This window comes from Nomascus leucogenys, chromosome 18 (genome assembly GCF_006542625.1).
Source record: "Nomascus leucogenys isolate Asia chromosome 18, Asia_NLE_v1, whole genome shotgun sequence".
Lineage (NCBI taxonomy): Eukaryota > Metazoa > Chordata > Mammalia > Primates > Hylobatidae > Nomascus > Nomascus leucogenys.
The window spans coordinates 2,914,608-3,158,400 of record NC_044398.1 but is presented as its reverse complement, the minus strand read 5'-3'; the positions used below and the strand labels follow the sequence as shown (position 1 = coordinate 3,158,400).

Sequence of the window (243,793 nt, the reverse complement as noted above, 5' to 3'; positions counted from 1 at the left end):
TTTGATCAAGGGGAAAAAAAGGTGCTTTCAGGTGGGATTTCTGACTCAGGATCAAGGTAATCAGAGCTTTACTCTATGAGATGTAACAATGACAAAAGAATATTAAAATCTAAGGCTGCACAAGGCATTGTAAACAGCAGTGATCTTTCTCTTAGAACTGTTAGAATTCGGTTGCACAAAAGAACATATATGATCTAGGACTGGAATAAAAATACTTGAGAAGTTATCTTTCTCCAGGCAACAAAGTAGTGTTATTTCTGCTTAGCAAAAGTTCACCTATGCCTAGATTCATTTCTAGCTTTTTTTTTTTTTTTTTGAAAAGTAGATTTTAACAAAATGGTCAACAAAATAATTACGGGTTTTAATGTTGGTTATGTCAATTTATTACTAATTTTGGTCTTCCCATTAGTGTCCTGTATAAAAATGATGAGTTTCTCAGTAGTAGGTACAACAGCTTTTAAAGAGAATGTAGGCACAATAATTCAGACAGAAACCGTAAATAACCAGAAGGCAAAGTGAAGCAAAATTGTCTCATGTGATGTTTATCCCAATTTATATCGATATTCTTCTATCTATTTTTAGACTGTTAAAGTAAAATCTTAATCTAAGTATTTTATGAATCATTATAAAAGATTCCAACCTTTAAAAATTATGAAAGGTTTAAAGACCTCGTTAATAGAGTTAGAAATGTTTGCTATTATCCTACTGGTCAACTTTGGTCTGTATTTTCTGGACCTCTTCAGGCCAAGAATAACAATCAGGTAGAATCTGGTCATAATCAGTACTATACATCTGGGAGCGGACAAATGCTTCTTTGTTTTGCGGTTCAGGATAAACTGTGGCTGTCTTTTCTTGGTATGCATCTTTCACAATCTAGATATAAGAAAAGAATATTAATTATTTTAATAAATAGAGGTAATCATGAGCCCATGTGAGTGGAAGTTTTTATCCATTTCAAAAACACTGTGTATCTTATGTTTGCAAAAACATTAAGTGTATTATAATAAAAGCACATTTAAGCAATGAACATATAAGATGAAAATGCAATTATAACTCATATAGTGAGAGAGGAAAATGACACCAGCAACTAAGGAAAGTGTGAACAGTTGAGACTGATTCAAGTACTATCACATCTGGATTTCTCACAGAAGCCAGTGTTCAAAGTCTTGACATGACCTGACTGACAATTAACTTGAAATAAATACCTAAATAGTCCCGCTAAACTTGAACCTTGAATTTTCAAGACTCCCGGTTTTGACCACAGCCTCCTACAAAATCTCTTCCTGTACCCCAGGGTCTCCTGATCTTGCTCAGCTAATCATTTGGACACCACAGTCAGGATCAGCGCTCTTTGCCAGTGTCACAGAATCCCTTGTCATCACGTCCTGTGTTTCATGCATAATTCTAGTCCCTCGTCTGGGAACCTCTCAGAGCTGGCTTTCTCCTTTTGTGGCTGTGCATCCTAGAACCATGCAGTAAACTTTCTGTGGTGCTATATTATTTTGTAGTCTGCACATTATACTTTTTTCTCTCTTTTCTTAAAACTTCCTCTTGTGGTTCCCAAAAAGCAATTCCAAGCCTTCCCCCATCTTCAAGTTTCCATTTGACTCTCATCACTCACTGGAGAATCACATCATCATATCACATCATGGGAGAAAATTTTAACTACTCAGAGAAAATGACCTTAATTTCCCTTTTGACCAACTCAGACTATCCCCTCAGTGTCTTCATACATCTTCTCTTTCCCTACTTTCTTTAAATGGATTCTCCTCATCAAAATTAATCACTTCATATATACTATTTAATTCACACCAGTTTTTTTTTTTTTTTTTTTTTTTTTTTTTTTTTTTGAGATGGAGTCTTACTCTGTCACCCAGGTTGGAGTGCAGTGGTACGACCTCAGCTCACTGCAACCTCCGCCTCCCGGGTTCAAGCAATTCTCCAGCTGGGTGCAGTGGCTCATGCCTGTAATCCCAGCACTTTGGGAGGCCGAGGCGGGTGGATCACCTGAGGTCAGGAGTTCAAGACTAGCCTGACCAACATGGAGAAACCCCATCTCTACTAAAAATACAAAATTAGCCAGGTGTGGTGGTGCATGCCTGTAACCCCAGCTACTCGGGAGGCTGAGGCAGGAGAATCACTTGAACCCGGGAGGCAGAGGTTGCAGTGAGCCGAGATCTCACCATTGTACTCTAGCCTGGGCAACAAGGGCAAAACTCCATCTCAAAAACAAAACAAAACAAAAAACAACAACAACAACAAAAAAAAACAAGCGATTCTCCTGCCTCAGCCTCCCAAGGGTTAACAGGCTCCTGCCACCACACCCGGCAAATTTTTGTACTTTTTTAGGAGAAGGGGTTTCGCCATGTTGGCCAGGCTGGTCTCAAACTCCTGACCTGAGGTGATCCACCTGCCTTGGCCTCCCAAAATGCTGGGATTACAGGTGTGAGCCACCATGCGCAGCCGAATTCACATCAGTTCTTAAAACAATATTTATATGACTGACTTATTTTGGTAAGTCTGATTTCAAAGAATATCAGAATGATTAAGTATCTCATCTCAATGTAAAACTATGCATTTATGAACAATTAGGGTTATGAATACTGTGCTGTATTATGAAATGTCTATGAAAAAGCAGGAAACAATATGTATATTTCATAATTATAATAATGTTAGAAAATAAATGAAAGACAAAACAAACACAGGAAAAAATAATACTTATATTAGAAAAATAGGATATTGGTTATTTTCCTTTTCTCTATTTGTTTTCCAAAGTGCCTATAATATGGTATTATTACTTTTTAAAACAGATTTGTTGAGATATAATTCACACAAAATTCAAGCATTTTAAGTGTACAACTAAACTATTTTTGTAAATCTACTGAGCTGTGCAACAATATTACCACACTCAGTTTTAGAACATTTCCATCACCCCAAAAAGATCCCTCATGCCTATTTAAGATGGCTATGTTAATTTTATAATAAGACAATTGTTTCATTACTGACATAAACTATGTGGAAATTCATCTCCTCTTTCTGCTCCCAGGTATACCATAGAAATAATCCCTCCTCCCAATAAAATCTTCACTCTCTCTGTCTTGTCAATGCCAAACTGTCTGACAGAGTGGCTTATATTTTATTGCTTTCCTAATTCTCTGCCTTCTGAACCTCTTGTACATCTTGAAATTTCTTTTGTAAAAGTCTCTGATAACTTGTTAAGTACCAAATAAAAGTCTGCATCTGTTTTTCTCTCCAGGATTTGGCTGTGTTGGTCACAATTTCCACTCCCATTCTGAAATTGTCTCTTTCCTAATTATTGACATGCTGCTCAGTTTGGAGTCTCTTCTTAAAATCCTGACCACTTTTCTTCTTAACTGGCATCTTTCTTCTGTCTTCCAGACAGAATAATAAACTATATTCTATTCTCATTTTTCTTTCCTTTCTATACTTGCTTTCTTGGCAACCTCACCCACTCCTAGACATTCACCAGTTACCACATGCAGAAGATGCCCAGGTCTTTTATCTAGCCTCTCTTTAAGTTTCAGTCATTTCTATCTACTTGATAAAATGGTACATTTGAATGTGCCATTGATACCTCAAACTTGCAGTCCACTTACATGATCTTACTCTCTGAAGTTGGTTCTTTGTTCTAATTTCTTAATTTCTGTGTATGTACTCTGTATTCTTCCATTATTCTAGGTGTGATATCTGAATCTTTTGGCACTCCCCTGCTGTCCCCTGCTTTTTCTCCTCTAATCATAAGCTAACTCCTTTTCATTTAAATCTCCAGAATGAACTTAAAATGATAATATGCTATTCAGTATATTAATAGTTTAAACTACTTAAAAACTAGCAGATATATATTAGTAGAATATATGAACATACTTTTTCATAAATAGATAACCAAGCAGATTATTATGTAAAGGTTTTTAGAGAATTACTTCTTTTTTAAGAGTCTACCTTCAGTCAACAAGATAAATAATGATATGTGACTCTTAAATGGTGCTGTTTAGATAACTTGCTAATAGCTTAAGCTAGTGATTTTCAATCCAGAGCGATTTGGCCCCCAAGGGGATACTTGACAATGTCTGGAAACAGCTTTGGTTGATACAACTGAGCAGATGCTACTGACATCTAGTGGGCAGAGGCCAGGAATGCTGCTAAAGATGGTACGATGCCTGGGACAGCCGCATGATGGTTGTTGACCCAAAATGTCTACATTTGCTGAGGTAGGGAAACCCCAATTTAGACATATAACTACCTTCATGGCTAAACTGTGTTCCTCCCACCCCAAATTCATTGTGGAAGCCCTAACCACTAGTACCTCAGAATGCGATCGTATTTAGAAATAGGCCTTTAAGGAGATAATTAAGTTAAAATGAGACCCTTAGAATGGTCTATAATCCAATTTGACGGGTGTCCTTATGAGAAGGGGAAATTTGGACACAGAAGTGGGTACACACACAGAGAAAAGGCCATATGGGGACACAGAAAGAGAGCAGCCATCTGCCAGCCAAGGAGAGAGGCCTCAGAGGAAACCAAACCTGCAAACATCTTCATCTTAGACTTCCAGCTCCCAGAATTATGGGAAAATAGTTTTCTGCTTTAAGCCACACAGTCTGTGGCTGAAATACTTAAAAACAGTTACTACATAACCGTGGTATGTAGTTATCCCAACCCAAGAAAACTAATACAATTACACTGCAAAAAAAGTCCAGTTATCTTCCGGTTTAGTTACAGAAAATTTCTCTGCCTTTGGGTTCTTCTTGGCTAACTCCTTCAGTAGCTCATCTGCCACCCCAACAGCTTTCAAGTTCTTTGTCCTCTTTATTTTGCCTTCCGCCCAGTATTATCAGTTGTGATCTGTCATTTATGATGCCATACATCATAGTAACATGGATATGGAAGGTGGTTCAAGGTCTAAATGTTACTCTAACATATCTGTAATATTTTGGTAATTATCACTAATGTGATATAGAAAAGAATAACTTTAAAAAGGTGAAATGGGAGAAATCTGGCTGACAGAAAGGCCTAATGAATTATTTAAATTTTAGGAGAAAAAAGAATGCTAGAGAGGGAAATTAATTATTCGGCCCAATACTTCCATTCTTCTCGGAGAAGCAAATGTACAGTGTCAGTGTGCCTCATTTCTCTGACTTCTGACACAGTAAGTTGATACAGATATACATTTCAAGGAAGCAGATTTTTAATATTTAAAAATGCATATTTAGCAAGAAAAGGAAGGAAAAATAATGAAGCTTGAACAAGAGTGGTTTTACCTTTTCTGCAATTTTCAGAGAAACATCTCTAATGGTATTCAAAGGAGGATAAAGCCGACCCTCTTCCAAGTGTTTATCTGATACTTGCTGAGCTATAACCTTATGAAAAAAAGGAAGAAAAAAAGTGTTTACACTTCACACGATACAATGTGGTGGGTATGCAAATAACTAAGTGAACGGTTACATATAATGGTCTATACAAAAACCAGTGACATTAATATGATTACCTAATTTTATCCCCACTTCTATCAACAAAGAAACTAAGCCCAGAGCGGTATGGTGGTGGTTGAGATCACACAATTGGTGAAAAAGGTGGGAATAGAATCTAGGTTTCCTGTTAGTCCACTTCCTTTTCTATTGTACCATGAAATGCTAGATACTTTCCAATTGATACATTAGGGGAACAAGGGAAAAGAAAAGAAAGAAAGAGGAAGATGATAGAGTAATGAAAACGGATCCCGAAAGCAGAGGGGGACAGCTATCCAAGGCTAAGCACGCCATTACTCCCAGCTCTGAGTCATATTCTTGGGCAGGAGGTACAGCAAAAGGCTGAGAAAGCTAGTTCAGAGTCTCACTACAAGTAGAATTTTAATTTTACACAGACTCTGGATTATCTAAATCACCTAATTAGCCTCAACATTTGCTGTCCCCAAACCATTCCCTAGTTCCAAATCAAACAGTGTTAAATTTTGTATTGAACCCTAAGGCAGAGAGGGAGATTTAGTAACCCTGAGGTTCTCTCCGCTGTAACACTTTGATTAAATTTCTAGATGGGGGCAAATCTAAATCAGCTTATACCTAGGCCTTTGTTCCATGAAAATGTGGATGCAGAGAGGGAGTAGGAAACTTTCCTCTGTTGTAACACTTTAAATAATCAAATACTTATTTTTCAGTATATCTTAATATCTTTTAGATTTTTAAATCATGAAATTATTTCCAAAATATTACTTTTTGCCATCAGCAAATATATATGACACTGAACAAGCATAACACTAAAGAGAAGCTAAAAACCAGTGTTATTGTCCTTGAGAGATGTATAATTTAGTGAGGTAACAGAGTATGGGAAGAAAAAGAGAACGCTGAAAGAGAAGACGGCTTAGGCTAATGGTGAAATATGGGTGCTAAGAAATCCAGAGGAAGAGCAGTTCTGGAAGGCCTTATAGTGCACGGTGGCTTGAAAGGCAAACCTACAGGAAAGCCTGGAGTTAGACAAACAGAAAGAAGGTAGGCATTCCAGACAAAAAAACAGAGTCAGACCAAAGGCAGAGTTGTGTGTGAGCTGGACTCAGCACGCCCAAGTGTCCTGACCTGGTGGAGCAGAGGGTCTGGGTACAGAAATAAGGACTGGAGCATTATCAAAGTCAAAAAAGGAGTTTGGAGTTAAATCCTGTCGGTGACTAAGGACTTCTGACCAGGGACATTTAGGCAGAGGTAAGATGGGGGAAGGGAGAAGGAGGTAAAGTTACTAGTATAACTATTTGTTTGATTAGTATTGCTCTACATATTATACAAAATATTATAACATATAATTGTAGGGTGTTGACCATAATTTTATAATAAACTCATCATTTAACTCATTAATCTCTTGCCTTTGTAATAGGATGTTTGCCCTAGAATTGGTCATCAGGGTCCCAAACTTTAGGACAAAGAGACATTAACTATTCCACACTATCAGGAAGTCACCAAACAAGTGGGGCTTGCCATCTACCTCAGAAGTAGAATCAGCCCTGCCAACTCCACAAACCACAGCCACCCCCTTCCGGAAGGCTGAGCTAGTGAGAGGCAGGGAAATTTGCTGGAACCATGGTTTGGCCTACTGGGTAATGTAGTGGCTTTTTCCTCCCCTCTTCTTGGTGCATGCTACTCCTTCTTAAAGGCTTGTGGTGTCCTCAAGGAAAGACTGGGGGGCATTCTTTTCCCCTACTCAGCGTGAGCAGTCATAGATATGTGTACTTAAGCAAAGAGAATGGGAAAGGGAGAGCCAGACAGACACGGGGTGGCTGTAAGCTGTATGCATTCCCATCAGTGGATCTGGTATGGGTACACGAGTTTCCAAGGTCAACTGGCCACAGCAGAGGAGGCCCCTGCATCCCTGGGGACCTGAAGAAGTGTAAGGAAGCTAAGCTGAAGCCAGACATCCTACATCAGAGAGCCAGATTTGGACCCTGCCAGAGAGGATTAGTGGAGTTAATAATCGAGTTAATAAAAGAGATGTTTGCCCTTTTCCATGCCCTTCCTTCTTTTCTCCAACATATTTGAAGAAGTAGGCCTTAACAAAAAGAGGGAGGAGGTTTCTCAGAGTCGAGCCAAACATTTCCCCCCAAATTCCTCAAAGTGCTAGCGTCAGAGAAAGAGTAAAAGAACAGATGGGTTTTCTCTACCTGCTACTGCAGGCCTCTCCTACTGCAGGGAGAGGACATGACATTTGAATTGGATATAAGATTTTGAACTGCACAGATGCTTAATTATTGTTCACTGATGTATTCTCAGCACTTAGAATGATGCCTAGCATATGTTAGGTATTTAATTAAAAGAATATTAAAAGAATGAGTGAACTGAAAGTTATGGGCTCTTACCGAAATGTCACTAAGAGAAACAAGAGGGAGAGCTGGTGGAGAATGATTTAAAACAATGCCTGGGGCAAAATAAAACCATTTTATGTTAATTGCTCCACTGAATTGAAACTTTTTAAAAACTTTGTTAATTCTTGTTGTTCTGCAAAGGAGATGTGGCAGATTTAAATAATAATTTCTTAGATGTTAAAGCAAAAACTTTTCTGGGTGTCAGGTATTGTTATTTAATTGGATAGAACAAAATGAATAGCACAATGTTAAAAAGATATCAGAGCATGGTGGTTGAAGGCTCAGGCTCTGGTGTGAGGTAGACCTACGTTTGAATTCTAATTCCATCAATTACTATCTGTTTTGTATTTGGGCAAATTAATTAACCTTTTTAGCCCTCAGTTTTCTCATCAGTAATATAGGACTAATAATAGTTCCTAATTCATAAGGATTAAATGAAATAAATGCCAGCAAACAATTTACCACGGTCTGTCAGAAAAGTATTCAATTAGCTATTTTGTTGTATGTATGTATGTATGTATGTATGTATGTATGTATGTATGTATGTGAAACGGTCTCACTCAGATTGCCTACCCTGGAGTGCAGTGGCATGGTTTTGGCTCACTGCAACCCTCTGTCTCCCTGGGCTTGGGTGATTCTGCCGCCTCAGACTCCTGAGTAGCTGAGACTACAGGTGTGTGCCATCATGCCCAACTAATTTTTTTTTTTTTTGTATTTTTAGCAGAGAGAGGGTTTCGCCATGTTGGCCAGGCTGGTCTCAAACTCCTGAGCTCAAGCGATCCACCTACCTCAGCTTTCCAAAGTGTTGGGATTACAGAAGTGAGCCACTGCACCTGGCCAGCTATTTTGTTTTTAAAAAGAACCAATAGGCAGCCCACATGGCCAAATGGAAGCAAAATAGCTTTTGGTGTCAGATCTGGCTCTACAGTGTATAGATCGTTAGCTCTTTGATTTGGGGGCAAGTTCTATAACGAATCAACTTCAAGTTTTTTCAAATATTTATACGACATAATATGTGTATTCCACCTATAAACACCAGGACACTGCTGGCATTCAATTTCATTGTTTCTTCTCTAGGATGCCATACAAATGTCATTTTCAAGAGATTGGAGCCAGTCACAGGATAGCTGAGTAAAGAGGAATTATTCTGAATCCTTACTCTCCATGTGTGACTGTCCATGATGATTACCTAAAGGGTCCTCTGAGCAGATATGGGAAAGGAGTGGAGCAAGGCAGATGAGAAGACACCAGCCTGTGATTCAGGAGAAGTGGTGTGAAGACAGGAGGCTGAGATTTGTCTTCCAGGTGTGAACAGGATGTGAGGAGTCTATTCCCAGGATACACAACAGACCACACAGGGCCAGGAGGGCTGATCGCCAGAGGTCCAGAAGACTGTCTACGGTGCCAGGAAAGCCAAAAATCTCTTCATGATATAAAAATGTCCAGAAATATTCTTTGAGATTGGTGCTAACCCATGACATTTCTAGTTCCATAAGAGATTCAACTAGTATTTTGACAATAATCCTGTTATTAAATTTGTGGTTGCAAAACAAAATATTCAGAAATATCTCTTATATGTTACTTTTGTTAACTACAAAATATAATCTAGACAAGAAGTACTTTTCTTCTTTTTGGGGCCATCTGGTAGTGAATGTCTGTGGTATTGTATTTATTCCTCTTGCTAAGATACATGACTCATTCTATTTAATCCTGTTCAAAAAGTATTTACTAATTTTCTGCTTTATGCCTAGCATGGTGCTAGATACTACTGAAGTTTTAAAAGAAGTATGTGGAAGGCTCTCTGTCTTTAAAAAAGATAATCTACAGGCCGGGCGCGGTGGCTCATGCCTGTAATCCCAGCACTTTGGGAGGCCAAGTCGGGCTGATCACAAGGTCAAGAGATCGAGACCAGTCTGGCCAACATGGTGAAACCCTGTCTCTACTAAAAATACAAAAATTAGCTGGGCGTGTTGACATATGCCTGTAATCCCAGATACCTGGGAGGCTGAGGCAGGAGTATTGCTTGAACCAGGGAGTTGGAGGTTGCAGTGGGCCAATATCACACCACTGCACTCCAGCTTGGCAACAGAGCGAGACTCCGTCTCAAAAAAAAAAAAAAAAAAAAAAAAGATAATCTACAATTTAGTTATAAAGGCAACACCTAATCTTTTACAATAGGAAGCTCTCAGGAGTCTATCATAACCAGAAATAAAATTAAATGTCAAAGTGTGTAATAAAGACAGCCATGGCTACGGAGAAAGATCAAGATGAGCTAGACTTGTCACAAAAAGATTCCAGGATGTGGTGGGATTTAAGCAGTACCCTAAAGGAGAAGCTTAGATCATTGGAGAATAATTCTCAGGTCTTTTCAGACAGGATAAGAGATAAAGCAGTTACACAGGCATACATATGCATGGTGTATTTGAAGGCTATGGGATGAGGGAGAATGAAAAGAATGTCAAGCTTCTAAGCTTTGCTGCCTGCTTGGAAAGGGGGTATCACTAATAAAAATGTGAATGCTGAGAGTGAGGAAAGATAAGTAAGGCTTTCATAATGCTGTGTTTAAGGACACAGTAAGGCATGTCTGTGGAATTACCCAACAGGCAACTGGAGATACGGAAAAAGATGAGAATAGAGATACACAGATTTGGCCACTACTAGAATGAAGATAATAGAAATGAATGAATGAATGAGATCTTTGAAAGCATAAGAAAAAGAGAAGAAAAAATTGGTAATGAAAAATGAATGCTAGAAAAAAAACTCTTACTTAAAAGGGAGATGAAAAGGAGACAAGGAAAATAATGAGTGAGGACATAACTGAGATGATATAAAAAACAGAAATGTTGTGTTGAAGCCTAAGAGAAAACCAGTAGAAAGGCCAAGAGATGCAGCCAGAGAGATCACTAGCTATGATAAGAATTAGTGATGTGGCCTGTTGACAACACCACATTTTTTTTTTCCTTCAAAGTGTTTTTCGGTAGTGATTATTACTTTTCTTGGAGAGTAAACTGAAAATATTTTTCAAGGAATTTGTCACTAGAGGGTGCTAGAGTTATTTAAGAAAGAAAACACTGACTACTGCAGGTAACCAAAACTCTGATGTGCCTATTCTAAAAGACAGTGATTACATTTTCCTTAATGCAAAAGCAACTTTTACATGCTCTCTTAGTAATCAGACATCCATTTATGTTTAACAAGATTTTCGGAGTTAAAGAAAACCTGAGACATCAGCTGGCATGCTTTTTAATGCAGTGAAGAAAACGACAGGAGAACATTATTGCCTCCAAGCATCTGTTCTCAGAGAATGACGCCGGGTGCTAGCCACCAAGATTATGCTCCTTTAGATCACATCAGTAACATCAGAATCTTTGTCTACATTCTTGGGGTTCCTCTTCACAATGGAAAAAATATTTGCAGGATAAAAATATTTGAATATCAATCAAGTTCTTTGGATCAGTTCAGCTGCAAAGGTTTAATCGTAAGAGAAGAAATTCACTCGTTTCTCATCCACAAATGGTAACCTGTTCAAATCCGAAACATATCAACCTGATGAACATCAACCTGATGATTATCAAAAGCTCATGATTTTACAAATATATGCCCAATCACCATATCATCCTGCTGAGGCTTGGGAGGGGGAGGGAAACTGATAGGAATATGCAGCTCATGATATCTCTTGTGCCAGGAATTATCAAAGTCCTTTGTCTCTGACCTAAGAGTTTCATGTCTTTTGTCAATATCTATGAAATTGTGGCTAACTTGTTAGCTTGCAAGTAGAGTAAAATCTCAGATCTTTCACAGTTCATGACAGTACAAGATTCCCCAGTGGGCCTGCTTTGTAATGTTCTGAGAATCTTTCCTCAAGGCCCAGACAGAGCTCACTTCTCCTATTCTTTTAATGATTTTATAAACAACTAATTTCCTGTTTTGATTTAATTTCTGCTTAAATACTAGAGTTGTTTCTGTTTTCTGTACTGAACCCTGAATAATAAACATGTCCACTATACCATATCAGACTTTCACTTTAAACCTTCAAAATGCCATTCATTATTAAGCACTGTTCTCAACAGGGAAATATTTACCACTTAATCATCATTTGGAAACAATTCTGTTTTTGCTTTTTTTTAGGTAACAGTCTAGCTCTGTAGCCCAGGATGCAGTGCAGTAGCACAATCTCAGCTCACTGCAACCTCTGCCTCCTGGGTTGAAGCAATTCTCCTGCCTCAGCCTCTTGAGTCGGCGGGGATCACAGGCACGCACCACCATGCCCGGCTAACGTTTGCATTTTTAGTAGAGATGAAGTTTCACCATGTTGGCCAAGCTGGCCTCGAACTCCTGGGCTCAAGTGATCCGCCTGCCTCAGCCTCCCAAAGTGCTGGGATTAGGGGCATGAGCCACCACATCCAGCCCTGGAAACAATATTTTTAATTGTCTCATCACTGTCACAGAACTTGATCTGATGTGTGAAGACACAAAAATGTTCCTCTTAAGAAATCAAAAACACAATTTTTCTAATGACTACTGAAGAAGAACCTTTTGTTTGTGAGTCAGTATGAACATGCTACCCACCCCTTATACTCCACTGGGAAATATTTTCTCTTCTTCAGACTTCTTTCAGAGAGTAAGCTGAGATGCTAGATAAATAAAACATTAGACAACCTAGGCTGAGCACACTTGGTATTTTAAACCCTTGGTAAACTTAGAGGATTTTACAATACCTCAGCAGTAGTGAGGAAAATCTTATCTGTGATCTGCCTCAATCCACACGACACAACACCAAGAGCAACTCCAGGGAACACATAGGAATTGTTGCCTTGGCCAGGATATAGGGTCTGTCCACTTGGAAGAGTGACTGGATCAAAAGGACTGCCACTGGCAAAAATTGCACGTCCCTACAACAAAGACACATACAACTCACTTTAAAAAGAAGCAGACTATTTTAAAACAAATGTATCATAATAGAACTACCCCACAGCCTAAATTATAAGTACTTAGAAGTCCAGTTTTTTATTAACTTGCTAATAAGTCTGGACAAGCTTTTGTGATGTTGTGCAACCAGTTCTGGAATGGGTGATTATTACTGTTCTCTGTCTTACTCTTTACTTCCAGGAGGAGCATGCAAAGTACAGGATGCCCTAAGACCAGCACTCTGTTCTCTACAGTGGTTCAACCCATAGGCTCATCAACCATTTCTACATAGGCTTCCAATTATAGACATCTGAAGATAAAAAATGATGGGATAATATTTAAGTATTGAAAATAATGATATTTTAGGTTGAGGTTTAGGAATCAACACATTTCCAAAATAAAAACTGGGAAAATCATATATATTTCTATATTGTAAAGAGTTATGTGGGCTGGGCACAGTGGCTCATGCCTGTAATCCCAGCACTTTGGGAGGCTGAGGGGGCAGATCACTTGAAGTCAGGAGTTTGAGACCAGCCTGGCCAACATGGTGAAACCCCATTTCTACTGAAAATATAAAAAGTGGCTGGGGAGTGGTGGCGGGTGCCTGTAAGCCCAGCTACTCGAGAGGCTGAGGCAGGAGAATCACTTGAACTCAGGAGGCAGAGGTTGCAGTGAGCCTAGATCACCCCACTGCACTCTAGCCCGGGCGACAAAGAAAGATTCTAGCTCAGAGAAATAAAGTAAAATAAAATAAAATAAAATAAAATAAAATAAAATAAAATAAAATAGAATAAAGAGTTATGTGGAGAATCACATAGGAAACAAACTCATTGGCAGGAGTAGAATTGGCAAGGAAGAAGAAGGTTAAGTTATCAATATTTTTCAACGATTGTCTTCATTTTGCCTAGTATTAATATTTTGTCATAATTGTTTCGAGGAATCTCATGTACTGCTTGCTTTAAAAAGGCATGAACTTGGCTGGGCGTGGTGGCTCACGCCTGTAATCCCAGCACTTTGGGAGGTCGAGGAGGGTAGATCACTTGAGGTCAGGAGTTGGAGACCAGCCTGGCCAACATGGTGAAAGCCCATCTCTACTAAAAATACAAAAAAATAGCTGGGTGTGGTGGTGGGCACCTGTAATCCCAGCTACTCAGGAAGCTGAGGCAGGAGAACTGCTTGAACCTGGAAGGCGGAGGTTGCAGTGAGCCGAGATCGTGCCATTGCACTCCAGCCTGGGTGACACAGCGAGACTCCATCTCAAAAAAAAAAAAAAAGGCATTAACTAGGGCCTGTTAGGTGCTGAATTTTATATTGCTAATCAAAAGAACATTTGTCTGTGATGGTGAGAGTGGACATCTAGTTGAGAGTATTTAGGCTTCAAAGTAGGAATCGGAAACCCTCAACAAATAAAGCATCACAGTCTAAGAAATCTATTTGAAAAGTCTAAAGCATCAAATCCTCAAAGCATAGTTTAAATGATGACAGAATGGGTTTTAACTTTCATATCTCTTGGATGTAGAGTCTAAATAATGATATTAATATTAACCTATTTTTAGCAAATGTCATAATATACCTTTTAGTTGTTCTTAAAGTTGTATAACAGAAATTCAACCTTCTTTGAGAGATAAAAAGATGAAAATAGATGAGGCAGAAAAACAAATTCTCATCCAGCTGTTTATAAGACACTGTTATGTTTTGCACAGAATTCGGTTTTGTTTTCAGACAAGTCTGATACCTTAAGCTCTTTAGCAGATAAAACATTTTGTTATAAACAACTTTCTAATGTAACTAAATTATTACTTAATATATAAAGGTTTCAGAAAATTATATTTGAGAAAGAGGCCTGTAACACTATATATATATATATCTATATCTATATCTATATATATATATATATATATATATCTCCCCCCATCCTGCACTCCCACTCTTCCTGCCTATCTTTCTATAATCACCATATTTTTAAGGAGAAATGTCATTAAATAAATGATAGTACTGTAGCTAGCTAAATATTCTCATATACATATGTTATTAACATGGTGAAGGAAACCTTCCCATACCATTTTTGGATTATATTTTTATGGTTCAATAGTCTTTTTGTATATTGTAACTTAACCTTTCCTATCTTCACCTGTGCCTACAGTAGCAGAAACTCACATCCAGCAACAGGCAGACCTTTCCTTTTTCTCCAATCCTTTAGCCAAACCAGTGTCTAAATTTTCATCCTCAAAATAACTTTCAATGTTTTATGTGAAAACATTGAACATTAGGCAAGATGATAAGAAAGAGTTGAGGCATGCATTTACATCAGACACATTCAAAGTTTAAAACACAACTACATGAATTTGGCTAATTTTGTTTATGTGTGTTATAGATAAGTCTCTTAACCCTTGAGGCCTGTTGAGATATATTAAGACAAAATAATTAATTAAACACTTTATTATATGCCTAGTATGTGCAAGGCATGATGCTAAAATTTTGTTGTTGCTCAAAGGACTTTTTTTTTCCTTTAAGGATTTAAGGACTACTGAATAATGTGAGGCAAATTCCCAATCTAGAGATGAGATAAAAATTAAAATCAGTGAGAACACTGATGCCATCCCAAATAAGAGAGATAAACAATGGAGTGGCTCCTTGCCAAAAAAAAATCATTAATTCTAGTATTGAGCATTTAAGGATATATGATTAAAATAGAGCCATTAAGTTCCAGACAGAGCTTTCATGTTTACCTCTCTAGTTCATTTTGGATTTCTTTCCAAAATAAACGTTTTAGATAGATATGACTCAACCTCTATTTTGTTGTAATGATATTTTAAAGTCTTTGAAGGGAAAAAAGGCTCCTTTCAGCATATCAGCCAAATATATATTAGTACAACCATAGTATAAATAAATCATAGTAAAATATTGAAGCATTGAGGACTCCTACCCCAATCTGGCTGGATGTCAAGATAGTTGCCCAAATGTTCCACCCATAGTACCAAAACCCAAACCCAGGATTTAGCAAAGCAAAAATAAGGTTGTGGTTTTACATTGTATGCTTCAGTGTTTGGGAATAGCTAGTTTAAAGCTATTTTAATAAGCCTCTAGAACCAAGCTTCTTCCTTTCTATTTAACTTTTATGTTTAAATCTTAGATATTTCCAAATCACTTGTAGAAAATTATCAGTAAAACATTAAAATATGTATTTTATTTTGTTGAAGAAGAGGATTTACACAACATTCTAGAAAAGGAAATAGTTCTTATCCCTCTGATCTGTGTGCTTTTCTTTCCATTTTGGTTGTATAATTTTTAAACTTAAACAGTAAGCACCTTAGATGTCCTAGGCCTCCCTATAACGAATAAAAATTTGATTATTAAAATATCTGTTATAGTTTTACTTTACCTTGGTTATTTTGTAGCACTGCTCTGCAGAACATTCTGCTTTGCTAGTTGGATTACTCAAAGCAAAAATAATAGGCCGTTCATTGAAGGCAGCCATATCTTTGAGAATTTGTTCTGAGAATGCACCACCAATTGCAGCAACTCCTGATGAAGAAATATGAAGCTGGTAATTAACACTATCATTGCTTAATTCAGACAAGAAGACCATGCCTCAAATCAATGACATCTGTCAGGCCATTTTCTAATAGACCCTAAACAAAATGCTATATAGACTATTTGTATTAAAGTATAGTGACAAAAAGAGGCAAGTTTGTTAATGCCAACAATCCTTACAATCCTTAGGGTCACAAATCTACAAATATCTATTAAAAATTAAAGATAATATTTGGCTCCTATAGTACATTGAGTTAGTCACCAATCACTTGGAAATTTGTATCTAATATGTAAACTTTCTTTATAAGCAATTCTATGAGTATATTTCAGTCTGTCAGGCTATAAAGCAATTAAGTTTTATAAACCAACGCTATCACTTAAGACAACCATCTGATTCAATTGTAAAAGTAAAGTACCACCCACTGAAGTAACTTTAACAGAAGAATAAAGCAATTAGCATAATGGAAATGAAAAACAATAAGATTATTGGCAGAATATATTTTGTAAAAACAATATTAAACACTTAGTAAAGTTCTTGTCATGGAGTAAGTACTTGTTTTATTGTAGTTATCATCATTATTTTCAACATTGTCACCTGTTTCACAAAAGCTTGTAGGAATGGAGTATAATACAAGGTAAAAATCAAAATTATATATGCACAAAATAAAGAATAAAGTTTCATAAATTCCTTTGAGTTTTCTAAAACCACTTTAAAGTCTTGCAGTGCACATGCATTGTGTAAGTACTGCATTAAGTGCTATAAGGAATATAAAGATATGTGAGATGTGATCCCTGTCTTCCAGGAGGGTCTTATCTACTGCAGGGTTTCTCAACCTCAGCACTACTGACGTTTTAGGCTGGATGATTCCTTGTCACAGGGGCTGTCCAGTGCACTGTAGGATATTTAGTAGAATCCTTCTGCCGCCTCTATCTGCTAGATGTCAGTAGCCCCTCCCTTTACTTCCTTCCAACCCCGCTACCCTAGTTAAGACAACTCAAAGCTTCCAGACGTTGCCAAATGTTTCCTGCAGGGCAAAAATCCCTCTTATTTGAGAACCACTGTCTATCTGGAGTAATCAAGCCTAGAAAAGTGCTGAATGCGCCAGGTATTAGCAGGCTGACAGAGTTAGAGGAGGGGGCCATACACTTCAGCTCAGATCAGTAAGAAAGACGATAGGACTAAAGTTAAAAATCTAGGTCTCTACAGGGTACTGTCGCTTGAGCGAACGTGTAGTTTTTTGAATTCAAAGGGTTAGAATTTCAAAAAAGGCTAAATTATACCTCAAAAATTGGTAGTAAAAATAAACCAAACAGGTCAAAATAAGGGGCATGGGAGAAGGGAGAGGAGAAAATGCTTACCTATGAGGGCAGTTGGTTTTATTTCTTGAACAATGGCTTCTAGGCTCTTCATTTCTTCATGTTCATGGGCAAACTTCTCTTTCTCTTGTGTTAAGGAAGCACGTCCCTAAGTAAAGCAAGTAAGAAAAAATTAAGAATCTGCTAAACATGTGAGGGTCAAATAAATTTCGGTATATATATTACAAATATTTATGCTTAACATTTTTATGTATGATGTGTTACAGCTATTCTTAAAGTCTCTTCTTCAATTGTCAGAATGTTGTTTCATTCATTCGTTCAACAAATATTTATATGTCAATGTTCTAGGCAAAGGAGATGTAACAGTGAACAAAACAAAGTCCTTCATTTAATTGATATTAAAAATCCTAATTTTACAGACATGTGAGAACTAGCATTAACAAATGGCAATGCAAAATATAATTTAAATAATGATACTGTTTGCCACACGTTGTGTTTTATAGCAGGTCTCAGAATCTGGAGTTGGCTTCAGCTGTAGCACTACCGATTTATGCTACTGACCAAGAAAAGAATTGGAAGTCATATTTATGTCACTGTTAGATTTTCTCAGTAAGTATTCATTTTATATGTTTTTGTTTTTAATGTTCTGATTATGAATGCGCCGTGTTATCTAGTAAACATCTAATTATAATATTCTACCTCCCAATTTTAAAGATTTGACTACATAATGGATTACTGCCTAATTTTATATGGTACTTGATGACTTACAAGTTGTTTTCACATATTTCATGTGATCCCCTCAACAATTCTGAGAAGCAGGACAAGTATAAGTATAGTCATTTTACGTATGTGGAAACATGTTCAGAGGTTTTAAGGGACTTGCTCAAGGCAAGAGATTGTACTGGAACTCAAAGCCTTTTCAATATAGCACAGAATCACCCCAGGCAAAAACTTAACAAATAGTATGTCATAGTCTTTGCAAATTGTTAATAATGAAGATGGTACAATTTTCTTGCTTTAAAGGGTTATTATCATTTTATTTCTGTTGTTTTTGTTTGAGATGAGGTCTCATTTTGTCATGCAAGTTGGAGTGCTGTGGATCAGAGGTCACTGCAGCCTTGAACTCCTGGGGTCAAGGGATCCTCCTGCCTAAGCTTCTCTAGTAGCTGGAACTACAGGCATGCACTACCATGCTTGGCTAATTTATCATTTTTTTTTAGAGATGGGGGGTCTTGCTATATTGCCCAGGGTTGTCTCGAACTCCTGGCCTCAGGAGTGATCTTTTCGCTTCAGCCTCCTGAGTCACTAGGATTATAGGCGTAAGCCACCATGCCAGGCTCTGGTTTTTTGTTGTTGTTGTTGTTTTTATTTTGTTTTGTTTGTCTTTTTTTTTTTTTTTTTTGAGACAGAGTTTTTGCTCATGTTGCCCAGGCTGGAGTGCAATGGTGCGATCTCGGCTCACCGCAACCTCCGCCTCCCGGATTCAAGCTATTCTCCTGCCTCAGCCTCCCAAGTAGCTGGGATTACAGGCATGTGCCCGGCTAATTTTATATTTTTAGTAGAGACAGGCTGTGTTTTTAAAAGCAATATACTGAATTATTAAAAAATTTGAAACATATGAACCTCTTTGTGCTTGTCTCCTCATCTGTAAATAAGGATAATAAGAATTTCTACCTCATCAGGTTGTTTGTGGGGTAAATGAAATGTAATATAGGTAAAACACTCAGGACTGTACCTGTTTTATAGTAAGAGCTCAATGCTAGTTGTTGCAATTAAAATTTTTATGAAGAAGAAAAAAATCATAATTCCAGCACTTAAAGTTTTGGTATATTTTCTCCTATTAATAATCTGCTGTAGGCTACGCACGGTGGCTCATGCCTGTAATCCCAGCACTTTGGGAGGCTGAGGCGGGCGAACCACGAGGTCAGGAGATCGAGACCATCCTGGCTAACATGGTGAAACCCCGTCTCTACTAAAAAAATACAAAAAATTAGCTGGGCATGGTGGCAGGAAGGAGCCTGTAGTCCCAGCTACTCGGGAGGCTGAGGCAGGAGAATGGCATAAACCCAGGAGGCGAAGCTTGCAGTAAGCCGAGATCACACCACTGCACTCCAGCCTGGGCGACAGAGCCAGACTCCATCTCAAAAAAATAAAAATAAATAAAAAAAAGAAATGATTAGCCAGTTTTGAGAATCAGTGCACTAAATGATCTATCATATCCCTACCACATGCGTTTTTAAGAGGTTATGTGCTATGTTTTCAAAAAAGTATACAATAAAGAGTCTAAAGAAGAAAAGCTATAGAAAAAGATAAATTGGAAGTCACAGCTTTTTTGGCTGACAAACTGAGATATAATGAAAAATATTTAAATTGCCTAGAATGGGAAACAAATAATAAAAAGACAGATGAATAATGTATGAAAAGAAAAAGATATATGCTTAATCATAAACATCTTTATTAATCATAGTATACCCACTGGCAGCTCCTAGACACTGAAGCCAGAACTTAGCCAGAAGACATTCCATCTAGTAAGAAGCATAAATTACCCACGGCAACACCTTCAAAGGCTTGATTCCTGGTATGACTTACAAATGCTGAAAGAATGCTGAAAAAAGTCCAGGAATCACGAAACGGTAATACTAGCAATACTGAAGGTCTTACTTGACAAAACAGAAGAAGCAAAAGACACACACACAAAATGTCTCCCAAGTATGTTCTCTAACCATTTTCAAAACTGACTTGATGACCTAGTTTAAAGAAACTACTGGAATGTGACAACCTTTTCTAAATCCGGTAATACTGAGGCAACTACCTGTACCTTTGGACTTCTATTTTCTAGACTAATGGCTTATTTTTCTTTATTTTTCAAAATCTGATTTGGAATATATATTCGTTATGCCAATAACTTCAGTTGGTATGGAGATGAGTAGATGTCTTTTCCCTTCATTCTCCCTTTTCAGGATCCCTTGCTGGAATCTTTTTGCCTTCTTTTGGCAAAGTGCATGTGGGCACCTCCCACCTCAGAAATCCCAAATTCTATGACGCATCTTTTCTCTCTCTCTTTTTTTCAAGAGTCTCTAATTACCTCAAACATATTATGGATAGCTGAAACTTTATTTGTGATATTATTACTTTAATCTCCCCTATCCCTTTATATTGTGATGATTCTGACTATGTCGTGGAAGATATAACCAGATTTAATTACTACCTTTTCAAAAGCACATATGTTTGTAGTGGGCATAGGGAGGAGAATGGGGGCAAAGGTTGCCAAGATTTTGGGCTGTTATTCCACAGCCCAGGACAGGAATAAGTAAATTAATTCTAGATTACCGGTGATAAATATTTATTCCTTCCTACATACAGGGACTAGAAAAACTCTTCCGCAAGCCCCAGTTGGACTACCTACCCCCAATTTACTGGCCTGTTTTTGCTGTCATGTCGTTAGTTTATCAGAGTTGAACCTGGCCCCTCTTTGGATCTGTAGACAGGGCTTTCTCAGCACATAGTCAGTAGCATTTCACTGCATTTGTTGCAAATCAGGTATGTGCACTTGCTAAAAGAGTCCAGAGCTGTGTTTCATCATCTCAGGAAAGATTAGACAAAGATAAATTATGTGACAAAAGTATAGTAAGGGGCATGGAGTGTTTTTAATGTAAGATAGTAGGTGGTGAACTCCATCAATATTTAATTTTGTATGTTAAAAATCAATATTCAAAATCTTCTAAGACTCATGCATATAATCTTTGGCCTCTGTTCTTTTTAATACCTACATGCATTGATCATACTCTATATGAAATAAAAAAGAGGGAGAAAATAATCAAGCCAGATACTTTTTACCAGCTTACATAGTCTCTTTGGAGTTTGACTTTTTTATTAAACCACAGTGTATGAAATGTATTAACCATCATTCAGGGTGAAGGCAGCACCAGTTAAAAATTCTGATAAAATAGCAGATAAACTATATAGTCTGTAGTTTCAAGCCCTCGACCTAGAGATTACACTTTCAGGAATGAAATAACTGTATTGTCAAAACTACCTTTATAACATACAATATACCTTTATTGACCATCTCTTTCTACAGGAGCTAAACATTTAATTATAAATCAGTATAAATTATAAATACAGTACAGCAAAATTATTTAAAACAAAACAAAATAAAATAAAAATAAAAACAAAATTCAAACCAGTCTATGGCTTCATTCTGGGTTAGATGAAATCGATCCTTCATAAGGTCTCTTAATATTCCACTTTTTATTTTGATGTTCTGTCTTAGCATTAATTTGGTTTATTAGTGAGAGCGAAAATATATTTATTTAAGACAAAGATTAAACCTGGTTTGTTTTGTGGTTTCTTATCCTCCCTGAAAATGCTCCAAATCTTCACTGCAAAATGCAAATACTAGGCAACATTCCCTTTTCATCCTCTTTTCACTGTCTTTATTCTTACTTTAATTTTTGTTTTGGAAGGTTTTTTAAAACTAAGTGTTAGTTTAACATTAAAATATATTAATATTAGTTGACAAAGTTAATATATAAATTATTTTCCACTATAAAAACTAAGGCATCTTATGTTTATTATTATAAAGTACAAAGATATTTGAATATGATCCATAACCAAGTAATTGACTTCAATTAACCTTAGAGATATGGATGAATTATTTACAGTATTGATATTCTATAGCATTAACTCTTTCCACTGCACATATGGATATGGGGTAAATGATGGAAAATGCTATGCCTGTGACATTGAAAGTTGAAAGAGAAAATATGCTGGAATAATAATTATCTAGCATGATGATGATATAACTTCAAAGATGAGCTGACTTCACAGTTCATGTTTTAGTTTTCGGCATGGTGTTTTTAAAAAGTGGAGTTTCACCAAGAAAATTTTTTATTTAAAACTTTATGGTATTTTTACATTTTATAAACAATTACATTACAAGTTAATAAAATTAATAAAATGATTATTATTGGTTCTCAGGAGATATAAAAGTACTAAGAATGAAGGATAAAAAACACAAAAGAATCATGTAAATTTGAAAACAGGATTACACTAATTTACTGGTTATTCTAAGGCTTAGTTCTGCAACAAAAATCAATATAAGGATTTTGACTGTTTAAAAGCATGAAAGAAAAAGTGAAACTTAATATGTATCTTTTATATTAAATAGTGTACAATCTATTAAATATATAACAACCTTTTAAAATGTAATTTTAAATTGGCAAGCAGAATATATGAACTTCTTTATTTTGGCAAGTAAAAGACATGAAGTAAGAGAGACTGACTAGATCTAGCCAACTACTTCACAGTTATTCCAAGTATTATATCCATGGACTCTGGAATCTCAGCTCAGTAAATGTGTGTTAAAATTATTCAAGATGCTAAAATCTATATATTTTTACACAGATTTTAGGTAAAAATTTCATCAGAGACAACAAATAAAACCACATAGACTTCCACTTTTTGGACTTTTGAATATTTTATATCCCTAAGGACAGCAATTTGTATAGCTTTCTCCACAGCTCCTACTATTCCTACTATATACATGACGATGACCCCCAGATCCCTATCTCCAACCTAGACACTTACCCTCTGTATCAGTCCCGTATCTCCAACTGCCAATGGGACATCTCTGTCTGAGGTCTCCACAAGCACCTTAAACTTACTATGTGTGAAACTGATCCTGTTACTTCCCTTAAATTGGTCTGTTCTTTATTCCTTACTAGACAGACCCCAAGGAGTCCACCTAGACTCCTTCCTTCACTCTACCCTACTCCTGCTTCCATATTTCATCAGTTACTAAGTATGCCACTTCTATTTCCTAAATACCTACTGAATTAAGTTTCTTTCACTCACCTCCATGGTCATGCCCCAATTAATTTCTATCTGGATTATTGCAACAGCTTTGTAACTAGTTCTTTTTCTCAGTTTCCCCTCATTGCAATCCATCCTCCATAATGCCATCAGAGTAAAGGAGAGGCAAACCCCCCTGCATAGGTTTCTTTAATTGCTCATCTTCGGTGTTCGGAAAGCCCTTCATCTCTTGTCATCTGCTTCCTTTCTAATATAATCTGTAAATGTCCCTTATACCAAAATATTTTATTTTGTACATGCTGGTTCTCCTGTCTGTAAAGCGACTTATTCACTCATTTATTAACAAAATATTTGTTGTCAGGCATGTGCTATACATTGTATAGAACTTTGAAGATCTAAAGAGATGAAAGGCATCATCTTTAGCTTCTATCAAGATCTCTCAGTGAACTTGCCATCATATTTCCTTTGTTTCAGTTTTGTATATAGGAAATGTAAGACATCTATGGAGACCCTAGATAAACTCCTAACTCTTCCTTTCCAACTTAGCTTAATAGACACCTTGTCTTGATATCTTCCTCAGTACTCCCATCTTTTTCCTTAGTGCAGTTGGGAGCATCATCTCCTGTGCACCTTGACACCATGAACATATTTTTTATAATACTTTCATATGGTTCCAGTTCTGTAACTCATGGCTTGAATTTTTCTCATTAGGCTAGCAGCTTCCTAAGATCAAGGGCTTTATTGAATCCCCAGAGTCTAGAACAACACCCGATCCATAGGTGGTTTTATTCAATAAACATTCTTATTTCATGCCCACAACTTGTCACATGATGACAGTGTACAAATTTTTATACTTATGCTGATTCTTCAAAGCAATAGCAATTTTTTTTTTTTGAAATGGAGTCTCGCTCTGTCACCCGGGCTGGAGTGCAGTGGCGTGATCTCGGCTCACTGCAAGCTCCGCCTCCCGAGTTTACACCATTCTCCTGCCTCAGCCTCCTGAGTGGCTGGGACTACAGGTGCCCGCCACCACGCCCGGCTAATTTTTCTTTTATTTTTAGTAGAGATGGGGTTTCACCGTGTTAGCCAGGATGGTCTCGATCTCCTGACCTCGTGATCCACCCACCTCGGCCCCTCTAAGTGCTGGGATTACAGGCATGAGCCACCATGCCCAGCCAGCAATAGCAATTTTTAAGCCAAGAAATCCATACTGAAAGCCTCTGTCTTTATATATACTTATTTACTACAAAAGTTATGCATATATTTTTTCTTCATTTAAAGAAAAATATATCTATGTATATTGATATTAAAAAACAAATATTTTTCTAGCTTTAAAGGAACAGATTACTAAGAATTCAAAATATATAAAAAAGACATTAGAAATAATGTTTTAAGGTAATATGCATTTGATATATTTCCTTCTATGACTTTTATATACAACTGTATTTTAAATAAAAAATAATATATACTATGTTATTTGTTTTTTTCACCTAACATTATATTATGATTCCTTTACCATGTCATTTACTGCTCTTTGAAAACAATTTTAAGCCTATACAATATACTAATGTGGCTATTCCACAATTCATTTGACAATCATCCTTTATTTAGGTAAGTGTAACATATCACTATTATAATTAATGTGTGATAAACCATATCATTATTGTAAATAATGCTGCAATAACATCCTCATATATAAAATACTATATACATCTCTATCTCCATGAGAGAGATTCTTTGAATGGAAACTAGTGGCTCAAAAATATAAACTTTGAAGGGCTCTGAATACACATAAAACAGCTTTCCAGAAAGTCTGTATGTACACATTCACATTTACTTCTACACTAAATTCCAGAAGACACTGCTTACCATTATTTATTCCTAATCATTCATCTTCACATAGGAAGGGGATTTATATGTACTTTTTTCTAGCAGTTTAAAGAATGATTGATATGCACAGGTGGCACAAGTATTAATAATGCCTTACAACTATATAGCAATATGGCCACAAACCTAATTTTATTTAGTTCTCAAAATACTATGAAGTAGGTACTATTATTTCTATTAAAGATGGAGAAACTCAAGCTCAGGTAAGATAACATTCAAACAAGCTATTTATCAAAGTTATCTCTCAGGAATTCCCATTCAAACCCTTAAGAATTTGGTTGAGAGAAAGTAGCAGGTAAAGGGTAGCTATTTCATTTCTTTCCTCATTTCTTTCTAGCTAATGTAGAATTTGATCACCAACTCTCAATAAAAAGTGATATATCTAGGTGTTTCATCTGTATCAATATCAAACTGCTAAATTTGAAACTAAACTGGCCAAGTGCAGTGGTTCATGCCTGTAAATCCCAGCACTTTGGGAGGCTGAGGCAGGAGGATCACTTGAGCTCAGGTGTTTGAGACCAGCTTGGGAAACATAGTGAGAGCTGTACAATTTTTTTTTTTTTTTAATTAGCCGGATATGGCAGCCTGTAGTCTCAACTGCTCAGGAAGCTGAGGTGGGGTAGGGATCACTTGAAAACAGGAGGTCACGGCTACAGTGACCACGGTGGCATCACTGCACTCCAGCCTGAGTGACAGAGTGAGACCCTATCTCAAAAACAGAGAGAGAGAGAGAGAGACAGAGAAAAAAAGAAAGAAGGAAAGAAAGAAAGAAAAGAAAGAAAGAAAAAGAAAGGAAGGAAGGAAGGACGGACAGATGGAAGGAAGGAAGGAAAGGAAGGAAGGAAGGAAAGAAGGAAAGAAGGAAGGAAGGAAGGAAGGAAAGAAAGAAAGAGAAAAGAAAGAAAGAGAAAGAAAGAAAGAAAAAGAAAAGAAAGAGAAAGAGAAAGGAAAGAAAGGAAGGAAGGAAAGAAAGAAAACTAAACTAATTCAAATGGACTGTCAATTCAAAGGGGTGTAAGGAGCTGACTCACATTGCAGATGGAATCTGTTCCTAAGTCATAGTTTTCTTCTTTATTCAGAAGAGTATCAGTATTATTGTATGACATGATCATTTGTATTTAATGGCTACTCTTTTAATATAGTGTAAAGGGAGGTGGTAGAAACAGAGCTGTCTTTGAGATTGTCATCCAGAATGGCATATTTATCTTTATTCTGGTTAAAAATGACAAATTCTTACCTTAACTATTAATCCTTTTGAATCAACCAGCCATATCTTTTTGATGGCTTTCTCTTTTGGTAAACCTTCTTTTTCCAAGGCCATCACAATCAGGTGTGCAATCCCTAGGGCAGCCTCAGTGATGAAAAGAAAAAATTTTAAAGTTGTTCTACATGATTTCTTATTAAGGGTTACATTTCACCCCATTTTGTCTTTGTTAGGGGGGACAAAATATTTTTGTTACATTTAGGTTAAGCCAAATAACTATTATTTACCCTTTTTACTACAACAGAGCCACTATTATGAGGCTTGCTATTTGGCCACAGATAAACTGGTGATATCCTTGATTGTCAGTGTATTTAATCCTGTTAATACAACCAAGATTTGCTCCAAGAAAAAATACTGAATTCAAAATAATGAACTGGTCAACCTTGCTCATTGAACTGTATTGTTTATTGTTAAGTTCAAGCTACTCTAATTGAATTTGAAGAAAGAAGCTTGGTCATTTGGATGGGAACTTGACCAATTAGGCAACAGAATGAAACTGACGAAAAAAAAAAAAAATCTGTGTTTCCAAGCATCTACTTACTCTTCTAATTTGGATACCAAACGTGCTGTGAAATTTATTGCAAGATTAAAGGAATCAACTTCCTTGGTATTTGGTAAATTTTATAATTATCTATGAAATTTCCAATATCTTTTCAGGGACAAACAAGTGCTAGTTTTGAATCATCCAACCATGAATTCTTCTGCCTAGTTGAGTATTAAGAACTGGCCTGTGCCATTCATCAAACCCTTTGAAAATTCAAAGAGGTTTATTAAAGTTAAATACAGCATGTAATAATCCGCAAAATAGAGAACTCAGATGTTAATGAGCTGTCATTTAGCCTTGATTTTTATTTCAATGTGAAAGTGAATTTGTGATTTACATTCTGAATACTTTCACATATTTGTATCGTGGCATTTGAATTCTAACTTCACATATTTTGTTTTATCTAAAAACAAGCAAAATGAAAACCAATACAACATAAACAATTATCTACCAGTGTAACATATTGTTTTGTTCATAATCATATTCAAGTTGAAAATTTAAAGTTTCTTGAAATATATATATATATATATATATAGCCACAAAATATTTCTCTATTACTTACATTCTATAATTCTAAAGAGATTTTGGCAGTTTTCCCATAAGAAACTCAAATTCAACTAACATTTTAATTTCTATTTTGGGGATGAATTATTATTACAGGAGTCTAGTTTTCTTCTTTCAGATTATTAAATTAGGCAAATAATAACAAAGCATAATTTGGTTTTGCTGCAGTCTCTTTCCAACAATTTAAAATATTTTGGGATTTTTGCATGTGAACAGTAATTATATACTATGAATCCCTAATTCAAAATATTTTTTCTTAAAAATACATATGTTGTTACATACGTACACACTGAATTGTGAGTCAAATTTTAAAAACTTGTATTTGTAACACTGGACTATACTAAAAGCCAGTATCAGATAAACCAGCTTAAATACATAAAGCCTTGCATATATACACATACATTGGAAAGTTTTCCTGTATGGCACCTTAGATATGCATAACAAATACCTATGGCAACATTTGATAATATTACAAATTCAAAACTGTGAAAAATATCTCATTACTTCTAAATTATCCTATGAACGATTAATATGTCTCAGTACTTAATTTGGGAATCTTCCATAAAGCCTACAGTGGTAATATACTAAAAATTTGAAAGAACACGTCAAATCTTGAGTTAATGAGCAATTAACACTAATTATATGTTAGTTTAGGAGAACATAAGTATTACAAAAGACAAATACCTCTCCAGCTCCTTGGAATAGTATTGTTTGATCAGACAGTTTGTTCTTGGTTATTCGAAGAGCTGCAAGGAGACCTGCAACTGCAACAGATGCTGTTCCTGAAACCAAATAATAAATATCCTTGAGCACCTCTGCCCGGCCGCCCCGTCTGGGAAGTGAGGAGCGCCTCTGCCCGGCCACCCATCATCTGGGAAGTGAGGAGCGCCTCTGCCCGGCCGCCCCGTCTGGGAAGTGAGGAGCGCCTCTGCCCGGCCACCCATCGTCTGGGAAGTGAGGAGCCCCTCTGCCCGGCCGCCACCCCGTCTAGGAAGTGAGGAGCGTCTCTGCCCAGCCGCCCCGTCTGGGAAGTGAGGAGCGTCTCTGCCCGGCCGCCCCATCTGGGAAGTGAGGAGCGCCTCTGCCCGGCCACCCATCATCTGGGAAGTGAGGAGCGCCTCTGCCCGGCCGCCCCGTCTGGGAAGTGAGGAGCGCCTCTGCCCGGCCACCCATCGTCTGGGAAGTGAGAAGCGCCTCTGCCCGGCCGCCCCATCTGGGATGTGAGGAGCGCCTCTGCCCGGCCGCCCCATCTGGGATGTGGGGAGCGCCTCTGCCCGGCCGCCCCTTCTGGGAGGTCTACCACAGAGGCCAGAAGCAATGTGGGGGCTGGATGTGGTGGCTCATGCCTGTAGTCCCAGCACTCTGGGAGGCCGAGGCGGGTCGATCACTTCAGGCTAGGAGTTTGAGACCAGCCTGGCCAACATGGGGAAACATATGAAAAATACAACAGACAAACCAACCAACCAACCCAGCAACAACAAAACAGCTCTACCCTGGAGTCATACTCTAATTTTTTCTATTTTCCTCCCTTTCTGATCCTTTATCCCTCTTTCTTTTTCTTCCCCTTCCTTCTCCTTCTTCTTTGTCAAATAGAGGATTGAGTTATTATCATTGATCCATACAAAGTCCCTCTCTCATTTATTTTCTTTAATTCCCACTCCCCATTTCTATTCCCGTCTTCCCATGTGCAACCTTCCTAATATGTTTGATACGCATCTTTTTGTTTGTATGTATTTTTAGAAAATGTTTATTGTTTTGTGTGCAAAAAAAATTAATAAAAAAATATATCCTTGAGTAATCCTCAAACAGATCCTGCCAATTTCCAAGCTTTTATTCACATCTTGAAATAATCATAAAACAGGTTAACTGGTACAGAAGAGAAACCTGTGGTTGTCTTATCCCATGCTTGCATATGTGGTAAAATTCCCAGGCTACTGACATCAATATTTTAAGATAGCAGCTTATTACTATTCTTGAAAACTTCCCGAAAAGAAGATTCTGTGACTTATCTTAGTGACATAATCAATGAAAGGATGGGATCTGGATTCCTCAGATTCTAGCTCAACAACCCACTGACTAGCTGAAAGAATTTAGAGAAATTATTGTGTACATCAAACAGATAGTTTCCTCATATGTAAAGTAGTTTTACTTTATGATATAAAAGATTAATAAGTGCTATTAGAGTCTTCCATCTAATTACTCTTGGGGTTTTGAAATCTATTAATGATCCCCTTCACACAAAGAAGGCTTCACACAAAGAAACTCTTCTTCACACAAAGAAACTCTTAATGTAAGAGTTTCAGAACCTCAGACAGGAAGACACAAATAGTAAATTCTTGCTGATGATGGTATTGGTGCTCATGATATTTTTGATACATTTGGAATTTAATGTTAATAGCAACTAAAATCTAATTATATTGTATTATTTAATAGACTTTTTACCTATGAAAATCACTGGTGGATCCCAAAGGTAGTAGATAAAACTAATGCAAAATTTCTTTAAGATAAAAATTGTATTTTCCTCATCGTGTCTCATAGGCATAAAAACTTCACCAGTTCCAATTATATTACTTTACCATATAAGCATTCACAGATCACAAAGCAGTTCTCTTGCTTTGAGTGTAATTACACAGCTCAACTTCTTTATGGCTAATAAAGCAGCAGCTTCTTGCAGCGCAGCACTTTCCAGCTGTATCTACACTTTACTCCTCTAAGGTAACATTCTACCTATAATGTTTCCTACATCACTCAGCTGGGTAGTAAAGCCTAGCTAAACATTGAATACCCTTATTTAACATTATGGTTAAAACAAAGATTAGACTAGGTTTGATGAATGACACAACGATGAAGCATTATGTATGTCAAGTATCAAAGATAATCAACATTTCACAATCAGTAAATTTGTTCTATTCAATCTTTTAGTTTCTTTCTTGTATAATTAGGTAGCCATAAATAAGAACACAATAAATAATAATTGTTGAAGGCCTATTAGTCCCATACGTGTCTTTTATTTAGGATCACAATGTGTACTACAAAAATAAAATGCATGCAATTTAGAGTCACTATTGCAATAATTATGAACTGTGCTAAATCATATATTATGAAAAAGCCACTTTTCTATACATTACTTAAGGTGAAAATCTATGCAAAAAATATGGCTAGTGTATGTAGAGAATATATCATGACATGATTAGAATGATATTTTCCCCATGCAAGATATATTCACTAGAGTCATTAAACAGATGAAAGAGAATTTAAACTAGAAAGAGAGGTATAGATATCCACTTACTAAATAAGAAGTTATTCAGAAATAGTAGCTCAAGCTATATCTCTCTTGGATTCTTTTGAAGTAAACTGGCCAGAAGTTTGGATCTGGGGAACTCTGAGCTCCCTTCCAACTCTGACAGTCTATGATTTTAAGGGTTTCTATAAGATTTAACCAGTTGAAGCATCAAAGTTGAAGTATCATCAGCAATCACTGTATTTGTATTATTATTTTTATTTACATCAAATTGGACATTTACGGTCAGATAGACACAAAATATTCTAAAATTTCCTAACTATTTGGTACCTTATTTTCATATGGTTAGGCTAGATCACTCAAAACTCAAAATGTGTTAAGTTCACACATTATATTTAAAGATATATTTCATGATATTTCCTGAGAACATAATGAAAACACTAATCTTCCACTTATATAATTAATTAATAAAATCAGAAAGATATTTTTAGCACTATCAAAAATTTAACTTGAACATGATTCTTGTACGTGGCCTGGTACTACCTTGATTTAAATTTCATTGCAGAGAAGGGAATACATGTAGAAAATTGAAATTTCATAAAACTGTAAATTTTTACAATAAATTATTCCATAATAAATTTTACTTTAAGATTTAAAACTAAGCTTTTTATACATCTGACAGAACTCATGCTTAGGTTTACATTCATACTATCAGTTTTTATATTTTATTTTTATTTTTTTATTTTGAGCCAGCGTCTCACTCTGTCACCCATGCTGGAGTGCAGTGGCTAAAGGAGAGAACCTAAAAGAACATGAACATTTAAGGAATAGAGGGCAGAAAAATGTGTTATAACACATTTTTGTTATAACACACATTAACAGAAAAAAAATGATCAAAGAGTTAAGAGAGCATATAGTTACCTGAAAACAGAGAGAAGTAATGACAAAGAACAAAGGTCAATCAAGAAAGAAAATGAAAAATTGCTATTGGATCTTGCAATTACGTCACCTGTGACCTATCAAAGAGTCGTTTTTAGTGGCATGCATGATAGGGCTGAAGATGGACGGCAGTATTCTGAGGAAGAAATAAAAGGTGAAGAACAGGAAGAGCAGGTGTGGAACACTCCTTGGAGAAGCTTAGATAAGAAAAGGAAGAATGGGGTGAGGATGGAGATGGGATGGGAGGGAAACAAGGTTGAGGCAAATATATTATTTTTATGTTTTTAAGGGAAGAAGGACATGGGCTGCTGGAGGGAAGAAAATAGAATTGAGGCAATAATTTTAAGACTTAAAGCAATTTAAATATGGTCTATGGTCATAGACTAAAGGGAAGAAGGCAATAGAGAGAAAGAGGTTGAAGTTACAGGAAAAGAAGCCATCTTTTAACCATGAACATCTTTCCCAAAGTGGTGGTGTGTCATTATTAGTGAGGCAAAATATATATATATATATTTTTGAGACAGAGTTTCGCTCTTGTTGCCCATGCTGGAGTGCAATGACACGATCTCGGCTCACCGCAACCTCTGCCTCCCAGGTTCAAGCGATTCTCCTGCCTCAGCGTCCCGAATAGCTAGGATTACAGGCAAGCACCACCATGCCTGGCTAATTTTTTTGTATTTCTAGTAGAGACAGGGTTTCTCCATGTTGGTCAGGCTGGTCTTGAACTCCTGACCTTAGGTGATCCACCCGCCTTGGCCTCCCAAAGTGCTGGGATTACAGGCGTGAGCCACCGCGCCTGGCCGAGGCAAAGCAATATTTTAAAATTCTTCTATGTCACATTCTTTTGTAATAAAAATATTTAACAAAATATTCTTACATTCTAATTCATGCGCTTTTTCTGATAAGTATTTGACAAAACATATTTTAATACAATAAAATAGTTTAAAATTTTTTTTGCATTTTAATATAGAGAAATCTTATAGGATCTACATATAAATATATGATCTACACATAAAAATGTTTCAGAATGTTAATTGTAAGTCTTAAATGAGTATTAACTCAGAAAATCTATGAGTAAGAAGAAGAAGTATAGTCAGAATGCTATTTTCTTTCTTTCTTTGTATAACTTGTCTGCTACGATCAGTTATGTCTAGTACTTTGTCAAATAAGTGGTGACATAATGAAGAATGTCACTGATATGAGATGATGGCAAATTCCAAATTACAACATAAACAACAATACCACTTTGGAAAGGATACTAATGGAAGTAAAAAGCTTTGGTACTAAGTTATCTTGCTAATGAAAGATTATATATTAGGTATTTTTGATATTATGGCTCAACAATTGTGCCATGTTTGATCTTTTTGCAGTTGAAATAGTTATTCATAAATACATGCTCATTGTGGTAAATGCATTAAACAGTTGAAATCCAGATAAAGACAAAAAAGTCACCTGTAATATCACTGTGTAGCTGTAACCACTTTCAACATTCTGATGTATAGTTTTAACAATTTTTTTCTCTTACTGATATGTGTATATTCAAAAAATTTTAATATATAAAAAATACCTCATTCCATACTTACTATTTTAACATGCTTTTTATCTCTTAAAAATATCTTGTGAATACCTAACCATGTCTATATTTTAAAATATTATTTTGTACAGTTATAATATTCCATATTATGGGTATATGGTAATTCATTTAACCAAACCTCTAGTTTTAGATATTTACAGGATTCTGATTTTTTGCTATTAAAAATAGCATTGCAATACTTTGTATATTTAATTTGCATATCATTATTTCTTCAGGATAAACTTGTACAAAAGAATTGTATCAGGTAAAGATCTGCATGTTTTTAAGGTTTTTGACACAAACTGGCTCCCGAAAAGTTGTATCAACCTATACTTCTACCATCAATGTATGCAAGTGCTCATTTTCTAAAAGCATCATTAACAGTTGGGTTTATAACAAAAATCTTTGAAAGCTTGATAGAGAAAATCAATTTCTCACTTGCTGTTTAATAAAATTTTTAAAACTTAATAGTAAGGCTAAACTCCAAAAATATGTTTACTGGCCATGGTATCCTTTTGTGAATATCTGTTCTACCATGTCTGATTTCGATCTTTTCAATTATCAAAGCATTCGGTATAAGATTTCACTATATTTACAAAAATGTAGCCTAATATATTAAATGTATTTTAAAAAAATACAAGTCAAACTAGTTTATTATGGCAAAAATTTCTATGTGCAATATTTAGAGTGTCATGTTACAGAGTAGCCATTCCAGAGGCTACTATGAGAAGAAAAATTTCTTTTTGTAGCTTATTTTAAATGACTAGAGGTTGAAACCTTATTTTTTTCAGTCTGAATTTGCTGAATTCTGATTGTCTTCAGATTATATAATTATGTGGCCAATTTCTTAATAGATTCAATTTGTGCATTTTTTCCAGTTTAAAATAATTTATAATGAGAATGCATTCATGTCTAAAATACATTTTGAACCAAAATCTATAATCTATACTATTTAAGGTTATTTTAGATAACTAACTTAGTAGAATTCTAAGTATATACAATTTTAATCAAATAGTTTTCATAAATCATATCTTTAAATAACACATCTGTTAAAAAAAGAAAAGAGTCCACCCAAGGGTCCAGTGTAAACACATTTATTTACATGGTAAGGCTGTAATGGTTAGATAATTATTTTTGTTGGCACTGGAATGCAAATTCTGTGCCTGCAGAGAGGAAAGTATTACATCTGTGGGCATAATGGTAAGAACATAAGGTTAAAAAGGTAAAAAAGAACCATACAGAGAAACTGTGTCATAAGAGCACAATTTTGTGTGATGTGCACAAAATGGTTTGGTCATTTCTAGTCAGAACCCCAATAACTTGCCAAAGATTTTCTCTAGTCAGAGATTAGACATATTTTTCTCAAACCTATCTTTTTGTTTCCTAAGGCAGTAATACTTTAAAATTCCTATATGGAAATAATAGACTATATATGTGCAGATTATATTTTAGGCCAAATTAGTCATGAAAAACTAGTTATTTAATGCCTCCATTGTGGTGACCTGCTTGGGGGGCATATTCTGTTGTGGATCCTCAGGGCTCCTTCATGCACTGCTCTTGACCTAGGTTTGGCTCTTGCTTTTGATATCCTGTGCTCCATCCTTTAATTCTGATGTACCCCAGAGCCCGACCTCTAAATTCTTGGCCTTGATGGATAGAAATCCTGACCCTAATTGCTTGTTTTGTTTGATAATTTGAATTTAGCATTCGTTTTCTTAAACTGAACTCTGTTTCTTATTAACTCTGCATGATAATTTGAAATTATTTAATACTGGTCTTTAACTTTGTATGGACATTTACATGAGACCCACAAAATGAGAAGATATACAATATTAAAGGAATTCTGTAGTTTTGTTCAACAGTTTACTGGTGGCTGTTTTAGAGAACACTGCAAAATGAATTGACAAGTGACTTAAAAACACTGGTCTACAAAGCATGTGTTTGTAGCACCAAAGGCACTTTATCATTATTAAAATGGTATCTTCAAGTTAGTATGCAATACTGACATGGTTTGGCTCTGTGTGCCCACCTAAATCTCATCTCGAGTTGTAATCTCCACATGTTGAGGGAGGGACCTGTAGTTCCCACGTGTCGAGGGAGGGAGGTGATTGGATCATGGGGGTGGTTTCACCCATGCTGTGCTTATGACAGTGAGTGAGTTCTCATGAGACCTAATGGTTTTATAAGTGTTTGGAAGTTCTTCCTTCTCTCATCTCTCTCCTGTTGCCTTGTGAAGAAGGTGCTTGCTTCCCCTTTGCCTTCTACGATGATTGTAAGTTTCCTGAGGCCTTCTCAGCCATGAGAAAGTGTGAGTCAATTAAACCTCTTTCCTTTATATAAATTACCCAGTCTCAGGAAGGTTCTCTGTAGCAGTGTGAAAATAGACTAATGCAAATAATATTAAAATCAGGCTGTCTTTGTATAGCTCACAATTCTTAACACCTGGAAATTTCCAGAGTATTCCATTTCTGAAATCCTATATTCACTTTTCATGAATACTCAAAAAAGAAATTTAATATAAAAAAGAATAAAACACAGTTTACTTAACTTAGGCATCTTTGTCATGAAAATTGGCACTGAAGGAACAATGTAATTAACATCACAAAGAATTTGGGGAAAAGAAAGATTTGACCAATTACTTTCAAGTATCTCAAAAGAAATAAAGACTCAGGATTTTTAAAGCCGTTAAATGTACATAGCTGCCATACTAAATACTTAAAGCATGGTGCATTTTAAAAATTATTATATGTATACATTTTTTTATTTTTTCTTTTTTTTGAGATGGAGTCTCACTCTGTTGCCCAGGCTAGAGTGCATTGCACGATCTCAGCTCACTGAAACCTCCACCACCCGGGTTCAAGGGCATCCTGAGTAGCTGGGACTACAGGTACGCACCACTATGCTGGGCTAATTTTTGTATTTTTAGTAGAGATGGGGCTTCACCATATTGGCCAGGCTGGTCTTGAACTCCTGAATTCGTGATCCGCCTGCCTTGGCCTCCCAAAGTGCTGGGATTACAGGTGTGAGCCACTGTGCCTGGCCTAAAAATTATTATTTATAAAGTGCTTTTCAGTTTATAGGGTATTTCTACAAATAATTATTTTGTCCTCAATGTAAACTCCATGAGAGAAACATTATCATCCCCATTTTACATTTAAATTTTCTTTGATCACCTCATTTCCAGTAGCATTCACCTTTATTCCACTTTGACTGACTTCCTTCTAAATTTCATCTTGTGCTTGCCATCACTCAGAACCAACCCTTGAAAGTACTGCATGAGAATACTTTACTCTTGGTCTACAGTCTCCTACCTTCCCAGGCCTCTAATTCAATCATCCTTATTATACCCATTCTTCAACCCCATTGGAATGTCTAGGCCTTTCCCCCATCTAACAGTCTTTTTATCTTCACTTTCTTCCCTATCCAGCTTAGTGTCATGGTCATCATTTTAACCTTAGCTCTTATCCCACTGTCCTTTCTTTGCACAAATACAATAAAATATCTAACATAGATGAATCCAGCTGTTCAATGTGGCCTTGCCTATTCCTGAACTGTTGAACTCAAGCTGCTCAGCCGGCATCATGATACATTTACAGTATTAATTTCAACTGAATCTGCAATGTCCGCTGACTGAATCCTTTTATGTTTCATAGTCCATTGGCTCTCTAGTTCTCTACAATAGTTCTTTCAGATCTGTGTTTTTTTTTATTTTCCTCAAACTTCCAATCCTGTTATTTCAAAGAAAAATTGGAGGCTATTACATATATTTTTTGTTTTCCTCAAACTTCTGGTCTATTGTTTCAAAGAAAAAAATAGAAGCTGTTATGTAACTTTCTGCCACAGGTAAGAAATTAAACACAGAGAGGTTATGTAAATTGGTCAAAGTCCATAGTTAGTAAAGGGCAAAGCAAATCAGTGTGACTCTGTAGTCCATGCTCTTAACATCTACATTTAAGAGTGTCTCTCACTTTATCCATCTCAGTTACTGCCCTGCCATTCTTCTAGTTCTTCAAGGCAAAAGCCTAGGCTCCATGCTTGGCTCCTTCCTCACCTTCACTATCAACAACTAATTACCTGTCTACTTCTAACTTCACTGGCACTTTCTTAGAGCAAGATGCCACCATCATAGATTTCAGGAACAGCCTTCAAATGTGCTCCAATTCAATCCTGTTCTCTAGACTGAAGACAGTGTGAATAATCTTTCCAAATGCAAACCTACCCAAGCCAACCTACCAACTCCTTAGTTCAACGCTCACCAACTCCTTCATGTTTAATTCTTTAGACCAAAGGTTGATAAACTCTTTTCATAGAAGGCAATATAGTAAATATTTTAGGGCTTGTGTGCCATTCAGTGTCTATCCCAGACTTAATTCTGCTATTATGGCATGAAAGCCACTGTAAACAATATATAAACAAGTGGGCATGGCTTTGTTGCAATAACTTTACAAAAACAGGCAGTGGGCTAGATTTGGCTCACAGGCTGTAGTCTGCCAACCCCTGCTTTAGACATATCACATTGATTGGTTCCACTAACATTAAATACTTTCTGTGGGCTTGGGGCTGTGTTAATGACAAGTTAATGATACAGTGATGAACAAAATAGCCATGTTCTCTGCCTTCACAGAGCTTAAAATTTAGTTGGAATGGAGATACTAATTTTTTTAATTGCATAAATAGGTCAGGCATGGTGGCTTATGCCTGTAATCCCACCACTTTGGGAGGCTGAGGCGGGTAGATCACTCGCGTTCAGGAGATCGAGACCAGCCTGGCCAATATGGCAAAGACCCATCTCTACTAAAAATACAAAAATTAGCTGGGCACAGTGGCATGCACCTGTAATCCCAGCTACTCAGGAGGCTGAGGCAAGAGAATCACTGGAACCCAGGAGCAGAGGTTACAGTGAGCCAAGATTGCACCACTGCACTCCAGCCCAGGCAATAGAGCAAGACTCTGTCTCAAAAAAAAAAAATTGCATAAATATATAAAAATTCTACTATGATAAGGAAAAAAGAAAAATAATTAGTGCTATGGCAGCCTATGAGGTGGAATTGACCCTGACCCAGAAATTCAGAAGGGTTTACTGATGAATGTCATAAATGAGATGAGATTTGAAGAGGGGAAGAAAGGGTATTCTAGGATGAGAGATCAACATTTGGCTAGACCCTTAAATAGGAAGAAACCTGGCTCATTTCAGGACCTGAGAAAGGAAGTGTGGCTAGAATGGCTGAAGAGAGAAATGGGTCAGACCATGCATTTTGGGCCACATTCAGGATTTTCATCTTTATCCTAAGTACAATGAAAATCCATCAAATTATTTTGAGGAAGAAATAATAAGATCAGATTTCTATAGCAAAAAGAAAACTATCTCTGTTCACCACAAAAGCCTCAGCACTTAGATCTACATCTGACAAATTGTAGAGATACTATGCAGAAAACATATAAGAAGGGGAAGCAAGAGTAAATGTGGATAGATGACTTAGATGATAGTAATTTACACTGGGGTGATGAGGACAAATCTATGAAAAACACAGATTTTGATGATAGGAAATGAGAAAGGTTTAGTGATAGACTGTATTTGGTGGGAAAGCTGAAGAGGGAGCTATCAGCAATTCACTGAAAAGGAGAACACTGGAAGAAGGTCAGGTTTGGTGGGGAAATGAGAGTTTGATTTGGGAGTAGGTTAAGTATGAGATAACTTTGAGATATCCAGCAGGAGTTTTAGTGTTGTTGTTGTTGTTGCTGTTGTTGTTGTTGCTGTTGTTGTTGTTGTTGTTGTTTGAGACAGGGCCTGGCTCTGTCACACAGGCTGGAGTGCAGTGGCATGATCATGGCTTACTGCAGCTTCGACCCCCTGGGCTCAAGGGATTCAATCCTTCCCACCTCAGCCTCCTAAGCATCTGGGACTACAGACACACACCATCATGCCAGGCTAATTTTTGTATTTTCTTGTAGAGACAGAGTTTCGCCATGTTGCCCAGGATGGTCTCGAACTCTTATGCTCAAGCGATCTGCCTGCCTTGGCCTCCCAAAGTGCTGGGATTATAGGCACCTAGGTGGACATTTTAAATAAAGACGTGGGTATATAGACCTGGAATACAAAGAAGTCTGGGCTGGCAATATAAATTTGCTAACTGAATGTGTGGACTTGAGTATATACCTAAGAACACATAGCAGAACAAAAAGAAAAGGACCTGGCACTGAGCAGGTCATTTAAAAATGAAGTGTTTTGTCATTTAATACCTAGACAGCAAAGGATGAACTTGCAGAAGAAAAAGAAAAGGCAAACAGCCAAAGAGGTAAGAAAAAATCAGCAGAATGCCCTGACATGGAAGCCAGTGGAAAAGAGTATTTCAAGAAACAAGGTGAGTCAACAATGTGGAATGCTGCTGAAAATTCAAATAAGATAAACACTGAAAAACATTCATTGGAATTAGTGAAATGGAAGCCATTTGCAATCTTATTTCAAGTTGCAAAACCTCTTTAAGGTATTTCTCCTCAGCACATCTACCTGTGCTTCCCCCTACCTTCCAATAATGAAACAGAATCCATAAGATTCTCATAGTAAGACATGTGTATTGGGGGGTGGGCTCTGCATGGATCTGGAGAGGATTAAAAAACTAGAGCTTGAAGAGGAAAAAATTTGGCAGCTTAGACAAAAGCAGGTAGCCAAGCATCTGCAATCAAAGACAAATAGCAAAATGCAGAATACTACATAAAGGCAGCTCCTACTGGGGTAAAGCATAAAAATTGTGGCTAAGATAGGCCGAAGAGAGAAGTATATACACTCTTATTTTTAAGCAATGAATAATATGGTCTCATACATTTCATTCTTTGTTTAGCCATAATCACCAGGGATTTTGTCAGATTTCTTGGAGCTCATTTTCTAGCTAATGGATAATATGGTATATTATAGAGTCAGAGAGTACTTTTCTCAAATATATGCAACTAGATGAGAAATAGTATGTGACATCAGCAAGCATAATTCCTGGAATTTAAAAGGTACTCAGTATATATTGATTGAATTTGAATCATTATTACAATTATGAACTAATTTCAGACATGTTATTGATCCATATGCAGTGAAAATTTTGTTACCTTGAATATCATCATTGAATGTGCAATACTGGTTTCGATACTTGTTTAGGAGACGAAATGCATTCACATTGGCAAAATCTTCAAACTGAATAAGGCAATTCATGCCATACCTATGGGACAAAAACATTCATATTAGAAGAGGCTAATAAAATGCTATTTAAAAATAAACTTTTAAAATTAGCCCATAGAAATAGGAAAACATTATTTCCTTTTAAAGGTTCTATCTTGCTGCTTAAGTATAAATATGTAATATAATATCTGTTCAGTAAATATTTACATGCTTACTACAGAAAAGGCATTGTGTTGGCACTGTGAAATAACATAAAATCACCAAAATATGTTCCCTTTCCTTAAGGAATTTAACTTTTAACAGAAACAAAAATTTTTGAAGTAAATAAGAAGTAATATAAAAGTGGTATAAACAAGGAATGATAGGTGTTCCGAATATAGATATCACTTCTGGCTGTGATCAAAGACAAAGCAACAAATGAACTGAGTTTTAATGAATAGTTGTAATTTCAAAAGTAGAGATGTGGGGTTTTATAAGCTGAGGAAAAATAGAAGCAAAATAACTGAGGTGAAAGATAAAAAAGAAAAATTGTTTAAAAAATGGTTTAAAAGCCCTATTTGGCTGTAATGTGGTAGTAAATGTAATGGTGTAGTGAAAGATACGGTCAGATCTTCATTGTGGCCCTTCCATTCCTCCCATCTAGCTTCATGGGTAAACATGCTTTCTTCAGTCTCTTTTATTAGGGCACTGATAAAACATTCATGAAGGTTGAGTCCTCATGGGTTAATCACTTCCCAAAAGGCCCCATCTCTTAATACATTCACAATGGTGACTACATTTCAACATATACAACTTAACATGCAATAGCAATAATTAGACCATAGCAGCAGCTTTTACAAACCTTTTATTCTCCTGGTCTCCCAAGTCTCTACCAGTCACTACCTCAGTAAGATCAATGGTAGAGAGAACAATATTAACCTTCTCAGTTTTCCCCTACATTAAAATATTTTGTACTTTTATTTCTATTTTCCTTCTCAACTTGTGAGAATGATTCTTGCTTCCTTGTTTTGAACTTCCCTATGGACCTTACTGAATCAACTGCACCTCTCTATACTAACAGCTTCAATTTCTCCTTTACCACTGGTCCTTTCCTGTCTCCAGGCATTTTCAGGACTACCTGATTTTAAGACCACCTCCCTTGACCATGACAAAATCAAAGCTATAGCTACTTATCTTTCTTCCCCCTGATGTCAAACCTCTCAGAACAGAGAACGTTAAACCTTGCACTCATTTCTCACTTCTTGTCAACATTATAATTCAAGGACAGTCTCAAACTACTACCCCCCGATATCACAAGGCAGATGATTTTTCTCTCTTTTTCTTCTGATACGATAAAAAAACTCTGTCTGTTATTTCCCTTCAATTATGTTAATTTATATATAATTACATATTTATCCTGGGTAGACTATCTTTTTAAATTACTGTAAAATTCACAGGTGAAAACTGGCATTAACGTTTTATTATTATTGTTTTTTATTACTAGTGTAGCCTAGCACCTTTTTCTACGTCTATTCGTCATCTGTAATTCTTTCTGGAAGATTCTACGTTCACTTGTTCATTTTTATATTGTTATAGTTGTTTATTATTTCATAAGAATAGCACCTTCTGTTATATATGTTACAAATGGTTTTTCTAATCTAGTACACTGTGCCATTAATTATTTAGAGTGTTCCTAATTGTTTTCATCAAATAAATTTTAAATTTTTATGTGGTTAAGATCTTTCAATCCTTTTATTTATGGTTTCTCCTTTGATGAAATGCTTACAACAGCCTCCTCTACATATATTTATTTAACTATGAATGAAAAATTTCCTCAATTATATTATAGATTTAGAAAATAGTTAACCTCTAAATCTGGTATACTTTTACTGTTAGGCCATAGATTAAAAAAACAAGCTATACCAAAATTTCTGTTTTCTATATAATCACCCAACTATGCCAGCACCATTTATTTAACAGTCCATCCTTCTCCTCATCACCTATAATTAGATACTGTATTCTGATATATAGTAGGGTCTGTTTCTGTGCTTTCCTATTTTATTCTACTACTCCTGATGACAACAAATATGTTTTCCTTTATAAGATATTACACATACACACTTACTCTTCACAACCACTCTATGAAGTAAGCACTATTATTATTCTCAACCAATAGGTGAGGAAACAGGCACACAGGTATACCACATCGGTACTGCTCAGTAATGATAGTCTAACAGTAATGATTAGTCTTACTAATCTATCAAGAAAGAAATACCTCCCTGCTTTAATTCCTACAGCTTTATAGTGATTTTAATATTTGGTACTGTTAATCATCTTTTATCCTTCTTTTTAAGTGTTTACTTGGCTGTCATACTGGTTTATAAGCATAGACTCTGGAGTCAGAGCTCCTGGGATCAATCTTGTCCTCCTTACAGACCTTAACTGTTCTGTGCCTCTGATTTCCTATCAGAAAAATGAGAATAGTAACAGCCTATTACCATAAGGCTGTTAGCAGGATTAAATGAAGTGATAAACATTAAGCGCTCAATGCAATGACTGGCACATAAGTACTCTATAGCCACTTAAAAATCTACAGATTTTAAAAAATTATTTAATAGTAACAATAGAAGCCATAGGCAGGTAAATAATATTCTCAAAGGGCTAAGAGAAAATAACTGTCATCCTAGACAAAGCTATTCTTCAACAGTAAGGTTTATGCAGCCAAGAAACATATAAAAAAAAGCTCATCATCACTGGTCATTAGAGAAATACAAATCAAAACCACAATGAGATACCATCTCACCAATTAGTATGGTGATCATTAAAAACTCGGGAAACAACAGAAGCTGCAAAGGATGTGGAGAAATAGGAACGCTTTTACACTGTTAATGGGAGTGTTAATTAGTTCAACCATTGTGGAAGACAGTGTGACAATTCCTCAAGGATCTAGAATCAGAAATCCTATTTGACCCAGCAATCCCATTACTGGGTATATACCCAAAGGATTATAAACCATTCTACTATAAAGACACACGCACATGTATGTTTATTGCGGGACTATTCACAATAGCAAAGACTTGGGACCAACCCAAATGCCCATCAATGATAGACTGGATAAAGAAAATGAGGCACATATACGCCATGAAATACTATGCAGCCATAAAAACGGATGAGTTCATGTCCTTTGCAAGGACATGGATGAAGCTGGGAGCCATCATTCTCAGCAAACTAACACAAGAAGAGAAAACCAAACACAGCATGTTCTCGCTCATAAGTGGGAGTTGAAACAATGAGAACACATGGACACAGGGAGGGGAACATCATCACACCGGGGCCTGTTTGAGGGGGTGGGGCTAGGGGAGGGATAACATTAGGAGAAATACCTAATGTAGATGATGGGTTGATGGGTGCAGCAAACCACTGTGGCGCATGTATATCTATGTAACAAACCTGCACATTTGGCACATGTACCAGAACTTAAAGTATAATAATTACAAATAAATAAATAAATAAAATTAAGACATCTTTAGATAAATAAAAATCAAAAGACTTTTACTAAAGAAACTTCTAAAAGGTATATTTCAGAAAGAACAAAAATAACCCCCGTTTAAAAGGCCTATGTCTAATAAAATGGTAAAATGTAGGGAAATACAAGCAATTTTTATCCATATAAAATAGTAATAAAAATAAGTCTACTTCTAGCACGACAGAGTGAAGAAGTTGGCAAATTCATTCCCTAAACAGCAATGATATTGCAAGACAAAATATTTAAAACAACCATTTCAGTGCTCTATAAATCACTAAAGACAAAAAGAAGCAACAATTTAAAAGTAAAATGGGATAGTGGGGTCAATTCTTGAAGAGAACGTAAACTTTTTCTACTCCTTTTATGTATGACGCCGTTCATCCTCCAAGGAAATACTTTAGCTAGCTGTATTAATAATTATAAAAATGTTACTAAAAACTGGTAAAACCACTTCTATGGTTACAAATTATTACATTTTTTATAACCTAGCAGAGAAGAAAACTTCATCATAGCAACTAAGTACCCCAAACACAAATATCAGTCAATAATCACGAGGTGCTTGTAATGGCTCCTCTACTTCTCTGGTTTCTAAGCAGGCCTTTAGAAAGTAAAGACTGTGAGCCTTTGGAGAGTGCTGTCATATGGTTTGCTCCTAATGTACCATATGCTGGTGGTCTAGAAGCACTGGATGAGCTGTCATTATGTTCAGAAGGAGCAGAACTCTGTGGTCTCAGTATGTGAGGAGGAATCAGAGCCTTCTCAATTCTATTCCCGGATCTACTACTTACTTGGTTCTGCGGTTTTGTGCTTGTTACAATTTCTCTGTGGTTAAAACAAAATCCCTACAATATGGTTTGCCTTCAATGTTTAGGACATAATGTGGTCAGGCTATAAATTTATAATGTTTCTTAAGTGAAATCTGGGAATAGGCATAGGTAGTAAAATGGTGTACAGGATACCTTATCATTTACAAAAGTTTATTTTAGAAGTATCCCTTAGAAACTATATATCAGTTTTAGTTTCATGACTTTTCTCTACCTGGTAGTTAACTCTGACTTGACTCCTAAAGATTTACAGACAGGCATTCTGAATTCATTTTGTGATACAAGCATCTTGCATCATATAATAAAAGAAAGCCACGTAAGGGACAGTTAGTTCCAATTTGAACCCACTTTGTCACTATAAAATTATAAGTAGTGGAACACTGAGAATTTAGCCAATTCAATTCTACATAACTATGAAAAGAACCTACTATTTTATAATCAAAATACCACATAAAATACTAGGTGCAAATGGTTTTAAAAGTTAACAGAAATAGCACCCATAAAATTAACAGGTAAAAACTGCAGAGATTTTGCTCCTGTGGCATTGTTAAATCTGACAAATACCTTATTACAGTGACTAATCACTATATCTAGCCCTATGTGTCAGGCACTATGCTTCATACTTCACAGGGATTATCTCAACTCTGTCAGCAACTCAGTGAAGAAAGTAGCATTATTATCCATTTAACAGATAAAGAAATGAACTCAGTAAGATTAAAAGCCATGGTTGAGTTCATACTGCTAATAGGTGGTAAGGTCTGGACTGAACCACAGGGCCCAGTGCTATATATACTGGCTACCATAGAGCACCAACAGAGTTATCAAGTCAATGAAATGAATAGCATATTTACATCTGAAAATATTGCACTGATAAAATAAGGGTGTTATAATTTTATCATAAAACTATTAATAGCAAAAGAGTATTTGTATGCATTCAACATACCAGGTCCTTTTAATATAAGAAGTATATGAACAGATATTGGTGAGAACATGAATCTTTCTTCGATTATAACTGATCAAGAATTCACTGTAACCAGGTTAACCAAGCATGTTTCAATTTTTCCTGAGATATAGTAAAATGTTTTTATAGGATTCATTATATATGGAACATTCAAGATCTAGTGCACTTTAGCTCTGATGAGTACCTTAGGGATAACTTATTCCAAATTACTCATTTTTGATAATGTATTGAAGCTTGAGAGTGCTCAATGAATTAAGCAGCAAATAAGAAACATGGATCTTGCCCTGGAAATGCTCACTGGGAAAACAGTCTCATTGGGAAGACAAAAGTATGCAAGCAAATAACTTAAAGGAGGTTCAGATTAAAAGCAAAAGCAATGGCACACTGATCACTAAAGGACTGAGGGAAAACAACATGAATTAGGTGAGACTTAAGATGGGCCCTCGGTAGAATTCAAATAAGGAAAAGAGTGGAGTAAAGAATCAATCATAGAATAGAGGTCTCAAAGTTTGTACTGGGGAGATGACAAACATTAGCTTCAAGGACTTTAGAAGATCAGTATTGGTTGCTGAATTTCAGATGATGAATGGTCTTGAATGCTAGAATAAGTAATCTGAAGTTGACACAAGTTATCTCTGGCCAAGAACCATTCAAATTCAATTCTTCTTTGTAGGTAACAATGAAGAAGACGGATGTGTTAACTTCTTTCATAGCAATATAGCTTTTGCTCCTACTACTTTACTTCCATATTATTTTGTAACATTTAGACAGTCCTTTCATTTCTCTTACCATTCCTTTTATTATATTTTACTGTTACTTCTTAATTATTCTTTGTGACAGTAGAAATGATAAAGATTCAGCCATAATCATCCATTCTTTTCCCCCGTATTCTTAACCCCTCAAGTTTCTTGTATTCTTAAGGATTTGACAGCCATGTTTTACACAAATGACTTCTAAATTTATATCTCTGCTGCTGATCTTTCAAAGAAACAACTCTGTTTCCAAAATGATACCAAGGACTTGAAGAAATGTTATACTATGAATCTTTTTTCTTTTAGAATGAGAGATAAATAATTAAAACAGTATTTCCAACCATTTTTATTTAGTATTTATTTCTGTAAAAGCATCTATAGTATCAAAAAATCACACAACATTTATAGCAAGGACCAAAAAAACAGAATCACAAGCAAAATGGAATCACTACGTTTAGGTGTTGTCTGCTTTTCAAAAAAAATAGCAAACCTAAGAGATTCTGAGTTCCTTAAAATTCAACAAATTTTGAAGTTCCGTTTTATAACTAAAGTTGCTATTTAGTATATTTTACTAAAAAGCATTTAAAAAATCCTCCTTGTCTCCAAACTTCATGAAACTTTTTCCCTTGTGATTTTAATTTTATTATTTTGTTGTTGTTTTTAAACTTTTATTTTAGGTTCAGGGGTTCACGTATAAGGTAGTTTTATAGGTAAATTCATGTCATGGGGGTTTGTTGTACAGATTATTTTATCACCTAGATGCTAAGCCTAGTACACAAGTAGTTACTTTTTCTTCTCCTCTTCCTCTTCTGATCCTCCACCCTCTGGGGTGGAGACGAGAACACATGGACACTAGGCCCCAGTGTCTGTTGTGTCCCTCTTTGTGTTCAAGTGTTCTCATTATTTTAGCTCCCACTTATAAGTAAGAACATACACTACTTGGTTTTCTGTTCCTGCATTAGTTTGTTACGGATAATGGCCTCTAGCTCCATCCATGTTCCTGCAAAGGATGTGATCTCATTCTTTTTTATGGCTGCATAATATTCCATGGTGTATAAGTACCACATTTTCTTTATCCAGTGTATCACTGATGGGCATTTAGGTTGATGCCATGTCTTTGCTCTTGTGAATAGTGCTCCAATAAACAAAAAATATGTGCGCATGTATCTTTGTGGTAAAATAATTTATATTCTTTTGGGTATATATCCACTAATGGGATTGCTGGGTCAAATGGTACTTCTGTTTTTATTTCTTTAAGGAATCTCCATATTGCTTCCACAATGGCTGAACTAATTTACACTCCCACCAGCTGTATAAGCATTTCCTTTGCTCTGCACCCTTGCCAGGATCTGTTATTTTTTTACTTTTTATTAATAGCCATTCTGACTGGTATGACATGGTATCTCATTATGGTTTAGATTTGCATTTCTCTAATGATCAGTGATATTGAGCTCTTTTTCATATGCTTATTGGCCGTATGTATGTTCTTTTGAAAAGTGTCTCTTCATGTTCTTTGCCTACTTTTTAATAGGGTTGTTTTTTTCTTGTAGATTTAAGTTCCTTAAAATTCTGGATATTAGACCTTTGTCAATTGCATAGTTTGCAACTATTTTCTCCCATTCTGTAGGTTCTTTGTTTACTCTGTTGATAATTTTTTTTTCTTTTTTTTTTTTTTTTTTGCTGTGGAAAAGCTCTTTAGTTTAATTAGATCCCATTTGTACATTTTTGCTTTTGTTGTGATTACTTTTGCCATCTTTGTCATGAAATCTTTGCCTGTTCCTATGTTCAGACAGCCATTTTTCAGTAAAGCAAGGAGGTAAAGGGAACATCCAGTGAGGAAGTGAGGAGGTAGGGAGCCTGTTGTTAAAGTGTGGGTTTCCAGGTAAACAGTGGAAAGATCTGAGAAGAAGAAGAGTGTTGGGAGTCTGGTTTAGGGAAGATGAAGCACAAAACATGACGTATGAAAAAGCATAGGCCGGGAGCGGTGGCTCATGCCTGTAATCCCAGCACTTTGAGAGGCCGAGGCAGATGGATCACCTGAGGTCAGGAGTTTGAGACCAGCCTGGCCAACCTGGTGAAACCCTGTCTCTACTAAAAATACAAAAATTAGCTAGGCATGGTGGTGGGCGCTTGTAATCCCAGCTACTTGGGAGGCTGAGGCAGGAGAATCGCTTGAACCCAGGAGGCGGAGGTTGCAGTGAGCCGAGATTGCACCACTGCACTCCAGCCTGGGCAACAGAGTGAGAATCCATCTCGGAAAAAAAAAAAAGAAAAGAAAAAAGAAAAAGCATGACGTATGTGCAGGCATACATGAAAAGAGACAAATGACATGTTATTTTTACATTTTAATAGGCAACCAAGTATAACAATAATGTGAAGCAAGACTTTCTAATTATGTGCACAGGCCATCTGATAGATGGCAAAGGTGGAGCATGGGGAGATGAGTATGTGAAAGAGGGAACATCATGGCCTCTGAGCTGAAGGCAGCATGGGTACAGGCTCAAATCCTCAGAGAAGCTTTGGCTCTAAAGGACTTATCTGTGCTTCAACATACCACTGTATTCTTATCTTCTATTTCTAGTTTGTACCATTCCTTATGCCTAAAATGCCTTCATATAAGGGATGCAGAAATTTAGAAAATGCTTTTATAAACTCCATGTGCAAACTTACAATAGAGAATTAAAGGTCTCCCCAAATGCATGTTCCAGTAAATATCTCATCTCCAACCTCAATCATGTCATTTACTTCTGTAGTCTGAATCACTAAATCTGTGTCTTTTTCTCCATTTAGTCTGAATCAAACTGTTTATTTCTAAAAGCCAGCAACTTCTACAAAACACTAAGGGTCACATATTCAGCAGAAAAGAGAATTGTATATTATTTTACTGTATAATATTACAGTCATAAAATTTTAGATCTAGAAATGTCCTCAGAGACCATTTAGCAATAACTAATGACCAGGAAGGTTAAAAACCACCCAAGGTTCCAGAAAAATATATGTTAGTGAATATTGCCATCTAAGAGAAAAGCCAGAGGGACTAAGTCCAATAGCCACATATGGTAGAGTAGACCTTTTTTGTAATGTAGTAAGATACATTCTATCTTATTTCATACTATAAGAATACAGAATATTTTCAGGTAAGTTTATCAGAATTTATTACCAGCACATCTCATTTTATTGTGCTTTGCTTTACTGCACTTTGAAGATACTGCAATTTTTTTACAAATTGAAGATTTGTGACAACCCTTGTCGAGCAAATCTATTGGGACCATTTTTTCCAACAGAATGTACTCACTTTGTGTCTCTGTCACATTTTGGTAATGCTCCCAATATTTCAAACTTTTGCAGTATTATTATATGTGTTATGATGATCTGTGATCAGTGATCTTTTATGTTACCATTGTAACTGCATATAAGATGGCAAACTTAATCAATAAATGTTGTGTATGTTCTGACTGCTCCACTGACTGGCCATACCCATGACTCTCCTTCTCCTCAAACCTCCCTATTCCCTGAGACACAACACTATTGAAATTAGGCCAATTAACAACCCCACAATAGCCTTTAAGTGTTCAAGTCAAAGGAAGAGTCACACATCTTTTTAAATCAAAAGCTTGAAATGGTTAAGTTTAGTGAGAAAGGAATGTTGAAAGCTGAGACGGGACAAAAGTTAGACCTGTTGTACGAAGCAGTTAGCCAAGTTGTGAATGCGAAGGAAAAGTCCTTGAAGTAAACTAAAAGCGCCATACTAGTGACCACAGAAATGATAAGACAGCAAAAAGCGTCTTTTTTTGGGAGTCTTTTGATAGGGAGAAAGTTTGAGTGACCTGGATAGATTAAACCAGTCACAACATTTCCTTAAGCCAAAGCCTAATCCATAGCAAGGCCCTAACTCTCTTCAATTCTATAAAGGCTGAGAAAGGTAAGGAAAATGCAGAAGAAAAGTTTGATGCTAGCAGAGTCTGATCTGTGAAGTTTAAGGAAAACAGCTGTCAACATATAACATAACATAACACAACATAACATAACATAATGTAACGTAACGTAACGTAACGTAACGTAACGTAACATAACATAACATAACAAGGTGAAGCAGAAAGTACCGATGTAGAAGCTACAGCAAGTTATCCAGAAGATCTACCTAAGCTCATAAATGAAGGTGGTTAAATTAAAGACCAGATTCAAAATGGAGACAAAATAGCCTTCTGCAGAAAGATGATGCCACCTAACCCTTTCACAGCTAGAAAGAAGTCAGTGTCTGGCTTCAAAGCTTCAAAGAATAGGCTGACACCCTTGTTAAGGTCTAATGCAGCTGGTGACGTTAATCTGAAGCCAATGCTCATTTACCATGTTGAAAAACATAGGTCCCTTAAGAATTATGCTAAATAGACTCTGTCTGTGCTCTATAAATGAAACAACAAAGCCTGGGTAACAACATATCTGTTTACAGCATGGTTTACTGAATATCTTAAGTCCACTAATGAGACCTACTGCTCAGAAAAATAAGATTCCTTTCAAAATATTGCTGCTTATTGACAATGCACCTAGTCAGCTGAAGAGCTCTGATAGAGATGTCCCAGAACAATGTTTTCAGCCCTGCGAACACAACATCTATTCTGCAGCCCATACACAGAGAGGCAATTTAAACTTTCAAGTCTTATTATATAGAAAAGGTACTTCCTAAAGCTATTGCTACCCTAGACAATAATTCCTCTTATGAATTTAGGCAAAGTAAATTGAAAACCTCTGGAAAGGGTTTACCATTCGAGATGTCACTAAGAACATTTGTGATTCATGGAAGGAGGTCAAAACATCAACATTACTGGGAGTTTGGAAGAAGCTAATTCCAACCCTCATGGATGACTCTGAAGGGTTCAAGACTTTAGCAGAGGAAGTCACTGCAGATGTGGTGGAAATAACAAGTAGAACCAGAATTAGAAGTGGAGCTTGAAGATGGGACTGAATTGCTGCAATCTCATGATAAAACCTGAATGGCTGTGGAATTGCTTCTTCTGGATGAGCAAAGAAAGTGTTTTTTTGAGATGAAATTTACTTCTGGTGAAGATGCTATGAATACTGTTGAAACCACAACAATTTAGAATATTTAGATTTGGAATATCACATAAACTCAGTAGATAAAGGAACAACCTGGTTTGAAAGGATTGACGCCAATATTGAAAGAAGTTCTACTGTGGATATAATGCTGTCAAACGGCATTGCATGCTACAGAGAGATCTCTCAGGAAGGAAGAGTCAATTGATGCTGCAAACTCCATTATTGTCCTATTTTCAGAAATTACCACACTCACCCAACCTTCAGTAACCACCATTCTAATCAGTCAGCAGCTATCCACATCAAAGCAAGACCCTCCACCAGCAAAAAGATTATGACTCTCTGAAGGCTCAGATGATCATTCATATTTAATAGCAATAAAGTTATTTCTTAATTAATGAGACAAACTTTTTAAACACAACGCTAGTGCATACTTAGTATGCTACAGTATAGTGTAAACACAAGTGAGGTTTTTTTTTTTTTTTTTGGAGACAGGGTCTCACTGCATCATCCAGGCTGGAGTGCAGTGGCATGATCACAACTCACCGCAGCCTCAACATCCCAGGGTCAAGTAATCCTCCCATTTCAGCCTCCCTAGTGGCTGGGACCACAGGAGTGTGCCACTGTGCCTGGCTAATTTTTCTTTTAATGTTTTTTAGAGACAAGTGCTCACTACATTGCCCAGGCTGGTCTCAAACTCCTCAGCTCAAACTATTCACCCACCTTGGCCTCCCAAAGTGCTGGGACTACAGGCATGAGTCACCGGGCCTGGCCTTAAACATAACTTTTATATTCACTGAGAAACCAAAAAATTCATGTGACTTGCTTTATTGTAATATTTGTTTTATTGTGGTTGTCTGGAACCAAAGCTGCAATATCTTTGAGGTATGCCTGTATTCAAATGAATATGAATGTTATTTATCTTTCTGTGCACACTTTCAGACTATATAATTTATGCAATGTTGCTGCAACCGCTCAACTGCTTTCAACTACAAGGTGAATTTAAAATCAATTTTATTGCTTGATAGTTATATCTTGTAGGTAATTTTCTATCCCTTTTCCTCATTGGCAATAACAGATTTGAACAAGTATTTTGTGAACTATAACTGAATATGAATACTAATTGGATCAATATTCTCATTCTGATTATTCTCAAAAGTCAATATCCACTTCAAAGGATTTTTCCTGAAATGTCACCATTATGATACTTAAAATAATTGCTTGTAGGTTACATAATCTTCAAAGAGGCATTCTAAAAGTATAATGAACATTAGCAGTTATCATTATACAGCGTTCCAGAGTACTACCTAGAAAAAGATAACAATCATTCAGATCTTTGTTTTTAAAAAAATTAAACTATTTTATAGTGAGACCTCAAAATCAAAAGAAAAATTAAAAAAGGACTTTGCATGTATAACTGCTTAAAATAAAAACTTTGAAAGCCAATATCCATTCTTAGGCCACAGAGTAATAGAAATCCATGCATATTATTCAAGAATAATCAGAATGGTATATTTAGAAATAGGTGAAAGCACAAATCCAATGTAAAGTACAAGTCTAGCTTCGCTGGCACAATCAGCTGGAATAATGTCAAAGTCTGAATACTAACCATCTTCCATAATTAGCACTCACCTCTCAATAACATGTCCTGAGTTACGTCTATTTATAATTCCAAATTAATAGTGTTTCTTATGGCAGTATTATTGTCTAATACTAATTAAATGCCAAAATATTATGTTCCCTGTTTTATAAATAAGCTCTTTTCCTCTCATATACTGAGGATATCATGAACTAAGCCATCATACGTCCAGTGGTATTGAAGATATTTAAGCCCAAACTGTTTTAGAATTGTTTCCATTGGCACCTGTATGGGTGCAATTACCTGCATGCCAATCTCTACCCACCCTTAACACAGTGCAGTAATTAGTTGATTTAATCTGATATACTACTAAAATTAGAATTCTATTGGCAGAGTCTCTGCTTCATTCCTAACAATTTTTAGGGACAAAACATGATGCCATCTATGTAGTTCTAATAATTGTTTTGACTTCCTTTCACATTAAACCATTTATGAATGACTCTGGAACTTTTTTTGAAATAACAAGAATGCTTATATTTCAGCCTAAATTTTCAAGAATGCAACTTCGTCTCTGCCAAATTGACAAATTTCCATAATCTGATTAACAAAGCTATATTTTAGGTAGTTTATCTTTTAGGAAGGGTAATTTTGGTAGTTTACTGAGTTTACTACTAACATAGGGATGTGTGGAAGCTCAATAATTTATCATTTTTAAACTAATAATTTTATTCTGGTATCACTGAGAAACATAAACCAATACAAGAAATTTCTGTGCCTAAAACAATACTTACCAAAAAGAACCCAATAATCCCGCAGATTGTTACAAACAAATTGAGCCTTTTGGGTTAAAATCTCAAGTCTCTCCACTGCCCTTCTAAGAATTCCTTGTGCAATTCTAAATCAATAAAAAGAACTGGAAAAAGTATACTCAACAGAGATCAAATGAACAACCCCAGGCCACTTATTACGAAGCAAAATACTCAGGTTTTGAAAAAGTCTGACCCTGTCAGTAACCTGATTAGTCAAAGAGGAAATAAAAATCTGATAATTTTCCTCTCAGTGCAGCCCAGTCAGAGAACAGTTTTAGCCTCTCTGATGAAAAATGTCTAACTAAAACTATGTCTCTTAATGAGGCATACATGACAAGATGTATAAATTTTGCATTTTCTAGATAGGAGTATTTTGGGCCAACTGTTTTCCAGAGATGTGTAAGAAACATAAATAACTTCTGAAACAGATAATTATGGTTCATGTTGGCAAATGCCTTAGAATTCCATTCTCACTTCTGAAACTAATAGACTAATATGGTCAAAACAAATACTGAATAAATCTCTCATATATTGTTTTCTTTTTATATATAAACATAGATATTCTGTATATGTGATATCCATTGATAATCCGTTGAAAAATATTAGCAGAACAAGGACAGAGATATATATATATATGATAGTCATTTATTAAAAGCCAATAGGTCCAACATTCTCCTCACTCAAACAGCATAAGTGACCAATTCAAGTGTCACATTCTTCTTTTTTTCATACTCCATTAGAGTTTATACCGAATAATGAAACTGAAAAAAGGTGGCATGCTCTATAAAGAAAATACATCTGCTTTTACATTCTATATGTTCTAAATTGCCACTCTTCATTCCTTTTCTTTTTGAAGTTGTTTGCTAAACTGCAGAACAGATCAGGTCCCAGATTGCTTTTTTTTTTTATTATTATTATACTTTAGGTTTTAGGGTACATGTGCACAATGTGCAGGTTGGTTACATATGTATCCATGTGCCATGTTGGTTTGCTGCACCCATTAACTCGTCATTTAGCATTACGTATATCTCCTAATGCTGTCCCTCCCCCTCCCCCTACCCCACAACAGTCCCCGGAGTGTGATGTTCCCCTTCCTGTGTCCATGAGTTCTCATTGTTCAATTCCCACCTATGAGTGAGAACATGCGGTGTTTCGTTTTTTGTCCTTGCGATAGTTTACTGAGAATGATGGTTTCCAGTTTCATCCATGTCCCTACAAAGGACATGAACTCATCATTTTTTATGGCTGCATAGTATTCCATGGCGTACATGTGCCACATTTTCTTAATCCAGTCTATCGTTTTTGGACATTTGGGTTGGTTCTAAGTCTTTGCTATTGTGAATAGTGCCGCAATAAACATACGTGTGCATGTGTCTTTATAGCAGCATGATTTATAGTCCTTTGGGTATATACCCAGTAATGGGATGGCTGGGTCAAATGGTATTTCTAGTTCTAGATCCCTGAGGAATCGCCACACTGATTTCCACAATGGTTGAACTAGTTTACAGTCCCACCAACAGTGTAAAAGTGTTCCTATTTCTCCACATCCTCTCCAGCACCTGTTGTTTCCTGACTTTTTAATGATGGCCATTCTAACTGGTGTGAGATGGTATTTCATTGTGGTTTTGATTTGCATTTCTCTGACGGCCAGTGATGATGAGCATTTCTTCATGTGTTTTTTGGCTGCATAAATGTCTTCTTTTGAGAAGTGTCTGTTCATGTCCTTCGCCCACTTTTTGATGGGGTTGTTTGTTTTTTTCTTGTAAATTTGTTTGAGTTCATTGTAGATTCTGGATATTAGCCCTTTGTCAGATGAGTAGGTTGCAAAAATTTTCTCCCATTCTGTAGGTTGCCTGTTCACTCTGATGGTAGTTTCTTTTGCTGTGCAGAAGCTCTTTAGTTTAATTAGATCCCATTTGTCAATTTTGGCTTTTGTTGCCATTGCTTTTGGTGTTTTAGACAGGAAGTCTTTGCCCACGACTATGTCCTGAATGGTATTGCCTAGGTTTTCTTCTAGGGTTTTTATGGTTTTAGGTCTAACATGTAAGTCTTTAATCCATCTTGAATTAATTTTTGTATAAGGTGTGAGGAAGGGATCCAGTTTCAGCTTTCTTCATATGGCTAGCCAGTTTTCCCAGCACCATTTATTAAATAGGGAATCCCTTCCCCATTTCTTGTTTTTGTCAGGTTTGTCAAAGATCAGATAGTTGCAGATATGCAGCATTATTTCTGTGGGCTCTGTTCTGTTCCATTGATCTATGTCTCTGTTGTGGTACCAGTACCATGCTGTTTTGGTTACTGTAGACTTGTAGTATAGTTTGAAGTCAGGTAGCGTGATGCCTCCAGCCTTGTTCTTTTGGCTTAGGATTGACTTGGTGATGCAGGCTCTTTTTTGGTTCCATATGAACTTTAAAGTAGTTTTTTCCAATTCTGTGAAGAAAGTCATTGGTAGCTTGATGGGGATGGCATTGAATCTATAAACTACCTTGGGCAGTATGGCCATTTTCATGATATTGATTCTTCCAACCCATGAGCATGGAATGTTCTTCCATTTGTTTGTATCCTCTTTTATTTCATTGAGCAGTGGTTTGTAGTTCTCCTTGAAGAGGTCCTTCACATCCCTTGTAAGTTGGATTCCTAGGTATTTTATTCTCTTTGAAGCAATTGTGAATGGGAGTTCACTCATGATCTGGCTCTCTGTTTGTCTGTGATTGGTGTACAAGAATGCTTATGACTTTTGTACACTGACTATGTATCCTGAGACTTTGCTGAAGTTGCTAATCAGCTTAAGGAGATTTTGGGCTGAGACAATGGGGTTTTCTAGATATACAATCATGTCATCTGCAAACAGGGACAATTTGACTTCCTCTTTTCCTAATTGAATACCCTTTATTTCCTTCTCCTGCCTGATTGCCCTGGCCAGAACTTCCAGCACTATGTTGAATAGGAGTGGTAAGAGAGGGCATCCCTGTCTTGTGCCAGTTTTCAAAGGGAATGCTTCCAGTTTTTGCCCATTCAGTATGACATTGGCTGTGGGTTTGTCATAGATAGCCCTTATTATTTCGAGATACGTCCCATCAATACCTAATTTATTGAGAGTGTTTAGCATGAAGGGTTGTTGAATTTTGTCAAAGGCCTTTTCTGCATCTATTGAGATAATCATGTGGTTTTTGTCTTTGGGTCTGTTTATATGCTGGATTACATTTATTGATTTGCGTATGCTGAACCAGCCTTGAATCCCAGGGATGAAGCCCACTTGAGCATGGTGTATAAGCTTTTTGATGTGCTGCTGGATTCGGTTTGCCAGTATTTTATTGAGGATTTTTGCATCAATGTTCATCAAGGATATTGGTCTGATATTCTCCTGTTGGTTGTGTCTCTGCCAGGCTTTGGTATCAGGACAATGCTGGCCTCATAAAATGTGTTAGGGAGGATTCCCTCTTTTTCTATCGATTGGAATAGTTTCAGAAGGAATGGTACCAGTTCCTCCTTGTACCTCTGGTAGAATTCGGCTGTGAATCCATCAGGTCCTGGACTCTTTTTGGTTGGTAAGCTATTGATTATTGCCACAATTTCAGAGCCTGTTATTGGTCTATTCAGAGATTCAACTTCTTCCTGGTTTAGTCTTGGGAGGGTGTATTTGTCAAGGAATTTATCCATTTCTTCTAGATTTTCTAGTTTATTTGCATAGAGGTGTTTGTAGTATTCTCTGATGGTAGATTGTATTTCTGTGGGATCGGTGGTGATATCCCCTTTTTCATTTTTTATTGCATCTATTTGATTCTTCTCTCTTTTCTTCTTTATTAGTCTTGCTAGCGGTCTATCAATTTTGTTGATCTTTTCAAAAAACCAGCTCCTGGATTCATTAATTTTTTGAAGGGTTTTTTGTGTCTCTATTTCCTTCAGTTCTGCTCTGATTTTAGTTATTTCTAGCCTTCTGCTAGCTTTTGAATGTGTTTGCTCTTGCTTTTCTAGTTCTTTTAATTGTGATGTTAGGGTATCAATTTTGGATCTTTCCTGATTTCTCTTGTAGGCATTTAGTGCTATAAATTTCCCTCTACATACTGCTTTGAATGTGTCCCAGAGATTCTGGTATGTTTTGTCTCTGTTCTCGTTGGTTTCAAAGAACATCTTTATTTCTGGCTTCATTTCATTATGTACCCAGTAGTCATTCAGGAGCAGGTTGTTCAGTTTCCATGTAGTTGAGTGGTTTCGAGTGAGCTTCTTAATCCTGAGTTCTAGTTTGATTGCACTGTGGTCTGAGAGACAGAGCACTAAACATGGAAAGGAACAACTGGTACCAGCCACTGCAAAAACATGCCAAATTGTAAAGACCATCAAGGCTAGGAAAAAACTGCATCAACTAACGAGCAAAATAACCAACTAACATCATAATGACAGGATCAGATTCACACATAACAATATTAACTTTAAATGTAAATGGGCTAAATGCTCCAATTAAAAGACACAGACTGGCAAATTGGATAAGGAGTCAAGACCCATCGGTGTGCTGTATTCAGGAAACCCATCTCATGTGCAGAGACACACATAGACTCAAAACAAAGGGATGGAGGAAGATCTATCAAGCAAATGGAAAACAAAGAAAGGCAGGGGTTGCAATCCTAGTCTCTGATAAAATAGACTTTAAACCAACAAAGATCAAAAGAGACAAAGAAGGCCATTACATAATGGTAAAGGGATCAATTCAACAAGAAGAGCTAACTATCCTAAATATATATGCATCCAACACAGGAGCACCCAGATTCATAAAGCAAGTCCTGAGTGACCTACAAAAGGGACTTAAACTTCCGCACAATAATAATGGGAGATTTTAACACCCCACTGTCAACATTAGACAGATCAACGAGACAGAAAGTTAACAAGGATATCCAGGAATTGAACTCAGCTCTGCACAAAGTGGACCTAATAGATATCTACAGAACTCTCCACCCCAAATCAACAGAATATGCATTTTTTTCAGCACCACACCACACCTATTCCAAAATTGACCACATAGTTGGAAGTAAAGCTTTCCTCAGCAAATGTAAAAGAACAGAAATTACAACAAACTGTCTCCCAGATTTCTTGTTAAATGATCTACTCATCTCTTTTCTGCCTAAGGCCTTCTCAAAAATAAAAAAATTGATATTTATATAGGACAAATCCTATAAAGAAAATGCCTGAAAAATCTAAATATTGATAATAAAATCTATAAAGTTGCCTAGATAAACAATAAGGTATTATAGTAGTTTTATTTCAGGGTAAGACTTTTTCTGTGCCTTGCTTTCTTTTAAATTAACTTAAATGATGTATTATTTACATACAATAAAAGTACCTCTATTAAGTATACAATTAGGGTAAGTTCCGATAAATGTATCTTATGTCTCACCTTTACAAAGGTAAGGTATAGAATATTCACAACATCCCCAAAAGTTCTCTTGTGGCCCACCTCAGTCAATCCCCAGTCCAGTACGGGCCCCAGAAAGTGACTGATCTGCTTTCTAGTACTGGAGATTAAACTTTTTTGAGACAGAGTCTCACTTTGTCACCCAGGCTGGAGTGCAATGGTACAATCTCAGCTCACTGCAGTCTCCACCTCCTGGGCTCAAGCGATCCTCCAGCCTTAGCCCCATAAGTATCTGGGACCACAGGCGTGCACCACCATGCCCAGTTATTATTATTATTATTATTATTATTACTATTATTATTGTATTTTTGGTAGAGATGGGGTTTCACCATGTTGCTCAGGCTGGTCTTGAACTCCTGAGCTCAAGCAATCTGCCAGCCTCAGCCTCCCAAAGTGCTGGGGTTATAGGCCTGAGCCACTGTATCGGGCTCACACTTTGGAGAGGTTAAATTAATACAAGCCCTTGGAACAAACTCCGGCACATAATAAGGATTCACTAAATATTAGTTATGGTTTGCCCAGTGGGATTGTGTTGTTTATCACAAGAGCCACGAGTAAGCTTGGTGGTATATTAAACCATGATTGAGTAAACAATGACCCAGGAATATTTATTGGTCCTTTCCTTAGATATCTGCGTATATTTAGGTAAGTGTTACTATAGCATGTGGGTAAAGGTAGTATGATCCCAAATGAAATACTCAGTGCTAATAAACAGTTCTAGTCTAATTACCTTTCAGTTATTGATTCATTTATATTCTAAATCTTGTTCCTCTATCATTTGTGTTTGTTTTTTTCTATAATAAACAGTACATACAAGTATATAATACATATACAACACATATATAATAAAGTGTATATGCAAGTAACATTAAGGGATATTAATTGTGACATTTAAGAAATATTCTTGGGAGGCTTTGATTATATGCCTTTTCTATCATAAAGTACACCATATTTGGATTTCATAATATACAAATCTTGAGACTGTTCTGTTAGTTTACTTTAGCGGAGGTATTACGAAGTAGTTAAACAATAACATAAAACATTACTAAGACAATGCATAAGTCAAAATATAGCCAGTTTTCTAAATTGTCTAATTGGCTTTCCTTCCTGAAATGCATTTTTTCAGATATACTCAACTGTTCCCCCTTTTTATATCAATAATTTTATAAAATTTGAAATAATTACAGGCCTAAATGAATCTATCTATAAAAAGAGATTGGGAAAGAAGTTCAGTAACTAACGCATTCTGGTTGTGCTCTTGTCCTCAGAGAGGATTAAGTCTTCCAAAATGACCCAAACAGATTTATTACAGCAAGATTCTAGTGCCTATCTTCAGTTTTTAATCTAGGAGCCTGTCCAAATGTAATCTTCTGGAATATGTCGGTGTTTATAAAAATAAAAGTCTTCATTAACTTTTAAAAATATCTTTGTCTCATTCCAAAATTCTATATTACTCCATAGCAAGAAAAATAACCTCCGTATTGTTCCAAAACTTCTTGTGAAATATAGACCCAGAAGTCTGTATTTATAGGTCTCTGTAATGCTTTTTTACAAAATGAGATACCATATATCTCATTCTTTAATCCATCTAACGGGAAAAACATAGTACATCAAAAAACGGTGCTGGGGCAAGGGGTGAGGTGACCTGTACTCGTGTAAGTAAAATGATTGATATTATCATACTTCAGTTGGTTTGCGTAACAAATTCCTATTTGATTTTTCTAAGACATAAACATTTTAAAAACATATTTCTTATCAGACCATATCTGCTTTTAGTTCTAAATTGCCACTCTTCATTCCTTTTCTTTTTGAAGTTGTTAGCTAAACTGCACAACAAATTAGGTCCCAGATTTCTTGTTAAATGATCTACTCTACTTAAAAATCTTTTCTCCCTAAAGCCTTCTCAAAAATAAAAAAATTGGTATTTCTATGGGACAAATCCTATTTAATTATTATACTTTCCTCTGGCAAAAGTGATCACCATATCCTACAGTGATTAGAAACACCTGAGAAACTGGGTTTCTCAGAACTGCACACTACTGCATGCAGTAGTGGCACGCTAATGGAGGGCATTAACTGGGATTTTGCAAAAATAGCAATCCTGACTAACTGATTTTGGAAACACTTGGCAAAACAAAACAAAGGGGTTTCTTTACTCAGCATTCAAGTTCTCTGAACCCTAACATGCTTCTATAAACTAATAATCTCTGAGAAGAGGATGCATAATATGTGGAATTTCTCATTTTTATTTTACTAGAAAATACATTTTCACAGTCCAAAAGAGTTGAAAAGATTACTGAAAATACTCTACACATGCAATTCTTAAAACAGAGTAAGAAAAGTTCTAAGTTGTTCAACAGTTTATAATAAAAAGGAAAGGATTCATAACTATTCCACACTAATAAATAACGTAAATAACGTAAGAATGTCATTTTGGGAGAAGAAAATTTAAACAAACAAGATAAATCTATAATCAAAGCCAAACAAATTTAATTAATTTCAAATGAAGTAAAGTTGTGGCTAGGCGAAGGATTAAAAAAAAAAAATCTAACTAGAAAACCCACACTACAATGTCAGGAAAGGGGCTTTTACTTTCTGGTAATATAAAATGAAAACATCTCAAGATGAATGGGCCCATAATTTGGGACTGTTCCCACCTCAGGATTACTTGTTGATACAGCACTAACTCTTTTCAAAGATAGGATTATTAAGTAGTAAGTAACTTCACAAAGCTCCAGAAAATTCAAAACGGAAAAAAATTTAAAAACAAAGTAAGTTAAATGACAATTTACAGACGCAAATTGTCTGAAAACCATTTTCTCTTTTCCTGGGGTGGTTCTATCAAGTCATAAGTGAAAAGATCTGTGTGGCAGTTTAATGGAAAAGGGGAGAATGTGGCTACAACTGAGTCACATGGAGGCTGCAATTGGTTTTTTGAAATTTGGCAATGTTGAATAATAAGCATATGTGGAATAAAGAGGTTCCCATTGTCTTTCTCATAAGAACCTGTATTAGTCATTGATATGATAAGTCTTTCTCATATCAACTACATCAGTCATTAGTCACAATGATAAGTCTTTCTCATATCAACTACATCAGTCATTAGTCACATTTTAGTCATTGTGTTTTTCTGTAAGCTGATAACAGTAATACGTTGTGAGTTCTGTGGTATCCAGAAAAAATGTTAAAGTTTATATTTTCAAACCCCCAGTTAAGAAGAAACTTGGCAATAAAGGAGAATACGGATTCAGAGCAATCCTGGTGGTAAATCAAAATATTAAGCATGGGACATTTCAAATTCTCCACATACCAAGGAATGTAAAGACATGGGAAGTTGTAACTTCAAGTAAAAATATTCAATTTCATAATAAAAATGTAAGGGCAACATTTTATTTTTTATCACTTTTTTTAAAAAAATCGTGGGTACATAGTAGGTGTATGTATTTATGGGGTACATGAGATATTTTGACACAGGCATGCAATGTGTAATAATCACATCATGGAAGATGAGGTATCCATATCCTCAAGCATTTATCCTCTGTGTCACAAACAATCCAATTATACTCTCTTAGTTATTTAAAACTGCACAATTTTGCATTTCAAATTTTCATGCACAAAATGCACAGGTGACTATAGTCACTCTGTTTTGCTGTTAAATACTACTCATTCTATTTTTTTGCACCTATTTTAAAATGTGGACATCATTAAACCAACTCACCTGATACACTAAAGGATCCTAGAGATATGACTATGAAATATCCTTAACAGGGCTACCAAATAAACAAATCTATAAAAATTTACTGTAAAACAATAGACACAAAAAAGCCTAAACACTGTCATGAAATCCTAACAGAGGAGCATTTTTTTTTCTGAAATATAATGTGCTATCTTGAATTTCCATATTGGTATGTATTAAGTTTTTAAAGTACCAATTTCGAGTGTTACAGAAGATAGTTTGTGGGTAACATACTTTAATTGTATCTAAAAACAACATTCTAGGTCCTAAAATTGAGGTATATAATATTTTTAAAAACCATATGAAAGAGGAGAAGTTGAAACAAAGGATGTCCAGGTTAAAGTTGGGGAGACTTACATATGATGCTTGCAAATATTCCCATGGTTCTATACTTCAGAAAAGCTGTGCTTTTTTTCTTTTAGGGGTGATTGGAAAGGCAATGCAGTCAGCTACTTACCCCCTAAGTCCAAGGATTAGATTCAAACAACTAAATGTAAGATAAAGCTTCCTCTAAAACTGAGGACATACGTATCATGTTCACAGAACTAGTCTCTCTTTATAGACTTAGCAGGTATATATGCAGATAATATTTATGTGTGTATATATTTATATTGATATTTATATGTGTATTTATAGAATTAATCTTTACATGTAAACTAATTATCTGAAAGCAACTAATAGCTCCTTTGAATATAGGCAAAAGGGCTGGGCGTGGTGGCTCACACCTGTAATCCCAGCACTTTGGGAGGCCGAGGCAGGTGGATCACCTGAGGTCAGGAGTTCAAGACCAGCCTGGCCAATATGGTGAAACCTCGTCTCTACTAAAAATATTTAAAAATTAGCTGGGCGTGGTGGTGGGCACCTGTAATCTCAGCTACTCGGGAGGCTGAGGCAGGAGAATTGCTTGAACCCAGGAGACAGAGGTAGCAGTGAGCCAACATGGTGCCGCTGCACTCCAGCCTGGGTAACAGAATGAGACTCCGTCTCAAAAAAAAAAAAGAATATAGGCAAAAGATAAGACACTGTATAAAGCTGTAATATTAGTTTCTAAAATGAGAATTTCAAATTATCCCTTTTAAGAGGACATAAAATAAGAAGGTTTTAATATGACTATGAGCAAATCTTTTGTAAAACAATAAACAATTGACTAAAAATATACAGGAATGTTATTTTTTCTAGGTTGGCTTCATAAGAATCTTGGTTTAAACACTGCTTTCCAAGTTCTTTTAAAACTTGTTTTTAAAAACTTTTAAACAAAGTTTTAAAAAGTTTTTAAAAATCTCTAAAACAATCAACTACCTCAACTCAACACTTACGTTTCAACAAAAATCCTAAACTTAAGTCTTATTCCATGAACTAAAACAACATTCCATGATTAAAAAGAAAGTTTTCTTCTATGATGAAGTATTTTCTACGTATAAAAAAGTGGTTGATTTTCCTTTAAACTCCCGAAATATACTAATAGATTCAGATGATTGAATTTACAGTGACAAATCAGGTAAAATCATTACCATTTTAGAAAGAAGATTTTATGTCAGCTGACAAGAATCTGCTTCATGTTATGTGTTATGAAACGAACGTTATATGACACCATTTCTGCTGCTTCAGTTAAGTCTTATTCTGCCAAACCTTTCTAACTGTACTAGCCAGTGTGCTCCACTGACCTTTTCAGTTATTTGGTTAAGTGCCTTTTAACCCTTCATGTAAAAGTATCCTACTTTCATAGTGTAAAAGTGAGTTTTCAGTGGAAACTGTTAAATGCTTCCCTTGCTTGATTCACTATGTTTGGCCCTATTAATCCCTTCTTTTTTCAAACTCGTATCCCTCAGCTTCACTGCTACCTTTCCAAAATCTGGCTCCTTTCCTCTGATGTGCTAATACTCAAATATTGTCACCTAATGCTCTGCTAATAATGAAATATGGAGAAGAATAATATGAAACTATTTTATGCTTGCTACCTGATTTTTAAAATTTCCATTCTGTTTTTTCTTACCATATTGATAAGTGTTCATGCCCATGGTTAAATTAAAAAGAATAAATGGAACATGTATCTTGGGTCATGATAATGGAGAAAAAGAACATGTTTGATAAAAATATTGCCTGAAGTTAAGCAGTGGATAGATGGAAAAAGGGAAGTACAGGCGCTTATAAAAATGCTCCATCTCTTCAACTCCAGGGAACATTAAAAAAAATTGAAGGATTTGATCTTTTGGTAGTAATTTCTCTTTATGTAAACACATAAATAGTATATTATAGATGAGCCTATATCGAATAGTTAACTCAGCAGAAATTTACTAAAAAACTTTTTTTTCAAAGGATTCATAAAAGGTTGTTTCAGTTCTTCTATTTAGTATCCATTATTTTTGTTGAATATAAGTGAGAATCTTTGTAGTTTAATTCCAGGAGAGAAGGCCATTTAAACTACCACTAAGCATCAACATAAAATATATCTAGAAGTGTTTATTTCAGAGTGTAAAATGTATATTGGGACTTAAAACCAACAAGTAAGCAATTGATTTACATTTTGAAATCTGATATGGAAAATATACCAAACCAGATGTGCTTGCTGCTGTTTACAAATCACTACATAAATAAGAGATGCACATTACGATCAGTGACGAATCACGTCACTTCTTTTCTGCTAGTTGGCTCATGCACAGACAGCAAAGTATGTAATTGTGTTGTCTCCAAGTAATAAACTCCCAGTGATATTTCACAAAAATATTTAATCAAAAGAGGAAATTTCCAAAAATGCCCCAGGAAAGTACAATGAAGAAATGAAAATTGACACTGGAAGTGAAATTGGATGTGACTAGAAGATTTTAAAATAGTAACAGCAATGTTAAGATAGGACAAAAACAGGCTGGGCTCAGTGGCTCACGCCTGCAATCCCAGCACTTTGGAAGGCCGAGGTGGGCGGATCACAGGAGGTAAGGAGTTCGAGAACAGCCTGGCCAACACGGTGAAACCCTGTCTCTACTAAAAATACAAAAATTAGCCAGGTGTGGTGCCAGGTACCAGTAATCCCAGCTACATGGGAGGCTGAAGCAGGAGAATCGCTGGGACCTGGGAGTTGGAGGTTGCCATGAACAGAGGTCGTGCTATTGCACTCCAGCCTGGGGGACAAAGTGAGACTCGGTCTCAAACAAAGAAACAAGCAAACAATTAAAAAAAAAAAACTAGCACTACATGAAGTTATAGTATAAACCATATTGAAAAGTCCAGTGAATATCTTGAAAATTAGGTAAAATAGTTTTGACTTTTTTTTTTAATGGAGTCTTGCTCTGCAGTCCAGGCTGGAGTGCAGTGGCGCGATCTCAGCTCACTGCAACCTCCACCTCCCGGGTTCACACCATTCTCTTGCCTCAGCCTCAGGAGTAGCTGGGACTACAGGTGCACACCACCACGCCTGGCTAATTTTTTTGTATTTTTAGCAAAGAGGGGTTTCACCATGTTAGCCAGGATGGTTGCAATCTCCTGACCTCGTGATCTGCCCGCCTCGGTCTCCCAAAATTCTGGGATTATAGATGTGAGCCACCGCGCCCTGGTCAACATTTTTTAGTTTAATCTGCGCAACATACAGAAAGTCACTTATGGTAGAAACAAAGCACTGACGTTTTTGCATTGAAGACTCTATAATAAAACAAATTCACGAGGCAGTTGGCTGGCATTTAGGTCCAAGCACCTACTTTGAATACAGTAATTGAAAACAGTAATTACAAGAAGACTGAAGATGAATCTCTAACCTCCAGTAAAGGCTGATTTCTTTGTTTCAAAAGTCAGCATGAATTGATAATATTAAGCTATCTGGTGAACTGCTGGTGCAGATAAAGATTCTGCTGTGAAATCCATACCCAGGAGAACTTTATAAACTCAGGAAAGTAGTTGTGATGCAAAGCATGACATGTCCCAGGAGCAGTGATGCCAGCAAAGACCTTCACGTTAAAAGACCTCTCAGATATTCCATGACATTAAAAATGCACAGATCAAAAGTGGACAGCTTACCCACGTTCGGAAAGGAGTATGATAATTTGCCAAGGCATAGAAAACCTCTTGCTCCATACAATGAAAACAAGGCAAGAAGTGTTCAAACTACTCTTGAAAAGTTTTTACAAAGAAATAAAACTTTAATTCTGAATGTTTCTGATGTTTACAATTACAGTATACTGAAAAAAAATTAGTTTTACTATTTTTTCATTTCCCAATATACTTATAACCAACATTAAGAAGTTTTTAATGTCTTGACAAAAAATTTTAAAGGTAATAGAACAATTTTAATTTTTCTTATTGGTTATTAAGATAACCTAATAATCACAGTTTCAGGTTCCCTGGTCACTTAGAATTATCACTGATAACAAATTGCTATAAGAAAGAGACTAATGACTTATATGCTACACTACAGTTCCCTAGCTCTGCAATAAACTGTTAAGTGGTTAAGATTTTAAAACCGAATTTTAGCATATTGTCTTAAGACAGACAGCCATCTGTATTGAAGTAAACTGTATCCTACGTCAAAGAAATATTTAACAATTGATGAATGTATAAGATGGCATTTCTTTAGAAGAAAAAACAGCAATAAACATTCTCTTAAATAAAACTTTTAATATATTTTGTGAACCAAACAAAACAAGCCTGGGTACTTACATATCCATTATATTGTTTTTTATAAAGAGAATATTTACATTCTCATATTCACTGTCTATAAGTTGTGTAATGCTGACTCCTTAACTACACAACTTCTTTTATAACATGAAACTCAATGGCTTTTGAATCTGGGTATAAATTCCCCAGCAGGCCTAGCCTCAGCACCCCCAGTTTAATCAGAACTGACCAGTAATTCTACATTAGCAGAAAACACAACTGAAAACCAATGTCCACTACAAGTATGTTGGCTCTGTGTCACGGATAGCCACAGGCCAAGGAAGACGAGAGACTCAGGGTTATGGCAGAATAGTTAGAATACTGTATTGTTTAAGGTAACACAACATGGAGAAAGGATTCATATAGTATATTCTAATCTATAGTTAGATTATCAAACTAAAACTAAGAACAAAAATAAGATTTGGGGCCAGGCGTGGTGGTTTACGCCTGTAATCCCAGCACTTTGGGAGGCTGAGGCGGGCAGATCACTTGAGGTCAGGAGTTCGAGACCAGGCTGGCCAACATGGTGAAACCCCATCACTACTAAAAATACGAAAATTAGCCTGGCGTGGTGGCACACGGCTGTAATCCCAGCTACACAGGAGGCTGAGGCAGGAGAATTGCTTGAACCTGGGAGGTAGAGGTTGCAGTGAGCTGAGATGGCACCATTGCACTCCAGCTTGGGCGACAGTGAGACTGTATCTCAAAAAAAAAAAAAAAAAAAAAGTAAGATTTGGAATTCAACTCAGTGTGCCAGAAAGCTTGCTTATCTTCTTGGACCTCCTGCCATTTGAACCCTAGAATTCTGAATCTAGGGTCAGAGTTTCCGGTTCTTACATGTAAAGAGCTTGGAAACTGTTACTCCCATCTCACAAGAAAAATGCCGAACAAACTACACGTTAACAACTCAATCCATCGTGATGCATTAGGTTGCCCCCAAAACTAGAAAGACAGGCAAATACAGAGAATCATGGCTTTGAGTAGAAGCCCAGGAGCAGAACCCTGCAGCAAGAGCCAGTATCAGTAGCAAAGCTTTAAACTGTAATTAATGAATTGCTGGAGACTCAGTGTATACTAACTTGCAAATTAAAAACTACTAGGAGGTCCAGTCTTATGGGGGCCTCCACACTTTCATAAGATTTATCTCCAGGAGCTTCATTAGGTTTTGACTGAAGATTTGAGGAAAAGTACCCCTTGTGCTTCCAGCAAGCTAGGAGAGAATAGTAACCATTTTAAAAATTTGATTGTTTAAATTTATTTTAGTTTTAGAGAGGAGCTCTTGCTGTGTCACTCAGGCGAGAGTGCAGGGGCACAGTCATAGCTCACTGTAACCTAGAACTCCTGGGCTCAAGTGATCCTCCTGTCTCAGCCTCTCAACTAACTGTGATTATAGGTGCTTGCCACCATGCCTGGTGCCTGGCTAGAGTCTTTTTTTTTTTTTTTAATTTCTTGTAGATATGAGGGTCTTCCTACATTGCCCAGGCTGGTCTTGAACTCCTGGGCTCAAGCAATCCTCCCACCTCAGCCTCCCAAAGCACCAGAATTACAGGCATGAGCCACTGTGCCAAGCCTATTTATCATTTTTTAAAATGCCAGAGCATTCTGTTCTTCTTTATAGGACCTACCCTCAAGAGAAACTATTTTACCAGATCCTAACTTAAGGGGGTTCACCAAAGCCTACCTAAACTGGGGGAAGGGAAATATCCAACTACAGTCCTCCCTGGGCTTTCAAATGGAGGAAAGAAAATACTCAAAACTCGGGCTCACTAAAAACCTGACAGCCAATCATAGGACTATAGTAAACAACCCCTCCCCTGACACCCTATCACTGCCCCAACGGGGCTCTGGTATAATAACAGCAGATTACAGCTAAAACAAATTCTAGCCCAAAGTCTATTTAAGGAGACTCTGGAAAAATCCAAAGACAAGAGGTTAGGCAAAAATAACGACACTGAAGAATTTTTAGCCTCTAATACTACAGCTACAGCAAACATCAAACACAGCTTAACTCTATTACAAAACCCAGCACATTAAAGGCCTATCTCCCTAAGTTCCTTTTACCCCATATATCATGTCTAGTTGTCAACAAAATTACAAGTCATCCTAAAAGGCAAGAAATATAGTCTGGAAACACAAAGCAAGCATCAGAATGAGATTCAGATATAGTGGAAATTTTGGAATAAACAGACTGGGAATTTGAAATAACTATGATTAATATGCTAAGTGATCTAGGCAGAGCAATAGAAACTCTAAGAATCAAAAGGTAATGATAGAAATCAAAGTAACAGTACCAGAAATAAAGACCGCCTTTGATGGGCTCATCAGTAGACCAGACACCACAAGGAAAGCATTTGTGTGCTCAAAGAAATGTCAACAGAAACTTCCAAAACTGAAATGCAAAGAGAAAAAAGAGAGAGAGAAAAAAATAACAGAATAGCCAAGAACTGTGTGACAATTACAAAAGTTGTAAAATAATCACAATGGAAATACAAGAAAGAGAATGAAGAAGTAAGTATTTGAAGTAATAATGGCTGAGAATTTTACAAAATTAATGACAGAAACCAAGGCACAGATCCAGGAAGCTCAAAGAACATCATGCTGTATAAATACCAAAATACCTACACACAGGCATATCAGAGTTAAAATGTAGGAAATTAAAGAGAAGAAGAAAATCTTGAAAGAAGTTTGAAGAAAACTATCTCCACAAGGAGAAGAATAAAGATTACATGAAACTTCTCCTCAGAAACCACACAAGCAAGAAGAGTGTGGGGTTAAATATTTCAAGTTTTGAAAAGAAACCCCACCAACCTACAATTCTCCATCATGTAATACACCGATATACTGTAGGAGGAATAAAGACTTTCTCAGACAAAAATGAAGACATTTCTTGTCAGTAGACCTGCCTTGCAAGTAATATTAAAAGATAAGAAAGAAAATGATATAAATCAGGAATTATGTAGGATATTAGATCCACATGAAGGAAAAGCATTAGAGAAGAAATAAATTAAGGTAAAATAAAACATTTTTCTTTTTCTCAACTGACCTAAAAAATAACCGTTTTTTTCAAAATAACAACAATATATTCTATAATTATAGTTTATGGACAAGTGAAACAAATGAAAGCAATGCTACAAGGGTCAGCAGGGAAGAACTGGAAATACTCTGTTATATGGTACCTGCAGTATTCATGAAGCAGCATAGTATTATTTAAAAGTGGACTTGGATTTGTTATAAATGCATACTATAAACTCTGAGGCAACCACTAAACATTTTTTAAAAACAAGTATATAATTGATAGGCTAAAACTGGAGAGAAAATGAACCTAGGGTTAGTATTTGTTTCTCCTTAAATGAATTAACTTCTTACTTGCAATATCTGCTAAACTTCTCTTTCGAAGCTACATGTATTTCACATTTTGTCTCCACTAACTGCTCCTTTTGCTGCCCATGTTTTGGCAGGATGGTAAATAAACAAAAAATGCTGCCCATAAAATTAAAAGAATTGATCCAGCAACTACAGTAGCTGAAGAGATGGAAATGTGTCAGAATTTTATAGCCTTTGCCTCACCATGAACATATAATTAGGTATTAGTTGATATAGCTGTGCAGGTGAGTCTGATTATACTCATAATAATATATTTGTGTCTGCAGTGCCTAGAACAAAACCTGCCATATGGCAAATAGTCAATATTTGTTGAAGGAATAAATTAATTGACATTAAAAGGGAGAATATTTAATCCCTGTTGAGGACTAATAAAATCATTTTTATTATTGTCAACTTGCTTTAACAACCATCTCACAAATAAAATGAAGTCTACTATATTGTTTTGCAGTTCTGAATCTAACTTTACAAAAATATTGAAGAGCATGCTAAGAAAAGATCATGTATCTGGCACATTAAAAGATGTTTAGAATAGCTATACAAGTCTTTGAACATAAACCATTCCCTTGTGAAAAAAATACTTCAAAGCTTTTCAAATATATATGCAGATTTAGGAAGACTTATGCCATGGTAAAATTTCATGGATGTTTAATATAACTTTTCAAAACATCATGGGGCTATAGTGAATGAAAATGAATAAACTGAGCAAAAATCTGCCTCTAATCTTAATTTCATGTGGCTTGGCACTTAAAAAAGAACAATTACTACTAAACCATTCTTTCTATAAAAGCCAGAAGAGATAAGTGAGACATCATCTCTGATAACTCATCTAACAACATTACTTATTAGGTACTCTTTCTATATCCTCTTACATTATCTAAACTAATTTTTACTACAGGGCTTATTGAAAATGTCAAGACAAGGTTAAAAATCAACACAAACTTCCGGCCAGGCACAGTGGCTCACATCTGTAAACCCAGCACTTTGGGAGGCAGGTGTGGGCAGATCACTTGAGGTCAGGAGTTTGAGACCAGCCTGGCCAAGATGGTGAAACCCCGTTTCTACTAAAAATACAACAATTAGCCAAGTGTGGTGGTGGGAGCCTGTAATTCCAGCTACTCGGGAGGCTGAGGCATGAGAATCACCTGAACCTGGGAAGCAGAAGTTGCAGTTAGCCAACATTGTGCCACTGCACTCCAGCCTGGGTGATAGAGTGAGACTCTGTCACAAAACAAAAAAAAAAAAAAAAAGAAAAAAAAAGAGAGAAAAAAAACAGAAAACCAAACACCGAATGTTCTCACTCAACACAAAGAAACTTGTAAGAAAATCCAGGAAATGCAGGAAGAGATAATACAACTTAGAAAAAAAAAATCAATCAGAGCTTCTGGAATTGAAAACCTCACTTAAGGAATTTCTAAATAGAATTGAAAGTTTCATCAATAGACTAGACCATATAGAAGAAGGAGTTTCAGAACTTGATGACTAGTCTTTTGAATTAATCAAGGCAGACAAATAAAGAAAAAAGATAAATGTAAAACTTAAAACCATAAAAACCCTAGAAGAAAACCTAGGCAATACCATTCAGGACACAGGAATGGGCAAAGAATTCATGACTAAAGCACCAAAAGCCATTGCAATGAAAGCAAAATTGACAAATGAGATCTAATTAAACTGAAGGGCTTCTGCACAGCAAAAGCAACTATCATCAGAGTGAACAGGCAACCTACAGAATAGGAGAAAATTTTTGCAATCTATCCATCTGACAAAGGGCTAATATCCAGAATCTACAAAGAACTTAAACGAATTTACAAGAAAAATACAAACAATCCCCTCAAAAAGTGGGCGAAGGATATGAACAGAGACTTCTCAAAAGAAGACATTTATGCGGCCAACAAACATGAAAAAAGCTCATCATCACTGGTCATTAGAGAAATGCAAATCAAAACCACAGTGAGATACCATCTCACTCCAGTTACAATGGCGATCATTAAACAGTCAGGAAACAGCAGATGTTGGAGAGGATGTGGAGAAATAGGAACACTTTATACTGTTGGTGGGAGTATAAATTAGTTCAACCATTGTGGAAGACAGTGCAGCGATTGCTCAAGGATCTAGAACCAGAAATACCATTTGACCCAGCAATCCCATTACTGGGTATATATCCAAAGGACTATAAATCATTCTACTATAAAGACACATGCACACGTATGTTTGCTGCAGCACTATTCACAATAGCAAAGACATGGAACCAACCCAAATGTCCATCAATGATAGACTGGATAAAGAAAATGTGGCACATATACAACATGGATTACTATGCAGCTATAAAAAATGATGAGTTCATGTCCTTTGCAGGGGCATGGATGAAGCTGGAAACCATCTTTCTCAGCAAACTAACACAGGAACAGAAAACCAAACACTGCATTTTCTCACTCATAAGTGGGAAATGAACAATGAGAACACATGGACACAGGGAGGGGAACATCACACACCAGGACCTCTCAGGGGGTGGGGGGAAAGGAGAGGGAGAGCTTTAGGACAAACACCTAATGCATGCAGGGCTTAAAATCTAGATGATGGGTTGATGGGTGCAGCAAACCACCATGGCACATGTATACCTATGTAACAAACCTGCACGTTCTGCACATGTATCCCAGAACTTAAAGTAAAAAAACAAAAACAAAAACAAACAAAAAACCCTAAAACATTAACAAAATCTTAAAGAAATATGCGATTATATAAAGCAACCAAATGTAGGAATTATTGGCATTCCTGAGAGAAAAGGAGAAAAAGTAAACAACCTGAAAAATAGATTTGAAGGAATAATTCAAGAAAATTTCCCAAATCTTGCCACATCAAAATTTGGAAAGATGTCAAATTAACAATCTAATATCACGCCTAGAGGAACTAGAGAAACAAGAACAAACTAACTCTAAAGCTAGTAGAAGAAAATAAATAACTAAAATCGAGCAAAAGTGAATGAAATTGAGACCCAAAATTCTGTACAAAGAATCAATGACATCAAAAGTTGGTTCTTTGAAAGAGGGAACAAGATCAAGAGACTGCTAGCTAGATTAACAAGGAAAAAGCAAGAAGAACCAAATAAGCACAATCAAAAACAACAAAGGTGACACTGCAACCAATTCCACAGAAACACAGAAGATTCTCAGAGACTATTATGAACACCTCTATGCACATGAACTAGAAAATCTAGAGAAAATGGATAAATTCCTGGAAACACACAACCTCCCACGATTGAATCAGGAAAAAGTTGCAACCCTAATAAGACCATATTAACTTCCAAAATTGAATTAGTAATAAAAACCCTACCAACCAAAAATATCCCCCCAAAACCCAGAGCAAATGGATTCACAGTCAAATTCTACCAGATGTACAAAGAAAAGCTGGTCCATGTTCCACTGAAATTATTCCAAGAAAATCAAGGAGGAGGGACTCCTCCCTAACTCATTCTGTGAAGCCAGCATCACCCTTCTATCAAAACCCGGCAAAGACACAACAAAAAAAAGAAAACTACAGGCCAATATCACTGATAAGCACATATGCAAAAAATGCTCAACAAAATACTATCAAACCAAATCCAGCAGCACATAAAAAGTTAATACATCATGATCAAGGAAGATTTATTCTTGGAATACATAGACAGATTTAAAAACAAAAACCATAGGATCATCTGAATAGATGCAGAAAACCTTTCAATAAAATCCAACATCCCTTCATTATAAAAAACCTCAACAAACTAGGCATAGAATGAACATACCTAAAAATAATAAGAGCCATCTAAGACAAACTTACAGCCAACATCGTATTAAACTGGCAAAAGCTGGAATCATTCTCCTTAAGATCAGGAACAAGACAATGAAGCTCACTCTCCCCACTCCTATCCAACATAGTACTGCAAGTCCTAGCCAGATCAACCAGGCAGTAAAAAGAAATAAAAGGCATCCAAATAGGAAAGAAGAAGTAAATAATCTCTCTGAGTAGTATTCCACGGTATATATTTATCACATTTAAAAATCCAATCATCTGTTGATGGACACTTAGATTGAGTCTATGATTTTGCCATTGTGAATAGCACTGCAATAAACATATGAGTGCAGGTATCTTTCTGATATGATGATGTGTTTTCCTGTTTTGTCTTTTCTTAACATTAGACTGAAAATAAGTGAATGGGGGTATAATATATTACAAAACTGATTAATACAACAACCTTAACCAGCAGAGTATAATATATATTTAACGGTTATAGAAAATGTATGTGTATTAGGGACTGTTCAAAACAAAATGGATTGGTTTTTCTCTCTTCTGTTCTTTTGCCTGCATCAAAAAGCATAAAAGCTTTAATTCTACCAGAGTGTCAGATAAATCTTAATGTAAACTGCTTTGAAACCAGAGATAAGGTGAATACCTTTAACAAATTACAGTGAGTGCTTACTTGCAATCAGACTCTGGGGATATTGCAGTAAACAAAATAGACAAAAAAATCCCTGCCTTTACATACAGTTTTTATTGTACTTGTTGAAGACAGATAATAAATAAGAATAAGTAAACTATATACCATGTTATAAGGTGATATGTGCTGTAGTGAAGGAAGAAGGAGAAAGCCACTGTGAGATATGCAAATGTTGAAGGGAAGTCTTCACTGAGAAGGTGACAAGTTAGTAAAGACTTGCAGAAGAGGAGAAAGGGATAAAGAAAGGCATGGAGACACCTAGAAGAGTTTTCAGGTCCAAGAGAACAGCAAAAGCAAAGACCCTGAGGTGAGAGTGCACCTGAAGTGTACAAGAAATAGCAAGATTTGGAATGCCATTGAATGAAACTTCTACTGAATTCACATAAATTTCCTATTTGTTTGAATTTCAAATATGACAAAAGATTATCAAACTGTTTTGTCTTTTGTAGGGAAGTTATGTTTAGGAAAAGAGAAGAATGTATAATTTTCAACTGCATAACCGAGTTTTCCACAGTTGTTTTTTCAGTTGTTTGGGTATGGCTTATCTTCATGTTTAAAGTTAAGCCAAAAGCATACAGTCATTGTCATTTCTATTTTCACATTACACCAAAAGTGGTGCTTATAAGATTTCCGAATTCAGAATGTACTAGAGATGCCATCCTGTTTGCACTTGACGTATCTGAATAAGATTTCTTTAAATAAGACAGGAGTGTTGTGCACTGATTAAAAAAGTATGGTTAAAAGTATGATTAAAAGACTCTCTGGAGCCAGAGAGTCTTGATTTCAATCTCAGACTGTCACTTTCTGATTGGGTAGCTATAATAAGTTACTCTGTGCCTCTGTTTTCTTACCCTGAAAAATTAAGATAAATAATTGTAAGTATCTCATAGTTGTTTTGAGAATAAAAATAATTTAAAGCATTTAGAACTGAGCTTGGTACATAACTAACAAATGTACTAGCCATGACTCTTGTTATTAACATTGATGGAAGGGATCAGGTGGGTATTTTGATGTGTCATAGTCAAAATAAGAAAAAATAATGCTTCCTTAACTTTTCTATTTTTCTCTCTTGATGTCAATAGTTAAAATCATTCTTCAATTCCTGAAGATTCAAATCCATGAGAATATTTGAATCATATCAAGTATTCATTCTTACACTTAAAGAGATATTTTTAAATATTGAGAAACAATGAATTCAAATAAAGTTACCTTCTCATAATATCTAAATTAGAAGAAAATATCTTTTTTAATACCTAATATTTATGAGTGCTCAGCAGTATACAAAAGGCATACTTGAAAGAAAATTCTTTTGCATTTATAACATTTAAGAGAAAAACACAAAGAAGTGATAAACACAGGAGCAGGCTGGCTATTTCAAGGAAAATGAGTTGTTACAAAGCATAAAATATTCCTGAAGAATGTATATTTATATTAAAATGTTCCTTATAGCCTCACAGTGCTCTATGACTATAAATAGCCCTCATGAACTACATCAGATCATTTTGAGTTACAGTGCAAGTACCCTTTCAGTAAAAGCAGCTTAAAAAGAAAGCATCAAATTGCATTGGAAAGTAAATGTTACAAATTCAATCATAATATTATTAAGCACTTACTATAGGTACTAGTCCAAGCACTTTATATGAACTATAAAAATAATAAAACAGGTTAGTATATAACACTAAATATTTCAACAATCCCTTAAAAACTGTTTTTATGAAAATTTTCATCGACGAATACTAAAAACGTTTTTATTATGGTAAAAATATGTAACATTAATCTTATCATTGTAATCTTTTTTTTTAATTATACTTTAAGTTCTGGGTTACATGTGCAGAACGTGCAGTTTTGTTACATAGGTATACACAAGCCATGGTGGTTTGCTGAACCCATCAACGTGTCACCTGCATGAGGTATTTCTCCTAATCTTATCCCTCCTAGCTCCACACCTGCCACAGGCCCCAGTGTGTGATGTTCTCCTCCCTGTGTCCATGTGCTCCCATGGTTCAACTCCCACTATGAGTGAGAACATGCGGTGTTTGGTTTTCTGAACTTGTGATAGTTTGCTGAGAATGATGGTTTTCAGCTTCATCCACGCCCCTGCAAAGGACATGAACTCATCTTTTTTTTATGGCTGCATAGCATACCAGAATATATATGTGCCACATTTTCTTACTCTAGTCTATCATTGATGGACATTTGGGTTGGTTCCAAGTCTTTGCCATTGTGAATAGTGCAGCAATAAACATACGTGTGCATGTGTCTTTATCATAGAATGATGTATAATCCTTTGGGTATATACCCAGTAATGGGATTGCTGGGTCAAATGGTATTTCTAGTTCTAGATCCTTGAGGAATCGCCACACTGTCTCCCACAATGGTTGAACTAATTTACACTCCCAATAATAGCATAAAAGCATTCCTATTTTTCCACAATTTCTCCAGCATCTGTTGTTTCCTGACTTTTTAATGATTGCCATTCTAACTGAAGTGAGATGGTATCTCATTGTGGTTTTGATTTGCATTTCTCTAATGACCAGTTATGATGAGCATTTTTTCATATGTCTGTTGGCTGCATAAATGTCTTCTTTTGAGAAGTGTCTGTCCATATCCTTTGCCCATTTTTTGATGGGGTTGTTTGCTTTTTTCTTGTAAATTTGTTTAAGTTCTTTGTAGATTCTGGATATTAGCCGTTTGTCAGATAGATAGATTGCAAAAATTTTCTCTCAGTCTGTAGGTTGCCTGTTCACTCTGATAATAGTTTCTTTTTCTGTGCAGAGCCCTTCAGTTTAATTAGATCCAATTTGTCAATTTTGGCTTTTGTTACCATTGCTTTTGGTGTTTTAGACATGAAGTCTTTGCCCATGCCTATGTCCTGAATGGTATTGCCTAGGTTTTCTTCTAGGATTTTTATGGTCCTAGGTCTTACATTTAAGTCTTTGATCCATCTTGAGTTGATTTTTGTATAAGGTGTAAGGAAGGGGTCCAGTGTCAGTTTTCTGCATATGGCTACCTAGTTTTCCCAACACTATTTATTAAATAGGGAATCTTTTCCCTATTATTTGTTCGTGTCAGGTTTGTCAAAGGTCAGATGGTGGTAGATGTGTGGTATTATTTCTGAGGCCTCCATTCTGTTCCATTGGTCTCTGTATCTGTTTTGGTACCAGTACCATGCCGTTTTGGTTATTGTAGCCTTGTAGTAAAGTTTGAAGTCAGGTAGTGTGACGCCTCCAGCTTTGTTCTTCTTGCCCAGGATTGTCTTGGTTATGCGGGCTCTTTTTTGGTTCCATATGAAATTTAAAGTAGTTTTTTCTAATTCTGTGAAGAAAGTCAGTGGCAGCTTGATGGGGATAGCATTGAATCTATAAATTACTTTGGGAAGTAAGGCCATTTTCATGATATTTATTCTTCCTATCCATGAGCATGGAATGTTTTTCCATTTGTTTGTGTCCTCTCTTATTTCCTTCAGCAGTGGTTTGTAGTTCTCCTTGAAGAGGTCCTTCACATCCCTTGTAAGTTGTATTCCTAGGTATTTATTTTCTGAGTAGCAATTGTGAATAGGAGTTCACTCATGGCTCTGTGTTTGTCTGTTATGGGTGTATAGGAACACTCATGATTTTTGCACATTGATTTTGTATGCTGAGACTTTGCTGAAGTTGCTTATCAGCTTAAGGAGATTTGGGGCTGGGATGATGGGGTTTTCTAAATATACAATCATGTCATCTGCAAACAGAGACAATCTGAATTCCTCTCTTCCTATTTGAATCTCCCTTATTGCTTTCTCTTGCCTGATGGCCCTGGCCAGAACTTCCAATACTAGGTTGAATCGAAGTGGTGAGAGAGGACATCCTTGTCTTGTGCCAGTTTTCAAAGGGGATGCTTCCAGTTTTTGCCCATTCAGTATGATATTGGCTGTGGGTTTGTCATAAATAGCTCTTATTATGTTGAGATATGTTCCATCAATACCTAGTTTATTGAGAGTTTTTAGCATGAAAGGCTGTTGAATATTGTTGAAGGTCTTTTCTGCATTTATTGAGATAATCATGTGGTTTTTGTCATTGGTTCTGTTTATGTGATGGATTTTGTATATCGATTTGCATATGTTGAACCAGACTTGCATCCCAGGGATAAAGCCAACTTGATCGTGGTGGATAAGCTTTTTGATGTGCTGCTGGATTTAGTTTGCCAGTATGAGGATTTTCACATCAATGTTCATCAGGGATATTGGCCTGATATTCTTTTTGTTGTGTTTCTGCCACGCTTTGGTATCAGGATGAGGCTGGCCTCATAAAATGAGTTAGGGAGGATTCCCTCTTTTCTCATTGATCAGAACAGTTTCAGAAGGAATGGTACCAGCTCCTCTTTGTACCTCTGGTAGAATATGGCTGTGAATCCGTCTGGTCCTGGACTTTTTTTAGTTGGCAGGCTATTGATTATTGCCTCAATTTCAGAACCTGTTATTGGTCTATTCAGAGATTCAACTTCTTCCTGGTTTAGTCTTGGGAGGTTGTATGTGTCCAGGAATTTATCTACTTCTTCTACATTTTCTAGTTTATTTGCATACAGGTGTTTATAGTGTTCTCTGATGGTAGGTTGTATTTCTGTGGGATTGGTAGTGATATCCCCTTTATCATTTTTTATTGCATCTATTTGATTCTTCCCTCTTTTCTTCTTTATTAGTCTTGCTAGTGGTCTATTTTGTTGATCTTTTCAAAAAACCAGCTCCTGCATTCATTGATTTTTTGAAGGTTTTTTTTGTGTCTCTATCTCCTTCAGTTCTGCTCTGATCTTAGTTATTTCTCGTCTTCTGCTAGCTTTTGAATATGTTTGCTCTTGCTTCTCTATTCTTTTAATTGTGATGTTAGGGTGTCAATTTTAGATCTTTCCTGCTTTCTCTAATGGGCATTTAGTGCTATAAATTTTCCTCTACACACTGCTTTAAATGTGTCCCAGAGATTCTGGTACGTTGTGTCAGTGTTCTCACTGGTTTCAAAGAACATCTTTATTGCTGCCTTCATCTCGTTATTTACCCAGTAGTCATTCAGGATCAGGTTGTTCAGTTTCCATGTAGTTGTGCGATTTTGAGTGTGATTCTTAACCCTGAGTTCTAATTTGATTGCACTGTGGTCTGAGAGACAGTTTGTTGTGATTTCTGTTCTTTTATATTTGCTGAGGAGTGTTTTACTTCCAATTAAGTGGTCAATTTTAGAATAAGTGTGATGTGCTGCTGAGAAGAATGTATATTCTGTTGATTTAGGGTGGAGTGTTCTGTAGATGTCCATTAGGTCTACTTGGTCCAGAGCTGAGTTCAAGTCCTGGATATCCTTGTTAATTTTCTGTCTTGTTGATCTAATATTGACAGTAGGGTGTTAAAGTCTCCCACTATTATTGTGTGGGCATCTAAGTCTCTTTGTAGGTCTCTAAGGACTTGCTTTATGAATCTGGGTGCTCCTGTATTGGGTCAATATATATTTAGGATAGTTAGCTCTTCTTGTTGAATTGATCCCTTTACAATTATGTAATGGCCTTGTCTCTTTTGATCTTTGTTGGTTTAAAGTCTGTTTTATCAGAGACCAGGATTGCAACCCCTGCTTTTTTTTTTTTTTTGCTTTCCATTTGCTTGATAGATCTTCCTCCATCCCTTTATTTCGAGCCTATGTGTGTCTCCGCACGTGAGATGAGTCTCCTGAATACAGTACACCAATGAGTCTTGACTCTTTATCCAATTTGCCAGTCTGTGTCTTTTAACTGGGGCATTTAGCCCATTTACACTTAAGGTTAATGTTGTTATGTGTGAATTTGATCCTGTCATTATGATGCTAGCTGGTTATTTCACCCGTTAATTGATGCAGTTTCTTCTTAGCATTGATGGTCTTTACAATTTGGCCTGTTTTTGCAGTGGCTGGTACCGGTTGTTCCTATCCATGTTCAGTGCTTCCTTCAGAAGCTCTTGTAAGGCAGGCCTGGTGGTGACAAAACCCCTCAGCATTTGCTTGTCTGTAAAGGATTTTATTTCTCCTTCACTTATGAAGCTTAGTTTGGCTGGATATGAAATTCTGGGTTGACAATTCTTTTTTTTAAGAATGTTGAATATTGGCCCCTAACCTCTTCTGGTTTGTAGGGTTTCTGCAGAGAGATCCACTGTTAGTATGATGGGCTTCCCTTTGTGGGTAACCCAACCTTTCTCTCTCACTGCCCTTAACTTTTTTCCTTCATTTCAACCTTGGTGAATCTGACAATTATGTGTCTTGGGGTTGCTCTTCTTGAGGAGTATCTCTGTGGTGTTCTCTGTGTTTCCTGAATTTAAATGTTGGCCTGCCTTGCTAGGTTGGGGAAGTTCTCCTGCATAATATCCTGAAGAGTATTTTCTAACTTGGTTCCATTCTCCCTGTCACTTTCAGGTACACCAATCAAATGTAGATTTGGTCTTTTCACATAGTCCCATATTTCTTGGAGGCTTTGTTAATTTCTTTTCACTCTTTTTCCTCTAATCTTGTCTTCTCACTTTATTTCATTAATTTGATCTTCAATCATTGATATCCTTTCTTCTGCTTGATCGAATCGGCTATTGAAGCTTGTGTATGCTTCACGAAGTTCTTGTAGTGTGGTTTTCAGCTCCATCAAGTCATTTAAGCTCTTCTCTACACTGGTAATTCTAGTTAGCCCTTCATGTAATATTTTGTCAAGGTTTTTAGCTTCCTTGCGATGGGTTAGAACATGCTCCTTTAGCTCAGATAAGTTTGTTATTATCGACCTTCTGAAGCCTACTTCTGTCAATTCATCAAACTCATTCTCCATCCAGTTTTGTTCCCTCGCTGGCGAGGAGTTGTGTTCCTTCGGAGGAGAAGAGGTTTTCTGTTTTTTGGAATTTTCAGCCTTTCTGCTCTGGTTTCTACCCATCTTTGTGGTTTTATCTATCTTTGGTCATTGATGTTGGGACCTACAAATGGGGTTTTGGTGTGGATGTCCTTTTTGTTGATGTTGATGCTATTCCTTTCTGTTTGTTAGTTTTCCTTCTAACAGGCCCCTCAGCTGCAGTTACGTTGCAGTTTGCTGGAGGTCCCCTCCATATGCTGTTTGCCTAGGTATCACCAGTGGAAGCTGCAGAACAGGAAATATTGCTGCCTGATACTTCCTCTGGAAGTTTCATCCCAGAGCGGCACCCGCCTGTATAAGGTGTCTGTCAGCCCCTACTGGAAGACGTCTCCCAGTCAGGCTACACAGGGGTCAGGGACCCACTTGAGGAGGTGGTCTGTCTGTTCTCGGAGCTCAAACACCGTGCTGGGAGAACGGAGAACCACTGCTGTCTTCAGAGCTGTCAGGCAGGGATGTTTAAGTCTAGAGAAGCTGTCTGCTGCCTTTTGTTCAGATATGCTCTGCCCCCAGAGGTGGAATCTAGATAGGCAGTAGGCCTTGCTGAGCTGTGGTGGACTCTGCCCAGTTTGAGCTTCCCTGCCGCTTTGCTTATACTGTGAGCATAGAACCGCCTACTCAAGCCTCAGCAATGGTGGACGCCCCTCCCGCCACCAAGCTCCCACATCCCAGGTCGATCTCAGACTGCTGTGCTAGCAGTGAGCAAGGCTCCGTGGGCGTGGAACCCACTGAGCCAGGCGTGGGAGGGGATCTCCTGGTCTGCCGCTTGCAAAGATCTTGGGAAAAGCACAGTATTTTGGCAGGAGGATAATGCTCCTCCAGGAACAGTCACTCACAACTTCCCTTGGCTAGGAAAGAGAAATCCCCTGACTGCTTGCACTTCCCAGGTGAGGCGACACCCTGCCCTGCTTCCACTCGCCCTCCGTGGGCTGTACCCACTGTCCAACCAGTCCCAATGAGATGAACCAGGTACCTCAGTTGGAAATGCAGAAAGCACCAATCTTCTGCATCCATCTTGCTGGGAGCTGTAGACCAGAGCTGTTCCTATTCGGCCACCTTGGAAGCGACCTCCATCATAATCATTTTTAAATGTACAGTTCAGAAATGTTAAGTATCTTCACAACATTGTACAATGGATCTCTAGAACTTTTTCATCTTGCAAAACTGAAACTCTATACCCATACTAATTCTCCCTCTTCTCTTCCCCCAGCTTTTGGCAACCATTTTCTAGTTTCTGTTTCTACTTTCTGTTTCTACGATTTTGCCTACTTTAGATATTGCATATGAGTGAAATAATATTATAATTTCCCATAGGCAAAATTTTATTTAGGTATGTTTTACTGAAACTGAAGATTCAGTCGTGCCTAGAGCTTTAACCAGAACAAAAAAAAATAAACTGAATAGAATAAAAATGAATTTTGCCCAGGAAATCAACTGCATAAATGTGTGGGATGGGAAAAGGGGTGAAATGAAGTAAGTGAAAGGAACTGTCATAATATATCTGCTTCTGACTGAGTTGTTTCACTACATTTGCCTTCATTCCAGGGTATCTCCTCAATTTCTCTTTTGCCCAATTCCTATTTCCAAATGACATCTCTAACATACAAATTCTCCAGAGTCACTTTTATAAAAAACACCACTGAAGTGAGCTATTACACTCATTTTAATTTTTCTTTTGCATTTAGTTGTAGCATTTATTTACTCTCTGTGTGCACTTGAGATTTATATTAGCTATATATACTTCTAGGCAGAGACTACAGTTATAGTCTAATCCAGAGTTTAAATAAGAAAACTAAGATGGGCTAAAGTTGGCATTATCCTCAACTATTTGTAACCAGAAAACAACATAAATGTTTGCATATTAAATTATATATTAAGTATGGGACATGCATGAGGCTAAACTTTTACTTTCTATGCAAGAAATTCTTTTGCCACTGAAATACATACACAATACTTTTCCAAAAACACTGGACAAATATACAACTACTCTATGTATTATTGAGAACTGCTAATTTTACACTGTAAATCCATAGGAAAAAAGAAACACTATTTCATCCAGAATTCTGAATTAATTTCAAGTAATCATCCAATTCCCTTAAGGTTACAGAGTCTTCAGATACACCATCTCTGACATTCCATCTCTAAGATTTTACCTCAGCCCTCATTCAACAACCAGTTATTGACCACCTAATAAGTATTCTATCCGAGCTTGCAGCACACACGGTCACCATACAGAGAGAACGGTCTCTCCTCCTGGTGAGCCCTCGATCCCCTGCTCCCAAACAAGCAGAGCCCCCTGCTCAGGCCAGCATTGCAGTCACCCAATCCCCTGGCTAAACACTCCCAGCGACAGCAGCCAAACAATTCTTGGACATGGAGCACCCATGGGCAACCAAAAGCCCTTCTGCCACTGCCTCTGCAGCGGTACTGCCCCTGTTGTCCTCAGACTGGGTAAGGAGCAAAGACCCTAAGTGCCTCATCCACATCTCCAGCAAGCTGCAGTTACCCTAAGGAGGGGAGGCCAATCTGTCTTCCACAGTTCCCCCTGACTCCACCTGCTCATCAATAGGCAGTGCAGCCTCCCCATCCCAGGCCGATTGCACTGATAGATTGCAGTGCCACATCTCTCTGGGTTAGAGCCCCAGAAGAAAAGGGGAAGTGAGAGACCCTCAGCCAAAACCACTGCTACTCCCAAGTCGGAGAGGGAACATAAACGCTGAGATTGCTCCAGAACCATGGTGTGCAGCCCCGGAGTGCCAAGCTGCGATCTGCAGCCAGCACTCAAATAGGAGAGGAACCCACTTTCAGAGCATTAAGAGGTAGCATGGCTGCAACTGTGGGTAAATATAGAGGAGCCACGTGATTAAGAGCCTACCTACTGACCATTATGCTTAAGTGCCACCTACTGGATCACACCCCAAAACTTCAACACCAAAAAATACTTTGGTAACATACCCCCATGTGAAACCAAAGACAAGAAGACAGCTAGAAATAAAGACTCTGCACAAAGGCTCAGCCCTCTAGAGACATCTAGAAAAGAATTCTACTGACTGTACTCAATCTACATGGCAGTTAAAGGAACACTCAAACACAGAGATGAGAAAAAACCAGAGCAAGAACTTGAGCAACTCAACTGGCCAGAGTATCTTCTGTCCTCCAAATGACCACAGAGTTTTCCAGCAAGGATTCTTAACCAAGCTGAGATGACTGAAATGACAGAAATAGAACTCAGAATATGGAGAGGCATGAAGATCATCGAGAGTTGGAAGAACATTGAAATCCAACTAATAAATCTATTTTTTTTTTCTTTGAGATGAAGTTTCGCTCTTATTGCCCAGGATGGAGTGCAATGGCGCAATCTCAGATCACTGCAACCTCTGCCTCCTGGGTTCAAGCAATTCTCCAGCCTCAGCAAACCAATCCCCAAGCTAGCAGAAGACAAGAAAAAACCAAAATCAGAGCTGAACTGAAGGAGATTAAGACATGAAAAACTATTTAAAAGTTTAACAAATCCAGGGGTGGTTCTTTGAAAAAATTAATAAGATAGATAGGCTGCTAGCTAGATTAATAAAGAGGAAAAGAGGTAAGATCCAAATAAACACAATTAGAAGCAACAAAGGGATGTTAACACTGATCCCACGGAAATACAAATAACCACCAGAGACTATTATGAACACCTTTATGCACCCAAACTAGAAAACTTTGAAGAGATGGATAAATTCCTGGACAAACTCTCCCAAGACTAAACCAGGAAGAAACTGAACCCCTGAACAGACCAATAATGAGCACCAAAATTGAATCAGTATAAATAACCTACCACCCCAAAAAAAGCCCAGGAACTGAAAGATTCACAGAGAAATTCTATCAAATGTACAAAGAAGAGCTGGTACTACTCCTACTGGAACTATTCCAAAAATTTGAGGAGAGTCTCCTCCTCATCTATGATGCCAGCATCATCCTGATACCAAAACCTAGCAGAGACACAACAATAACAAAAACTTCAGACCAATATCCCTGATTAACACTGATGCAAAAATCCTCAAAAAAAGAAAAGAAAGACTTGCAAACTGAATCCAGCAGCACATCAAAAAGTTACTCCACTACGATCAAGCAGGCTTCATCCCTTTGATGCAAAGTTGGTTCAACATGCACACATCAATAAATGTGATTCATCACATAAACAGAACTAAAGATAAAACACATGATTATATCAATAGATGCAGAAAGGCTATCGATAAAATTCAACATCCCTTCATGTTAAAAATGCTCAATAAACTATGTATTGAAGGAACATACCTCAAAATAATAAGAGCCATCTATGACAAACCAACAGCCAACATCATGCTGAATGGGTAAAAGCTGGGAGCATTCCCCTTGAAAACTGGCACAAGACAAGGATGCCCTCTCTCACTACTCCTGTTAAACACAATATTGGAAGTCTTGGCCAGAGCAATCAGGCAAGAGAAAGAAATAGAGGCATCCAAATAGGAAGAAAGGAAGTCAAACTCTCCCTGTTTGCAGATGACATGATTCTATATCTAGTAAACCCCATTTTCTCAGTCCAAAAACTCCTTCATTTGATAAACAACTTCAGCCAAGTTTCAGGATACAAAATCAATGTACGAAAATCACCTGTATTAAACATCTCTAAGGTGTTCCAACTTCAGGGTTCTATTAAAGTGCTAAAAAATTGTATTTTGTTTCAACATTCAGGACTGGTTGTATCATAAAATTCAGTGATTCAGTGATACCTGTGATCATTATGAGTCAGTTGAAATTGATCATCACAACGTATTTAACTCAGAGGAATAAACTCCTCATTCAACATTTTAAATTATTTTCTTTTGCATAAGAAAATAACATTAATAAACTTCAATAAACTTTAGCTTTCCCTTGCTACCCAACAGATATAAAAGTACCTGCACATAAAAATACACCAACAGCAGCCAAGCTGCAAGCCAAATCAGGAACTCAATCCCATTCACAATTGCCATAAAATGAATTTTAAAAACCTAGCAATACAGCTAACCAGAGAGTTGAAAGATCTCTGTACTGACAACTACAGAACACTGCAGAAGGAAATCAGAGAAAACACAAACAAATAGAAAAACATTCCATGCCCATGAAGAGGAAGAATCAATATCATTAAAATGGCCATACTGCCCAAAGCAATTTAGAGATTAAATGCTATTCCAATCAAACTTTCAATTACATTCTCCACAGAACTAGAAAAGGCTATTGTAAAGTTCATATGGAATCATGAAAAAGCCTGAATAGCCAAGGCAATCCTAAGCAAACAAAGAGACTAATGGAACAGTGTAGAGAGTCCAGAAATAAGGCTGCACACTTACAACCATCTAATCTTCTTTTTTAAAAAATATTATTTTAAGTTCCAGGATACATGTGAGGGATGTGCAGGTTTGTTACATAGGTAAACGTGTGCCTTGGTGGTTTGCTACACCTATCAACCTATCACCTAAGTATTAAGCCCTGCATGCATTAGCTATTTACCCTGGTGCTCTCCCTGCCCCTGCACCCCTGACAGGCCCCAGTGTGTGTTCTTCCCCTCCCTGTGTCCATATGTTCTCATTGTTTGGCTCCCACTTATGAGTTCCTGTGTAAGTTTCCTGAGGATAATGGCTTCCAGCTTCACCCATGTCCCTGCAAAGGACATGATCTCATTCCTTTTTATGGCTGCATAGTATTCCATGGTGTATATGTACCACATTTTCTTTATCCAGTCTATCATTGATGGACATTTGGGTTGATTCACTACCTTTGCTATTGTGAATAGTGCTGCAGTGAACATATGCTTGCATGTATCTTTATAATAGAATGATTTATATTAGTTTTGGGTATAAACCATGTAATGGGATTGTTGGGTCAAATGGTTTTTCTGGTTCTATATCTTTGAGGAATCATCACATTGTCTTCCACAATGGTTGAACTAGTTTACATTCCCACCAACAGTGTAAAAGACTTCCTATTTCTCCACAGCCTCATCAGCATCTGTTATTTCTTGACTTTTTAATAATCACCATTCATAATCACCATTCTGACAGGCATGAGATGGTATCTTATTGTGGTTTTGATTTGCATTTCTCTAACAATCAGTGACGTTGAGCTTTTTTTCATGTTTGTTGGCCACATAAATGTCTTCTTTTGAGAAGTGTCTGTTCATGTCCTTTGCCCAATTTTTGATAGGGTTGTGTGTTTTTTTTCTTGTAAATTTGTTTAAGTTCCTTGAAGATGCCGGATATTAGACCTTTCTCAGATGGACAGATTGCAAAAATTTTCTCCCATTCTGTAGGCTGTATGTTTACTCTGATGATAGTTTCTTTTGCTGTGCAGAAGCTTTTTAGTTTAATTAGATTCCATTTGTCAATTTTTGCTTTTGTTGCAATTGCTTTTGATGTTTCTGTCATGAAATCTTTGTCCATGCCTATGTCCTGAATGGTGTTACCTAGATTTTCTTCTAGGGTATTTATAGTTTTGTGTTTTACATTTAAGTCTTTAATCCATCTTGAGTTAATTTTTGTATAACGTGTAAGGAAGGGTCCAGTTTCAGTTTTCTGCATATGGCTAGCTAGTTTTCCCAGAACTATTTATTAAATAGGGAATCCTTTCCCCATTGCTTGTTTTTGTCACGTTTTTTGAAGATCAGATGGTTGGAGATCTGTGGTCTTATTTCTGAGATCTCTATTCCGTTCCATTAGTCTATGTGTCTGTTGTTTTTTTTTTTTTCACCAGTACCATGCTGTTTTGGTTACTGTAGCCTTGTGTATAGTTTGAAGTAGGGTAGTGTGATGCCTCCAGCTTTGTTCTTTTTGCTTAGGATTTTCTTGGCTATGCGGGCTCTTTTTTGGTTTCACATGAATTTTAAAGTAGCTTTTTCTAGTTCTGTGAAGCAAGTCAATGGTAGTTTAATGGGAATAGCATTGAATCTATAAATCTATAAATTACTTTGGGCAGTATGACCATTTTCACAATATTGATTCTTCCTATCCATGAGCATGGAAGGTTTTTCCATTTGTTTGTGTCATCTCTTACTTCCGTGAGCAGTGGTTTGTAGTTCTTCTTGAAGAGGTCCTTCACTTCCCTTGCTAGCTGTATTCCTAGATATTTTATTCTCTTTGTAGCAGTTGCAAATGGGAGTTCATTCATGATTTGGCATTCTGTCTATTTTTGGTGTATAGGAATGCTTGTGAATATTGCACACTGATTTTGTATCCTAAGACTTTGCTGAAGTTGTTTATCAGCTTAAGGAGCTTTTGGGCTGAGACCATGGGGTTTTCTAGGTATAGGATTATGTTGTTTGCAAGCAGAGATAATTTGACCTTCTCTCCTCCTATTTGAATACTCTTTATTTTTTTCTCTTACCTGATTGCCCTGGCCAGAACTTTCAATACTAAGTTGAATAAGAGTGGTGAGAGAGGGCATCCTTGACTTGTGCCAGTTTTCAAGGGTAATGCTTCCAGTTTTTGCCCATTCAGTATGATATGCGCTGTGGGTCTGTCATAAATGGCTCTTATTATTTTGAGATATGTGACATCAATACCTAGTTTATTGAGAGTTTTTAACATGAAGGGATGTCAAATCTTATCGAAGGCCTATTAACATAATCACGTGGTTTTTGTCTTTAGTTCTGTTTATGGGATGGATTTCATTTATTGATTTGTGTATGTTGAACCAGCCTTGCATCCCAGGGATGAAACCGACTTGATTGCGGTGAATAAGCTTTTCAACGTGCTGCTGAACTCGGTTTGCCAATATTTTATAGAGGATTTTCGCATCAATGTTCATCAGGGATACTGGCCTGAAGTTTTCTTTTTCTGTTGGTTTTCTGCCAGGTTTTGGTATCAGGCAACCATCTAATCTTCAATAAAGCTGACAAAAACAAGCAATGGGGAAAGGACTCCCTATTCAATAAATGGTGCTGGGATAACTGGCTAGCCATATACAGATTGAAGCTAGACTCCTTCTTTACACCATATACAACAATCACCTCAATAAAGACTTAAATATAAAACCCAAAACTATAAAAACCCTGGAAAATAACCTAGGAAATATCATTCTGAACATAGGATCTGGCAAAGATTTCATGACAAAGATGCCAAAAGCAATCACAACAAAAGCCAAAATTTATAAATAGGATCTAACTAAAGAGCTTCTCCACAGCAAAAGAAATTATCAACAGAGTAAACAAAGAACCTACAGAATGGGAGAAAATATTTGTAAACTATGCATCTGACAAGGTCTAACATCCATTATCTATAGGGAACTTAATAATAATAAAATTTTAAAAAATGTAGGCAAAGGACATCAACAAATATTTTTCTTTTCTCTTTTCTTTTCTTTTTTCTTTTCTTCCTTCCTTCCTCCCTCCCTCCCTCACTCCCTCCCTCCTTTCTTTCCTTCCTTTCTTTCTTTCTTTCTCTTTCTTTCTCTCCTTCCTTCCTTCTTTCCTTCCTTCCTTTCTTCTTTCTTTCTTTTTTTTTTTTTGAGATGGAGTTGTGCAGGATCTAGAACTAGAAATACCAATTGAACCAACCATCCCATTACTGGGTATGTACCCAAAGGATTGTAAATCATGCTGTTATAAAGACACATGCACACCTATGTTTATTGCGGCACTATTCACAATAGCAAAGACTTGGAACCAACCCAAATGTCCAGCAATGATAGACTGGATTAAGAAAATATGGCACATATACACCATGGAATACTATGCAGCCATAAAAAAGGATGAGTTCATGTCCTTTGTAGGGACACGGATGAAGCTGGAAACTATCATTCTCAGCAAACTATTGCAAGGACAAAAAAACCAAACACCGCATGTTCTCACTCACAGGTGGGAATTGAACAATGAGAACACTTGGACACAGGAAGGGGAACATCACACACCAGGGCCTGTCATGGGATGGAGGGAGTGGGGAGGGATAGCATTAGGAGATATACGTAATGTAAATGATGAGTTAATGGGTGCAGCACACCAACATGGCACATGTATACATATGTAACAAGCCTGCACGTTGTGCACATGTACCCTAGAACTTAAAGTATAATAATAAAAAAAAAGTAGGCAAAGGACATCAACAAATTTCCCCCCTTCCTTCCTTTCTTTCTTTTTTTCTTTTTTGAGATGGAGTTGTGCTCAGTCACCCAGACCAGAGTGCAGTGGCACGACCTTGGCTCACTGCAACCTCCACCTCTCGAGTTCAAGCGATTCTCCCGCCTCAGCCTCCTGAATAGCTGGGAATACAGGCACCCACCATCATGCCTGGCTAATTTTTGTATTTTTAGTAGAGATGGGATTTCACCATGTTGACCAGGCTGGTCTTGAACTCCTGACCTCAGGTGATCCACCCACCTCGGCCTCCCAAAGTGCTGGGATTACAGGCACGAGCCACCATGCCCAGCCAACAAATACTTCTCAAAAGAAGATATATATGCGGCCAACGAACATATGACAAAAGTTCAACATCACTGATCATTAGAGAAATGCAAGTCAAAACCATAATGAGATAACCATCTCACACCAGTCAGAATGGCTATTATTTAAACATCAAAAAACACAGATCCTGGTGTAGTTTCAGAGCGAAGGAAACACTTATACACTGCTGGTGGGAGTGTAAATTAGTTCACGCGTTGTGGAAAGCAGTGTGCAGATTCCTCATAGAGCTAAAAACATAACTACCATTCAACCCAGCAATCCCATTACTGTGTATGTACCCAAAGAAATATAAATCAATGTACCATAAAGACACGTGCACATGCACATGTATGTTCACTCCAGCTCTATTCAAAATAGCAAAGATATGGAACCAACCTAAATGCCCATCAATAGAAGACTGGATAAAGAAAATGTAGTACATAAGCACCATGAAATACTATGCAGCCATAAAAAAGAATGAGATTATGTCCTTTGTAGGAACATGGATGGGGCTGGAGCCATTATGCCATTATCCTTAGCAAACTAATGCAAGAACGGAAAACAAATCACCACATGTTCTCACTTATAAGTGGAAGCTAAATAATAAGAACATGTGAACACAAACAAGGGAACAATAGACATTGCAGCTTACTTAGAGGAGGAGGGTGAGAGGAGGGAGAAGAGCAAAAAAAATAACTAACGAGTACTATGCTTAGTTCCTGGGTGATGAAATAATCTGTACAACAAACCCCCATCGTAAAAGGTTACCTATATAACAAACCTGCACATGTACTCCTGAACTTAAAATTAAAGTTATTAAAAAGAAGTATCACAGTAACAACATATATTATAAAGGAAGAGAGAAAAGAACGAGGCCCTGACCTCTAATATCTTGATGACTTAAAGCTAAGTCAAATAAATAAATATAATTACAATACAGTGTGATACATGCTATTTTGGTGTATCCATGCTAGGATACCATACAGAAAACTTCTCTAATCCAGTCTAGATATTTAACCTGAGTTATGAAAGATAATCATGAATTAAATAAGCAAAAGCACTGGGGGAAGAAGGAGCAGTTTATACAGAGAAGAAGTGTGACAGAACAATGACATGTGCAGGCAACTAAAACTATTTATTAATACAATGGTGTAAAGGATACACAGAGGGGTGGAGGATGGCAAGACAGGAAGGTGAAGTGCACAGGCCAGATCACAAAGGGATTTATATGTAGGTGAAAACAGTCAATAGCGGGGTAAAGGTACGTTCCTGAATACTTATTAATATGATCCTAAAGACAATCAGAAGTTACCGAGATAGTGTAAAGATACAAAATGGTCAAGTCGGGTTATGGTTATAGAAACTGGGTTATGGTTATAGAAATGGATCAGGCACATGATAGAGGAATTGTCTGGATAGATTTAATAATGAATCTGCTCTTGAGACAAATGCACAGGACAATAATGGGGTCTCAGAAGAGACCCAAGAAGAATAAATTATTTCCATATCTGCTTTAGGATACAATCAGATGATACTGATACGGATGTTTCAAAAAAAGAGTTGAGAACTGGTCTAGTTAATTGGCATAAATGGCTTATGTAAACCCACATCTTACTCTTTGCAAAGTTAATTTGATAGTTGCTTGTATCTATGTACCTTTTTTATTGCAAAAATAATTTTTACTACAAACTTACTTTGAAGCTAACTGTACAATTAATATGTAGCATAGAGAATAGAATGCAATGCAAATAAAAACTTTTCATGAACCTTTTTTCTTTTGAATTATTTACCTTGTCAATTGTCTCTTGAGCTCTTTATGAAATAAACTTTGGGTAGCAAGAGAAAGCTAAAGCTTACTGAAGTTTATTAAAGTTGTTTTGTTAGGCAAAACAAACTAATTTACAATGTTGAATGAGAAGTTTATTCCTCTGGATCAAATATATTGTGATGATCAATTTCAACTGACTCATAATGATCACAAGCATGGCTGAATCACTGAATTTTATGAAACAACCCGTCCTGAATGTTGAAACAAAATACGATTTTTTTTTAGCACTTTTATAGAATCCTAAAGTTGGAACACTTTACAGACATTTAATTCTAATCCATCATCTCACATAAAAGTAGAAATCTTTATATCTTTAAGCACATCTGTCCATGTTCTTAGAGTGACAGAGAGTTCACAAATAATATTAACAACAGAAACAATAAGGAATAACAACCTCTGAGTAATTTTTATGTGCAAGTACTTTTATATACATTATTTTATTTGGGGACAATTCCAACTATTAAATGCTCCATTTAATATTAAGCCAAATTTGCCAGTCTACACCTTTTAACTAAATTATTGGCCCTAGTAATCCTTCCTGAAAAATAAAAATTATAGTTACTATTTATAGCACTTGATAAAAGTAATTTGTTTTATATATTTTCTCTCAATCATCATAACAACTGTCTGAAGGTACTACTGAAGGTACTATTACTATTTTACCCCAATTTACAGGCAAGAAAATTAAGCCTTGGGGAAGGTAAATAATTTTTCCAAGGTTACAAATGTAGTAATTGGTGGAGCTGAGGATTGACTCCAAAGTGCAGGTTTTACTTATCACATGTACCTGAGATACAGGCTTTGCAAGCTGTCAAAATTAGATTTCTAAACTTCCTGAGCTGAGAGTCGGGCTCCAAATCATGGTAAATTAACTGAATTAAGAAATGTCGTTCTAAGATGCCTCTGAAGAAATGGACTGCAAACCTGTCCCAGGCAACACCATTCCAACCTGTGCTCAGTAGGATGAGCCTTTCTTTCCATCTAAATTTCTACACATCCCAATCTAACAATATTGGTCAACAAAAATTTAACAGTAGCTTATTTTGTTTTCTATTCACAAAGGTGGCATTTTTACCATGTATATGCAGAATATGATATTATTTTCACGAGTATATGAAAAAACTGGGTCACCATCTGCGGATGCCACAAAGAAAAACACCCTTGAGAATTAATCACTACATCATAGTTAAATAAAAAACATGGCACACTGTGTTAATTCTGGCTTGCTTTATAGTTAGTGAAATAAAAGTAACAGTCAAATCATGGAAAATTGAGTCAGCCAGAATGTGTTCATCTTGGCAATAGGAATGATTATTTTGTTCTTACATTTTGATCATGGCAAATTTTACACAAATTTTGTTGTAGCTTTAAATAATGAGACTGACATATGTCAGCTCAAACAATATTTACTACCAACTTACACTAAATGTCATTAGATTACTCTATGTAACATGCTAACTTTAGAACTAACCTCTAATTCTTTGAGGGATAATCTGCTCCTGGGACCTGAGACAATTGGGTACTCATTACTAACCATGTGCTGATGGCTCTCCTTTCCATATAAAAACGATGCTAGTAATTCAGTAAAAATAAGACATGTTTAAATGAAATAATTTTCTAGTAATGGTGAAAGATTTCTGCAAAACCACTCACATTGTCTTGTGTGGCCTCCCTTTGAGTATCTCAATTCAGTTCAACAAATATTTATTGTTTATCTACTCTGTGCCAAGCATTGATACAGGAAGGAACTTGTTCATCAAATGAACAAAGCAGATCCCTGTCCTTGAGAGCATACCTTCTAGTGGAAGAAACACACAATAAGCATAAACACAATAAATGAATGATGGTAATAAGTGGTATTTAAAAAAAGGAAAAGTAGAGCAAAACAAGAGTGATCAGGAGAGCCAGGGTGGGGAGAAGATGGGACAGGTTTCCATATTACATAGGGTAGTCAGGGTAAACCTCAGAAGAAGGTTAAGATTTGAGCTAATATATGAAAAAGATTAAGTTTTTAACCAAACACATTTCTGGGAGAAGAATATTTTAGACAGAGGGAAAAGCAACTGAAAATATTCTAAGCTAGAAACATGCCTTGAGAGTTCAATGACAGTACAGGCAGCGTGGAGAATGTGGGTGCAGGAGAGTGTGCACATCACAGAGGTCAGGAAGGGGGCCACATCAGGGCTTGAGGGCCATTATAAGGACTTTGGCTTTCATTAACTGAAATGCACTGACTGTCAATACTAATGTTAGGTCCCGATATGATATTAATTGCAATTAGGGTTTCAATTTCCTAGAGAACCAAAAAAGTATCCTTGATTTCTGACCTTAACCCCAAACCAATTTTCTAACTTTGCCTCTTTATTCTTTTCCTTTCAGCATCTTTAATCTCTAATAATGAAAATATATGTACTTCATTCTAATATTGTTATAAGATTTCCCCAAACCAGCCACAAAGATGGTCTTTAAAAAGGAAAAGTAAATTGCTTCCACATGTTCATACCTGCCTTACCTTTGTCTATAAATACATGTAAATTAAGGATGGCAAGAAAAAATATTATAAACAAAAGACCTTATTTTAACCTACAAGATATTGCTATTGATAGTGTTTTTTGTTTTGTTTTTAGGTTAATCTATAACTGAGGAAATCACATTGAGTCTTCTTTTTTTATGTTACCAATGAGCGGATGTATCATTCTTATTTTCTAATTTATTACATGTGGGACTATAGATGGAAAACAATAAGACACACAAGCTTTTAAGAAATTGGGCTTAATCTTGCTAAATTAAAGTTAAGAGAATAAAAAAGGAAGAGAGATATAGAAAAGAAACATGGTATACAGATTATTTTCAAATCATAATGATTATCTTTAATAATCTAATTTTCAAATCATAATGATTATCTTTAATAATTTAATAATTTAGCTTTAATAAATTCAGATAAAATATTAAGGGCTTTCTCTACATAAATCTCAATGTTTACAAATTCCAAGAGAAAAAGATAGGTAACAATGGATAAAACAGGAATTTATTAAAATGTTTCTTTTCTTTAGATAAAATTACAACCTGAAACATAAATGTATCTATATAATTAAAACTCAAATATTCAGTTTACTATAGGCAGAGACTCTTTATTTGGAAAACTGTGTCTTTCTCTAGTTTATGTTGGGGAGCTACCTTTACTCCAGATATATGTCACTGTAGTTTCATGAACATTAGACACAATGCTTAAATAATGCTTTTAACAGCAGTTATTTTATGCCTACTATAGGGTAAAATATAATATGGGATAGTCAGAAAAAAGCAATCCCTTGATAATACAGTACTTTTCCTAACACAGTTTATATTCTAGTAAGGAAAATAGGGCTAAATGAAATAATGCATGCATAAGACTCATGTAACCAGAACAAAAACAGTGTAAAACATTTATATCCATATTAAAGGAATGGTGGAATTAATGCAATTGATTAGAATAAAATGGAATTAGGCACAACAAGCTCTAAAAAGAAGAGTTGTAAACCATGTTCAGAAAGAAACAGTAAACTTGACTTGCTAAAGTTCTGGCTTCTCCAAGGTTGGACTGGGATACTGACAGGGATGCAAATCAAATATCAAAATACTGAAGTATATATCCACTTTAAATCTGTTATGGAATGTAACTGCACGTGTATTTACACATACATACACATAATGCATACCTTTAGATTTCTAATTCTTTCATGGCCCACCATTTTTATTCACTTGAAAAAAAAGTAGAGAGAATGGTATAAATAGAAATAGTTGGGATTTTAAGGAAAATATGGCTACAGTTAACTGTGAATCTGATCTTTCTTTGGATGGGAAAATGGAAAAAAACTCTGAGTCAGAAACCTGATTTGAGTCATGTTCCCTAGTAACATGACTGCTGATTTTTCTCACATTGACAGACATTCTTTGCATTTTATTTTTTTCAGCTGGTTATTTCACCTTGGGTCCACCCGGAAGAATAGCAGGTAGTATCCCATATAATCATATGCTTTCATTAAGTTTCTTATGAAAAGCAAAGTAACTCATGCTGATCAAAGTGACAGGTGGAATCTAAAGAGCCTCACAGACTTATAGATAAAATCACATAAATAATAAATATATCCCCGTCATCTAAAAAATGATCAGGCATAAAAAGCAACGATTAGAACAGGTGGAAAAAGGTAGCACAGAAAGCCAGCCATGAAATTAACTGCAGAAGAAATGGAGAAAGAAGGAAGGCAGTAGAAAAAGACCCTTCCCTGTTGGGAAGCCAAGGATTTAGTGTAGAGTTGGGGGAAACTCTATCTAACTGCAACCCTGAATAAGGGTGAAGAGCACATACTAATTTACATATTTGATGCTTTCTTTAGAAAAGATGATATGAATTATTAATGAAATAAATTTAGTATATCTGGCCATGATAATTCAGAAGCTATATATCTTGAAATCTGATATGTGACCCTCAAGGACTACTACCAACTTGAAAGCATCTCTGACTAGTCTGGTCTGTTTCAGGCACACAGCCAAGACTTTTGTTCAACACTACTAAGCAAAAAAAAGCATAATTTTATGAAAACCCCATTATCACACCTGGCAGCAAATGGCAGATGATATGGCTTCAGACTAAGATTATTTCTCTTAAACTTTATGTGACAGATCACAGAACAATTTGTGATGGCAGCCAAGGTTGAAGGAGGGTGTAGTATAATAACCATGTTTGTAGCCATTCCTAGTGCTTCCCAATAACTTTTAATTTTTGTCATTTAAAATAAAAAAGAACAAAATTTTTAAATACAGTCTTTGTTGAATATTAGCTATTTATTCCATTTAAAAATTTAATATTAGTTCTTTAAAGCTTACTTGAGGTAAAGCTTTTGTTCTCATTTAGTTAATAATCATTAATGAAATTCTAATATAGAGAATTTTAGGCAGTAAAGCTGAAGCTGCCTCTACATTTCTATTAATTAATTCTGTAAAAAAAAGAGGATACTATCGTGTCTGGAATTGGTGGGTTCTTGGTCTCACTGACTTCAAGAATGAAGCCACGGACCTTGGCCGTGAGTGTTAAAGCTCTTAAGGTGGTGCGTCTGGAGTTGTTTGTTCCTCCCAGTGGGTTCCTAGTCTCATTGGCTTCAGGAGTGAAGCTGCAGACCTTCATGGTGAGTGTTATAGCTCATAATGGCAGTGTGGACTCAAAGAGTGAGCAGCAGCAAGATTTATTGCACAGAGCAAAAGAACAAAGCTTCCACAGTGTGGAAGGGGACCCGACTGGGTTGCCACTGCTGGCTGGGGCAGCCTGCTTTTATTCTCTTATCTGGCCCCACCCACTTCCTGCTGATTGGTCCACTTTACAGAGAACCGAGTGGTCTGTTTTGACAGGACGCTGATTGGTGCGTTTACAATCCCTGAGCTAGACACAAAGGTTCTCCACCTCCCCACTAGATTAGCTAGATACAGAGTGTCAACACAAAGGTTCTCCAAGTCCCCACCAGAGTAGCTAGATACAGAGTGTTGCCTGGTGCATTCAGAAACCCTGAGCTCGACACAGGGTGCTGATTGGTGTGTTTACAAACCTTGAGCTAGATACAGAGTGCCCATTGGTGTATTTACAATCCCTTAGCTAGACATAAAGGTTCTCCAAGTCCCCACCAGACTCAGGAGCCCAGCTGGCTTCACCCAGTGGATCTCGCACCGGGGCTGCAGGTGGAGCTGCCTGCCAGTCCTGCGCCGCTGCAACCACACTCCTCAGCCCTTGGGTGGTCGATGGGACTGGGCGCCATGGAGCAGGGGGCAGTGCTCGTCCCAGAGGCTCGGGCTACAGAGGAGCCCACGGAGGCTGGGGGGAGGCTCAGGCATGGCGGGCTGCAGGTCCCAAGCCCTGCCCTGCGGGAAGGCAGCTAAGGCCTGGCAAGAAATCAAGCGCAGCGCCAGTGGGCCGGCACTGCTGGGGGACCCACTACACCCTCCACAGCTGCTGGCCCAGGTGCTAAGCTCCTCATTGCCCAGAGCGGCAGGGCCTGCCAAGCCCACGCCCACCCGGAACTCCAGCTGGCGTGCAAGCACCGGGCGCAGCCCCGGTTCCACTCGCGCCTCTCCCTCCACACCTCCCTGCAAGCTGAGGGAGCCAGCTCCGGCCTCGGCCAGCCCAGGAAGGGGCTCCCACAGTGCAGCGGCAGGCTGAAGGGCTCCTCAAGTGCCGCCAAAGTGGGAGCCCAGGCAGAGGAGGCGCAGAGAGCAATAGAGGGCTGTGAGGGCTGCCAGCACGCTGTCGCTTCTCACTATAAGAAGTACAACTACAAAACACACATATTTAAAAGCTTTAATATTTCCTGAAGTTAAATCACATGAAAAGAAATTCTAATAAGTTCTTCCATTCATACCTTTCATTTTAAGCTACATAAATAAAACCAATCAAATTCTATCATTCATTTAACAAATATTTATTGAGTACTTATCACATACTAGATAACTTTTTAGAAACTAGGGATATGGCAGTGGAGGAAAAAGAAAACTCCCTGCTTTCATAGAACTTAACAGTATATGAATAGAGACAGAACATAAATAAATATCAAATACGTCAGATATTTATAAATGTATGAAAAGAGGAAAGTGGGCTGAGGGTAAAATTTTACATAGGTTGGTCAAAGAAGGCCTTATTGAGAAAGGGATATCTCAGGAAATGTTAAAGGAGGTGAGACAGCTAGTCATGTGGAAAACTGGGCAAAGGCAGGTATGGTGAGGATGTCAAGTAGACAGAAAGACAAGCTTTGACCTAGTTTGAATTAGAAAAATAGCAAACAGGCCACAACAAAGTGGGCAAGGGGGGAAACTAGGAGGAGATAACGTGAGAAAGGTAACAGGAAGCCAGAAGTCCCAGGGCCTTTTACGCTACTGCAAGAACTTGTTTTTATTCTGAATAAAATGATAAGATTTCCTGGGGTTTTGAGCAGAGAAATTACCTCAGAATCATCACAGCTTTTGTGTTGAGGACAGACTAAAGGGCAATAAAGGAGGAAGCAGTGAAACAGAATTTTCAGGCTAAAGGGCAATAAAGGAGGAAGCAGAATTTCATTAACAGTTAAAAAATTGTTACAATAATCCAGGGAAAAGAGGTTCAGATAAGAGAAGTAATGATACTGGCAATGAAAAAAGGTTAGATTCTGGATACATTCTGAAGTTAAAGCTACTAAGTTTTGCAGGTGGCCTGGGTACAAAGTGGTAATTCCAACATTTTTAGTCACAGGAAGAGGAAGAATGGGGTTGTCATTTACTGAGATGGGAAAGGCTGCAACAGGAGCAGGGCTGGGGGTGAGCGGGAGATTGAGAGTCCAAGTCTGGACATGTTACACATGCTATGTCTATTACAGATCTAAGTAGAAATGTCAAGTAGGAGTTTTACCACATGATTCTGAAGTTCAGAGAAGAGGTACAGGTTAGAGATAAAGATGTGGGAGTCACAAATATAAAGATGTATGACTTCATGAGATTACCAAGGAAGTGGAGATTAATAGCAAAAAGAAAAGTTTCAAGCTTCAAGCCCTGAAGCATTCTAATGTATACAGGTGGCAGAGAGTGGGGAAGATGAAAAGCAATAAGCTGAGGAAAACTATGAAGGAACAATCAGTGAAGTAGGAGGAAAGCAAGGGGAGTGTGCTATCCTGGAAGCAAAGAGAAGAAATTCTGTATGTTGGGCTTCAAATTTTTCCTTTACCTATATTCTTATTTTAAAGTATTTTCTTAACCTATATACTCAGATGTAGAATTACTAGGCCCAACTGATAAATTTGTTGAACAGGCCAGTACTAGGAAATGGATTTGTGCTACTCCACTAGAGATGCTAATTAATATCCAAGCTAATCAAGCAATACTTTCCGAATTCAGTAATTACATTGAATATCATGATATGCCCCTTAGATCCCCCACTGTTGTCCTGGGGGTTGCCTCAGCTACAGAGTCCTTTCACCACAGACCATGACCTATGCTCTTCCCTAGAGTGACCCACATCCAGTGACTAATTGATGCAGGAATATAAAGCCTTGACCATCTCAGCCCAACTGGTAACAACTCTGAAAAGCCACTGTAGCTTCAGAGTTCCCCACCAGATCAGGGAAAGCTGTCATTGTGCCTGCAGGCAGCTCAACTTCTCCCTCTACCTATTCCTGCTTCCTTTGTTATTTCTTCCACAGAGCTTAATCTCAAGGACACTTCTTACAAACCTCTTAAACACTAAACTTCATTTCCAAATGTGCCTCCCAGGTAACCTAATCTTGGGATAGTCTGAGAAAGCTGGTAATAAGATGGGGCTTTGGCACTGGTTAACTCACTGCCACAGTGGTAATGAGGACCCCATCACCGGTAGAAGATGGAGCACACGCCCGGTCCAAGGTAGCAGTCCAACTATTAAAACTCACCAGAGGTGAGTTTAGATGTTGGGAAGGGAACGTCTTAGCTAGAATGATATTTCAGATGTTTGAGAAATATGAGAGAAGTAGTAACTATAAGGACAATGGAAAAAAAAAACACAAAAAGCTCAGAGAAAGTAATTGCCAACAAGAAAGCCAGAGGGCCTCGTTTGTAGATACAAAGATGTTCTCAGCTTCTGTAGCTGCTGGGTAGAGAAAGCTTATGTCCAGAAACAGGGCTTAATCATCAGAATATTCAAGCTTCTCTGGAAGTACAACCCCTGATTCATAGGTGCTATCTACATTTAAAATCATTGTTGACACTTCTCAATCCCTGTTTCCTTACAATGAACTTAGGTTAACTCCTCAATTCCACATTAAAAAAAAAAGTTTTTCTGATTCTGGATTGACACAAAATATTCAAAATTCGCTCATATCTCATTTTTTCCCAAAAGCTTTTCATTGGTTCCCAATAATAAAAATTCCTTCTCCCCTTATTTCATCAGCACTTAAGTGCACCTAACTTGTTAGCAGCGTCTCTTTGTTAAAGTTGTCTTATTTAGATAGACTTTATACCAGACTGCATTTCCTTTCCTTTTATATAGCCTTGCAGTATTATCTATACAATCTCTTGATTAGTGTTGCTACTGAGGAAGTTGGATAATTTCGAAACCTTACAGGAGTGTTTCACAAGATAAGGCATTTTAAATATGAAAAACTATTAGAAATTAACTGTATTATGTGATCTCAAACAAACTGCAGAGTTTCTCAACTATTTCTATAAATAAGTATAGTTTAATGAAACAGGTCAAATAATTACAATAAATAAATCAAGCATGTGGTTCTAAAATGTAGGCCATACTAATTGGCCAATGTACCCAGCATTAAAACCTTGAGTAATGAGAGGTTCAATGCATTCTAAATGTTGTGCAAGCTGATGAAAGCACTTTCTGCTGTTGGATAGAACTTCTTAAAAATAAACATTATAATAAAAAGAAACCAGAAGTGCATCTCTAGTTACAGTTAATTCTAGTGATGACTTTATTTCTAAGAAAAACCAAGGCAACATATGTGTTTTTAAATAGTATGTGGTTTCTGTGGCTACACAGTAACCAAGGGATGACTGTCAGTGTTATAAAATTCTCTTAGAATATATTACTAAATTACGGTGGGAGTCTCTTTTCTGAAAAAAATGGAAAAATTTACAATAGCATCTGGCCCACAATCAAATGCTAACTTGAAAAGATACAGGTTGAGCATCCCTAATCCAAAAATCCAAAATGCTCCAAAATCTGAAACATTTTGAGCACTGATATGATGCCACAAGTTACCCTGAACACATTATTTTTTTCATTGCATTAATGGTATATTATGTTTTATACTGTTAAGGATTTATGCATGATAAGTGCAAAAATGATTGCTTATTGGTAGCATATAAAATTCAGCATCAGGGATAATGGTGATGCCAAACAACCATACATTGTCCGCATGGGTAGCTGAGACAGTGACATCTTTGCCTCTGATGGTTCGATGTACATAAACTTTGTTTTACACACAAAATTATTTAAACTTTTGTACCAACTCATCCTCAATCCCCACCTCTTTTTCTGCTTTTCCTTTGTGGCTGGTGGTTGACCATAAGAGAGTCAAATACCAGCCACAAAGATGACTGAAGATCAGATTTTATCATCAACCAGAAAGTATAGATTGTCAATAAACACAAAAAGGTTTGCAGGTAATTTAGTCACTGGTCACTGCCTCCTTTACCATAATCATGCATTTCAACAGCCACAGGTTCTAAAGATTCTTGTAAAAAAAAAAAAGTATATTCAGGGACAGCAACAGAAATAATCTTTTCTGGATAGACACATGATATTATCATTTGTCCATTAACAGTTATGAGGAAATAGGATATATGCATTTCTCATTCAAATTACTTCTAATTATTAAACCATATTGCATAAATCTTAGATTTTTTAATAGTCTGTTATGTTATTGTTACCGACTAAAATATAGGTAAAATAAAGATACATACTTGGAAGAAACTGCCTCCATGAATTCATCCAAAAAATCATCATATTCAGAACCTCTTACTCTTCTCTGCCGTAGTCCAATGTAGAGTGGATCTTTAAGTAACTCCTATTAAAAAAAGTTACCATAAAAATAGAAATAACTATAACCAAATCATTTATTGAGCCTCAGTTTCTTCATCTGTATAAAAGGGATAAAAATAGCAATAAAATCTTACCATACTGATTCAGAATTAACCTACAGGGTAATTACTTAATGTTACAAAGAATATACCTGTAGTATTTATACACCAAATAAGAAAAATAATTCCTGGTCAGAAGCAGTGGCTCATGCCTGTAATCCCAACACTTTGGGAGGCCGAGGCAGGCGGATCACGAGGTCAGGAGATCAAGACCATCCTGGGTAACACAGTGAAACCCTGTCACTACAAAAATACAAAAATTAGCTGGGTGTGGTGGTGTGCATCTGTAGTCCCAGCTATTTGGGAGCGTGAAGCAGAAGAATCACTTGAACCTGGGAGGTGGAGGTTGCAGTGAGCCGAGATTGTGCCACTGCACTCCAGCCTGGGTGACAGAAGGAGACTCTGTCACAATAAAAATAAATAAATAAATAAATAAATAAGAAAGAAAAATAATTCCTAAATGTTAAAAACATTCTAGATTATTCTGAGGAAAAGAAAAAAAAATTTCATTCGTGTTAATTAGAAAAGTCCAATTCAGACTTTACAGACAAAGGTAATCACACAGAGAAATAACATTTAGTTTTGAAATATTAGCTTAAGGAATGGAAAGATAGCAATTCCTTTCTTAATTTTCCACTTCCAAAAGCAAAATTATCAAACAACGGTTTTATTTTACCTTTACTATGATAGTTAACAGACTTTAAAATAAATTTTTTAGCCTTTACTAGTGTTTTCTTAAATTTTTTAACTTTACACAGTTTAAATGGTTTCTTAAACTGATATATGAGAATGTTGCCCTGTGTAAGTTTTGGAATATATAATATGTAATATCACTTTTATTAAATCAGTTTTGAAATAGAGATATAATTTAAATACAATATAACATACCCATTCATAACAAAAGCTCTCAGTAAACTAGAAGCAGAAAGGAACTTCCTTAACGCAATAAAGGACATCTGTGAAAAACCCACAGCTAATAGCATATTTAGCAGTGAAAGACTGAGTGCTCTTCACTTAAGATAGGGAACAAAACAAGAATATTTACCTTCATCACTTCTACTCTACACTGTACTGGAGACCCTAGCTATTACAATAAGGCAAGAAAAAGAAAGAAATATAGATTGAAAAAAAAAGAAGCAAAACTTTTTTTATTTGTACACATATGATTGTGTACATAGAAAATACTAAGAAATCTACCAAAAAAAAAAATCCCAGTAGAAAAAAATACATGAATTTAACACAATCACAGGTTATAAAGTAAATACACACAAATCAATTGTACCTCTATACACTTGCAATGGAGAGTTAAAAATGAAATAAAATATACAACTCCATTTATAATACCAGCCCAAAATGCAAAATTCATAGGGACATATTTAAGAAAATATGTGTAAGACCTGCACACTGGAAACTACAAAAAATTGCTGAAAGAAACTCAAAAAGACTTAAATTGGGAATAACTTGCAAAAAATAAAAATAAAAAAAAAAGACCAAAGTGACACCTTCAGTAATCTAGAATAGAGAAAACTGAAACAATGAATTTGTGAATCTGGCTAATGAGAGTTCCAGGCAGAATGCTGACTTGGCTTCTTGTGGCTATATAATAAAGTCTAAAACAGAGAAGAGCTAGAGAAGAAAATGTTCAGTTTGTGAGCAAAATTGAAGGAATATAGAGGACACAGGACTTGCTGGTAAAAGATGTGCATAGTAAAATAAGGTCTTCGAAGATCAAATTAAGTGTGTGGTTTTACTAACTTTTTAAGAAATCTCTGAATGATTTAAAGGGAAGACTAATAGACCACCTTGACTAGACAAAAGGAACTGGTCCTGCAGCACTCTGACATGCCAGCCAACATAGGAAGGAGTCCTATTTTGAAAGAATTGTGAATGGAGCCTCTGTCAAACTGAGTAGACTATAATCTGATACAGAGAAGACCTAAAGAGTTTTTAAGGTTATGGTACTATCTTGGATTATTAAGATAGAGACACTTCAAATGAAAATAATTATCTGGGTCCCCAATTTTCTGTAGTCAGGAAGCAGACTGAGAAAGTTATTCAGCTGCTAATGCAGATCATTTCTTACGAAAGAGGAAAGATATTTCAGAGGACAGAGCCAAGAACCCAGAAGGCAAAACCAAAAGCCCAAAAAAGAACAATGAACTACAGAACCACCCTAAGGAAACTGAATGGGCCCTATTCAAAGAATATTCCCTTCTCTTCCCCATGTAGGTGGCCTGGCAACATATGTCCAGTGAGATTTCAGAATTGCTATGTGCCATTTAGAGCCATATGATTCCTACTCCTCCAGCTATAAATGAGAATGTTGATGTTCTGTCCCTGCCTCACCACTGTATGTTTGATGCGTGGGAACACAGAAATGAGTTCCACCAAGGAGCAAAACCCAAGAAACCTCATTTGCATCTAGACCAGATTTAGATGACAATATCTTGAACTTTGGACCTGCTGCTATTAGTGGGATGAAACTTTTGAAATCCTAGGATGGTGATGAGCATATTTTGTATGTGGAATGTGACCAATTTCTGAAGAATGAGAACTGATGTGCAGAAAGGCCCAGCTGTGCCAGGCATCCTAGCCTTCCTAGCCATTCCAGTCCAAACTGCCAGCCCACAGAATCGTAAACATTAATAAAACAGTAATTGTTTTAAGCCACTGAGATGGTGATGTTAAGAAGGTTAAACCTTCAGATGTTAAGAATAATCCGAAGAGGAGTTTACTTACAACCAATAGAAATTATAGCCCAGTTCTTCACACTTGTTGTCCTGTTGTAATTAGTAATGACACCCTCTGTCATTGTGAAATTGTCTTGGTTTGGCCAATATATCTTACTTATAATGTATTGCATAAGAAGAGTTAAGGATTTCCAGCTAGCTGAAAGTTAACAAGTTATATCATATAAATGTATTTCAGATGAAATGTAAAATCTGAAACCAAGCTCTGCTGTAAAGTGCAGCTGTTCCTTAAGGCATAAAAACTTCAAACAATCTACTGGCAGGCTTCTGAGCAGCTGAAGTTGAAGTGCCAATGTGCTACTAATGGCTGCCAGAATTAAAATACTTTCTCCATGTCTAGAACATATTTAGACTTCTAAAATGTGAATTAGAAAAATAACACAATTGAGAAAAAAATGTTACATTTCCCCTTCTCTTTTCTCCCTCCTTTCCCATGTTAATAATTAAAGTATATACCATAAAGAAGTCTGACTACAATGTGGTCAATTACAAAGATTTATGAACAAGATAGAGATTTTGAAGTAAATCAGAAAGTTAAAAAATTATCGATTCCCAAGTAAGACGACCAAATAGGAACAGCTCCAGTCTGCAGCTCCCAGCAAGACCAATGCAGAAGGTGGGTGATTTCTGCATTTCCAATTGAGGTACCCGGTTCATCTCATTGGGACTGGTTAGACAGTGGGTACAGCCCACAGAGGGCAAGGAGAAGCAGGGTGGGGTGTCACCTCACCCAGGAAGTGCAGGGGGTTGGGGAACTCCCTCCCCTAGCCAAGGGAAGCTGTGAGGGACCCTGCCCTGAAGGACCATGCACTCTGGCCCAGATACAACACTTTTCCCACAGTCTTCACAACCCAGAGACCAGGAGATTCCCTTGGGTGCTTACACCACAAGGGCCCTGGGTTTCAAGCACCAAACTGGGCAGTCATTTGGACAGACACCGAGCTAGCTGCAGGAGTTTTTTTCCATACCCCAGTGGCACCTGGAATGCCAGTGAGACAGAACCGTTCACACCCCTGAAAAGGGGGCTGAAGCCAAGGAGCCAAGTGGTCTTGCTCAGCAGATTCCATCCCCATGGAGCCCAGTAAGCTAAGATCCACGGGCTTGAAATTCTTGCTGCCAGCACAGCAGTCTGACCTGGGACACTCGAGCTTGGTGTGGGGAGGGATGTCCATCATTACTGAGGCTTGAGTAGGCAGTTTTCCCCTCGCAGTGTAAATAAAGCCACTGGGAAGTTCGGACTGGGTGAAGCCCACCGCAGCACCAAAAAGCCACTGTAGCCAAACTGCCTCTCTAGATTCCTCCTCTCTGGGCAGGGCATCTCTGAAAGAAAGGCAGCAGCTCCAGTCAGGGGCTTATAGATAAAACTCCTATCTCCCTGGGACAGAACACCTGAGGCAAGGGGCAGCTGTGGGCACACCTTCAGCAGACTTAAACATTCCAGCCTGCTGGTTCTGAAGAGAGCAGCAGATCTCCCAGCACAGCATTCGAGCTCTGCTAAGAAACAGACTGCCTCCTCAAGTGGGTCCCTGACTCTTTTGCCTCCTGACGGAGAGACACCTCCCAGCAAGGGTCAACAGACACCTCATACAGGAGAGTTTCGGCTGGCATCTGACAGGTGCCCCTCTCGGGGGAAGCTTGCAGAGGAAGGAAGAGGCAGCAATCTTTGCTGTTCTGCAGCCTCTGCTGGTGACACTAAGGTAAACAGAGACTGGAGTGGACCTCCAGCAAACTCCAGCAGACCTGCAGAAGAGGGGACTGACTCTTAGAAGGAAAACTAACATACAGAAAGGAAGAGCATGAACATCAACAAAAAGGATGACCATGCAAAAACTCCACCCGAAGGTCACCAACAGAGAAGATTAAAGGTAGATAAATCCATGAAGATGAGCAAAAACCAGCACAAAAAGGCTGAAAATTCCAAAAACCAGAATACCTCTTCTCCTCCAAAGGATCACAACTCCTCACCAGCAAGGGAACAAAACTGGATGGAGAATGAGTTTGACTAACTGACAAAAGTAGGCTTCAGAAGGTGTGTAATAACAAACTTCTCCGAGCTAAAGGAGCATTTTCTAACTCAATGCAAGGAAGCTAAGAACCTTGATAAAAGGTTAGAGGAATTGCTAACTAGAATAAACAGTTTAGAGAAGAACATAAACAACCTGATGGACCTGAAAAACATAGCACAAGAACTTCATGAAGCATACACAAGTGTCAATAGCTGAATCAATCAAGTAGAAGAGAGGATATCTGAGATTGAAGATCAACTTAATGAAATAAAGCATGAAACAAGACTAGAGAAAAAAGAATGAAAAGGAATGAACAAAGCCTCCAAGAAATATGGGACTATGTGAAAAGACCAAACCGACGTTTGGTTGGTGTACCTGAAAGTGATGGGGAGAATGGATCCAAGTTGGAAAACACTCTTCAGGATATTATCCAAGAGAACTTCCCCAGCCTAGCAAGACAGGCCAACACTCAAATTCAGGAAATACAGAGAACACCACAAAGATACTCCTCGACAAAAGCAACCCCAAGATGCATAATCGTCAGATCCACCATGGTTGAAATGAAGAAAAAAAATTTAAAGGCAGTGAGAGAGAAGGGTTGGGTTATCCACAAAGGGAAGCCCATCAGACTAACAGTGGATCTCTCTGCAGAAATCCTGAAAGCCTGAAGAGAGTGGGAGCCAATATTCAACATTCTTGAAGAAAAGAATTTTCAACCCAGAATTTCATATCCAGCCAAGCTAAGCTTCATAAGTGAAGGAGAAATAAAATCCTTTACAGACAAGCAAATGCTGAGGGATTTTGTCACCACCAGGCCTGCCTTACAAGAGCTCCTGAAGGAAGCACTGAATATGGAAAGGAAAAACCGGTACAGGCACTGCAAAAACAAACCAAAATGTAAAGACCATTGACATTATGAGGAAACTGCATCAACTAATGGGCAAAATAACCAGCTAGCGTAATAATGACGGGAGCAAATTCAAACAACAATATTAACCTTAAATGTAAATGGGCTAAATGCCCCAATTAAAAGACACAGACAGGCAAACTGGATAAAGAGTCAATACCCATCAGTGTGCTGTATTCAGGAGACTTATCTCACATGCAAAGACACATATAGGCTCAAAATAAAGGGATGGAGGAAGATTTACCAAGCAAATGCAAAGCAAACAAAACAAAACAAAACAAAACAAAACCAGGGGTTGCAATTCTGGTCTCTGATAAAACAGACTTTAAACCAACAAAGATCAAAAGAGACAAATAAGGCTATTACATAATGGTAAAGGGATCAATTCAACAAGAAGAACTAACTATCCTAAATACACATGCACCAATACAGGAGCACCCAGGTTCAAAAAGCAAGTTCATAGAGACCTACAAAGAGACCTAGACTCCCACAAAATAATAGTGGAAGACTTTAACACCCCACTGTCAATATTAGATCAACAAGACAGAAAATTAACATGGATATTCAGGACTTGAACTCAGCTCTGGACCAAGCAGACCTAATAGACATCTACAGAACTCTTCACCCCAAATCAACAGAATATACATTCTTCTTAGCACCACACAGCACTTATTCTAAAATTGACCCCACAGTTAGACGGAAAACACTCTTCAGCACATGCAAAAGAAAGGAAATCATAACAAGCACTCTCTCAGACCACAGTGCAATCAAATTAGAACTCAGGATTAATAAACTCACTCAAAACCGCACAACTACATGGAAACTGAACAACCTGCTCCTGAACGACTACTGGGTAAGTAATGAAATTAAGGCAGAAATAAGCAAGTTCTTTGAAACCAATGAGAACAAAGACACAATGTACCAGAATCTCTGGGACACAGATAAAGCAGTATTTAGGGGGAAATTCATAGCACTAAATGCCCACAGGAGAAAGGGGGAAAGATCTAAAATCAACACCCTAACATCACAATTAAAAGACCTAGAGAAGCAAGAGCAAACAAATTCAAAAGCTAGCAGAAGATGAGAAATAACTAAGATCAGAGCAGAATTGAAGGAGATAAAGACATGAAAAACCCTTAAAAAAATAAATGAATCCAGGAGCTGGTTTTTTGAAAAGATTAACAAAATAGATAGACTGCTAGCCAGACTAATAAAGAAGAAAAGAGAGAATCAAATAGAAACAATAAAAAAATGATGAAGGGGAGATCACCACTGATCCCACAGAAATACAAACTACCATCAGAGAATACTACAAACACCTCTACAAATAAACTAGCAAATAAACTAGAATATCTAGAAGAAATGAATAAATTCCTGGACACATACACCCTCCCAAGACTAAACTAGGAAGAAGTCGAATCCCCGAATAGACCAATAACAAGTTCTAAAACTGTGGTAGTAATTAATAGCCTACTAACCAGAAAAAAAAAAAAAAAAGCCCAAGATCAGACGGATTCACAGCCAAATTCTACCAGAGGTACAAGGAAGAGCTGGTACCAATCCTTCTGAAACAATTCCAAACAATAGAAAAAGAAGGGCTCCTCTCTAACTCATTTTATCAGATCAGCATCATCCTGATACCAAAACCTGACACAACAAAACCTGACACAACAAAACAAGAAAATTTCAGGCCAATATCCCTGATGAACATTGACGCAAAAATCCTCAATAAAATACTTGCAAACCGAATCCAATAGCACATCAAAAAGCTTATCCACCATGATCAAGTCAGCTTCATCCCTGAGATGCAAGGCTGGTTCAACATATGAGAATCAATAAATGTAATCCATCACATAAACAGAACCAATAACAAAAACCACGATTATCTCAATAGATGCAGAAAAAGCCTTCGATAAAATTCAACACCACTTCATGCTAAAAACACTCAATAAACTAGGTATTGATGAAACATATCTCAAAATAATAAGAGCTATTTATGCCAAACCCACAGCCAATATCATACTGAATGGACAAAAGCTGGAAGCATTCCCTTTCAAAACTGGCACAAGACAAGGATGCCCTCTCTCACCACTCCTATTCAACATAGTATTGGAAGGTCTGCCCAGGGCAATCAGGCAAGAGAAAGAAATAAAGCGTATTCCAATAGGAAAAGAGGAAGTCAAATTGTCTCTCTTTGTGATTGTATATTTAGAAAACCCCATTGTCTCAGCACAAAAACTCCTTAAGCTGATAGGCAACTTCAGCAAAATCTCAGGATACAAAATCAATATACAAAAATCACAAGCATTCCTATATACCAATAATAAGCAAATAGAGAGCCAAATCATGAGTGAACTCCCATTCGCAATTGCTACTAAGAGAATAAAGTACCTAGGAATACAGGTAACAAGGGATGTGAAGGACCTTTTCAAGAAAAACTACAAACCACTGCTCGAGGAAATAAGAGAGGACACAAACAAATGGAAAAACCTTCCATGCTCATGGATAGGAAGAATCAGTATCGTGAAAATCACCACAGTGCCCAAAGTAATTTATAGATTCAATGTTATTCCCATCAAACTACCATTGACCTCCTTCACAGAATTAGAAAAAACTACCTTAAATTTCATATGGAACCAAAAAAGAGCCCATATAGCCCAGACAATCCTAAGCAAAAAAAAAAAAAAAAAAGCAAAGCAAACCAAAAAAAAAAAAAAAAACAAAGCTGGAGGCATCGTGCTACCTGACTTCAAACTATACTACAAGACTACAGTAACCTAAACAGCATGGTATTGGTACCAAAACAGATATATAGACCAATGGAACAGAACAGAGGCCTCAGAAATAACTCCACATGTCCACAACTACATGATCTTTCACAAACCTGACAGAAACAAGCAATGGGGAAAGGATTCACTATTTAATAAATGGTGTTGGGAAAACTGGCTAGCCATATGCAGAAAACTGAAACTGGACCCCTTTCCTTACAACTTATACAAAAATTAACTCAATATGGATTAAAGATTTAAACATAAGACCTAAAACCATAAAAACCCTAGAAGAAAACCTTGGGAATACCATTCAGGCCATAGGCATGGGCAAATATTTCATGACTAAAACACCAAAAGCAATGGCAACAAAAGCAAAATTGACAAATGGGATCTAATTAAAGAACTTCTGCACAGCAAAGGAAACTATCATCTGAGTGAACAGGCAACCTACAGAATGGGAGAAATTTTTGCAATCTATCCATCTGACAAAGGGCTAATATCCAGAATCTACATGGAACTTAAATTTACAAGAAAAAAAACAAAACACTCCATCAGAAAGTGGGCAAAGGATATGAACAGACATTTTCAAAAGAAGGCATGTATGTGGCCAAAAAACATGAAAAAAAGCTCATCATTACTGGTCATTAGAGAAATGCCAATCAGAACCACAATGAGATATCGTCTCACACCAGTTAGAATGGCAATTGTTAAAAAGTCAGGAAACAACAGATGCTGGAGAGGATATGGAGAAATAGAAACGCTTTTACACTGTTGGTGGGGGTGTAAATTAGTTCAACCACTGTGGAAGACAGTGTGGCGACTCCTCAAGGATCTAGAAATAGAAAAATCATTTGACCCAGCAATCCCATTACTGGGTATATACCCAAAGGATTAGAAATCATTCTATGATAAAGACACATGCACACGTATGTTTATTGCAGCACTGTTCACAATAGCAAAGATTTGGAACCAATCCAAATGCCCATCAATGTTAGACTGGATAAAGAAAGTGTGGCACATATGCACCATGGAATACTATGTAGCCATAAAAAAGAATGAGTTCATGTCCTTTCCAGGGACATGGATGAAGCTGGAAACCATCATTCTCAGCAAACTAACACAGGAACAGAAAACCAAACACTGCATGTTCCTACTCATAAGTGGGAGTTGAACAATGAGAACACATGGACACAGGGAGGGGAACATCACACAGCAGGGCCTGTCAGGGGGTGGGAGGCAAGGGGAGGGATAGCATTAGGAAATACATAATGTGGATGATGGGTTGATGGGTGCAGCAAACCACCATGACACATGTATACCTATGTAACAAAGCTGCATGTTCTGCACATGTATCCCAGAACTTAAAGTATATAAAAAAAATTCTTCCAATCATAATAATGTCCCTGTCAAAAATTAGTATTTTTAATTTCATAATTTTAATTCAGATAATTAAGGCTTGAATAATTAATGCATTCTCAGAGATTTGGCTGACAAAAAAATAGTATCTACAATAAGCAATTTAACAACATTATTCCATTTTGATAATGTTTCCACAGACAAAGTAGACTGGCACAGAAGTGATATTAATTTACTGGATTAAAAACTTCTTATGGTCAGAAGCAAACACTCAATAGATCACTGTTAGAGAATAAACACTTGGTATTAAGGAAGCGCTTAAAAAAGGGTGGAACTTCTTTAGTATTAGGTGTTACGCTAAATGCATGTGGTGCCACAGAAGACTTATGAAAATTTACAAGCCTGAGAAAAGGAAAAAGATTGGGGAAAAAGTAAGGAGCAAGACATATGGAAATATAAGAGAGCTCAAAAAAGGAGATAAGGAGGGTATATGTTGGTAATTATACTAATTATCTTACTATTAACATTATCTCAATTCTGGGCCCTTCCGAATTTATAACTGAAGCATCCATTTATTTGAAGCTAATAGTAATCACTATCAAATCTCACCTTGTTTTTGTCTCCAACATTTCTATCTTTACAATCTGACATGTCTGAGAATTTAAAAATATTGTCTTAATATTAGAAGTATTTTTGTCATCACAAAAGCAGTATTTGTTTATCAGAAATGTTTGAGAGCACTGAAAAGTTAAATGAAAACCAAAGAATACCAATAATCTTTACCCGTTCAGAACTACCCAACATTAGCACCTTGATGTATATTCTTCCAGGTCCTTTTCTTCGTATCGATGTATACATAAGATTATCTGTCCAAATTTGGGATGATAACATAGAGTATATTTTAACCTCTTTTCACAAAGGAATATATGATGAAAGTTTTTGTGTCAATAGACCAACATCTGTATGGGTACTCTGCTCTCCTAGAATGTATGAACAAATTAACAGCACCTCATCACACCTCCAGTGGTATATAATAAGTATGTCTATTTTGTTGCAGTCTCAAATAAGCTATCTTTTCATATCATGCCTATATCATGAAACATACATATAAATATATAATAAGTTACAATAAATTCATATCTATACCTGCTATATGTGTGTCTCTGTGTGGCACGTAGGCACAAAACTGTTCTCAAGTAGCATTCATTTATATTTCTTTCATATTACTGTTGTGCATTTTTTCATAAGTTTGTTGACCATTTTTATTTCTTCATTTGTAAATTATCTGTGTCCATATGTCCTTAGGCAATTTGTATACTGGATATTTGACGTTTTCTTACTTACTTTAAAGTGTTCTCTTTTTTTATGTCTTCTTTTAAAATTATTTTTTAGAGACAAGCTCTCATTCTGTTGTCTATCCTGGAGTGCAGTGGCATAATCATAAACAGCTCACTGTAGCCTCGAACTCCCAGACTCAAGGAATCCTCCCACCTTGGCCTCCCAAGTAACTAGGACTACAGGCACCACACCTGGCTAATTTTATTTTAATTTTTGCAGAGACAAGGTCTTGCTTATGTTGCCCAGGCTGGTCTTGAACTCCTGGGCTCAAGTGATCCTCCCACCTCAGCCTCCCAAAGTGTTGGGATTACAGGTGTGAGTCACTGAGCCTAGTCTAACATTCTCTTACTGACATGAAAGTATTCTTTAAATATTAAGAACATTATGCACCTTTGTCTTCTATACTAATGTAACTATTCCTCATTTTAGCATTTATTTTTAAACTCTATAATCTACAGAAAATTATTTTCTTTGTTACCGTTTCTCATTTTTTGTTATGGATTCTATAAAGAAATAATATATAACTTTTGCTGTTTTGTTGGCTCATGTCATCAATAAGAATAAGCAAAGTAACCATCACATTCAGGAAAGAGTCTAAAACCAGTACCACTAAAATGTCAGCATGCATATGAGCTGGCATGATTGTTAAAAAGTGCTGGAAATAAAAATGATTAAAATTTAGTTGTGATTCAGTATGTCTGGAGCAGGGTGCAAAATTCTGCCTTCTTAACACATGCCCCTGATAATTCTGAAGTGGTGAGAACTTGTATTATTATTTCAAACTTGTATTATTAAGTTAAAATAAAACCATTCTACTTCCTACTAGGTTTCTGTCTCATTTAAATAAATTTTCTATTTTGTTCCATATAACCAGTATTTCTAAAATTCACCTCAAAATTTCAAGGAGTTCCTGCTAGTTATAGTGTGTATAAAATCAAACTAAAGAAAGACCCCATTCTCTTTCCCAAGGCACTAGTGTAGTGTCTCAGGAAATAGATAAATAAATTTTTGATAAAATCTATTATGATCATCTAATTTAGAGAGGGTGGGGCAAAATGAGACCACAAAGAGCAAGCAAACGAAACTCCAAGCCAAAATCCTGGGAGTTGAGAATTTTCTTCTCTCCCCTGGCTTTACTAATGATGACTGGTATTCATTCCAATACAGGATCACTTGTCTGAAGTGGCAAGGGTACACTGTACACATCAGAGGCCAGACTAAACCTAAAACTAGACACAGAAAAGCTGAGACCTGGAGCAATGGTTTAATAAGCAAAGAATAACTATGCAGAAACGACATTCTCCTACTCATTCTGCCCGTGACCTCTTGAGGACTGACCATGTGCTATGAGTTGAATGGTGTTGCCCCCAAATTTGTATGTTGAATCCCTAATCCCAGTACCTCAGAATGTGACACATTTGGAGACAGAGTATTTAAAGAAGTAATTAAGTTCAATGAGGTCATTCTTGTGGGCCCTAATCCAATATGACTGGTCCTTTTAAGAAGAGGAAATTGGCTGGGTGCGGTGGCTCACGTGTGTAATCCCAGCACTTTGGGAGGCTGAGGCGGGTGGATCATGAGGTCCGGAGTTTAAGACCAGCCTGGCCAAGATGGTGAAACCCCATCTCTACTACAAACACAAAAATTAGTCAAGTGTGGTGGTGGGTGCCTGTAATCCCAGCTACTCAGGAGCTGAGGGACAGAATTGCTTGAACCCGGGAGGTGGAGGTTGCAGTGAGCTGAGATCATGCCACTGCACTCCAGCCTGGGCGACAGAGCGAGACTCCATCTCAAAAAAAAAAAAAAAAAAAAAAGAGGAAATTAGGATACAGACATACACAGAAGAAAAACTGTATGAAGACACCAGAGGAAGATGGACATCTATAAGTCAAGGACACAAACCACAGAAGAAACCAACCCTACCAATACATTGTTCTTGGACTTCCAGCCCCCAGAACTGTGAGAAAATAAATTTCTGTCGGTTAAGCCACCTAGTCTATGGCACTTTGGTACAATAACCCTAAAAAAACGAATATCCCATATAACACATGAAAAGGTTCTTTAAGACATAACACTGTCCAAACGAGCATGAAGGGAACACAAGGAACATCTACTCAAATTATTTTTAGTCAAATAGCAAGCCTCAATATTAGTCGTATACAAGAAAAATAGACATATAATCAACACAATTTCTACGAAAAGATTTGGCAACAGCAAAAAAAAGAAGGAATTAAACATGATATGCTCTAAAGAAAATTTACTTCAGGTAACAAGTAAACTTTATACAGCAACTGCTTCACAATTAAAGAAAATGTGGACTGTGAAATAATAGATGAAAGATGAGATGAAAATATAAACACAAACACCCTACCTAATTTAATACTTAGTATTATTAACTTAAAGAATAAGAGTATTTTCCACCTTAACAAAATCAAAATGGCCATTATTTTAAAGTCAAAAAAACAATAGATGTTGGGACCATGTGGTGAAAAGGGAAAACTTGTACGTTGTTATTGGGAATGTAAATTAGTACATCATCTATGGAAAACAATATGGCGATTTCTCAAAGAACAAAAAGTAGATCTACTATTCAATCCAGCAATCCCACTACTGGGTATCTACCCAAAGGAAAAGAAGCCATTATATCAAAAAGACCGCTGCACATGTATGTTTATGACAGCACAATCCACAATTGTGAAGATATGAAATCAACCTCAAGTGCCCAACAACCAATGAGTGGATAAAGAAAATGTTCACATATATATCATAGTATACCACTCAGCCATACGAAAGGATAAAACAATGTCCTTTGCAGCAACTTGGATGAAACTGGAGGCTATTAACCTAAATGAAATAACTTAGGAATGGAAGACCAAATACTGCATATTTTCACTTATAAGAGGGAGCTAAGCTATGGGTACATAGGAGTATACAAAGCAGTATAATGGACACTGGAGACTCAGATGGGAAGAGGGTAGGAGGTAGGTAAAGGATAAAAAAATTACCTATTGGGTACAATGTTTTTCAGGTGATGGGTACACTAAAAGCTCAGAGTTCACCATTATATAATTCATCCATGTAACCAAAAACCACTTGTACCCTTACGGCTATTAAAATAAAAAATTAAAATTAAAAAATAAGAATATTTTTTAGCCAAGTACTTCTGTGTACTTCTGTTTTGGTGTCTTAGCTCCTTAAATTTCCTTTAGTTGAAAGCTGCAGAAGCTTAAAAGCAGTCAGGCAAGTGTATCTTTATGGCAAGTGAGGACTGTCATATTAACTGGCAGCTAACTCTGTTTCTATTTTCATTACTATCCAGTACATGTAGGTATGATAAAAGAGGAAAACATTTATAATCTGTATTAAAACGGGATTTACTTTTATTAAAATTTGCTAGGTGGTTCTGGATAAGAAACTAAGTGATATTATCAAGCAGTTTCTATATTTTTATTATGAAGTGTAAAATTATGCAGAGATTCAAAAAAGCAATTAAGATTAAAAATTAGTACTACAGGAACATTTTGACTAAAATCAGTTTTCCATATGTGAAACTGCCACTACATAAAAACACCATTACATTTTAAACGAACTCATAGACTCAGTCCTAATTAAGTTTTCCTTCCTGTCTTCTCAGTAAAGCAGCAGTGAAAGAATAAATACAAAAAAAACAAAATGTCAGAATGAATAAAATAAGAACATTATGAGTGGCAACTCAGTTGATTCCAAATATTTTTCTATTCTTCACACACATCATGAGTTAAAGACCATAAAAATTTAGATTAGGATGTTTTACAGGTTACAATATTACTAACATATTTTGAACAAGAGCTCAAACAGAGAAAGTAATATGTTGGAGCATTTCTATCTATTTTAAGCAACAAAAGTTAATCAAGAATCTTAAACAACTTCTATTTTTATCCTGAAAAGTACTGTATTGCTAATACAATTGATATGTGTAGCCTAAAAGTCAATAAAATTAAGGGCAAATTGAGTCAAAGATGAAAACATATTTTGCTTAATAAATGCAACACACCTCGATCAGTTTTTGGAAAAAAAATACTTGCCCCAAAATTAATTATTCTGATTAACCAAATAATATGTAACTATTTCTTTGCTTAGAAATGTCAAATACTATATAACATTAGCAGAATGGCAGAACAGAATATTGTTGCTACTGTGAATTAGTTAGTTTTTAACTGGTTATTACAAGTCCATAGAAAAACTATTAAGTTTTGAATATTTGTTTTATAAGCAGCCACTTTACTGAATGCTATAATTTGACCACAGTATTTTTTAGCTGGTTTTCTTGGGTTTCAGTAATAGATAAACATATTACCTATAAATAATGATAATTTTGTCTTTTCCTATCAGTTATATCTCCTTTGTTTTATTGTCTTATTACAGAGGCTAGAATTTTCTGAATAATAAAACAGAAAACAGCAGTGATAACGGGTGTCCTGTCTTTTAAAATAATGCCTCTAATATATCACCATTAATTATGATGTAGCTAATGGTTTGAATAGATTTCAAACATTATTTCAACATTAAAATATTCTGCAAGATTTTACTTGCCAATATTTTATAAAGAACTTTTGCTTCTACATCTATGTTCACATGAGGTAACATTTACCAAGTGCTTACAAAATGCCAATCACAATTTTAAGCATTCTAAATGTATTAAACCATGACAGCTCTATGAGGTAAGTACTCACTTTACATGAGCAAAACACAGAAACACCACTAGTAAGTGGTGAAACTGGGAGCATGGGTAAATATGAGACTAATTAGCAATTTCTTGTTATGTGCTATTTTCTTTTTACCAGGTTTGGATATCAAGGTTATGCTCTTTTTAAAAACTGAAATGTTAAGCTGTCAATTTTAATATGCTCTGGGACAGTTTATATAGCATAGGAACTATATTTCCTTAACAGCTTGATCAAATCCTTAATCTTATCTGAGCTTAAAACTTAATTCTGCTTAATTAACAACAAAATTTACATCTATTTTCCTTTTTGTCTGTTTGCCTCCTATATTTGGACTCTCGTGACAGCTGACAAGCATTCAACTTTGAATAAGGGCCTAATCCTTTTATCTAGTAGCTTAGCGACCATAACTGAGAGTCACCGGGTGAAGGCTGGCCATGCCAGAAAGACTAACCATGTGATCTGGGGTAGGGCCTTTGCGTCATACAGTATCGGTCAACCTGGAGACTGAGTTCAACCACCTGGGCAATCAATCAATCAATCAATCATGACTAGGTAATGGAGCCCCAATAAAACTCTGAACAGTGGGACATATGTTGATATTTCATATCCATACTGGGAGGATGACATGTCCTGATTTTATAGGAAAATGGACACTTCACATTTGGGACTCTTCTAGACTCTCCCCTGTGCATCTCTTCTTTTGTGAGATTTTAATGTGTATCTTTCGCCCATAATACACTGTAACTGTGAGTACAATAGCTTTCAGTGAGTTTTTTGAGTCTTAGCAAATTATCAAGCCTGAAGTTGGTTTTAGGAAGCTCTTCAACTTGCAGTTGATGTCAGAAATGAGGACAGTGTTGAAGAGTACGTATACCTGTAAATTTTGTAGTTTAACTCTGGGTACAGCTAAACTACCTTTTATAAAGGGAACAAATAATTTACTCTCCTTTTAGAACAAGAACTCTAGTTGATCATTTACTAGTATACATTTTTACAATGAAATTCCCAAAATATGATTTATTTAAAAAGACAAGATATAAGAAGATAACAGTAATGCAGAGTTTAAGACTAAGAATGAGGCAGGAGAATAGGGTCTGGAGGAAGGGAATCTAGGGCCGTTTTGCACTGACTTCCTAGAACAAAATTGAACGGAAAACCCTAACTTTCTACACCTAAGTAACAAAATGACCAGAGGCTACTCCCTTTGCAAACCCCTACCTTTTCTGCTGGCAGATGAGAAATTGGAAGTACCTCTGAATGGTTGGTTTTTGCAACCAATCAGGCGTTTGCATAGGAGTGTAACTTTGTAACTTCACATCAGCCTCTGATTGTTTGTTGTCCCCAACCAATCACACTGACTGTGGGCCAAGTCTTCGTTTGCATAGAAGGGTAGCCTCGGATTGGTTGCTTTCCACAACCAATCAGATGTTTGCTAGGAGTGTGACCTTTGTAACTTCACTTCAGCCTCTGATTGGTTGCTTTCTGCAACCAATCAGACTGATAGCAGGCCACCACTTCATTTAAATGGGGTGAACACCAATTGGCCAATGGCCAATACCTCCGGGGGGTATTCGGACCTGAGAAGATTCTGTATCCAGGTCCTTGAGCAGCTGCTCAGGCCTGCTCCCACCCTGTGGAGTGTGCTTTCATTTTCATTAAATCTCTGCTTTTCTTGCTTTATTCTTTCTTTGCGTTGTGTGTTTTGTCCAATTCTTTGTTCACCGGTAACAAGAGTATATAATAATTATCAGAGAATTGGTTTGCTAAATGCCGTCAAAAGGCTTTACCAAAGAAAGCAATTAATACATACTGCAACTAGTTCCACGTGTATCTCCTCTTCTAGATTCAGAGCATCCTGCTGGCAAAATCTAGTTTCTTACTCCGATATTATCTAGGATTTGCTTAGGCTTTGATGGATAGCAGATATTCAATACTTTTTAAAAATTTGTTTATTTGATACATAAATTCGTATATTTTTATGGGGTACATGTGATACTTGGTTACATGCATGGAACGTGTAATGATCAAGTCAGGGTATTTAGGGTGTCCATCATCTTGGGTATTATTTCTTTTCTTTTCTTTTTTTTTTTTGAGACATAGTTTTGCTGTTGTTGCCCAGGCTGGAGTGCAATGTCATGATCTCAGCTCACTGCAACCTCCGCCCCCCGGTTCAAGTGATTCTCCTGCCTCAGCCTCCCAAGTAGCTGGGATTACAGGCATGCGCCACCATGCCCAACTAATTTTGTATTTTTAGTAGAGACGGGTTTTCTCTATGTTACTCAGGCTGGTCTCAAACTCCCAACCTCAGGTGATCTGCCCACCTTGGCCTCCCAAAGTTCTGGGATTACAGGCGTGAGCCACCACCCCCGGCCACCTTGCATATCATTTCTATGTGTTGGTAGCATTTCAAGTCTTCTCTTCTAGCTATTTTGAAATATACAATACAATGTTGGTAACTGTAGTCACCCTACTCTGCTATCAAACATTAGAACTTATTCCTTCAATTGACATATTTGTACCCATTAACCAACCTCTCTTCATCCTCCCACCCCCTACCCGGACATACACACACCCTTCCCAGCCTTTGGCAACTATCATTCTACTCTCTACTTCCACGAGATCAACGTTTTTAGCTTGGATGTGAGAACATGGGATATTTGTCTTTCTGTGCCTGGTTTATTTCACTTAACATAATGAGTAGGTACTCAGTGTTGATCTGATTCAATTAAATCTACCAAATGCAATTTGAGGAGTTTCAGAAAGGTCTCTCAAAGACCTTTGTCACTTTCAAAGTGACAAAGGTATTCTCCGGTGACCTGTCAAAGAGTTAAAGGTACACCATTCACTTAATTTTCTTCCCTTAATATTCCTGAAAGTCCAATGGCAGTAAGCAAAATCTCTACAAATAATACACAGCATTTTAACAGTAGATTCATTTAGATAATCAGATTATTTTCTAATTGTCAGCTTAAAAGTTTTGAAATGTAGTATGAACCAGACATGTCTTAATAAAAAGAGAGAGAAAAAGCTAGATCCACAGCTGGGTAAAGTAAGAAATTTCGTGAAGGATAGGTGGATGGGTTCTGCAGGCTGAGGAAGTAAGATAATGGATAGAAATGTAATGACATAAAAGCAACGAATACCAAAAGAGGAAAGAAGCACACACTAAACAGAGATAATGTGGAAAATTCAAGACAACCATCAATTTGGCTATTTTAAGACCTACTTTCACGAAATCAATTCTTTCACATAATACAATCTCTCACATGAAATCAACTCTTTCATATAATACAATCTATCAATGCAAGAGTCCTAGTGTTACAGTTTCACTAGTGCACAGCTTTTTAATGTCCACATTATACGAACAATCTCAACAAATGGCCAAGGTTTAAAACTGTTTAAAACTTCACTGTTATCCCAGTGAAGCAGGAGGATTGTTTGATACCAGGAGTTCAAAACCAGCCTGGGCAACATACATAGCAAGACCCCATCTAAAAAAAAAAGTTAAAAAAAATTAGATTGGTGTGGTGGTGCACACCTGGAATCCTAGCTACTCTAAAGGCTGAGGCAGGAGGACCACTTGGGCTCAGGACTTTAAGGCTGCAATAAGCTATGATAGTGCCACTGCACTACAGCCTGGGTGGCAGTGCAACATCCTATCTCTTATTAAAAAAAAAGCCAAATTCTAACATTTTTGCATGTCTGTTTTGTCATTATATATTCCTCCTCATTTCTCCACAGAATTTTTAAAATATATTATATATTTTTGTGATTTTAAAAATTTGATTTCAATGTAAACAAAAAATTAGCCAGCTGTGGTGGCATGTAACTGTAGTCCCAGCTACTTGGGAGGCTGAGGTGGGAGAATCACATGAGCATGGGAGATTGAAGCTGCAGTGAGCCACGATCATGACAGTGCACTCTAGCCTGGGCAATGGCAGCGAGACCCTGTCTTAAAGAAAATAAAAAAAATAGGCCGGGTGCAGTGGCTCACGCCTGTAATCCCAGCACTTTGGGAGGGCGAGGTGGATGGATCACGAGGTCAGGAGATCGAAACCATCCTGGCTAACATGGTGAAACCCCCCTTTACTAAAAATACAAAAAATTAGCCGAGCATGGTGGCATGTGCCTGTAGTCCCAGCTACTCGGGAGGCTGAGGCAGGAGAATCGCTTGAACCCGGGAGGCGGAGGTTGCAGTGAGCAGAGATCAGCCACTGTACTCCAGCCTGGGTGACAGAGCGAGACTCCATCTCAAAAAAAAAAAAAATCAAAAAATAATAAATAAACTATTTTATTTCAATGCAACTTATCACAGAACAATTTTAAAAATATATTTTAAAAATAAAGTAGAAATATATTTATTTTATTTTAATTTAAATTTTTTAGAGCAGGGTCTCACTCTGTAGCCCAGGCTGTAGTCCAATTGCGCGATCATGGCTCACCGCATCCTGAATCTCCTGAGTTCACGCAATGCTCCTACCTTCTAGCCTCCTGAGTAGCTAGGACTGTAGGTACACACCACCTCTCCTGGCTTAAAGAGGAAATGTTAATGTTCAATGTATACACATAATTTTAGGACAATTGTTTAAAGAGGTGAGCTTTGATAATTTCTAAGCCATTTCTATTGGTATTAGAAAAGAAAATGCCAGATAAGCAATGTATTTTTATCAAAATGTATCCTTTGGTCAAGCAAAAATATATTTCACATTACTTACAGATCAAAAGTTGTATCTTCAATTGTTTTAGAAGGAGACAAAGAAAATAAACATAATGCACGTATGTATGTGTGTCAAGGTCTTATTTGATGATATATCTGTTTCAGACCTAGGTCTGAAATTTGTAAATAACTTTTTAAAAGTTCATCCTTAACTGACTATTCTCTTTCATTTCTATTTCAGAGAATTCTATGTTTAACTTCCAGTATCTAGTTAGCTAGCTAATCCTAAATATTACCAGTAAAGGATGAGCAAAAAGAAAGCAGTACTTAACATCTGGCTTTAAGATTCTAAAATATAAAGTCATGAATGAGAAAAGTTAAACTCCAAATGATCTACTTTAGGTTCAATACGGTTTTTAAAACAAGAATATTTCAGACTGATTAAATTTAATAAATCCCGTGGGATTAGTTCCTACATAATAAAAAATAATAATTTTTAAAACTATTGTCTTAAAGTAAAACATACACTCTATAGAACAATGGTGTAAATACATATCAAAGTATCATAAGGCACTAGGGAAGTAGATAAAAGATTAATCACGTTATAAAGATGGGAAAAGGAGAACAGGAGAAGTAATTTTCTTATAATAGTAAAGGGCAGATTTGGAGAGAGAGAGAGAACCAGACAAAAAAGAATGAATTTTATGAAGTTCCTGGAATAAGTTCAAAACGCAAGAATTGATGCCATTTTTAAAGGTACATAGCTGCCTTATAGACGTAAATTATTTACCTCATTTTCAGTTCCCACATCCAGAATGACAGGCAGACATTCTTGAGGATTCATCCCTCCGCAAGCTGTATATAGAGCCAATTTACCCACAGGGATGCCCATTCCATTACAGCCAAGGTCTCCCAAGCCAAGAATACGCTCTCCATCAGTCACCACAATGGCCTAGAAAAAAAAAATTACCTATTAACAAGTTTTCACAAATCCTGAGACACAATTTCTGACTCTATTTCTGAAGTTACTACTAGTGAAATATTAAGCTGTTAAAAACCAGAAATTGAATATATATGAAAAAGATTTTATAAATTGTAATTGTGGAAGAATAGAGTGAAGAAATGAACTTGATTTATAAATATGCTTAATTAGGTTATTGAAAAAAGAAGGGCAAGTGTGTATATAAAGATTCAAACATACCAAATAACTTAAGTTTTCAATCAAGAGGAGCAAGTGGGTAAAGTATAGGGAAATAAGAGCTCAGACTGGGAACCAAAAGAAACGTAGGGTGGTTTTGAGCAAGAGAGTGTCCTTAGTAAAGTACTGCATAGTTACTGAAGAGATTGAGGAGGTTATACCTCTGCCCTAAATACTCTGATCTTTAGTTTATGCATCCTGGCACTATCCTCCTATTTTTACAACAATCTGACCCATTCTCCTTAACTCCTATAATCACTTGATATTTTTGAAACATGTCCAGTACAGTCTGCTACTTCTCTTACCTGAAAATTTTCCACTAGACTTAATGAATTTTTTCCTTCCTTCCTTCCTTCCTTCCTTCCTTCCTTCCTTCCTTCCTTCTTTTTTTCTTTTTTCCGAGACAGAGTCTTGCTCTTTCGCCCAGGCTGGAGTGCAGTGGCACATTCTCAGCTCACTGCAACATCTGCCTCCCAGGTTCAGGCAATTCTCCTGTCTCAGCCTCCCAAGTAGCTGGGATTATAGGTGCCCGCCACCATGCCCAGCTAATTTTTGTATTTTTAGTAGAGACAGGGTTTCACCACGTTGGCCAGGCTGGTCTCAAACTCCTGACCTCGTGATCCACCTGTCTCAGCCTCCCAAAGTGCTGGGATTACAGGCATGAGCCACCACCGTACCCAGCCTGTTTAGTTTATTTCTAATTAACTTGAATATTTATGAAGCATATACTTTAATCATGTGGAGATTTTAATTCCATGTAATTTGATATCATTATTGAACATATTTGAGATTCATGTCAATTATATGAATTTAAACCAAACCAATCTTATGAAACACAATTTATTAAATAGTCCACAAACTGCTACACTCATCATAGTCAGAGAAACGTGGGAAAACGTCAGTTATTTGGCCTTGGGTGAATTTAAGCTTCTGTTTCTTATTGGTAAATTGGGAGTAATAAATGTACTTTTCAGAGTAGCTGTTTAAAATTGGGTACCAGGTCTTTTTGCTTACCACTGTACATCAGCACCTAGTACAGCATTTGGCACACAGTAAACAATCAATAAATATTAGTAAATTGAATAAAACTATGATTACATAAAATGAAATCATGATATATAAAGAACTTACCACAGTACCTGGTACATTACAAATTCTTAAAAATTTATAGCTATTATTACTATTATTTCATCAGAGCTAATTATAAAGTTATAGCATTTTAGATGTAAAGAGAAATCTAAAGTATATTCCATCTATTCCTCTTATTTTATAAATTAGTTAACTGAAAAATCAGAGAACTGAAATAATTTGCCTAAGGTGATTTACTTGGTTAATATCAAAGAACCAGAAACCCACATATGTTACCTCCTAGTACAGTGCTCTTTTCACCATACCACATTGCAGAATATATTTTAAAATATACTTCTAAGATATTTTATTTAATTTCCTGTTCACTTATATTATTCAGCTCTTGAAAAATTGTCCTAAAAGCAAATACATTTGGGAGGTAGGTGAAAATCACTTTTGCATATTCTATACATTTGTCTTTGGAAGATTTTCCACGTCAAATAGCAATGGATCCATATGTGATGCTCTTTTGGAGGAAGCGATCTGATACTACTGGGTTAACTTAGCCCTGATTTAAGGCAAAAAAGATAAATACTGCAGAGAACTATAACTTTGTTTTTTAAATTAAATTAAGGCCAAATTTTCAAAGTCCTAATACTTCTAATGTGTATTTAACAGACAGTTTTATTTATTGCATTACCACAAACAGAGGTACTTTTACATATCATTGATAATATATACTTTTATGAATGTGATCTTTACATAGGTAAAGTCCAGTTGGCCTGCCTATACTTACAAATATTTTTAATGATATGTTTTATAAGGAGAGTAATATTGTCATTTAGCTTAGTTAGCTTAGTCATTTAGCTTAGCTTAGTTATGACCTGAATAGTAATTTATAAAATGCTTTCCAGATTTCATCAAAAGTGCTTAAACACAGAGAGTTGTTATTTGCTTTCAAAATTCTGAAAACGGGATTTCAAGTGGCATACCTTTTCACTTATTTTTGATAGCTCATCTATGTTAAACTAAATATATGTGTTGAACATAAAAAAAAAAAAAAAAAGCGGGCCAGTTACAGTAGCTCATGCTTATAATCCCAGCACACTTAGGGAGGCCGAGGCGGGCGGATCACCTGAGGTCAGGAGTTTGAGACCAGCCTGACCAACATGGCAAAACCCCGTTTCTACTAAAAATACAAAAATTAGCCAGGCGTGGTGGCAAGTAGCCTCCCAGCTACTTGGGAGGCTGAGGCAGAAGAATTGCTTGAACCTGGGAGGCGGAGGTTGCAGTGAGCAGAGATCGATTGCACCATTGCATTCCAGCCTGGGCAACAAAAGCGAAACTCTGTCTCAAAAAATAAAAAAATTAAAAAAAAAAGAAGTGCATTATTTCTTATTTCTTCATAACTTTTATTCCCTAAGTTCTTCTCTTAGAGCTATTATTTATATTATTTAATTATATACATATACATGAACATTTAGATAGTAGTTTCAGAAGTTTTTAAAATAGGTTTTGAGACATTTGATATTTATGCTTTATTACAAATGTACATTTATGGCATTAATTCATAAATACTTCCATATAAAAGAGTAGATTTTAACAGTAAAAGAATTCTCTCAAAGAAAAAAAGCTTTGTCACTTATGTAGTTTATCACTAAATTAATATTCTCTTGCTTTTTTTTAACCTACTTTATCTCCTGCTTCAGAAAAATGAAGCAGTTGGATGTTTTCTGTACAATAATTAAGTCACAACTACAAGATTAATATCAGTAAGACAACTACAATTCTATCAGTGATGTCTGTCTTTCAGAAATTAAAACTTCACCCCACTATACGAATTATTATCTAAGCATTACCTGAATAGAAACTTGTGTATGAAATATGCAGATTTCTCCTGAACACACAGAGATCTCTCCATGTGTCCTGTCTTCATCCCTTCATTTAATTTCCCAAGGCCCATCCTCTTGTAGCCTACCTAAATGCAGAATCTTTGCACCTTTTCCTGCTTTCTTGAAACTATTCTAAAATCTGTTTCCAGTGAACCTTCTTCAAATATTACTTATATAAAGTAATTTCCTTGTTAAATATGACATTCTATTTTTTCAAATCTAAATCTTTCTGAATTTCACAACCTTTTATAACAATTTGATTACCCCTTAAACAATCTTAATTCCACTATATTCCAATATTAACACTCAGCTTTAGTCAGGCCAGTGCATTTCCTTATTGTCTAAAAACACCCCATTCTCTTACTGAACTTGATACCTACGTTCATCTGTTCCCTTCTTAGAATAGTATGTTCTTCCCTTTCTAACTATCAAAGGTTGGATTTAAGTTCCTACTTTGCTAGAAAAGTTTTCTTAACTATTCCAGCCTTCTCTAAATAATATTCTCCTCAGAATGAATAAATAAGGCACTTATAATACCACACAGTTTGATTATATTTTGCCTAATAATTGCCTTTATTTCACGAGTACTTTCAAGTATATAGTAGAGACCATATAAGATATACTTATCTATCTTCAGCATTCTTTTACAATCAATAGCTGCCATTTACTAAATACCTACTATGTGCCAGGCACTATGCTAAGATTTTTAAATAAAAGAGGGCATAGTTAGGGATAAGAACGTCAGTAAGGGTCCAATAATAAGAGTCCAAAGGATAAAAGTAGCCTATGAATAAAGTTAAAGATGCAGAGATCAGCTAGTTGGAAGAACAAGAAATATGGTGTGATAGCTAACTGCCTAGTTGTTATGATTACAGGGATATTGACTAGAACTCTCTACTGCAGAACTATTTCCTCTATTGACTTGTTAATCCTTTTTTGGTTTTTTTTTTTCTGAGACATGGTCTCACTCTGTTTCCCAGGCTAGAGTGTAGTGGTGTGATCATAGCTCATTGCAGAATCGAACTCCTGGGCTCAAGTGATCCTCCCACCTCAGCCTCCCAAGTAGCTGGGACTACAGGCATGCACCACCATTCCAGCTAATTTTTAAATTTTTTCTAGAAATAGAGTCTCACTATGTTGCCCAGGCTGGTCTCAAACTCCTGGGCTCAAGCAATCCTCCCACCCACCTCGGCCTCCCAAAGTGTTGGGATCACAGGCCTGAGCCACCACTTCTGGCCAACTTGTTGATTCTTTAAATCTCCTTTAGATTCCTGATTAAAAAGTAAACATCCTTAGGCGATCAGATATTTATGCTTTATACAATTAAGATGTTTCTTAGGGTAGTTTCTAAGACCAGAATCTGTGGATAATGTGGTCTTGTTGATAGCAGAAAAGCTGAGGAAGCAACTTAGGAGGAGAAAGAAAAAAAAAAAAATTGAGGACACTGGAAATAATAAAAACCATTTTAATTTGCAAGTTTTCCTATTATGAGCCCTAGAGAACCAAATTAATCAATTATAGCCACAATGTCTCAAATAGGAAAGATCACCGAGGCATGGTAGCTCACACCTGTAGCTTCAATACTTTGGAAAGCTCAGACAGGAGGAGGACTGCTTGAGGTCAGGAGTTCAAGACCAGACTGAGCAACATAGTGGGACTTTGTCTCTAAAAAAATTAAAATAATTTTAAAAAGATGATTAACGGACTTACATTCAGAAGTTATAGCTGAAGTGCCTTTGTACCACCAAAAGGCATTGATTTATTCCATCCTGGTACTAAAAGATACCACAAAGTTGTTGCTAGGCACTCAACAGAAAAGAAGGAGGGAACCAAAGGGAGAACAAACACTTCTCACCTCTCTTAGACAAGGAAGATGGCATAGCCCTGTGTCTAAGGACAGGGACTCAGAGGCCAGCTCTGGGGCCTGCATGCAGTTCCCATCACTATCTTAGGCTACTTTGTAACCCATCTGTGCCTTTCTTTCCTCAATCATTATTATTATTATAAGAGTTAATCCATGTAAAAAGTCTCATTCAGAACGCTACCAAATGTCAGGTACTATTATTACTTTTATTTTTATTAGCTCACTTACAGAGGTAAGTTAAATGAACTACTTAAAGTCATAATGATAAAAGAAATGAATTAACAGACTTTTTTTTTTGCCTCCTTGGATACCTCTTAGTTGATAATTAAACACAACAGACAGAACTTAAGGGTTTGCTTAAAGAAATTCAGATGCTATCACATATTCAACATTTATCATTACTTAAGAAATTAGATAGAAATAATAGGAAAACTTAGTATCTAAATGGCATCAGAATAAAATTAACCCACTATGTAAAAATCAAAGGGATATAAATTAGGTGATATTCACTAGAAAAGCTAATGAACGCTACCTATTATCATGAGAATTGTCAGTATATTTTAAACTGTTTTATGGGACAGAAAAAAGAAAAAATTTGCCATATTTGAAAAACATGGTAACTTACCTTGATGACATCTTCTGGCCATGCATTGAGAACTGAAGCAATATGCCCTCGATCGTGAATACTAATAAAGAGACCTCTGGCAGAAGAAAAAAAAAAAAGGGAATAGTTTACATTTACTTCAGGCCTGTCAAGCTATCACGAATATCTTAAATTTTTTTTCAAACAAGAATTTAATTTATCTCAATTTTTATCAAACTGGTGAACATTATTTCCTTAAACAAATAAGGGGCAGGAATTCTTATAAGGGAGAAATTACTTGAAATAATATATTGACATCTACAATAAAGGGAGGTTTGTTTTCTTAGATATTTTAAAATATTTTTAAATTAATAAACTCACTATTTTTATGTACAGAGAATTTAGATACCATTATCAGTTCCACTCGCAAATTCATTTAGAATCTGTCATGATATAATATATATAAAAGCACTTTGAAAAGCAACACGAAGCATCTGTAAACAGGCATTTTCAACGTATATTCCACCTAATCCATTTTCAGCATGAAGATGGGAACATGTGTCAGAGATGCCTGAAGTAACTGACCAATGCTGAGCAGTTCCTTCATGTGGAGCTCACTTGATTTCTTTGATTTGTGATCTTGGTTGCCGTTTGCAACTCTGTTATTTACTCTCAAGTCTTTAACACTGCTTGCCCCTCCCATTTCCTACAAAAGCTTAACAAGTAATTTCACAAATTAAAATAATTTAAAATATGTAAATACCTTATCCTCATTTAAAAGTTTTGCTCTAGTATTGTTAAATATAACTCAGATACAGAGAACCACATACAGTTTAATGAATTGTTATAAGACAACCACCTTTCTACATAATATTCATTTAAACAGAATCTTGCCAGCTACCCAAAACCCATCCCCAGGTTTTCTCCCAAAGACTCTTCCCTTCTAAGTGTAACCGCTATCCTCACTTTTATGGTATCACATCCTTTATAGTTAATTTATTGTTTTATCACCAAATCATAAACCTTCCACAGGCACTATTGTTTAATTTGTCTGACAGAGTTTCCCTCAATATGGATTTGGCTAATTACATCCCTATGATATAGGTTGACATGTTAATCTTTCTTCTGTATTCTTGGAAAATTGGTAATTGGAAATTGAATCTAGAAGCATAATCAGATGCACGTTCAATTTTTTTGGACAAGACATTTCATGGGTTGATGTTATCAGAAGGCACACCATATTTGGTATTCCTTTTTGTGATGTTAGTAGCTTATTTTGCTAAATGTCTAAATTCACGAATTCATCTGGCATTACAAAATGGTGATATTCCAATTGTATCATTCATTATGTATTTATTAGAACACCCCTTTAAAGAGAAACTTCACTACATCTACTATTTGGGTATCCAAGGATATGGTTGATATAGAAAAAGGAAAAATGCTCGATTCTCTTTATCGGTTCTTAAATTAAAAAGCTGGTTAACTCAATTTCTTCGGAGGTTTCCACTTAGTTGTTTGCTGTTGTTGTTGTGTGTGTGTGTGTGTGGTTTTGTCGTTGGTTTTCTTTTTTTGATCAATTTGAACTCATGGATTTAAACATATTTGATGTGTTTCAATCCATTATAGTTATTTTCCTTATTGATATTCGTATTATCTCATCTTGAGCAAGTGAAAGACTCTTCATGCTGTCCCCTGAGTCCTTTTGACATGTCTATAGTAGTTTTTGATAGATTCCTTGCTCTGTTATGATCAAATGTTCCAGGTCTATTTTGAAAATGTTCTGCCCAGACCTAAAATGAGCCATTTTTCTAATCTGTTTCCTTGAGCAGAAAGTGGTCAGGCCAAAGTCAGCTCTCAACTCTCATCTTATTTGACCTCTTGACTGTGTTTGACATTGTTGGTTTTCCCTTTTGTGAAACACTTTCTTTTCTGGCTGCTGAGATACCACATTTGACTAGGTTTCCTCCTAATCACCTGCTTCTTCTCAGGTTCCTTTGCTGCCTCCTCCTCCGCTCTGTCTTCTTAATGTTGAACTGTTCCAGGGCTCTATACTCCTCTCTTCTCCAGCTACACTCACTGATGTAAGTTAAGCATTCTCATGGTTGGTTGTTTATTTTTGAAAGTGTCTCGCTCTGTCACCCAGGTTGGAGTGCAGTGGCATAATCTTGGCTCACTGCAGCCTCTGCCTCCTGGGTTCAAGTCATTTTCCTGCCTCAGCCTCTCAAGTGGCTAGGATTACAGGCGCCTGCCACCACGCCCAGCTAATTTTTATATTTTTAGTAGACATGAGATGGGGTTTCACCATGTTGGCCAGGCTGGTCTTGAACTCCTGACCTCAAGTGATCCGCCTGCCTCAGCTTCCCAAAGTGTTGGGATTACGGGCGTGAGCTACTGCACTTGGCCTCTCATGGTTTTAAATATCATGTTCATAATAGTGACTCTCAAACTTCTATCATCACTCTAGACCTCTCCTTGAGCTCCAAACTATAAATCTAACTACCTACTTAATTCTTTCTCATTATTCAATCTTCAGCTAAAATCTTGGCTCCTCAGACAGGCCTTCTCTGATAACAGTACTCAGTGCACCTCCACCCCAACATTTTTATCACCTTCATAATACTTAAAAATATCTGGAATTATTTATTTATGTATTCAAATGTTAACTGTCTGTGTCTTCCCTGGCATCATCACCCAGAGTATATGTACACACAAAGCAGTAAGGTGCTTAAGTACAAAGAATCTCTATTTTGCTTACATTTGTAATCCCGATGCCTATAAGTGTGCTAGCAAGCAGTATGTATCCAACAATATGTGCTGACTTCAGTGCTGAAAAATAAGGCTCTTATAATCAAATATTATAAAGCACAGAAAACATGAAATAAATCCAGACTAATACTGACTCATTAAGTAACCCAAAATTACATCAGTGCTACAGGAAGATTACTGATGACTGTCTGACTCAACAAGAATATTAATTTACTAAGCTGACACTACATTATATCCTTTCATGGTTTTCTTGCTGTTTCATATGAATGTATTTTGTTTCTCAAAATTGATTATAAGTTCTTTATAAGGTATATATTTCTTTTGGATCCCTGTCATAGTCCAGTGTGAGCCTATAAAATCAGCAGGATCTCAATAAATAATTATAAAATTAAAATAAAATATTTTTGGACTTTTTAAAGAAGGCACTTTTGTTGAATTATTAAGACATTCTTGGCAATATACTATTTTTTATTTGTATAAATTTAGGGGGTACAAGTGCAATTTTGTTACATGCATAGCTTGCACAGTGGTCAAGTCAGGGCTTTGGGGTACCCAATAGTATATCTCAGGAACTCGTTAGTTAGCCAAGGTTTTCCAAGTAACACTGGTTTCAGGAAACACCATTTTTTTAAATAAGAGAGACAATGAATTACACCAAAATTAACACCAATTAAATGCCAATGTTTATTATATGAGTTCAGCTTCAGGAGAAGAGTCATTTGGCCACCTGAAATCTCTTGCACTGAGTAGAGATTCATGCATAGAAAGAATTATTACTTTTGAAGAGAGTTAAACAAATAAAGGACCTGTAATGTCCCACCAAAACCAAGCATTTTGGGAGAGCTATTTGAGTTGTTTGCAATACTTCCTGAAATGTCTTCATAATTAGAAAACAAATGAGATATCCAAAAGTGTTTTGGTACAGAAATGACTCATACTTTCTGGTATACAGTTGGACATAAAAACATTAATTTTCAACATATACATATATAGTTATAAAATAAAAAAGTTTAAATAAGAAAGGTATTTATCAAAATTTTTTAATGAATGGAATTATAATGAATACCTTTTCACCATCCGTTATTCTTGATCCATTTAAAATGTTTAATTTTAAACATGCCAACTAAGAATACTCATATTTTTGTTCTTGTTTCATGTTAGAACTGAGACAATTTTAAAATATGGACTGCTTTTTCATATATATAGTTCAAACTTTTCTCATAACCTCTTCCTTCAAAACAGATTTGGGAGATAATATTCTTACTTCTTCATGTTATCTCAGATAATATCCCTAAAAGTTTGTTTCGTATCAAGATAAAATTCACCTTTTTATAAAATGCAACTTTCTACTGTAATCAAACTTGTATTTCATTTTGGAGGTAAGTTATGACCCTGATCTTAGATCAGTACAGATAGTAGCCATTCTGAAATTTTCTTAATAACCCTCTGTTCCATTACAGAAGCCAATTTTACTATCTTTTGAAATAAGAAAAGTAAACCCAACATTTTTCACAAAATATGAGTATGCATTAGTGAGCCCTGTGAGTTAACCCAACGCTGAGTTATATACCAAAGGCCTGGATTGACAGAAAAAGAAGTACTAAAAAAAAGCTAACTTCAAGTAAAATGTAGGTCTAAAGATCAGGAAATAGCTAGGATAAAGATGCAGATTTAGGATAGATATGCCTAGACGTGAAAGAAATAGAAGAAATTATTTAAGGGGAAAGAAGACAAGGCCAAGGAAAAACATTACAAATTAGTACCCACAATAAAAGAATAAGGTGACTAAGAATGGCCTTTGAGAAGAAAATGATCTAACAGGTAAGACAACCGGTGTTTCTGAAGCCAAAGGAAGTCAAGGGGAAAAAATGTTAAGAAAGCATAGATCAATATGATCATTAAGTGCAGTAAATTATTTGAATTCTTCTTTGAAGTACATTAGATAAAACTGGTTTTTTTCCTGAACTATGATTTAAATAGCCAACATGATGCCGCATCACTACCAAATGATGTAATGCATTTCCTACAAATAAAAATATTCTCCTACATAATCTTAACCAAAAAATTAATATTGACACATTATTACCATCTAATCCTCAGACATCATTCACATTTCACCAGTTGTTCCACTATTGTCCTTCATAATAAAGAGTAGTTCAAAATGCTGTGCAGCATTTAGTTGTCAGGTCTCTTTGGTCAATCTCATTTCCTCATTCTTTACTTGACTTTCATGATATTGATACTTATGAACAATTTAGTGTTTTTATAGAATGTCCCTCTCTTTGAGTTTGCATGCTGTTTGCTCGTAATTAGATTGAGATTATACATCTTTTACAGTAATATTACAGAAGTGATGCTGGCTTCTATCATGTGGCACCATTGCCGACTGGTCCTATTAGTGATGATGTTCATTAACACTCGATTAAAGTGGTGTCCTCCAGGCTTCTTTACTGCAAAGTCATTCTTTTTTACCTTTGTATTTAACAAGTATTTTGTGAAAGGATTCTTCAAAACTCTGTAAGTATACTGTTTCTTCATCCAACTTTCAATTTATTCAGATCAGTATGGGCTCATGGTTTATTATCTTATTCAGTAGGTTTTAATCTATTGCAAATATAATGTATCTGATGGCCAAATTGTCCCAGATTTGCCAGAGGGAGGCCCTTCAAGCTGGCTTCTATGGCTTTTGAGATATCCCAACTGTGATGGTTAATACTGAGTGTCAACTTGATGGGACTGAAGGACATAAAACATTGATCCTGGGTGTGTCTGTGAGGATGTTGCCAAGGAAGGTTAATATTTGAGTTGGTGGGCTGGGAAAGGCGGACCCACCCTAAATCTGGGTGGGCACAATCGAATCAGCTGCCAATGTGGCTACAATATAAGCAGGCAGAAAAATGTGAAAAGAGAGGCTGGCCTAGCCTCCCAGCCTATGTCTTTCTCCCATGCTGGATGTTTCCTGCCCTCGAACATCGAACTCCAAGTTCTTCAGCTTTGGAACTTGGACTGGCTCTCCTTGCTCCTCAGCCTGCAGATGGCCTATTGTGAGACCCTGTGATCATGTTAGTTAATACTTAATAAACTCCTCTCTCTCTCTCTCTCTCTCTCTCTACATATATATATATATATATTCCATTTGTTCTGTCCCTCTAGAGAACCCTGACTAATACAGACTTAGTTCTGTCCCTCTAGAGAACCCTGACTAATACAGATTTTGATACAAGGAGTGGTTCTAGCGGAAAAGAATATTAAGGATGGAGTTCTTTCATTGGTTTTGGGGTTTTGGGAGTTGGCTGCCTAATATGATTAGACCACGAAATGCTAAGGACTCTACTTCTTTTTTTTTTTTTTTTTTTTTTTTTTTTTTGAGACGGAGTCTCGCTCTATCGCCCAGGCTGGAGTGCAATGGCGCAATCTCGGCTCACTGCAAGCTCCGCCTCCCGGGTTCACGCCATTCTCCTGCCTCAGCCTCTCCGAGTAGCTGGGACTACAGGCGCCCGCCACCACGCCCGGCTAATTTTTTGTATTTTTAGTAGAGACGGGGTTTCACTGTGGTCTCGATCTCCTGACCTTGTGATCCGCCCGCCTCGGCCTCCCAAAGTGAGGACTCTACTTCTAATAGCATGGAAAACACTGATAGTTCTTGGCGTGAACTGTTTACAGAATTATGCAAAATAAATGCATTTGACACTCCTGATTCATCACTCATGAGAGGCAAGGAGTTTAGTGACTCTATACCTAATACCTTTGAGCCTATGTGGTGAACCAAGGACCATAATGAAGGTGGTTGGTTGCTCCTAAGTTCAGTGGACAAAGTTATGAAAGTAAATGATGAACTCAGAGATTCTATCTCCTGGCTTCAGAAGCATATACTGAGCCTCAAATCTGCTAAGATTGCTCAGAGTGAGAGTCTTATCTCCTGTAGAGAAAGAGCTGAAATTGTGGAAAAACAGACACAAGCTCTTATTGTGCAAGTGGCTGACCTGCAATGAAAGGTGCATGCACAGCCTCACCAGGTGTCTACTGTTAAAGTGAGGGCATCGATTGGAAAAGAATGGGACCATGCAACTTGGAATGGGGATGTGTGGGAGAACCCTGATGAAACTGGGGACACTGAGTTTGTAAACCGTGATGAACTCTTTTTGCCAGAAGGAACAGCTTCCCCATCTCCAGTAGTGGCAACATCCCCTCCTGGACCCATGCTGCCATCAGCCTTTCCACCTTTGTCTGAGGAGATAAACCCTGCGCTGCCTGAGGCAACTGTGATGGCCTCCCCTGAGGCAGTTGCCAGGCAAGATAATGTTTTCCTTTTCTTTTTTCTTTTTATATTCTCCAATTTAAACTTTTAATTAAAAAGTAAACTTTAATGTCGAAAATGCAAACTTGGGGAAGACAGAAAAGATCACACACAGGCTGTCACTTCACACTTGGAAGGTTGCACAGCGGCCGGGCAGAGGCGCTCCTCACTTCCCAGATGGTGGGCAGCTGGAGAGAGGGGCACATCACTTCCCAGATGGGGCGGCTGGGCAGAGGCGCTCCTCACATCCCAGACAGGGCAGGGGCTGTGCAGAGGCACTCCTCACTTCCCAGATGAGGCGGTCGGGCAGAGGCACTCTTCACATCCCAGACAATGCGGGGGCTGGGCAGAGGCGTTCAAGATAATGTTGATTCTCCTCAGGAGCCACCCCCCACCTCTGTTTGCTTCTAGACCTATAACTAGACTAAAGTCCCGGCAGGCCCCTAGAGGTGAGGTTGAAAGTGTGACCCCTGAGGAGGTACATTATGCTCGAAAAGAACTGCTTGAGTTTTCCAATTTATATCAGCAGAAATCTGGAAAACAGGCATAGGAGTGGCTATTAAGGGTGTGGGATAATGGTGGAAGGAAAATAGAGTTGTATCAGTCTGAATTTATTGATTTGGGGCCACTAAATAGGAACTCTGCATTTAATGTTGTAGCTCGGGGAGTTACAAAAAGTTCTAATAGTTTATTTGCTTGGTTAGCTGAAATCTGGATTAAAAGATTGCCCACTGTGAGTGAGCTGGAAATGCCTGATCTGCCTTGGTTTAATGTAGAGGAAGGGATCCAAAGGCTTAGGGAGATTGGGGTGGTGGAGTGGATTAGTCACTTTAGACTGACTCATCCCAGTAGGGTGGGTCCAGAAGATATACCCTTGACCAATGTCTTGCAAAATAGATTTGTGAGGGCAGCACCTACATCTTTGAAAAGCCTTGCACTTGCTCTCCTCTGCATGTCAGATCTAATGTGGGTACTACAGTCACTCAACTACAAAATTTAAATACAACGGGAATAATTGGATCCTGAGGTGACAGGGGCCAAGTGCCACACTCAACCTTCAAAGGCAAGGTGGGTGGAGCTACCTTAATAGACAGCAGAGGCAAAGCAGCAATCAGAATAGTCTGACTTCTGTAGAGCTAGAAGTGAAATTGATAGGAAACCTACTGCATTCCTGCTTAATCTATACCATCTGAAAATTTCTAGGTCGGATGGACAAAAGACTAATTTGAATTATAAAAACAGAGAATCATGACCCCTCAATCAATTTCCAGACTTGAGCCAGTTTACAGACCCACAATCCCTTGAATGAAGGGGAGGCCAGATCCCCTGGAAGAAGGACCCCACTACATTACTGGCAATTTATGCAGTGCATTTTTCTCCCACCCTTCCGCAAGGAGACCTCTGGCCTTTTACCAGGGTAACTGTGCACTGGGGAAAGGGAAATGATCAGACATTTTGGGGACTACTGGACAATGGCTCTGAGCTGACGTTGATTCCAGGGGACCCCAAACATTATTGTGGTCCTCCAGTTAAAGTAGGGGCTTATGGAGGTCAGGTAATTAATGGAGTTTCAGCTCAGGTCCAACTTACAGTGGGTCCCTGGACTCCTCCTATGGTCATTTCCCCAGTGCCAGAAATGCATAATTGGCATAGACATACTTAGCAGCTGGCAGAACCCCCACACTGGCTCCCTGACTGGTAGGGTGAGGGCTATTCTGGTAGGAAAGCCCAAATGGAAAACATTAGAGTTGCCTCTACCTAAATAGTAAATCGAAAACTATATTGCATCCCTGGAGGGATTGCAGAGATTAGTGCTACCATCAAGGACTTGAAAGACGCAGGGGTGGTGTTTCCTACCACATCCCTGTTCAATTCTTCCATTTGTCCTGTGCAGAAGACAGATAGATCATAGAGAATGACAGTAGATTATTGTAAGCTTAACCAAGTGGTGACTCCAATTGCAGCTGCTGTACCTGTACCAGATGTGGTTTCATTGCCTGAGCAAATTAACACATCTCCTGGTTCCTGGTATGCAGCCATTGACTTGGCAAATGACTTTTCCTCTATTCCTGTCCATAAGGCCCACTAGAAGAAATCTGCCTTCAGCTAGCAAGGCCAGCAATATACCTTTACTGTTCTACCTCAGGGGTTATCAACTCTCCAGCTTTGTATCATAATCTTATTCAGAGAGATCTTGATCGCTTTTCGCTTCTGCAAGATATGACACTGGTCCATTACATTGATGACATTATGCTGATTGGATCCAGTGAGTAAGAAGTAGCAAACACACTGAATGTATTGGTGAGATATTTGCATGCCAGAGGATGGGAAATAAATCTAACTAAAATTCAGGGATCTTCTACCTCAGTAAAATTTCTAGGGGTTCGGTGGTGTGGGGACTGTCAAAATATTCCTTCTAAGGTGAAGAATAAGTTGCTGCATTTGGCCCCTCCTACAACCAAGAAAAAGGCACAATGCCTAGTGGGCCGATTTGGATTTAAGAGGCAACACATTCCTCATTTGGGTGTATTATTCCAGCCCATTTATCGAATGACCCAAAAGGCTGCCAGTTTTGAGTGGGGTCCAAAACAGGAAAAGGCTCTGCAACAGGTCCAGGCTGCTGTGCCAGCTGCTCTGCCACTTGAGCTATATGACCCAGCAGACCCAATGGTGATTGAAGTGTCAGTGGCAGATAGGGATACTGTTTGGAGCCTTTGGCAAGCCCCCATAGGTGAATCACAGTGGCAGCCTCTAGGATTTTAGGGCAAGGCCCTGCCATCTGCTGCAGATAAATAAGCTCCTTTTGAGAGACAGCTCCTGGCCTATTACTGGGCTTTGGTGGAAACTGAACATTTGACTATAGGTCATCAAGTCACCATGTGACTTGAACTGCCTATCATGAACTGGGTGCTTGCTGACCCATGTAGCCATAAAGTGGGCCACGCACAGCAGCATTCCATCATCAAATGGAAGTGGTATATAGGTGACTGGACTCGAGCAGGTCCTGAAGGCACAAGTAAGTTACACGAGGAAGTGGCTTACATGTCCGTGGTCTCCACTCCTGCCACCCTGCCTTCTCTCCCCTAGCCTGCACTGATGGCCTCATGGGGAGTTCCCTATGATCAGTTGACAGAGGAAGAGAAGGGGCTGGTTCACAGATGGTTCTGCACGATATGCAGATACCACCCGAAAGTGGACAGCTACGCACTACAGCCCCTTTTTAGGACATCCCTGAAGGACAGCAGTGAAGGGAAATCTTCCCAGTGGGCAGAATTTCAAGCAGTGCAACTGTTTGTACACTTTGCATCAAAGGAGATATGGTCAGATGTGCGATGATATACGGATTCATGGGCTGTAGGTTTGGCTGGATGGTCAGGGACTTGGAAGAAGCATGATTGGAAAATCGGTGACAAAGAAATTTGGGGAAGAGGTATGTGGATGGACCTCTCTGAGTGGTCAAAAACTGTGAATATATTTGTATCCCATGTGAGTGCTCACCAACGGGTGACCTCAGAAGAGGAGGATTTTAATAATCAAGTGATAGGACATGACTCGTTCTGTGGACACCACTCAGCATCTTTCCCCAGCCACCCCTGTCATCGCCCAATGGGCCCATGAACAAAGTACCCATGGTGGCAGGGAAGGAGGTTACACATGGGCTCAGCAACATGGACTTCCGCTCACCAAGGCTGACCTGGCTACAGCCACTGCCAAGTGCCCAATTTTCCAGCAGCAGAGACCAACACTGAGCCCTCGATATGGTACCATTCCTCAGGGTGATCAGTCAGCTACCTGGTGGCAGGTTGATTATATTGGACCTCTTCCATCACGGAAAGGACAGAGGTTTGTCCTCACTGGAATAGACACTTACTCTGGATATGAGTTTGCCTATCCTGCATGCAATGCTTCTGCCAAGACTACCATCCGTGGACTCACGGAATGCCTTATCCACCACCATGGTATTACACACAGCATTGCCTCTAACAAAGGCATTCACTTTATGGCTAAAGAAGTGTGGTAGTGGGCTCATGCTCACGGAATTCACTGGTCTTACCATGTTTCCTACCATCCTGAAGCAGCTGGATTGATAGAATGGTGAAACGGCCTTTTGAAGTCACAGTTACAATGCCAACTAGGTGACAATACTTTGCAGGGCTGAGGCAAAGTTCTCCAGAAGGCCATGGATGCTCTGAATCAGTATATGGCACTGTTTCTCCCATATCCAGGATTAACCAGTCCAGGAATCAAGGGGTGGAAGTGGCACCACTCACCATCATCCCTAGTGATCCACTAGCAAAATTTTTGCTTCCTGTTCCTGCAAGATTACATTCTGCTGGCCGAGAGGTCTTAGTTCCAGAGGCAGGAACACTGCCACCAGGAGACACAACAACGATTCCATTAAACTGGAAGTTAAGATTACCACCTAGATACTTTGGGCTCCTCATACCTTTAAGTCAACAGGCTAAGAAGGGAGTAACAGTGTTGGCTGGGGTGATTGACCTGGACTATCAAGATGAAATCAGTCTACTACTCCACAACAGAGGTAAGGAAGAGTATTCATGGAATACAGGAGATCCATTAGGGCTTCTCTTCGTATTACCATGCCCTGTGATTAAGGTCAATGAGAAACTACAACAGCCCAATCCAGGCAGGATTACACATGACCCAGACCCTTCAGGAATGGAGGTTTGGGTCACTCCACCAGGAAAAAAACTACAACCTGCTGAGGTGTTTGCTGAAGGCAAAGGGAATACAGAATGGGTAGTAGAAGGCAGTCATCAATACCAACTACAACCACGTGACCAGTTGCAGAAAGGAGGACTGTAATTGTCATGGGTATTTCCTCCTCCTTTTGTTAAAAACATGTTTGTGCGTGTATACACTTGTACTAAGAAAATACCTTCATTTTATTTCCTTCCTCCTTTATCATGTGACATAAGATTTATTAACTGCACATCAGCATTTAAGTATTGTTAACTTTATGTAACAGTATTTGGATTGGGGATTGGTGCGTTTCTGGTTGTAGGAAGGATAGTTGTATTATGTTAGGCATAATTATGACCTTATTATTGTCTTTATTAGAAGATTATGTATGATCTCAGGAGATGCGTATGGGTTCAAGTTGACAAGGGGTGGACTTGTGACGGTTAATACTGAGTGTCAACTTGATGGGATTGAAAGATACATAGTATTGATCCTAGCTGTGTCTGTGAGGGTGTTGTCAAAGGAGATTAACATTTGAGTCACTGGGCTGGGAAAGGCAGACCCACCCTTAATCTGGGTGGGCACAATCTAATCAGCTGCCAGCATGGCTAGAATATAAGCAGGCAGAAAAATGTGAAAAGAGAGACTGGCCTAGCCTCCCCTACCCTACATCTTTCTGCTGTGCTGGATGCTTCCTGCCCTCAAACATTGAACTCACAAGTTCTTCAGCTTTGGAACTTGGACTAGTTCTCCTTGCTCCTCAGCCTGCAGACAGCCTGTTGTAGGACCTTGTGATTGTGTGAGTTAATACTTAATAAACTCCCCTATATATATATATATATATATTCCATTAGTTCTGTCCCTCTAGAGAACCCTGACTAATACACTGATCATTTTTCAAGTACTTTCTTACTTTTTGGTACATATCCCGAACTCATCTTTTACTTACTCTGGCACAGCCCTGGAGTCAGCAGTTTTTCTAAGGAGTTCTGGTTCCTTTTGGTGGAGAATGCTGTTTAGATGTGAGTGTTCCATGTGCTCATTGATCCAGGTGTGTTGCTGCTTCCAGGCCAACCCAATGGACAGAGCTAGAGACTATATATAGGTACATATACACTTCATACATATGTATGTGAATATGTGTGTATATACATATCTATCTATCTATCTATCTATCTATCTATCTATCTATCTATCTAAAACAAATTTGCAGCAATATTTCCAACAGGGTTCATTCTGGTTGTCTCCCTTCAGCTTTCACTTTTTCTTATAGTGAGAAGCCTAGCTCCCATTATGCTTAATACTTATTTGTTCAGTCCTCCTGAATGAAACCAATTGCCTCCCCTCCCCAAGTTGATGCCCCACTCACCTCACTCAGACACCAATCTCTGAAGTAAGTAGCTCCCCTACCTGGAAGTCCTCCTCATCCCACTGGGGCTCTGTCACCTGGCACTGGACTGCCCTCCTACACAGATTTTCCTCTCACCTCACTTGTCCTCACACCCTGAGGCAGGCCACCAACCTATGTGGGTGTTCTTTTTTTTGAGACAAAGTATCACTCTTGTTGCCCAGGCTGGAGTGCAGCGGCGGGATGTTGGCTCACTGCAACCTCCACCTCCCGGGTGCAACCAATTCTCCTGTCTCAGCCTCCTGAGCAGCTGGGATTATAGGCTTCTGCCACCACGCCCAGCTAATTTTTTTGTATTTTTAGTAGAGATAGGGTTTCACCCTGTTGGCCAGGCTGGTCTTGAACTCCTGAGCTCAGGTGATCCACCCGCCTTGGCCTCCCAAAGTGCTGGGATTATAGGCATGAGCCACTGCGCCTGGCCCTATGTGGGTGTTCTTAACCCTGCCCAGTCTTCAACACTTCATGCAGGGTTCCCAGCCCTTTCAATGAGAGAATGAAAGGGCATGATGCAGAGAGGGGTGCAGCCTGACTGTTGCTGTTATCTCCAAGGAACACAGAAAAACTAGTGTAAGGTATACAAAAACAAGCTATAATTATTTACTGTTGGCTGGGTGCAGTGGCATGTGCCTGTAAGCCCAGCACTTTGGGAGGGCAAAATGGGAGGATCACTTGAGGCCAGAAGTTCCTTACCAGCTACACTTAGATTCTTCACAAGAGCTACTTCATATTTCCCCTGTCCCTCACTCCCACCCCTCTATACTCTCAATAGATTAGTACACTTCATTTGCTCCAAAGATAAACAGAGATTCGCTTCTAGCTATCTACCTATAAACTTCTTTCCATCTGTATCCCAATTATTTCCTTCATTACAGTGTTAGTAAATAAAGGGTCAGTGTCTCTGTCCTCTAGTCCAGTTTACCCTGACACTGTCAGTCTCTGGCTACTCCTCAGTCTTCTTCATAGTCTCTTTGTTTCTGCTTACCCCTTAAATGCTGGCATTCTCCAGGCTCCAATGTTCAACTCTTCTCTATTTTACTCTAATGAACAGTGAACGCCTAGGGAATCCTTGCTTTGCTCCAATCCTTGGACTCATTTTCAAAGTCCACTTTGTCTCAGCTTCTGCTACATCAGATAATTTGGCTTCATCTCCCATTAAGGTTCCCACCCTGTTCTTGGCATTTGATCAACTAAGCCTGAGAACTATCTGGTTTCCAACTCTGAGTGATCTTTTAAGGATTCATTTAGGCATCTGTCCAATACCTCCAGCTCCTTTTCACTGCTAGGCTAGCTCCTAATTGCTTACCAGAGGCAGTTCAAGTGTTAGCTCCTCTTGGAAATATTTCCTGACCCACATTCTCAATCTGAGTTTGGAATCCCTCAGAAATCCCATAGAACCCTGCTGTTTTTCTCTACTATGATGCTTACCATATTGTCATATAATTTTTCACTTTCTTATATGTCTGTCCTACTAGAATACCAACTCTTGAAGTCAGGAATTTTGTGTGAAGAAGGAATTTGCTTTCAAAAAAGAAGGAAACAGGGAGAAACAGGAAGGATAAAGGTAAGAAGAAAGAAAGATAATTCAGATCAGACTGGGGCTCTAGCTGGCTCAAAAGTGGGTGAAACACTATGGCAAAAATCCTAGGATGAAGAACACTGAGGAGCGATATGATCAATATAAGAGGACTATCCAGGTATTGCTGTATACCTCTCTTGCCACTTCTGTGACCAAATTACCAATGCATTGCATTGATAGTTCTGATTAAATAGCACACATAGATGGCTGCAGTTTCCAGAAATCAAAATACTTCCACTGAAGTCTTGGATCCCTCAAAGTCACTTATGAAGGATGAAATCAACTTCTTCCAAACTCCTGTTAATGTTGATATTCTGATCTCCTCCCATGAATCACAAAAGTTCTCAATGGCATCTAGACTAGTGAATCCTTTCCAGAAGGTTTTCAATTTACTTTGCCCAGATCCATCAAACGAATCACTGTCTACGGCAGCTACAGTATTACAAAATGTATTTCTTATATAATAAGATTTGAGTCAAAATTACTCCTTAATCCACAGGCTGCAGAATGGATGATGTTAGCAGGCATGAAAACAACATTCATCTCCTTGTACATCTCCATCAGAGCTCTTATGTGACAAGATGCATTGTCAATGAGCAGTAATATTTTGAAAATAATCTTTTTTTTCTGAGCAGTATGTCCTAACAGTGGGCTTAAAACAGTAAATCATGCTGTAAACAGATGTGCTGTCATCCAGACTCTTGTTCCATTTATAGGCAAGGTAGATTTAGCATAATTTTTAAGGGCTCTAGGATATTCAAAATGCTAAGCAGGTATTGGCTTCAGCTTAATGTCACCAGCCGCATTTGGCCTTAACAAGAGAATCAGTCTGTCCTTTGGAGCTATGAAGCCAGGCATTGAATTCTCCTCTCTGGCTGTGAAAGTCCTATGGCATCTTCTTCCAATAGAAGGCTGCGGTGTCTCCATTGCAAATCTGTTGTTTAGTGTGGCCACCCTCATCAATGATCTTAGCTAGATCTGGATAACTTGCTGTAGCTTCTCCATTAGCACTTGCTTCTTCACCTTGTACTTTTATGTTATAGAGATGGCTTCTTTCCTTAAACCTCATGAACCAACCTCTACTAGCTTCACCATTTTCTTCTGCAGCTTCCTGACTTCTCTCAGTCTTCCTAAAAATGAAGAGAGTTAGGGCTTGCTCTGGATTAGGCTTTGGCTTAAAGGGAATGTTGTGGCTGGTTTGATCTATCCAGACCATTCAAACTTTCTCCATATCAGCAATATGGCCGCTTTACTTTCTTATCATCGGTATGTTCATTGGAATAGCACTTTTAATTTCATTCAAGAAGTTTTCCTTTGCATTCACAGCTTGGATAATAGTTTGGCAAAAGAGGCCTAGCTTGCAGCTTGCCTTCCTCACTAAGCTTAATCATTTCCAGATTTCGATTTAAACTGAGAGATGTGTGACTCTTCCTTTCACCTGAACACTTAAAGGCCATTATAGGGTTATTAACTCGGTTAATTTCAACACTGTTGTGTGTCTGGGAATAGGCCCAAGAAAAGGGAGATGAGAACTGCCGTCACTGGGGCGGTTGGAAAACACGTATTTATGGGTTAAGTTTGCAGTCTTATATGGGAGCGACTCATGGCACCCCAGAATAATTACAATACTAACATCAAAGATCTGATTGCAGATATAAGATCACTATAAAAGTTATAATAATAACAAAATTATTTGAAATATTGTGAGAATTATCAAAATGTGACACAGAGATACTAGATACAAGTGAATACATGCTATTGGAAAATGGCACTGATAGACTTGCCCAATGGAGGATTGCCACAAACCTTCTATTTGTAAAAAACAAAAAAAAATTATCTGCAAAGCCCAATAACATGAACAAAGATTAAACGGAGGCATGCTTGTACTAATAAGCTTGGTTTTAGTTCCCTATTAAATATTTCCACATGCTTTTCATGGGATTTAAATATTAACTATGAATTACATTACTTTTATGGTCACTTTTATGGCCACATTTCTAATTTTTGTTGCATTTAGTCCACTAACTTTAAAGAAGTAAAATGTTATCATATAATAAATTAAAATGCCATATAACTACATGCATTGATCTCACCATTTACAACATTGTTTTACAAAACTAACACATTACAATTTACTGAGTAGACCCTATTATTTTTTGGCTTCTTATTAAGAAAGGCACTGGATAAGAATAGGAGTTTTAGTCACGGCTATGAATCCTTAGAACAGTCAGTTATCTTCTCGAGACTCAGTAATTTAGAGATAAGAAGAGCTGGACCTAGAATATTCAGTAAGCTGAGACTCAATATTCTCTGGGTCTATTATATTGTCTTTCCCAATCCTGAACTTGCCATAGAAAATTTTCCCATTTTATTTTCATTTCCCTCTGCAATATTTGCTAGCAACCAGAGAACTGCAGGAAAGTTGAATGAAGACATCCTCCTTCCAAAGAAAACAGACTTTATTATTACTATTATACTTTAAGCTCTGGGATACATGTACAGAATGTGACTTTTAAAATAAAAATAGATATATATGCTTTAAAGAATTTTCTCCTATAATTTTTTCCCACTCAACTTCCAAGCACACAGTTAAGTGTCAGGTCATGTGGGTCATTACATGAAGAATAGGGTAATGAATGGGAGATCAAAGACCTAACTAAATGTTGGTAGCCCAAAGAGGACATTTCATTGGAAATTTCTTTTCTATTCCTGACACTGAACTTACTGTAGGCACTCTAAATGTCTACTGAAGTGAATTGAGGTGTTTGTTCCATAATTTTAAAAATATACTTTATTTAAGAGGGTTTTGGCCTAACAGATTATATTAAAGTAACTCTCTAGTTTTTCCAAGTCGATGACCTTATTTTCTCCCTTTACCTAGGTGCAAAATCTGCCACCATATAATAAAAATACTATCCTTACTAAGATGGAGATAACACCTTCCATTTTCAAATGACTGGTAGAAAAATGATCCTTCTGTTTTCTAAGACCCAGAGAGGTTGAGGTTGGAGTGAGCCGTGATCATGCCACTGCACTCCAGCCTGGGCAACAGAGAGCGACTTTGTCAGAAAAAGAAAAAAGAAAAGAGAGACAGAGAGAGGAAGGAAGGAAGGAAGGAAGGAAGGAAGGAAGGAAGGGAGGGAGGGAGGGAGGGAGGGAGGGAGGGAGGGAGGGAGGGAGGGAGGGGAAAGGAAAGAAGGAAGGCAATAAATGAAATCTAATCCATAGAAAACAATGCTTTTTTATAACAACTTGAGAGGAAGGAATATATTCTTTCTCGGCTCAAAACTTGACAGTCAACTATATCAAAGTCCTATATATTTCCAATCAAATTAACCTTGGTATAATAAGATTTAAACTGATTACAGAGAATTTTTAAAGGGTCATAAAAGAACAGTAAAGATGATTCAATGTTTTAAAAGACAACCCTTTAGGGGTTCCTTTAGGAAAGGTTTTCAATCCTTTAGGAAAGGTGTTAAAAGGATGCAGCAGAGAAGATATGAAGAGAAAAGGATAATAGTTCTTACATATTTATAGGATTATTGCAAATAATTTAAGAATCTATATCTCAATCAAAAATAAAAACTTAGGTTAAATACAAGTGATTCAGGCTAAAATTTGTAAAGGCCATTACATACTAAAATGGATAAAGTTAGGAAGATATGTTCATACATTTCTGTGGCATTGGAAGTTAAAGAAATGAAGTAGCTGACAAATCCCTGTCTTTCTCAGTCTGTACTGTAATTATTTCCAGATACTACATGGTGAGAGGAAAAGGCATAATAAATTCTACAACTTAACTTTGCAGGAAAAACAGTCAACTTTACTTACACTGTGTTCAATCCCATACATGATAACTTGCTTGCTTTTTCTGAACTCCCTTTCAGTAAAGAAGGTGGCAAAGACACCATAATATTTAATGGGACAGAAGACAATTGTTTGAATATGACATTATAGAGAGGAAAATGAGACAATTTGAAATAAGGATTGAAAAACATAGAAATATCCATAGAATGATAAACTCCTATGCATAAAAAGCAACTGCATAAGTACCAAAGGCTTGCCAAGTATCCATCCTACTCATCCTGTTCGAGTTAGCAAATTCTATCAAATAGAATAATTACTTAGTCTCACATCTAGACTGGCATCTCAGGTTTCTTTCCAAACATTACAAATAACAGCAATGAAGTAAAGGGGAAAAAGCACTTCTCACTGTTAAATGAAAATATATACATCCTATCCAGCATTTATTGGCAATGCAAAGAAAAAATATTTCCATTACTTAATGTCTAGGGAATGACAGTTATATCTAGGGCCAATATAAACTGAGTATGCAATGGGATCCAAGAGCGGAAATAGGAGAGACACTCTATGATGGAAGTGCACCAGAATGACTCCATGCTTTTATGCAAGAAGTCAAAGGCATAAAGCACAAAAAACATTAATGAAGAAAAAGAGGATACAGTAGAATTCAATTACTTATAAACATATAACACTTTACTTAGACCATTAAGATTTGCCCCAATGTTTACATGAAATTTACCTATGCTGGCTCAAGATCTCATGTCCCAAATCTTTAGGTAATGTCTATCATTAATACAACTTTCATTAATCATATTGTTGTTGCTATAAACTTTCTAATAATTTCATTTATAATCTATTCTAATAATTTTATTATTGTTTCTCTGATAAAACAGCATTTTTGAAGAGCAACATCTTCTTAGTTGAAGTTTTATTTTCAAGTTCCTTTCAAACTGCTACTAAAGTAAATCCTATAGCCTTGGCTCAGCCTTTATCCAGAAGTCTTTCCCTTTGCTGATCTTTACATTGGAAGTCTGTGTTCTTGCACATTAGTCTATCTAAACCCAAAACTAACTGATCAAACTATTCAACCAATCGGTCTCATTTCCTTTTCTAAAAAACTGACAGAGACTCACATGCATATGCTGAAAACTGTAGGAATAGGCTTATATAAACCTAAACAGAAAAACTGCTGTTTGTTCACAGGCCTTATTGCCGGGTTTTTCCTTTTCAGAGAAAAGAAAATTTATCAATAGAAAAATACAAGCCATATGGACAGACTTGGTATACTGCCAAATACAGTTCAAGCAAATTCTTCTGATATGAGGCACTTTTCCAAAGAATTTTCCAGGGGAGGTTGCTACTGCTGGGTACTAAGAAAATGATCCCTCCAATTCTACTCTATAAACCAAATAATGCCCATTTTCCCTCAGATTAGATAATCTCTGCACAAATTCAAATTTATACTACTACTGAAAATCTGTCACTAGTTTCCTTCAAGTCTAGCACGAGTGAGAAATATGTTTTCAAAAATTACAGCTGTACTATTATCATATCAATAAGACTTGGTTCACAATAGAGTTCTCAGGGTACTTTCTTTGGGGTGTTGTGCCTGAATTCCAGTTCTCTTTGGTTTAGGGGCCCCTCCTGTATGATTCCATGGCACCATATATTCTCTTATCATACTGTTTATCACACAATATTATAATCACTTGTTTGTCTCCTCTGTTAGACCGTATGCTTCATGCAACAAACCATTATGTCTATCATATTCATTATTTTATTCCAATGACCTAATACAGTGTCTAGCAAATAGCAGCTGAGGCACATTAAAGATGATCACAAATCCTTTGACACTTCTCCTGTAGAGAAGTGGGGTCGATGTCTTCTTGATTTCAGATGGCCTCTGTAACTGCTTTGACCCATGAAATATGACAGGAGTAACACTGTGCCAGTTTCCAACCAATTCTTAAGAACCATCAGCTTCCACTTCCTGTCTCTTCAAACATTTGCTCTTAGAACCCCAAGACTGACTGGGGTATGGTTTGAGAGACTTTCCTAGGACAACAAAAGCATCAACAGTTTTAATTTCATCAACGTCTAGATATTTACCTTTCATATCTCTCTTTCCTAAATTTGATCTGCCAAGACACAGTGTGGTTCTCCAAGATTGATCCACTCATGTAGATTCTCCATTCCCTAGCTGCCTTAATACTAGACTTTCTTCTATCTTACAAAAGAAAGACACCAAATTATCTATCTCGTTACTATCGGCATTGTCCTGAGGTGTAAAAACCTTTGGGATTTTACTGGATTTGGTGAGGTAACTTACATGACCAGGTAAGGCCTGCTAACGTGTGCTTTGTCTGGTCTTTCACATATTCTTGTTACAGGCAAACTCTGACACTAGAATGAGGGTATTTTTAGTTCTGAATTCAGACAACGTAGAGTAGACCAGTGGGAGATGGCTTCACTGTTGAGGGAGACACTCATGAAAGTAAGGCAAAAGAACCAAATATTGAAAATGGCTTTTTCCCTCACATATTTGACAAAAAGCATACGTTTCCAGCTATTCACAATGGTTATGATATGTCCACTGGAAAGAAAGAAATATTCAAACAGCTGAAATAAGTAAATGTTTAGTGATGTTGGTTGCTTTAACATAAATAGAATATTTTCCAAAACTACTAAATATTCCTAGATATACTGGCTAAAGCCTGCAGATAAAAATTTCATGTTATTTTCATTCAAATAAAAGGTCCATCCTTCAGTTAGATATTAGATAACACTTTATTAAATTTAAGCATTCATTCCTGTTAGATAACCCTCATATTAATTTATTTTATCAAATGTTTCATATTTCCTGTATCTTTGTCCAAAGGCCAAATTATTGACCGACCACCAAACCAAGCATTTTTAGTAACACGTATTCGTTTTTGTTTTCTTCTGACAGTCTCACTCCGTCGCCCAGGCTGGAGTGCAGTGGTGCGATCTCAGCTCGCTGCAACCCGTACCTCCCGGGTTTAAGCGATTCTCCTGCCTCAGCCTCCCCAGTAGCTGGGACTACAGGTAGGCACCAACAAGCCCATCTAACTTTGCATTTTTAGTAGAGATGGGGTTTCACCTGTTGGCCAGGCTGGTCTCAAACTCCGCCCGCCTCAGCCTCCAAAAGTGCTGGAATTACAGGCGTGAGCCACCGCACCCAGCCAGCAATGTGTATTTTTATCTTTCATTAAATACATTTAATGAAATGAAAGTTTGATCATTATATTTAACAAAATTAATTTGTTAAATTTATTTTTATTTAAATTTTATTTTACTTTAGGATCCGGGATACATGTGTACAGAACATGCAGGTTTGTTACATGGTAAATGTGTGCCATGGTGTCTTGCTGCATCTAGCGACCTGCCATCTAGGTATTAAGCCCCGCATGCACTAGCTATTGGTCCTGATCTCCTTCCCCTCACCCCCCCGACAGGCCCTGGTGTGTGTTGTTCCCCTCCCTGTGTCCATGTGTTCCCATTGTTCAACTCCTACTTATAAGTGAGAATATGCAGTGTTTGGTTTTCCGTTCCTGTGTTAGTTTGCTGAGGATGATGGCTTCCAGCTTCATTCATGTCCCTGAAAAAGCCATGATCTCATGCCTTTCTATGGCTGCATAGTATTCCATGGTGTAATATGTACCACATTTTCTTTATCCAGTCTATCATTGATGACCATTTGAGTTGGTTCCATGTGTTTGCTATTGTGAATAGTGCTGCAATAAACATATGTGTGGATGTATCTTTATAATAGAATGATTTATATTCCTTTAGGTGTATATCCAGTAAAGGGATTGCTGGGTCAAATGGTATTTCTGGTTCTAGATCTTGGAGGAATCACCACACTGTCTTCCATAATGGTTGAACTAATTTACATTCCCACCAACAATGTAAAAGCATTCCTATTTCTCCACAGCCTCACCAGCATCTCTTATTTCTTGACTTTTTAATAATCACCATTCTGACAGGTGTGAGATGGTTTCTTATAGTGGTTTTGATTTGCATTTCTCTAACAATCAGTGATGTTGAGCTTTTTGCATATGTTTGTTGGCCACGTAAATGTCTTCCTTTGAGAAGTGTCAGTTCATGTCCTTTGCCCACATTTTGATGGGGTTGTTTTTTTCTCGTAAATTTAAGTTTCTTGTAAATTCTGGATATTAGACCTTTGTCAGATGGGTAGATTGCAAAAATTTTCTCCCATTCTGGAGGTTGCCTGTTCGTTCTGATGACAGTTTCTTTTGCTGTGCAGAAGCTCTTTAGTTTAAGTAGATCCCATTTGTTAATTTTAGCAATGTTGCAATTGCTTTTGGCAATTTTATCATAAAATCTTTGTGCATGCCTATGTTCTGAATGGTATTACCTAGATTTTCTTCTAGGGTTTTTATGGTTTTTGGTTTTACATTTAAGTATTTCAGCCATCTTGAGATAATTTTTGTGTAAAGTGTAAGGAAGGGGTCCAGTTTCAGTTTTCTGCATGTGGGTACCCAGTTTTCCCAGCACCATTTATTAAATAGGAATTCCTTTCCCCATTGCTTGTTTTTGTCGGGTTTGTCAAAGATCAGATAGTTAGAGATGTGTGGTCTTATTTCTGAGGTCTCTATTCTGTTCCATTGGTCTATGTGTCTGTTTCGGTACCAGTGCTGTGTTGTTGTTACCGTAGCCTTGTAGTATAGTTTGAAGTCAGGAAGCATGAGGCCTCTGGCTTCATTCTTGTTGTTTGGGATTGTCTTGGCTATACGGGGTCTTCTTTGATTCCATATGAAATTTAAAGTAGTTTTTTTCTAATTCGGTGAAGAATGTCAATGGTAGTTTGATGGGAATAGCATTGAATCTATAAATTACTTTGGGCAGTATGGCCATTTTCACAATATTGATTCTTCCTATCCATGAAGATGGAATGTTTTTCCATTTGTTTGTGTCCTCTCTTATTTCCTTGAGCAGTGGTTTGTAGTTCTCCTTGAAGAGGTCCTTCACATCCCTTGTTAGCTGTATTCCTAGGTATTACATTCTCTTTGTAGCAATTGTGAAAGGAAGTTCATTCATGATTTGGCTCTCTGCTTGTCTGTTCTTGGTGTATAGGAATGCTTGTGATTTTTGCACAGTGATTTGGTATCCTGAGACTTTGCTGCAGTTGCTTATCAGCTTAAGGAACTTTTGGGCTGAGACCTTGGGGTTTTCTAGATATAGGATCATGTTGTCTGCAAACAGAGACAGTTTGACTTCCTCTCTTCTTATTTGAATACCTTTTATTTCTTTCTCTTGCTTGATTGCCCTGGCCAGAACTTCCAATACTATGTTGAATAGGAGTCGTTAGAGAGAGCATCCTTGTCTCGTGCCAGTTTTCAAAGGGAATGCTTCCAGCTTTTGTGCATTCAGTATGATAATGGCTGTGGGTTTGTCATAAATGGCTCTTATTATTTTGAGATATGTTCCATCAATACTTAGTTTGTTGAGAGTTTTTAACATGAAGCGATGTTGCATTTTATCAGAGGCCTTTTCTGCATCTATTGAAATAATCATGTGGTTTTTGTCATTGTTTCTGTTTATGTGATGGATTACATTAATTGAATTGTGTATGTTATTTCTAAATGCGCAACACCAGAACTTAATATATGCATACAAACATACTTTCAAGTAATATCATACTTGGAAGTGTTTCATACTCTCTAGTTCATAAATAACTTGTAGTTTCTGCTATATATTACATTGCTTTATTACAAATTAACAAATGAGAAACAATTATCTGGTTTAATATTTTACTTTTAAATAGATAAATCATTTAATTATATCTGCATCATGCTAATCTTGACATTATGATTTTTATTAATCATACAAGCTGTGTTCTATAAATTATTTCTCAGTGGTGTTTATAATATTTAAAAAAAGAGGCCAGGGCTGAGCACGATGGCTCATGCCTGTAATCCCAACGCTTTGGGAGCCTGAGGTAGGTGAATCGCCCGAGGTCAGGAGTTCGAGACCAGCCTGGGCAACATGGTGAAACCCCATCTCTACTAAAGTGCAAAATTAGCTAAGTGTGGTGGTGCATGCCTGTGATTCCAGCTACTTAGGAGACTGAGGCAGGAGAATCACTTGAACCTGGGAGCTGGAGGTTGCAGTGAGCCGAGATTATGCCATTGCACTCCAGCCTGGGCAACAACAAGAGTGAAACTCTGTCAAAAAAAAAAAAAAAAAAAGAGGCCAGGTGCAGTAGCTCACACCTGTAATCCCAGCACTTTGGGAGGCCAAGGCGGGCAGATCCCCCAAGGCCAGGAATCCAAGACCAACCTGGCCAATGTGGTGAAACTCCATCTCTATCAAAAATAAAAAATAAAAAATAAATTAGCTGGGCATGGTGGTGGGCGCCTATAATCCCAGCTTCTTGGGAGGCTGAGGCATGAGAATCACTTGAACACAGGAGGCAGAGGCTGCAGTGCCCTGAGAATGCACCACTGAACTCCAGCCCAGGCAACAGAACCAGACCCTGTCTCACAAAAAAAAAAAAAACATTCAAAAAAGAAAATTCAAAAAAGAAATATTAACACATATTGATTGAAAAATGAAGTCAGAATTTTTCTGGCAGAAAGAATGTCTAATTCACCTGTAAGATTTGATAAAGAGGACTGTTTGGGCCAATGAGGTTACACGGCAAGTATTTTCCACTACGTCAAGGAATGAAATCTGTAACTTCAAGTTTATGACAAAAGTGTAAGATACACACATTTTATATTGAAAAAGTTTATACTGTGGAAATGTATCAAAACTCATATTTTAATTTTCCCAACCCTTTATGAGTATCTCAGATTAAATGACTTTAATGACTTTAAGTGAAAAAATAACAGATACTAGACCATTTGAAAAATCTTGGTAAAGACTTTTGGAGATAGTTTTCAGAAATTGAAGAAGTGATGATTATGATGATGGGGTAACAAATCCTTTTGCAATTCAAGTGGCTTCTAATTCTTTGCTTTCAACAATTTTGAATGAGAATATAATCTAGTTGTCAACTGGTATATCAATTAAAAATAAGTTTCCATAATATATCTCTACGTGTTTTTTGGCATATGACTTGGAAAAAGTTCTAAGAATTAAATGACATTGTTAAACAAAACTCTTTGACATTTAGTAATAAGAAAGAAAAAAACAACTTTCTATCAAAAATGTCTTTTCAGAAAGAGGAATGATAATCATCTGGCACTGATGAAATTACGTCACTCTCAAACATGCAATTGCAGACTTGAGAGCATAGTTTTTGGAAATACTTAAATTTAGCCCAATATTTGGCAGCATACTGGCAATAAAAATAATTTAATCTTTTAAACTCCCAAATATATAATATAATAATTAATTTAAAAGGGAGAGGTACTAGGTTGGTAAATAATTATTTGAAAAAAAAGTATGAAGCCTTTGGGATCTCAGCCTTCAGATTCCCTCAAGATCTTGCTAATTAACTATGTTCATAGCTGGGAAGGCAAAGGATGGGTGTTTAGAAAGTATTTTTAAAAAAAACAAAGACTCAGATTATGGTTTTAGTTTCTGATCTTTTTTTTCCATTTAAACTAAAATAAATTGCTAGTGGATTAAAATAAATTTAAAAAGGTTTGAGGCAATAATTAATAAAGTCACAGATTCAGTAAAATCATGAAATTATTCAAACCATAGAAAAATGAGAGGAACCACAGAGATCCAGAAGACAGGCAAGATTTACTCTGTTTTCTCTGAGCTGCAGTAAGGTGCCTCATAGCCAGGAGGAGGAAGAAAGTGTGAGACTCTGCTAAAGTGGGGCAGAATGTTCTTTTAAAAGGACACGACACCTCCACTGAGCCTAGGAGGAACTCAAGGGCTAACAACTATCTAAAATGTGGGTTTGCAAGACTCATTCATTAAAAATAATTAATATAATGGGGAGGGTTGGGGAAAAGACAGGAAAAAGATGTTCTAAAGAAAACTACTATAATTGAGCATAAAATACTATATAGGCAAAGCTCAATAGGAAAAACTGAATTAGTTCTCAATTCTGGCAAGAGAGAAAGAAGAAAAAAAGGCATTTCTTTGATTTTGAGAGGAATTTATCAAAGGGGTCTTTATATAAAGCACACTGAACAACATAGTAGATATTGTTTCTAACCACAGTTTCAATGAAAGATATAAAAGAATTTTCTCTATTTGGTATTTTTTTCTCATACAGACCCTGACAAAAACTATATACAATGAAAGTTACAAATGCCTATAAATCAGGTTGAATGAGTCAGAAATAATCTTTGCTGAAGACAGTTTGCTATATTGTTGAAGTATCAAACTAGAAGGTATCTTCTCTATTCAGATAGTTATATTTGTCCATTGATCAGAGAAGACAGCAGAGGGAAGGTTTTTTCTTTCTTCTTCTTCTTTGTTTTTTTAACCAATTCAGTGTGGCAGTTAGCAGATACTTGGACAACAGAAATCCTTCATATAACTCTCAAACTGACTGAACTGGCTTAATACATAAATGAGACTTTCAGCAACTTGTTCATCTGTTTTCCAACCACAAGGAATTCTTCCTACCATAGTCATTGGTGGTTTTCTCTGGGTACAAACTAAAGAAGACTGCCCTCTGGGATTGTTTAAGGTTTTTGCTTTGTATTGTTTTTTAGCATGTACCTCATTTCCAAATAAAAGCAAGACGAAAAGAGTTCAATATATTCTTTGGCATTGCTCATGATAGTGACTTATTTATTATACAAGTGCTCTAATTACTTCCTTATTTTTGACACTAATAAAATGAATTTCATTAGTGTAACTTTTCACATTTTAAAATAAACACTGTATTCTATTTTGTTACATGAGAAATAATGAAAAGTAATAAAGAAATCATACTACCATCTCCAAGACTTTAACAGTCACATGTTAGGAATGTCTTATAACTGCAAGATAAGTCACAAGCTAAATTTGGTAAAGAAATAATCTTTGCAAAAAGAAGTCTACAACACCAGTATCTTATTTATCTTACTAGAAAAATTAGTGACCTCATCTGCTCATGTGAAAAAGAAACAATTCCCCAATATAAAATAGATTGTTTTCTGGGTGAGGACTTTCTTGAGAAACTTTACATAGTTTAAATTATCACTTAGATTTAACACTTTCCACCTGTCTTCAGAAATACTTGTATTTCCTTTAAGGTACTAAATATGATATACTAGTCATGAAGCAGAATAACATAATAGCTTCTTTTGCATTCTATGAATACTTGTAAACACTGTTTTCAGTAATTTTTATATGAATCTTGATTTGTTTATGTCTTAGAAATATCTTCATTAATATTTATAATACATAATTTACATTTGCTTGGTTTTTTGAAATCCAGTCCTTAAAATTATAATTTTAGTTGATGAGTCAGATGACATCCATCCTTTTCCATTATTATATATTACTAAATACATGTTATAACATTACAACCATTATGTTCCAATGATAATTTCTGTAATCACGTTTCAAACTAAGTTTGAATATTTAGAAAAAGAAACTTCTGCTTTATAAGAAAGAATTTGATATTTGAGAACTGTAAATACATTTGAATTGTAGACAAATCAGTTTTTAAGTTCTATATACCTCTTTTCAAAAGAAAGGTTTAAGAGGGAACATTTTACTTAAACAAAGTAACAATATTCATTTTACAGAAGAGGAAACTAAAGTTCAGATGAGACATTTAGTGAGAAGAAATGGAGGGATTCAAACCAACCCTCTTCAGGTCCAAAGCACATACAAGGCTGGCAACATTTGTCATACTTTATTGCCCATTCATTCACTTAATAAAAATTGCTAATTCTACTAAGTTCAGGGGTAGAGCTGAAAGATACAGAGTTGCTACCCTCAAGAAAAAAAATCAGTCAGTAGACAGAAAAGAAAGTCAGTTACTACACCATCAATATGATATAGATTGTGGAAATGCCCAGGGGATTTCGAGGGCATTCAACGTGGGGTAGGGACCTGAGTGGGAGGAACAGGAAAAAGATGACAGAGAAGCAAGCAAAGAAGTCAGATTACAAAAATCCTTGAATATCATGCTAAAGAGTTTGAATTTTATCATGGGGGAAATGGGGAGCCATTCAGTTATTTTAGTCAGGAGAATGACATAATTAGATATATCTTTTTGAAAATCCACTCACTTTTGACAGTTTTCAAGGGTAAATATGCAGTAGTAGTCCAGGAAAGAAACAAGAAGAACTAGCTAAAAAAAGTGGCAATGGGGATTGAAAGGACAAAAGAGACTCAATAGATAATTAAGGGATACAATTTCTAATGCTCAAAAAAGGAAAGGAAGGGGAAAAAATCCTGATTATCTCTGAGGTGTTTGGTTTAGATAACTGAATGAATGATGTTGCACCTTACAATGTTAGAAAACCTGGGAGCCTGGGATGTTAGGCTGGGGAGTGGGTAGGTGGAAGTAGTTGTTTGCCATACAAGATGAGCTACTTAATAGTTGAAATTGTGAGTAATAATCTTAGGAAAAGAAATCTAGGCTACAAATATTGACTTGGAAATTCTTCAGTTACATGTGGCTAAGAGAATATACAGAATAAAAAGAAAATAGAACCCAGAATAAAGCCTTAGCAAGAACCAACATTTTAGTGGGTGGAATGGATCACTGCAGTTAGCTGAACAGATTAAGAAGGAAATAATTGAAGGAAGGAAATGTATTAGATTTAGTTTATGGAAATAAAATGCTGAACCAATGAATTCATGGGAGACATGGAGAGAAATATCTGAGATAAGGAGGATAAGGCTGCAGAATGTTTACATTCTTGTAACTGCAAGAGTGAGATGAGCCAAAAACACAGCTGGAATGAAACACTGAGGAGCAGAAGGCCCAGCTGAAATTGAACTGTGCAGGCAGAATTATAGCACTCCACCCCTACATTAATAATATTTTAATTAAAAAATAGGTGCAGAGAAATGAAGTGAATAATACTTACTGGCTTCATAGAACATGATCTAATTGGCTCTTCTGGGAGGTAAGAAGGATTGGTTCAGGATGGATTTGTACAGTGAGTAAAGGACAAGATAGTGAGGGGATTGACTTGGGCTATAAATAAAATGAACTATATTAAGCCTACAAGCTTAAGAAATTCTCTTTTTTTTTTTTTTTGAGACGGAGTCTCGCTCTGTTGCCCAGGCTGGAGTGCAGTGGTGCAATCTCAGCTGACTGCAAGCTTGAGAAATTCTTATGTACAGGAGACCTTCTTATCTCCAGCTGATGTATTTAGAGTCTGTGTATATACCTAGGTGCTGTGTATGCATATCATATCCCTATCACCTCACCTACCTATAGCCATCAGTACAGGACTACAAGACTGTGGAATTATTCCCATGTGAACTGGTTGCTGCTATTGGCAACTCTGTTAACTTACAGCTTTTCTTGATTTCCTTGCTCCATATCCTAAGAGGATCAAGTGCATTCAAAGCGATTAAGGATTGGAAAGGGATCCAGTACTGCAAGTCTTCTTAGTGCCCTTTCCATTCCATTCTAGCTCTCATTTCTAATATTTTATCCACATGGTAGCCAGAGTAATCTTTTAAAACTTTAGTTAGATGCTGTCTACATGGAATATTCAATGGCTTTTTAAGTGGATTAAGCATTATAATGAAACTCTATCATGACCCACACACCCTGCATGAGACTGCTGTCTACCTCAAACTTCATCTCATGCCACCTCCCCAGTCCCAGATCTTTTGAACATGCTATCTGCTCAGGCTCAAAGGTTTTTCTTTTTTCCTTTTTTTTTTCCCTGATTTTCACAAGCTGCTTCCTTATCCTTCAAGTGGCAGCCTAAATATTATCTCCTTAGAGGCACTTCCCTAACTACACTGTGAAAGGAAATTCCCTGTTATTGTTTATCATTGTCCTCTGTTCATTTCCTTCATAACACAAACAGTACTCATGTATTTCTTTGTTCACTTGTATATTACCTGTAAATTCCACAGATGCAGAAATTAAGTCTTTATTTACCTATTCTCAATGCTTAATAAAGTGCCTGGCATGCAGTGGACACCCAATAAATTTCTGGTAAAGAAAGAAAGGAGAAGGGAAATAATAAACATAGTCAATAATTTAAAAGACTGTAAAGAAATGGCAGAGTTGGGAAGAAAACAAAGCAAGAATCTTCCGGAAGAATTGAATGGTCAATAATATTATCTGACAATTTCTAAAATTAGGTTTAAATGTTAAATTACTATAATTAATCCAGTCAGTATTAGGAACTTTTAAAAGTGAAACTATATAGTAGAGCAATATTCCTAAGAAATATCTGCTAGAATTAAGCTCCTCTGAAAAGCAATATATGAAACTCTTCACATGTAAATACTCCAGTATTTGAGAAAATAATCTTAATTAACAAACATAATATATCATTTTACCTTTTGAAAATCAGAACACATATTAATCAATAGGGAAAGGTCCAAGGAGCTACATGATAGAGTGCTGCTTCTCTGAGCAACTTAGAGTAGAGTTGGAAAACATAATCAATCTAAGATAAGAAGACTCAAGATTGGTCTAGGAATATGTATTGGCTATTTTCATGTGTCAGCCTAGCTAGGCATAGTACCCAGATGTTTGGTCAAACACCTGAATGTACCACACTACCTTCCATGCAGGTAGTTTTTAGATGATACTAATATTTAAATCAGTAGATTCTGAATAAAACAGATTAACTTCCACAATGTGTATGGGCCTCATCCAGTCAGCCGAAATCTTATTAGAAAAGACTGACCTCCCCCAAAAAAGGGGAAATTCTGCCAGCAGACTGTCTTCAGACTCAAACTGCAGATTTTAGACTTGCCAGCCTCATGGAACAATTCCTTAAAATGTATACACACACGCATATATATGCATATACATACATATACATACATACACACACACACACACACACATATATACACTATTGGTTTTGTTTCTCTGGAGGACTCTTACTAATGCAGAGATTAGGAGGAAGAAAACAAGTTCAGGTCCCAACTCTGGCATTTACTACCTGGTGATACTTTCCTTAGAATGATTGTTTTACATTATAAAATGAGCAGGTTTTAAAAATCAACAAATAGCAAATGTTACTGACTCAATCTCTACTTATCACAGCTCAACTATTGTTTCCAAATAAATGTGGACTCAAAATAGACACAAAATAATTTTATATAACCTCTTCTCCATTTATTCACTTTAAAACTAGTGCAAGCACCCAATTAATTAAGTATAAATAGACTGCTGTTCTGATAAACTCCAAAGTACTTTTCATGGTAAAAAGCACTGGAAAGAATCCTAAGGTAACACTGATCTCATCAGGCAGATGGCATTTATTTGGCACATTGACAAGAAAAATGAACTTATTTAAAGAGGGAAATAATATACCTGCACATTTTCAGCTTTTAAAATAAATTACTTCATTTCATAGTGAAAATGTTTTATTTCACTAGGCAGCACTATTTTTGTAAAATATGATACTCTCCAAATTATTATAAATGCCATTAATTCAGCCACCAATCATATTAAGATCAGGGTTTATACTGTTAAATGAGAAACTTCTTTGCTTAGAAAAAAATAAAATTTGATAACTTTAAGGATTTAAGTAGATAATATTTAATCTGGAATCCTTCTATCAACTATTTTATAAATTTTACCATAGCAAAAATAAAATATTATTACAAAATATACAATAAAACATATAGTATTGAGTGAAAATTGACAATTTGCTGAATCCATGTTGCTGCAAAATACATGATTTCACTCTTTTTATGGCTGTGTAGTATTCCATGTGTATATGCACCGCATTTTCTTTATCCAATCCACTGCTGGTGGGCATCTAGGCTGATTCCATGTCTTTACTATTGTGAATAATGCTGTAACGAACATACGAGTGCATGTGTCTTTTTGATGGAATGGTTTATTTTCCTTTGGGTATATACCCAATAATGGGATTGCTGGGTTGAATGGTAGTTCAGTTTTAAGTTACTTGAGAAATCTCCAAACTGCTTTCTACGGTGGCTAAAATAATTTACATTCCTACCAGCAGTGTATAAGCATTTCTTTTCTTTGTAACCTCACCAACATCTGATTTTTTTTAACTTTTTAATAATAGCCATTGTGACTGGTGTGAGATGGTATCTCATTGTGGTTTTGATTTGCACTTCTCTGATGATTACTTGTTGTGGGAAGTCAGGGACCCCAAATGGAGGGACCGGCTGAACCCATGGCAGAAGAATGATTGTGAAGATTTTATGGACATTTATTAGTTCCCCAAATTAATACTTTTATTATTTCTTATACCTGTCTTTACTGCAATCTCTAAACATAAATTTTAAAGATTTCATGGACACTTATCACTTCCCCAATCAATACCCTTGTGATTTCCTATGCCTGTCTTTACTTTAATCTCTCTTAATCCTGTCAGCCGAGGAGGATGTATATCGCCTCAGGACCCTGTAATAATTACATTAACTGCACAAATTGTACAGCATGTGTGTTTGAGCAATATGAAATGTGGGCACCTTGAAAAAAGAACAGGATAACAGCAATTGCTCAGGGAATAAGAGAGATAACCTTAAACTCTGACCGCCAGTGAGCCGGGCAGAACAGAGCCATATTTCTCTTCTTTCAAAAGCAAATGGGAAAAATATCGTTGAATTCTTTTTCTCAGCATGGAACACCCCTGAGAAAGAGAATATGCGCCTGGAGGTATAGGCTTATAAACAGCCCCCCCAGGTGCGCCTGTCTCTTATGGTCGAGGCTGCAGAGATGAAATAGACTCCAGTCTCCCATAGCGCTCCCAGGCTTATTAGGAAGAGGAAATTCCCGCCTAATAAATTTAGGTCAGACCAGTTGATCTCAAAGGCACATGGATACATATGTAACAAACCTGCACACTGTGCACATGTACCCTAAAACCTAAAGTATAATAATAATAAAAAAAAAACCTGTCTCCTGATAAGATGTTATCAATGACAATGATGCCCGAAACCTCATGAGCAATTTTAATTTCGCCTCCGTCCTGTGGTCCTGTGATCTCGCCCTGCCTCCACTTGCCTTGTGATATTCTATTACCCTGTTAAGTACTTGATGTCTGTCACCCACACCTATTCGCACACTCCCTCCCTTTTGAAAATCCCTAATAAAAACTTGCTGGTTTTTGTGGCTTGTGGGGCATCACGGATCCTACCAACGTGTGATGTCTCCCCTAGACACCCAGCTTTAACATTTCTCTCTTTTGTACTCTGTCCCTTTATTTCTCAAGCTGGCCGATGCTTAGGAAAAACAGAAAAGAACCTACATGATTATCAGGGCAGGTCCCCCGATAATTACTGATGTTGAACATTTTTTCATGTCTTCCTTTGAGAAGTGTCTGTTATGTTTTTTGCCCACTTTTTAATGGGATTGTTTGGTTTGTGCTTGTACATTTAAGTTCCTTATATTAATAGATTCTGGATATTAGAGCTTTGTCAGATGCATAGTTCGTGAATATTTTCTCCTAATCTGTAGGTTGTCTGTTTATTCTTTTAATAGTTTCTTTTGCTGTGCAGGAGCTCTTTAATTAGGGTCCTTTTTTTTTGTTTTTGTTGCAATTGCTTTTGGGGGCTTAGTCATAAATTATTTGCCAAGGTCAATGTCCAGAATGGTATTTCTTAAGTTTTCTTCTAGGTTTTATAGTTTTAGGTTTTACATTTAAGTCTTTAATCTATCTTGAGTTAATTGTGAAAGAAAGGGGTTCTGTTTCAATATTCTACATATTGCTAGCCAGTTATCCTAGCACCATTTATTGAATAGGGAGTCCTTTCTCCATTGTTTCTTATTGTTGACTTTGTCAAAGATGACATGGTTGTGGGTATGTGGCTTTACACCTCATCTAGTGATTAAAGTTCTACATTCTGAGGCTATGCCATGCAAGCATACACATTCTTCTGTATGAAAATCTTTCACATAATTGAAGGCTTAACTTTCAAGTCTTTCCTTTTAAGCTAAACATTCCTATTTCCACCAACTGTTTCTCACACGACAAGTTTTCAGTAACTGTCACTGTTATTGTCACTTTCTCTGGATATCAATGACACTTCAAAACCATGGTATGCAAAACTAAATACAATATTCCAGATGTGATTTGGGTAGAGGATGCAAAGTGATATAAGAACTATGCCTCCTTTTTAAAAATTCTTTATTTTTAGTAAAGAAGAGTGAAATTTACAATCTTCCTTAGAAATAAATACTCTTCTTAAAGATGAGGAAATAATGCCCAAATTAATAGACTTCCATAAATACCACCTGAGATAAAACTTGGCAATTTTTCTTAATTCTCCATATGCTATGTGTAAACTTAAGTCAGAACACCTGAATGTACCACACAGATTGTAGAAAAGTTATTTTTGGATCCTAAAATAAATTTCCATTCAAGTTTTCCATATTTAAAATCTCTAGATGAATATGGAGACCCGATGAACTGTTACTTTATATTTTTAATGGCATTTTACAGTAAAAGATAAGTTTCACTGCCTTGAAGATTTATATGTCTATGCACAAATTTAGACAACCCTTAGATCTTGATGTAAAGAACTGATGTTTGAAACATGTCTACATTTTTTCCATTCTCCAAATTTTTCCTCATTAAGGCAATGCTTAGGAAAGAAGATAGCTTGGTATTTTAAACTACTTCTGGGCACTCACTGAATTTCCAGTACTTAAGATATAGGATACTCTACCTCACTCCTATTTAGCACAAGTCATATATACATTTTCATAAAAATAACTTTTATTCTGCTTGGAAAAAAAATTAGTTTAAATTTGTAATTTAAGAAATCATCATCTATATCTCTATAATAAATAAAAATCAACTTTTAATAAATAATTATCTTTAACTACAAAATCAAGTGAGGTAACAGTTAAGACTTTAATTAGTCCAGACATTCCATCTGACTTGTTTCATATCTTTGAAAAAAATTACACCATGTATTTCTTTTTCTCATACCTTAAAGTAGGGTTAAGCCAGTTTCAAGGGAAATGAAATAAATGGACCAAATAATATTACAGAATAAGTGTAAATCAAAATCAAAGGCTTATTACCATAGACAAATAGTGAAAATGTTATTAATATTTAACATTAAAATGATCACTTTTCTGGAAGCATTAAAAGCTAGTTGCCCTCTTAAACATCAAATAGTTGATGTTTAAGAGAATTTCTAGAAATGCAGACAATTATAACACAATAAAAAATAAAAGTCACACACTAAACCAGAACTATAAGCCAAAAATATTCCCTGGTTTTCAAAAGTTTCCTAGATATTCCTAAGGATTCTAAAGTAGTTTAATTAAAAAAACGCAAATCCAATCAAAAATAGTTCTGGTTCACCTGGGCAGCTCTAGTATCCAGGACTACCTAAAGGTTTAGGACCGCCTCTCACCCCTTCCCAGAAACTCTTGTTCTGGTCCATGAAAAAAGGCTAGCTCCACACATCTCAGAGTGAGAGGACCTAGGACAGCAAGGCATGTCTACTAACTACTAACCTCTGGGCACTGAATCACCTGACAGTTTACATTATAATTGTCAAATAACAAGTAGAATAGCAATAAACTATTGAAAGTTCCTGCAACAGACTGAATGTGTCCCCCAAAATTCATGTATTTTGAAATCCTGACCCTCAATATGATGGTATTAGGAGATGGGGCCTTTGGGAGGTGATTTAGGTCATATGATTAGTGCCCTTTATAAAACAGACCCCAGAGAGCTCTCTGCTTTCTGCAACGTGAGGAAACAACAGGAAGCTGGCAGTCTGCAACCCAGAAGAGGGTCCTTACCGAACACAACCACGCTGACACCCTGCTCTCAGACTTCCCAGCCTCCCCAGAACCGTGAGAAATGAATTTCTGTCACTGATAAAGTACCCAGTTTATGGTAGTTTATTATAGCAGCCCAAATTGACTAAGACAGTGCCACAGTCTTATTTCAAGCATTAAAAATTTAATTTGCAGTTATTAAAACTGGCTGTGAAACCATGTTTCTTTTCCATAAACAACTTAGGCTCATTTTACAATCACTGAGTTATTGAAGTACTTATAGCTTAATCAAGTAAAATTACCATACTATAGATATATGAAAAAAGCTAGGTAGATTTAGATTACAGAAAATTTATAAAGCAAGAACAATATGAAAGTTTCATTATATTAACCTCTCCTTTGATAGTATAATTATAATCTGTATTATACAACAAGAACATTTTGGTTAAAGGAGTATTAGTTTCGGGAAGGTTTCTTTTTACATTTATTCTTTTTAAGCTTCTTTTCTTGTGCTATTTCACAAATCAAATATCAATTAAAACTGAAACCCTCATCATATGAGACAACACTATTGGCTATACATCTGCAGAAACTGTATGTTTCCATATAAGTAAACCTTATTTAGACTCTCATATTTGTATACATCTCCATTTCTAATCATGGTCATGATGGCATGCTAGACATACTTCCTCAGATGAAATTACATATTAAGTAATAAAGAAAGCTTTGTCCCCACAGTTTAAATAATGAATACTGTACTTCAAATCCTTTTGGGATTCTAAAGGAAATAAGTATAAAAATGCATTATTAAATGTAGAAAACATATTTTAATATTTTGCTTTGGCTGATTTTAATATTTCCTTTTATGCATTTTTCAAATAATTTTCTAGGGAGACATAAAGCAACATAATGGAACATCTTATTGACTAATTCTTTTTAACAATTACTCTTGTTGATAATCTGTGACATTGCCAAAATCAAAACAGATATCATTCGCGCAGCATATATAATATGCAAGTTAAAATGTTAGGACATTTTAAGCACATCATCTACTAAGTTCCAGGTCCATATATTTAATTGACTATTAGACTCTTCTACTTGGAAGTCCGAAAGACATTTAAAATTTAACATGTCCCAAAAATAAACTTTCTTTTCTTTTTTTCCTTTCTTTCTCTTTCTTTCTTCCTCCCTCCCTCCCTCTCTTTCTCTTTCTTTCTTTCTTTCTCTTTCTTTCCCTTCCTTCCTTCCTTCCTTCCTTCTTTCTTTCTTCTCTTTCTCTCTTTCTCTCTTTCCTTCTTTCACAGGATCTCACTCTGTCCCACAGGCTACAAAGACTGCAGTGGTGTAATTACAGCTCACTCCAGCCTCCACATCCCAGGCTCAAGCAATCCTCCCACCTCAGCCGCCTGAGTAGCTGGGACTATAGCACACACCACCACACCAGTTGATTTTTGTATTTTTTGTAAAGACAGGGTTTCACCATGTTGCCCAGGCTGGTCTGGAACTCTTAAACTAAACTGATCCATCTGCCTTGGCCCCCCAAAGTACTGGGATTACAGGCATGCACCACCACATCTGGCCCCCCAAATGAACTTTCTCTTTCAAATATTCCAATATTCTGAAATTTGGTACATGATACCATAATCTATTTGATTATCAAGAAACCTGAGAGTTAAAATAATACCAGTAATAATAACCACCATTTGAGAATATCTACTTTGTGCCAAGAATTAGGCTATGTATACTACTTTATTAAATCTAATTCTCACCATCCAAAAAACTCACAAAATAGGTTATTATTCTGAGAAACTTGGCTGTAAAGAATCTTGTTTGATTTCATTTAATTTCATTTTTCTCCAATTAATTCGAGCACTGAATACTTTTTTCATCATAACTTTTTGGTGAACCAAAAGTACTACTCTAACCAAACTTTGGAAAATGCTTCTTTTAAAAAGACTATCACCAGCAAACTGTTGTATTAGCGCATTCTTTTGCCAAAATCAAATCAGTGGTGCCCTGTATAAGGATGAGTGAATGAGGCCAGATGCGGTGGTAATCCCAGCACTTTGGGAGGCCAAGACGGATGGATCTCTTGAGCCCAGAAGTTTGAGACCAGTCTGGGCAACATGGTGAAACCCCGTCTCTACTAAAAAAAAATGCAAAAAAATAGCTGGGCATGGTGGCGTATGCCTATAATCCTAGCTACTTGGGAGGCTGAAGCAGGAGAATCACTTGAATCTGGGAGACAGAGGTTGCAGTGAGCCGAGACTATGCCACTACACTCCAGCCTGGGCGACAGAGTGAGACTCCGTCTCAAAAGTAAAATAATAATAATAATATTTCATGTCCTCACAGTCTGATTCCTTAGAGTGTGTCCAATTTCTTTAATATCTATTATTTATGAGAATTTGCCTGTTAGAATAATATGCTTAAACAGTAGGAGAAATAAAGAATATATGAATACTTTATATTTTTTCTGTGTGAGTGAATGAATAAAGTAATTCTAAGTTACAATTTCTCTGAGATAGCAAGCAACATATATCAATTGAACACCAACCAGGCATTAAATCTAAATAGCATGAGAAATACAAGAATAATTTATAAAATATGATCCCTTTTCTCTAGAATCTTACAATCTAGCTGAGACAAAATGAATGGTAAAATACCAAAAAAAGAGATCAAGCATATTTTGATAGAACATTAGAAATATCAAAAGTAGGAACATGAATAATTGCCAAATACATGGTATAATAATATGTAGCTAATCAGAACTCAAAAGAGAGGGAGATAAATCTTAGAAAATACAGTGTAAAAATACAGTAGGTAGAAATATTTCCAAAGAAATTATATGAATCTGCTTCAGCCATCCATTACATATAACTGCATTATCAATTTGCACAAAACTTTTCTTTAAAAAAAAAAAGTTTCACAAAACACAGGTAACTTAAGTAACATAGGAAGCTCAGCAGTCTGCAAAAATAAAAAAAAAAATTGTCTCTAGCTTCCAAAAATCACACCTCTATGTACAAACTAACCACAATTAGGCACACTGACATAAGCAGATTGTATTACCAAATACTGGAAATTCTGCAAGAATTAAAATGATTTAGGCACATGGGAACAAGACAATCCAAGCAAGCCCAAAAATATTCGTAAAAATGATTATCTATGACATCTGGAAAACCCACACAAAGTATCTACGCCAAAAAGAAAAGAAATTCCACACAAAACCAATAAATGAATATCCCAGCAGTTATTTAGAAAAAAATTAGAAATATGGTTATTCATACAATAATTTATTTTGGGATACCTAGCCAGATTTTAATGCCATATTCAAAATAAAAAAATCTAGCCACAGAAAAGTATCACAGCATTAAGAAACATACTGAAAAGTGTGATCAAAAGATATATCTGTTTGTAACTATGTTAAGCTCAGTACTTGAAGTACTTTTAACCCTTAATTTTCACTATGTTCCTAAATGCTACCACCAAAACCATACACAGTAAGTATTAATAGAATAAGGGGTATAATTCTCCTCTTCACTTTCTGAATGTCTTAAAATACCTGCTGTTGTAGTAGATAAGGTTTACTAGACATTTTTCCATTTTGGCTTAAAAATAAAAGTCGTCTATATGAATTTTATTTTTCTATATGCTAATGGAAGATCCATCATTCACATCATTCACACATCCACAATTCCCTTTCTAATTAAATACAACACCTAAATTTAAGCCACATAACACAATTTCAAACAGGATTTTTTATAATTATAAGAGAAGCCATAATTATTTTACTGGAAAATTTCAAAATCATCAGAAGTTCAACAAAATATACACACTAAATTGCAATATGACAGAAAACTGTCACGAAGAGGTCATATAGAAATGGATTTAGAAACTTTACTTTCTCTAGTAGTAAAGCATTCCTTACTTAAATTTCAAATATTACAGAAAAGTTGAAAGAATAATACAACAAATACCTCCACCTAGATTCAACATTTGTTAGCATTTTGCCACAAATGCTTTCCTACCTCTATCCTCTTCCCTATTTCTTCCTCTCCCCCTCCCCAGCCACCCATCTCTCTCTCTCTCTATATATATATATACATACATACATAAAAATACATACTTATATGTTTATATATATGTAAACATATTTATTTCTAAGAAAGCCCCCATAATCAAATACATTCGTACTTCTACAGAAAAACAAATGACAGTAAGTGAGATAAATATATTATTATAGTCTCATAAATCCAGTTTACCGCTGGACTTATAAGACTATATATAGTCTTTGGTACTGATGCCAATGATTTCAGATAAGATCAGGTTTTGTCCCAAATGAGATTTTTTTACAGTCTTGATTTTCACAGTTTTGGAATTTGAAAGTATGGATAAGATGTGGCGGGCTGTAGTATTACTCTCAATTTACAGATGAGGAAACTGAAGCACAGAAAAGTTAAATACCTTATACCAGACTACAACAAGTGGCAAAACCAGTAAGTAAAAATAGGCTACCTACTCCAGAGCCCATACTCTCAATCACTACTCTAGGAAGCTTTCAGTCCAGCAGAAAGTCCTTGTGACTGTCTTCATTTTTATCCAGAATCTGGATTTTAAAACTTACCCCTAATTCCATTATTACTCTCCTAATCTCAGCCACTATCATCTCTCACTGGGTTTATTGTAATAGTCTCCTAACAAGGGTCCCTGATTCTTCTTTTGCTTTAGTCTATTCTCAACACAGCAACCAGAATGCTCTTTTTAAAAATATTAGATCATGTCACGTAACTGCGTAAGACCATTTAGGGCTTTTCATTTAGCTAACAGTAAAATTCCAATGTTCTTCCAAAGAGCCTACAGGAAGCCCTAAGACCTATACCCACTCATTGCCCCACCTCTGTGAACTCATCTCCTACTCTCCCTCTCTCTCACTCCACTCCAGACACAGTGGTCTCCATACTGCTCCTGGTCTCCAGGCATGTTCCCACTAAGGGCCTTGACATTGGCTGTTCCTTCTGTCTGGCATGTTTCCACTCATATCTACATGACTTCCTCCCCAACTCCTCCAATGTCATCTTCCAATGAGACCCACACTGTCCACTCTGTTTAAAATTACAACTGCCTCCTGCAAAGCAACTGACACTCCTGATCCCCCTTTTCCTGTTCTCTTTTTCCATAACACTTAACACCTTCAAACATTCTAGACAATTTATTTATTTTATATGTTTGTCTCTTCTTCTTTTGGAATATATGCACACCAAAGTATCCTAAGCCTGAGAAAACCATCTAATATAGTAAAAGCTCTCAAAAAATAATTGTTGCAGCTCTCTGCTCCTCCCATTCGACAGACAGCTGCATCTTCTTGTGCATTGCCAGCTGCAGCCCTGAGACACCATAGTCAATGTGAAGGCTGGAGTCAACGGATTTGGTCATATTGGGTGCCTGGTCACCAGAGCTGCTTCAAACTCTGGTAAAGTTGATATTGCTGCCATCAGTGACCCCTTCATTGACCTCAACAACACCATCTACATGTTCCAGCATAATTCCACCCATGGCAAATTCCATGGCACTGTCAAGGCTGAGAACAGGAAGCTTGTCATCAATGGAAATCCCATCACTATTTTCCAGGAGCAAGATCCCCCCAAAGTCAAATGGGGCGATGCTGGCACTGAGTACATCATGGAGTTCACCAGCATCTTCACCACCATGGAGAAGGCTGGGGCTCACTTGCAGGGAGGAGCCAAAACGGTCGTCATCTCTGCACCCTCTGCTGATGCCCCCATGTTCGTGATGGATGTGAACCATGAGAAATATGACAACAGCTCAAGATCGTCAGCAATGCCTCCTGCACCACCAACTGCTTAGCGCCCCTGGCCAAGGTCATCCATGACAACTTTGGTATCGTGGAAGGACTCATGACCACAGTCCACACCATCGCTGCCACCCAGAAGACTGTGGATGGCTCCTATGGGAAACTGTGGTGTGACGGCCATGGGGCTCTCCAGAACATCATCCCTGCCTCTACTGGTGCTGCCAAGGCTGTGGGCAAGGTCATCCCTGAGCTAAATGGGAAGCTCACTGGCATGGCCTTCCGTGTCCCCACTGCCAACGTTGTCAGTGGTGGACCTGACCTACCATCTGAAAAAACCTGCCAAATATGATGACATCAAGAAGGTGGTGAAGCAGGCATCAGAGGGCCCACTCAAAGGCATCCTGGGCTACACTGAGCACCAGGTTGTCTCCTCCGACTTCAGCAGTGACACCCACTCTTCCACCTTCAATGCTGGGGCTGGCACTACCCTCAACAACCACTATGTCAAGCTCATTTCCTGGTATGACAATGAATTTGGCTGCAGCAACAGGGTGGTGGACCTCTGCCCACATGGCTTCCAAGGAGTAAGAGCCCCAGACCACCAGCCCCAGCAAGAGCACGACGGGAAGAGAGCGGCCCTCACTGCTGGGGAGTCCCTGCCACACTCAGTCTCCCACCACACTGAGAATCTCCCCTCCTCACAGTTTCCATGCAGACCCCTTAAAAGGGAGGAGCCGAGGGAGCCCCACCTTGTCATGTACCATCGATAAAATCGCCTGTGCTTAGCCAAAAAAAAAAAAAAAATTGTTGCTATTGAGATTTCTATCGACTTCAACCCAAATACTTCATTTGATTCAAGCTCTTCTACATTTCTTATCATTGTTAGTACTTAGCATCTCACAGAAACAGAATTTCAATAAACATCCTTGAATTTAAAACAGCTTCTTATTATGCTTGTATTAAGATTATTTATATAGAAATATATTTTTTGGACATGCACAGATGTTTATGATACATTACTCAGAGAAGACAGTAAGGCAAGAAATAGTTTATACAGTATGATCCCTTCATCTATAAGGAAAATACTGTAGGTTTCTTGCCTATAGTAAGGGAAGAAATAGTTTATATAGTATGATTCCTTCATCTATAAGGAAAATAGTATGTATTGTGTCTGTCAGGGTTTTTTCGTATGATGACATTAGGCATTTTTAAGTTTCTTCCTTCTGAATATTTGTTTTATTATTTTTTCAATAATGAATATCTAATTATTTGTATAGTTAAAATAATATTCTTATATACCCAGAAAACAATTACTTTGCAATACAATTAACAGTAAATTCTAACTCCTTTTCTTCCATGAAAAAAAATTTAGTCATTCTTAATGTAACTATTATATAAATATAACATGGATATGTGCTATTAATGTAGTTTAGTATGCAGTTTGATGGAAGAAATACCTATTGTATATTTCAAAACAGCTAGAAGAAGATAATCCAAATGTTTCTAGCATAAAGATAAATATTTAAGGTGACAGATATCTCAACTACACTGATTTCATCTTTACAAATTATATGAATGTATTAAATTATCACATATATCCCCAAAATATGTATATCTAACATGTATCAATAAAAAAATTTTAATGTAGTTTAGATCATCTATAGATACTTATCTAATTATTCTCTTTATACAAAGGGATGATGTGGCCAACTCTTTTCTTTATACAAAGGGTAATGCAGCACAGTATGATAAATATTACCACTATATCAATAAGCTACATGGAAATCCACATTCAATATTGCTTTCAGATAATACTTCTGAAATATTCCTTTTAAGGACAGCACTTTCAATAGGCTTTTGTGTTTGTGGTAGATACTTTAAACATTTCTTTTTTATCTTTAAATTCAGAGCCAAAAGTAGAAAAACATATTCAACTTGAACTTTTGTTATTGCTGTTGTTAAAAGTATTAATATTTATTTATTTCAATTGTTTCTTGTTTCAAAAAGTACTGAAACTAATATAATGAATAAGTAGTGCTAGAAAAATTGTGTTCTATATTTTATGCATCTCAAAGGTGACTACTATTTCATTTAAGGGAAAGAACAAAAGAGCTACTTTAAGATCATTTAATTTTGACTCAATTTAGAAAGTAATATTCTCCTCATTTCAGAAAAATTTGGTATCTTTGTTTTAACTTGTAAAAATATATATGTAATAGTGGTAATTAACATATGAAAGGCGAGCTTAATTATGATTACTTTTTTTTTTTTTTTTTTTGAGACGGAGTCTCAGTCTGTCACCCAGGCTGGAGTGCAATAGCAATCTCAGCTCACTGAAGCTTTTGCCTCCTGGATTCCAGCAATTCTCCTACCTCAGCCTCCCTAGTAGCTGGGATTACAGGCAACCACCACCACGCTCAGCAATTTTTGTATTTTTAGTAGAGATAGGGTTTCACCATGTTGGCGAGGCTGGTCTCGAACTCCTGACCTCAGGTGATCTGCCTGCCTCAGCCTCCCAAAGTCCTGGAATTACAGGTGTGAGCCACCATGCCCAGCCAATCTCTTTCAAAACAAAAAGAAATTCATTTACTATCTGTAAAAGGGAACCCAAATTGATTTGGAAATACTTTCATTATCTTAAATCTTTTTTTTTTTTTTTGAGACAGAGTCTCACTCTGTTGCCATGCTAGAGTGCAGTGGCGCGATCTTGGCTCACTGCAACCTCCACTTCCCAGGTTCAAGCTATTCTCCTTCCTCAGCCTCCCGAGTAGCTGGGACTAGAGGCACATGCCACCATGCCCAGCTAATTTTTGTATTTTTAGTAGAGATGGGGTTTCACCATGTTGGCCAGGATGGTCTCGACCTCTTGACCTCGTGATCTGCCCGCCTCAGCCTCCCAAAGTGCTGGGATTACAGGTATGAGCCACTGTGCCTGGCCAAATCTTAAACCTAGAGAGAAAATTTAGTACTGGAAGTCCTAGCCAGAGCAATTAGGCAAGCAAAAGAAAAAAAAAAAAAGACATCCATATTAGAAAGGAAGAAGTTAAATGGTCTGTCTGCAGACAATATGATCATATACATAGAAAACCCTAAAAACTCCAACAAAAAACTGTTACAACTAATAAATTCAGGAAAGTTCCATGATACAAAATCAACATATAATAGTCAGCAATGTTTCTAATACACTAACTATAAACTATCCAAAAATATCAAAAAAGCAATCCCATTAATAATAGCTACCAAGGCTGGGTGTGGTGGCTCATGCCTGTAATCACAGCACTTTGGGAGGCTGAGGCGGGTGGATCACTTGAGGCCAATAGTTCGAGACCAGCCTAGCCAACGTGGTGAAACCCCATCTCTACCAAAAATACAAAAATTAGCCAGGTGTGGTGGTGCGCACCTGTAATCCCAGCTACTCAGGAGGCTGAGTCATGAGAATCACTTGAACCCAGGAGGCAAAGGTTGCAGTGAGCCAAGATCATTCTACTACACTCCAGACAGAGTAAGACTGTCTCCAAACAATAATAATAATAATGATAGCCACCAAAAAAACAAAATACTTAGGAATAAATTTAACCAAAGAGGTGAAATGTCTGTATGCAGAAAACTACAAAACATTGATGAAAAAAATTTAAGAAGACACAAATAAATGGAAAGATATTCCATTTCATGGATTGGAAGAATTAATATTGTTAAAATTACCATACTACCCAAAGAGATCTACAGATTCAGTACAATCCCTATCAGAGTTCCAATGACATTTTTTCACAGAAATACAAAAAAAAATCAAAAAATTCATATGAACCACAAAAGACCCCAAATATTCAAAGCAATCTTAGGCAAAAAGAACAAAGCTAGAGGTATCATACTACCTGATTTCAAAATATAATGTAAGTTGTGGTAATCACAACGGTGTGGTACCAGCATAAAAACAAACACAGAGACCAAAGAAAGAGAATAGAGAGCCCAGAATGAAACAGAACAGAGAGCCCAGAAATAAATCCCATGCATTTACAGTCAACTGATTTTTTACAAAAGTGAAATGGAGAAAGAACAGTTTCTTCATTAAATGGTGATGGGAAAACTGGTTTTCCAAATGCCAGAAGAATGAAATTAGACTCTTATTTCACACCATATTAAAAAAAAATCAACTCAATAGGTAAAGAAAAATGTAAGACTTGAAACTATAAAACTACTACAAGAAAATTTAGGGGAAAAGCCTCATGATAGTGGTCTGGGCGATGATGTTTTTAGATATGACCCCAGTGTCATAGGCAAAAACAAAAATAGACAAATGGAATTATAATAAACTAAAAAGCTCAGCACAGCAATCAGTCAACAGAGTGAAGAGACAATCTATGGAATAGGAGAGAATATCTATGAACCATACATCTCATAAGGGATTAATTCAAAATGTGTAAGGAGCTTAAATAATTCAGTAACAAGAAAACAAATAATCTGTTCTTAAAATGAGCAAAATACCAGAATAGACAGTTCTCAAAAGAGGACATATAAATGACCTGCAGGTATATGAAAAATTGCTCATCACTAATCATCAGAGAAATTGAACTTCAAAGCACAGTGAGATATCACCTCACACTTGTTAGAACGGCTATTATCAAAAAGATGAACAATAAGTATTGACGAGGAACCTGAGGAAAGGAAACTCTTATTCACTGTTCAGTGGGAATGTAAGCTAGTAAATCTATTATAGAAAGCAGTATGGAAGCTCCTCAAAAAATTAAGAATAGAAGTACCATATGATCTAGTAATAACACTACTGGGTACGTATCCAAAGGAAATAAAATCAGTATGTCTAGGAGATATCTGCACTCCCATGTTCACTACAGCATTATTCACAATGGCCAAGATATGGGATCAAGGTAAGAGTCCATCAACGGATGAATGGATAAAGAAAATGTGGTACACATACACACTAGGATACCATTCAGCCTTAAAGAAGAAAGAAATTCTGTCATTTGCAACAATACGGATGAACCTTTAGGATATTACGTTAAGTGAAATAAGCCAGACACAGAAAGACAAATACCACATGATCTTATATGTGGAACCTAAAAATAGTCAAACTCATAGTAGCAAAGAGAAGAATGGTAGTAACGAGAGGATAGGAGAAAGGTGTGGGGGAGCGGGTTGCGGGATTAGGGAAATGCTGGTGAAAAGGATACAAAATTTCAGTTAAACAAGAGGAATGAGTTCAAGACATCTATCGTACCAGATGGTACCAGATGGTTGCTAAGGATAATTTATTATATACATGAAAACTGCTAAAAGTAGATTTTAGCGTACTGACCACAAATAAATGATATGAATGTGAAATAATGCATACGCTAATTAGCTTGATTCTACTGTTTCACAATGTATACGTTTCAAAACATCCTCTGTACGTCATAAATATATGCAATTTTATTGTTAAATTTAAAATAATAATAAATTTTAAATTCGTTAAAAAACTTACAAAAATAAATAAAGACACAAGTTGCATTTAAAATAAAAGTTGACATACCTTGGCTTCCGAAACACCAAACTATATTGTTGGCACGCCAGACCCACAGTGGGAGTATAAACAATAGGCATGAATTTCTCAATGTTAGATGTTAGCACTCTATAAAAGAGTTTTTCATTTCTATCTTGGAGATCCATTAAGAGAAGATACCTGTAAAAATTGGACATAATTAGATCTACATCCTATAAAGTCATGAAATAGCTACTTAGAAATCTAATTAAATATTTTCAACCAAGTACAAAGTACATTTAGGTTACATAGAAAACATCTGACTAAAAAAGACTTAAGAAATATTCTTTTCTTTTTCTTTAAGACAGAGTCTCAGCCGGGCGCAGTGGCTCATGCCTGTAATCCCAGCACCTTGGGAGGCCGAGGTGGGCGGATCACAAGATCAAGAGTTCAAGACCAGTCTGGCCAACATGGTGAAACCCCATCTCTACTAAAAATACAAAAATGGCCGGACGTGGTGGCTCATGCCTGTAATCCCAGCACTTTGGGAGGCGGAGGTGGGTGGATCACGAGGTTAGGAGTTCAAGACCAGCCTGGCCAATATGGTGAAACCCCATCTCCTGAGTAGCTAGGATTACAAGGGCATGCCACCACATCTGGCTAATTTTTTTTTTTTTTTTTGAGACAGAGTCCTGCTCTGTTGCCCAGGTTGGAGTGCAGTGGCGCGATCTTGGCTCACTGCAACCTCTGTCTCCCGGGTTCAAGCATTTTCTCCTGCCTCAGCCTCCAAAGAAGCTGGGACTACAGGCATGCACCACCAAGCCCAGGTAATTTTTTTCTGTATTTTTAGTAGAGACAGTTTCACCATGTTGGCCAGGCTGGTCTTGAACTCTTGACCTCAAGTGCTCTGCCTGCCTCGGCCTCCCAAAGTGCTGGGATTACAGGCGTGAGCCACCACACCCAGACAAGAAATATTCTTAAATATCTCAAAGAATAAAGAACCATAAACTTAACTAATATCATGCAAACATTAAAATCATTGCTGAAATAGCACAGTTTTATTTAATACTTGAAGAGACTTTATCCCTATTTTAAGAGATGAAAATATAACTATAGATTTAGTTTAATATTAACTAAGTTAATAGAAAGATTTCATCCTTCGACTTGCAGTATTGAATAACCAAGGGAAATGACATACAGGAAATAAGTAAGAGAATGTAACACTCATCCTAAAAATAACTAAGGTAGGGAAGTTCAAGAAACTTTTCTTTGTATCTGCATCTTATGGCCTTTTTCTTTCTATAAGCATTTCTGATCCAGAGTTATCTTTGTAAATATAAACCTTTTCATGATATCTGTAACCTTCAATAGTTCATAGAATAAAACGTAAACTGCTCAGTTCAACTTAAAGAATCTTGCAAAACTACTCAACAACCTTACCAGCCATTTTGAATTGATTTTCATTCCCTAGAATAGATGAAAATGCACAGAATTCTGAGTAAGAGATGCATGGATTCTAATGTTTGGGCAATTAGATAGACATAACCCAGAAAATAAATATGTGGAAGACAAAGAGTTTAACTTTAGACATGATAAAATTAATTTGGCAATGTGGAAATTAGCATTGCTAAATCAATGGTCCATTCTCAGACCTCACCTTACCTATCAGAACATTTGACACAGGAGATATTCCTTAGGGCTCAATACACTTTCTTTCCTTGACTTCCAATCTATCATATTCTCATGGTTTTCCTCCTATCTCTCTGGTCATTCCTTTTCTGTTTCCTTGCTGTTTTCTCCTTGATATAGTTTGGGTGTTTGTCCCTTCCAAATCTCATGTTGAAATGTAATCCCCAGTGTTGGAGGTGGGTCCTGGTGGGTATTTGGATCATGGGGGTGGATCCCTCATGAATAGCTTAGCACCAATCCCTTGGTGATGAGTTCTTGCTCTGAGTTGATGTGAGATTTGGTTGGCACATCCTTCCTATCTTGCTCCTGTTTCCACCATGGTTGTAAGCTTCCTGAGGCCCTCACCAAGGCAGCAGATAATTGGTGCCATGTTTGTACAACCTGCTGAACCATGAGCCAATTAAACCTCCTTTCTTTATAAATTACCCAGCCTCAGGTATTTCTTTATAGCAATGCAAGAACAGACTAACACACTCCTCTTCTCTGAAAGCTTTCTAACATTCATGTGAAATACATGAATAAATTGTGTTGGCTTTACTTTCAAAATATATCCAAAATCTGACTACCCTTATTGCTACCACCCTAGATCTAAATCACCATCATTTCTTGCCTGGATTATTATAATGGTCTCCTAAAAGCTATCCCAGCCTACATTCTATTCTCAACATTGCAGCCAGTCTTTCTGAAATTATAGCTTAGATCATGTGGCTCTTCGGGTCAAAAACCTCAAAAGACTACCCTTTTCACTCATAGTATAGCAGAAGTCTTTAGCAGGCTACAAAGCCATACCTAATCCACTGCCCATTACCTCGCTAACTTCCTTTCCCAATTTACCGTTCTTTCCCTAGCTCATTCTGCTCTAGACACAAGTCTCCCTGCTGATTCTTCAACATGCCAGCTACAAAACACTGTTCCTCAGATTTCTTCATGGCTAACTGCTCCACCACCTTTGATTATTTGCTCAAAACTCACCTTCTCAATGGAGGCTACCCTTATCACCCAACTCAACAATGCAAACTGGCCATACCTCCCCTCAGCATTCTGAGCTCCTCTTTACCCTGCTCCTCTTTACCCTGCTCTACCTTTACTTCCCCCATCCCAAGACACTAGCCATTTTCTAGCATATTTTATAATTTACCAATTTGTATTACTATTTACAAAATTTAATAATTTGTATTTAAAAATAAGCCAGGCATGGTGGTGTATGCCTGTAGTCCTAGCTACTTGGAAGGGTGACGTAGGAGAACTGTTTGAGCTCAGGATGTTGAGACTACAGTGAGCTATGGTCACGTCAGTGCGCTGCAGCCTGGGCAATAGAGTGAGACCCTCTCTCAAAATAATAATAATTTTTAATAATTTATGTAAATTTCATGAGGTCAGAGATCATTGCCTGTAACCCCAATATCTAAAAGAGTACCTGACACTGAGTTGATGTTCAATATATATTGAGGAACAGTCTGTAGCAAATATATGAAGGTCACCAGCTCTTAGCAGGTAGCTGATAAAATCGCCCAGGAAAAGAATATAAAGTAAGGACACAAGCAGGTAAGGAAGATATTATGGAACAAATGAAAGAGAAGGTTGTGAAGGAGTTTAATAAAAGAAGCAACCGTATACACGTCGGACAAACTGAGTCAGCCTCTTTGCCCAGCCACCCCATCATATCCACTGGGCTCATGCACAAAGTGGCCATGGTGCAGGGATAGAGGTTATGTATAGGCTCAGCAACATGGACTTTCACTCACCAAGGCCAACCTGGCTATTATAGCCACTTCTGAGTATTCAATCTGCAGCAGAGACTAACACTGATTCCCTGATGTGGCACCATTCTCCAGGGTAATCAGCCAGCTAGCTACCTGGTGGCAAGTTCATTACACTCAACAGCTTCCATTATGGGAAGGACAACTTTTTTTTCTGGAATAGACCCTTACTTTGGATCTAGATATGCTTTCCCTGCATGCAATGCTCCTGCCAAAGCTACTATTCATGGACTTACAAAATGCCTTATCTACCATCATGGTATTCCACACGGCATTGCTTCTGATCAAGGAACTCACTTTAGAGCAAACGAAGTGTGGGGAATGAGCACATGCTCATGAAACTCACTAGTTTTACAATGTTTCCCAACAATCTGAAGCAACTGGCTTGACAAAACAGTGGAATGTACTTTTGAAGACTCAGTTACAGTACCAGCAAAGTGGCAATACCTTGCAAAGCTGACGCAAGGTTCGCCAGGAGGCTGTATGTGCTCTCAATCAGTGTCCAAAAAATGGTCCTGTTTTTCTCATAGCCAGGATTCATAGGTCTAGAAATCAAGGGGTGGAAATGGAAATGGCACCTCTCACTAAAAACCCTAGTGTCACACTAGCAAAATTTCTCCTTTCTCCCCCTGTGACTTTATGCTCTGCTGGTCTAGAGGTCTTCATTCCAAAGGGAAGAATGTTTCCATCAAGAAACACAATAATAAACCCATTGAACAGGAAATTAAGACTGCCACCTGACCACTTTGAGCACCACATGCCTCTGAATTAACAGGCCAAGAAAGGAGTTACTGTGCTGGCTGGGAAAAATTGATCCTGACTACCAAGAGGAAACTAAACTGTTACACTACAGTGGAGGCGAGAGCGTATGTCTGAAATACAGGAGATCCCTTAGGGCAGCTCTTAGTATTACCATGCCCTGTGATTAAAGCTAATGAAAACAACAATCCAATTCAAGCATGATTACTAATGGCCTAGACCATTCAGGATTGAAGGTTTGAGTCACCCTCGCCAGGTAAAGAACCACAATCAACTGAGATACTTGCTGAGGGCAAAGGGGATATGGATTGGGTTATGGAAAAAGGTAGTTATAAATACCAGCTATGACCATGTGATCAACTAAAGAAAAAGAAGACTGTAATTGCCATAAGTATTTCTTCCTTGTTTTGCTATTAATATGTGTGTATACATATATAAGCAAAAATCCATATGCAAATTTCAGAAAATACCATTTTCTTCCTTCTCTTATCACCTTATCTGATAACATAAGACATACTGATTGCATCACAGTATTTAAGTACTGCTAATATTACATCATAGTGTTTAAGTTAAGGAATATCGACGAGAGTAAACATCATCCAAGGATTTGGCATCTTCTTTTGAGGATAGGGTTGGTGCATTTTTGGTTGTATGCAAGATAGTTGTACTGTGTTAGGTGGAAGTATTGACTTTGTTATTGCCTTTATTCCAAGATTAAATATGATTTGAGGAGATGCATATGGGTGGTGTCATAGCCCATTCAGTTTGCTATGACAAAAATACCATAGACTAGGTAGCTTACGAACAACAGAAATTGATTTCTCTTAGTTTTGTAGGCCAGGAAGTTCAAGATCAAGGTGCCAGCAGATTCTGAGCCTGATAAGGACACATTCCACAAAGACAGCACATTCTCGCTGCATCCTCACATGAGGGAAAGGGAAAGTCAGCTTTCTTAGGCCTCTTTTATTTTTTTATTTTTTATTTTAAGTTCTGGGATACATGTGCAGAATGTGAGGTTTGTTACATAGGTATACATGTGCCATGGTGGTTTGCTGCACCTATAGACTGTCATCTAGTTTTTAAGTCCTGCACGCATTAGGTATTTATCCGAATGCTCTCTCTCTCCTTTCCTCCACCCCATGACAGGCCCTGGTGTGTGATGTTCCCCTCCCTGTGTCCAAGTGTTCTCATTGTTCAATTCCCACTTATGAGTGAGAACATACGGTGTTTAGTTTTCCATTCCTGTGTTAGTTTGCTGAGAATGATGGTTTCCAGCTTATCCATGTCCCTGCAAAGGACATTAACTCATTCCTTTTTATGGCTGCATAGCATTCTATGGTGTATATGTGCCACATTTCCTTCATCTAGTCTATCACTGATAGGCATCTGGGTTGGTTCCATGTCTTTGCTATTGTGAATAGTGCTGCAGTAAACATACGTGTGCATGTGTCTTTATAGTAGAATGATCTATAATTCTCTGGGTATATAACTAGTAATGGTATTGTGGGGTCAAATGGTGTTTCTGGTTCTAGATCCTTGAGGAATCGCCACACTGTCTTCCACAATGGTTGAACTAATTTACACTCCCACCAACAATGTAAAAGCATTCCTATTTCTCCACAGCCTCACCAGCATCTGTTGTTTCCTGATTTTTTAATGATCGCCATTCTAAGTGGTGTCAGATGGTATTTCATTGTGGTTTTGATTTGCATTTGACCAGTGATGATGAGTTTTTTTTTCATGTTTGTTGGCCACATAAATGTCTTCTTTTGAGAAGTGTCTGTTCATATCCTTTGCCCACTTTTTGATGGAGTTGTTTTTTTCTTGTAAATTTGTTTAAGTTCTTTGTAGATTCTGGATATTAGCCTTTTGTCAGATTGATAGATTGCAAAAATTTTCTCCCATTCTGTAGGGTGCCTGTTCACTCCAATGATAGTTTCTTTTGCTGTGCAGAAGCTCTAAGCTCTTTGGTTTAATTAGATCCCATTTGTGAATTTTGGCTTTTGTTGCCATTGCTTTTGGTGTTTTAGTCATGAAGTCTTTGCCCATGCCTATGTCCTGAATGGTATTGCCTAGATTTTCTTCCAGGGTTTTTATGATTTTAGGTCTTATGTTTAAATCATTAATCTATCTTGAGTTATTTTTGTATAAGGTGTAAGGAAGGGGTCCAGTTTCAGTTTTCTGCATATTACTAGCCAGTTTTCCCAACACCATATATTAAATAGGGAATCCTTTCCCCATTGCTTGTTTTTGTCAGGTTTGTCAAGATTAGATGGTTGTAGATGTGTGGTGTTATTTCTGAGGCCTCTGTTTTGTTCCATTGGTCTATATACCTGTTTTGGTACCAGTACCATGTTGTTTTGCTTACTGTTGCCTTGTAGTATAGTTTGAAGACAGGTAGCATGATGCTTCCAGCTTTGTTCTTTTTGCTTACAATTTTCTTGGCGATGCGGGCTCTTTTTTGGTTCCATATGAAATTTAAAGTAGTTTTTTCTAATTCTGTGAAAAAATCGATAGTAGCTTGATGGGTATAGCATTGAATCTATAAATTACTTTGGACAGTATGGCCATTTTCACAATATTGATTCTTCCTATCCATGAGCATGGAATGTTCTTCCATTTGTTTGTGTCCTCTCTTATTTCCTTGAGCAATGGTTTGTAGTTCTCCCTGAAGAGGTCCTTCACATCCCTTGTTAGCTGTATTCCTGGGTATTTTATTCTCTTCGTAGCAATTGTGAATGGGAGTTCATTCATGATTTGGCTCTCTGCTTGTCTATTTTTGGTGTGAAGGAATGCTTGTGATTTTTGCACATTGATTTGATATCCTGAGACTTTGGTGAAGTTGCTTATCAGTTCAAGGAGTTTTTGGGCTGAAAGGATGGGGTTTTCTAAATATAAAGTCATGTCGTCTGCAAACAGACTATTTGACTTCCTCTCTTCCTATTTGAATACCTTTATTTTTTTCTCTTGCCTGATTGCCCTAGCCAGAACTTCCAATACTATGTTGAATAGGAGTGGTGAGAGAGGGCATCCTTGTCTTGTACTGGTTTTCAAAGGGAGCGCTTCCAGCTTTTGCCCACTCAGTATGATATTGGCTGTGGGTTTGTCACAAACAGCTCATATTATTTTGAGATATGTCCCATCAGTACCTAGTTTATTGAGAGTTTTTAACATGAAGGGATGTTTAATTTTATCAAAGGCCTTTTCTGCGTCTATTGAAATAATCATGTGAGTTTTGTCATTGGTTCTGTTTATGTGATGGATTACATTTATTGATTTGCATATGTTGAACCAGCCTTGCATCACAGGGATGAAGCCGACTTGATTGTGGTGGATAAGTTTTTTGATGTGCTGCTGGATTGGGTTTGCAAGTATTTCATTGAGGATTTTCACATCGATGTTCATCAGGGATAATGGCCTGATGTTTTCTTTTTTTGTTGTGTCTCTTCCCAGTTTTGGTATCAGGATGATGCTGGCTTCATAAAATGAGTTAGGGAGGAGTCCCTCCTTTTTGATTGTTTGGAATAGTTTCAGAAGGAATGGTACCAGCTCCTCTTTATATTTCTGGTAGAATTCAGCTGTGAATCCATCTGATCCTGGGCTTTTTTTCATTGGTACTCTGGCCTCTTCTTTTTATAGTACTAATCCTATTTCATGAGGGTGCCATTTTTATGACCTAATCATCACTCAAAGTCCTCACCTCCAAATAACATCACACTGGGGAATAGATTTCAACACACGAATTTGCAGGGGGACACAAACATTCAATCCATAGCAAACATGGTGTATCAACATTTGGTCAAACACTATTCTGGATGTTTCTGCACAGGTGTTTTTGGATGAGATTAACATCTAAATTGGTGGACTTAAATAAATCAGATTACCCTCCAAAATGTAGTTGGGCCTCCTCCAAATGCCTGAAGGCCTTAATAGCACAGACAGACCTCCTGTCCAGCAAAAATAAATTTTGCCAGCGCACTGCCTTTGGACTCAACTGCAACTCTTCCTTCAGTCTTCAGCCTGACAACCTACCTGAAGATTTTGGATTTAACAAGCCTTCTCCCTCTCCTTCTTTCTCCCTCTATCCATTTATATTTATATTTTCATTTATACACACACACACACACGCACACACACACACACACACATCCTATCAGCTCTGTTTCTTCGGAGAACCCTGATTAACACCAATACTTACTTGACATTGAGTTGGCTACCTCTTTTAACCCTCACAACGTTTTCAAATAGCTGTTGTTCTCTCTAATCCATGGATGAAAAAAACTAAGGTCTACAAAGGCTTAGTACCTTAGTAAGAAAGAGTGGAGTCAAAAACAGACAGCAAAGCAGTTACAGTCGCCATGGCAGGGCCTGTAGTGGTTGCTCAAGGATCTACTGCTAGTGAGATAGAGCCAGAATTTCAATCTAAGGTTATCTAATCCCAAAGGTAGGGAAAAACATTATCTTTGTGCAAATACAGAAACTGAATACACTATCCAAAGTAAGTGACCTAAACTTGCAACCGTGTTGGAACAGAGGCTGGAGGCTAGAAAAGTGTGCTTTCACCTACAATATACTTAAAGTCTGACTAAAAGCCACTCTAACCTGTTTTGTTCTGTTTAGGATGGCATTTCCTGATCATTTACTTTTACAATATCATACAATAAACATGGTCTGTCTGAGCATACAGTTTAGAAAGCAAAATTTTATTTCATTCAAATGTTCCTAAAGAGAGTAAATTTTTAAAAACATCATTGTGTTTACAGGCAAATTCTCCTCAAAGTTGGCTACCCTTTCCAAATCATTAAATGTTTTCATTTTCTCACCCAGTAAAAAATAAACTAGACAACTGCATAAGAGAAATATAAAAACCACCTTCAGCAATGTGTTACCTGTCAAAGTCAGAGTTCAGATGCTCCAAATTTTTTACTACTCTAAGAACCTGGATCTCCTGACTGTTGAAGGAAGGTGGCAACAATCCATGAATGTTCAATTGCTGTCTCTCTTCCAGGGTAAAGGCCAAGTCCTATAGAGAAAAAAAAACATACACACACACAATAGTATTTGAGAGGAAAATAGACAAAAAACGTACATATAAAATCTGACAAGTATATGCAATCAAAAATCCAAAGTCTGCATCACTGGAAGCATGGTCACATGGCTGTGAGTAAACCATGTAAGCTCTCCATATCTCAGTTTCCCTATCTGTAGAAATTAGAATACTATAATATTTCAGAGCTGTGCCACTCAGAGATTATCAGGATAAAATAAGATGATGAATGGAACGAAACTACTTAAAGACACAAAAATGAAAGAAGATATAATCATTATTATTAATGTCAGTACATATAAAAATAAAGTCATTATTAGAGGAGATTTTAAAATTACGAATGTGAGTAAGTCAGCTGTGACCTGCTGTGATTCCACCTTTAAAATAGGTCAGGAAATGCCTTATATGATTCTGAGTTACCTGTTTCAACACTCCTCTCCCAAGCTGTAGCCTTTGATTCTTATGCACTCCTAGGCATACAAAACTTCTCACCATTGTCCATACATACCACACCCTTTTATCCTTCCATGGCACATGGTCAAGATATTCTTCCCTGTTTCTCTGCCCTTCATGCCTTACCTCAAATGCTTCCTCCTGTCTAAAGCCTCAGTATATCCATTACAGCCCTATTATTATACCTATGTTACGTGTTTACATGAACATTGATTGTATAAAACAAATGATAATAACAAGCTATGAAGCTCAAAAACATGAAAACTAAATAGAAATTATGCATTGATGCATAAACCATAATGGACCTAAGATATTTGCTGGCATTAATACAAGACAAAGTAATATCAGAGCAGCTCCCGTAGTCATTAACGATGTGGTAGATTGGGATAAGGAGTCCCTCTGGAGAGGCGTCTGATTGGAGACACTGAAGCCCAAGAGACTTCTTTATCTAGACTATGACTGCTGTTCCTCTGGGTCCAGGATAAGTACACCAATATGACATGATAGTTGATGTTATGGTCTGAACATTTGTGTCCCCCAAAATTCACATCGAAATCCTCACCCCCAAGGCGATGGCATTAGGAAGAAGGGCCTTTGGGAGGTGATTAGGTCATGAGAGCAGACCCCTCGTGTATAGGATTATTACCCTTATAAAGGGAACCTCAGAGAGCTTTTCACTCCTTCAGCCATGTGAGGACACTGCAAGAAGACCACCATCTACAAATAAGGAAGCAGACCCCTCACCAAACACCAAATTTGCAGTACCTTGATGTTGGACTTCCCAGCCTCCAGAGCTGTGAGAAATAAATTTATTTTGCTTACAAGCCACCCAGTACATGGTATTCCATTATGGCAGCCTGAATGGACTGAGATAGCTAGTTTTGCTCATTGTAACTACTGCTATCTCTAATCAACCTGGATGGGTAAGAATGTCTTCATTAACTTTGCACTGAGTGATTCTACAATCGTTCCTCTGTCCCTGAAAGCTTCTTGCAATGACAGAATAGTGACTCTTGAGTACTTATAAAGTGTATTACTAGGGAGAAAGGAGAGACAATTTGGTTCATTCCACAGGGAGATGACAAACCTTGATTGGTTAGGAATAAACATGTCCAACCCCAGGAAGTTTGTGAAAGAGGTCAATGAATGAACAATCCTCTCTTTCTTCTAATTGTTCATATATATATACCCATTAATTCATGTCACTGATGGAAAGGTTTGTGTTTAATTAGCCTCCCGGGTTGAGGGCCAGACTGAAGAGAGACAAATTTGTCCACTGAATGATGCCATGATAGAGCTCTCTGAGATAACTGCAAGAGCTAGCTGGGACCAACGACTCCAGAATCTTCAGCGCAAGAAGCAGTGCACAACCTTCAATTCTCATAAGGTCTCTAAGTGCTATCACCACAGCTGGTATCTAGTTGCAAGATATTTTTCATTAGCAGCCATTCTCATAGCTGCAAAAGCCCCCATTGTTACAGTTGGGCATCCTCTGAAGTTCAATTTGTGTGGACAGCAGCAGAATGGTCTCTTTCCAAGAGGATAATCCAGTATGTTCAACTGTGTCTGGACCAATCACTCTCTCCTGGACCTAAATGGCAGATGGTACAATCTGTCAGTCCTTTGCCCAGCAGTTCCAGCTGGCACCAGGAGACATCTGTGGTATTGCCTAAAGTCTTTGCTTGCCATTTACTTTTTATTTTTGGTTTGCATCCCCACAACAGAATGAAAACTCCACGGGGCCACAGAATTTTGTTTTCTTCACTGCTTTCTCCCTAGTGCTTACAACACTGCCTGACATAATTAGAACTCAGAAATTTGTTGCAATAAAATTTTAACATAGTCAATAGAATATTTATAATTCATTAGAATTTATTATGAGAAAATTTAGAATTCATAAAAATTTTCAAATATTCAATTTTAGAGACATTAAAATTTTTTAAATCTATTAAATTGCTGCTCAAAAACCTGATTAGCATATTCATTCTGATTAAATTACTTTTAAAATTCAAAGCAACAAGAGATATTTGTATGAAAAAGTAATTTATAAAATGGAAGACAAACTTCACTTGTTAAAGATATAACTGGGAAGACAACATTTAAACCAAAATGTCATGAAATAACTCCTTGGAATGAAACAAAATTATGGACAGTAATATATTTGAAAAAGAAAGAAGAGAAAACTCAACAGATTTTTATCTAACTAGAAAATGAAAAGGGGAAAGGAAAACAGGCTAAAGTCTCAAAAATATATAAATATATGTGAAGAAGCAGTAAACTTCTGAGTGTTGTGCCTTGAAAATCTGCCCAAAAACACAATAATCAAAATATCAATATTTTGATAAGTCTTATGAGAAGTACTAACATATGCCCTTTCATTCTCTTAATAATGAAACAACATTTATTGCTATAGTTAGCCAGTCTTTTAACATAAATTTTCCAATGGTATGTTCTGAAACTGATTCCTAAATCTAACAATTCTCCATATCTTATGCCATGTAAATGATAATGCCATCTGAAAATCTTTTTATATTCTTTGATGTTTAGTAACTACAAACTCCCATACACTGTTAGCCAAATTTTCCAAAACATACTAAAGTACCAATTCAATTTTTTTAAAAACAACAGCAACAAAACCTAGGGCTTAGGAATCTAGGGAACTTGGCCAAGTTAAAATCCTAGGATTAGGGAGAAAAATAGTCCTATGGGCCAGGCGTGGTGGCTCACGCCTGTAATCCCAGCACTGTGGGAGGCCAGGGCAGGCGGGAGTTTGAGACCAGCCTGGCCAATATGGTGAAACCCCATCTCTACTAAAAGTACAAAAATTAGCCAGGCGTGGTGGCATGTACCTGTAGTCCCAGCTACTTGGGAGGCTGAGGCAGAAGAATTGCTTGAACCTGGGAGGTGGAAGTTGCAGTGAGCTGAGACTGCGCCACTGCACTCCAGCGTGGGCGACAGAGCAAGACTCCGTCTCAAGGAAAGAAAAAAAAAAAACTAGTCCCATGACTGGGTTCACATTCTATTACTACCCTTTATAAGTTAAAAGAACATCAACGAATAAGTAAACTTAAATTTTAAAGTCCCTGAAAAATTTAAAATGGATATTGTATTATTTCATTTAAGCCACAGTTTATATTTTTCATACTAACAGAGACATATTCATTAGAGATATATTTTGTAGAAATTTATAAAGAGGTCAGTTATGTCTAAAATTTGAAGTAAAATATTTCAAAGAATTTTTTCCTTAGCATTATCCTGCAGGGCCTATCCAACAAAGGATAATTAACCCAAATTATACATGCAGATTCTAATTGTCATTTGATTTCTACCAAGTCTTTCGCGTAGTTGAAAATATTAGACGTCTATATAGATATATTAGGTTTCCAGACCACCTGTACATCTAATTCGCTAAAGACATCCTCATATATGCTAAGTTTGATCCTGATTTTTCTCCTTTTTTTGTCTTGCCTTTCCTTTCCCTATTCCTTATAAAACCTTTGGACTAGATCCCTAGACAGCAGAATGGTACATTGTTTCACTGCTAAGGGCAGCAAACAGGACAACTATTCTTCTGGATTGTGCTAATTAACCTATGTATATCTTCTTGAGAAAACTGAGACTATCAAGCAGAAATGAAAAGAAAATTCCTGACATGACGAAGGACTTATATTAGAAATGATATTTGCAGGGAGCAAGCATAACTGAGAAAGAAACTTTGTCCTGAGTAATTTATCAGAAACTATTGCCATAAAAACAGAACAAATATATTCTGTATTCCATACTAACAATCCTTAATATAAAATTTCCAATCAACGACTTTCTTTTTTCCCTGAAAAATTACTAAATCAAGCTGAATTGCCAAAAAAAAAAAAAAAAGGAAACCTTTATGTAATTCACAAAGATCTTTAAGACAGTTAATCTATACATGTATGAAAATTCATTATGGTAACAGAACTTATAATTTAAATGTTTGAGGCTATGATTATATTATGGCAGAGATGGTTTGTGTGTTCTGTTTAACTAGTGTAATCTCTACTGTCTAGAATAATACCTCTGTGGCACTTCATAGGCAATCAACAAAAATGTGTTGGATTAACTAACTAATGATTAATTAATTATACTTGTTATAGTAAATTTTGGAGAAGACAAAGCAGAAAAGTGAATAAGGAAGGTTAAAAAGGTAGAGAAGCAAATGGAAAGTAATAATTGCAAATAATTTGAAACAACAAAAGTCCTTCAACTAGTAAATGGATAAAACTAAGGTATATCCATACACTGAAATATTACCCAACAGTAAAAGAAACAAACTATTGATACACAAAACATAGATGAATCTTAAATGCATCATGTTAAGTGAAAGAAGCCAGATTCAAAAGGCTACGTACTGCATGATTCCATTTATATGACATTCTGAAAAAGCAAAATTATATGGATAGAAAAAGATCAGTAGTTGCCAGGGACTGGGAGTGGAAAAAAGGGTTTGACTTCAAAGAGGAAGCAAAAAGAAAATGTTTTTCAGCGATAGAACCATTCCTTATTGTGGTGTTGATTACACAACATTGTATATTTGTCAAAACTGATAGAACTGTACCTCCAAAAGTAAATTTCATTATATTGAATTTTATTATACTCTATAGAGTCAATTCAGTAACTAATATTCTCTTTACTTAAAAAGAAATATAATTACAATGACTAAAAATTTGTTTAGCAAATTATTGATATATTTCATATTCCACCTCCCAGGTTCAAGTGATCCTCCTGCCTCAGTCTCCCAAGTAGCTAAGACAACAGGCACATGCCATCATGCTCAGCTAATTGTTTTTGTATTTTTTGATAGAGACTGGGTTTCACCATGTTGCTCCAGACTAGTCTTGAACTCCTGAGCTCAAGCGATCTGCCTGCCTTGGCCTCCCAAACTCCTAGGATTACTACACAATCAAATTTAAAAAAGAGTGGAGCCAAGATGGCCGAATAGGAACAGCTCCGGTCTACAGCTCCCAGCCTGAGCGACAAAGAAGACAGGTGATTTCTGCATTTCTGTTTGAGGTGCCGGTTTCATCTCACTAGGGGGAGTGCCTAACAGTGGGTACAGGACAGTCGGTGAAGCGCACTGTGTGCCAGCCAAAGCAGGGCGAGGCATTGCCTCACTCGGGAAGCGCAAGGGGTCAGGGAGTTCCCTTTCCTAGTCAAAGAAAGGGGTAACAGACGGCACCTGGATAATCGGGTCACTCCCACCCTAATACTGCGCTTTTCCAACAGGCCTGGAAAACGGCACACTAGGAGATTGTGTCCCGCACCTGGCTTGGAGGGTCCTATGCCCACGGAGTCTCACTGATTGCTAGCACAGCAGTCTGAGATCAAACTGCAAGGCTGCAGCGAGGCTGGGGGAGGGGCGCACACCATTGCCCAGGCTTGCTTAGGTAAACAAAGCAGCCAGGAAGCTCGAACTAGGTGGAGCCCACCACAGCTCAAAGAGGCCTGCCTGCCTCTGTAGGCTCCACCTCTGGGGGCAGGGCACAGACAAACAAAAACTCAGCAGGAACCTCTGCAGACTTAAATGTCCCTGTCTAACTGACAGCTTTGAAGAGAGTAGTGGTTCTCCCAGCACGCAGCTGGAGATCTGAGAACGGACAGACTGCCTCCTAAAGTGGGTCCCTCACCCCCGAGCAGCCTAACTGGGAGACACCCCCCAGTAGGGACAGACTGACACCTCACTTGGCCAGGTACTCCTCTGAGACAAAACTTCCAGAGGAACTATCAGACAGCTGAATTTGTGGTCTCACGAAAATCCACTGTTCTGCAGCCACCGCTGCTGACACCCAGCCAAACAGGGACTGGAGTGGACCTCTAGTAAACTCCAACAGACCTGCAGCTGAGGGTCCTCTGGTAGAAGGAAAACTAACAAACAGAAAGGACATCCACACCAAAAACCCATCTGTACCTCACCATCATCAAAGACCAAAAGTAGATAAAACCACAAAGATGGGAAAAAACAGAGCAGAAAAACTGGAAACTCTAAAAAGCAGAGCACCTCTCCTTCTCCAAAGGAACACAGTTCCTCACCAGCAACGGAACAAGGCTGGACGGAGGATGACTTTGACGAGTTGAGAGAAGAAGGCTTCAGACGATCAAACTACTCTGAGCTACAGGAGGAAATTCAAAACAAGAGCAAAGAAGTTAAAAACTTTGAAAAAAAATTAGACGAATGGATAACTAGAATAACCAATGGAGAGAAGGGCTTAAAGGAGCTGATGGAGCTGATGGAGCTGAAAGCCAACTATTGAGAACTACGCACAGATTGCAGAAGCCTCGGTAGCCGATGCGATCAACTGGAAGAAAGGGTATCGCTGATGGAAGATGAAATGAATGAAATGAAGCAAGAAGGGAAGTTTAGAGAAAAAAGAATAAAAAGAAATGAACAAAGCCTCCAAGAAATTTGGGACCATGTGAAAAGACCAAACCTACGTCTGATTGGTGTACCTGAAAATGACAGGGAGAATGGAACCAAGTTGGAAAACACTCTGCAAGATATTATCCAGGAGAACTTCACCAATCTAGCAAGGCAGGCCAACATTCAGATTCAGGAAATACAGAGAATGCCACAAAGATACTCCTCCAGAAGAGCAACTCCAAGACACATTATTGTCAGATTCACCAAAGTTGAAATGAAGGAAAAAATCTTAAGGGCAGCCAGAGAGAAAGGTCGGGTTACCCACAAAGGGAAGCCCATCAGACTAACAGCTGATCTCTCAGCAGAAACTCTACAAGCCAGAAGAGAGTGGGGGCCGATATTCAACATTCTTAAAGACAAGAATTTTCAACCCAGAATTTCATATCCAGCCAAACTAAGCTTCATAAGTGAAGGAGAAATAAAATACTTTACAGACAAGCAAATGCTGAGAGATTTTGTCACCACCAGGCCTGCCCTAAAAGAGCTCCTGAAGGAAGCACTAAACATGGAAAGGAACAACCGGTACCAGCCCCTGTAAAAATATGCCAAATTGTAAAGACCATCGAGGCTAGGAAGAAACTGCATCAACTAACGAGCAAAATAACCAACTAACATCATAATGACAGGATCAGATTCACACATAACAATATTAACTTTAAATGTAAATGGGCTAAATGCTCCAATTAAAAGACACAGACTGGCAAACTGGATAAGGAGTCAGGACCCATCAGTGTGCTGTATTCGGGAAACCCATCTCACGTGCAGAGACACACATAGACTCAAAACAAAGGGATGGAGGAAGATCTATCAAGCAAATGGAAAACAAAAAAAGGCAGGGGTTGCAATCCTAGTCTCTGATAAAATAGACTTTAAACCAACAAAGATCAAAAGAGACAAAGAAGGCTATTACATAATGGTAACGGGATCAATTCAACAAGAAGAGCTAACTATCCTAAACATATATGCACCCAACACAGGCGCACCCAGATTCATAAAGCAAGTCCTGAGTGACCTACAAAGGGACTTAAACTCCCACACAATAATAATGGGAGATTTTAACACCCCACTGTCAACATTAGACAGATCAACAAGACAGAAAGTCAACAAGGATATCCAGGAAATGAATTCAGCTCTGCACAAAGTGGACCTAATAGACATCTACAGAACTCTCCACCCCAAATCAACAGAATACACATTTTTTTCAGCACCACACCACACTGATTCCAAAATTGACCACATAGTTGGAAGTAAAGCTCTCCTCAGCAAATGTAAAAGAAGAGAAATTATAACAAACTGTCTCTCAGACCACAGTGCAATCAAACTAGAACTCAGGATTAAGAAACTCACTCAAAACCACTCAACTACATGGAAACTGAACAACCTGCTCCTGAATGACTATTGGGTACATAATGAAATGTAAGGCAGAAGTAAAGATGTTCTTTGAAACCAATGAGAACAAAGACACAACATACCAGAATCTCTGGGACACATTCAAAGTAGTGTGTAGAGGCAAATTTATAGCACTAAATGCCTACAAGAGAAAGCAGGAAAGATCCAAAATTGACACCCTAGCATCACAATGAAAAGAACTAGAAAAGCAAGAGCAAACACATTCAAAAGCTAGCAGAAGGCTAGAAATAACTAAAATCAGAGCAGAACTGAAAGAAATAGAGACACAAAAAACCCTTCAAATATTAATGAATCCAGGAGCTGGTTTTTTGAAAAGATCAACAAAATTGATAGACCGCTAGCAAGACTAATAAAGAAGAAAAGAGAGAAGAATCAAATAGACGCAATAAAAAATGAAAAAGGGGATATCACCACCAATCCCACAGAAATACAATCTACCATCAGAGAATACTACAAACACCTCTATGCAACTAAACTAGAAAATCTAGAAGAAATGGATAAATTCCTCGACAAATACACCCTCCCAAGACTAAACCAGGAAGAAGTTGAATCTATGAATAGACCAATAACAGGTTCTGAAATTGTGGCAATAATCAATAGCTTACCAACCAAAAAGAGTCCAGGACCTGATGGATTCACAGCCGAATTCTACCAGAGGTACAAGGAGGAACTGGTACCATTCCTTCTGAAACTATTCCAATCGATAGAAAAAGAGGGAATCCTCCCTAACACATTTTATGAAGCCAGCATCATCCTGATACCAAAGCCTGGCAGAGACATAACCAAAAAAGAGAATTTCAGACCAATATCCTTGATGAACATTGATGCAAAAATCCTCAATAAAATACTGGCAAACCGAATCCAGCAGCACATCAAAAAGCTTATACACCATGATCAAGTGGGCTTCATCCCTGGGATGCAAGGCTGGTTCAACATATGCAAATCAGTAAATGTAATCCAGCATATAAACAGAACCAAAGACAAAAACCACATGATTATCTCAATAGATGCAGAAAAGGCCTTTGACAAAATTCAACAACCCTTCATGCTAAAAACTCTCAATAAATTAGGTATTGATGGGACATATCTCAAAATCATAAGAGCTATCTATGACAAACCCACAGCCAATATCATACTGAATGGGCAAAAACTGGAAGCATTCCCTTGGAAAACTGGCACAAGACAGGGATGCCCTCTCTCACCACTCCTATTCAACATAGTGTTGGAAGTTCTGGCCATGGCAATCAGGCAGGAGAAGCAAATAAAGGGTATTCAATTAGGAAAAGAGGAAGTCAAATTGTCCCTGTTTGCAGATGACATGACTGTATATCTAGAAAACCCCATTGTCTCAGCCCAAAATCTCCTTAAGCTGATAAGCAACTTCAGCAAAGTCTCAGGATACAAAATCAATGTATAAAAATCACAAGCATTCTTGTACACCAATCACAGACAAACAGAGAGCCAAATCATGAGTGAGCTCCCATTCACAATTGCTTCAAAGAGAATAAAATACCTAGGAATCCAACTTACAAGGGATGTGAAGGACCTCTTCAAGGAGAACTACAAACCACTGCTCAATGAAATCAAAGAGGATACAAACAAATGGAAGAACATTCCATGCTCGTGGGTTGGAAGAATCAATACCATGAAAATGGCCATACTGCCCAAGGTAATTTATAGATTCAATGCCATCCCCATCAAGCTACCAATGACTTTCTTCACAGAATTGGAGAAAACTACTTTAAAGTTCATATGGAACCAAAAAAGAGCCCGCATTGCCAAGTCAATCCTAAGCCAAAAGAACAAAGCTGGAGGCATCATGCTACCTGACTTCAAACTATACTACAAGGCTACAGTAACCAAAACAGCATGGTACTGGTACCACAACAGAGACATAGATCAATGGAACAGAACAGAGCCTTCAGAAATGATGCCACATATCTACAACTATCTGATCTTTGACAAACCTGACAAAAACAAGAAATGGGGAAAGGATTCCCTATTTAATAAATGGTGCTGGGAAAACTGGCTAGCCATATGTAGAAAGCTGAAACTGGATCCCTTCCTTACACCTTATACAAAAATTAATTCAAGATGGATTCAAGACTTAAATGTTAGACCTAAAACCATTAAAATCCTACAAGAAAACCTAGGCAATACCATTCAGGACATAGGCATGGGCAAGGACTTCATGTCTAAAACACCAAAAGCAATGGCAACAAAAGCCAAAATTGACAAATGGGATCTAATTAAACTAAAGAGCTTCTGCACAGCAAAAGAAACTACCATCAGAGTGAACAGGCAACCTACAGAATGGGAGAAAATTTTTGCAACATACTCATCTGTCAAAGGGCTAATATCCAGAATCTACAATGAACACAAACAAATTTACAAGAAAAAAACAAACAACCCCATCAAAAAGTGGGCAAAGGACATGAACAGACACTTCTCAAAAGAAGACATTTATGCAGCCAGAAAACACATGAAAAAATGCTCATCATCACTGGCCATCAGAGAAATGCAAATCAAAACCACAATGAGATACCATCTCACACCAGTTAGAATGGCCATCATTAAAATGTCAGGAAACAACAGGTGCTGGAGAGGATGTGGAGAAATAGGAACACTTTTACACTGTTGGAGGGACTGTAAACTAGTTCAACTGTTGTGGAAGTCAGTGTGGCGATTCCTCAGGGATCTAGAACTAGAAATACCATTTGACCCAGCCATCCCATTACTGGGTATATACCCAAAGGACTATAAATCATGCTGCTATAAAGACACATGCACACGTATGTTTATTGCGGCACTATTCACCATAGCAAAGACTTGGAACCAACCCAAATGTCCAACAACGATGGACTGGATTAAGAAAATATGGCACATATACACCATGGAATACTATGCAGCCATAAAAAATGATGAGTTCCTGTCCTTTGTAGGGACATGGATGAAACTGGAAAACATCATTCTCAGTAAACTATTGCAAGGACGAAAAGCCAAACGCCGCATGTTCTCACTCATAGGTGGGAATTGAACAATGAGAACTCATGGACACAGGAAGGGGAACATCACACACCGGGGGCTGTTGTGGTGTGGGGGAAGGGGGGAGGGACAGCATTAGGAGATATACGTAATGCTAAATGACGAGTTAATGGGTGCAGCAAAACAACATGGCACATGGATACATATGTAACAAACCTGCACATTGTGCACATGTACCCTAAAACCTAAAGTATAATAATAAAAAAAAAAGAAAAAAGAAACAAAAAAACAAATTAAACAAAGAATATTTTAGGCCAGGCACAGTGGCTCACGCATCCAGCCTAAAATATTCTTTATCTAATATGATTGTCTTTGAATCCTTTATGAAAATTTTTTCTTAATTTTTTATTTCAGATGAAATATATATATTTTATTAAGGTGACTTTGCAAATAATATAGTAGATCTATCTTAAAATTATTTCTTCATATCAAAAAAGTTTTAGAATTAATTTTAATGCTAATTTGGGGGAGAAATTATTTATATATAGAGAGTATAGAAAGAGGACCCTTTATATTTTTATTATTTATTATTCTGAAATAAAGAGATAAAATTGAGCTTGTTTTAAGTGTCATATGTTCAATTTATTAACATAGTTTATGTGCATATTTTACATCTACATTAAGAGAATTGATACTAATTTGCCCTGAACACATTCTACTGAAGGGTTCCTTCCTCCAAGGCTTCTATAGTGCCAACAATTGTTCTTTGGAAATGATTATTTTTAAATTCTAATTGACAATATAGATAACAATTTCTAGAATTGGCTGGGCACGATCCTCTCACCTGTAAACCGGCACATTGGGAGGGTAAAGCAGAAGGATGGCTTGAGCCCAGGAGTGCAAGACCAACCTGGGCAACACAGGGAGATACTACTTCCACAAAAAATGAAAATAAATTAGCCAGGCATGGTGGTGCATGCCTGTGGTCCCAGCTACTTGAGAGGCTGAGGTGGGAAGATCATTTTATCCTGGGAGGTTGAGGTTGCAATGAGCCGAGATAGCACCATTGTACTCCAGCCTGGGTGACAGAGCAAGACTCTGTCTTAAAAAAAAAAAAAAAAACTAAAAAAAATTATTTTTATGGTGGTGTACAACCTCATTTTTCCCCCCAAAAAAATCAGCCAGATGACATATGTATTTACAAGGTAAAGTTTATATCAGAAAATAATCATATAAAAATAATTACTTTGAATGCATTTAACTATACAAACAAATTCTTTATTAGTCTCCTTTAAAGGACAGAAAACCAATTATTTAAGACCAACAATATATTAAACACAGCTTCTTTACACAAAAGATCATTCGGTTTCATTGCATAGTAATTAATTTTTACTCATATCTGATATAAAGTAATTTTAACCTGGTAATGATTATAACAATATATCTACAATATATTTAGCTAAGTCTTGGCCTTTGATACCCTAAAATTTACAGCAAAATATCACTTTACAGTACCCCCAAATTATTTCATTGAGGTATGAGTATAGGATATAAGCAAGTGTAACAATTTTGTGATTTAAGTGACATGTTTGCTTAAATTTTTTTTCAAAAAAGGAAAGAACACCTCTACCTAAGAGAGCAAATGGGTTTTTAAACCATTGGATGAGAGGTTTAAGTATTTCTCACTTAAAAGTCTTATTACTGATTGTTATAGATTCTTTGTAAGGCTGAAAAATTGTTAGCCAACAATATCAACACTAAATTTTCCCAAATATATCTCTTGAAATCATTTGAAAAATTTCAAAAGCTTTTCAGCAAGATGGAGCGCTATTTTATCACAAGAAGTTGTAAGGCAAATTTCACCGTCCCTAAACCAATAGAGAAAAGTATCTGTTACATAAGCAGATTGAGACTTCTCAGTAAATAACTGAAACTAGCAATGTACACAAATGATGAAAAATCGAAATTTAAGATCTTCAATTGAAACGCGTATGAATAATCCAAATAAACCACTGGTTGCCAATAGAGTTCCTAGTTATCATATGTACCTTTATACTATTTTTAAAAATCTTATATATGTGACAAAATCCTCTATGCCTATGATAGTGTGTATAGTGATCACTCATATAGTGAACCAGAAAGATCAGAATTATAAAATAATCCTCTATTGTGTCTTGATTTCTTAACTCTTCAAGCTTATAGAAGAATCTACATACTATGAACATTAGACAGCAATTCCAACACATTTAGTTACCAATTAATTTACACATGAAGTTGCAAATGTCTGTTTCTTCCTGTGTCCCTTGCCTATTCCTGAATAACGATCTCCTTAATTCTATCATAGAATTTCCCATAGTTCATTGTTTCTGCTTACCTCCTGTTATACCCAGCTCTGGAAGACAGGCACTACACTATTCATATTTGTATGACAGCACCTAGTACAATGTCATGATGGAGCAGGGCCTTAATAAATTTTAAATAAACAAATGGATGTATAAATATATTAATGTGAAACAAATTTTCAGTACTCTGTAGTTCGGTTCTGTGTAGTTCTATTTTGAATAACCAAATCATCGAATTCAAATTTCAAACAAAGATTTACTTATGCAATAGTACAAAGAGTGCTCATGATTTAAAAATCTCCCAAATAATAATTAAGCTTTCCACATATACCTTAGGAAATCATTTAATTAAACTAATCCACTATTAACAAGTTTTTTCATTGACTTTAAACCAGGCATTCAAGATCAACTTTGGTTTGACCAAAATATATATCTACATATCAGCATAAGTGTCAGAGTTTATGGGGATTTTTTAAAGTACTCTCATCTTGACCAGATTTCTCAATCTTGGTACTAGTGACATTTTAGGACAGACAATTATTTGTTGTAGGCAGCTATTCAGTACATTTTTGGTATTTAATAGATTGTAATAAGCCATACACTAGAAATTTAGATGCACACTTCACCAACAAATATGACTGAATAGCAACATAAGACTAAAGGGCATACCACTCGTCAAGTTTGAGTCACAAGTAGGTATTATTTAACACTTGATTTTGAGCAAATATTTAAGGTGTTAAAGGTTAAATGGAGATTTGCCTCAATTATTGCATCTGCTAAATGACGCTAATCAACTATTTATTGAACACATAGTACATGTTATGTGCGTTTCATTGGGTTGTTGGGAAGAAAAAAATGAGACCAGGTGTTTTTGCATCCTATGTAAATTATAAAGTGTTATATAAATGCTTATGTTACTAAGTTTTAAAATAAAGTCACTAACATGCACATGCTACGTATTGACTTTTATTCTTCACATTTCAGTACTGTCTGAAAGCCTCTGAGTTTAAGAATCAGTTTTCAGAGACCAAGGTCAGTGCTTTTGGTGAAGAACCAATTTAACCCCCTATCAGAGGCTTTTAACTTAAGGTCCACAGACCTAATCACAGATTCTCAAGGCATGGATGAGTAATTAAGGAGGCCTGAACTTGGACATCTTTTTCACAAACTCTATGAGATTTAGTATTTCCTTCCATTTTAAATGAAATAAGAGACATAATAGTAGTTCCTAGCCAAGCACAATGACTCACGCCTCTAATCCCAGCAGTTTGGGAGGCCAAGGTGGGAGGATCACTTGAGCTCAAGAGTTCGAGACCATCCTGGGCAACACAGTGAGATCCCCATCTCTACAAAAAAAAAGTAGACAAAAATTAGCTGGGTGTGGTGGCATGCACCTGTAGCCCCAGCTACTTGGGAGGCAGAGGTGGTAGGATGTCTTTGGCCCAGGAAGTCAAAGCTGCAGTGAGTCAAGATCATGCCACTGCACTCCAGCCTGGGTGACAGAGTGAGACTGGCCTCAAAAAATTAAAAAAAAAAAAAAAAGTGGTTTCTGTGTCTTTGTCATAATAGAAATAACAGTTATTTTTATGTCATGTTACATCTGTGGCATGTATCTGGAAATAACATTCATGTTCTTCATTACTTTGAAATTACTGTAGCTTTAGATCTGCAATAAGGTTTTGTTTTGTTTTGTTTTGCTTTGTTTAGAGACAGTCTGCTGCCCAGGATAGAGTGCGGTAGTATAATCATAGCTCACTGCAGCCTCGAATTCCTGGACTTAAGCAATCCTCTTGCCTTAGCTTCTTGAGTAGCTGGGACTATACGCATACACCACCACATCTGGAAAAAAAATTTTTTTTTGAGACAGGGTCTCACTATGTTGCCCTGATTGATCTCAAATTCCTGTCCTTTGTCCTCAAGCAATCTCCCTCCCTTGGCCTCCCAAAGTGCTGGGATTACAGGCAGGAGCCACTGTGCCTAACCAACGTTTTTTTATTTTTTATTTTTATTTTTTGAGATGGAGTCTCACTTTGTCGCCCAGGCTGGAGTGAAGTGGCATGATCTTGGATCACTGCAACCTCCGCCACCCAGGTTCAAGCCATTCTCCTGCCTCAGCCTCCCAAGCAGGTGGGACTACAGGCGCGTGCCACCATGCCCAGCTAATTTTTGTATTTTTAGTAGAGACGGGGTTTCACCATGTTGGCCAGGATGGTCTCGATCTCTTGATCTTGTGATCCACCTGCCTCGGCCTCCCAAAGTACTGGGATTACAGGCATGAGCCACCACGCCAGGCCCAACTTTTTTTAGTAACATGAACAGGCACACAGGCTAGTCATGCAGACAACCTTGATACTGATCTCTTTAAAAAATAAAACTTTACTTTAAATTGCCCATATTTAAATATATTATCTTGCTATATAAGTCTTCAATAAAGAGGACTCTATCTTACAATACACACTTGTAAGATATATTTGTTAATATTTTGGTATCTATATTTAATTACAAATGGTTTCCTTTGTATTACTATGTATACTGTTTATTTAAAATCATTGCTTTAAGGAGTCCACAGACTTCATCAACTTTCCAACTTTTGCGCCTTTGGCACAAAATATGTTAAGAACTGTTGCAGAGGACTATGCTTCAGTTTCTTAAGGGATATATACCTCAGACATGATATTCCCAGAAACACCACAAGATGGCTTTCTTGCTTCAGATCCACTGTGGAGATTTGCAGAAATGTTTTCTCTCTGCTTTTACAGTTACTTCATGGAGGGTTGTGAAGTTCGCTGTATTGGTCAGTTTTCCTAAGAAACTGAACCTTTATATATATGAAGAGATCTATTATGAGAGAAATATTATAATTGGCTCACATGATTATGGAGGCTGACAAGTCCAAAGACCTGCTGCCAGCAAGCTAGAGACCCAAGAGAGCCAATGGTAATGGTGTAGATCCAGTCTGAAAGCCAGGAGGTTCAAGACCCAGGAAAAGTCCACATTTTAGTTTGAGTCCAAGGGCAGGAAAAAATTGATGTCCCAGCTTCAGGACAGTCAGGCAGGAGAAGTTCCCTCTTACTCAGCTTTTTGGTCCTTCAACTGATTGGATGAGGCCCACCCACATTAGGGAGGGCAATCTGCTTTACTCAATTCAAATGTTCATTTTATCCAGAAACACTCTCACGGACTACAAGAGTTACAAGAGTAATGTTTGAACAAATGTCTGTGTACCCTGTGGCTTAAGCAAGTTGACAGATAAAATTAATCATCATACTCACAGATATAGTTGAGTGAATGCTTACAATGCATACAGGAACTACCCCAATGAAACAGTGGCTCGTCAGGTATGATCCACAGTCTCATTAGGCTTACAATATAAAGAGCTTAACAGGATATTATATGAAAAACTACACAAATAACTATAACAATTGTGATAAGTACAGGGAAAAGGAAAAACTTAATTTAGACAGTTAAAAAAAGAAATAGTTCACTGAGGAGTAATGTCAAAATGCAATGTGAAGGATGACTAGAAAGAGTAGCAGCTGACCAGGTGAGAAGTTGGGGGTAGGTAGAGAAGAAACAGCATGGACATAACGCCTAATGCAGAAAAGCTTGGCTTCTCAGGGAAAGCATAGGGAAGGAAACTGCACCGACTGTGAGAAATGATAAAAGCTGAGCACTAGAAAGACAGGTATGAACCTGAGTGGGCAAGTCCTAGTTAACCAGGTAAGAAGTTTCAGACATTACCCTAAGAGTAATGGGAAGCCCCAGCATCTTTCCTGACTAGTTATTCCATTTCGTAAAAACGTTGTGAGTTTAGCAATAGCCAACCCTCATGTTTATCACTCACCGTATTAAGAAATCCACATACTAAGGCTAGCTCAGATTAAAAAAAAAGCAAAAGGTGGTGAGTAGAACAATGCTTCAGAACTAGTTTCAGACTACCAGGCAAATCATAGATGGTTCAACCTGATATCATGATTCTTAATCTGTTTTCGGTGTCTCTATAAAATTCACATACATACTCCCACCTGAAACATTTTTCTTTATAACATTATCTCCTATCTACCACACTAAGGGCATATCTGATTCATGCCCTGTATCAATAACATTTTAACTTATGAAAATTAACTTTAAAAAATACTTCATACAATATCTCTAGTATATAATGAAAACACTGGTCACTGGCAACAGTGGTTGCCTTTAGGAAGGGGAACCAGCTAGCCCAGACACAGAAGTGGCAGACATACTTTTCATATTATTATAACTTCTTATTTGTATAAAATAAATCTATAAGACTATTTTTAGAATATTAAGAACCATTCACCCCAATTTTCAAGAATATGACATTCATATTTAATATTTACATTTATTAAATCTCAATCCTTTTGCCTCTGGCAGCTCTGGCTATGGTAGAGACTGCTAATTGCCTACCACAACATCTATTTCCCTCTTCCTTCCCAGGAACAGAATCCTAATATTATTTGGGGTGGCAATGCATTAAATAAAAGACATTTCCTGACTCCCCTGTAGTTATATGTGGCCATATGACAGAGTTCTGAATGATGAGACCTAAGTGGAAGTATCATGTGAAATGTGGGGAAGGCTACTTTAAAAGAGGGGACTTCACTGAAAAGCAGGCCTTCTTGTAATTCTCTCATTTCTTCTAGCAGCCATCTTGGAATGTGTAGGTGGTATCTTTTTTTTTTTCTTTTGAGACGGGGCCTTGCACTGTCACCGAGGCTGGAGTGCAGTGGTGCGATCTTGGTTCACTGCAACCTTCACCTCCTGGGTTCAAGTGATTCTCCTGTCTCAGCCTCCTAAGTAGCTGGGACTACAGGCGCCCACCACCATGCCCAGCTAATTTTTATATTTTTAGTAGAGATGGAATTTCACCATGTTGGCCAGGCTGGCCTCGAACTCCTGACCTCAAGTGATCCGCCCGCCTCAGCCTCCCAAAGTGCTTGGATTACAGGCATAAGCCACTGCGCCCAGCCTGTAGGTGGTATCTTTAGACCTACATACTCAGTTAGGACCGTGAAGTGATCCTGAAGATAACAGAGCAGTAAAAGAGAAGCCTACGTTCCTGATGACTTTGTGGACCCACAGAAAAGTTTATCTTAATTAAGCTGTATCTTAGTTAACTCACTTTTTTTTTGCTTTTTTGTTATATGTAGCAAAACCTAATCCTAAACAATATAGTGGTCATCCATATACCCATTACAGAAACGAGATTCTCCAACACACATTCAACAGCATATAAAAGGGGTTATTGTGCATTTATCCTGTAAGGTAGGATGTGAACTGCTGAGAGGTTATAGCAGTATCTGCAAGGTAAAACAGTGTTACTTCAAGAATAATCCCTGATTCATCCATTCAACAAATTATTACAGAATACCTACTACATTCCAGGCCCTAAGAGCAACTATGTTGAAAGATAAATCTATGATGCAAAACAGTATAACACTCCTTCCCACATCCACAACGAAATTTTGTTTTGCTGTTGCTGTTGGGTTTTTTGTTGCTGTTGTTGTTGTTGCTTTTGTTTTTGGTTTTTGTTTTTTTGGTTTTAAGTAGTGGAGAGTATGAAAGAAGGGGGAAGAAAGAAAGAAGCTTCCCTGTATGGAGACAGGGAGGGGGGCCCCAAAGCCAAGAGAGGGAACCCCAAAGAAATTTTGAACGTTGAACTTGCTGTTCTCCTTCACAGCACAAAGAGGGGCAGAAATGAAGTATGTAGATATCAAAAAGGCAAAAGTTCTTTCTAAATCCTTAGAGCACAGACATTTTATAAATTATGTATCGAGTTTTTGTCTTACATGAACCATTTCCACACAATAATCTTTATTATTAATATTGGTTGATAATAACAAGTATGTACCCAATAAAATAGGAAAAAATTTTGAGTATACATTTGGGAACCAATTCCCTGGTATTTTTCTTCTCTGAACTTAAAATCAAGTTAGACTGAGTTTCACACATTCATACCTTAAAAATAATAACCTGAGGGTCTGGTTCTGTGCAAAATGGTAGCTATAGTATACCTTGTCTCTCCCACTAAATCCAGCGATAATCCTTGTATAGAATGCATTGAGCAGCTATTTGAAGACTGAAAAATAAATGATAGCAGAAGAACTAAGGAGGAAGATTAGAATCTTAAAGTACGACCAAACCAGATTAAGTTTCCTGGCATTTTTTCCTCCAGTATGGCCTGGCTTTTTTTTCCAGAAAAGCTGGAAGTGCAACTGATTGTGTACAAAGACTGCCAAGACAAGCCTTATCTTTCTGGTCCAAGAATCAGAAAGGAGGTGCTTAAAGGTCAGAGAAGGAAGAACATCCAATATTTTTTTCCATCCTCTCTAGTCCCAACTCCCAGGTAATCCCATAGGGATGGCAGAAGCAATAACCATGACAGATGCCTAAAATTCTAAGGTAAGGGAATCATTCTTTTTACCAGAGGATATAGACCTGGTCTCACGATCTTAGGTCAAATGCCTGTTGCAACTTTCTCTCCCTGTCTTCCAATCGCATGCCCTCAGATGCAAATACATTTGGAGGAAGTACACAGCAGGGCAGGAAAACAAAAGCCCAGTTTTCTGACCATGAGGACTGGAAAGGGGGTCCTCATGGAACCAAAAAATATCAGAGAGATCACAGAAAGAAGGGAACTCATGAGAGCAATCCCATAAAGTTGTATATTAACGTCTACACTCACCTTTGAGCTAAACATGCATAGATCTGACCTTAAACAGCATACCAAAGGCTTTGAGAAGTAAATTATAGTGTAGACTACTGCACAGATCCCACACTATCCACTGGGTGGTACACATAATGGACAAATCCAAATAGTACTACTGAGTAGACTATGAAAACCAAATTGATATTGGAACTGCAGGCCACAGGTGGGTCCAACTTGCAAAATGACCTAACCAGGTTGAGTGACCACTAAAGAACAGTATTCCCCTTAAGATACAACTGACAGCTAGAATCTCATAATATGCAAATGTCCAGAATAGGTTAAAAAATTCCTCAACATAGAAAGAAACGGGAAAACGTTAACTTGGAAAACAAAAGACAAATAAGCAAACACCAATCCTGAGGTGTCAGACCTTGAAATTTCTGTACAATGTACAAAGACATAAAATCAGTTATTATAACCATGCCTAAGAACATAACAGCAAAGTCTTTCTAAATAAATGTAAAGACAGTACTGGACAAGAAATAAAAGCTATATCCAAATGGAAATTTTAGAACTTAAAAATACAATAATTGTAATAAAATATTCATTGGATGGGCTGAAGAACAGAATTGAGATGAGAGTAGAAAGCGTCAGTGAACTTAAAGCTGAATCATTAGAAACAAACCAGTTTGAAAAATAAAGAGAAAACAAGTCCTTAAAAAAGTAGGCCTTTTGATACCATCATATAGTCACCTGAGGCTCAGAGCCTCAGGACAATATCAAAAGGCCTAACATTTGTTTCATCAGAGTCCCAGAAAGAGAGGAGAAAGAAAAAAATATTTGGAGAAATAATGGCTGAAAACATATCAAATTTAGTAAAAGACATATACTTACAGAATCAGGAAGCTCAGAAAACCCCAAAAAGATAAACCCCAAAACGTCCATACCCAGAAACATTGTATTTAAGATTCTGAAAGCGAAAAATAAAATACCGTTAAAACATCCAGAGAAAACTGATGTATTACAAACATATATCAACTTGAATGACTGCAGATTTCTCATCAGGAAAAAGAAAGGGCAGGAGGAAGAGAAATGGCTTTTTTTTAGGTCTTAAATGGAAAGAACTGTCAACTCATTATTCTATAACTATTGAAAATATCCTTCACAAATGAAGATAAAATAGACATTCTCAGAGGAAGAAAAACTAAGACAATTGGTTTCCAGCAAACCTGCTCTAAAAAAAAAAAAGTTAGAGGACATTCTTTAAATGGAAGAGAAATGATACCCCAAAACAAACATGGAACATGGGGAATCAAAGAGAGCAACAGAAATAGTAACTACCTGGATAACTATAATAGATTATCCTTTCCCTCTTAAACTCTTTAAAATATGTGTGACAGTTAAAAACAAAAGTTAGGAACAGGCACAGTGGCTCAAGTCTGTAATCCCAGCACTTTGGTAGGCTGAGGTGGGCAGATACCTTGAGCTCAGGAGTTTGACACTAGGTGGGGTAATATGATGAAATCGTGTTTCTACAAAAAATACAAAAATTAGCCAGGAGTAGTGGCACATGCCTGTAGTCCCAGATGCTCATGAAGCTAAGGTGGGAGGATTGCTTGAGCCTTGAGGTCAAGGCTGCAGTGAGCCATGTTACCACTGCCCTCCTGCCTGGATGACAAAGCAAGATTCTGTCTCAAAAAAAAAAATGAAAAATAAATAAAATAAAAATAAATAAAAGTTACAGGCCACACCTATAATACCAGCACTTTGGAAGGCCACAGTGGGAGGATTTCTTGAGCCCAGGAGTTTCAGACCAGCCTGGGGAACATGGCAAAATGCCATCTCTACAAAAAAATACAAAAATTAGCCAGGCATGATGGTGTGCACCTAGAGTTCCAGCTACTCAAGAGGATGGACTGAGCCTGGGAGGTCGATGCTGCAGTGTGCTGTGATCACGCCATTGCACTCCAGCCTGGATAACAGAGCAAGACCCTGTCTCAAAAAAAAAAAAAAAAAAAAAAAAAAAACAGGTATAAACATTACATTAAATTACTATTTTAAAAATATTTATGTAATACATATATAGAGATATAAGACGATATAATACATATAACTACAACATAAATAGAGGAAGGTAATGAGATCTATATAATAGTAAGATTTCTATATTTCAATTGAAGTGATGAAATTTTAACTTTAAGTTGACTGTGAAAAGTTCAGTATGTGTATCATAATCATCAGACCAAGTACTAAAAACAAGCTATACAAAGAAATATTGTCAAAAACTCATGGAATAAATCAAAATGGAATAATAAAAATATTTAAGTAATTAAAAATTAGGTTGGAAAGGAGAAATAGAGGAATGAAAAATAAGGGAACAGACACCTATGATATGATAGAAATCTGTTTATCTCTCTGTGTATCAACAATTACATTAAATGTAAATGGCCTAAACACACAAATCAAAAGACAGAGATTGTCAAAAATTGGCAATGGCTACAAGCAAACCTGACTGATTAGATCATTACTGCTTCTCACCTACATGTTCCTGTCAAAGTCCAGAAAATGTCAACTAAACAAAGCAAGGGAAAGTGCTGTATTATGAAATTTTGCTTCAATTACAGAAGTATATTATTAATTTGCTAGGGCTGCCACAACAAAGCACCACACACTGGGTGGCTTAAACATAAATTTATTTTATCAAAGTTCTGAAGGATAGAAGTCCAAAATCAAGGTGTCTGGAGGGTTGATTTTATTCTATGGCTTCTCTCCTGGACTTACTAGATGGCCATCTTAAGACTCTGAATAGACAATTTAAATGTATTTAAATATATTCTAAGCTTAAAGGGCCAATGCCTAATAGTATAATGGAAGTCTTAGAACTCCTTCAGCCTCTGGATCTCTAAGGTTTTATTCTTTTGTTTTGTTTTGCTTTGTTTTGTTTTTCTGAGACAAGGTCTCACTCTGTCATCCAGGCCGGAGTGCAGTGAGTATGATCATGGCTCACTGTGGCCTCCCACCTCAGCCACTCAAGTAGCTGAGACTACAGGTGCACACCACCATGCCCAGCTTTTTGTATTTTTTTTCTTTTTTGTAAAGATGGGATTTTGCCATGTTTCCCAGTCTGGTTTTGAACTCCTGGGCTCAAGTGACCTTACCACCTCGGCCTCCCAGGTGGCTCACATCTGGCATTACAGGTGTGAGCCATCACACCAGGCCTCATAACATAATTACTAACATTGGTATGAATACTGTATTAGTCTGTTCTCATGCTACTAATAAAGACATATCCAACACTGGGTAATTTATAAAGGAAGAGGCTTAATTGACTCACAGTTCAGCATGGCTGGGGAGGCCTCAGGAAACTTACAATCATGACAGAAGGGGAAACAAACACATCCTTCTTCACATGGCGGCAGGAAAAAGAATGAGCAAAAGGGGGGAAAGCCCCTTACAAAACCATTAGATGTCGTGAGAACTCACTCACTACCAGGAGAACAGCAGCACGGGGGTAACCACCCCCATCATTCAATTACCTCCCACTGGGTCCCTCCCGCAACACATGGGGATTATGGGAACTACCATTCAAGATGAGATTTGGGTAGGAACACAGACAAACCATATCAAACACGCAAGTACTTTTGCTGATGTTCTTACTCAACCATTACTTGATTATTGGAAAAATAATATCAGTGTTTTTAAATCCATGGTCTATATATTAGTACAAAAGCTCTAGTAGTTATATTCTCATGTTTTTAGAGAACATTATTCATTATTACATTATTTGACTTCCTACTATGGTTTCAATGTGTCCCCCAAAGTTCATGTGTTGTTTAATCCCCAATGCAACTGTGTTAAGAGGTGGGATTTTTAGCACGTGACTAGTATTGTTAATGCGGGAGTGGGTTCATTACTGCAAGCAAGAGTGGGTTCCTTATAAAAGCAAGTACAGCCCTCTCTTGCTCTTTCTCACCCTCTACCATCTTGCCTTCCGCCATGGGATGATGTAGCAAGGAGGACCTTCCCAGATGCTACATCACACAGCTAATTGGGAGGCTTGGGACTTAGGCTCATTTCTTCTAGGGACAAAGTTTTAAAATGTCCATTCCTTTACATCACATTCTCCCCTACCTGTCCAAAAGTTAGAGGGAAATCAGAGCTGAAAAATGAAAAATCTCAAATCCATTCCTTTCTTCAATATTTCTTATACTCCATATCACCTGTCTCAAGAGTCATCATATCAAACTCATCTTTCTTATTACAGCACACATTTTGTTATTGTAATATTCTATACTACTACTGTTGTTTCAACTGCAGCAAGGTAACAAACATACACAGAGGTACCTGGCTGTATATGACTTTCACATAAGTGGGATTCTATCTTAAATAATAAATCAGTTTCTCATGTTGCGGAGGCAACTCTAGAGAATGTGGTTGGATGGAATTTTCTGAATAATTCATTCAGGTCTACTTTACATTGAAGAAAAAGAGGTTTAGGGTACTTTTCCTTTATTGCCGTGAATCTTATTTCTCTCTCTTTCTTATAACACACCCAACTAGGTCTTGTCATGCCAGGAAACAGACAGCTACAAAAGCTGATTTTTTAGATGTAAAAGTTAGTAATGATGACCCAAACTAACTTCTATAAAACACTATCTTCTACTGGAACATAACTCTTAAACATGACTTATGCTGAACCAAACTGCCTAAAAATATGGAAGAGTGGTGTCTTTTGGAGATTTACTTATGGGTATGTTATTATTTAATCTTAAGATATAGAAACCGTGTAAGCACAATTATGACAGAACTATCAATTAGTGTTTTCTACCATTGCAAAGGGAAATAAACTAATTGAGAATAAAAAATAGGCATGATTATTTTATTGTGTGTAGAATTTTAATTTTGAAGGGCAATTTATGAAATATTAGTCACATGAAAATTATTGAGAAAAAATTTAAAACACAACTCATCTATATTAGACCGTATCCCTGAAAATAAAAAACATTAAACATTAAATTAGACACATTTATATAAAACTGGCAAAGATAAGCATCTCAAAAATAGTTAGGGCTGTGCACAGGAAAATATTAAATCTCCTAAACATGAGGCAGATTTACTTCCCCAATTGTTTTGATGAAATCCTACCTTGAATGATGCATATTTTAGTACAAACAAATAGTAAGGCTTAGACTCATACATGAATCATAACAAATGAAGATCCTAATTCTCTTAAGTTTTTTGAAAATTTTTGAATTCCTACCATATCTACAGTTAACTTCGATTTTACCAAGATGAAGCACCTCCCTTAGGTTATCCAGCAAGTAATTAAAATTTCATGAGATTATCAAGCTTAAACCAAATTCCAACTTTTCTGACTACATTTCAGCATACAATATAATGGCATAGGAAGTGAACTAAACTTTAGACTTCAATGTGAATTTATTTTCACAAAGTTACTTTAAAGAGGACGATGCCCAAACTATCACTTTAAAAGCTGAGTTCTGTTTAAAGACAAAAATAAAGACATGGCTCATTCATTAAGTAAACATTTATTTAATGTCTACTGAGCAAAATACTGTACTAAATATTGTGACTCCTGCCCTATGACAATCAAAGAAATAAGAAAAAAAAATACAACTTATGGCCGGATGCAGTGGCTCACGCCTGTAATCCCAACACTTTTGGGAGGCCGAGGCGGGCAGATCACTTGAGGTCAGGGGTTTGAGACCAGCCTGGCCAACATGGCCAAACCCTGTCTCTATTAAAATATAGAAATTAGCTGGGCATGGTGGCGCATGCCTCTAATCTCAGCTACTCAGGAGGCTGAGGCACAAGAGTCACTTGAACCCAGGAGGTAGAGTTTGCAGTGAACCTAGATCACACCACTGCACTCCAGCCTGGGTAACAGAACAAGGCTCTGTCTCAAAAAAAAAAAAAAAAGGAAAAGAAAAATACAAGTTAGTAAATACAAAATTATATCGTACAACTGAATACATAAAAACAGAGGTGTTAAATAATAAGACTAGCATAACTAAGAAATGCTTCCCTAGAGAGATCATTATTAAATCAACTAAGACATTTTCATAGTAGAAATTACACACAAAAAAGGAAAGAATTAAGAGATTCACCAAATATATTTTAAGTGGAAGGCTACATCGGGGAACTAATAAGATAAATTTGGAGAAGACTGTAAACCCAATTGACAGACTGATTTTACATTAAACATAATAGGAAATAATAACATACTATAAATGCTTGGATAATAGAAGAGTGAAGTGAAGAAAATGTTAATTAATGAAGGTGTCTCTTTCATACATATATGTAGAATGAACTATATCAATGGAAATAAAACCAGCAAAACTGTTGTTGCAGCTACCCAAAGGTAAGATGATGAAGTTCTGTGTTAGTGTGGTTGAAGAAGACATGTGACAGGCTGGGTTGTTGAGGGAAGTAAAATCTACTATTGTCTCTTTGGAGCCAAGGTTATTACAAAATAACAAGAATAAAAATAAACCAAAACATTCCTGAGCTACTAGCAAAATTAAAGGCCTAGAGGTCTTGAGTGTATGACAGATGAAGAAAGTCCCATAGCTGTAGTTTCAGTGGTACATCGGAAATTCTGTTACTCCCATAAGGTACCAGATAACCATCCTAGAACTGAGTAAAAGATTTTATTCCATTGATTGCCTCAAAGTTCGTACACTGGATTGTGAATCCAATTTGACATAATGCAGATAAAACGTTCAAGTATTACAAATTTGAAAATGTGTTTTTAACATATTAATGTTACATCTTATCTTTGATAGAAGATCTTTGTGATACTATTATTCTGAAGTAGGAATTAATCCTTAATTCCTAGTAACCTTGTGAACAGGAGTCAAAAGGATTGTTATATCATAAATTCTTAGCTGGGCGCGGTGGCTCATGCCTGTAATCCCAGCTCTTTGGGAGGCTGAGGCGGGTGGATCACAAAGCCAGGAGATCGAGACAATCCTGACTAACACGGTGAAACCCCGTTTGCACTAAAAATACAAAAAAATTTGCCGGGCGTGGTGGCGGGCGCCTGTAGTCTCAGCTACTTGGGAGGCTGAGGTAGGAGAATGGCGTGAACCCAGGAGGCGGAGCTTGCAGTGAGCGGAGATCACGCCACTGCACTCCAACCTGGGCGACAGAGCGAGATTCCGTCTCAAATAATAATAATAATAATAATAATAATAATAATAATAATAATAATAAATTCTTGATGTAAGCATAGTAAAGGCAATGATTACTCTTGCTCAGGGATTGCTCATGCCATCTACACACTCTTAATAGACACTCTTGCCCCCGACTTGAGGAAAATCAAACAGGTTTTACAACTCATGTGGTCCTTCTTAAGTGTCAACCCACAACTTGGTCATAAATTACAGTAGGCAGGTGACACATACAAGTCACAAATAGTTTTGTCACATCAAATTTTACTTTTGTTCTACTGAAAATAGGTGGCAAACCTGCAGAATAATAAAAGAAAAAACAATCGAACTAGCAATTAAATTTATTTTAAAGAAAGAAGTTGGAATTATTTACAATTTAATAATGCTACAGGGCCACAGATAGCCCATAATCATAGATTTGTAAAAGGTGCCTGTCATCCCCCCCAAAAAAAACAAGAACTCACACTGACTATAACTTATTAAATAAATTATGTCTTTAAGTCATTAATATGATCAACAAATCATCAGGAACACGACAAGGAAAAAGCTGAGCTTCTGTTCTTAATGCGAAAAGCAGTCCACAAAAGAGACAACCAAAATAACTAAACAGACCTCTGTGCTGACTGATGGCATTTTCAAACTCCTGAATAAATAGGAAATGTCCAAAGCGCACGCACGCACACACACAAAAGGAACAATCCAGAGGCAAACCTGGCTGTAAAATAAGTGTGGAAGCAAAATGATAAATTCGGAGGTATTTTTTATTTGAGAGAGATCCCGAGTGCTTATATTGCATCACCAGTGAAGGAAAATGAAGTGTTACCAGGATCCGAAAAGGAGTCTCTGAACAGGGTGTACACTGAATTCCCCTTTAATAAAAAGAGAGCAGCTCTAAACAAATTTTTTTTAACTTCCAGAAAGCCAAATTAAAAACAAAACAAAACAAAAAAAAAAAAGAAGAAAGAAAAGAAATGCCTTTACCCACAGTCCCATGTCTGGGACAGAGCTCTTCTACCAAGCCACGCAAAGTGTCCAAGACAGAGGCCACCCACCACGCATTCCCAGACTCTTAACCGTGTCACTCCAGAAACCGAGAGGACTTGGATTTCCAGATTGCTAACGTGATCTGAAGGCACTCAGTACACATTTCTGTCTGGGCAGGACCAGTTGAGCCACTTCTTGCCTTATCAGTCTCCAATAATTGCCACGCTGTGTGTGCACCAGTAAGTGGGTGGCACATGGAGTCTGACCTGGCAGCCTGCCTGCTACCTTCACAAAAAACACTCCATTCACACACTTTGTCTGATGCTACTTTCATTGTCTGGGCTATTGTTTTTGGAGAAGAGCTGCCGAAAAGTATCACCTTTTCCTCTATCACTAACCTTTACCTTTACCTCTATCCCTAACATGGGATGCGGAGGTGCAGAGGCACCAGCACCGCCCTGCCATCACTCTAGTGGATACGGACCCCATTAGGCGTCCTTCTTCCTTCTGCCCACACCAAGGCCCCCCAGGCCGCGGCCGCTCACCAGGAACCTTCCCAGGGGAGCGGCGGAGGGGCGAGGCCACGGTGCCGGGACCTGCAAGAGGGCCCTGACCCTGACAGAGAGGGGCCGATGGGCGGCCAGGTGGGCCTGCGGGTTTACCTTGTTGAGGTGAGGGTTCCGTGTCAGCAGGTAGCCGCGCTGATGGGTGTGGCGGCGACGGGGGGCTTCGGGCTCCATGGCTGGCGCCGGGTTCCGGCGGCGGGGTCAGGCCAGGGCGGGCCGCACGCGTGGTGCAGGCGGCGGATGCTGCTGGGGTGATGGTGCTGACTGCAGCCGTGGCGGCGGCGGCCGCACTGGGAAAGGCCCAGCGGCTGGGGGCGGGCGTGGGTGGCGAGAGGGGGTGGACGCGTCGGGAGGGGCCCGAGCGAAGCCGGTGTCCCCAGCAGGGCAGCCTGCGAGAAGCGCTGAGTCATGGCGGGAGATCATCCGAGCCGGCGTGTGAGGAGGAGGAGGAAGAGCGAGTCCTGGCAGCGCCGCTGGTGGCGGAGCGGGGGCGGCGGCCGGAGCCCTTGGCTCCACAGGGCCTCTGCCCACCATGGGCTTATGACCACCGCTGTGATCGCCTCTCTCCATGTGGGCATGCCTAAACGCAGTGCGCTGACCCACGGCGGGGGCGGGGGGCGGGGAGCGTCAGGCCAGGATGCCCCTGCCCGGGAAGGCTGGAGAAAGTGCGAGAAGATGCCAGAAGGTGCGAACCTGAGAGGTTCAGGCGGAGCCGGCGGTCGCTCAGACACTGAGGGGGATTATAGGACGGAAGGACTCGTGAGGGGTCCCCAGGACTGTTGACAGAAGACCTCGGCAGGCTGAGGAGAGAGAAGCAGACTCGTCTCTCCCTTCTTGTTAGCGTCTTGGAAGCTCTTTCTACAGATCCACAGCCCTCGCCGTGCCGTCCAAGATGCCGGCCATGCCCGGGGCCCTGAGGCCGGAGGGAACTAACCTTGACCCGGAATGCCGAGGCCCGGGGGAACTGGGAGGAAGCCCAGAGAGGAGAGCTCAGGCGCCACACCTGTCAGTTTCTACAGATTTTCCACCGGAATTTTATTTGAATGCCAATAAGATAAGAGTCAAGGTGTTAGGGTGCAAAGGCCCAATGAACAGTCCTATTTATCTTGTATATTATTTCTCTGGGAGTTCTAGAAACCTGATGTTCAAGAACCACTGCTCTCTCTGAATAATGATGAGTAAGCAGTCTTTCAGGCCTTCTTCTTTGGTAAAAGCAGAGAGTTAAACTAAATTATCTTCCAAAGCTGATTTTTTATTTTTTTATTTTTATTTTTTATTTATTTTTTTTTTGAGACAGAGTTTCGCTTTTGTTGCCCAGGCTGGGGTGCAATGGCACAATCTGGGCTCAGGGCAACCTCCGCCTCCCGGGATCAAGCGATCCTCCTGCCTCAGCCTCCCGAGTAGCTGGGATTACAGGCATGCGCCACCACTCTGGGCTAATTTTTGTATTTTTAGTAGAAACGGGGTTTGTCCATGCTGGCCAGGCTGGTCTCGAACTCCCAACCTCAGGTGATCCGCCCGCTTCGGCCTCCCAAAGTGCTGGGATTATAGGTGTGAGCCACCGCTCTGAGCCATTTTTATATTGCTTTAATGATATTTATGCTTGCAGGTTCATGGACTGGAGGAATAGTCAGATCATAGCCAAAAGGAGTGCCTGTCTGATAAAAATAAATTAATAGCAACAGACACTAAAGCCTTCTGTGCCCCAGTTTCCTTTTCAGTTACATAGGATTGCTAGTTTCTGTCCCATTTGTCTCTGCATACTGATATTACAAAGGATAGTGTTTGAGATTATTTGCTGATTTTATATCTCCATATACTAGACACACATCCAATCACAGTGTTTTCATTTCTAGTTATGTTACTTTGCCTTATCAGAAAGATTTCTTACAGTAATTGTATTTTGTCCGTAGTTACATTTAGAAGCTTCTTTGACCTCGTCTGAATTATCTAGAAGTAGTTGTTTTTATAGAGAATATTTTCTGGGCATCACAAAGTTCTTTTTGAAAAAATTCCTTGAAGTTAAATGACACTTTTCATTGTTAATTCTATACTCCATAAATACTTAATCCTACAACATCTAAGAAAAAGGTGTACTTTACAAAACTCATTCTCCTGAATTAACTGAGACACATTACAATTAGGGTGTTTTATGTGAGCGAAAACAGTTTAACAGCAGGCATGGGAGCCAATTCAAGCTGATTAAGAAGAAACAAAAATGTTAGTACAACAGACCATTATTATAATAATAAAGTACTTATTACATGAATTTAGATATACTACCTATCTGTTCCTGTTTCTGAGATTTAATATCTACAGATAGGAAAGGTGTTGTAAGTACAGGGAGTAACCGACAAAGAATATATGGCCTCTCCCTCAAAGGCAATATTACAAGGGGATTAGGATATCCTGCCAGTAGTAGGTAAAGTTCACATCTTTCATCTATATGTTTACTTTAATTATTAAAATAGCCGCAGTCATCTTGAATGAAACAGGATAAGGCCTAGCTGAAGAAGCTGTTTAGTACATTAATATGTAGTTCCACGAATACTAGAAAGAACCTATTTTTCTACATAAATGTTAGCTAGAATATCAAAATTTTCAGTCTTTTTTTATAATAATCTCATAAGGCTAGGTTTTATTTCCAAAAACGTAGGAAAACAGATGCAGAGAAAAAAACTGCTTTAATTTGCCTTGTAACAAACTGTGGTTGCACTGTCACTCTGAACGCAATTGGTAATGTTAAGAATGGGTATCATTCATGAATTAAGGGACTAAAACCTATAGTTTTCTGTTATACACAGGTGAGAATGCCATCAGTCAAAATCAGATTTTTCTTTCCCAAGTTATAGTTTAGCACACAAAGAGCTTTTACAACATAAAATATGATTGTAAGAGATACTCTGATCTAATGTCAGTTGAGATTGCAAGTATAGAAAATTCAGGAAATAACTCATGGCACATACAGCAATTCAAATATTTTACTTTCATGAGATAAAAAAGATTAATAGAAAAAATACATATCTAGGTGAGGATTTGTAATATTAACTAAATGATTCTGTATTTCTTCACACAAAAAGCACACTACTACTATGTCTTCAAAATCTAGTGTGCATTTTATATTATAACACATCTCAATTTAGACACCAAATTTTTGTCAGAAATTTGATCTGTATTTCAATTTTATAAAACTTACATTTGCAATAGTAGACTCTCATACCTAACTTGTTGCAAATATACCTTAAAGTTTTCCAATGACTAAATTGAGTATCTGTTTTATATTTAAATTAAAATCAAATACAATTTAAATTGAGTATCTCATTTGCACTGGCCACATTTCAAATGCTTAGTAACATGCCAGTGACCATTGAATTAGAGAGCACAAGTCTAATCCAATGCATTTGGGCCCTTAATTAAATGTTTTAAGTAAATAAAGGTCAAATATACATACATGTGTTATTGTAACGTTCATACAGGTGTTGTAACATGAATCGCAGAGTAACTCAAGTTATACTACCTTATTAGTTTCACATATATAGCTATTTATAACTGTAAATGCATGCAACATACTGATTTTCTTTACAAAGCACTGATTCTTTTCCTTCTTCTCAGATAGTCAACCTAGTTGTTTCATTCCTCAAACCATTTTGTTAAAAGTTCACAACATCCCGGTTGATAAGATGGCATATGGAATAAAATTCTAAATTAGTAAAACTGCATTTTAAATAAACCTTCTGAAATTCAGATGTCCACATAACTATTGTACTTCAAGATAGCAAACTGCTGGAGAAATTTTGCACGTACTCTCAACGTTGCTGCCATTATTTTCCCTCCAACAGAGTCTCACACTGTTGCCCAGGCCGGAGTGTAGTGGCGTAATCTTGGCTCACTGCAACCTCCGCCTCCCGGGTTCAAATTATTTCCCTGCCTCAGCCTCCCTAGTAGCTGAGATTACAGGAGTGCACCACACATCTGGCTAATTTTTGTATTTTTAATAGAGACAGGGTTTCACCATGTTGGCAAGTCTGATCTCAAATTTCTGACCTCAAGTGATCTGCCCGCCTCAGCCTCCCAAAGTGCTGGGATTACAGGCATGAGCCACAGCACCTGGCCAGCTGCCATTATTTGAAATGTTTCTCAGTTCCTCTTTTGGAATTATTTCTTATTTACTCTGGGTAAACACTATACCACATTCTTTTAAGAGCATTTTATTAGTTTTAGGCCAGGCATTGTGGCTCACACCTGTAAATCTCAGCATTTGGGGAGGTCAAGGCAGGAGGATCACTTGAAGCCAGGAGTTCAAAACCAGCCTGGGCAACAAAGTGAGACCCTGTCTCTACAAAAAACTTGAAAAAAAAAATTATCCCAGTGTGGTGGCATGCACCTGTAGTCCCAGCTACTCAGGAGGCTGAAGCAGAAGAATTGCTTGAGCCCAGGAGGTCAAGCCTACAGTGAACCATGATTGTGCCACTGTACTCCAGCCTAAGCAACAGAGCAAGGCTCTGTCTCAAAAAAAAAAAAAAAAAAAAAGATTAAATTAGTTTTACATCCACAGGTACCAGGGATTAGAACTTCAAAATATCTTTTCGGGGGACACAGTTCAATCCATAACAAGAATGAAGTCTAGAATCAGACTGACTGGGTTTGAATCTTTCTAGCCCTGTGTCTTTGAAAATCTTATTGCCTCAGGGCCTCAGCTTCCTCATCAGAAAAATGAGGATATTAAAAGTACCTGCCTTTTAAAGTTGTTATGGGGATTAAAAGAGGTGATTTTTGTGTATTTATTCAATAAATATTTACCAATTAACCTACTATGTGTCAGCCCCTGATACAGGCCCTGGAAGATTTATAGTGAATAATACAAATTCTCTGTCATCTAGAAATTACATCCTACTGAGATAATAAACAAGCTATACTATGTCATATCATACAATACAGATAGACATGTAAAGCACTTGTAACAGTGCCTGTCCCACAGTAAGCATTCAACAAATGTTATTCCTTTCCTTCAAGATCTGGTTCATCTTATGAAGCCATTCCCCATTCCCTCACATAGATATTTCCCCCTTAATTTATTCAAAATGTTTCTTGAACACTTCCTCTATGCCAAGCCTTAGACTAGGCACTGGTATGCAAACATAAGCTTATGGGGAAAAACAGCCAATACACAAGTAAAGAAGTAGGTAATTATGAAATCCGAACTGTAAAAGAAATAAGTGTGCACTTCAGCAATTAGCAACATGAAGACTAATATTTTTAAATATTCATAATGTTTTAAATTGTATTTTTATTAGTATTTGGGATGTCTTGTATTTAAGTATTTGAAAATCTCTCTGAATGGTAGAAGTATTCTTTCAAATGTAAATAAAAGATAGCTTCAGGAACACTTTGCTTGCATGTTCATAACAAATTTGCCCCCACTGGGGATATTCCCAGAAATACTTCAATTTTGAAGAGGGAAAATACTCATTTAGACAGGTAATAGCTGGTGTACTTGTCAACAAGGCATTAAAGTTAGTAATCTAGAATATAGACTTTGGACTAAGAGTTCCTGGGCTCCTCTTCCAATTTTGCCAACTTTGTGAAGTTACTTACCTCCCTTTGTCTCCTCCAGTGATTTATCCTCATCATAGCAAGCCCTACATGGGTATTTGTCAAATGAAAACAAAGATAAAAATAAATCAGGTGCATTTCTCTGTATACTTACTTTCAACTTTTAAAAAGAAATTCAAATATTGACCAGGCAGGGTGGCTCGTGCCTGTAATCCCAGCACTTTGGGAGGCCGAGGTGGGCAGATCACCTCAGGTTAGGAGTTCAAGACCAGCCTGATCAACATGGAGAAACCCTGTTTCTACTAAAAATACAAAAATTAGCTGGGCATGATGGCACTCGCCTGTAATCCCAGCTATTCGGGAAGCTGAGGCAGGAGAATCGCTGAACCTGGTAGGTGGAGGTTGCAGTGAGCCAAGATTGCGCCACTGCACTCCAGCCTAGGCAACAGAGCAAGATACCATCTCAAAAAAAAAAAAAAAAGAAAGAAATTAAAATATTCTAAGAATATAAATTTTACTTACAATTTTAGCAATTACAGGTTTTGGCTTTAGAAAGTAGAATTAAGTGACTTGATAAGGTTAAGTATTAATCTTGTAGGATTAATTAATGTTGTACTGGATTTTTCTGTTTGTGTTTTTTACTCTCATATAACAAAGTAAAATTTTTTTGAAACTGCTTGTTTTTAATTTGCATGTTTTCCCTGCTATCACCACAGTCTACCTTCTACAAAACATCATTTGTCTATCTAGGTCAGGGGTCAGCTATCTATGCATGTCATGCTAAAGCTTGCCACTTGTACCTGTGCCAATCCAAACCTGTTCTCTAGGTTGAAAATGGTAGAGCTGTTCAGATTCTACAAGAAGAAAGGAAATTATGTCACTCCCAAATTAGGAAAAGCTTATGGGATATTTCAGGTATTTATCAGGATGTAACACATTACTGCAACATTTAATAACTTAAAACAGTAACAGTCATTACATTATCTCTCATGGTTTCTGTGCATTCAGAATTTGAGAAGGGCTTAGATTGTTAGTTCTGGCCCAGGGTTTCTCATGTCGTTGCAGTTAAACAGTGGCTGGTAAAAGGGGGTGAGGGGTGGCTATGCATGCACTCTCTCTCTCTCTCACACCTCCACCCTCATCTCTATTTCTATCTCTCAAGTAGTCTCAGGCTGTCTACATATATGATCTTTTATTATGGGCCAGTTTGAGTTCTTCACAGCATGGCAGCCTCAGGACAGTCAAAGTGCTTACCGGGAGCTCGAAGGCTTTCAGAGCAACCATTCCAGGGAAAAGGACAGAATGTGCCTTTCCTTTGGGTGACCTAGCCTTAGAGGTCACATATTGTCACTTTTTTCTTACTCTCTTGATCCAAACAGTCACAAAATCCTGTCCCAATTGGAGGAGTGTCAAAGTTATGTGAAAGAAGAGCTTGTATGATAGGATAAATGTTGCAGCCATTTGGAAAATACAGTCACACACACGGATGTATAAAGAGACCTATTTAACTGTTTGCTCCCAACACTTTTTTATGTCACTTTTTTAACTCATCTGAAATAAGGAGAGGGTGGTGCACTTAATATAGAGAAATTCTTGACACCAATATAAAATGTGCATAAATAAATAAGCTGAGAAAAACTTAGCTGGGCATGGTGGCTCACACCTGTAATCCCAGCACTTTGGGAGGCAGAGGCGGGCAGATCGCCTGAGCTCAGGAGTTTGCTACCAGCCTGGGCAACATGGTGAAACCCCATCTCTACTAAAATACAAAAAATTAGCCGGGCGTGGTGGCGGGTGCCTGTAGTCCCAGCTACTCAGGAGGCTGAGGCAGGAGAATTGCTTGAACCCGGGAGGCAGAGGTTGCAGTGAGCCGAGATCATGCCACTGCACTCAGCCTGGGCAACAGAATGAGACTCTGTCTCAAAAAAAAAAAAAAAAGAATACCATATTAAAAATAATACTGGACACTGAATATTGAATGGATGGAGAATTTTCTTTATAGAGAGACAGTGTGTTGCTATGTTGCCCAGGCTGGCCTTGAACTTCTGGCCTTAAGCGATCCTCCTACCTTAGCCTCCCAAAGTGCTGGGCCACCACAAGTGGCCTGAAACTTTTTCAATTTGGAAAAATCTGCTTCCAAACTGTTGATGGTTTGTTTCCTTTTGTAGTTCTGTAATGTTTGAAGTTTGCAAAAAAAAAAAAAAAAGAAAAGAAAAAAAAAGGTATCTATTACTTTTACATTCAGGAAAAAAAAAAAACACTTAACAGTTGGAACATAGCCCAGGGGAGGATATAATGAAAGCAATATATTATAAAACTTTAGGAATCACACTTTTTTTTCTTTTGTTCCAAAGTTAATTTGAGATGATGATTTGGCACCATACTTCACTACCTTCCTGCAGTGTGGATACCTTAAAATCTCTGACTGCTTGCCAGTAGGCACTGAAGCCGGCCACATAATGCAACTCTGAATTAGGGAGGGTAAGTTCCAGAATACCTTATTCCACCTGTGCGGATCCACCCTGCTGTCCTTACTTTGAAAAAGCCAGACTAAAAACAAACAAACCAAAATGATCTTAAAAATTAAAAAGTAAAATTTTTAAAAACTTTATAGAAAGTTTAACTTTTTTTGTGACAATATAGATTGAATTTATTTAACCCAGACTCACCTAAAGAACAGATTGTCATATAACTTATTTAATAAATAATTGACTTTCAAATACAACATGATGCTAATGGTAATTCACTAAGCAACAGTATTACGTGGCTTTTTACTTCTCAGTATTTTTCTACATATTTTGAGAAATTTGATGCTAGAGTTAGAGAAAATAAACATTTAATATTTATTTTTGAGTAAAGTTTTACAAACACAAAAATATAGTGGTTCAAAAACTATTAAAATTTCTCTTTGGAATGTCTAGCTAATTCTTGCTTTAAAATTGGCATTAGTTTCTGGTACCATGTTAAATTGTTTGGCTTATTATCTCAAACAGATATTATTTTTTTAAATGAATAAAAAAAATCACACAGACTAAAGAGCCTTATCAAATTGCTTTAATTTGAATAATCTAGACAGAATATTCTTTGTTTTGGAGATCAGGTCAAAACACAAACTTTTTAAATTTAACTTTGTTAACCACTCTAACTAGTGGTTAACATCCAGTGACCTGCCAGAAATAGAATGAAGCCAGCATTAAGCACAAACTATGAATCTGTAATGGCACCAGAAACTTGGCATTTCAAATCTAGTTCTAAGCTGAAGCTCCTAATTTAATGACAAAGCTCCACATTTTCTGGTTCTTGGAAGAGGGAGAATGTGTACATGAAAGGTTGTACTCAGGAGAGCTATACAAGAGATTCATTCATGATAGAGGCAGAGACCTGAATGAAAGCACGTAGGCCAGAGGAAATTTAGAGTGTTAAAATGCATTTTGAAGACATGGTCCAATTCCTGAAGAGAAACTGGGGAATCTTTGGGCAGGAGGGAAAAAAATCATATGGATTTGGTAGGAAAGTTATTAAGTCACTTTGGGGTTTTGACAATATCCAAGGTTTTTGTACTTGTTATCCACACAAATCCATTCAAGACTTCCAAATAAGAGTGGAACTTATATTGATACAAAAACCTTTATGTGTAATTTTTTAAATTTCCAGGCCATTCATATTTAGATTTGGAGATATTCTTTGCTGGAATACCAGAACACTTTCGAGTATTCTTTGCTAGAACCATATGCAGAAAAATGTGGAGTAAGTAATTCTGAGCTTCCTCCCTGCTCGTTCCACCTCCACTGGCCGTTCATCCTCTGGGGCTAATGGAGCAGAAAAGGAGGCTCCTCAGCATACTTTCCTCTGTGATTGCTGTGGAAACTGCTCTGCTGTGCAGTTAAATAGGGCTGTGGAGAGATCTGAGACCATTATGCCCCAACTGTGGTTTTAGTGTGGTAGAGTATCAGGGCAACGCAGGAATTAAGTTTTATCAGGAAAACCAGAACTGCACAAAGGGAAGATGAATAATCCCCACACACTTGCTTCATCCCTTCCCTTTCCTTTCTTCATGCTTTACTAAGCCATTTGATGCAATGGAAAAAAACAAGCAGCAAGCAGTGAAAAGATCATCCTAAACAGAAAAGGGAAGAAGCTGTCAGAACACAAGCAAAGTTAGAGCAAAACTGTAAAAATCATTCAATTAAAAGGAATATAATTATCAAATGCCCCTAAAGACTTGAAATTAAGTTCAGTGACAGCTCTAGGTTTGCCAGAGAATCAATGATTAGTTTTATAGGTCAGGTCCCAGAGACTTCGATTCACACTTTGATGTGTTTGCCCTGTGTACAGGGAAACTGATTTATTGCAGAAATATATTGTTAACTTACTACAAATATTAAATCACTTGGACGTTGTTATATACAGTTTGTCTGGAAATTCTTATTTTTTCTAATATATGTTGAAGAGACACTAAGTCCATCTCCATGAGGCTAAAATACTTTAAAAATTTTTTTTGTTTGTTTTGTTTTTTTGAGACGGAGTCTTGCTCTGTTGCCAAGCTGGAGTGCAGTGGCATGATCTCGGCTCACTGCAACCTCTGCCTCCTGGGTTCAAGTGATTCTCCTGCCTCAGCCTCCCAAGTAGCTGGGACTACAGGTGCCTGCCACCGTGCCCGACTAATTTTTTGCGTTTTATAGAGACAGGGTTTCACCATGTTGGACAGGATGGTCTAGATCTCCTGACCTCGTGATCCACCTGCCTTGGCCTCCCAAAGTGCTGGGATTACGGGCATGAGCCACCACAACACATATAGTTTCTTAATAAGTATATGTGCACATAGAAAAATGTAAAAGGGCCTAAAGGTAAAGTCATATAAATTTGAAACTATAGGGTAGTTTCTGAACTATTAAAGAGCAGTAGAGAGAATAACAAAATGGTATTTTAATTCTTATACATCTTATACATCAAAAAGATCTCACTTTTTCATATAAGCTACTCCCAACCCCCACATTCCAAGGAAGATAATTTTTCCAGAATTAGCTGCTTTTAAATCCACCTCAAACACATGGGAAAGAGTTATTTCTTCCTTCAGTGAAACAATTTACTTGAATTTAAGATTCTTCTGTTTCCCAGTTCTGCTTATGACAGCCTTTGTAATCTACAGCAGTCTTACAAACAGGACTTAACAAACCCAGAAAAAAATTCAAATCTCCCTAGAGACATTTTTTTTAGAAATGTATAAACTAACATTCTACAACATGCCCATTATTTCAAAACCACTGATAATTGCAGTGGATATAAATGTAAATTTATTTTTACATTTATAACTGTCAGGTTTTTCTTTTCAGATATCTCCTTATTTCTACATAGTCGTTTCATGAAACTAATTTATTCATTTTAAAGCGACATTGCTAATATTTCTTCCTGTTCAACCTATTAAAATGAAGCAGAAGTGGAATGCTACAAAGAAAAACTTATTGTGGGGGCAGGACAGGAAGGTTATTGGAGAACCATATAATTAGGTAATTTTTTAAAAAGAGAGTAAACCGAATCTTAGTAATGATGGTTTTGCTGGAAATATGTTACTCTTACTATGAAATACTTGTTTCACCCTAAAGGCCATTGTAGTGACATCTGAGTTACATCAGAGTGTTCCTGGCAGTAGTTAAGGTAGTTTTTGGTACATTAGTTATCTACCAATGTTTAAGAAATTAGTGGCCTAAAATGACATTTTTATTTCAGTTTTTGTGGATCAGGAATCCAGAGAGGGTTTATCTGGGTACCCTGGCTCAGGGTCTCTCACAAGGCAGCAGTCAAGGTGATGACCAGGGCTGCAGCCATCTCAAGGCTCAACTACAGGAGGGTCAGATTCCAAGCTCACTCACACTGTGGATGTTGGCAGGATTCAGTCTCTAGTTAGCCTCATTCTGCAGGCCTCTCCATCAGGCGAATCAAACATGCCAACTTGCTTCATCAGAATAAGCAAGCAAGCAAGAAGAGCCACAGTCAGAAGATGACTAGAAGCAAAATGCAAGTCACAGACTTTTATAAGCTAATTTCAGAAACCCATCACTTTTGCCATATTCTGTTAGTTAGAAGCAAGTCATGATGTTTAGTCCATGCTCCAGGTGAGGAGGTTGCACAAAATATGTGGATACCAAAAGGCAGTGATCTTTGGAAGCTTTTTAAGAGTCTGACTGCCACACCTGATATGGGAAATACGTTATAGCTCGAGAGCTTTTGTAGATCTCAACAATCTTGGATAACCATTTCTAAGGGTTGGTGAGTTTTATTTCAATAAAGCATGGTCTGTTTTGTACTCTGAAATTTTAAAAATTGTTTGAAATAATTTCTTATATAAATTTTAAAATAATTGCCTAGTTTTCACTTAATGATATATCTAAATGCTCAAAACTTTTTTCTTGTTAAACAAAATTAAAGGGAGTAAGAAGGAAGAAAAATCAAATCTTTTCAAAATGTTTCAGTATTGAGCTAGATAATATCATAGAATACAGATTGACACATATATCATACAATAGCTCTCATTTTACAAATAAAGTAAGATAAAGGACACTTAAAGATAGACATTAAAATCGCCCCCCTGCCAATAAAAAGCAAACTCACAAAAAAGCCTAATCAATTATTTTCAAATTTTCCCACTTCTCCACTAGGTCAAGAGGTCTCAACCAAATATTTTTGTGTATTTGTTAATGTCAAAACTTGATGTATATGTAAATTTTTCTATAGAGAGAGTTAATAGCTTCATGAGAGTCTCAGAAAACCCAGGACCATTGCCCTAGGCAACAAGAATTTAGTCACTGAATTCTCATATAGATTCTCATGAATTTGCTTCAGGTAACCCCCCTGCAAAATAAGTAAAGCCAAATGTATCGAATTTCCTTTTAAATTGTTCATTTCATCAGTGTCACTAGTGTTGAACTCCACATTCATTCAACAAATATTTACTGAGTTTCTACTAGATGCCAGACACAGTTCTAGGCTATAGAAATGCAAATTCCATCATCAAAAGCTCACATTCCTGGAGGAGGTGGCGTGGCAAATAAGCACAGTTGGGCTACCCCCTTTGGGTCCCCTATGTTTGTATGGGAGCTCTGTTTTCACTCTATTAAACCTTGCAACTGCACATTCTTCTGGTCCGTGTTCGTTACGGCTTGAGCCGAGCTTTCACTCGCCATCCACTGCTGCTGTTTGCTGCTGTCGCAGACCTGCCGCTGACTTCTACCCCTCCGGAGCCGGCAGGGCGTCCGCTGTGCTCATGATCCAGCGAGGTGCCCATTACCGCTCCTGATTGGGCTAAAGGCTGACCATTGTTCCTGCATGGCTAAGTGCCCGGGTTCGTCCTAATCGAGCTGAACACAGTTGCTGGGTTCCACGGTTCTCTTCTGTGACCCAGGGCTTCTAATAGAGCTACAACACCCACCACATGGCCCAAGATTCCATTCCTTGGAATCCGTGAGGCCAAGAACCCCAGGTCAGAGAATAAGAGGCTTGCCGCCATCTTGGAAGCGGCCCGCCACCATCTTGGGATCTCTAAGAGCAAGGATCCCCCCCCGCCCCGCCCCGGTAACATTTTGGCGACCACAAAGGGACCTCCAAAGCAGTGAGTAATATTGGACTGCTTTCGCTTGCTATTCTGTCCTATAGTTCCTTAGAATTGGAGGAAAACACTGGGCACCTGTCAGCTGGTTAAAAACGATTAGCGTGGCCACCGGACTTAAGACTCAGGTGTGAGGCTGTCTGAGAAAGGGCTTTCTAACAACCCCCAACCCTTCTGGGTTGGGAGCCTTGGTCTGCCTAGAACCACCTTCCGCTTTCAGTTTGCCTGCGAAGCTGAGGGCTGACTAGAGGCAGAAAGCTGTCGTCCTGAACTCCTGGTGTTAGCCAGTTGAGATCATGGCGCAGCCAGAAGTCTCTACTCAACAATTGCCCATGCATGTGCCCCTACCTTTCCTTCTGACCCACACCTCCTGGGTTCCAACCATGACTTTCTTGAAAGTGTAGCCCCAAAATTCTCCTTACCTCTGAATCTATTTCCTCCGATCCCTGCCTCCTAGGTACTAATGGTTCAAACTTTCATTTCCTCTAGCAAGTTATATCTCCAAAGGGATCAAAGGAAGTTCTATGCTGCATCCTTAGGCCCCTAGGCTATGAACCCAGAGCGTCTTGTCCCTGGTGTCCTTCCCAATTTAGGCATACAACTCTTGACATGGGCAGTTATGTGGGACCTGTTCCCCACCACCCTTGCCAGGGCCCCAAGTTTGTAAAGGGCTAGGAGAAAAGAGAAAGAGAGAGAGACAGAGAGGGGAGAGAGAGAAAAAAAGGGAGTCAAAGAGAGAAAGAAAGAGAAAGAAGTAGTAAAGAAAAAAGCAGTGTGCCCTATTCCTTTAAAAGCCAGAGTAAATTTAAAACCTATAATTGATAATTGAAGGTCTTCTCCATGACCCTATAAGACTCCAATACTACCTTGTTGTCAGTGTAAACAAGGGCGTAGCCTAAAAACTCTGAGACCACTGACAACCTGTAGCCTTCCTATCACAAATTCTTAACCCGGGAACCCGCGGATGGCCCAAATGCATTCAATCTGTAGCAGCAACTGCTTTGCTAACAGAAGAAAGTAGAAAAGTAACTTTTAGAGGAAACCTCATTGTGAGCACACCTCACAAGTTCAGAATTATTCTAAGTCAAAAAAGCAAAAAGGTAGCTTACTAACTCAAAAATCTTAAAGTATGGGGCTATTCTCTTAGAAAAAGGTGATTTAACATTAACCACTGAAAATTCCCTTAACCTAGCAGATTTCCTAACAGGGAATTTAAATCTTAATGACCATACAAAGGTCCGACCAGACCTAGGAAGAATTCCCTTCAGGACAGGATGACAGATGTTTCCTCCCAGGTGATTGAGGGGGGAAAAAAAAACACAATGGGTATTCAGTAATTGATAGGGAGACTCTTGTGGAAGCAGAGTTAGGAAAATTGCCAAATAATTGGTCTGCTCAAACGTGCGAGCTGTTTGCACTCAGCCAAGCCTTAAAGTACTTACAGAATCAAAAAGACTATCTCAATCCTGACTCAAAAGGTTACCTACACCCTCTCTGAAACAAATTTGCATAAGAACTATTGTTTATAGGAATGCATCTTGATGGGGCAGCTGGATTGTTATGAAACAGGATCCCAGGCCAGCTCTGGAACTCACCTCTGAGTGCAATGGCAATGTTGGGCATGTTGGTAAAGGACCACCAGAATCCAGCAGCCCGGACCCCTTTCTTTGTGGTCAAGAAGGGCAGGAAAACAGGTGCAGGACTGCTACATCGGTGAGCGTAACTAATCCAATAAGCAGAGGTCCATGGGTGGTTACACACTCTGGAAAGGAATAAGCATTAGGACCATAGAGGATGCTCTAGGACTAATGCTCACTGGAAAATGACTAGGGGTGCTGGCATCCATATGTTTTTTGTTTCAGATGGAAAACATTTCCCCCAAGGCAAAAACGCCCCTAAGATATATTTTGGAGAATTCGGCCTAGTCAGAGTGTATGTACCTTTTTCCCTGTCAGACTTGAAGCAAATTGAAATAGACTTAGGTAAATTCTCAGATAACCCTGATGGCTATATTGATGTTTTACAAGGGTTAGGACAATCCTTTGATCTGACATGGAGAGATACATTACTGCTAGATCAGACACTAACCCCAAATGAGAGAAGTGCCGCCATAACTGCAGCCTGAGAGTTTGGCGATCTCTGGTATCTCAGTCAGGTCAATGATAGGATTGCAACAGAGGAAAGAGACAATTCCCCACAGGTCAGCAGGCAGTTCCTAGTGTAGACCCTCATTGGGATGCAGAATCAGAACATGTAGATCGGTGCTGCAGACATTTGCTAACTTGCATGCTAGAAAGACTAAGGAAAACTAGGAAGAAGCCTATGAATTATTCAGTGATGGCCAGTATAACACAGGGAAAGCAAGAGATTTCTACTGCCTTTCTGGAGAGACTAAACGAGGCATTGAGGAAGCATACCTCTCCGTCACCTGACTCTATTAAAGGCCAACTAATCTTAAAGGAGAAGTTCATCACTCAGTCAGTTGCAGACATTAGAAAAAAACTTCAAAAGTCCACCTTAGGCCCGGAGCAAAAGCAGGGGCCATTATACACCTGAACACAGGAGAAGGAACACATGTTTGTGTCCCCTGCTTGAGGAAGGAAGGAATCCTGAAGTCTGGGCAACAGAAGGACAATATGGATGAGCAAACAAAGCCTGTCCTGTTCAAGTTTAACTAAAGGATTCCACCTTCTTTCCCTACCAAAGGCAGTACCCCTTAGACCCAAGGCCCAACAAGGACTCCAAAAGATTGTTAAGGACCTAAAAGCCCCAGGCCTAGTAAAACCATGCAATAGCCCCTGCAATCCTCCAATTTTAGGAGTCCAGAAACCCAACAGACAGTGGAGGTTAGTGCAAGATCTCAGGATTATCAATGAGGCCGTTGTCCCTCTATACCCAGCTGTACCTCTTTTTTTTTTTTTGTATTTTTTTTTTTTTTTTTTTAGTAGAGACGGGGTTTCACTGTGGTCTCAATCTCCTGACCTCGTGATCCGCCTGCCTCGGCCTCCCAAAGTGCTGGGATTACAGGCATGAGCCGCCGCGCCCGGCTGTACCTAACTATTATACTCTGCTTTCCCAAATACCAGAGGAAGCAGAGTGGTTTACAGTCCTGGACCTTAAGGATGCCTTTTTCTGCATCCCTGTACATCCTGACTCTCAATTCTTGTTTGCCTTTGAAGATCCTTCGAACCCAACGTCTCAACTCACCTGGACTGTTTTACCCCAAGGGTTCAGGGATAGCCCCCATCTATTTGGCCAGGCATTGCCCAAGACTTGAGCCAATTCTCATACCTGGACACTCTTGTCCTTCGGTACGTGGATAATTTACGTCAGAAATTATCTGACGTAAAAGCCACCCACTCAGAAATCTTGTGCCATCAAGCCACCCAAGTGCTTTTAAATTTCCTCACCACTTGTGGCTACAAGGTTTCCAAATGAAAGGCTCAGCTCTGCTTACAGAAGGTTAAATACTGAGGGCTAAAATTATCCAAAGGCACCAGGGCCCTCAGTGAGAAATATATCCAGCCTATACTGGCTTATCCTCATCCCCAAACCCTAAACGCAATTAAGAGGGTTCCTTGGCATAACAGGCTTCTGCCGAATATGGATTCCCAGGTAAGGCGAAATAGCCAGGCCATTATATACACTAATTAAGGAAACTCAGAAAGCCAATATTCATTTAGTAAGATGGACACCTGAAGCAAAAGTGGCTTTCCAGGCCCTAAAGAAGGCCCCAACCCAAGCCCCAGTGTTAAGCTTGCCGACGGGTCAAGACTTTTCTCTGTATGTCACAGAAAAAACAGGAATAGCTCTAGGAGTCCTTACACGGGTTCCAGGGACCAGCTTGCAACCCATGGCATGCTTGAGTAAGGAAATTGATGTAGTGGCAAAGGGTTGGCCTCATTGTTTACGGGTAGCGGCAGCAGTAGCAGGCTTAGTATCTGAAGCAGTTAAAATAATACAGGGAAGAGATCTTCTCATGCGGACATCTCATGATGTGAACGGCATACTCACTGCTAAAGGAGACTTGTGGCTGTCAGATAATCATTTGCTTAAATATCAGGCTCTATTAATTGAAGGGCCAGTGCTGTGACTGCGCACTTGTGCAACTCTTAACCCAGCCACCTTTCTTCCAGACAATGAGGAAAGATAGAACATAACTGTCAACAGGTGATTGCTCAAACCTATGCCACTTGAAGGGACCTTCTAGGGGTTCCCTTGACTGATCCCGACCTCAACTTGTATATTGATGGAAGTTCCTTTGTAGAAAAAGGACTTCAAAAAACAGAGTATGCAGTGGTCAGTGATAATGGAACACTTGAAAGTAATCCCCTCACTCCAGGAACTAGCACTCAGCTGGCAGAACTAACAGCCCTCACTCAGGCACCAGAATTAGGAGAAGGAAAAAGGGTAAATACATATACAGACTCTAAGTATGCTTACCTAGTCCTCCATGCCCACACAGCAATATGGAGAGAAAGGGAATTTCCTAATTTCTGAGGGAACACCTATCAAACATCAGGAAGCCATTAGGAGATTATTATTGACTACACAAACCTAAAGAGGTGGCAGTCTTACACTGCTGGGGTCTTCAGAAAAGAAAGGAAAGGGAAATGGAAAGGAACTGCCAAGTGGATATTGAAGCCAAAAGAGCCGCAAGGCAGGACCCTCCATTTGAATTGCTTATAGGAGGACCCCTAGTATGGGGTAATCCCCTCCGAGAATTAAAGCCCCAGTACTTAGCAGGAGAAATAGAATGGGGAACCTCATGAGGACATAATTTCCTCCCCTCAGAAGGCTAGCCACCGAAGAAGGAAAAATACTTTTGCCTGCCGCTAACCAGTGGAAATTACTTAAAACCCTTCACCCAACCTTTCACTTAGGCATTGATAGCCCCCATCAGATGGCCAAATTATTATTTACTGGACCAGGCCTTTTCAAAACTATCAAGCAGATAGTCAGGGCCTGTGAAGTGTGCCAAAGAAATAATCCCCTACACTGCAGGCCATACATTTCAATCCCTGTATCTTTAACTTCCTTGTTAAGTTTGTCTCTTCCAGAATTGAAGCTGTAAAACTCCATTCTTCAAATGGAGCCCCAGATGCAGTCCATGACTAAGATCTACCATGGACCCCTGGACCGCCTATGCTCCAATGTTGATGACATCAACGGCACCCCTCACGAGGAAATCTCAACTGCACGACCCCTACTACACCCCAATTCAGCAGGAAACAATTACAGGGTTGTCGGCCAATCTCCCCAGTGACACTTGGGTTTTCCTGTTGAGAGGGGGGACTGAGAGACAGGACTAGCTGGATTTCCTAGGCCAACTAAGAATCCCTAAGCCTAGCTGGGAAGGTGACCACATCCACCTTTAAACACAGGGCTTGCAACTTAGCTCACACCCGACCAGTCAGGTAGTAAAAAGAGCTCACTAAAATGCTAACTAGGCAAAAACATGGCCAATCAAATCTATCGCCTGAGAGCACAGGGGGAGGGACAATGATTGGGATATAAACCTAGGCATTCGAGCCGGCAACAGCTACCCCCTTTGGGTCCCCTCCTTTTGTATGGGAGCTCTGTTTTTGCTCTATTAAATCTTGCAACTGCAAAATAATAATAATAATAAGAAGAAGCACAGTTAATTATGTGTACAATATAGTGTGATAAATGTGGAGATAATAAGCATGACATACCTGAATTCTTTGAAGCTTTAATGAGAATATGCAGCTCTTCTGATCTGGCATAAAATCTTTTAACAAGAGTAAAGCACACTCAGATTGTCCAACAAATATTTATTAAGCACCTAGTATGTGTTAGGCACTATGGTAGATGCTGGGGAGAGGCAGTGATGAACATGGTGGTCTGATAATTTTATTGGCTGAGCTTAGAAGGTATTGCTTCCTCTAGGAATCCCTCTGGCTTGGGTTTGGGTGTCTCTTGGTGATCACACAATAAGATGGGCACACCTTTATTGTGTTTTCCTCTAGGTTGCATTTATATCCAGGTTGCCTATATCTTTCCTACTTAATTGTGAGTTATTTGAGAGTAAGACCTACATTTCATTCATCTTTGAATCCCTGGTGCTTGGGACATAGTAGGAGTTCAAGACGTGTGTTGCCCTGTACTTGAAGAGACAGTTTATGGAAGGCGTGTACACACCCTAGGACATTCTCTAATTTCCATCTTAAGCAGTAAGATGCCAACTGACTAACTCTCTTAGGTGACAAGCAAAATCAGTAAATGTCATTGATATGAAATCTGATATGATGAAAGAAGAAATGTGTTCATCAAGACCATGCCCATCCTTTTAAAGGAAAACTGGTTATTGTTTTAACAACCAAAAATGATTCTTCCTCTCAGATGTCTCCCTCTTTCCTCAACTGAGCCTATGCAACAGCTTTACCTGTCATGTTCCAGCTCACTCTTGCCTTGAGATTAGCAACAGAGAGCTGGGAAGCAGGGAGAGGAAGACGATGTTATTAAGGCTTTTGCCTGCTTTACTGTCAAGTTTTAAAAAAAGACACAGATTAGGTTTTAAGCTAAGTTTTACCAAAAAACAAAAAGAACCAAATTCCAATGTCAGATCTCTAGGGAAATAAAAGGATAAATATTCAAATTGACCTGAACTTCTCAAGGTCAATGTGTTCTATCTATAAATTGTATCAAGACAATTATATCATGTAAGCATTTCTCTCTAAATAAGAACTAATTTTCTGCCCACACCCAGCAAAATGTTATTTTTTGTTCTAAATTTCTCTCAAAGGCAAATGCTTTCCCACACTCAGAAATGCATTCTTGGTCCTCTGAGTATTAGTTGTATGCCAAGATTCAAAGTTTAAATTCTAAACACTTTTGTTTAGTTTTTTTAAGAATACACTATGGCAGAAAATTTTGGTTTTTTTAAGGTTTGACTGACTCAAATAATCACTATTTCTAGGGATTCTTGAGAAAATTACTTTTAAACTAAGAAATAGAAGAAATTTCACCAGAAAATCTCATTTTGATGAGATTATAACAAATATGAGGATATTGAATTAAAGGCCTGCATCCTTCTGGACCATTATTTTGCTACCATAATATTAATACACTTATTAATATATTATTATTGCCCAGGTTGAGTTGGATTTAAATTAACAGCCCTGCATCAGCCTATGGGGAAGTCTCTAATAGAATGACACACGGCTCTTTCATTGTCTTTACTCTTTAACATTTACCAACGTTTTAGATGAAAATATAGATGATATACTTATATTATGATATGTATTTCTTATAACTTTCTTCCTAATTATAAAATTAATTAATGCTTAATACAGATGATTTAGGAAACACGGGATGGTGGTGGTGGGGAATCATCCATAGTAGTGTGGCTTTTCTTTTTCATTAGCAAATTGTATTTCTTGAATAATTTTCCAAGGCTCTGAAATATTTTTATATTTGTCAGAGTGTCCATTTCACAGACCTAGCAACATATTAGCTAAATTTGTGAATGACATGGAGATGAAAGGAATAGCTAGTATGGCAGAGGAAAGAATTAGGATTCAAAACCCTCCATAGGCTGGAAGAATTCGTTGAAATACAAGATAAACTGTAGCAAAAGTAAATGTAGGCCAGGCACAGTGGCTCATGCCTGTAATCCCCGCACTTTGGGAGGCCGAGGGGGCAGATCACCTGAGGTCAGGAGTTTGAGACTAGCCTGGCCAACATGGTGAAACCCCATCTCTACTAAAAATAAAAAAATCAGCTGGGTGTGGTGGCATGTGCCTGTAATCCCAGCCACTTGGCTGGCTGAGGCAGGAGAATTGTTTGAACCCATAAAGTGGAGGTTCCAGTGAACAGAGATTGTGCCACCTCACTCCACCCTGGGCAACAAAGCAAGACTCCATCTCAAAAGGAAGAAAAAAAAAAAGTAAAGGTAAAGTTCTGGTATAGAAACAACTGTCCTTGCACAGGAAGAAGGCAATGCGTCAAAATAGGAGTTACTGTGGAAAAGACTGGGTATTTCTAGTTGATGAAAACTTAGCCAGAATTGGGCTTTGATTTAGAATTGGGCTGCCAAAAAAGATAGGTAAGCTTAGGTATTATCAGTGAAGTACAGACTCCAGAGGGAAGGGAAGAGGTGTTCTCATCATTTCCACATGGTTCAAGCTACACCTGGAGTATTGTTTTCAATTTAACGATACAGTTAAAGATGGCGTTAATAAAACATGAGGCTTCCCTGCTGAAAATTTTTGTTGAAATCATGTTATATAAGAAAGATGAAGAGAAAGAACTAAAGAGAAACATGATAGCTGCCTTCAACAATTGGAAAGAATTTTTCTGAGCTGCTCCGAAACCATATCTAGAAACAAGGGGTAGAAGAATTGTCATTCAGATTTCAGCTTAAGTGACACTGCCTCAGCAGTATCTTGCCTTGAAGTAGCCACCCAGTAATTAGTGCATAACTGTTTCAGCCTTCTGTATAATGCGTATCATTATCTATTCACTTAATTTTTTTTCTGTAAACTTAATTCATTAATTTATTGTCTGTTGATTTGTTTCTTCTCACTAGAACATAATTTTCCTGATACTAAGTTCCCCTGTGTCTTGTTCACAGTTATGTACAGTACCTTGAACAGTACTACTATAAATATTTATTGAATGAACTAATTTATGGGAAAGCAGATTTTGGCTTAATAGAGAAAGAATTTTCTTTCTGTGGGGAAGGGGCAAGAGCTTTCAACTACTGAGGATGTTTTATGTTAACTAGTTTTATCTTCATACAGTTTGTCATCTGCCACTTTTTGAGCACTTATATGCTAGACATAGGCGTGGAAGACACGGCTCAGAGAGAGTAAGTAACTTTGCCCTAGCTCATGTTGTTAGAACTGAAAATTGTAACCCATCTTGTCTGTTTCTAAAACCACTGGGCTTTCTACTATACCATAAATGGAATAGAGGTTTATGATGATGAATGTTCCCATCACTGGTGGACTTTAGGCAAAGACTGGATGATCATCCACTAGGATACTAAATTATGCTAACTAATGGATTCTTGAATTGAGTGGGATGGTGGACTAGATCCAACTCTAAGATTCTGTCATTCTGTGGTAGAAGCTGTCCATTCATGATAGAAAGAAATTCTATGACAGGATTTCTTTATGTTGGAAATAAGAAAGAAGAAAGGAAACCTTTTTTGAAATTGTTGCTTGGAAACCAAGAATGTGAACTTACACAATTGCCAAAATGTTATCCCTTAATCCTAGCTGGATGGTGGACTGAAAGTGGGCTCAGAAATATACTTGCATTTCAAATACAATAGCTCCTATAGTCCACAAATAAAAAATGAAAACCAAAACTTTGAAACTATAAAATGTAAAGTTTTCAATGAAGTAAGCAAATTGCACAATAATTTCATAATTGTTCTGGGTGTCTAAGCAAAGCTCACATAATGAAGTCTTTTTTTTTTTTTCGAGACAGAGTCTCACTCTGTCACCCAGGCTGGAGTGCAGTGGCGCAATCTCAGCTCACTGCAAGCTCTGCCTCCCAGGTTCAAGCAATTCTCCTGCCTCAGCCTCCCAAGTTGCTGGGACTATAGGTGCCCACCATCACGCCTGGCTAATTTTTTGTATTTTTGGTAGAGATGAGGTTTCACCGTGTTAGCCAGGATAGTTTCAATTTCCTGACCTCGTGATCTCCCATCTCAGCCTCCCAAAGTGCTGTGATTACAGGCGTGAGCCACTGCGCCCGGCCACATAATGAACTCTTAAAGGAATCAAAGAATAACAAATAGATGCAGATACTGGCAATGTCCCAAGAGTCATTCTTCAAAGGAATTAGTCTACCTATGACACTATTAGTGTTTACAGGATTAGCTGATACAAATCACTTGAAAATGAAACTGTGTTGTATTCAAGCTATTTATTACATTACACCTTGAATATATTCAAAAGCATGGCGGGGGGGTTGGTTGTTTCGCTTTGTTTTGTTTTTGAGACATGGTCTCACTCTGTCACCCAGGTTGGAGTACAGTGGTACCATCTCGGCTCACTGCAATCTCCACCCCCTGTGCTGCAGCCATCCTCTCACCTCAGCCTCCCGAGTAGCTGGGACTACAAGTGTGCACCACCACATCCAGCTAATTTTTGTTATTTTTTGTAGAGACGGAGTTTCCCCATGTTGCCCAGTCTGTTCCTGAACTCTTGAGCTCAAACAGTCCACCTACCTCTGCCTTCCAAAGCGCTGAGATTACAGCTGTGGGCCGTGATGTCTGGCCCATTTTTTTTTTTAGTCAAATACTGAATTTTTTTGGTGAGGGGCCAGTGTAAATCAACACAATTCCTTAATTAGAAATGCTCACCTCAGGTATCTGAAAGTCATTACATTTGGACTTGTGAACAAAAAATATCCTGCAAAAAGATTGTTTTATGACATATAGGTAAAATAATAAACAATGGCTTCTAGATGATCATAAGGGACTAACTTTGTAAGAGAGCATTTCCAAAATTTTAAGCATGTTCCGACTTCCCAATTTTGTTAATTATTTTTGGTTTAGCTTTTTTTCCCCCCGGAAAATGCCTCAGTCTGTCGCCCAAGCTGGAGTGCTGTGGTGATATCAGCTTACTGCAGCCTCAACCTCCTGGGCTCAAGCAATCCTCCCATCCCAGCCTCACAAGTAGCTGGGACTACAGGTGCACCATGCCAGGCTAATTTTTTTTTTTGGTAGAGCCAGGGTCTCACTATGTTGCCCAGGCTAGTCTCCATCTCCTAGGCTCAAACAGTCCTTCCACCTCTGCCTTCCAAAGTGCTGGGATTACAAGTGTGAGCCACCATGCCTGGCCTGGTTTAGCTCTTTAATGCTTATAAATAAGGATATTCCTACATAATAGTCTTAAAAGCCTATGATGTTTGTCAGCTATTCATATGAAATTAATATGCTTTTTGATTCACATAAAAATTAAAAGTAATTTATACTGTATCTGTAGAATATTAAAAATTAGCATGTTTAATCAATCATTACAACATGAAAGTGACTTGTGGTATCCAAAGGAATCATAAAATCGCTGAAAGTGAAAAAGTCAAGTGAATTCAGGGCAAGGTAGATGATAACTAAAAACGTATTTACAAAACTGGATGAAATGAGTCTTTTCTGGGTGCTCATCCAGCATACAGAAATTGCCTGGCAAATGTCAGTTTTCTTCTTTCCTATTTATTATAGATTCAATAGTTGGTGAAAGGAAACACAGTTATGTAGTTTTGTCTTATTTTACACTATAGACCTGTTCCTTAAAAGTATGAGTTGAAATTTCGTAAAATAAGTTTCTTAAATGGATTATTGGAATTTGCTTTAATGGTCTTTGTTAGTAAAGTATAATCTTATCACTTCTTCATTATGTAAACCTGAACAATTTTAAATCAATTTGCTTAATTTTGCTTTAACAACAACAACAACAAAACAAAGCAAAACAAAAAAACCTATCTAGCTATTATGTAATGGGTCTTATCTCCTGGGCATAAGATTCAGAATAAAAAGTCAGTATGTAATGCCTCCCTGTTATAGGCCAATTATGAAATAAACTACTAAAATCTATTTATTCTTATGTGTCAGCATGGTGGGATCCAAGACCAGGAGGTTCATTATTCTGCCTTTGGTTGAATGCAGCACCCCAAACTCCTTATCAGAGAGTAAGTATAATTCATTCAAAATGATTCTTTCATATAAACATCCTCATCTGTTATAAAAATTTAAGCATCTCTTGGAGAAACTTATCACTATGCAATTCCCTGGAGACAATTAAAACTTTTGAAAACAACTGAAAATTCATGACGGTGATCAACAGTGGAGAAAAAGCCAAGTCAGACATACGAGAGAATATAGTGTCTGGGAGAAACCAGCCCACAGCTGTATGCCCACAGCTAAAAAATGTGGAATTCCTGATGGCTGGAGCTACAGTAGCTTATTTTCAGACTAAGGCCGATTGTAGTATGCCAACATCCTCATATTCTGCTGAAACACATTTGCCAAAATTGTTCTTTCCTTCATTATATATGTTACTTTTCCTTTTCCCCTCTGTATATCCCACATTTTTAAATATATAATTCACTGTAAGAAGATATAATTTCTTTTGAACATATGTAATATATAAAATCATGCCTTTACATCACAAGAATCTTTAGAAGATGTTCTGACTTAGTCTTTATAAAGGTTTTTATTTTAACTCCTCTAAGGAAAAGAATGCATCAATAACATCATGCAATAATAGAGTATTATTAAATGTATTGAGAGTAACCCAAATGTTTGTGGTTTTACAATTTGGCATTTTTATTTGAGTAAGTATAAAGAAGGTGCTTATTTCCAAGATTAAATAACTTCCTGTAGATTACAAAACAGCCAGAGCATCTTGTAACCATGTAACCATGAGGAATATTAACACTTCTGCCCCTGCAACACCCACACCAGCAATTATTTGTTATGTTCTTGACTTTGAACACTCTTCCACAAATCATTTTGTGTCCCCTGAGGGAGACTGAAAACTAAACTAACATCACTGGTGCCTGTTTTGTACTAGGCATTTTGCTAGGCACTTTCATATACATTATCTAACTTAATTCTCACTGCCACCATCCAAAGTGAGTACCAGCGTCCCTAATCGCCAGTGATAATTTCACTTTGGCGAATGATCCAGATTATAGACATTACATTTAATAGCAGCAGTTTTTCTGCAGATCAAATGATGATGAGGTAATTTGAGCCTACACTGTCCAGTGTGGCAGCCACCAGTCACGTGGCTATTTAAATTTCAATCAATAAAAATGAAAAATTCAGTTTCACAGTCTCACTTGCCACATTTCAAGTGCTCAATAGCCACATGTGGCTAGTGAGTAGTTTTACTAGTGAGCAGTTCTTGCCACTTTTACAACCCAGGAATATCTTGTCTCAAGGACCTGAGAGCAATATAATCCTTTGAAATATAATTATCAAAGGATATAGTACTCCTATCTCCTAGTTTCTATGGGAGAGTAGGAGCCTAACTTTAGTGGGCATCTGCTCCAGGTTGCAAAACTACCTTCTAAAATAAACATATGAGAAGTTTATTTTTACTTTG

The 243,793-nt window shown here is 37.5% G+C and overlaps 1 protein-coding gene and 1 pseudogene across 1 annotated transcript; one reads left to right on the top strand and one right to left on the bottom strand.

Annotated features, from left to right (window-relative positions):
* Positions 1–261: 261 nt before the first annotated feature.
* On the bottom strand, positions 262–218,072 carry ME1 (malic enzyme 1). The gene is made up of 14 exons (XM_003258282.3): positions 217,649–218,072; positions 188,341–188,474; positions 179,295–179,444; positions 131,619–131,694; positions 125,762–125,923; positions 104,304–104,407; positions 40,542–40,651; positions 28,378–28,475; positions 26,559–26,672; positions 17,663–17,768; positions 16,152–16,294; positions 12,580–12,753; positions 5,280–5,378; positions 262–873 (listed from the first exon to the last, which is right to left on the bottom strand). Exons 1-14 carry the CDS (start codon positions 217,724–217,726, stop codon positions 703–705), a joined length of 1,719 nt encoding a protein of 572 aa, XP_003258330.1. The 5' UTR covers positions 217,727–218,072; the 3' UTR covers positions 262–702.
* Positions 171,425–174,358, top strand: LOC105737806 (annotated as a pseudogene).
* Positions 218,073–243,793: the final 25,721 nt, after the last annotated feature.

What these genes read in the sequence shown, in the direction of transcription:
- ME1 (XM_003258282.3), bottom strand. Translation starts at nt 217,726, where the DNA reads ATGGAGCCCGAAGCCCCCCGTCGCCGCCACACCCATCAGCGCGGCTAC. An exon ending in ATTCAATGATGATATTCAAG is followed by an intron (nt 28,476 to 40,541) that starts GTAACAAAATTT and finishes ATTTGGTTTCAG; the next exon opens with GAACAGCATCTGTTGCAGTT. An exon ending in AGTGCTACAAAATAACCAAG is followed by an intron (nt 12,754 to 16,151) that starts GTAAAGTAAAAC and finishes TCTTTGTTGTAG; the next exon opens with GGACGTGCAATTTTTGCCAG.